Here is a 288,358-nt window from a genome sequence, read left to right as displayed (position 1 = left end):
AAGGTGGAAACAACTCAAATGCCCATCCACGAATGAATGGATAAACAAAATCTAGCATATACATACAATGGAATATTATTTAGTCTCAAAAAGGAAGGAAATTAGGATACATGCTACAATATGGATGACCCTTGAAGACATGATAAATGAAATAATCCAGATACGAAAAGACAAATATAGTATGATTTCACTTATATGAGGTAACTAGAGTGGTCAAATTCATAGGAACAGAAAGTAGAATGGTAGTTACCATTGGCTGTGGGAGGTGGTGGTGGGGAATAGAGAGTTACTATTTAATGAGTATGGAGTTTTATTTTTGTTTTTATTTTTTAATGCTTATTTATTTTTGAGAGAAAGAGCATAAGCAGGGGAGGGGCAGAGAGAGAGAGACAGAGGATCCAAAGTGGGCTCTGCGCTGACAGTGGAGAGCTCAGTGTGGGGCTGGAACTCACGAACCACAATATCATGAACTGAGCCGAAGTCAGACACTTAACTGACTGAGCCACCCAGGCGCCTGAGTACGGAGTTTTAATTGAGGAAGATGAAAAAGTTCTGGTGATGGATAGTAATGATGCTTGGACAACACTGTGAATGTACCTAATGCCATTAGGCTGTACACTTTAAAAATGATTAAATGTTAAATTTTTTGTATGTATATTTTACCACAATTTTAAAAAAACTATCAAAATCATGCAAGAAACTAAGAACATAACTACGAAATACTGTTCTTTTGAGATGTTTGGTAGGAATCCAATACCTCTTGTAGGGAGCCAGATGGATAAACAAAGTTGTAGTAGAATGTGACAACCAATACCATGTTCTAAGTAGTGCTGTAAGTACTCAAAGATTTTTGTTTGTTTGTTTGTTTATATAACAAATAACTACTGAGTTGTTACTATGTGCCAAGTATTGTTCTAGGTATGAAGGATTTTGCAGTGAGTAAAATAGATAAAAGTGTCCACCTTCATGTAGCTTTTGTTTGTGCTGGGGGAGAGAGACAAAGAAGTAAAATATATTGTATACCAGATGATGATAAGAGCTTAATGAAAAATTAAGAAAGTAAGGTGGATAGATAGTAGATATTCACAATCTAGTGATGGGAAAGACATAAAAAGATACTTTTTAAAAATCCAAATGAATGTTCCCCAAAGAATATATGTGGAATACTTTATGGATATACTGAGGAGGGGCATCTAGTCTCAGTCTGGAGAAGGAGAATGTCAGGGAAGCTGTATAGATGTAGCAATGTCTGAACTGAATATTAAAGAAGGCCATGAAGAGGCATTAGGGGAAGTTGGTAAGATCCAGCAGAAGGACCAACATGTGCAAATATTAGGATGTATGAGAGACTATGGGGCATCCAGAGAACTAAGTAATTCAGCATGAGGTGAGGGATGAGGCTGGCACATTGGGTCATTATGGCCCATGATGTAGAACTTGAGTTTTATCTGGAATTCTTTGGAGAACTATCAAAAGATATTAAAGATGAAAGTGACATAATTGGATTCTATTTCAGAAAGGTCACTTTTTGCTGCATGGATCTGATTGAAAGAAGCCAAGACCAGAAGCAGGGAAATATGACTACTGGATCCAAAAGAGAAGTAACTTTGAATTAAGGCACTGGCTATAGGGTTAGAGAGAAGACCCATTTGAGAAATGCCTAGAAACAAATCAATAAGATTTGACAACCAATTGGGTGTGAGGTTTGAAGGAGAAAGAAATCAAAGATGATGCCACAGTTTAAGGCTATGAATGATGACTTGGTACCATTTACTAAATTAAGTGCAGATAATAGGCTTAGGGTAAGTAATAATTCCACTTAGACTGTTTATTTTGGGTACTTGTGGATATCCAAGTGAAGCTGTTTAGTAGATAGAGAAAGTCTGGAACTTAGGGGGGAAATCTGTGATGAAATTATAGATTTAGAAGTAGGTTTATACATTATAGATTATTATAGATTTATAGTAGGTAGATGAAATTATGGAGGAGGAGGAGGAGATCACAAAGGAAACAAGACATATATTGGGAAGAAGGCCAAGGAAGGAGCCAGAGAGACACCACCTAACTCATAGGACAAGTGAGGAAAGAGCAGCCCAGTACAAAGTCTATGAATATATGGTCATAAGAAGACCCGTAAAAGATGGTATCACAGGAGCCAATATCAAAGAATGGTTCAAGTGGGAGGGAGCAGCCACCATCTACAAATGCTAAGTAGCACTTACTGTACCTTATTACTTAATCATTTGACTTTCCTGCCAGATTTAAGCTCTGAGAGGGCATTTGTACTTCTTACCATCATATTCCCAGCCCTGGGTACCCAACAGATACTTAGTAAATATTTTGTTGAATAAATTAAGATTAAAGCTAAAAGAATCCATTAGATTTTGTAGCAAATAGGTAACTGTAGACCTTGACGGGAACAATTTCAGGGATGGTGAGGGTGAAGCCATATAGCAGTGGGTTAGGTAGAAAGGGGATGTGAGAAAAATATAAGAATCTTTTTAGAGGCTTGGTTGTGAAGAGGAAAAGACAAAACAACAGCTAGGAAGAAAGTAGGGTGGAAGGGTCATGGGAGGGTTTTAGTTGTTAAACTTTTATTTTTTTAAAGATGTTAAATGCCTGAATAGGAAAAGATGAGAATTGATGGAGAAAGTATGCTCTGAAGAGGGAAGAGACAGAATCCAGAGGTTGGTTGGAGGAAAGACATAAATAGTTGAATAAAGACGTAAATAGTTGAATAAAACTAAAAAGCTAGGAACAGAAACAACTATGCAAGAACTCCCCCTCAGTCATTTCATGATTAATTATCAAACAGCTGATGTTCAAAAAGGGATCAGTGTTTAGGAAAGGATGAAATTATTTGGATGAGACTGGGAATGTTTTTTGGAGGCTGTGAGATCTGAGCTTAAAGTGTGTGTTAGGTGGAAAAGGTAGAGAAGCAGGGGGAGGGCATTCCTCTGAAGGGAATACAGAGGCAGTGCTTTGTAATAATAATTTAAAAAGAGCCTCTGGATCTTTTTCAAGCCATGCTTGAAATTTATCATATGTGGAAAATTTCAGCCATTGTTTTTTTTTTTTTTTTTAACGTTTTATGTATTTTTGAGACAGAGAGAGACAGAGCATGAACAGGGGAGGGGCAGAGAGAGAGGGAGACACAGAATCGGAAGCAGGCACCAGGCTCTGAGCCATCAGCCCAGAGCCCAACGCGGGGCTCAAACTCACGGACAGCGAGACCGTGACCTGAGCTGAAGTTAGACGTTTAACCGACTGAGCCACCCAGGCGCCCCAGCCATTGTTTCTTTAAATACTTTTTTCTGTCTCCACTTACCTCTCTTCACCCTCTGGAACTCCAATGAAACAGGGTGCCTGGGTGATTCAGTCAGCTAAGTGTCAACTTCGCTCAAGTCATGATCTCAGGGTTCAAGAGTTCAGGCCTCACACCAGGCTCTGTGCACAGAGCCTGCTTCATATCCTCTGTCCCCTCTCTCTGCACTCCCCCACACTCTCTCTCAAAAATAAATAAACACTAAAAATAAATTAAAAAATAAAAGAACCCCTGAATCTTTTTCAAGCCATGCTTGTAATTTATCAAATGTGGAAAATTTCAGCCACTGTTTCTTTAAATACTTTTTCCTATCTCCGCTTGCCTCTCCTCACCTTCTGGAAGCACATATGTTAGGCTGCTGGATGTTGTCCCATAGCTCACTGATGGTCTATTCATTGTGTCTAGTCTTTGTGTTTCATTTCAGATAGTTTTTTTTTTTTTTGCTGTCTTCAAATTCACTCTTTTCTTTTAACCATGTCTAATCTGCCATTAATTCTACCCCTAACTAGTTCACTTTTAAACTGTAGAAATTTGGCTTGGATAATTTTAGATATCTTCCATTTCTCTTCTTGTCTTGCTCATGATTTCTTCTAATTCTTGAACATATGGGATGTATTTATGATAACTGTTTTAATGCTTTTGTCCACTAATTCTATCATCTATGTCATTTCTGAATCTCTTTCTATTGATTTTTTCCTCATTTGGCTGTTATGTTCCTGCTTCTTTGCATGCCTGGTAATTTTTTTTTTTAATTTTTTTTTATTGTTTATTATTTTTGACAGAGAGAGAGAGAGAGAGAGAGAGAGAGACTGAGAGCAAGCAGGGAAGGGGCAGAGAGAGAGACACAGAATCAGAAGCAGTCTCCAGGATCTGAGTGCTCAGGACAGAGCCTGACGTGGGGCTCGAACTCACAGACTGCAAGATCATGACCTGAGCTATAGTTGGCCGCCCAACCCACTAAGCCACCCAGGCGCCCCAACATGCCTGGTAATTTTTAATTGTAATGTCAGACATTGTAAGTCTAACATTTTGAGGGTACTTAGTATGTTTATAATTCTTTAAACATTTCTGGGCTTTGCAATAGGATGCAGTTAACTTACTTGGAAACACTTTGTTGGGTGCAGAATAACTTTAAGCCTAGGGCTAATTTGACCCTTCCATTGAGACAATACCCTTCTGAAGACTCTACTCAGCTCCTTCTGTGTTAGGAAGTCTTTCTACTCTGGCTAGTGGGAACATAAACTATTCCCAGCCTTGTGTGTGCTCCAAAGTTTGCTCTACCAGCTCCTTTCTAAGGATTTCTTCTCCAGTCTTAGTAGTTTCCTCAAATCCATGCACTAATTATTATTCAGCTAAAGATTCAAGGGGACCTTTTGCAGACATCTGGAACTCAATCTTACTTCAGCTTTCTTCTCTCCAGTGTCCTCTGCCCCATGAAGTCTAGCTGCCTTGGCACCTCTGTACTCTGAACCCTGTCTCCTCAACTCAGGGACATAAACAAACTTCTCTGTGCAGTGGCCTGGACTTACCAGGCAGGAAACTCACCAGCTAGGGCATTCATCAGGTTTGTCTTGTCCCCCACCTCCTGCTCTTTTTCAGAGATTTCTATCCTGTTCTTCTTGTTTCCAGTGTCTGAACCCAGCGGCTTAAATTTTCCTTAGAGGACATGCTTCCTATGCCTCATCTGCCAAAATAATTTAGCCTATCCCTGGTCTAGCTCTATAGTTTATGGATGGAGAATAGATAATGCTCAGAAATGGCAAGTATTGGCGTGTTGATTCTGTCACTTTCAGGCTACCAGGCTAAGTGCTAAAAAAATGTCTTGAGAGAAATCATCTCCTAAATCAGGAGAAAGGGTAGAGTAAATTTTAGAAGGGTAAAGTAAATTCAGTTCAATTGTAAAAACTGCATTAAAACATAACAGACAGTTGGGCTTCCTTCATTATTTTTATAGCTGGTCTTCTTTCATCCCTATATTATTAGCACGTTTGACCTTTTGAAAATTAGAATGACATGACAAGAGTAGAACTACATATATTATTCCAGCACTAAAAAGGAAAAAAAAAAAACCACCTTTTTCCCTTTTTTTTTTACAAATCAAATGTGGAATTGAATGGAAACATTTTTTTTTTAAGTTTATTTATTTATTTTTGAGAGACAGAGAGAGCATGAGCAGGAGCAGGGCAGAGAGAGAGGGAGAGAGAGAATCCCAAGCAGGCTCCACACCATCAGGACAGAGTCCAATGAAAGGCTCAGTCCCACGAACCACGAGATCATGACCTGAGCCGAAATCAAGAGTCGGACGCTCAACTAACTGAGCCACTCAGGCACCCTAAATGGAAATACCTTTTTAAGTAAAAATAATTTTTCTCCCTAAATTAAAATGCAATATTGTGTAGAGTAAGAATGCCACTTGACAAGCCACAACTTAAGTGACTTCTTTTTTTTTTTTTTTAAATATATGAAATTTATTGTCAAATTGGTTTCCATATAACACCCAGTGCTCATCCCAAAAGGTGCCCTCCTCAATACCCATCACCCACCCTCCCCTCCCTCCCACCCCCCATCAACCCTCAGTTTGTTCTCAGTTTTTACAGTATCTTATGCTTTGGCTCCCTCCCACTCTAACCTCTTTTTTTTTTTTTTCTTCCCCTCCCCCATGGGTTTCTGTTAAGTTTTTCAGGATCCACATAAGAGTGAAACCATATGGTATCTGTCTTTCTCTGTATGGCTTATTTCACTTAGCATCACACTCTCCAGTGCCATCCACGTTGCTACAAAAGGCCATATTTCATTCTTTCTCATTGCCACGTAGTATTCCATTGTGTATATAAACCACAATTTCTTTATCCATTCATCAGTTGATGGACATTTAGGCTCTTTCCATAATTTGGCTATTGTTGAGAGTGCTGCTATAAGCATTGGGGTATATGGGGAATAGCAGTGCCCCTATGCATCAGTACTCCTGTATCCCTTGGATAAATTCCTAGCAGTGCTATTGCTGGGTCATAGGGTAGGTCTATTTTTAATTTTCTGAGGAACCTCCACACTGCTTTCCAGAGACCCAGTAAAAAAAGAGAACTACAGGCCAATATCCCTGATGAATATGGATGCAAAAATTCTCAATAAGATACTAGCAAATCAAATTCAACGGCATATAAAAAGAATTATTCACCATGATCAAGTGGGATTCATTCCTGGGATGCAGGGCTGGTTCAACATTCGCAAATCAATCAACATGATACATCACATTAACAAAAAAAAAGTGACTTCTTATTGCTGCTTCATTTTACTTATTTTATTTATTTATTTATTTTTAATTTATTTTTAATGTTTATTTTTGAGAGAGAGAGAGAGAGCAAGCAGGGGAGGGGCAGAGAGAAAGAGAGGGAGACACAGAATCTGAAGCAGGTTTCAGGCTCTGAGCCGTCAGCACAGAGCCCGACATGGGGCTCAGACCATGACCTGAGCTGAAGTCAGACGCTTAACTGACTGAGCCACCCAGGCACCCCATATTTTTAAGTAGGCTTCACACTCAGCACGGAGCCCAAGGGGGGCCCTGAACTCACAACCCTGAGATCAAGACCTAAGCTGAGATCAAGACTTTGATGCTTAACCAACTAAGCCACCCAGGTGCCCCCTCATTACTGCTTTTAAAGGGAACATTTCCCAATTTACTGCCCTTGGAATTTTTTTCACTGGAATAAAATCTATTTTTCACTTTGGAATAATGAATCTGGGTCCTTAAGTACTAGAAGAAATTGGCACTACTTTGCTAACAGTCCCCAGACTCCTAGGGCTTATCATTAGCAAGATAGAGTAGTCCCGGAAGAATGGTATGTTTGGAAAGGATTTTGAGTATTTCTTTTCAGATTTTGATGAGAAAGAGCAATGTGTCTGCTTATTTAGGCTCACTGGTGAGTCAAAGTTAAAACACAAAATTCACTTTCTGATTTTTCTGGGACATTAATGTGTTGATATTTGAAAATTTTCTTCTAAATGAGATAGTCAAGTCACAGTGTCTTTCTCATATTTACTGGTCTCATAACGTTTCCCATTAGACAGTTGAAACTGAATGGAAAAGAAGGGGATTTTTTAGAGTTTCTTTCCTTTAAGTAAAAGAATTTAATTATTTTAAACTTTATGGAATACATTGCCCAAACAGGCCAATAAAGCAATGGGAGTAGTAGCAAAGCAAAACTCTGTAAAGTTAATTTATTAACCAGAAATTTAGTTTCATTTTATGAAGGGCTAGAACATTTTGACCATAGAACTTCTGAGGTGCAGAAGGGGATGTAACATGGGGGTGGAAGGGCTGAATTTAATTTCTTTTTGCCTCATTTTATTTATACTAATAGTTTGAGGGAGGAGTTTTTCAATGTTGGCTATAACTATCAGGCCAAGAGATTTTAGCTGACATAAGGTTGCAACACTCAGTACACAGGAAAAATGGGACAAATCAAAGTCAAAATAAGTTCCTCCTCCTGGAGCTATTAGAGGAGCAGGAACAGCTTGTTCACTAATTGCAGAGAAGTCATTTTTGTTGTATTAAAGGCATGATGTGAGAATCTTTCAGTTCCATCTTGCTCTGCTGTATAATGCTGGTGACAGGTATTTAAGAACTGCCTGTTCTGTCCAAAAAGTTCTATCTGTCTAGCAAGTACTATCAGACCATCTGTATACAGAGTTAAACTGCTCCCGACTGCTTTGAAGCACAGCAGACCCTCCCTGTGGCAGGCATGCCTCAGGTTGTAATTCTTTCCCTTGGGTTTCATCCTCCTCATTTAACTTTGGAATTTTTTTTTTCCTCACTCTTCAAAGACAGTGAAGGAGGTTTTGCTTTCTTTAAAGGAGTCACTTTTATTTTAAAGAAAACTTATTTGCTTCCTGAATGCAAAGAATCTTGCAAGACATAGCAAGATGCTTTCCATTATGTCTCAGATCCTCGCTTAAGTTTGTTTTCCTTGTATAATCAGTTCTATTTGACGGTGAATACTTGAGGCTATTTCACATTGTGTTCAATGCTAACTTAACACACCAAATTTGTAGAATCATATATAGGGGTTGTTGGTGTGAAGCCGGAAGTTTCTACAAAATTAGGGCAAATTAAGCTAAAGGTCAGTATTATGATTAAACATTATAATTTCCACTAGCCCACAAGAAAAAAAAAAAAAAAAAAAAGAAGCAGTGTACTGGAGGTCCCGCAGTTGAACCCAGGAACGCCTTTTTCTGAACAGTTATTTGCTGTTCACCAATGTGAAAGCAAAATGATCAAATATTCTGGTTTTTGGGAATTTGCAGTTGTTATTTGATGTTCTAATAGAGATATTGGCTCCAAGCTCTTTGTGGGAGAGCAGTATTTTGCAATAACCTCTTCTTTAGAAAGGTTGAGTCTATTTAAATACGTCAGAGAACAACTTGCCCTGATAGGAAAGTTATTAATATGAGGTCTTTCCCCCCTCCCTTCTTGCCTTTTAATGGCCCAAATAATAAAGTATTTCAAATTTTTTGTCTAAATAATTTTTATAACATGCAAACTATACAGAAAACCATAGCCACTAAAAGAAGCCTGAAGTTGCATTAATCTCCATAGAAACACCAAAAGGCAGATAAACAATTCTATATGAGAATGCATTAACCTGTTTATTTCATTTTGAGTTTCTTCCTAGTGCACATGTTGACAACTTCCCTACAAAGGAAAAAAAGGTCAGAAAAATTGGAGGAGATAGACCTATTTTATTTTTGCAGTAAAAAATAACAGTGAACTTCCTACAGTAGTTCTGTCCAACAGAATAATATAAGCTGCATAAATTATTTTAAATTTTCTAGTAGTCACAATTTAAGTGAATTCATTTTAATGATATATCTTATTTAATGAAATAAATCTAACTAAAATGTTATCACTTCAGCATATAACCAATATAAAAATTATAACCAATAAAAAAATGTAAGATATTTTACATTATTTTTCTCATACTAAGCCTTTGAAATCTGGTGTGTATTTCATACTCAGAGCAAATATGAATTTGGACTACTCACATTTCAAATGGTCAATAGCCACATGGGGCTTGTTGCTTACCATGTTGGGTAGACAATCCTATAGAGGAGTACATATTCACTGTATTTAAAAGGAAATAGAGTCTCTTCATTGGAGAGCTCTTGCCGTTTTTTCCCTTGGACTTTTTAGAAGCTACTCTAGAAGGCCCTCTAAAGACTTGACATGTTCCTGTCCACAATGATTATGCCTCAGGGTACTCTGCATCCTACAGAAGCAGGTCCGCCAGAATCTGGTGGTAGTTTGCTTCTCTGTGTCTTCTGTATTAATATGTACATGAAGCCACAACGAATCTTGGCTTCTAGCTATCGTATTAATTTTTTCCAACGCTTCACACTTCAAAGCCCTCTGGCCTGACAACCTGCTGAAGCTGACTTGAATCTAAGGGGAGACGCATCCAATTATGATGGGCCAAGAGCTATTGCCTACTTGAACAGCCTGTCAAGTAGCCCACATTCAACACCTGTTATAAGCTGAGTATTGGCTTAGCTCATAACTTCATTTGCTCAGGTCCTCTCATCTGCTTGCAACAATACTTCACTAAGATCCTCATCTCTGCCTCTATTCCCCAATTACCAAGTCACCCTCCACAGATCCACCAGAGAGTTTGCTTAAACATGTCTGATTGTTTTGCTTCCCTGGTGGACCTCTGAGATGGCTCCCACTGCTAATAAATTGCAAACTCTTTAGTGTTGCATATGAGGCCCATCCCACCTGGCCCCAACCCACATCTCAAGCTACCTTCATCTAGTTCCTTTATTGTATGGCCTCTCCCCATTTTCTCTCCACATGTCACCCAGCCAAATGACTTCTTGCCATTCCCTGACCATGCCTTGTCATTCTTCCATGTCAGGTTTATATATACTTTCCTTTGCCTGGAAAGAACTTTTTCCTCTTGTTCACATGTCAATCCCTACTCATCCATTCCAGAAAACCCAGCGGGTGTCCCTAGATTTCCTACTTACTCCATGAAGGAGCTTCCTGCTAATCTGAAAACATCTTTGTTTCTGATGGTCAAAGTCAAGAACCATTTTCTGTTTGGGGGAAGTTTTCTCAGTTTTTTGTTTTTTTGTTTTTTGGTGGTTTTTTGTTTTTGTTTTTGTTTTTGTTTTGCTAGCTGTCTTGTTTCAGAGAGGAGCTACTACTAATCCATTGGCAACCTCCAATAACGTTCAAACATCATACTGCATTAATGCCCTAGTCTTATCAAGAGTAATATCTCAGAAAAAAACAAGTTTTTTTTTTAAAGGTACACTTGAAAACTGTTTGAAAGTAAAAATGAACAATTTTTAATATAGTCACGTTAAGAGGGGACTTAAAATAAGACATGGGCCTCTTAACTCCTTTTGGGGGCTGAGTACACATAAGCACTCATTTTGTAAGTATTGTTATCTCTTTAGTGCTTTTTTAGGGCAGTTTCCCATTCATGCTTTTTATAGCAGAGCTATCAACAATTCATTCTCACACCTCAACATGTCCCAAGTCAGACTCACACCATCTCTTTAAACCTGTTCTTCTGGACTCTTTGAGTTCTAGAAAGGACATCACTTGGAATTGTACCAACATACCCTTCTCTGTCACTCCTCACAACAAATATGTTGCCAAGTCCTTTTATTCTACCTCTGCAGCCTCTCTGCCAATCATTCCCTTTCTGCTATTCCTACTGCCAACATCCCAGTTCAGGCCCATGTTGCCTCCTACCTATACCCTTGAAATCACCTCCAGCCCTTTTTCCTTTCAATTCCTAAACTCCAACACTTACCAAGACTTCTAAAGCCCAGCTCTAAGGATGTCACCTCCCAGCCTAAACTACCCCCAGTTTCTTCCTGTCACCTAGTAGACAAAATCCAAATTCTTTAGCCTGATGTTCAAGGTCCACCCATACTTTGACCTCAATATAACATTATAATGTGATTTCCTCCTACTCCCCTACATGTACTCCAGCTAGAATGTACTAATCGTATCCCATATACACCCTTCCCACTGTAGCATCTTGGCTTTGTCTGTGGTGTTCTTGTCTCTTCTTACTTTCCTAACTTATTGCTGATCAAAATATGACACCATTCTTCAAGGCCAAGTCAAAACTACTACCTCATCCATGAAGTCCTTCTGGATTTTCCAGCAAGAAATAATCTTTTGGTCCTTGTACATACTTTATCTGTTATGATTCTTACTATAGTTTACTTTGTAAGCTTGTTTTGTGTATATGTGAATCAATATCTTATCTCTACTGAGATTATAAAGTTTATTTCATTGACTCAACAAGTATGTGTTGAGTGCCTACTAGGTGCTAGTGCAGTACAGAAAACAGTGATCAAGCCAGACAAGGTATTTATTTTAGAGGGCCATGCTAGGGTACCTAGTATGTATTTAATTCCTAATTTATGTGAAAAAAAATATTTCTAGACTAGAAAAGTAGAATAGGAAGTACATTAAAAAGGCTTCAGAAAAGCTGAATTAGGAGTTCACAATAGCTAGGAGTCTGTCTCTTGTCCCTGTAGCCATGGAGACCCCAGCAAGCCCTCACACAGAGCCCTTTGCTCTCAGTTGCAAGCATCTCCAACAGTAATCATAACAACAACCACTGAGCTTGGACATGTGATTTCCAAACTCATTTCAGATGAGAAGCCACAAATTAGGAGCAGGGTGTAGAAATGGTACAGTCAGTCACATGGGCATCGGTGAGATGGACAGTCCAGCAGAAAGGGAGGATCCAGAAAAGCTAAAAAACAAAACAACAATAAAAGAGAGAGAGAGAGAGAGAGAGCAATCTGCAGCCATTTAAAATAGGGACAAACAGTTCTGCATATCTCTGACGGGCCTGAAGACTTCTCGGTGTCCTAGCACACCACTACTTCTAATGACACATCATCAAGCCAGGCTATGTTTACAGAGCACTATTTTAGAAGGCAGGGAAGATTAATATATTGGAAATGTTTCCATCCAAGATAATTAAAACTCTTGGTGTTTAAAAGGATGAATCCTCAGCCATCTATTAAGCTCACTTATCCACAACGGCTCTCTCCCACCCCCACCAGCAGGCTCTGGAGCCAGGGTTTTATTGTACTTCCTTGCACTTCTTGATTCATTTGCCTCAGAACATTCGTTGGCTCTCAGCATTCAGTTTAATTTTCATTCAGTAAGTTTCATGCCCGTGTTATTTGCACGACACTCTAAGAGGGCCAATGGAGAACACAAAAGATTTGAAAAGTCTAGACCCTAGTCTTAGAGATGCTCAGGGTCTAGTTTAGGAGATAAGACCTACATCCTTGAAGGAACATAAATACACAATAGAGATGCAAATAGTGTGTAGGGAAACAAACTTCGCAGTGAAGGATTGCCTGGGAAAGGACTAGGGCTAATCAGGAAAAGACTTCTTAGAGCCTCTGAGCCAGAAGTGGAAGATTTGGGACGGGCATTTTGGTAAAGAAAACAGGACAAAGAGGAGTGACAGCTCTAGGCAAGAAAGAGCAAACACTGTGTAGGCAGTGGTAAAGAGCTGGCCTGGCAGATGGGCTGAGGGCCCTGCTTGGGGAAAATGAAATATGTTTGATGCATTTCCACAGTTTTGTACAAATCCTTGTCATCTTTCTAAAGTCATGTCTTAGTCTGCGTGGGCTGCCATAGCAAAATACCATAGACTGGGTAGCTTAAATGAAAGATGTTTATTCTCACAGTTCTGGGGCCAGGAAGTCTAAGATCAAGGTAACAGCTGATTGGGTTTCTGGTGAGTGCCTGATTCCTGGCTTGCAGACAGCCACATTTTTGCTGTGTCCTTACTTAGGAGAGTAGAAAAGAGCAAACTCTCTGGTGTCTCTTCTTATAAGGACACTAATCCCATTGTGAAGGTCCCACCCTCATGACCTCATCTAACCCTAATTACCTTCCAAAGGCCTCATCTCCAAGTACCATCACATTGGTGGTTAGACCTTAAGCATATGAATTCAGTGAGGGTAGGGGAACTGGGGGTGAGGACATAAACATTCAGTTTGTAACAGATCATATGAATGTAAATCCCTGCATCTTTTGAAAAGCCAGAAAAATCCATTTTGATGTATAGATTGGTACTCTTTTCAATGGTGTCATTTTGCTAGAGAGTTTATGCAACAGTTGGTTGCAAGCTACAAAGTTGACTTGATTTTCTTGTTCTAAGTTCATTTCACAAATGAAGTTGTAGGAAATGTAGGTTCTTCTTTGGTTAGAAGCTCTGGAGGATCCTACTTCTGGAAGACATCATCCAGTGCTGTCTGGATGTACCTCAAGCTTTGGACAATGGTTAACAGATTCTATGAGCAATTGAATAGGAACACAAATAATAGGCTTACTTTCTATAGCTTGCTAACTGCTCAGGACTGGAGATTTATCAACCTCTTAAAATGAGGTTCTAATAACTGTGCGCTTACCTTTCTCACTAGACTGTAAATTCTGGGAGGGTGGGGTAAGTGTTTTCCCCAGCATCTAGACCATCATCCACCACAGAAATGGGACTTACTGCTAGATTAATAGCTGAATAAATGGTTGAATGCAAGACAAATACATTTATTAACATTTGACTAAAGTCAAGTCATTTATTTCTCAAAATTAACTTAGCCTGAGCTGGCTGAGATTCTTGTGACTGGTGCATCATGACTTTTTAACTAATTAAAAGCAAACCACAAAATCAGGGATTTTAAAGTCATTTTTCCACAGACATGTTCGTTGTAAATCCAATACTGTATCCTGTTGAATTGGCTGTTTTGTGTAATTGAGAGCCAATTTCAACGTTCACATGACAATGAAAATCTCAAGCTTAAATTTATTAATATGTTGTCTTGGCAGAACACCAGGCCTCTTAATAACAAAATATGGAGAGAAATGATATTAGTCTCCAAAGACTTGAATTTGATTTCGAAAATAAACTGATGTTGTTCTTAAAAAGATCATTCACAAGAAGACATAACTGTGGAGCTGTGGACTATAAAGTAATTTAAATGAAAACTAATCCAAAGTACAGAGAATCAAAGTTCCAGTATGGTAGTTAGTTTGAAGGCCAAGGAGCAAAATATTCAACTGTTTTAGAGCCCACCTGAGCAATTCAAGTTCTGAATAGTTGCTAACTCACTGATCAGATCACTCCTAATCTGGACACACTTAACAAGTAATTTGCCAAATACACTAGAATATGAAGCAGAGGCACTGCAGATTCAACCAGTTGGATCCCAGAGAAGGAGACTGTATCATCTCTCATAACCATGGCCATCATTCATTGAACACATACTAGGTATCTGTCCAGCACTATGTCAAGTGCCATACAGACTTATCTAATCCTTAATAAACCCCCCATTGAGCAGATGAGGAAACTAAGGCTTAAAAATAAATTAAGTGAGGGCGCCTGGGTAGCTCAACTGGTTAAGTGTCTGAGTCTTGGGTTCAGCTCAGATCATGCTGTCACGGTTTGTGAGTTCGAGCCCCACATCGGGCTCCATGCTGACAGTGAGGAGCTTGCTTGGGATTCTCTCTCTCCCTCTCTTTCTGCTCACTCTCTCTGTCTCTCAAAAAAAATAAGTAAAAAACTTTTTAAAAATTTATAAAAAACAAAATAGGTTAAGTAAATTACCCCCAAATCAATAAGTCTGTAAATGGAAAAGCAAGATTTTTGCTTTCCCTATTGGCCATTCCATTTTATTCCACTCAAAAGATGGTCCTTGAAATGACAATATCAGCATCACCTGGGACGTTGTTAGAAATCAAAATCTCAAACTCCATCCAGACCTACTGAATCAGAATCACTGATTGTAGAACCTCTGCAAGAGGTTCTAAAACACTCTAAAGTTTGAGAAGCACATCTCCATTCTACTCTGTTTCACAAAACTTTAATAAATGTGTATATTTCATTTTGCCAGTACAGATCCTTACCACACCCAGAAAATTAATAACACATCCATTGCTCTGTTTGAACTATAGTCACCATACCAGTGTCCATAATTCCTACAAATAGAATATGTAAATTGAGCCCAAGGAAAACAACCCAATAGCATTATCCATCTAAAATATGAACAAAAGCTACAGTGATTGGAATTCTTTCAAGACCTGACTACACACATTGATTTGGGATTAAAACAGTAAACACTTAGCTCATTCTAAGCTTTAACAGATAAAATAGATTTTTAATATAAGCTCAGAAATGAGTATCTTGCCGAGAGGGCAAGAGTAAACATCCTGTGTGCTGTGACAAAAGTGAAATATAATATATGAAAAAGGCAGTCAGAATTCCAATCTATTGCTATGAGTGGTTGTCTTGCCAAATAATGAAAAGTATTGACATTGCTGCTGAGCTGTCATTGGCATGCTACACAAACATTGAGATTTTCTAGGCAAAGTGACTGGAAGTCATTCAAGTATTTATAATGGTGTAATGGGTGAACTGGAGAATTTCTCTTTCAAAAAAATTTTTGTTCCAAACTCCTTGATGAGAAAATATTTGGAATAAACCACAATAGACTTATATACAGACTTATATGGCTGAAATTGATTTTTGTTTCCCTGGGAATTTAAGAATCTTTTTAATAGTTGAGAGCTGGTGTACAGCTGCAAGAGGTTGGCTTAATACGAAGCCAATATTTATGCTTTCTTGATAGAACAAATGAGAATTCTCTCTCTGTTTTCTATCTTACTTATGTTGAAAGCCTGGCAACACTGGGATATAATACTTGCTTCTTCAAAATGTTTTTAGATTGTTATTCACTGTTTTGTATTTCATCTCGAAGCTGCTTTATTTATAATATTATTAAACCTCAAAGAAACCCATATGGTGGAAGGGAATGGAGAAATTTTGCAATTTCACTATTTTATTCTTCTTTAATAGAATTTACGTGAAAATGAAAATTGTTCAAGTCTGCTTTTTGTCTCAAGGAGTATGTCTATACCTTGCAACAGGATGGCTTAAACGGATGGGTAAATTCTATTACACAATAAATTTTATGGTTGGCATTTAATTCTGAAGAAATTGTCTTTTTCTAACAGGAGTGTGAAGATTTAGGTAGATACTTGCTGTCTCTATATTTAAATAAAGCAACCCAACCTCAGAAAAATACATAGTTTTGTCTGAATGCAGATGCAGCAATATTGTTACCAGCAGCCTCTATTTCTTAATAATCTCTAGGTTCAAATGGGGTGCCTGAGTGGCCCAGTTGGTTGAGCAACTGACTCTTGATTTTGGCTTAGGTCATGATCTCACGGTTTGTGAGTCTGAATACCACATGGAGATCTGCACTAGCAGTACAGAGCCTGCTTGGGATTCTCTCTCTCTCCCTCCCTTCTCAGCCCCTCCCCCACTCACATTCATTTTCTCTCTCTCTCTCTCCCTCCCTCCCTCCCTCCCTCCCTCCCTCCCTCCCTCTCTCAAAACAAATAAACTTAAAAAATTGTTTAAAAAGGTTTGAAGGGCATCTGGGAGGCTCAGTCTGGTAAGCATCTGACTCTCAGTTTTGGCTCAGGTCATGATCTCATGGTTTGTGAGTTTGAGCCCCTCATTGGGCTCTGTGCTGACAGTGCAGAGCCTGCTTGGGATTCTGTCTCTCTTTCTCTCTGCCTCTTCTCTGTTTGTGTGTGCACTCTCTCTCTCAAAATAAGTAAACATTGGGGGAAAAAAGTAAGAGCAGGAATCCAACTGGTCAGTATAATGTAGAGGTTAAAATCATGGACACTGGAATCAGATAGTCTTGATTCCAATCCTTGATCACTTCTTACTACCTATGTGACCTTGCACCAGTCACTGTAGCTTCTTATGCCTCCGTTTTTTATCTCATAGAGCTGTTGATCAGATTTACTCAGAGAGTGCTCAGAAAAGTGCCTGGTGTGGGGCAGGTGGTTAATATATGGATGCCATCATTGTTATTCTCAGGGCCTTTTCTATCTCCTGTAAATGGATGCAATAAACAAACAAATCTTATGGAATTTCTGTTATGGGGAAGGCTAGGGATTCCATGAGCTCAAGAACCAAGCATATCTTTTCACTATTGTATCCTAGCACATAGTGTAGATGCCTGACATACATTATGTATGAATGAAAATTTAAGTAAATAATTATATATGTAAAGTGTTTGGCACAGTGCCTGACACAAAGCAAGGGTTCAATACAGGAGGGCTATTTTAAGTATTTTTAACTATTTTGTGGAATCCTTCATAGAGTTTTTGTTCAAGCCTGACCTCTGCCCATAGTACTGGGAAGTCTTCACTGGAATTATTCACTCTTAAAAACTAAGACCTCTGAGAAGCTCTATCCAGTGGCAGTATGGAATTACTTCTTAGGCCTTAAGGACAAGGGAATTAGTAGTCAGAGCATTGTGACAGAAATCTAGGAAATTAAGATTCAGGTCCTGGCTTCACAATATCCTACTTGTGTGGCCTTAGACAAGTTATCTCTTTGACTCTGTTTCTTCTATTGTAAATGAATGGTTTGGATTGAAAGATCCTCTTCTAACATTGGATCTCCATAATTTTACAAATTATGTTATAACTCTTTGTTCCTGAACATATGAACAATTTTTATGGCTTATCCTTCATGTATGTAGCATGCCTATTACACACACACACACACACACACACACACGCACACACAGGTGTAATTCAGCAGTCCTGTTGTGAATTTTTTCATCTAATACAGGAACTTTTCTTCTGGAATAAAAAATTCCTTGGGGTACCTGGGTGGCTCAGTTGGTTAAGCATCCAACTCTTGATTTCAGTTCAGGTCATAATCTCAGTTTGTGAGTTCAAGCCCTGCTTTGGATCCTATGCTGACAGTGCAGAGCCTGCTTGGGGTTCTCTCTCTCCCTCTCTCTCTCTGCCCCTCCCTCACTCACACGTGCTCTCATACACACTCTCTCTCTCAAAATACATAAACAAACTTAAAAAAATCCTCTCTCCATTGATACCTTTTTTGGAGATTCCTGCATGAGAGTTTTACATTTAGATCTAGCATCCACATTAGATTATAAATGAGAAATATTCTAAGAGAAAGCCTTAATTAAGTAAAACTAATAACTTATTTTGTCCATTCATCCCAATGTGATAGTCCCACCTCCAAACTCATCCAACTTTTCTTATTTGTGCCAATTATTTGCTATATCTTGAATATCCAACTGTTTAGGCATGTGTGTGTGCGTTGTCTCCCTGTGTAAGAAGAGCTATAACCTACTATTTGCCAGGCATCATGCTAAGGGATTCTCTAATTCTTTCAACGATCCTCAAAAATGACAGAGGAGGAAACTGAACTTAAGTGCGTAAGTGGGTGCCCAGTTTAAACCACAGTAATTGATGGATTCTGTTTCTACTCTATACTGTCTTTCAGATAGCTGCTTGCTGTCAAATACCAACAGTCTAAAAACGTCCCTCAAAGCAGATCTGTTTATTATATTTGTTTGAACTACCCTCCCCGTACACACACAGTGTTATGAATATAATACGTGCTAGAAAATGTATGTTGAGTAAATGAAAGAAAAAAGGTGTGCATTGGGCCTTCCTCAATTTTGTGGCCTCATTTCTCTCTTAGAGTTTTTTTTTTTTTTTAACCAAAACAAGAAGTGGTAAGTTTGTCACAGGAATGCAAACCATGGAGTTATGACAAGTGGCAAACTGGCTCTAAGGCATTGAGGAAGTCAAAGCATAGTCCCTGCTATTTCTTTCCCAGCACACAGTGGACCTGAATATCAGTATTCCTATCTCATGACAACGTCAGTAGACAGCAGCAGCCTGCTGTGAAGGGCACAAGCAATGTCCTAACCAGGGGCAGGGATCTCTAGGCCTTTTCAAATTCTATACCAAAGAGTTTTCTCTAGGCTTATTGAAATGTATTTTAAGAGAAGTTGTTTGGTATTATTCCAATCACATGTATTTTGAATATTACAAAAGTGAGAGATTGAACAAGGCCATTATTTCTGATGACAGAGATGAGAGGGTTTATACTTAAATGGGGGTGATAAATGCAATTTTAGAATCTTCTTTACTGGGTACTCTTGAAATGTAGGTAGTCATGATCAGTCTGAGAATGTTACATTAAACTTAGAATTTGTATTAGGCAAGTTAAACTCAAGCAGTCCCCAAATTTAAGCTTTACATAATAAAGGTTTATTTCTCCCTCATGTAATAATGTAAGAACTCTTGGTCAGCCAATGATCATATTTCAAGGGTACAATCTCATTCCTTTTTATAGTGCCACCTGCTCTGGATCATCAGAGTACTCTCCACCAAGCTTCAGGTGGAAAAAAGAATGTGGAAAATTAAGCAGAAAGTTCATATAGGCCAGGCCTAGATACATATCACCTGTCCACATTTGTTTGGCCAAAATTCAGCTGTATGCACCTAACTGCAAGGAAAGCTAGGAAAAGCAGTCTAGCTGAGTGCCCATTTAGAAAAGGAAATGGGGGGCCTGGGTGGCTCAGGTGGTTAAGCGTCTGACTCTTGATTTTGGCTTAGGTCATGATCTCACAGTTCATGAGATCGAGCCCCAGGTCAGGCCCTGTGCTGACAGCCCAGAGCCTGATTGGGATTCTCTCTCTCTCTTTCTCTCTCTCTCTCGCTCTCACTCTCGCTCTCCTTCTCTCTCAAAATAAATAAAACATTTTTTTAAACCTCATCCAGCATTATGGGGTTAGCAGTGTTCCATGTACAGAGCCAATAAATGGTTGTTCTTGTTACAACTGGTACATCTGATACAATCTAATAACCGTTATCTGAGACACTATACAGTGCAAAGCCAAGTGTTCATTGTGGGCTATGATAAATAAGACATGACTTCTGCCCCTAAGAATTTTGCACTAAAATAGAGCTCTCAACCAACTCTAAAATGGGGAAGGATAAATTAAGGATAAAATAGAGGTGAAAGTGTTTTTGGCATACATTTGATTATATACCTGTCTGCCCTAACTTTAAGCCTCTCAAGACCAAAATCTCATAACACATCTTTGTGGTCTTTACTCAGTGCCTAGCATATAGGCACTGATATAAAATATATAATATTTTATATAAAATATAAAAGTATTTTTAAGAGAACAAAATAAAGAACCATGTCTAAGGAGTGCAGAGAATGAAATAATTACTTATGTGTTGTTGTAAGTTGTGTACTATACAACTCTAGGAGGTGCGATTTATGTTGTGGTCATTGTGAATGTCTTTCCTTAGAGTTGTATAGTATACAATCTGCAAATCTGTATGTGACAGCCCTGGGGAAAAGAACAACCCAAAACTGCATCCAGAAAAACATGAAAATTGAGCTGGGCTTTGAGATATACAAAGACTTTCTACATATGAAAAAGGAGAGCAAAGGTATTCCAGACTGAGTCATCCAGAAGCCCAGAGTTCTGGAAAGGCAACTGGTAGATCAGGTAGCCAGGAGTTATACTGAGACAAGGAGGTAATGAATGAGAGTTGAAGTTACTTTATTGCTCAGTAGTGAAGGGTGTTGATTACCACACTGAGAGTGTAAAGTTTTATTGGTAAATGTTCTGGGTTATTGTTGTTTTGGGGGAACAGAAATAATGTGAGCCCACTCCTGTTTTAGGAAAATCATTCTGGCCATGATGTGGGAGATGAAGTGAAGAAATGGTAAAAAGGAGATCACTTGGGAGATCACTACTACATTGCAGCTGAGAGACGATAAAGACCTCACTGGAACAATGACAGAGTAGATATGAAGAAAAGAACGAAAGGACTTTGTGACTTATTGTCTACCCCAGGTGAAAGAGAGTGAAAAAATACTCCAAGGTGATGTGGAAGATAGTGTGGGCAATTCACTGCAAGAGAACAGGAGTTTTAAAAAGGGAAATGATGTATTCAGTTTAGTATGTATTGCATTTGAGGTGCCAGCAGATCATCTATATAAATACCCAGACAGAGGGGAGATGATTCCTGAGCTGTCAGCTCATGGTAGTGGCTGAAATCATATAGGCCTGGTAGACAGTACAGAGCAATGGTTCTTAACAAGGTTGTGTGTTTATGCGGAGGGAGAGATTGGTCTGGCTTACCTATCATTGAGTAAGAAATAAACCAGCACACAAAGCTTAACACAACCACTTATTTTGCTCATTATTTTGTTGGTCAGTATTTGAGGAAGGATTAGGTAAGCTAGATAGTTTTGTTTTACATGGTCTTAACTATAGTGGCTGGGCCTGGAGGATCCACTTTCAGGATGGTTCTTCACTCATACATGGTGTCTCCATGCTCCACACATGGGGTCTTATCATTTGAGGTGCTCCATATGGCTTGGGTTTCTCATATCATGGTGGTCTCAGGATATTTGATGATACTTCTTACAGAGGCAGGAGTTAGAGCTACCAGGCCCGTAAAGGACCACGCCTAGAACTGGCACAGTGTTACTCTGTTACATTTTATTGGTCACAGGGCCTAATCATGTTCAAGAAGTTGAGAAATTGATTCCACCTCTTGATGGGGAAAATGGCATGGTCACATCGCAGAAGGGCATGTGGGATGGGAAATATTTTGGAGCCATATTTCAAAAATACTCTTTGCTACAGGAGTGTCCATCAAAGTCACCTGAGGGGATTTTTCAAATTATGGCTATTATGCTTCCAAGTTTTTTTTTTATTTTTTTAAGATTTTATTTTATTTTTTTATTAGAAAATTTTTTAATGTTTATTCTTGAGACAGAGATAGAGAGAGTGTGAGTGGGGGAGGAATAGAGAGAGAGGGAGACACAAAATCCAAGGCAGGCTCCAGGCTCTGAGCTGTCAGCACAGAGCCCAACGTGGGGCTCAAACTCACAAGCCGTGAGATCATGACCTGAGCCAAAGTCGGACGTTTAACCGACTGAGCCACCCAGGTGCTCCTGTAAGATTTTATTTTTAAGTAATCTCTGTACCCAACATGGGGCTCAAGCTCACAACCCCAAGATCAAGAGTCACATGCCCTACGGACTGAGCCAGACAGGCACCCCTACTTCCAAGTTTTAAATAGGTTGCACAAGAAATCCTGATACATATCCCTGACTGAGACCCACTGGTGTAGAACAGAAAGAAAAAGTAGCCCAGAAATGAAATGTAAAAGGAAAAACAACTCTGAAGAAGAGCTCCTGCTGATAGACCAGTGATGAAAGAGATGAGTTTGAGCCAGAGCTGGAGAGAATTCAAGGAGGGTACAGTCAGAAGCACCAAATGTCATGGAGGCAGTGAGAATGAGAAGTGAGCAGAGGTTGCTGGATTTGGCTTTAAAAGTTTTCCAGGCATCTCTGAACTCTGTTGCAGTTGGCGTTGGGATCCAAATTCTGAGGCTTGCAAACTGAGTCCAAAACTAGGATAGGTTCCTTTTGCAGTCCATCTTCTGCGTAGAATATAGAAAGCACTAACTAGGCTTTCTATATTCAGGCTAGGGCTTGAGAGAATGAAGTTCAGATTCTGAGTTGGCTGTATATTCACTCTGTGACCTTATACAGGTCACTCAGTCTCTCTGGGCGTCAGACTCCTTTGCTCTGAATTCTATATTAATATTTAAAGTGCCATATTCTGGGGACACCTGGGTGGCTCAGTTGGTTAAGCGTCGGACTTCAGCTCAGGTCATGATCTTGTGGTTCGTGAGTTTGAGCCCCACATCGGGCTCTGTGCTGACAGCTCAGAGCCTGGAGCCAGCTCCCTCTCTCTCTGCCTGTCCCCATGCTCTGTCTCTCTGTCTTTCAAAAATAAATGTTAAAAAAAATTTTTTTAAGTGCCATATTCTATTCTTGTTTGCATTCAACAAATGTTTATTTTCTTGAGATACTTTTTAACAAGACTTGAAAATACTGTTTTTTAATGTGGTACTACTTGGGGCCAGGATAAGGGAAAACATCTGCTTTTATTTCTTTTTTTTTTTTTTGACAGAAGTTCTAAATATTTATAATTTACATGAAAAAAAATTACAACAGTCGTACTGGGTTTCTTTCAAATGTGAAGAAAAAGAGAAGGTTTTGCAAATGAAAATGATAGAAGCCACCTTAGTAGGAAAATAATCTGAAGATGGTGTTTGCTCAGAATGGCTCAAAAAGGTCCCCAACTCCTTAACTTCACCAGGAAGTCCTGGTAGATAGGTAATATAAGAGAAATTTAGGTTAATAAACTCTCTGGAGAGTGCTATCAGATGGGTTATGATGACTGGGTTTGCTTTATGCTCCTTAGTCCCTTTCTGAAAGAAACTAGTGAGACAGTGGTATGAGTGTGGATGTTTCTGGATCAGCCACTGGGGAGCTTTTCAAGCAGTATCCTTCCAACCCAGCCCCCAACTGGGCTCTCCAGGCATCTGCCTTTAGCAAGGCCAAGGCTAAAACAGAGTTTACACAGCTGGGCCTAGGTTTCATGAGGATCTTCATTCTTTGTAGTCTGATTCTCAGTGCTACTTTGGGATACCTCTGAAGATGGGGAGCCAATTAGCTCTGGTCATCAAGTAAATTGCCAATCAGCCTTCCCATTTCCAACTCTAGACTCTTTTATCTCAGCCTGGTCCCTTCCTCCAACCCCCTAGCTACTTCTCAATGCTCATTCCCCACTCCATGTCTTAATCATATTTTTCCTTCCTTCTCTTTCTCTTTCTCTTATTCAAATTCTAATCAGAGTTCGGAGCCAGCTAAATTCTATCTCTCCTTGGAGCTTCCCTGCCAACTCTAGGCCTCTGGACCCCACCCCCCCCCGCCCCCCCAGGCATGAGTTACTCAATGGGCAAGCTAAGCATGTGCTTATAGCACTTGTGAGTCAGGGGTCTCAGCTGTCCCACCCCCTACCCCCGCCTTACCCCGCCCCCACACACACATCTCAGCTTGAATGAATGTATATAGAATTTTGAAATGGAAAAATCTAAAAAGATTTTATTTTAACTTTAGCATATGTAACCTTTGTGACATTTCAAGAAATAACATTTATTCTTCATTGTGTGGGAAGGGGGAGTACTCTTTTCAGTTTAGGGTCTTTAGAGTTCTTAATTTTATACTGATCTCTCCTCTGAAATTATATTGCACTCTTTGGGCTTTCCATAGACATTGGCATTTAATTGTATATTGTCATGTGTATGACCTAGTGGCTGAGCACGTGGATTCTGAAGTCAGACTGATGGGTTGAAATCTTGACACTGACACTTACTAGCTCTGTGACTTTGGGTAAAGTGTTTGTGGTAGATCATCTCCAATCCTAGCTGCCATAACTCCTTCCCTCCCCACCCCTCCCCCCACCCCAGCCACTCCTCCACTGAGAGATAAACCTTGTTTCTCCTTCTCTTAAATCTTGTTGGGCCAGTAACAGCTTTGACCAACAGATCACGGGATAAGTGACGTTCTAAGCCCAAGCCTTAAGAGAAGCGAGAGCTTCCATTCCTTCCCTCCTGGAGGGCTCCTTCTTAAGAATCCAGCTGCCATCCTCGGAGGGACAGTGGAGGAATATGGATGTCCACGGGTAGACAGTCTCAACTCTGCTCCCAGCTGACATCCAGCACCAATTGCTAGCCATGTGAGCAAGCTATCTTGGATGTTCTAGCTCCACTGAGCCTCCAGATAAATGTAGCCCCATACAACATCACGTAGAGCAGAACTGCCCAGCTGAGCCTGGCCAACTCAGAATCATGACACAATAAAATGATTATTGCTTCAAACCATTACGTTTCAAGGTGGTTTGTTGTATAGAAATAGATCATTGAAACAGTATGTAACCCTACTTAGATTTGGTTTCTTCTTCTGCAAAATGGAGTTAATAATGGTACCTATTTCATGGGATTGTTTTGAGCATTGAATGAGATTAAATTGTATTCTAACTGCTTACTTATGTTATGCTATGTTATATTAATTATCATTATTATTATATTAATTATATTATATAGTTACATTAATTCTTCAAGGAAGGCTCTGTCACTGGCTAAAAGATTTCAAGAATCAGAGTGCAGGAGGTGGGGGAGGGCAGGGGAGAAAAGTAAAGTATAGGACATAAATGGAACTAATATTTCTTGGGAACCTACTAAAGGTTCCCACGCTAGGCTTTAACATATATGATCTCCCTTGCTCTTGACAGAAAACTTGTTAACACATATCATTACCCTTATCATGGGAGTGGAGACTCAGAAATTAATTTATCCAAGGTGCCACAGCCAGGATATAATGTAAGTGGGCTTCAAAGTGGGCTATATGACTTTTTTTTTCACTTTTTTTTTTCCTCTGTCCACACATTTTGGACAGAGGAGCTTCCTGACATCTTTCAAAGTGTAATTTCTGCTTTCAGTGAGAAATTACATATCCAGCCAGATTCTCTTTGACCCAACCAACATTCTGCCTCTGATCATAACAATGAGAAAAACTTAAGAATATCCCCTAAAGTCCTTCACTTCCAATAACTATTACAAATATAGTACCAAGGAATATAGATAAACCTTTCATGAAACTAGTTATTTTTTAGATTATTTCACTTCTCAGAGAAACGATTTCCAGCCGCTGCCTCTTATTTTTTCCTAAAATATCACCTTTAGCCCTCTAGGAAGGGCCTCACCACTATGCCTATATACATTGCTGCTTAATTTGTAAATAAGACGTTACTGCATCTTTCCTCACAGAGCCAGTTTGCTGGATAAGGACAGCACAATGCTGATAAGAAAGCCTCTACTAGGCCCCTCAAACCAGGCCTCTGAGATTCTGGCTGAAAGTTTACCACAGATCTGTGTCCAATAATAAAATCCTCCTCAAATCTGGGAGCACTCAGCTCATTCCTGCCTTCTCAATCTTTTAAGTGCCTCCTTCCCATGCTCCTTCTTTTCCTTTCCCCAGTCCCTTGCAAAATCCTGTTCCAAAATGTCAGTCAACCATCAGCTAATGGGATCAGAAGTTGCTTCACAATCACAAAACCTCCTGTTCCCTAGCCCAAGGGCCCCCGTTACTATCCAGTGTCCCAAGATGACCTCCAGCCTCCATGACGTAAGAAGACATTTCAGAGCAGCTTTATAAATGGAGAAACTCATTTGTTATTTTTTCAAGGGACCAAGAAAAGAAAATGTTACGAACAAGAAAATTGTTGGTGGGTCATTGGCTGGGACACTGAAATTTGAACATTGAACAATCAATTTGAGAATAATATAAACAGGTTTCATTATACAGATTTTAGGAATATGATATGAATAGTCTGTTGTTTTGAATTCTAGAATGTTCCTCCCCCTACTACACTCCCACCTCCACCCCCTCTTACTATGACTTGGCATCCTCCCTCTTACTACTCTACTCTGCTTGTTGTTTTCTCCATCTACGTCTGCTGTTGGAGTGCAGATGAACTCTGCATTTGGCTTCATGTGTTTGCCTTGCCTACATTTATTCTGGTTTCCTATTGTGGTGCCGACACACGTTTTTAAGGGTTCCATCATGTTAGGGTTTTTTTCCCTACCCTCCTCAGAAAAAATTGACTTTTCAAAGGAATATTTAAAAAATTTTTTTTGTTTAAAGAAATAAGATTCTTTCTAGTTCTTTGTCCTCTTTCACAGTTACAGCCATGTAATCCATAAGGAATCCATTAGTGTGTAAGAGGCTTTGAAGCTGCTAGATGTGTGTGTGTGCGCGCGCACTGTTTTTTTCTTTCTCTCAGAATGTTGCCGCTGCCAACCACTGATTTAGGAATGTTTAGGGGTATATGCCAATTCAATAATCAAAATCATTTTGGTACTGGGAACCCAACCGCAGTCTCTGTAGACCAGTGGAATTTATTGCTTGCTCCAGTCTATTAAGTAATAGTACCAACAACATTTTGAATAAAGAAGAGTCTGATAAGATGTGAAAGAATGTCAGCATAATTCATTTTGATCATAAAACAATTCTCGTTTTGAATTGAAATACTGAAGGCACAAATAGCCTGATGGCCCATGGCTTCCTTCCCTTAACCTGGTATAGGAATATGACTCATAGCTTACTTTAGGATTGAGGCTCTGTACAAACTTCTGTCTTGCTGCTACATACACATCCCTGTTTTCATTCCACAAATACGTATCTAGTGCTGATGATGGGCCAAGCACCGGCCGAGGCATTGGGACTGCAGTGGTGAAAAGGATAAACAAAATTGCTGCCACATGGCACTTTCTGAAGGAAGATATCTTGGCTGCAGAGATTACTTGTTGTTAGGACATCTGAGATACATGCATAACAAAGCAATAGTGAAGCTAGAGTCCTACTGAACTGTGTTCTGATCCAGACTATACCATTCCAAGCTGTTTTATCGTGAACAGTTTATGTGGCCTCACTTCAGATTCCTAAATTCCAATAGAACTTACCTCATAGGGTTATTGTTGAGGCTTAAGTGAAAAAAAATCTTTGTACAACTTTTGCAAACTTCCTGGTTAATAACCGGCAGTAGTAGTAGCAGCAGCAGCAGCAGTAATAGATGAGCTACATTGGCCTTCAGCAGAGAAGGGTAAGTTTCCTCATTCTTGACACAGCAAACTCATGGGACCAGCCATCACTGGCAAGTTGCAGATTCATCCCACCCTGGAAGTCTCTTCAGTTTGAGGGGGAGAAAAAGAAAGGGCTGCCCAATGCTCAGAACCACATCCTCTGCCTTCTAAATCTGCAGTTCATCCTACTGTTCATGGAAGGAAATGCAGCTTCTTCCTCCCCGGGAAGGTAGTTGCCAGCCCCCTTGTGGTGAGGATCCTTCACACTACCTGAGCCCTGACATCTCTGACTCCATAAGGTGCAACCCCCGTCATCATCCCTGAGCCCAGAGCAGTAGATCTAGAACCCCCAGGGATTCTGGGGCCTTACTGGCTCATAAGAAACCCATCTTTCTGATAGATCCTGGATTGTCTTTCCCTTGGGACAGGCCTGATTTCAAACATTTATCTCCAAAAGAGCCCTCGGCAGTTATCATATGGCTGTCAAATGCCCTGATGTTTTGGCTGAGACAACATGATTACCATACCTAACGAGATCTCTCCCAGAATAGTCATAAGGTTTTTCTGGGCACATTGGGGGCTACTCTGCCCAAGCTATGCTGCAAGGAAGAAAGCTGTGCTCACCTGCTCACCTGCTTCCTCTGCTCCTGTGCCTCTCCAGAGGTTGTCTTCTACCCAGCATGAAAGAGAAGTTTGCTTGGTTTCCATCCTGGGGATGTAGGTGCAAAAAGAACCCTCTCTAGTCAATCTTCCCACCCCCTTCCCTATTAAGAGGGCAGGCATGGAAAATTCCCCAAGATCCCGCCCAGCTCATTGACCTCTAAGGGGCCTTACCACAACTAGTGTGTGGAAGGAGAACAAATTTAAATGAAATAAACATGAACATGCTCCTAACAATAGCAGTCCTATTAATCCAACGCTTACTGTATTCCAAATTACCTATGTGGTGCCAGAGGAGAGACAAATCTCAACCATCCTATTGGTAGTTTAGCAAGAGGCTGGTTTAGCAGGTCTGTGTTAGCTTGAGGGAAGAACAGGCTGATGCCAGAGGCTAATCTCTGGAGGCTCTGTCCCACGCATACCATATGGTAGCACCTGGGTGGCTCAGTCAGTCAAACATCCAACTTCGGCTCAGATCATGATCTCATGGTTTGCGAGTTTGAGCCCCGTGTCAGGCTCTGTGCGGACAGCTCAGAGTCTGGAGCCTGCTTCATATTCTGTGTCTCCTCTCTCTTTGCCCTTCCCATGCTTGTGCTCTGTTTCTCTCTGTCTCTCAAAAATGAATAAACATTGAAAGAAATTTTACAAAAAACATATACCATATGTTCTCTGCCATCCTTTTCCTATAAATCCATAGAGCAGCACAGGGCAAGATCCTTTCCCTGGAGCCATTTCCCGGGGGGACATTCAGCCCTGGTCAGTCAAGCACACATCTCTCTGTTGGATGATGGGAGCCCAGGGTTCTGCGGCCTCTAAGGTGGAAGCTTCTCCAATAAACCATACTTCACTTCTTGCTGCACATCACTAGTAAGGTGTGTGTCTGCCACCTTGGCATGACAGCATCAGACCCCAGGAAATTAGCCAGCATGCAGATGTGAAGAACTCAAGGTCCCTCTGCACAAGTAGTTCACAGTCTCATGGAAAAGAACTCAAAGGCAGTAAGGATGCAATACCCTTCGAGACACTTGAGGAAAGAAGGGACTTTGACAGACTGTCACAGCATTGCAACTCCAGGTGGCAGATTATAATCTGCATACTGTATAAAATGCATACTTCTGCCTAGATTAGTAAATTCCTGGAGGGCCACTCATAAAGGGGGCCCACGCTGGCTTCTAGACCCTCACTTTCACTCCTCAGGGAAAAAAGCCCCCACAGATGACTGTATCTGATAAGAACTCGCACTAGGAACAAACCCAAAAGGAGGAGATATTCACTAAAGGGGAATTAATGTACTAATTTTTGTGGAGAATAAACAACCCACTTTTTACTCACACTGATTCATCTAAGAAAGTTAACAGAACATATATATATCTATATTACCCACAATATATTTATACCCACAAGTAATATTTCAACACGAGCAAGCAGTCCAAGTGCCTGGAAACACAGCCATTGGCCCTTTGAAGTTAGATGGCAAACCTAGGGAAATATTCAGGCTGGGGCTGCTGTGTTCAGGTTAGTCTTTACACACAAGTGCAGGCCTGGAGCAGGGAGGGGATACTTAACTTGGGTTTATACACCTCTCTTAGCTTGTTTATACACCTCTCTTAGCTTCCTGGAGGGAGGAAGCCAAAAGGAGTCGATTTTTCCCAATTCCTCTGCCTGAGAGAGCTCCTTTTTATAATTGTTATAATTTGTATTTGCTGGCCGGTGTCTCACCTTCCCTCAAAGCCATTCAGGGCTTGATTGTTCTGAGGGCAAGTGGGGTACAGGACACCTGACTACTAAGAGCTTGAGCTATCCATCCCCCATTTGGAAATGACAACTTCGTGAAGACCTTGGATTTTTAAACTCTGGTCCTCTCCCAGTGGGTAGCCAGGGAGATTTAGAGAATAATTGGTTTTTCTCATTAAGGTGTTTTTAAGAAAATCTTTTTACCTTGAGATAATTGCAGATTCACAGATCTTGAGATGCTGAGAGATACACTTTTCACCCTTTACCAAGATTTATCAAGATTTAATTTTTTAAACCAACATTCATTGAACATGTTTTCTGTGCCAGCCATCAGGACAACGAAGATGTCCCAGCTGGGATCCCTGAGCCTTAGTGCCTTAAGCTCTCATGATGAAGACAGACACCAAAATATCTCTTTAGTGAAGTTTGTGGTACAAACTGCCAAGAGGGAAGTGAGCATGTTGAAGGAAGAATCCTGGGCAGTGTCTTGGGGGAGAAGTAGAAGTTTTCAAGAGAAATGAGTGTTGCAGGGGCAATCTGGGCAGAGAAAACAGCACAGGCATAGGCTCATAAGGATAAAAGAGCATGGTGTGTGCTGGGAGCCATTCAAGTAATTCAGCATGGGTCGGAACAAAAAATTCAAGGAAGAGAGTTCAGAGGCATCTGGGGAATGAGAAGAGAATGTTGTGTGATCCTGGCCTCCCACATTCTATGCTGGGGAAATGAAAAACAGATGGGAAATATGCTCCCAAACATGGCCCAAGCATGGCTCTCAGAGAAGCAGGAGAGAATCTTGTTCCGGTTTGAGGAGCCCACAGAGCTCTCCTTTCCAATTTTTGGGCTGTGGCCCACTTCCTTCCATGACCTTCACCCAAGGCCAAGGGCAGGAAGTCTAGCTCGTATCTTTCCTCTTCTGCACAAGGGTAGCAATTGGAAAGAAACAGAGTGCCCCCCTCTACCAGCCTGGGCTGCCACATGAGGTGAGGCAACTTCAGCTCCCATCTAGCATGCAGATTACCCAGGAGTCCTTTAAGGACCCAGTGAAGGACACAGAAGGTAGTTGATGGTGTTGCTGGCAAACTCAGTGGAGAGTTACCAAAGTGGGGCCTGTAGGGCAGATCACCTAAGCTGGAACTCAAATGGGAATCCCGTCTACCCTTCAAAGAAATAGGCAACCCCAGAAAACTGAGATGAGGCAAGTTAACCAGGACTCCAGGCCCTGACTGAGGTGAGAAACAGCAGACCTGGAGTATTCTAGCCCCAGATGTCCACAGAAGGTAGCAGCAAAGCAAGGCATAACCAGGTACACCAGGAAATAATTTCTTCGAAGACAGTGAAGATCCAAGGAATAGCGGGGATCTGAGTTCCCACCTGCTCACCACCACAGCCATACAATAAGCAAATCTGTGTACTTAATAAGCATTCTGGAGGAAAAGACAGGGAACAGACACTGAGGTACTTAAATCTAAGTTTCCTTATTACTCAGCAGGATGGGGCTCATAAGGCAGCTTAGGTAGTTTTCTAGAAAAATAAGAAAACCACATTTTCTTTGAAGAAATGAGTATATTGTGTGTAAATGATCAACCCCTCTACATGTGGTTTATGAACACCCCCAGTCAGGTTTTGGATGAAACACTCCTATTTTAATATGGAATGACAAAAATTCTGTGCTGGTTGGTGACTTCTGAATCATGCCATACTCTGCCAGAGCTAAAATATTACTAAAGAAAAGATGAGCTACTTTCTCACCTGTCCTTGGGTTCAAAAGTGTGGCAACCCTGGTACATCCCCAGCAAATGGGAATGTGCCTTTATAAGAGGACTGGGGCAGATTTGGATCTTTTTGTTTCAGGACAACGTGTCTTTGTAGAAGTCTACCTTGTAACTGAAAGGGGAGGCAAAAGAGAGAACGGCGTGGGATAAAGAAGAAAGCAGTATGGTGTACAGGTCGGACTTGGAATTTGGTGACTTACGAGTAACTGATGGCCATATTTTTAAGTATGTCTTTTAAAGTAAAAAAGGAATTTTTCTAGGTTTGCTGTGTTAACAAACCCCCCAAATCTCAGCAACTGACAAGACAATGGTTTATTTCTTCTTCGTGCTGTCTGGAGGCTGAGATTGGCTAAGATTTTCGCCAGGCTGTGAGTAGGAAAAACTTGCCCTTCCTGCTGTGTGTCTCCCTTTATCCTTACCACCACATTCACTTCTGCTACCAGATGTGGGGGGGCTTCCTGCACCAAGCAATTCTGTGGCACCAGCTGGGCATCCTACAATGCAACTCAATTCTGACACTATCGTCCTAGAGACAGCATCAGATCCCACAGGTGAAGGCTCCGTCCCACAAGACCACCTCTACTACCACCGCCACAGATGCCAGTACAAGTCCAGGTTCTCACCTGGGCTCCTGACCGATCAGGTATAGGTCAGAGGTTCCCACTACCCGCTCCTCAGAATTAATTTGCTAGAGTGGTTCACAGAACTCAGGAAACAGTGTCCTTCCTGTTTATCAGTTTATTATAAAAGGATGTGATAAAGGATGCAGATGAATGGATAAGGGCATGGGGAGGAGCACAGAACCTCCATGCTCTCTCTGAGCATGCCACTCTCCCAGTGCCTCCAAGTGTTCTCTGATCCAGAAGCTCTCTGTACCCCCATACTTTTGAGATTTTTTATGGAGGCCTCATCATCTGGGTATGATCAATCATTAACTCATTTCTAGCCCTTCTCCCCTCTTCCAAGCTTCTAACCATGGCTCGGTCTTTCTGGTGACCAGCCCCCCACCAAGAGTCACCTCATAGAACAAAGACACTGCTATCACCTAGGAAATTCCAAGGCATTTAGGAGCTCAATGTCAGGAATGGGGATCAAAGACCAAATATCGAAACAAAAGGTGCTGCCAGTGCTTCAATCACTTAGGGAATTATAAGATTTTAGGTGCTCTTTGACAAGAACCAGGAGCAGGGATCCATACATACATATTTTTATTACCTCACACCCTAGGCTCTGCTGTCTTCTCACTTCAGGACCCAGGCCAAAAGAGCAGTCCCTACATGGGACATATCTGGGAAAGAGCAAGAGAACTGGCCAAACCTCAAGATGAATCTTAAACCTTCTGCTCCAACATGGTGAATGCCAAGTTTACTCACATTTAATTGGCCAAAGCACATCACATGGCTAAATCCAAATCCAATGAGGTAGGGACCTAAAATCTTCTCATGGGAGGCACAGTAAATGACCTGATGATGGAGAGGGAAGGGTGACAAGTGATTGAAAAAAAATAATTTTGTCTATCATGATAAGATACACTGATGATAAATAAATTGGAAAACACAGGAAAGAATAAAATAAAAATTGCCTATAATACCACTGTTAACACTTTGATGTATTTCCTTCCAGGCAATGTGTCTATGCATTTACTTGTTTTCACAAATTTAGGATTATACAACATATACAAGTATATACCTGCTTTATAGGCTGCTGGTTGATACAGAATTTTATAATGAACCTCTTCCTACATTAAAAATCATTCTTTTATTTTTTCATTAAATTTTTTTTTAATGTTTATTTTTCAGAGAGAGAGAGAGAGAGCAGGGGAGGGGCTTGAACTCATGAACTGTGCGATTATGACATAAGCCAAAGTCAGATGCTTAACCGACTGAGTCACCCAGGTGCCCCCAAATCATTCTTTTGAAATATCACATTAGGGGCACCTGAGTGGCTCAGTCAGTTGAGCATCCGACTTCACGTCAGGACCTGACTCGTGGTTCGTGAGTTCCAGCCCCACAGGGGGCTCTGTGCTGACAGCTCAGAGCCTGGAGCCTGCTTTGGATTCTGTGTCTCCCTCTCTCTCTGCCCCTCCCCTGCTCGTGCTCTGTTCTCTCTCTCGCAAAAATAAACATTAAAAATTTATATATATATATATATATATATATATATATATATATATATATATATCACTTTAATTCCTGTACAATTATTGTATTAGTTTGGCTAGGCTAGGTTTTGTAACAATAACAAAAAAAGGTAATTTTGTTGCATAGCTTCAAACCACAAAAGTTTATTTCTTAGTCAAGCCATATGTCCAGTGCAATTTGGCATGGAAATTCTGCTCATCTTGATCATTCTGGAACCAAGGCAAGTAGAGCAGCTACCATCTCAAGTGTATCTGGCTATTGCGTAAGAAGGAAAGGAGAATATAGGAAAGGATGCATTGGCTCTTACGGCTTCTTCCCCCAAAGTTTTCACATTTTATTATCCAAATCAAGTCATGTGGCATGGCATATTTTTTAAATGGACACAATATTTTGCAGATCTTCCAATCAGGAGGTTGAGTCTACTTCTCTATCCCTCAACTCAGCTTGCCCATGTAACCTACTTTGGCCAATGGGACAGTAACAAATCTAAGCAGAGGCTTAAAATATGCTTGTGCATTGAGGCTTGATCTCTCTTAATGCTTTTTTTTTTTTTTTTTTTTTTTTTTTTTTTTTTTTTTAGTTTATTTATTTTGAGAGAGAAAGAGCGGGAGAGGAGCAGAGAGAGAGGTAGAGAGAGAATCCGAGGCAGGCTCTGTGCTGTCAGTGCAGAACAAACTCGATCTCACAACTTGATCTCACGACCTGAGCCGAGACCAGGAGTTGGGACACTTAACCAACCGAGCCACCGAGGTGCCTGTCTTAATGCTTTTAGAACAATCCAAGGTTGATGCAGAGGATGGCAGATCACATGGAGAGAGAGAGAGGCCATGCTGTTCCAGCTGCTTTAGCAATCCCAGATATGTAAGTGAGGCCATTCTCAGCCATCAAGCTCCAACCAGCCCAGACCAGAGAAACCATCCATCCGCCCAATTCCCAGATTTTGAGAACATCTTAAGCCACCAAATTTTGAGGTGATGTGTTATACAACAAGAACTGACTTGTACACGTCTATATCTAATTTCATCTGGGAAGGAGCCATGATATCTTTTTAAAAGTCTTAATGACTACCTCAGTATGAAATCTTACAGATGTGCCATAATGTTTAACCATTTTCTTATCATCAGTGTCACATTGTTACCTAATGCATCATATCACCTTCATGATAACTAAAAATAAAACTACCATGAACATCTTTGTGTATAAAGTTTACCCAAGTTACTGATTATTTCATTATGGTAGATTGGTGGAAGAATTGCTGTCAAAATTTAGGCCTCTTAATAAAGACCCAATTAAGAGCCAAAGGATTATACTAATTTATAAGTCCAATGAAAGTACATAAGCACACCCATTGCTCTTCACCCTCATTCAGCATCTAAGTGTGGACTTTTAAAAGCATCTTTGTGAGCCGCCTGGGTGGATTAGTTGGTTAAGCATCCAACTCTTGATTTTAGCTCAGGTCATGATCTCACGGCTCATGAGATCAAGTCCTGCATCAGGCTCTGTGCAGTGTGGAGCCTGCTTAGGATTCCTTCTCTCCCTCTCTCTGCCCCTCCCCTGCTTGCTCTCTCTGTCTATCTTTCTCAAAGTAAGTAAATAAACCTTGAAAAATAAATAAAAATCAATAAAAGCATCTTTGCTAATCTAATGGGAGAAAAATCTCATTTGAATTTCTTTGCAGATTGAGGTTCACTTTGTCTTACATATATTAACCGTCAATAATTCTTACACAGTACTCAGAGTGTAGCTGATAAGATATCTTTATTTTTCTATATTAAATTAAATCCAAATTCAGTGCCACACAGGACAAAATTGGGAGGAAGCTCAATGCCAGGCATTTTCCCCAGTTTCTTTTCCTTTGCTTAGATGGTAGGGAACTTCAAGCCATGGCTGGGCATCATAAAGGTGGTGAGGCTCTGTACTGGTGCCTTATCTCCCTCCAAGCTAGGTGCAGGGGAAACTTTATGAAGGGGTGAGGCCATCTGGGTTCCCACAGCCTTGAAGGTAGTGTCCAGTTTTCACACTTACACATACCGTATTCAGGTCCATCTATCTCAGAGGCATTAGAGTGGATGCAAGTGCCCTTCTGCTCAATCTTTAACCACCTGTTGCCTGCCCAGTATCACATTCTGTTAGCACCACAGAAAAGCAGGATGCAGATCTCCAGTTCCTTTTATTTGGCAGAGTTATGACTTGAGAAAGCTTATGTGTGGCATGTGGGGAGTAGGAAGTGAAGGGAGGTGTCTGGGATGACACGAGGCTATATGTACATATTACATAAAGCTTTTCCCAATGGAATGAGCAGACATCTCAAAAGATGAACAATGTAAGTGTTAGAAGCATAATATAAATGTCCAAAGTCTATGAAATTACATTTAGAGTATTGAACCATAAGCCATCACATTTCTTCTGTAATCAAGGAAATCACATTTTTAGTGAGTTATAAAAGCAATACAAAGTCAGACTGTGAACAGACTATGAACTTCATGGATAGATTTACTTTCAAGGCCCTCTGTATCCACACCTCCCATTTCCACCAGATGTCACGGGACATATCTTCTAACAGTCAATGAATTGACAACTGTTCTCATCCTTTGGGTTGGTGGGGTGGATCCCCAAACCCAGTCACAGTCATTTGCCTCCAAGGAGCATGTAGTCCTGTCAACAACTTCTTTTAAGGTAAGGCAGCTGAGTCACAAAGCAGTCTTCGTGAAACCCACTAACCGAGCACCCATTGGGCTATGTGCTCCCATGATATGGTGGTCAGTGGGTGCAAGGACATTGCCTGCATCTAAGACAATGAAGAACTTGCAAGAAAGCACACAAAGGCCGCTGGTGCCAAACATGTTATGAGGCAACATTTGCCTTTGCAATCTGTGTGTTGTGTCTTCTATAAAAGAATGTCAGCAAAGGAAGGAAATGGAAACCATTTCCGATGTGGTCAACCTCCCCTCACCCACACATGCTACAGCTGGGGCAGTGGATAAAAAAAGTAGAGGAATGGGGGGCCCCTGCGAAGGCAAATTGGGAAAGGGGTCAGATTTTGTACTTAGAATTTGTTGCTGGAAAACAGAAGAGCTGTTAGATGCCCCCCACCCCCGCCGCCCCCCACAAGTTGTTTTACTCCTCTAAGTCTACCTGGAGTTTTTTTGGATGTAATTACTCCAACACAAAATCTCACATCTCCTTACAATTCAACTTCAGCTAAAGGCCCTGGAAAAACAATGCCTCTTTTCAAAGAACTGAAGAGTCCAGAAGCTTCTAGGTTCAACAGGCCACTGTCTAAACTGACAACCTGCTCTCAAGCCTGAAGGATGATAAAACTTCGAGGACTGGGAGTGAATTCCATGTCAAGAATGTCTGCTTCTGAGAGTTTGCTCTGATTGCCCTCATCCCCATTAACAAAAACAGATGTGTGCTCACAAGCAAAGTAAACATTGGAGGTCAATATACGTTCCTCTCCGCCAATGTAGTTTGGCACTTCAATGTTAGCAAGGAGTATATGAAGCAGAGTAGAACTCTTCTATAACACTGGTGTCAAATGACAGGACTCACATCTGTGTATTAGGTTAACTGTTATATATCTATAGAACAGACTTTTTCTGTTTCATGGGGAATGATTTGAGCTGTGATAAATCTACTGCCATGGAATAGTTATTCGCTATTAGAGAAACAAGAAAGCATGATATTTGAGAGCCTGAGTTTGAATCCTGGTTCTATTGCTTGCTATCTATGTAACCTTGGGAAAGTCATTCAACTTCAGTTTCTATCTCTAAAATGGAGGTTTTAATAGCATTTGTCTCCTACCTTGTCAGCACTAAGCATGAAAAATGTGAGCTCATTCTAGGATTATCCCATGGCACTAAAGGAAAGGCTGGATCCCTAAACTCGTCTCCATTCATTCTTTCATCAAGTATTTACTGAGTACCTACAATGTGCTGGAAGAGATACAGCAGTGATGATGAAAGACATAACTCAACATCACATGGAGTCTATGGTTTCCTGGTTCATCTGCCACCGTAGATGTGACCCTTTCATATCACTCAGCGCCCTGAGTGTGTTTCTCAAAGTTATTTGAACATAAGAATTACCTGGCACTCTTGTGAAAAGACAGATTCTAAGACCTCATCCTGCTGAATATCACAGGGGGATTCTGACTTCCTTTTCTTCATTGGCAAAATAGGGAGCAAAGCAACCCCTACCACAATCTTATTGTGCATTCCAAGAGAAATAGCATATGGAAAAGGATTTTGGAAACAAAGTTACTTTCCAGTGTGTGGTATCCAGGATCTCTCTGGAGGTTTAGAGAAGCCAGCCAAGGGCTACTCGGCCTATGTTCTGTCCCAGTGTCCTCTTACCCCACCTCTTCTTTCTGGACTTGCTGGAGACATGAATCAAAAGCCACCCACCCCCATTTTAACCTAATGAGCTAATGGGTCTCAGACAGAAAGCAGCCTCAAGTCTACCATCAAGGCGGACACTTGCATTGTATTCTAGGAATGCCTCTTATGGGGCTTCAGAGGGCCATTCAGTGGCCATAACTGGTGGTTTTCAGGGGACAGCCCTGCCTTCCCTTGTCACCTGTTCAAATTGGAGAATAACACAGCGATTAGAGTGGTGAACTGTAGGGTCTTGGTAAATCCTCATCACACAGTCCCTGTCCCCTCTCCAGCTTTATCTCCTCCCCCTCCTCCATACATCCACATAACCTCTGACTACCTCTCCCCTTTCCATAATAAAATCTTCCAGTTTTTTTTTTAATTTCATGTTTTTTATTTTTTTTGAAAGAGAGACACAGAGTGTGGGGGTGGGGAGGGGCAGAGAGAAGGAGGCACAGAATCTGAAGCAGGCTCCAGACTCTGAGCTGTCTGCACAGAGCCCGATGCAGGGCTGGAACCCACAAACTATAAAATCCTCCAGTTTTTAACTGGCCACAAAGCCATCCAGAATAATGACTACATTTTCCAACCCCCTTGCTACTATGATCAATGGGAAGTAAACAGAAATGTCGTATGGCCGCAACCAGGAACAGTCTGCGATACATAACTGGCATGTGTTTTATCCCTTCTCTCTCCTATCCCGTCCTCCATTCTGATGCTTGGAATGTGTATGTAGTGGCTGAAACTCTAGCATCTATTTTGGATGTTGGGGACATTATTCCCAGACATCAGGAGTACTAGAAGAGAGAAGGGGCCTGGAGCCCTGAGCACTGTGTGGAGCCAAGACTCTAATCTGGTCTTGAACTGTCAACCTCTGGACTTTTACAAAAGAGAGAAATAAACTTCTATTTTAAGCCGCTGTTATTTGGGGTTTCTGCTACTCATATCCAAAATGCATCTTAAATGACATAGTGCTTAGGAGCTGGATTCTGGAATGAGATTGCCTAGGTTCTATCACTTATTAGCTCACAGCCATGGGTAATTTGCTTCACTTCTTTGCCCCAGCTGTAAAACGAGGATGCTAAAGATACCATCTGCCTTCCAGGTAAGAATGAGCTAACACACATGAGACATGAAATCTGGGAGGCCTGGAAGGTAATCTACATCTGGAACAAAGGTGTGCCCCAAGGTAGCAAGATTGAAAGTTATTCTTCCCTTGAATCAGAGGAAGGCTTGTTTTTTTAGTGCTGCAGCAATGGCAACAGCGCTAATAATATCTTTAAAATTTTTATAAAGCACTTTACAGGAATCTTTCCAACATCCCTATGAGTTCTGTATTATTACTTGCATTCCATAGAGAATAAAATGGAAGTTTAGAGAGGTTTGCTAACATGCAAAGATCACACAGCTACTAAGGGGCTGTGATAAGATTCACACCCAGGTCTCTTACCTACAAATTCCCTTCCTTTCCCACAAACCTTAAGTGCAAGTTGTTGTACTGCTATGCATTCCTATCATGTCCTAAACACATAATTTTTGCAAAGGGATTCCCAGGCTAGATTTTTTATTTGTAAAGAATAAAGTATCCAAATTCCCAGTGTAAGAAACTTTGCTTTCTGGTCCCTCACAGCTTGGATGCAAGTAAGCCTTTGTATGTGATCACAAAAAATGCTAGCCCTAGAACATACTTTGAAAAAAAAAGGGATCTGCCCAGGGCCTCAGCACAGCAATGGGAGTACGGGAAAAGGCTTGATCCACCTTGTTGCGATCTGGGGCCTGATTCTGAGTGATGTTTCAGGCTCACTCTATGTTTTTATTTTGTTTTTGAGAGAGAGAGAGAAACAGAATGCGAGTGGGGGAGGGGCAGAGAGAGAGGGAGACACAGAATCCAAAGCAGACTCCGGGCTCTGAGCTGTCAGCACAGAGCCCGATGCGGGACTCGAATTCATGGACCATGAGATCATGACGTGAGCTGAAAGTCAGACACTTAACTGAGCCCCCCAGGTGCCCCCTCAGGCTCACTCTAAAAGGGACCAAAGAGGAGCACCTGGGCGGCTCAGTAGGTAAAGCATCTGACTCTTGATTTCAGCTCGGGTCATGATCTCACGGTTCATGGATTTGAGCCCCACATCATGCTCTGCACTGGCAGTGTGGAGCCTGCTCGGGATTCTCTGTCTCTCTCTCTCTCTCTGCCCCTCTCCTGCTCTCTCTCTCTCTCTCGCTCAGAAAATAAACTACAAAAAAAAAAAAAAATTTTTTTTAATAAAAAAATAAGAGGGACCAAACAGGAGTCAAGCATCTGGGACAGGGTGAGGCTTCATGACAGGGCATGTGTTTTGAATTGCAGATTCTTTTAACAGAAGCAATTTGGAAGCAGGACTGGGAAGCCGCTGCTAACTGGAATGCTGTAGCCATCTTTCTTCCATGTTCCCTGAGGGCAGGGCCAGTAGCTCTCACTGCATTTGGGGGGTATGTAAGTTAGATGCTAGGAAGAACTTGCTCACGCTGATTGTGAAAGGCAGACACAAATGTGGTTGCAGAATACTGTTATCTATGCAGATTTGAAAAGAGTGTAGGAAAAAAATCACACATAGAGGATATGGTCTGAGCATCACCCTGGTAGAAAACAGGAGGTGAGCACAAAAAGTAAAGGTATAACGGTTCTGAGCAGTGAAAACAGACCTGAGTTCAAATCCTAGCTTATAAACCCAGTGATTTGGGCCCACCTCCTCCACCTCTGGGATCCTCTTTTCCCCCAATCCACAGAGAGGATCACAGGATGCCTACCTCTGACTATGAAGTTGAAAAATACATCCAATAATATGGGAGGCATTCAATACATATTCATTTCATCCTTTTCTCATGAATCCTTTCCTCTTTTGTGACTTTATGATTCAGTACTTCCTGGAATTCAAAGCACTAGGAATTTTCCAAAGAGCTTAAACTGCTTACTGAGCTTCTGAGCTCTTCCCAGCATTACTTTCTGACAGAGGTGAGTAGTAGAGATGGGTCAGAAATCAGACAAACCAGGCTCTGCTTGCTGGCCCAGCAGCCCCCTCTCACCTGCCATTTTCTCCCCTGTTCTCACTGGGCAAGAATGGTGTTGTCACAAACAAGACAGTCCACACCACAGATACAATCAGTGTGGCGTGTGGCCGTTGATTGGTGCACTTTGCTGCCTACAGAGATGAGCACCTATTATCTCCTAAAGGGTTGGGACTGGGATCCAGCAGGAGGCCATTGGAACGACAGACATCGGCCAGCTGGTACACCTCCCTGCATGGCCTGGGGTCTCGGGGCCCCTGGAGTACACAATAAAGGGATGGGTTTGAGGGGGATGCTGAGGACTTTCAAGCTCAAAGTTCCTCTAAGCCAGAAGGCAGAGAATTTCTACCGGTGAAAAGTAGTATTTCTGCCTTCTGTTCCTTTCTGTAGGCTATACTCCTGAATTGTGTTTACACTTTTTCATGAAGAAAACATTTTTTAAGTCTATGTAGCATTTCTTTCCTAAGAGGGGGACTTCTTGCAGGGACAGCATGGGGGGGTGGGAAGCAGGGAGTTAACAATGAGGGAGGATGTAGGAAAAATGACAATATCATCTTAGAACAGATCACCTCAATCTCTTGTGTTTGCCCAGGTTAAGGAGGCTTGACTGAGTTGTTCTACTTCACAGGAAAATGACAATAAGTGGTGGGAAAAAGTTATGTATCTCCATTTCCCCCCAAGCCTCTTACACTTGCCTTTGTAAGCCTTACACCCGAAGTTCAGAGAGAAAATATAAATTAAAAAAGAACTTACATCTGAACAAAGTTTTTTTCTTTTCTTCACCTGTACATTTTTTTTTTTTTGAGATGAGAGAATTGATGAAGGAAAGAATTCCTTTTTCAACTCAGAGGCTCTATGTTTAGTCCAATAATAACTTCCATTGTCAAGTGTCGCTGCCCCAAAATGAACACAATCAATGAAAAGCAGTTGAAAAGAGTTGTCTTAAATGATTTCTATCTCTGAAGGTAAAGGGCACACATACAATGTTATCTATCCTGATTCGATCCCAGTATTTCCTCTAAAGGAGAAAGAGAGAGACTCAAAAGGGAGAGGAGTTGGCTCTCAGTAGCTTTCCTTTCAGCTGGAAAAGGAATTGGGCTGGTTGCTACTTCAGTTGGCCGCTTCTCCTGGGGTTTGTGGAGGGGTGGCCTTTACTGCAGTCCACTAGTGCCCCCTACTGTCCACTTCAGGAAACACACAGGGCAGCCTGAACTGTTAAACCTGGATAGGTCATCTAAACACCCTTTCAACGTTTCTGACAAAGAAATCCCAAAAACTTGAAACGGTGTGATTCCATCTTTAATTCACTGAGGGAAGTTTATAGTCAAGTTATATTACTTTAGAGACTTACAGAATGTTACGAAGGAGCTTTAGAAAATATTTAACTTTTTTTTTTCCTAAGTGTATTAGCTCTGAGATATATTAGCAGTTATGTGAAACCAAAGGGGACTAGGCAATGCGAAGTTAAATAGCCATTAAGTAAACGTTAAATAGGCAGGTTCTTTCCTGCTGGACTACTCAGACCCTTTAATTATGGATTATGTATCTCCCAAGGAGAAATGCAATTTCCCATTAGCACTTGAAAATACAACTACTTTTTATTTGAATTTCTTGTAGGGCCAATATCCCAAGAAACACACTTGGGTAGTGGTGATCCAGTCTAAATGAATCATTCTGCAAATTTGGAAACTGAGCCCCAGGGAGGTGCCAGTGACTGGGTGGTTAACAGAGCCATCCTGAGGATCTGTTGGGAGGTTCTCAAGCTCCCAGAGGGGCTTCTTCCCTAGAGCACCCCTGTCAGAGTTGATCTTTAGCATTTCTGTTTTCATAAAGCATGTGTATTTGTGGAATGGGGAAGGGCACTGCCTTTAGCCAAGGATACTGGGAAAGTGAAGTAGGCTCCTTTCAAGTATACTCCAACTCTCGCTAGAGAATTTGTTTCTGGTATTTTCAATTCAATTTCTGTCTCTTGTGAAAAACTTTATTGTTTTATAAAAACCCTATATTCAACAAATATTTATTTTATTTTATTTTTATTTTTTAATGTTTATTTTAAGAGAGAGAGAGAAAGAGCAAGCAGGGGAGGGGCAGAGAGAGACGGAGAGAGAATCCCAAGGAGGCTCTGCGATGGCAGCACAGAGCCCAACGTGGAGCTCAATCTCATGAATTGTAAGATCATGACCTGAGACGACACCAAGAGTAAGAAGCTTAACTGACTGAGCCACCCAGGTGCCCCTATATTCAACAAATATTTATTAGGCACACAGCTCTGCGCTAGTTGGATGATACAAAGAAGAGCAACATGATACACCACGTTGGTTAAGAGCAAATGTTTGGAAGTCAAGTTCCGGTTCTGCCATATTCTGGCTGTGTGTATTTGGACAAGTTACTTATTATCTTTTATAGTCAAGATATGGAAACAATCTAAGTGTGCATCAACAGATGAATGGACTAAGAACCTGCCATATAGGGCATCTGGGTGGCTCAGTCGGTTGAGCCTCTGATTTTGGCTCTGGTCATGATCTCACAGTTGGTGAGTTCGAGCCCTGCATCAGGCTCCTCACTGACAGGGCAGAGCCTGCTTGGGATGTTCTCTGTCTACTTCTCAAAATAAATTTTAAAACTTAAAAAAAAATTTTGAAAAAGAAACCACCATGTATTTGTATATATAAATACTGTGAGATATATATAATGGAATATTGTCCAGCCTTTCAAAAAGACATGTTGACATTTGCAACAACGTGGCTGAACCCAGAAGACATTGTGCTAAGTGAAATAAGCCAGACACAGAAAGAAAAAAGCTGAATGATGTCACTTATTAAAAAATTGAATATATAGAAGCAAAGAATAGAATGGTGGTTACCAGGGACAGGAGGTGGAGGAAATAAGATGTTGGTCAAATGGTACAAATTTTCAGTTATGTAAGATGAATAAGTGTAGAAACCTAATGTATACCATGGTGACTATATTTAATAATACTGTAACAAATATTATAAACTTGCTAACAGAGTAGATTTCAGATGCTCTCCTCACAACAACAAAATGTAACCATGAAAGGAAAAGATATGTTAATTAGCTTGAAGGCAGTAACCATTTCATTATATGTGTGTGTGTGTTTGTATCAAACAATCATGTTGTACACTGTAAATATATACAATTTTTATTTAAAAATCAATTTAACATATACTAATTTGGATGTAAATTAAAAAATAAAATAATAAAAACTAAATAAATAAAATAAAAAACCAATTTAATAAATAAATATAACACTTAGACTCCCCACCTATAAAATGCAGATATCTTCACAGGATTGAGGGTATTATATACTAATACTTTCACAGGATTGTTTGGAGGACTGAATTAGAAAATACATGTAAAATGGTTAGCACAATGCCAGCACATATAAGCGTTCAATAAATATTTGCTGTTATATTGGAGCAAGAAAGAAAACAAGCACGTCCAAAACAGATGAACATATGGGGAGAGAGAGAAGAAAGGGAAACAAACCACAAGTGACTGTAGTGATAGAGAACAAACTGAGGGTTGATGGAGGGAGGTGGGTGGGAGATGGGCTAGATGGGTGATGGGTATTAAGAAGGGCACTTGCTGTGATGAGCACTGGGTATTATATGTAAATGATGAATTACTGAATTCTACTCCTGAAACCAATATTGCACTGTATAGTAACTAAAATATAAATTCACAAAGGTACATCCCAAAACCTCAAATAACAATATGAGGGGATGGATCAGAGATAGCAACTAGGTTTCATGCTGCTTACAAACCACACTGAGCTTGTACTGTCTGCCTCAAGTTCTATGTTGAGAATTCTGATGTTCCTACCAGCCTTAGAGGGAAGGAGCACCCATATCAATTAGTGATGTTTTTCATGAGTAGGGGAGTGTGGATATGAGGTTATATGGTACATGCCATTCTTAGGATGAATAAAATGTCACGTGTGGCAGATTAGATAGAACAGTCATTTCTGGAGGAGATAGGACAGAGGCACTTGGGGGATGGGTTTGATATGAATGAAAGGACAGGAAGTAAGGCAGGAAGAGGTATCTGGCACCAGGAGTTTTCCGAGAAAATGTTAAGGATAAAACCCACATGGCCATTTGTGTGGCGGTAAGCAGACCAGCCTGTCTAGAGAAAGGTTTGATGCTAAAGATGAGCTCTATAAATATGGTGACCAGAGCTGCTGAGCTGGTGACCCAACATCAAGCAAGCTGTCCCATTGTTCCCATAAATTCCCTCATATGCCCTGGGCCATGTGCCTGAATCTGAAGTCCAGAAAATGTGGACGCCAGTAAGTTTCTAGTACCATCTTGTCTACCATGGAGCTATTCAAAGGCTCTTTCCCTTTGCTCGTGAAGACCATCCTTTCATGTTGAGTTCATGGCTGCCGTTCAAAACCCGTCACTCTATGTGCACTTTAGAAAGTTGTTACAAATGTCTTCCATCATGCACAGATGGCAGTGCAGCCCCAAACATCTTAGATTCTCAACAAATGCACTCACGGATTAAATTGTCATTGAAAATGAAAAACGAAGAAGCAACTCACCAGAAACTAGCTGCCATGTATATAGCATGTGCCTCCTCTATATTCAGAACTGAGCTATCTCTGGGGGTGGTTAGTAGAAGGAAGGGTATCAAAGAGATATGTATTAAAGCCACAAATAAGGATGGGAAGTTTTGAAAAATGCCTGCTTGTAAAACATCATAATTTGGCCTAATGAGGTTGTATTCATCCATTCTTCTTTATGGAGTGTCTACCACAAAGCAGGGACTTCTGTATTAGTTAGGACTTATGTGGTTACCAGTGACAGAGAGACCTAACTCAAACTCATTTAAGCAAAAGAGGGGGTTATTATAAGGGATAATGTGATCTCTGTGAAACCCAGAGACAGGAATGTGCCTGAGGCATGGGAACAACTGAAACCAGGAACTCAAAACCATCAGGTTTCCTTTTTATTCTTCTTGTCTCTGTCTGTCCATTCACTCTCTTCATTAGTTTCATTCTTCATCCAAGCTAATGATCAGCTTTCTTCATGTGGTGAAAAACATGGGGGCAAAGAGCTCGCTAACAAACAGTACGTTTCATAGCTTTGGTCATCAGGAAAAGGGAAAAAAAAAGCTATCTTAACATTCTTTATGGTTCCAAGTTGAAAAATTCTAGGGAAGGACTCACTGAAGCAGTTGGAGTCAGGTAAACTCCACGGGGTCATGAAACAACATAGCAGATCCTGTGGGAACCACAAAGATGGGGATAAGGGAGAGGAAACTTCTGGAAGAAAGGGGGTGGGGTGAGGTGCTGGGCAAACAAAGCAAGAAATGCCTGTTACATCTTCTCTTATTGATTGCCAACTCAACTTAGCTGTCAATCAATTCCATTCATTTACTAAGTACCTATTTACTCACTTACTGAGTATCTGCTACCTGCCAGGTGCTGTGCTAGATTTAGGGATGAAAAGATGACGATGGTATCTCTTAAGAGTGCTAGGCATTCAGAAATACAAAAATACAAAATAATTATTTTGTATTTTTATATATATATATATATATATATATATATTTTTTTTTTTTTTTTTTTTTTTTTTTTTTTTTTTTGGTTTAGGACCTTTAGGAACTTACCATATAACTGGGGAGAGAAAACTGTGTATTTGTAGAACAACCAAGTGTCAAGCTACGTGTTATGGATGATGAGGATAAAAGAAGGTAAGTGGGATCAGTGAGCCTGGAGCCAGGGGAAGCATGTTGGAGGGGGTGATACTTCTGCAGGGTCTTTAGAGGGTGAGGAAGTTTTTGTTTATGACTACATGTGTTTCAAGTGCAGGATTTTCACAACATCACACTAAGTCAGGCCCTCTGCTCATGGCTCTCTGCATCTGGAGGCCTTTTGGAATGCAGCCGTCAGCCAGTGGCCCCGTTCCTTTCTCAGAGACAGGACTACCACCCACAGCTCTTCTGATAGCCTTGTTTTTTATTGCCATGGCTCATTGGATCAAAGCCTCTGAGTTTGATGTAAGTTCAGAATAATTCAAGGATTAACTCATCTTTCTGTGCTTAGGGAGCTACACAAGCAACATCTGGTACAGCCTGCAGAGGGATTCTTCACCCAAAGAGTTTCAAATTTCAACATGTGAGCCATCCTGCTGAATAACATCATCGACTGGAAACAGCACTCAGAGCCCTCATCTTGTAACAAGAGCTCTGTGTAACACCCCGTGGTCATGTTTTGCACACAACTATAATAAATGATGCAAATTGTAACAGGTTCTTTATCGTCTTGTTTCTTGCAAAAGGACTGAATTCCACATTGATGGGGTTAAAATTCCCTTGTGGATTTTCTCTGGGGCCATTCCATAGCCCGTGCTAGCACCATTAATAACACCCTTCCTGTGCGTGGACCAGCCCATAGGCTCACATTTTAATGTTGTCACAGAGAATCTCTTGGCCATTCCTTTTGTCAAATCCCATCTGTCACCTCCCTGTCTTCCCAGGTCCTCTGGAAAATCTGTGGTTAGGACCATCCCCTGCCCCTTGGTAAATCCTGGTTTGGTAAAGCCCTTACTGTATCCCCCCATGGGTTAGTTCCACTACTCTCGGAGTTGTCTTCAAGTCACGATTTTGCCATGTTCTTAAAGGTGACACACTATAGCTTATTTATTTTTGAGGGGGGTAGGGGCAGAGAGAGGGAGTGAGAGAATCCCAAGCAGGCTCTGCACTGTCAGCATAGAGCCTGAAGCAGGGCTCGAACTCATAAACTATGAGATCATGACTTAAGCTGAAATCAAGAGTTGGATGCTTAACCAACTGAGCCACCCAGACACCCCAGGTTACACACTGTAATAACTAATAATTGGGTGTTTTGTGTCAGGAATGTATTATTATAGAGGTACTGTTATCTTTACCCGTAACTCACCGGAAAGGAAAAGGAGGCTCAGTGTTTGAGTTGCCCAAGCATAAGATATGAATCCCTGTCTGTCTCATTTCCAAGACTGTGTTCTTTTTAAGGGATAAATATAGGGACCCAAGAATATGGTCATGGGAGTGTCACATGGGAATCCCTGCTTCCAAGTTGGGGAGGGAGAAGGGAAGAAGAAAATGCAAAGAATTTGTCTCTGAATTCAGAGGAGGAGAATTTTGAGACATGGTAAACTGTGTCTAAAGCCAGGACAGGTTGGGGAATATTGAGACATGAGAAAAGTTATTGGCAAATGTTTTCAAGAAAAGCTGGAGTAGAGTAATGGACCTGGAAGAGGTCAGATAGTGAGTGGAATGGTACAAACTCTGCCAACAAACGGAAAGAGCCACTAGGCAGATGATAAAGTGAAAGGCTGGTCCCCATCTACTAACCTTGAAACTGTGGGGATGGGGACCAGGAGTTGTTTTAACAAACCCTCCAGGTGATCCCGATGCACACTCAAGTTTGTGACCCCTTCTATTGCAGAGTTTCTCAGCCTTGGCTGCACACTGGAATCACCTGGGTTCCCTCCGAGTGATTCTAACATGCAGCCAGAGTAGAAAACCACCTCCTCAGTCAAACGGGGAGGAAGGAATGATTCTAGCTGCACTGCAGAGTTCTGGCTATCCCAGGCCCTGTGCTAAGGATGGGCCCAAAGATAAGCCAACAAGCGCCCAGTGCTTTACAGGTCTTGCTCCAATGAATCCTCATGACAAGTCTATGAGGCAGGTACCATCATCCGTCCCATTTTATAGATGAACACGTTGAGTTTCCAAGAAGTTACCTGACTTGCCAGGATCTGGCAAGGCTGGAACTTGAAATTAAGCCTCCTTTGACTCCAAAGTACTCATTTTTTAAAAAATTGTGGTAAAATATACATAACACAAAAATCACCACTTTTGGATTTAAATAAATAAAAGAAAAACTATAGAGAACAAACTGAGGGTTGATGGAGAGGAGGTGGGTAGAGGAATGGGCTAGATGGGTGATGGGTACTCTGGAGGGCATTTGTTGTGATGAGCACTGGGTATTGTATGTGATGAGTCACTAAATTCTTCTCCCGAAACCAATACTACACTGCATGTTAACTAACTTAAATTTAAGTAAAACTTTGGAAGAAAAAAAAAATCACCACTTTCACCATTTGTAGGTGTATCATTCAGTGGCATTAAAGTATATTCACAATGTTGTGCAACTATCACCACTATCCATTTCCAGAACTTTTTTATCACTTCAAACAGAAACTCCCTACCCATTAAACAGTAACTCCCTATTCTCCTCTCCCTCCAGGCCTGGTAACCTCTATCCTGCTGTCTCTCTGAATCAAAGTATTTCTTCTAAATCACTGTTTCCAGATGGGCTCAAAGAAGAAATGGAGGTGCTAAAATTGATCATTTTTTCCCTTGAATAAGGGTATCTCTGAGTTAGCTAGGCTCCCATTTGCAACCTGTGTTTCCCAAACACTGAAAAATCTGTGACTCCCACCAAACAGTATATTCTCTCTTCCTCTCTGTGCCACAGCATAGGCAAATCCCTCCACTCTGTGTCTTTTCTCACCTTGCCTCCATTTAGCAAACTGGCTCCTCCTCCAGGTCTCCCTCCAGGCATGATTATCCCTGGAGATCTGAACCAGGTGCCTCAACGGGTCGCACAGACCAGGCTTTGCAAACCGGCGTGCGCTCCAGTCATGTTGGCATTTTGTTAAAATGCAGATTTGGACTTAGTGGGTCTGGGGCAGGACCCTAAAATTCTGCATTGCTATCAAGCTTCCAGGTGATGTTCATGCTGCTGGTCCCCGAACCGCACTTAGAGCAACGAGATCAAAGAGTGTAGTGTTTCTCCATAGTACGTTTTACAGTAGTATTCCCTTGGCTGTTTCTCCATTCCACTGTAAATACCTTGAGGCCAGAGCCCGTCTTATTTATTGTCGTATTCCGTAGCCTAGCATTGTGCCAACCCAGAGTAACTCTCAATAAATGTCGACAAATGAATAAGTTAATGAGCTCACAGGCTGGAAAAATAAAAAGGAACCATATCTGTAAAGAACCTCACAGACCATACTAGGGGATTTATGGGGAGCCACTAAAGGATTTCAAGAGGGTTCTATATATCATATGTGTATGTGCAATGTGTTATAAAGGACCAAGACTGAGATCAATGAAACAATAGTGAGCTACTGTACTAGTCTAAGCAAATGATTATGAAGGCCTGCACCAAGGTAGTGATGGTGGAAATAGGAGAAAGAGAATTCAAGACCATAGAGATGGGTTGATCAGACATTCCAATTGCTTCAGACAGATCCGGTTTATTCTAGGTACAATTGCCAATAGTGTCCCTTTCATTCCCCCAAAATACCCTGGTTTGCCTAAACCATCTGTTCACCCTGTACATAGGAGATAAACTTATTAGAATATGAGGTGGGGTAGGGAACAGAGTAAGAAGTCTAGGATATGGTTCTCAAGTTTCTGCCCTGGGTGACCCAGTGGACGTTAACACCATTTACTAAGCTAGGCAGCCAGAAGGAGAAGCAGTGAGAGAAGTTTCTTCTTAAAATATAAATAGTTAAGTCATATAGCAAGTCACTGAAAAGTGTTAAGTAAATTGCAGTAATTTACTAGCATGAAAAAATTACAAAGGAGGCATACAAATGGTTGGAGTTTTGGAGAATACCGATCAAAGGGATCGCCAAACTGAGAACGACATTTCTTCCTGAAGCTCTGAATAGAGTTAGTCTCAGAGCAATTTGTTAGGAAACCTGCCCTAATCTGCCACTCAGACCAACTGCAGATGGGAAGTCAAAATGGCCAATTAATTCTGGGTTTTGTTTCTCTGCATTTGCTTCCCTTCAAGTCACCTATGTGTCTACTCCCAACAGCCAACTATCTTCAGGATGCCCTGGATCACATTTGAGCATGGTCATTTAGAGTCCAGATAATGATGTACGACGCTAAGGTTTAACTAACTGAGTCAGAACAACACATCTCCTGAACACGAAAATGTTCTCTCTCATTTATAGGCCACGTGACCCACGATCCTTACTAACCTCTGTCCACACTTGCCAACACCTCAGCTTTTTCCCCTCTCCCCCAACACGTCAACAACTAGGTAATTATTTAATAAACCTCAGAACATACCTTTTCTTCTTCTCTTGGCCAGAGAAACCCGGGATTTTCCCAGTTTCAACTTCAAGGTGGCTCTTAAGTGTTCCAAGTGCAGTCAAGCGGAAGAGTAAATTCACCCACGAGAGCCTTTTGAGGGAACTTTCAAACAAAACTGTGACTTTTCAAGTATTAAGAGGAAATGACAGACTGAAGTAAGCTCAGGATTCATTTTAGTACACGTGTTAAAGGTTATGTTAGCAGCTGTCAAATTGCTGGCCAGCTCTAAATACATCACTCTTCGCCTTAAATCAGATGTCTTGGGTGGTACCAGGAACCTGCTCCTCTGGGCTGACCCTGAGCAAAAGGATCACTCACGAAGGTGAAGTCTGTCTTCCAGGCATTCTTATCACTGGTGCCAATATCATTCTGATGGGCAAGAGACCTGGAACCCAGGACCCCAAGTCCTGAGACCGTTATGGTTTCCTGCTGCTGTTAGAGACTCAGAGAACTCTGACGCTGTGGGGGAAGCTGTGCATGTGGTGGGGGGTGGGGGAGCTCTGTACTTTCCACCCAGGTTTCCTGTGAACCTAAACCACTTTAAAAAGTAAAGCGTGTAAATATTTTAAATGGCATAAAAGGGGGTTGCTTGGGTGGCTCGGCTGGTTAAGCATCTGACTCTTAGTTTCAGCTCAGAACATGATCTCACGGTTCAGAGGATCCAGCTCCATGTTGGGTTCCACGCTGACAGCACAGAGCCTACTTGGGATTCTGTCTCTCTCCCTCTATCTCTCTTTCACTCTCTCTCTCCCTGCCCCTTCTCCATCCACATGCTCTCTCTCTCTCTCTGTCTCTCTCTCCGTCTCTCTCTCTCAAAATAAATAAACATTTAAAAAATAGCATAAAAGGTACATTTAGGAAAAATTAAAACCTATTATTTCTAAATAAGTTTTTTTTCAGTTTCTCAAAGCTGGAGTTTCCTCTCTCTCTTTGTGGCTCCTGCATTGCTGTATCCCCCACCCACTTGGGCCATTCCACAATGACCACCAAGCCAAGGGGTCAGGGAGGGCCAAAGGATCTGTGAATTCTCCCTGGTGTTCGGTCATGAGTCTGTCTGCCAGAGAGGGGAAAGGGGATATTGTGATTGATGACTGAGGTCTATAAAAGCAAAGTATTCTCAGAAGAAAGTGTAAGTGAATAGTAGCCCTTCAAAGAGATGCCAGAAAGTGGGTAGAAAAGGCACAAGATTAGAAGAGGCAATGACAAAAGTGCAAGATCACAATGAAAACCCCAAGTGAGATGGAGACACTTTTGACCATGAAAACGAGAAGAGTTGGAGCCTTCGGGGAGGAGAGAGAAGAGAGTCCTGCTGTCCACAGAGAGGGGAGCAAACAGCCTTGCCCTCCCTGCCTTAGGTGCTTAAATAAAAAGGGGGAACAAAGAGGGAGAGTGTTTGTAGAAGAACAGTGACACAGTCAGCCTGCCTCTGTCCCACACCATCCACCCCAGAATCCACATCTGTGCCTGTCGATGAATGACTGACTCACCCCTGCAAAGGTGAACTTACAATCAGCATCCTCAGTTTAGAAGGAAGGGTAAAATAGTTGGAAAGATTTCCCAACAAAAAAAATGATCAAGTAAAAAGGTTCTAAAGGCAAGATGACTATATTTGCCAAATTACAAACGCAGTTCCCATTTGTCCCAGCATTCCCGCTTATGGGAATTTCTCCCACAGATTTCCTCGCACATGCATGAAATGATGTATGTACAAGGTCATGCAGGAGTCTGGGAACCACACGATAGCTCATCAAACAGGGGACTTGTTAAATAAATGATGGCACAGCCACATAATGGAATACAATGCAGGTGTAACACAGAACCAACTAAAAAAATAAGGAAGCTCTCTGTATTGATAAGGAAGCATCTCCAAGGCCCATTGCTTAGTCAAAAAAAGGAAGGCTCAAAACTGTTGGTACAGTATGCTACAGTGGGGGCAGAAGTTAAAAGGGAAACATTTTAAAAAGTGCTTCTGCTTGTATTTTCATAAAAAGTGGCTATCTGCACAAAGAGAGGTGTATCGAGTAAGTGTGGATAAAGGAAGAGTACAAAGGCTTTTCACAGAATACCTTTTTATTTTGTTTTGATTTTTGAATCCCCTGAATACTATTACTGATTCAAAAATTTTTAAATAACAAATGGTTCAGGAAGTAAGGGCTGGGAATGGGAGCAGCTGAATCCCCACTTATCTAGAAATTATCTTTCCACCCCAGGATGGTAAGGCCTATCAGTCAGGGCTCTTACAGGGCTATGCATCAGAAATCCTTATCAAGTTTATCGAAGTTCAAAAGACTCTGTCAACTCTTGTAACCGAAGAGTTCAGAGGCAGAGCTGGCTTCGGGGACAGTGGGGCACAGAGCACTCCTCACTGCCGAGGGACTAACTGTGGGCTTACTACGTGTCTGATGGCACCCTGGCTCAATTCTCAGAGCAGATGGTTGGTACCTCGTTCAGCATTTTCTGGGCATCGATTTTGGAAGTCACCGCCACCCCCCAGTACGGGTCTGGCATCCTGCTGCCCTTCGCTTTAGAAGATGAGTCTCCTGGGGGTGACCAAGGAGAGCCAGAAGCTTCTCCTCCAGGGCTTGAGGCTGTGGTTGCTCTCTTATGCAACAGACAGGACGCAAATGCATGACATTCCGGCCTTGAGAATGCCGGGCGTTCAGAGCCAGACCAAGAATATGTGTGTGGGGAGACGGCTGGGCTTACTGACTTGCCAGAATCAGGGAGTGGGAGAGAATGGGATGCCACTTATCTCCCTCCCGCTCCCCCTTCCTCATTCCAGGGCCCAAACACCACACCAGCATGTCTCCAACTGAGCGAAAGAATGAGAACATGGGACAATGCCACATGCAAGGGATGTTAGGAAACCCAAACACGGCACAACACTGATGTACTTAATTTGGTTTGTGAAATGCAATTTCTGTGGAATCCTCCGTTAGTGTTTAAAAAAAAAAAAAAAAAGGAAGAAAGAAAAAGACCCACTTGATCAGAAATCAGGAAAACAAGGGTCCCAGACCGGGATCTGTTGCCATCCCACCGTAGAACCTCTTGCATATCACTGAGCTTCTCTTTGCCTTAGTTTCCTCTTCTGAGAAATGTGATAATTGACTGCCTGACCAGACACATGGGGTGAAATAAAAACACAAAAAGCTTGAAAATATATAACTTTGAAGTTAACTGAAGGCCTGTTTATTACCTAAGTGGCTGATGTTTACTTTTTTTTTTAACCTGAAAAGGTTGTCAGCGAGTATAATTTGCTTTACTTGGAACCAAGTTGTCGTGTGGTACCACCCAAGACATCTGGTGTGGGGGTTTGGGGGAAAGCTTTAATTCCATGATGGAATCTACTGCTTTGTGTCTGTCCCAGATCCATTTCCCGTTCCTTTCTTCTGAAAAACAACTTTCACCCACCATCAGCCCAGCATCTCAGACAGAGTTGACCTGTCCGGAGGTGGACAGGTGACTCAAGGCTGACTAATCAGAGCATCATACTTCCCTGAGCTGGGCATGGGCATGTGACCCAAGCCAGCCAGTCAGAGATAATGAGCTTTAACTCCCAGGCTTTTGATGGAACTATTGAGAAGTCTTCTCTTTCTGCTGGACAGGTTGTAGGCCTGGAGCTTCTAGAAGCCATCTCACTTCCACCAGAGGAAAACCTGCCTGAGAATGATGTCAATAGAGAGAAAAAGCAGAGCTGCAAGAGGGAGAGAAGAAATGGAGTTCTGGTGCCACTTTCAGACCAGCCATCCCTAAAGCCAGCTGTACCCGTGGACTTCTCAGTCACTTGAGTCAACAGATGCCCCTTTCTTCCTCAACAAATTTGAGTTGGATTTCTGGCACCATCAACTCTAAGAGTCCAGACTGATATGAACTTCTGATACTAATGTTTGAGTCTCTACAAAGATGAACCACTGTGCCCACATGCAAAGCTGTAAGAATTAAGAAAACATAGAGTTTAAATTCTACCTCTATAGAGTCCAAGTGGAGCTAGAATTGTTCCCTGGATATACACACTTCATGGTAGTACCTAGTCAACATGTTATAACTGAACAGAAACACAAATTACTAAAATAAAGAAATATTTCATTTTATTCTACTCTTTCAGCCAAGAGGGCCAAGGAAATGCAAAGTCATGGAAATTAGAAATAATACCATAAATGTGGATGAGACCAGCTTTAGGGGTTTCAGGGAACCAGCAGAATGTGATTGTCTGGAGTGATTTTTGGCGTTCTCAGTTTGGCAAGCCAGGTGAACCGTTTTGTCTATCCCATGTAACAATTTTGGTGGTAACTGTCCAGGTTGAAGAGAGTTGGCATAGGGTCGTGAAGCCCAAACAACTGAAATGTTTACAGTACACAAAGCAAAACAGTCAACATTACTGAGTGATACAGACCATTTGTTTATCACTTAACTAGTAAACCAGTGTAAATCTCACTATGCAGCACTACAAATACCCCTAGTCATTCCTTCACTTGTTCACTCATTCATTCATGCATTCATGAGTATTTATCGAGCACCTGCTGTGTACCAGGAGGCACCCTGGTAAACGCCTGATTTACAAAGATAAAGATCAAGGCACATACTCTGCCAATCTATCTCACGGAGAGATACGGACATGAAGAATAATAATGCATCATGAGAAGTGCAGATAAGAAAAGTCTGTTCAAAGTGAGTCCCAGCTGAGGACTCATTCTCCTACAGGTTTCACGGCACAGGAATGTATCTTCAAGATAATGAATGCTTGCCAGAGCTTCAGTCAGTCTTTCAGTTCCAGTGTTACTATGGGGACCCACAGCATCACGACAAGTTGTAACAGACTCAGACATGGTTATCAGGTTCTCACTGCTGAATACAGGCAACACAGTTTGTTGTTGCTGAGGTGGCCGACTGCTTCATTCACTCGGTATTTATTGAAGAGCCATGATGTGTTCACCGCTCCCGGATTCCCTCCCAGGCTGTCCAAGTTCTGGCCCTGGCAAATGAACTCAAGGTCTGGACCCACTTGGCCAGATGGAGGTTTGTGGTCTGGAGGGTCTTTGAAGGAAGGCCTTCTCTTCAGTTTTCAAACCTAAGCCTTAACATGTCAAGGCCCGCTTCTTGTTCTGGAATGATTTGCTTTTCATTTGTCATTTGTGATCTGGGTGAGAAGGTGGAGTGTGTAGGTCGTGTCGGTCTTAACAAAGGACCAGGTTCACAGTTCGTGAGGTATGCAAACATCCAGCTACAGGCATAAAAAGAAGGATCAAATAAACTGCACCCTCTACCTTCTCCCGTCTCCTCTCTCAGACCTACATTCTCTTCCACAGGTTTACTGCCATGAAATAAATTCGAGAGGTGAGTTTCAGCTTCTGAGTCAGACTATATATCAATTTATGCCAGTTACAACAAAGGGTGGTTTTACAAATGGCCTTTTTGATGCTTTTCATAGCTTGGCTTTTGTGGAGGGTTCGTATTAACCAAAGGTCTTCCCACAATCCATCTCTTCCACAAACGGTCCCTGAGATACTTTCCATCCTTGCTCATCCAGCAAGGACAACGATCCAGAATCCAACGAGGCTTTCTTGTCAGGTGCTTGTTTCCATTTTCTGGTTGTTCTAAGGTTTTTCTAATCTGCCTTGCTGAATTCATCCCACCTGGAATTAGGCCCACTATGGCATGCCAGTCAGCAGCAAGGGTAAACACTGTGGCTCTGTGGGCAGGGAGGCCCATGGGGGACGGAATTTAAAACCTGAGGTCTTCTGTGTTCACTTAGAGTTAATGTGCATAGAGATAGTAAGGCCTTTCAGCAGAAGCATTTTGCTTAGTTCACATAAAAATCAGAGTATCCTTGATAGTGTTAATTTGTTAACTAAATCATTGCGATCATTATAAATCAAATTTTGTTAAGTGTTCTCGTGATATAAAATTAGACAGTTCATGCTCTAAAAATAAAAATTTTAAATGAATATGCCCTGATTTTACTTCTTAGTGAATTCCTTATTTAGTGTATTTGCACCAATCACACACAAAGAAAACAAAACAGAATCTGTGCAAAAACAAGAGCTGTCCATTTTCTGTAACAACTTATCTTCTCTGTAATGAATTTGTTAATACAAAAAAGTGTCTACTTAGAAAATTATAAAAACATTGCTACGATGTCACAAATGCTCTACACTCACTATGAAAACATACCTTTGGAAATAGTACAACTATCGGGAATTCTTAACGAAATTCAAGTCCCGGACGTACTGCAGATGCGTTCCACACAGGGCAGCATTAAGACCCTCCTCTGTACCACTTCCAGAAATTGCCTGCGACTTTCACTGAGTGACATATAATTCTTCTTTCTTCAAATATCATCATTGATTTCTGTGGATATCCTTAGGGTGACACTCTATTAAAGACAGAAGAAAAGGGCTTCAAAGGAGGTACATTGGTGCCAGCTATGGACTCCCAACAGCTTTGCCCCACCCCTTCGGAGATGACCTCACTATGGTTTCTGCAGAGTTCGAGTTGGGTCTTAAAGAGTTTTCTTGGCTTTCTTCTATATCCTTTCAGCTAAGAATTCACTTGTTTCAAAATGTAAGATCTTCCCTGTTGTCAAACCTGATAAGGTCCTACCTTCTCTCTACCTTGGGAACATTTTCCACAACAAATTTTTGTTTATTAAATGGACATATTTCCTATTATTCGGAACTAGTAAATGAGGCCTTCAAAAAGCTAATAACCAGGATATCTGACTATAGGCATCTAGTGGCAGAGGACATATGAGAATTTCATTGTTGGGAGAGCTGTTAAAGATGCTTCCCTTAATATTTACATGTTTTTCAAACACATAAGGGTAAAAAGACAGATAGTGCTTTCTTAATTTTTTTTAATTTTTAAATTTTTATTTTTTTAGTGTAAGAAATGTTCTATGGATTTCTCCTAATCCTAATTGTCAGCAATTTATAACATTTGAACTGGTAAATACCTACCTGGAAATCGTGGATGAATGTTAGGAAGTAGAAAATAAAACCAAAGGCCACTGTCCATTCACAGATTGCACTCACTACGTGATATATATAATCCTAATAGCAACAATAAAGAAACAGAATTTAGCCTAAATACCTTCACCATACTGTATGTATTGAAATACAACGCTGGTCAGACCAAATGAAAACCTTGTCTGATGAGCATAAATCAACCCCTTGAGAAAAGGCAGTGAAAGGCCAGGGAGATGAACACCTGCCCAGTGAGGGCACCTGCCCAATGAGAATGTGAATGCAATTATCCCAAAAGTTCTTGGGGCTCTCGTACACTCTGGTTTTATGACCTAGTCTGTACAATTCAAAAGGCAGAATAAGGGCCACAAAATGGCTGAGAAACACATTTGGATTCAAGGGAAGAAAGAACTTTCCATTCAAGGCATGACTTGCTCTCCCACTGCTAAGGAATCCCAAAGTTCAAAGGCATGCCTAAAAACATCTATCTAGTCAGCCTTTGGGCCCTTGTTAAAACAGAATGAGCTCTCGCACCTGGAGGAGACTGGCTGTCACCACTTGGTGTTATATTTCCTGTTACTATACAAAATGTCCGTTTAGAACCTAATTCTGCTTAACACTGTAAGGTAAACACAGCCACAAAGTGCAGGCTAATGAGACATCTACACGTTAACTATCTTATTGGGGGCAGGGATGAAAGAATGGAAGGCTTTAATTGGGGGTTTCTCCTATGTGGGCCAGAGAATTAATAAAAATAAATGGAACTGATGATTGCAAAAAGAGAGGGAAGACTGAGAGCCCACTCCTCATCGGCTCAATTCCGTTTTCCTCAAATAGGAAACTGTGACTCCAGTGTTGCTTTGAGAGATTCAGAAGAAAGCCTGTGTTTGTGTGTTTGTGTATGTGATCTCTCCTGATTTTTAAATGCGGTAAATTACTTTAAAAGCATTTTTAGGGGCACCTGGGTGGCTCAGTCCGTCAAGCGTCTGACTTCGGCTCAGGTCATGATCTCACGATTCGGGAGTTCTAGCTCCATGTCGGGCTCTGTGCTGACAGTGCTTCAGAGCCTGCTTGGGATTCTCTCTCTCTTGCTCTCTCTGACCCTCCTCTGTCCCCCGCCACCAACTCTCAAAATAAATAAACTTTTTTTTTTTAATGAGACAATGATATTATAAGGGTGCCTGGGTGGCTCAGTTGGTTAAGCATCCAATTTCAGCTCAGGTCATAATACTGAAGCCCACAAATTCGAGCCCCACATTGGGCTCTGTGCTGACAGCTCAGAGCCTGGAGCCTGCTTCAGATTCTGTCTCCCTCTCTCTCTGCCCCTCCCCCACTCAGGCTCCATCTGTCTCTCAAAAATAAGTAAGCAGTAAGCATTAAAAAGAAATTTTTAAAAAATAATAAAATAAAATGAGACAATGATTTTATAATTCTTACACTCCCTACCAAGTAAGTCAATGCACAGGAATGTGCTATAAAGTTCCCAAGCTCTCCACAGAAGTCTAGGAAAGTACCTAAGTGATTATCCCATTCAGTGAATTAATGCAAAGGGTTTTGTGTGCATTCCTTGATATTGGGAACAGAAAGCAACACAAGCATAGCATGGTAATTTATGGAGTGAACAAAAATGTGGTACTTTTCATATTTTTAAGATAGAAGTCGAAATAAAAAACAATTTTCAACTGCCTGGGGGATATATATACTCTGATGAATCCTTCCCAGCAGCTGGTTTGTTTGATTTGTGGTGAAATGCCTCCCCCCAGTGGCTGAATGGTAAAAATACACCTGAAGCTGCTCGGCTGTGAGGTCTGGCTTTCAGAAGGGACTTTCTTAAAACTTGTGTCTGGATCATTCTTTTCCTCCCCATCCTCAGTCTCTCTGTTGTCTCTTGCAGGCTTCCTCACATGACCCAGTCCTCTGTTGTGGAAAATCCACTGATCCCACTGGCCCTCTAGCCACCATCTTATTTCTCCCTTTCCTCACACCTCCAAACACTAGACTGATGAATGAATGAACCCTCCCTCTCACCATTTCTTTAACCTCCTGCAATTGGCTTCTGATACCAACATTTTACTGAAACTGTCTTTTGAAAAACATTGGTAACTCCCCTGGTCCTTGAAAAACAAACTGCCATTCTCCCACTAACTCTCCTCTCCTGGGCATCATTCGTTCCCTATGTGGCATCTAGATGAGCCACCACTATGAGTAGCCAATGGCATGAGTCCATCTCAACTCCAAACCTTCAATTCCAGGTGTTCTGACATTTGGGCTGGAAATTACCAGTCCCTCTACCCTGTTCCCTGATGGTTCCCAGTTGCCCACCCCCCCCAGTCTATTCCCTCACAATAACTGGACATTTCTCTTTAATGTTTCACTACAGCCTCAGATTCAACAATTCTAAAACCAAACCACCCAGTCCCCGCCTGCCCCCGGCCATGGAATCATTTATTCCTGTTCAGGACCCTATTTCTCTCTGTTTATGGGGACAGATTCTTTGCTTTCCCCAAGATAACACTTGGAAGTCTTCTTTGATTCATGTCCTTCTATTCTCATTTGTCACTTGCTACTACCCATTAAATATTTCCCCATATTACTTCCACCCTAGGCTAATTTTTTTATTTCCTTTTTTTTTTACTTTATTTATTTATTTTGAGAGAGAGAGAGGGAGAGAGAGAGAGAGAGAGAGTGTGTGTGTGTGTGTGTGTATGCGCGCGCATGCACATGAGCAGGAGAGGGGCGGAGAGAGAGGAAAAGAGAATCCCAAGCAGACTCCAGAGCTGTCAGCATAGAGCCCTACGTGGGGCTTGGTCTCACAACTGTCAGCTGAAATCAAGAGTCAGATGCTTAACCAATTAAGTGAGCCACCCAGATGCCCCTCTTTTCATTCCATTTTTAAAAGTTTTAAATTTTCATTTCTGTATGGTTAATATATAGTGTTATATTAATCTCAGGTGTACAATGTAATGATTCAACATTTCCATATATTATTCAGTCCTCATCATGATTAGTGTACTCTTAATCCCCTTCACCTATTTCATCCATTCCTCTACCCACCTCCCCTCTGCTAATCATCTGTTTATCCTCTATAGTTAAAAGTCTGTTTCTTGGTTTGTCTCTCTCTTTTTTCCCTTTGCTCATTTGTTTTTTAAATGCCACATATGAGGGAAGTCATATGGTATTTGTCTTTCTCTGACTTACTTCACTTAGTATATACTCTCTGGCTCCATCCATGTTGTTGTAAATAGCAAGATTTCATTCTTTTCATGGCTGAGTAATATTTCATTGTGTATATATTCCACATCTTCTTTATCCATTTATTTACCAATGGGTATTTGGACCACTTCCATAATTTAGCTATTGTAAATAATGTAGTAAACATAGGGGTGCATCTATCCTTTTGAATTAGAATTTTTGTATTTTTTGGGTAAATACCCAGTAGCATGATTACTGGATCATATGGTACTTCTATTTTTAACTTTTTGAGGAACCTCCATCGTGCTTTCCACAGTGGCTGCACCAGTTTGCATTCCCACCAACAGTGCATGAGGGTCCCTTTCTTTTCACATCCTCCTCAACATTTGTTTCGTGTGTTTTTTTATTTTAGCCATTCTGACAGGTGTCAGAACGAGGTGATATCTCATTGTGGTTTTGATTTTCATTTCCCTGACAATGAGTGCTGCTGAGTCCCCTAGGCAAATCTTGATTTGAAAGCTAGAGAACTGCCTTCTTCCTGCCACCTTAACTCCGGGCTCTCTCCTCATCCATTCATCCCAGGGTTGCTTCTGACTAATACCTCCCTGCTAATCTTCTTTCCACGTACTTGCCTATTCAAAAACTTTGCGTTAACTCCCCTCCTGCAAATATAGCCCTGACCACATTTATTTTCCACTCCATCATGAAACAAACTACTCTCCATGCTGGAGCTGATCTCATCCTCTCTGCTTAACATTCTCTGCTTCTTCTGCCCTCCATACACCTTAATTCATACTGACCCCCTGCCCTACCTCTTTTGATTAGGAAATTCAATTAGGAATTCAAAATTTTGAAAATAATCCCAGGAACCACGTTCAACAATCATACTGAGTTAAATTTTACCTTTTCTTTTGGATTCCATTCCAGCTTGGTTATAGAAATTAGTGAAGCACAGGCGATCACTAAAAAAAGGAGATTGTTAAGGAAAGTCCAGAAAAAAACCAGGTCTTTGAATGTTAAGACTATTCTGCTAATAATCATCACACAGGGTCAAAATATTAATACCAACATTTCTGTAATCAAACCAGTTATATCAGCTTCTTATAATCTCAACCCTTAAATTAGACTGTGATGGAAATACAGTCATTCCTTAGCAATACCTTTTCAGTTACGTATAGTAAAATTTTAATTTGTGGCTACATTATGCCCCACTCTGCTTTTTAAATTTTGTCAAAATGACTGACACAGCCATCCAGATGGGTTCTTTTTGAATACTCTTCCCCTAAAATACTACTTTCCCTAAATAAAAGTATTGAATAAAAATACTCTTTCCCTAAAATACTATTTTCAAGACAACAGCTTTAAGGGAAGATTAACATTTCAAGGTACAAAAGCACCACAAACTACCAAGGTTCATCTACAAAAACAAGGTAAAGATTCAAACTCCTGTCTTTAAAAAACAGACTTTTCCCATCAAGTAATCGGGTATAAGCAGAGCCCTTCCTTCCTGGCCCAAAGGGTGTACAAATCAAAGAGATAATGTCCTACCTCTGACCTTAGGAGATACCCTGAGAGGCCACTCAAACAGTGCCCAGGACTGAGGCCAGAGCCTCCGTTGACTGTCTGCACAAAGGCGGGGACAGCCATTCTGATGGAGCTTAGAAGGCAAAAGGGAAGGCTAGAGATGAGATGCTCTTAAAATGCTTTTGCAAACAGACGAATTCAAAGCTTAGAGTCAATGCCAAGTTTAGAACTTCCTCTGAATACAGAGTCAGCATCTCCTCTCCCTGCCCTCCCCACCCCCCAATATTTTGCAATTCTTAACACTTCTCGGTTTCTCAAAATAAAAGGAGTAGAAAGCATAGAAGATTCTCTGATCATGTCATTACCATATCTGTTTCTAATAGTTTAAAAATCTCTTAATTCTTTGTTCTTGAGTCCTATCTTCTGTGCATCAGGTACCATGCTGGTGGGGAGGAAGGGGGAGACAGAGAAAACTCTGGAAAAACAAACTTGGTGTCAGCTCTTGGAAACATCACAGCCTTGTCGGACGAAGCCCAGGGAATGTGCTGCATTAAGACAGAAAAGAACAGGGCACAGTGATGACTAGGAGGGAAAACGATGAGTTCAGAGTGGAATGGGGTGTGAGGGGTCAGGAAAGGCTTCACTGAGTTGAGCCTAATCTGAGTTGAGGCTTGAGGAGCTCTCTAGAGCAGCGTCACCCCAGAAATTAATGCCAGCCACATGCGTAATTTAAAATATTCTACTATAGTAGCCACAGTAAAAAACAAACAAACAAACAACAACAACAAAAAACCTAAAAAGAACCAAATGAGGGGGTGTCTGGCTGGCTCAGTCAGTAGAGCATGTGACTCTTGATCTCGGGGTTGTGAGATCAAGCCCCCTGTTGGGTGTAGAGATTACTTAAAAATAAAATCTTAGGGGCGTCTGGGTGGCTGTAGGTTGAACATCCGACTCTTGATTTTGGCTCAGGTCATAATCCCAGGATCATGGGATTGAACCCCACGTTGGATTCCGTGCTGAGTGTGGAACCTGCTTAAGATTCTCCCATTCTCGGATAAAGAAAATGTGGTATAAAGAAAATGTGGTATATATATATATATATATGTGTATATATATATATATATATATATATACATACACACACAATGGAGTATTACTCGGCAATCAAAAAGAATGAAATCTTGCCATTTGCAACTGGATGGAACTGGAGGGTATTATGCTAAGTGAAATTAGTCAGAGAAAGACAAAAATCATATGACTTCACTCATATGAGGACTTTAAGAGACAAAACAGATGAACATAAGGGAAGGGAAACAAAAATAGTATAAAAACAGGGAGGGGAACAAAACAGAAGAGACTCTTAAATATGGGGAACAAAAAGAGGGTTACTGGAGGGGTTGTGGGAGGGGAGGATGGGCTAAATGGGTAAGGGGAATTAAGGAATCTACTCCTGAAATCATTGCTTCACTATATGCTAAATAATTAGGATGTAAATTTTAAAAAATAAAAAATGAAGTTAAAAAAAAAAAATTCTCCTATTCTCTCCCCCTGCCCCTCCCCCACTTGAGGATGCACTCTTTCCAAAATAAAAAAATTAAAAAATAAATAAAAATAAATCTTAATACATAAATAAAACCAAATGAAATTAATTTTAATAATATATCTTATCTAACTCAATATATCAAAAATGGTATCATTTCAACATGCAATAATATAAAGAAGTAATGTGACGTATTTTATATTCTCCTTTTCTTTCTTCTTAAATCTTTGAAATCAGTGTGGTTTTTACACTTACTGCACATTTCCATGTGGACCAGCCACATTTCAAGCGCTCAGTAGCCTCGTGTAGCTAGTGGCTACCATACTGGACAGCTAGGCTCTAGAAAACAAGGTGGAGGAAGATAATCCATCCAGGTAGAAGAGAATGGGTGAAAGCTGAGAACAGAAAGCAGGCAAGTCCAGAAGAAACAATGTAAAATGAGGTGTCAAATTATGGGTCTCAAGAAAAGGAACCTGGGCTTTATGCTGTTAGTGATTTTGTGAAGGTTTTGAAAGCTTTAGAAGCCAGGTGCAAGATGGATAGTCTCACAGGAAGGGCTTAGAAGCAAGATCCTAGCAACCAGCCTCACTCTCTGTTTCAGTTTCTTCAGTAGTCAAATGATGGTGTTTCACAGAAATACTGTAGTAAGGAGAGACAAGGGCATTTCAAAGATGCTTTGAAATCTTTGTAAAGAAATATAAATACCTTGCTAATGTTTAAGACAAAAGAACTCTTCATATGGATGAATTCATTCAAGTTCATTTAATACAGGGACATGATCTGTTTCTGTGGGAAAGCTGTCCCTTGGCATGGCTCATTGGAGCTGCCTAAAAATGGGAACTATTTGTGTGTGAAACTCTGATGGCTGAAAGCCTTATTCTGCTAAAATTCTCTCTAATTTTACCATCTAGAGATGTGTCTCAAAAGTTGGAAGCAAGGAAGGAACTTTGGTTTTAACACTACAAACACTTCTATATACTTTACAACTAACACAAGCTAAAAGTAGTTATATTTGAAGACAAACATGAGTGTCTTCAATCCATAAATAGAACAAAGAATTGAAAAGGAACCATCTCTGGAACAAGGGTCTGTATTTTGTTTAAATTTCTCAACACTAGGATATGCTTCCTCTGTACTTAGAAATTTTGTAATCAAAAATTTCCTTCCCTAAGATGAACAAAACAAAACGAAACCCAAAATCATACTTAGACTGTACATTTTGTATAGCTTCGATTTTAAAGGAGAATCACAGAGCTTAATATTTAGAAGCACATGGTGCATTTTTACTCAAGCTTGCCCACTTTATACAACTCAATCCAGACTAACAAAGTTTCCACTAATTAAATAGTTTTCTATTTTTCTACAATCTGACAGGAATCAACATTTTTTGATGCCTCTGCAGTTTTCTCTGATAGGACTACAGACAGTATTTTGAAAGATGGGGAATTTTCCACCTCTTAAAGACACAGCTTTTTTTTTTCCTGTTAAATAGCTCTAGAAAGAAAGAGAGAAAGATCAAGCTCTCATTCCCTCTAAATCAGAATGCATAAGCATAAAAATTCAGATTTTCTTTTCACATTGTGGAATACGAAAATGGAATGAGATTTCATTTTGAAACTGGCATCAGTGATAACAAGAGAAGGCTAAATGTATTTCGAGTGATTTAGAAATAAATGATAGAGAGCTTTCTAAAACCTCTTAACATGGATGAGTAAGTCAGACCATCTAATGAATCACCTACGTGCAGGGTGAGGGCAGAGTACAGCCCCTTGGGACTTCACAGGGCTATTACTTTAAGTACAATATCAATATTTGGTGTCTTTGACCAAGCACTACAAAGAAAAATAAATATTTTCACATGGCTTATGAAATTTTCCCTGTTGGGAGGAAAGGAAACAGACTAAAGTGTTTGGACATGTTGCCATTCTCCCTGCACACCGTTCCCCACAAAGATTCTTTTGAAATAACAACACAATGTGGAAATATTTTCTTAATGATTTACACTTTTCCGCCAGTTGTTCTTCTGAAGCATGTGGAAACGGGGCTGTTAATTTTTCCCTTTTTTTCATACTTTTTTGGGGGCGAGGGAGAAGGGTTAAGCTTTCGAAGACACTGACAAATGTGCAAAAGGATACTGGGGACCACAGCTGCACAGGAAACGGCAGAGATGGCCATCCGCACGTGGCATGTGGAGAGGCTGTTCCACTGGGGACACGATTTGTAAGAGATGACGGACTGCAGGAGTGTGTAGACCACACCACAGACAAAAGCCAAGAGGGCACCGCCGTCATGGACCAGGGGGACAGCTAACTCCTGGAGAGAGAGTCACAAACAGGTGTTACTCCACGTGAGTCCGCGTGCAGTAGGCCCACGCACCCACCCACGCTGGTCCACTCAAAGCCACAGATGCACCCACCACTCCTTGGAAAATGCGACTGCCTGCAGAAGACTACCAAGAGAAAAGCCTTCCAGACCCTGCAGTAAATGCCCTTAGTTGTTCCGCAGCAAACGTGGGCATGCTGGACAGGGACAAAAGTGATATCTGCCTTCGAGGGGGGGAGAGTTGAATATGGTGGGCTCTGGAGTCTGGCAGAACTGGATAAAAAAATTTCAACTCTGCCACTGGGTTCTGTGACCTTAGTTTATAACCTCAGTCTCGGGGTGCCTGGGTGGCTCAGTCGGTTAAGCGGCCGACTTCAGCTCAGGTCACGATCTCGCGGTCCGTGAGTTCGAGCCCCGCGTCAGGCTCTGGGCGGATGGTTCAGAGCCTGGAGCCTGCTTCCGATTCTGTGTCTCCCTCTCTCTCTGCCCCTCCCCCGTTCATGCTCTGTCTCTGTCTCAAAAATAAATAAAACGTTAAAAAAAAAATTTTTTATAACCTCAGTCTCTGTATCTGTAAAATAGGCATAATAATTTCTGCCTTGCAGGTTTGCAGTGAAAATTATATGATGAATTTCATTTAACAGCATGTAACTGGTTCCGTGAAGGTACCAAGGGTGGCTTCGGGTTTTCAGGCTCCCTGCTCCCCAATAGTCTCTTTGTCTCTCCCCACATGCACATGCAAATCTAAGTAAAGACACTGCCCTTGCCATGCCAAGGTAGGTTCAAGTCAAGGCCCTACCCCTACATCCTCTAACCAGCCAATTCAACCAGAAGGCACCCTTACATCCAATCTAGGCAAAGAGTCTGGTATTGATCCCCAACATGCTCATGATAGACCATTCAAGGAGCTCACTTTAGGCTCCTTTTAATTGTGCAATGGGCACAATTATGGTATAACTATGACATTGGATTGAACAACAGAGTCTCTGGTTGAACTTGAAGATGTGAGCTTTGCAAAGGGGGAAGTGAAAGTATTGTCCAAGAGGGCCTGGTTTGGGCCCCAGACTCCTGCTGGCCCCACTGTCCACACCCTGTCCCTCCCAGACTTTTCTTTGACCTGGGTCACCCAGGCTTCCCCAGAACCACGGTGTTCTTCATCTGTTCAAAAATAAACTGATATCAAATCTTTATTCTCCACATGGGAAAAGAAGATTAAAAAAAGAAAAACCAGGGGTGCCTGGGTGGCTCAGTCAGTTAAGCGTCTGACTTCGGCTCAGGTCATGATCTCGCAGTTTGTGAGTTCAAGCCCCACATCGGGCTCTGTGCTGACAGCTCAGAGCCTGGAGCCTGCTTCAGATTCTGTGTCTCCCTCTCTTTCTATCCCTCCCCTTGCTCATGCTCTGTCTCAAAAACAAACATTAAAAAAAAATTTTTTTAAGGAAAAAAAAAAAGAAAAACCACTTTCAAATTTATTTGCTAGGGAAATTTATTTCCTGGTATCAAACCTTGGAATATAGGGGAAAATCCACAACTTGATTTATGTTATAATAAAATATGGCTGCACTGACATTTTGCAACATGGCCTATCAATTACTCATTTATTAGGTATGGATTTTGTATTCCTAGGATACCTAGCATGGCATACAGATTTAGGAAAGTTATATATAGAAAGTAAAATACATTCTATGCCCTTTAAAAAATTTGTAGACATTTAAGTACTTTAAGAATTAAAAAAAAAATCACTGAACTGTACACTTAAAAATGGTTTAGATGGACAATTATTTTACCACAATGAAAAATAACAATAATTCAAAGAAAATGAAATCACTCTCTTGAATAGATAACTGCACGCTCATGTTCATAGCAGCACTATTTACAATAGGTGAAACATAGAAACAACTTAAGTGTCCCTCAATGGATGAATGGATAATTAAAATGTGATACACACACACCAATTACTATTAAGCCATAAAAAAGAAAGAAGTATTGCCATTTATGACAACATGGGTGGATACTGAGGGTATTATGCTAAGTGAAATAAGTCAGACAGAGAAAGACAAATACTGTGTGATCTCACTTATATGTGGAATCTTAAAAAAGTTAAAAACTGAACTCTTTGATACAGAAAACAGATTGATGGTTGCCAGAGATGGGGGGGTGGAGGTGGAGAAAAGGGGGTCAAAACATAGAAAATTCCAGATATAGGGCCTGAGGATGTCATGTACAGCGTGGTGAGCATAGTTAACAGTGCTGTACTGTATATTCGAAAGTTGCTAAGAGAGTAAATCTTTTTTTTTTTTTTTTTTTTTTTTTTGCTAAAAGAGTAAATCTTAAGAGTTGTCATCACAAGAAAAAAATTGTAACTATGTGAGGCAATGTATGTTGATGAACTTATAGTGATCATTTTGCAATATATACATATATCAAATCACTACGTTATACACCTTAGACTAATACAAGGTTATATGTCAATGATACCTCAGTAAATCTGGGGAAAAAACAATATTAAACCAAAATATAATAATAATAAAAGAATGAAGACAAACAGATCCTCTCTTCCCCCCCTTGAATGTTAGGCACATTAGGACAAGGGAAAACAAAAGGCAAGATGTCCACTGCTAATGAGTCCTTTTAAGGAATAATCTTCTGAGAATCCTGATGTTTTCCACTGTCTACTTTCTTTTTTGCTAAGTAAATCAACATCCTGAACTTAAATACTCTGTTTCCTCCAATTACACTATCAGGGAATTCGCTTCTTAAACCCTGGCCAATTCAACACATCCTTTAGGATCTTAATCTGCAAACTTCATGGGCCCTCAAAAACCCCCACATTAACCTTGACATTACTGGGTCAAAAGGTCCTTGACTCTGCAGGGGTCGTATGTGGGATGTGCTTTTTTCCACTGTGGAGTACACACTCTCGCATCAAAGATCTTTTAGAAGCAAAATGATTCTCAGATGAGGCATGAATTGTGGATAGAGGCTAAAATAAAAACCCAGCACCCTTTTTGGACCTCTTTTTTGAAACTCTCTTATTAATTTAAAAAAGTAAAAAATAGAGGTGAGCCCGGGTGGCTCAGTTGGTTAAGTGTCTGACTTCGGCTCAGGTCATCATCTCACAGTTTGTGAGTTCGAGCCCCATGTCAAGCTCTGTGCTGACAGCTCAGAGTCTGGAGCCTGCTTTGGATTCTGAGTCTCCCTCTCTCTCTGCCCGTCCCTTACTCACACTCTGTCTCTCTCTCAAAAAATGAGTTAACATTTACAATAAATAAATAAACATTTAAAACAATAAAAGATAGTAAAAATAGAGAAAACTAGAAAGTTGAAAGGGTTAAACCTTGGAAAACAACTTTTCCAAAAAGGAAATTTCTGGAAGGAAAGTAAAGCATTGAGAGAGATTGGTGAGGACACACCAAAAAGTTGCTATTCTGCCTACCAGCTCAGGACAGAGAGCTCTGGGAACTTGTGATGAATACAATTTACTCCTACGCAAGCAAATCCCCCAGAGATAGCCAGTGCTCTCCTGCCCGCACACCTCCAATTCCTCTGGAAGGAACAGCTCAGGTTGGCATGCTGAAAATGAATTACAGGATATAAAACAAGGAAGTTGTAAAGATATATTTATGGGAACAATGACAAGGCAAACACTCTGCTCTCAGGAAAGCTTAAGATTCTATTTCTGGTTTTTGTGAAGATGTAATCACTTCATAGAAACCCTAAAGAGAACCACAAGTTCAATTATCTGACATCTAAGTTTTCTTTCTAAAGTCTGCCTTTCTGGTTTAAAACTTGATGGCTATGGTGCTTATACCATGAGTTATTTGGAGAATAAAGCGATAGGATATCATCTAGTGCCTACTATTCCCCACCGAATAATTAATATCCAACAATCTACTAACGATTATATCATTCCAAATCTTCCCTTCACCCCCCATTTTAATTTTGCTTCCCATCATGCTTTCTGGTACTAGGGATGTGAATTGTGTACATGCTTTCACTCTCAGAGATTTACCCATTCTGGCAATGGAGTTAACTCTTTCCCACAGGCTCTAGACAGACTGCTTCAATTCAAAGTGCACTTCTGCCTTTCGGTGCTCAGACAATCCTGGGCGAGTATTAACCCCTCTGGGCCTCCATTTCTCCACTGGCAAATGAGGAAAATGCTACTACCTGTATTCTGAGGTCATTACTAGCATGATAGGAGTACTGGATGTTTTCATAAATTCTATCATATAGGAAATTTTCAATAAATGTCGTCATGAAAAGGGGCACCTGAGTGGCTCAGGTGGTTAAGCGTCTGACTCTTGGTTTCAGCTCAGGTCATGATCTCATGGTTTTGTGAGTTTGGGTCCCATGTGGGGCTATGCCGTGGGGGCATAGAACCTGCTTGGGATTCTCTCTCCCTCTCTCTGCCCTCCCTGCTCACACTGTCTCTGTCTCTCTCAAAATAAATAAACTTAAAAAATTTAAAAAAAATTGTCATGAAAAACCAAACGCATACAAGCATAAAATATAAAGCAAGAGTCTCCACCATGTGACCAATGTCACCTGCAATCATGTATAGCAGCCCTTGTCTTATTTTGCCATAAAGGGACAAGAGGGGTAGCAAAGTAAATGGAGCCAGAAGCAAATGTATTCACACAATTCCTTCAATGAAGCCCTCTACACTTGCTCTGGGGAGGCTACAAACCTGCCTCTCACCTTTCTACCTACCTTTCAATGTTAATACGGAAACAACAAATACGTCCAAAAATGGATTTATAATGTCCAAAAATGAAAACTCGTCAGCCCTGAGGCTTGGGAGACCATCCCTGCCCCACAGGGTGTCCTGGAGATACTATGCAATATAAGGAAGGGTGTTTGCCACCTCACCCTTCACAACACAGCACCAGCTTTCCTGGAGCACTTTATTCTGTCCCCTGATCGACAGATGGCATCCCCCCTGTGCAGTGCAAAGAAAGTGATTTATGAGGCCACGTGGTGCAGGTGAGACAGAGGACTCTCTGACAACGGTCTGACTTCATGCAGGAGGGGGCATTAGCAAATGGATGGGAAGCAGATGGTACAGGTGGAGGCCCGAGGTTATTACCCTCGCAGACCCATAGCAGGTGCAACGGCCCTGTACTGCAGCTTCTGGGCACGGACGTGTACTTTAGCAGCTGGCTGGCAGCCAAGGTTGACACCTTTTTGTGAATATCAGCATCACACAAGATCGGCCCACTTCTGGTGGGAAAAAAGTTAAAGGAGTCCTCCTGGGCAGAAGCAAGTCTTCCTGGAGTAACTTCTTTTGTGCCGCCACAAAGAAACAACAGGGCCAGAGGGAACAGGACCACCTCGGTGTTAGCCTCTAATGATGGCCGGGGGCTGCCACGTACGGCCTGCTGGTTACTCTGCAACATCTCATGGGGCCCTTTACAATAACCCTAGGACACGATACTATTATAACTAGTACGAATTTGAAATACAACACATTTTTTAAAAATATTAAATACTGTCTCCTTGGACAAATAGCTCACATGCCTTCCTGAAAGAGACCTTGGGATGAACAGGTATCTACAAGTTAGAATAAAGCAAGTAGGGTTTTTTTCAAACACTCAACACAGTAGGAATCTATCAAGCAGACTTCGCAGAAGTCACCATATAAGTTCATTTGCTCCATGTTTTGGCTCCATAATGAATGAGCTGAGTAACCCTGAGCATATGATTTCACCTTCATGTACCTATATCCTCACCTGCAAAGGGAAGAGATCAGGAGCTGCTCTGTGAACTGGTAAATACACACACACACACACACACACACTCATATACACAAATACTTTCACACTCTTTATGAAACTATTACAGTGACTGAAGTCGCTCTCCCCACCCATCAGATCATGTTAGTAACATGGGGCAATGCAGAGTCCGGAACATCGTGTGAAACACGCTCTCTCATAGGTGTGCAAACGTGAACCCCACCCTCTCCCAAGCACCAGGCAGGACTGACTTTCAAATGATAAAGATGTGTTTCTAAGAAGCAAACTATCCCCACTTTTACAAACTCATCAACTATTTGAGAACTCTCCTGGCACAAGCATGCCCCTTGTGTTCCTGCTTCTCTACTCCAGACACACACATATTCCATCATCCCCAAGAACAGAAAAAAAACTTCAGGACACACCTGGAAATTGGCTACAATGCCCATTCCGATACATCCCACCAATCCAAGAACTAGCGACACCAGGTTAAAAACAGGCGTGCTGAAATAGCTGGTTTGATTTTGCTTCTCTACTATTTTGTATCTTGTGTACATTGTGGCTGCACCTGAAAAAGAAGGGCACTTTGGTGAATTTTTATTATTTGACCTTTTAGAACGAAAAACACAGGGAAAGTTTTGCATTGTGTTTTTAAAATCTGTATTTCAGTTTCCCAACTGCCGTAGTCTCCCACTCACCCACCCTGTCCTTCCTCACCCCAACTCACTCTCCCCACTGTGTGTATCATCACACACAAACTTGCCTGTTATCTTTTTCACATAAATGCTACTGTGCACATGTTCTGTGACTTACTCTTTTTCACTTGAGATAAGTCACCATGGAGATCTTACCATGTCAGTACAAGTAAGTCTACTTCCACATTTTTAGGGGTCTCATCACGGTATATATTTATTTCATCATTCTCTTACGTTCGACTTCTACATTGTCTCTCTGTTTCTCCTGTTACAAGGAATGCTCAGTGAACAGCCTTGTACACAAGTATTTGGCATGCTTTCAGTGTTTCTGAAAGATGAATTCCTAGAAACAATATTACCAGAACAAAAACCGTGCACAACTGAAATGCCAAGAAGCATCTGCAAATTGCCCCAAGACTGTATGGCAGCGTTTATACTCTCACAGCAGAGTTTGAAAGCAATTTTACAAGTCCTTTTAATGGCTTTTTTAATTGCTACTAACCTGATGAATGAGAATCAGCAACCTGTTGGTTTAAACTGCATCCCTCTGATCATTAGTGAGATTGAGCAACTTTCAGTATGTCTACCGGTCGTCTGCATTTCTTTTTCTAAAAATTGCATTTAAACTTCTTTTATTTTTCTCTTGAGTTCGTCTATTCATTTTTTTTAATTTTTTTTAATGTTTTATTTATTTTTGACTGAGAGAGAGAGACAGAGCATGAGCGGGGGAGGGGCAGAGAGGGAGACACAGAATCCGAAGCAGGCTCCAGGCTCTGAGCTGTCAGCACAGAGCCCGATGCAGGGCTCGAACTCACAGACCACAAGATCAGGACCTGAACCGAAGTCGGACACTCAACCGACTGAGCCACCCAGGCACCCCTTCATTTTTAATTTGTAGTTGCTTTTTAAAAAATGTTTACTGAGAGAGAGAGAGAGAGAGAGAGAGAGAGAGAGAGAGAATCCCAAGCAAGCACCATGCTGTCAGTGCAGATCCCGACATGGGGCTTGATCCCAGGAACTGTGAGGTCATGACCTGAACCAAAATCAAGAGTCGGACACTCAGCCAACTGAGCCACCCAGGGGCCCCTGCAGTTGCTTTTTAAACATTGTATACATTAGTCTACTGTCTGCTATAAATATTACAAGTTTTCTTCTGGTCTGTCTTTAATTTTGTTTTTGGTTTTTGTTTGTTGGTTGGTTGGTTTGTTTGGTATCCTTCATCAGTTAGAAGTTTTAATTTTTTTTAGAAGTTTTAATTTCTTATCTACTAAATCTATCAATTCTTTCCTGTTTAGCTTCTGGGTTTTGTGTAAGCTTAAAGCATTTCCATCCTCAGGTTTTAAAGGATTTTCCTATAACTTAATTATCTTACAGTGTTGCTTTTCATGGCTAGTTCTTTCATTGCCACTGGTTCTTGTGAATGGTGTGAGGACGGTACAAAGGGTATGTTTTTCCAAAGACCTTACCAATTAATCAAATACCACTTATTGTTACGGAGAGTAATGTCACAATAACATATAATCTCTGGAGCACCTGGGTGGCTCAGTCGGTTGGGGGATAATGATGTGTCAAAGTAGGTTCATCAATTGTAACCAACGTACAACTCTTTTCAGGGATGGTCATAGTGGGGGAGGCCACAGGGTGGGAGGCAAGGCATATATGAGAAATCCCTACCTTTTGCTCAGTTTTGCTGTGAATCTAAAATTGTTCTAAAAAATTGAGTCTGCTAAAAAAATAACAAAAAATTATATACAAACTGTAAATGACACATTTTACTTCACTTGAGACTGTGAATTTTTCATAATAATTATTGCATACTTACCAAGAAATGCAGAGAAGTTTATCATAAATCCAAAAATACCACTTTCTGGAGGTGTTGTTCCTGTATCACTGACAAAGAGAAATTTCTGAATTATTAAAAAGGAATTCTGTTCAGACTATGTAATTGGCAGGTTTTATAGGGTGTTTCTCCTGGGTGTTCAGCCACTTTGAATTCCAAAGACTTGGTCTAATTTTGCTCTAAAGTATTCTCATTTTGGCTCTGAAAAATCTAAAACTCATTTTTCTACCTTGAGAGATTACATTTAATTTTTTCCCATCATGGGGCACCTGGGTGGCTCACGAGAGCCACCCACCAGCTGGGTGATGATGAGACTTCCCACCAGCTGGTGGGAAGAAGGCGCCCTAACAGGAGATAAGTTGACCAGACTCTGGAACTATCTGTCCACTGACAGCAAACCAAGACATATGTCAAGGGCCCAGATGTGCAATCCACATAACAGCAGACATGTGATCTGAAAGGTCAGAATTTCAAGTTAAGCGTCCGACTTCGGCTCAGGTCATGATCTCACGGTTTGTGAGTTTGAGCCCCACATCGGGCTCTGTGCTGACAGCTCCGAGCCTGGAGCCTGCTTCGGATTCTGTGTTTCTTCCTCTCTCTGCCTCTCCCCTGCTCATGCTCTGTCTCTCTCTGTCTCCCAATAATAAATAAAAACGGTAAAAAAAATTTTTTTAAGTAATTTTTTCCGATCATAAAAAGCTAGGAAATACTGGGGCACCTGCATGGCTCAGTTGGTTAAGCATCCAGCTTCAGCTCAGGTCATGATCTTGCAGTTCATGAGTTTGAGCCCTGCATTGAGCTATCTCTTATCAGCACAGAGCCAGCTTTGAATCCTCTCTCTGCCCCTACCCCCTCTCTCTCAAAAATAAATAAATATTTTTTTAAAAAAGCTAGAAAATATTTAAAGTCAATGGTAGTGATGTTTCTCAATAAACTTGATGTGTGTTCATTTTCAATAAGAATTGAATGTGACTATTGGGAAAAAGAAGTCTAAAATCAAGTTTGAAAAATCTACTATCTGGATTGTAACTATACATAAACACATCATGTACATTTTTTTAACAATTTGATTTATCCACAAGAGTTTACACTGCTGAAAACAGAATGGTGGAAAGCTGAGCAATGTCATTGATACCTATTAGAACCTTATGGAAACAATAGGCATCAAGAATATATTAATTGTGATAAAGTATTTCAATAAAAAATAGTTTCTATAAGACATTTTTCTGGTGCAATCAATTAATCAATTAAATAAGCTGGAAAAAAATAATGAGCTGGAAAGTAGTGTTTGATGTGTTCTGTTTTCTATTCATTCATGCCAAAGTTTACATTTTTACATTGTCAAGCTGCTCCCATAAAGCAACAGTTTAAAACTGATGGCAAAAGAGTTCCCAGCATGAAATAATTCATACCAGTTTTAAGTGTTTCCGTGTTTTAAAACAGCTCTGAAATGTAAGTATTGAAAAACTGATCATGTTGAAAAGGCACACTTCAAACTATTTGAGAAATCCCACAAGAAGCCCATGTGTGCAGAAGGCAGCAGGAATCTAAGTTTTGTGCACACTTAATATTTGGAGAGTATAAAGAGGCTAATACTCCCCCTTACAACAAATACTTCTATTCCTAATGATTTCAATCTCAGTGCCACTTGCACCTGTAAGAATCTGGAGGGTTTAGAATCTAACGTTGCCATTTAAATAACCATTTTTCTCCCCAAAGGAATGCTGAGGCAGAGAACACTGCACCATGTGTGGGACGTCCCTCTGAGCACGACAACGTGGGTAAGAAAAGGGGACCGAACCTGTAATGGCAAGAAGGCAGAGACAGCTTATACCCTCCGGCAGCACTTTTGCCCAAAGATTAAATCTCATGTAGAAATCAAGCCTTCCGTCCTTGTCCTCAGGATCTAAAGAGGCAGCTTCCAGGTGAGTTATGCAAGAGTACTTGCGATCACAGACCTGAGAGAGTAAGCTGCCGCATGCCGGGAAGACTGCTTACTTGTGAAGAAAGGCAAGGAAATGGAGGAGTGAGGAAGATATTTATGAGGATAGGTAGCTGGTGGGAAGAAGGCGCCCTAACAGGAGATAAGTTGACCAGACTCTGGAACTATCTGTCCACTGACAGCAAACCAAGACATATGTCAAGGGCCCAGATGTGCAATCCACATAACAGCAGACATGTGATCTGAAAGGTCAGAATTTCAAGGTGGTATTTTATTCTTATTCATTTGTACATTTAAAACCATACAGGCAAAATCAAAAGTGCTTTGTAAATAGCCATTCCATATGTATTTGTTGAATGAATGAATGACTATCAGTACTGGCAATAATAATAATAAAAAAAAAAAACCCAAACCTAATAAATACCACGTACTGAGCATTTACTATGGACCAAACATTGTTAGGTGGTCATTATATATCATTTCTTTTTATCCTCAAATCTTGAGGTGAGATTTTATGATTTTTTATTTTTTTTTTTTTTTTAATTTTTTTTTTTTTTTAACGTTTATTTATTTTTGAGACAGAGAGAGACAGAGCATGAACAGGGGAGGAGCAGAGAGAGAGGGAGACACAGAATCTGAAACAGGCTCCAGGCTCTGAGCTGTCAGCACAGAGCCCGATGCGGGGCTCGAACTCACGGACTGTGAGATCATGACCTGAGCCGAAGTCAGACGCTTAACCGACCGAGCCACCCAGGCACCCCAATTTTATGATTTTTTAAATGTTTATTTTTGAGAGAGACTGTGTAAGCAGGGGAGGGACAGAGAGAGAGGGAGACAGAGGATCCAAGCAGGGTCCATGCTGTCAGCACAGAGCCCAATGTGGGGCTTGAACTCACAAACTGTGAGATCATGATGTAAGCTGAAGTCAGATGCTTAACCAATTGAGCCAACCAGGTGACCCGTGAGGTAAGTCTTATTTCAACCCCACTTTACTAAGGAAGAAACTGGTATTAGAGAGGTTACAGAACTTGTTCAAGGTCACAGAGTTATTAAGGAGAGGAATCTATATTCCAATTATTAAACACAAAACAATAGACCCAAAATGGAGTTGCTCATGCTAAGCCCCAAGTCACCAAACTGAGACTTATTTACAGTTTCAGCTCTCCTGGAAATGGAATCTTAAACCAGTCATTCAGGAATCATCTGAACAGCAAGTTGCATAATCTGCCTTATAAGACCCCTGTCTTCCTGTGTAAGGAAAGTAACCTTGCAATAACCAGTTGGCTTCTTGCCCAGTATAACTTCCTTGTTCCTGCTCCCTTCTGTCTATAAAAGTCTTTTATTTGTACAACTCCTCAGAGTTCCGTTTGTTTTTGTTTGTTTGTTTGTTTGTTTGTTTTTAAGGTAGGTTTCACACCTAGTATGGAGCCCAACTCGGGTCTTGAACTCATGGCCCTGAGATCAAGACCTGAGCTGCAATCAACAGCCGGATAGCTCAACTATCTGAGCCACCAAGGCACCCTCTCAGATCTTCTTTCTGTCTGCTAGATTGGATGCTGCCTGATTCATGAATCCATGAATAAAGTTAATAAGATCTTTAAATTTTTGTTCAGTTAAATTTTGTTTTTAATACAATCCAGATATCTGACTCCTTGACTTCCCTGTCTCCCCTGTGCTCTAAAGCAGGCAAGGAATGAAGAATTTAGAAGGATTGGCAGTGGGGGTAGAGAATGAACACTGGTATGCTGGTAAATGTTTAACAACTTGCTCGGAGGGAGTCTGATTTGTAGCATAGGCCAATTTCCATGGTGTAAATACTGCCAACAAGTCAAAGTTCAAGCTACCAAAATGTAGGTTACTAAACATTGAACTGGGAAGAAATATACACAGTTGGCTCCCAGGAGCACATATCAGCTGGCTCCAGCACACCATGGGAATGAACTATGTTGGTAATGAAAGGAGATCATCATGCCCTTCTTATACACCAGGAAAGTGTAAACTAGGCAAGAACTTGTAATTCCTTAAATACCATAATTGAATTGTAAAACATTTTTGACAAATATTTACTGCCATAATTAATCTGATTTTCTTTCAGGATTACTGAGTCCACAGCACCTACCAGCAGTATGTGAGTATCAATGGGCCTACATTCCTAAACTTCGCACTACGACATAGGCAGTGACCATACTACAAAAACGGGAGCAAAATATTAATGCACCGCATTCATAACCAGTTGTTTGATTAAATGCAACCATCTTTAAAATTTTTTTTTTTATTTGGCTCCACAAATAACCATGAAATTTATCTGCTCATGAACAAAATATTTAAGGGACACATACTATGCGTTAGATACAATCTGAGTCACAAATTCCCTAATCTATCAGGTAAGAATGGTCAGTTTGTGATTTATTTCCCTTAAGTGACAAAATGGTACCTAACTACATATGGTGAAATTTCGCTCAAGATATTTCAAGAAAACTGTCTAAGCAGCATACGAAAATGTGACACTTCTAGGAACGTTCTTTTTTTAAGATTATTTATTTTGAGAGAGAGAGAGAGTGAGAGGGGCAGAGAGAGAGAGGGAGAAAGAGAGAATTCCAAGCAGGCTCCACATCGTCAGCACGGAGCCCCACATGGGGCTTGAACTCTTGAACCATGAGATTGTGTGTGACCTGAGCCGAAATCAAAAGTCAGACATTTAATCCACTGAGCCACCCAGGCACCCTGACATTTCTAAGAACTTTTAAAAATAAAAGCCAAATTAAACTATTTGGGACTACCCCAAAATAAAAAGCTTTTGCACAGCAAAGGAAACCATCAATAAACAACCAGGCCCCCTACTGAATGACAGAAGATATTTGCAAATGATATATCCCATAAGGGGTTAATATTCCAAAATATATAAAGAACTTATACAAGTCAACACAAAAAAATAATAATAATCTGATTAAAAATGGGGACCTAAATAGACATTTTTCCAAAAAAGACATACAAACGGAAAAGATGTTCAACATCACTCATCATCAGGGAAATTCAAATCAAAACACAATGAGACATCACCCTACACCTGTAAGAAAGACTAGAATTTAAAAGAAATAACAAGTGTCAGTGAGGATGTAGAGAAAAGGGAACCCTCATGTACTGTTGGTGGGAATGTAAACTGGTGCAGCCATTGTGGAAAACAGTATGGAAGTTCCTCAAAAAATTAAAAATAGAATGACCATATAATTCAGCAATTTTACTACTGGGCATTTACCCAAAGAACATGAAAACACTAATTCAAAAAAATATATGCACCCCTATGTTTATCGCAGCCTAATTTACAATAGCCAAGATATGGAAGCAGTCCAAGTGTCCAACAATACAAGAATGGATAAAGGTGTGGTACACACACACACACACACTATGATGCAAAATGGAATGTTACTCAGCCATAAAAAAGAATGGGATTTTACCATTTGTAACAACATCAATGGACCTAGAAGCTTTAACGGTAAGTAAAATAAATAAAAGAAAGACAAATACCATATTATTTCATCCATATATGTTATTTAGGAAACAAAACAAACAAACAAAGAAAAAAGAGACAAACAAAAACACAAACTCTTAACTACAGAGAGAAAACTGGTGGTTGCCAAAGGGGAGGAAGGTGAGGGAATGAGCAAAATAGATAAAAAGTACACTTGTCTTGATGATCACTGAGGAATGCACAGAACTGTTGAATCATTCTATTGTACACCTGAAACTAATATAATACTGTATGTTAATTTTACTTTAATTAAAAAAAAATAGTAGTGGTTGCCCATTATCATTAATAAAAATGAAAGGCTCTTTTACTTTAAATTTTCTTTTCTTTTTTTTTTTTAATGCTTATTTATTTTTGAGAGAGAGAGAGAGAGACAGACTGTGAATGGGGGAGGAGCATAGAGAGAGATGGAGACACAGAATCCGAAGCAGGCTCCAGGCTCTGAGCTGTCAGCACAGAGCCCAATGTGGGGCTCAGTCCCATGAACTATGAGATCATGACCTGAGCCAAAGTCAGATGCTTAACCAACTGAGCCACCCAGGCATCCCATCTTTCATTTTTAATTCTTACTCTTAATTAAATTTTCATGTTTTTAGGGACATTATCCAGTAAAATTTTAAAGGAATATACTTATTTGGTTTGTTCTTTTTAATTTTTTTTTAACGTTTATTCAATTTTGAGAGAGACAGAGAGACAGAGTGCAAGCAGGGGAAGGGCAGAGAGAGAGGGAGACACAGAATCCAAAGAGGGCTCCAGGCTTGGAGCTGTCAGCACAGAGCCCAAAGTGGGGCTCGAACTCACAAACTGTAAGATCACGACTTGAGCTGAAGTTGGCCCGCTTAACCAACTGAGCCATCCATGCGCCACTAGGCTCTTTTACTTTAAAATGTTCTTTTAAGTCTTTCAGTCTCTGAGCTAATATGTGACATCATTAATAAATACTGCATCACATCTTCTGCCTGATATTGGAATCCAGATGAGTGTAACACCAAGGGGTACCAAGAGAAACTATGGGTAGACTCTTTTCATTTTTAATTTTTTTAAGCTCAAACTAAATGATCTCATTGCACAAAGGCAGAGGTAGTGGTCAGCACAGCTATACTTGGGTACTGATTCAGGAAACTGGAGAATGAGTAAGAGGTGAAACCAACTGCCTCCCAACCCTACCTGATAGTCTCCCCACCCAATTCCCACCACATAGTCCTGTACCTCATGACTTAAGCAACAGGGTTCTGGCCCTGCCAGGTCCCAGCTCCTCCTCACATGCTTCCTTGTAAATGAGGCACTTCCTGGAAGCTGCAACCAGGACAGAAAGTAATTGTTCATTTGCATGAGGCTTAGAAGCTGTTGAGGCTGTTGTGTGTAGCTGGTTGTTTCTAGATTAGGATTGTGTCTAAGTAATCGGTTTACATCTACATTTCCTGTATTTACATTTCTACAAATTAAGTTCACCATGGAAAATTCCAAGTTGTTTGTCTAATATCCTTCTCCAGACTAATTTATGATGCTATACCAGGGCATAATCACTTGATGCTGAGAGGAGTGAAAACAATGCAAAGAAGACCCACATGATAATATAAGCCGAGCTACACTCCAAAGTCTGGGGTCACGGTTTATCTGGGGAACTGACATGCTGATAATGCACAAAATTATCTGCCCAGAATGAGGCTTATTAGACTGCCCTAAAATTCTAGGCCCATTTTTGGTAAACTGATCAGGACTTAGAACCTGAAGACACTAAACGCACCAATAAAAAGGGGACCATACTTGTTTTATCTTCACAATATTTAAATATAACATTTGAAGGAAAGAAGTGTGATAATAAAGTCATTACATTTTATTAGATATTTTTAATTGTTAGGACTTTTAGCAGCTGTGTTTGCTCATGATTATTCTACAGTGGGAGGCACCATACAGCTATATTAACCATTTTTATTTTATTTATTTATTTTTAAAGATTTTATTTTAATTAATCTCTCTGCCCAACACAGGGCTCGAACTTACAACCGTGAGATCATGAGTCACGTGCTCTACGGATTAAGCCAGCCAGGTGCCCCTATATCAACCATTTTTAAACTCGAAAAGAATTTCCTACTCATAAAAGCAAACAACTTGCTCTCCTCTCACCCCACCCACATGCAAATTGTTCCCCTTTCTATTAATTGTTCATCCTCTTTGTTCACAACATTTTTTTTAATTGTTAAGTATCTCTTAGAGGTCAGGAATGGTGCCAGGTGATGGGGATACAAAGATGAAAAAACATAACTAACCTTCAAGAAGCTTATCAACTAACAAAAAATTCAAAGATACACTGATTTAACACAGAGTTACTGATTGCCTTCAACCCAACCGGCAATTTTGTAGGCATGGTGAATGTAGTGACAAATAAAACAGAAAAAGTCCCTCCTTCATGGAACTTACATTCTGTGGAGGGCAACAAAAATAGTCTAGGGTGGGGGTGCCTAGGTGACTCAGTGGGTTGAACATCCCACTCTTGATTTTGGCTCAATTCATGATCCCAAGATTGTGGGATCGAATCCTGTGTTGGCTTTAGGCTGAGCATGGAGCCTGTTCAAGATTCTCTCCCTCTGCCCCCTCCCCCACTCCTCTCTCTCCCTCCCTCTCTCTCTCTCTCTCTCTTAAAACAAAGGCCGGGGCGGGGGGGGCGGGGGGCACCTGGGTGGCTCAGTCCGTTAAGCCTCCAACTTCAGCTCAGGTCGTGATCTCACTGTTTGTGAGTTCGAGCCCCGCGTTGGGTTCTGTGCTGACAGCTCAGAGCACGGGCCTACTTCAGATTCTGTGTCTCCCTCTCTCTCTGCCCCTCCCCTGCTCACACCTCTGTCTCTCTCCCAAATATAAATAAACATTAAAAAAAATTTTTTTTAAATTGGGGCACCTGAGTGGCTCAGTTGGTTAAGCATCTGACTCTTGACCTCAGCTTAAGTCATGATCTCATGGTTCATGAGTTCAAGCCCCCAATTGGGCAGCACAGAACCTCTTGGGATTCTGTCTCCCTCTCTCTCTGCCCCTCCCCACTTTCTCTCTCTCTCTCTCTCTCTCTCTCTCTCTCTCAATAAAAATAAACTTAAAAAAAATAGGTTAGATCTGTTTTAAAAAAATGTCCAGGGTGATGAATGCTATCAAGAAAAGGAAAGTTGGATAAGAAAACCGAGAGAGAGTGGTGCTCTGCCTACTTGAGACAGAGTAATCTGAGAAGGCACTTGAACAAAGGTCTGGATGAAATGGAATATTTGGGCCAGGAAATTTACAAGCAGATAAACAATAAAGTCAAAGGCCTTAAGGTGGCAATATGTCAGTAGCTGCAAGGAAGCGGGTGTGGCTGGAGGGGAGTGAGCAAGAACATGTGTGTATATGGGGGAGGGCATCACGGAGGGCCCCAGGGTCACGGTAAGGACTCTGACTGTTATTCTAAGTTGATGAGAAGCCATTGAGAGCTGAGCACAGGGAAGTGATATGAAGTTGATTGATGTTTTTAAAGGATGTTGTGAAAAGGCTGTAGAGAGGCAAGCATGGACCAAAGAGACCGTTAGAAAGCTATTTCAGTAGTTTGTCAAGAGATGACAGTGGCTCAGACCAGGATGGTAATGAAACCGGAGGTGATAAGACATCAGATTTGGGAAGTTTTCCGAGAGGAGTCTTTAGGAAACTACCCCTGCTTGTATTACAGCTACTAATATTACATAAGAAATTTTAAAATTAACATTTCCTCAGCACTCACACTCAGCCAGGCACATCTTATTTGGTCTTCACAGCTTCACAAGGAAAGTACTTATTACCTCCAACTTAAAGATGAGGAAGCTGAGTCTTAGAAAAGTAATTCACTCAAGGTCACATGGATAGTACATAGGAAAACCAAGCCATGCATCTAGAGCTGTCTAATTTCTTTAAATATTTTTTTTAGGTTCATTTATTTATTTTTGAGAGAGAGGCAGAGAGAGAGCGGGGGAGGGGCAGAGAGAGAGGGAGACAGAGAATCCCAAGCAGGCTCCACACTGTCAGCACAGAGCCCGATGTAGGGCTGAAACTCACAAACTGTGAGATGATGACCTGAGCCGAAACCAATAGTTGAACGCTTAACCAACTGAGCCACCCAGGCGCCCCTAGAGCTAATTTCAATGCACACAACTTAGGAACTCTACTCTGCTGTGCATCTTATGTTAGAGAGAGAGAGATCACATGCATGCCTGCGCACGAATGGGAGAGGGACAGAGAGAGAGAGGGAGAGAGAGAATCTTAAGCAGACTCTGTGCTGTCAGTGCAGAGCCTGATGCAGGGTTCAATATCACAACTGTGAGATCATAACCTGAGCCGAAATCAAGAGTCAGATGATTCTTGATTGAGCCACCCAGGAGCCACCCAGGAGCCCCACTTACATTTCTTTTTATGAAAACCTATCATTTCCATGTGAGTTTACGGTGCTGCATATCTACAGCCAGGTTTGCATCAGCTATTTCTTCTGGAGCCTTTAGTAAGTTATCCTTGGCATGCACTATGTCTACAATACATACACTTAATGGACTGAAATGTAATTACTGTCAGGTAAAGAGAAATGTTGAGTAGAGCACTCTATTTTTTAAGTTGAAATTGAGACCTTACAAGCTGTCAGCCTTGCAGAGGTCGGACTTCTGAGCAATACTTTACTGACTTTTTAGAAGTGAGAATAACAGAAGAAAAACATTCACAACTTTATTTTTCAATGAAAAAAAAAAGAATTTTATGTCATCAAATGACAATGGAAAACTTAAACAGAGGAGAAATTACATATGTTTATAGTTGATTCAGAAGCTGAACAACACTGCATCCATCACCTCAATTAATTCTGGAGCTGTGAAAGTTTGGGATCTTCACTGTTCTTACTATGCTTAGGATTAACTAATTTGGGTAATGCTTTTTTTGAAGAAAATGTGAAACTATATCATTTCAAGGATGATACTTTTCTAGCGAAAAGTTTTCAATGGCAAGCCTGCTTTTTCATCCTCATGACACCATGGCCTAGAGATACTATGAAGTAATAATCACTCCACTGTAAAGACTCAAGTATCATTAACATCATGTCAGAATATGTGCCTTTATACACACAGACCTCATTATCTGATTATTTATTATCCCAGTCCCCATTATTTTGGTTGAAATGGAAGCAAAAGTCACCATTGCCTGAAATTCAATGTAGTTAGCAATCAAAAAAGCCATTTAGGCAAAAAGTCATCAAAAATTATGTGGGTAGAAATAAAAATTATATGGATATACACACACCACAAGCATATAAATGTATGTACATTTATTTGCATACCTGTTGACATAGGCCAAGACTGTTATGTGAGTACCACTCCACTGTGTGTCTTCCTGGCATATGAGCCACACCTGCTATGAATCATTGCATTTCTAGTTATGGTCTCTTTAAAGTGGGAGGAGATCTTAAAGATACTTTTGAAGCAATTTGAGTGCAGAATCCTAAGGTTTTTTTTTAATTGTTTTTTGTAAATCTTTACATTTGTCATAAACACTACTAAACAGACTGTAATTTTTTGACAACTTATGTCTTTTGAATCTTCCCAAAGCATTCAACTGAGTTTTCTTAAAAATTAGAATTCTTTTGGGGCGCCTGGGTGGCTCAGTCGGTTAAGTGTCCGACTTTGGCTCAGGTCATGATCTCGCGGTTCGTGGGTTCGAGCCCCGTGTTGGGCTCTGTGCTGACAGCTCAGAGCCTGGAGCCTGCTTCAGATTCTGTGCCTCCTGCTCTCTCTGCCCCTCCCATGCTCATGCTCTGCTCTCTCCGTCTCTCAATAATAAATAAACGTTAAAAAAATTTTTTAAAAATTAGATTTCTTTTTTTTTTTGCATTTACAGACCAACAGTTTATATGGGTTGAGTTAAATCACACAATTACAATAATATATATATTTTTTATTTACTTTATAAATAATATGTAAAATATATATATTTATTTATTTATATGTGTGTGAATACATACATATATATATATATGTATATATACATATAGCTGGCAAAAACACATTTGGGAACAAACACAGCTGGTATTAAATAAGTATACAAAAAAACAGGTGAGAGAAGACAGCAAGACACCCAGAGAGTGGTCAGCACTGGGAAAGACTTTCAGGGACCAGTGGCTTCGGGTCAGTGTATTTTTCAGAGAATGAGGTGATCAGTTAACCCAGCAAGTTGATAGAGGTTGGTTAAGAAAACTTCTACTACAGGGGCACCTGGCTGGATAGAGTATGCAACTCTTGACCTCGGGGTTGTGAGTTTGAGACCCATGTTGTGTGTAGAGATTACCTACATAAATAAAAATTTTTTTTTAATTAAATTTAATCAAAAAAAAAAAAAGAAAACTTCTGCTATAATCACAAATAAGCCTACTACTCATAAAATTAGCCCTCAACCAAATGTCCCTTCCTACTTAACACTAGCATCTATCCAGACTACTGTGGACTGGTCCCTTGATAATACTAATAATATTAAGTGCTTACAGAGAACTTTTGTTCTTGGACCAGGGTGTTAATGAGTTCTAAGTGAGTTCACATGTTAACTTATGAGGGGGGTGCTATTATTAACCCAGAGAAAAGCAGAGGGAATTCAATTAACCAATCCAAGGTCCTATAGTTGGGGACACATGGTGGAGTTGTATTCTAACCAAAGTTGCCTGCTCCAAAGTTGTTCCCTTACCCACCACGCTATGCTCCTTTCTCTGTATGATTATCAAAGATAGTAAATATTCAACAGTGTAAGTCAAACTACACTTGCAAATCCTGTAAAACATGCAGAATTTCATGAAGTTGACAGAAATCGTGTTGGAGAACAGCTAGAACAGCAGCCCAAGTTAATGAACAGTGAGCACTGGCAGAATCAGTTAACAATTGAAGGGAAGCTGACAAGATTAACAGGCACAACTAAAGCAGGCCCATCTGGGGTAAATTATCTTGGCGGTCAACCAATATTTACTAAGCACCTACTACGTGTCCGACACTGTCATACATAGTAGGGAAGCAACAATGAACAAACTCTAAATCTCTACCCTCATGAAACATATTTTGTGTGAAAAACACAATAATCAAGATCAATTTCCTTACATGCAGACTAAGAATGGTCATTGGAAAAAAAAAAAAAAAGAATGGTCATTGGGGAAACTGAAGTCATAAAACATTTCTGCAAAAATGAACCTCTTCATATCTCCCTTCAAAAGACAAAAGTGAAATCAAGGACTTCATAACACACAATCATAAGACTATTCTTGAAAAAAGTATATATCATTCACTTAAAAAATCCACACCCGAATCATTTTAAGATTTTTGTTTATTATAAGAATTTTGTCCTTTCATTGTTTTGTTATTACAAAATGTGTTCATTATAATGAATTTTGTTCATTAGAACTAGCACCTAACTGTGATTATGACCTAAATTTTGTGATTGTTAACCAAGTGAAAGGTAAAATAATTTCCCTAATTTTTAGATTCATTTTTGGAGTTAAATACCCAACCTCTTTTCCTTTGTTTACTATGCCATTTTGGTCTCCCTTTTAAGGTGACTTAATTCTAGGTGACCCGGTTTTCTGCCACCAACCCCTGAGTAGGTTTGTGGTCATGACGAGGAACAATGGGAGTGGCCAAAGGCCACAATCTACTCAGCAAACAGTACTTGCACAAAAAGTGAGATTAGGTTAATAAAAAGCAACCAGGATGCAGAACTGGCAAAACTTTGAAAATAAAGAGCTAGAGAATACTCTGGAAGCATGAAACACAGGCCAAAGAAGATGTAAAAGAGAGTGGCTTGGGGCGGCACCTGGGTGGCTCAGTGGTTAAGCATCTGACTCTTGATATCAGCCCAGGTCATGATCTCTCAGTCATGAAATTGAGCCAGGCTTCACACTGAGCATGGAGCCTGGTTGGGATTCCCTTTGCTTCTTTTTCTGCTCCTCCCCTGCTTGTCTTCTCTCTCTCTCTCTCTCTCTCTCCCTCAAAATAAATAAATAAACACTTAAAATAAAAAAATAAATAAAAGAAAGTGGCTTATTGGCTGGAAGGAATTAATATGTAAAGTTGATTCACGATAGCCTGGGAGATTTGGTTACAAAGGGAATGTAAGAAACTATAACAAATTAAACATGATTGTGCTCAAGAATGTGGGTGTGGCCTTGTAAAAATTTAAACTAATCCTTTGAGGTTGACTTTAACTTGTCCTCAGTTTTGATATCTTTGCATTAATAGTTTCATAATACAGAAGCATTGCACTATGCTATTCCAGCTTGTTAAATTTAGTGGTTGTTTGAATCACATCTTTCTAATTTGATTTTCGGTAGGAAACCAAGCCATGTGGCTAAAACATAAATACATAAAATAAGGCATGCCAGGTATGGGAATGTTACGTTTGGGAGAAACTGGGTAAAAGACACATGAGATCTTTCTGTATTATTGTTTTATTACTACATGGAAATCTCCATTTATCTCAAAATAAGAGGATTAATTTAAAAAGGGTGGCACAAGGTCTTATTCCCACTCTCTTTTCCAACTGCTAAACTCTAAGTGGCCAGGACCTCCTCCCTCGATCATACACAAACCACTTTTATTAGTTTCTTTATGCAAGCAAATACAAACATACACTATTACTCCCTCCACCCTCTAACCCCTCTCACCCCCACCCACTAATAGTGGCATATTTTGCTCTGCATCTTGCTTTTTTCCATGTAACAATGTATTGGAGATTTTTGCATACCAATGTATTAATTTAAAAAGAGTATTCTAGGGACGCCTGGGTAGCTCAGTCGGTTAAGCATCTGATTTCGGCTCAGGTCATGATCTCACGGTTCGTGAGTTCAAGCCCCATGGGGGACACTGTGCTGACAGCCCTGAGCCTGGAGCCGGCTTCAGATTCTTTGTCTTCTCTCTCTTCCCCTTCCCTGCTCACGCTCTGTCTCTCTCTCTCTCTCAAAAAAAAAAAAAAGACGAGGTGCCTGGGTGGCTCAGTCAGTTAGGTTAAGTGTCCGACTTTGGCTCAGGTCATGATCTCACGGTTCATGAGTTTGAGCCCCACATCAGGCTCTGTGCTGACAGCTCGGAGCCCGGAGCCTGCTTCAGATTCTGCATCTCCCTCTCTCTCTGCTCCTCCCCCATTCACGCTCTGTCTCTCTCTCTCTCAAAAATAAATAAAATATAAAAACAAATTTAAAAAAATTAAGAAAAAAAAGAGTATTCTATATAGACAGGGCTTTCCTTTGAGGTATTCTTTGGATAAACCATATTTATTTAGCCAGTCCTCCCTGATGGAAATCTGCATTGCTTCATCCTTTTGTTATTAAAAGTAATGCTATAAGTACCCTTGCAGATATATTTTTGTCATCTTGATAGATGCCAAGTGCCTCCATAGAGACTGAATCTATTTACATTCCCAACAGCACATATGAAAGCCTGTTTCCCCTAAGTCTCACCAATATCAATACCAATGTTATCAAACATTTAGTTTTCTGCTGATCCAATCATGAAAAATGACATCAGTGAGTTTTAATTTGAATTTTTATCCCATTCATGAGGCTGAGCATCTTTCTATATGTCTAAAAGCTATTTGCTCATTTAACCAATATGCTGAAGAATAACAATGTTACAAGAAGATTTGTGATGAGAAAGCTGAGTTTGAATGTCATATTGGAAAAAGGTCCTCCCAGGATTATGGTTCTTATTTAAAATGCAATGGCTCTTAAAGTGTTCAACGTTGTTAAGAAATTCCAGAACATCAGATTGGTTGAACAATGTCATCATGTAAAAGGGGATCATCCTGAATACATCCATATCGCTGATCAATGACCAATGACCTTATCATCCCTAAAGGGATATTGCCCTAGGGGAAAAAAATAACAATATCAATAGTGAATGCCCAAGAAATATGAATTCAACAAATATCAAAAGCCTTCATGGATCTTACATTCCAGTGAGGGAAGACTGATAATCAAAGTTAAGGGGCACCTGGGTGGCTTATTTAGTTAAGAGACCGACTCTTGATTTCAGTTCAGATCATGATCTCACCATTCATGAGTTTGAGCCCTGTAGCAGGTCAGCAGGGAGCTTGCTTGGGATTCTTTCTCTCCCTCTCTCTCTGCCCCTCCCTTGCTCATGCACGCACTTGCTGTCTCTCTCTCAAAATAAATAAATAAACATTAAAAAAATCAGTTAATCATAGAGTTTGTTGCAAGATGATAGATGATGCTATGGTGAATAATTAGACTAGATATGGGGGATCAGCAACACTAGCGTGCAATTTTATTTTATTATTTTTTTAAATGTTTATTTCTTTTTGAGAGAGAGAGCACGAGTGCGGAAGGGGCAGAGAGAGAGGGAGACAGAATTCGAAGCAGGCTCCAGGCTCTGAGCTGTCAGCACAGAGCCCGACGTGCGGCTCAAACTCACAAACTGAGAGACCATGACCTGAGCCAAAGTCAGATGCTTAACTGACTGAGTCACCCAGGCCCCCCACATGCAATTTTAAATAGGGCAATAGGCTTTACCAATATTTGAACAGAGGAGGAGGTAAAGGAGAAAGCCTGACAGTACCTGGAGGAAGGTACTCCATCTGGCAGAGGAACAGTCAAGGCAAAGGTCATGAGGAGGTGGTGTGCCTGACATGATCAAGACACAGGAAGGTGGGCCAGTGTGCTTGGAGGGAAGTGGAGGGAATGAGGGTAAGGCAAAACAGGAGACAAGGACAGTAGAGATAAGTTATAGGAGATAAGATCGAACATTGCTGGGGCCAAATGGATAAACCTGGTGTTATTCCCATCACTTCTTGCTCTTAATCTAAATCTTGCCTTTGCCTCAATGACTTAGTTTTCTAGGAGGGACAGAGATGATCTAGTGCTCTAGCTGCTCAAGTAGGCAGGAGAGCAGACAACCTAAACCGCCCCCCACCCCCCACCCCAGCACATGTGGACAAGTGCTTTATAGGCTGTTGGCTCTGGCAACAAGGTGACCATCTTCAGCCTTTTTCTCCTGTAAACCTGCTTTTCCTGAAGGCTTCCTTTCCTTGTTGAATTTAACACCTGCTCTTTGGACTGTCTGTGATTTGAGCATCTCACAAGTGGTTCGCCTTGTCAGCTCATTTCCCCATTTCTGAACGTCTTCCATTTCAAGTTCACCTTGGGGTGCTATGAATCACAACTACCTCGGACATCTCCACAAAGACTCAAGCTCTGCCTCTCACCCCTTCACCAATAAGTACCAAATATTATCTGTTCCTGACCTTTATATCCAGGACAAACACAGCTACTATTTTCTCAATAAAAAGCATTGTAGGGAGAGAAACTCTTCCCTTTTACAGGAGTCCAAGAGGATCTATCCCACTTCAGAATCAAGAGAAACCAGACAATGCCATGTGGGACTGAGATGAGCCATGAGAAACCAAGTCCAGGTTTCCGCAGGGTGCAAGGCCTGATGGGAAAGTCTCCTTGATGCATGGAACACTTCTTAAGTGGGCAAAACCACTGTTAACTGCAGATTTGCTTTTCTGCACTATTCTCCACATTGCCTTCTTCTTTGCTTCAAACTCTAGTCTCCTCTTGCCTCACCTTCTTTGTTTCCCCTTCCTGGCCCACAAACATAACAGAATGTTGCTCACCACTCAGCATGGCTGCAGGAGGGAGAGGCCCTACAATCTCTATAACCATCAAGTGGTAACAAACCTTGGTTGTCACCAACTTTACTATTCCCTCACCAACCAATGCAGGTTACACCACTTGGATAAAGATGGATCCTTCTAATGTTTAAGGAAGGCCCATTGCCATGGTCTAGGCACAGAGCTGGGAGGCATTTGAAAAGGATCAAGACCGGGGCGCCTGGGTGGCTCATTCGGTTGGGCGTCCAACTTCAGCTCAGGTCACGATCCGTCCGTGAGTTCGAGCCCCGCGTCGGGCTCTGGGCTGATGGCTCAGAGCCTGGAGCCTGCTTCCAATTCTGTGTCTCCCTCTCTCTCTGCCCCTCCCCCGTTCATGCTCTGTGTCTCTCTGTCTCAAAAATAAATATTTTTTAAAAAATTAAAAAAAAAAAAAAAAGAAAAGGATCAAGACCTCCTGGGCACCAATGAAGTGACCCTCAAGAAAGGTAGAGGCCAAAACTCACCAAAAAAATCCCCAAAACCAAAAAACAAACAACAACAAAATGGTACAATGGCAACACAAAAGATGTCATAAGCTGCTGATAATTTGAGGGCTCTGACTTTGGGGGTGCAGTATCCAAAGGGATCTTAGGCAGCTCCATCCAGGAATGCTTAAGCCTGACTCCCAAATCCTTGGAAGTGAGACAAAGTGTTGCTTTTGTCATGGGACGGACTTGGGCGTGAATTCCACTTCCATCATTTCTAACTGTGACATCAGTGTCATATTGATGATATTTCAACATCTGCTTAAACTTGGTTTCCTTGTATGAAAAATAGTCGGACATCCATCACGAGGATGCTGGGAAGGAAGCATGTGAGCTGTTTTAGCACACACCTGAATCTGCCTCTTAACACACTCAATAAATGGCATCCATCAGGACCCATTCTTCCTTCAATACCGCCCAAGAAGCATCTTCCAGGGATTCTGTCCCACAGTCCGTTGGAAGTTCTACCGTCTGTCCTGGGCCCCTCCCGACGCCACTGGGTTCAGTGTTCAGGGTAAAGTCAGAACCGCCGGGCTCTGCACCCGCGGGCTCCCTACCGGTCCCGGCCGCCAGGAGCGCGCTCCCCCGCGTCGTCGGACCTGGGTCTGTCCGCGGGACGGCTGGATCGGGACCCTTTCCACCGCAGCGACAACGCCGCCCTCTCTGCCCGGCCCCGGGCCCCCGCCGCCCAGCCCTCACCTGATGTAGGGGAGGAAGGGGTTGACGTGCCCCGAGAGCACCGCGACCACGTAGGAGATGATGAAGGCGGCGGACGACCAGGTCACCAGAAGAAAGGGCACGAAGGCCATTCCCCTCAGGAAGCACAGCATCGCGCCGCCGCCGGGAGGGCGCTGCGCCCGGCGGGGCCCGGCGCGGGACGCGGGGCGCGGGAGTCGCGCACGTGCTGGCCCGCAGGCGGCGGCCGGACGGGAGGCTCCGCGACGGCGGGGCAGGCCCGGCCTCGGACGGAGGAAGGCGCGGAGAGCCCAGCGAGGCGGCGGGCGGCGAGGCGGCCGGCGGGGGGTGGGTGGGGCGCGGGCGGCCCGGGCTTGTTGCGAAACCGGTGAAGTCACAAAACGGCGGCCCCCGCGGGCTTGGAGGCGCGCGGCGACCTCCTCGCGGCGCCGGACTCCTTTCGCTTTTGGTTCGGGCTCGGCGGGGGTCGGCGCGGGAGGGCGGGGATGCCCGGGGCCGTCCCAGCCGGCCCGGCCTCCGCAGCTCTTGAGCAACTCGGGAGAAACGATCAGGACCTCCCGGGCCCTCCTCCTTCCCTCGGGGTTTCCGGGATGCTGGGCCTCGAACCCCAGGGGCTTCCCCTCCGTGGTACGGCCACCTGCCCGTCGCGGGGGGGAGAGCGTGGCCCCCGCGAGGCGACACCCACCCCATCCCGCGGCTGCTGCTGCTGCTGCTGCCTGCAGGGGTCGGGTCAGAAGTAGGGTGACGTTCGCAAACTCACGGGGCACGGACGTGACACCCACCTGGATGCTGCCCACAAGGAAACCTAGAGCGTGGAAGGGGCCCGTGGGAGTCCAGGTCGGACTGACTTCAAGCGGGGCCCGAAGCGGCTCCTTGTGCGTCACAGTTCTGCTTTCCCCTAGAGCAGACCTGGAGTGTTTCCTAGAAGTTAGATTTCCCTTTCCCCGCTGACGGATCAGGGTTAGCCCACGCTGGGAGCCATGACCTAAGATGAGTAATGGGGACCTCATACATTTCAAACACTGAGAAAAGAATTTGTGTCCTGTAGGCACTTGTGAGCCCTGGTGATTTTGAGGGATAGTTTATAGATTCTGAGCCCGGGGTCTGTGTCGGAGGTCATGGGGGTCTCATGGGGACCAAACGTGTGTTCATTTCAGTCATATAAACATTTCTTGGGTGCAAACCCTGCTAGGGGACAGGATGCAAAGATTAAATAGTACCATGGGGCCTAAGAGACTGACATCAAAATTAAATAAAATTACATGGAATATTACATAGAATATTTTTTAAAAAGGAAAAGAGGCATGTGCAGAACTGACAGGCCAGCGCTCAGAAAGGTATTAGGGAAGTCTTCCTGACAGATGATACTAGAGTTTTCGAAAGTAAAAGATTGCTAACCAGACAAAGAAAGGGGAGAGTAGCATTCCAGGCCAAGGAAGCAATAAGAGAAAATGCGTAGAGTGGTGTTGCTTATATTTCTGGAACTAGAAAAAGCACTCACATAAGTGTAAAGCAGAGAATGGAGAGGTGGGCAAAGAGGCCATCTCACAGGAGCCCTGGTAATTATTTTTATTTCACTTTTTGTTTTCATTTTTGCTTTGTGGTAGTGAGGAAATTACAGGAATATGGACAGCCCTGTATCTCAGATCACTGTGGCTGTGGGAGGAGTGACCACCATATTGAATAAAACAGAGGCTTTAAATTAAGGCTTTTAAAAATCAGAAGAGCTGTCATCCATGGTAACCCCCCTTACATCCGCACCTTGGTTTCTGCTTTCTGTAAACCACTCTCTTCCCTGGTCTTCCTTCCCTTTCCCTATGCCCTCCTTTCCCCCCTACTTTACTACTGATTCATCTGATTTTTTTAATGTATATTTATTTTTTAATGTATATTTACTTATTTTGAGAGAGAGAGAGAGCACGAGCAGAGAAGGGACAGGGAAAGAGAGAATCCCAAGCAGGATCCATGCACCAGCATAGAGCCCACTGAAGGGCTCGATCCCACAACCATGAGACGGAAATCAAGAGTCAGACACTCAACCGACTGAGCCACCCAGGCGCCCCTGATTCTCTGATTTTAAAATACCCTCCCTGGGGCGCCTGGGTGGCTTGGTCGGTTAAGCGTCCGACTTCGGCTCAGGTCATGATCTCACGGTCCATGAGTTCGAGACCCGCGTTGGGCTCTGTGCTGACAGCTCAGAGCCTGGAGCCTGTTTCAGATTCTGTGTCTCCCTCTCTCTCTGCCCCTCCCCTGTTCATGCTCTGTCTCTCTCTGTCTCAAAAATAAATAAACGTTAAAAAAAAATTTAAAAATAAAATACCCTCCCTGAGGCAGAGAAATTATGACATTAAATATAACTCAACTGATCACCTTATCCTTTCATTGCTTATGGTTGCTTAAGCAACCCAATTGGCTAGTCATTGTTAATACAAACACAATAAGAATTGTCTGACAATAATAGTAATAGATATTTTGTTTTTTAAAATAAGTACGTATACATGCATATATTTAAAATAGGTATATAACTATAACTGACCATTTATACTTCATATGGGGTCAAGCAGCTCTGAGAAGCACAGTGTTGCTTTCCTTTCTATAAGCCTTCCATACCATACATCATGAAACACCCTCTCCTTGGAATAGCAAAGTTTATGATAGGAATGCAAAAGTCCTGGAAAACAACCTTACTGGTGAAGGAAATCAGAATATGTCACTTCAAAACATGCCTCTTTGACATAATTATTTTGAGCTGAAGGCAATTAATCAGCAATAAAAACAGGAAAATTTCTCTACACTCCTCCTTTCTGTCTAAAGGCAGGATATAAATTTCCTTTGCTGGAGATAGCTCTAAACTCAGCCCAGAAGTGCCACCAGAGGAATCTGCAAACTTTGCTCCATTGGTTTCCCCTCACATATTTACCTTCCCCCGGTTTCTGCCCGTGAAAGCCTAAAACCCTTTCCCTCTGTCCTGTTATTTCTAAGTTGATTGTTCCTTTGTTAAGATGCTATACAAAGTTCTAGCTGCCGCTTTGAGTTACCCATCCCTGAGTGTCTCCCACATATATAGTTGACCCTTGAATAACACAGGTTTGAACTACACAGGTCCACTTACATGCTGATTTTTCTTTTGAAGAATAGAGCACGGTGCATTCTTGTAATTTTCTTGACATTTTCTTTTCTCCAGCTCACTTTATTGTAAGAATAGAGTATATTACACCTATACACACAAAATATGTGTTAATAGACTATGTATGTTATCAGTAAGGCTTCCAGTTAACAGTAGGCTATTAGTAGTTAAGTTTTTGGAGAGTCAAAAGTTATACATGGATTTTCGATTGCATGGGGGTTGGTGCCCCAAACCCCACATTGTTCAAAAGTCAACTGTATATGAGATATACATATTAATAAAATTCGGTCTTTCTCTTATTAATCTGTCTTTTATTAAAGAGACCCAGCCAAGAACCTAAAAGAGGAGAAAAAAAATAATTTTCCTTCTCTACACTGTTAGGATATTTTTTTTTTAATTTTTTTAATGTTTTATTTATTTCTGAGAGAGAGATAGAGTACGAGTGGGGGAGGGGCAGAGAGCGAGGGAGACACAGAATCCGAAGCAGGCTCCAGGCCCTGAGCTGTCAGCACAAGAGCCCGATATGGGGTTTGAACCCACGAGCTGTGAGATCATGACCTGAGCAGAAGAGAGATGCTCAGATGACTGAACCACCCAGGTGCCCTCTTTAGGATTTTTAATGAAAGTTGTGCTTCTCCCCTTGAATTAATTCCTGACTTTCTCTCTGTCAAAGCCACACTGACTCAAAGTAAGGATCTGGTTAGACTGCCCTTTTGAAGATGAAGACATTCTTCCTTGGTGACCACAATTTGTTGAAAGTATGCTTCCTGATCTAAATAATTTTCACATGAGCACTTAGGTATCATCTCCCTTTTATGGCTGAGGAAATAAGGCTCAAATTCATGGAGCTAGTTAATGGAGATGCAGAATTTGAATCCAGATCTATGTGGCTCAAAAACTTGTAACCCTAACCATTGTGAGGAACTCTCACTCTTCAAATTCCAAAGCTCTAAAATTTTAGAAACTCCTTATGATATATGCAGTTATCTTTTATTATTATGTAAGTATTTATGAATACATTGGATTTGAAAAACATTTCAAAATATTACACATTATTTAACAGTAAAAATAAGAAGCATCTATAGAGAAGCATCTACAATTCTCTGCCAACAAGTCAACTTTCCCAATTTCCTAATTATCATTTGGTTCTTACTCATAGGAATATTCAAAATCAAGTTGTAATTACAAATTTGTAGCTTTATTATCTTTATGTATTAAATATCTACTCCATGTTATTATAATTTTTGGGTTACTGGTTTTCATTACTCTATATTTGTCCATTGAATTAATGCACTATACTTCACTGCCCCCAATACTAAGCATGTGTATTAATCCAAGTACTTCCCTATTTTAAATAACATTCTACAAGCATCTCAGTTGTTTCGGTATTTCTTTTTTCCTTTAGGTAAATTTCCATGAGTGGGATTGCTGTGCCAAAGGGCAAGATGAACATTTTAAAATCTGTAAACATCCTAAATTATTTGAAACTATTGTATCAATTTCATTGCTTCTAATAACCTGTGTGTAACAGTTTCATTATATATTACCTGTCTATATTTTTAATGTTATATAATACCTATGAAATACTACTTGAGACTTTAGCATACTTCCTTTTAAAGTTTTGATCCTTTATTTCACTGTTGTGATAGAGACCACTAGCTACCCAGTGCAGCATCCGTTTTTCCATTCTCCTTAGTAATAAATCCCCAACTTAGAATGGACACATTTGCCCCCACACAAAAGGATTACATTTCCCAGCTTCCCTTGCAGCTAGGGGTGGCCGTGTGACTTGGTTCTGTCCACTTATTAACATATAAGTGTTATATGATAGAAGAAGGCTGCTCAAGGGAAACTGACTTGCAACATAATGGGATGGCTAGATTCCAGCAGCCATCTTGGACTATGCAGTCATTGACCTTGAGGAAAGAAGCTGTAAGTGAAAACAGTGGAGCAAAAAGATGGGTGTCATCGTCCCTGTTGCCATTATGGAGCTGCTGAGGCAGCCCTGATTTTTGTCTAGCTCTAGGCTTCTCTTATATGAAAGAGAAATAAACTTCCACTTTACTTAAAACACTATTATTTAGGGAATTTTCTCTTACGTGTAGCCACAACTAATACTTCCCATATTGGTTATCACGTCCCCTTTATGGTGTCTCTAAATCTCAGGTCCCCAGTTGTCTGATAGGCCATATTCCTAGAAAACTGAGTATAAATTCATTTTTCTAAATACCACCTTTGTAATACTATAATGTATCCTCTTGTAAATTACCCCATCATATATCCCCTTTGTAAATCTAGATTTGCATATGCTAAATTTGCTTAAGAGGCTTATTTCTTCTACCAAGTAATGATAATTTACAAACTCAAACTGCAGTCTTTTGGTTTCCCTCTTAAAGTGTGCTTTTATATCCCTGGAGTTCTCATTTTCAGGCACCATATTAAGTTATCTTAGTTGAATATTAGATATTGTATTTGAAAAATTATTTTTAGAAATATTTTTAGAAATCATTTTAGGTCTTAAATGATACTGGCTTTCTCCAGTGAGTATTCTGTTTACTTCTTACTTGCACCAGGGACACTTGCTATTCAGCATCATCTGAATATCATTTTAGGGCTTAAGGTTTCTATCCACCCAGATAGCTTGAAGCCAGACTTGTGGTATATATGAGGGCTGGTTGTTTCTTCTTCACCATTCCTTCAGCTCCATAGCCCTGGTCTCCAAGACTTATTACCCTGACCATAACCTATAAGGTAGTTGAAAGCCCTGCTCAGTGGCCTCTTCTGATAACAGATGTCCCTAAGCAAACACAGCCCCAGAGCTGGGCTCACTTCTCTGGATTTCTATTCTTTTGGGGGATGTTGGCCCCAAAACTCCTCATAATTTGGTTAAATCTTTGATACTTCTAGGAAGATATTTTTATATTTCCCCAGATTTTTCATTTGTCTGAATTTCCTAGTCCATCATTATTAGAAGAAGAAGCTGGGGTACCGCATTAGGGCCATTTATTTTACTAGAAATATAGCATATTTTTTGCAAAAGCAACAAAAAAAATTACAGTTCAGCAACTTGGTCACTTGTCATTACCCAGCTCTTTAATACCAGATAAAAAGTATAAAAATTAGCACTATAAATCCCATTTCCCTCACCATGTATTTATTTATTGTATATATTTTTACCTACAGGCAGTAAAAACTTGAATTATTTCTCCATTCTAAAATTCGCAGTATCCTCTCTCCTTGAATGTGGACTGAACTTAGTGATGTGCCTTTGAAGCCTACAGTATGGAAGAGAAATAAAGTATCTCTACCAGAGGAGAAATCTGGCAGATACCACATTAACCAGATGACCCAAGTTAACCTGATAATAAATCAGTAATAGATTGATACTCTATATATTATTATATACATATAATAATACAATGTGATGAGAGTTAACTTGATAATAAATCAGTAATAAATTAATACTCTCTATATTATTATACACATACAATAATACGATGTGATAAGAAGAAGGTACATCACCTCTGTGGTATTTTCCCCCAAACCCATACCCACACCATGGTTTAATCATAAGAAAACAAACTGAAGGCCATTCTATAAAATACCTGATTAGTACCTTCTAAGCGTCAAAGTTATGAAAAACAATAAAAGACTGAAAAACTGTCCCATATTAGGACAAAGGAGACATGATGACTAAATGCAATATGGTATCCCAAATTAGATCCTGGAACAGAAAACTTAGTGGAACCTTAGTGGAAAAACTGGAGACATCTGGACAAAGCCTGTAGCATAGCTGATGGTAACATGAGATGTTACTATTGGGAGCACATGGGTCATGTATCATCTCAATTTCTTTGCCACCTCTGCAACTTTTCTATAAATGTAAAATTATTCCAAAATAAGTTTAAAAGTTACATTTATTTACTCCTAGATCAATGTTAAGATCTCATATTTAAAACCTCACACTTCATTAGTCACCTTATGATGATCATATTGCTTTTCTAAATTATATTGTAAAAACAGAAAGCATATATTGTGGCAGAAATGATTAGATGTTCACCTAGAAAGAAGGTTCCTGCTCCTTTTTCGTTGTGTAGCTCTTGCTGGGAAGGAATTTTCTCAGACACGGACTTCATTTCCTCCTGGTGGGATCATACTAGTTCTTGCCAATGGAAGATGTGAGTCATTCTCCAGTACAGGGGGTGAAAAAGTGAGTATGCCTTTTTTACTTTCTCTCCTCCCCCATCAACTGGCTAGATGTCAGTGCCCATGATGACCTTGGAAGCCACATATTATGGATTGAGACTGTCAACCTAGGTCCCTGAACAACTTTGTGAAGCAATGCACTCCACCCAAACCCCCACACCCCACCATTAAGAAGCACTCTTCTGGGCCTTTTCATAAATGAGAAACTGAAGCTTTTAAGATTTCTGGGTCTTTCTACTATAGCAGCTCACATTATCTTAACTAGGATGTACATCTACTTCACTTGAGTCTCCCACCTTCCCTAACTCATCTGAACTAGGTTGACCTTACATGGTATTTCCAGATTCACAGAGTCAGGTAGAGGTTAACAAACATTGCTATGAACAATAAACACAGGAGAACTAAAGTGAATAAGAAGTACTGCAATTCAATACATTTAGAATTAAAATAGCATGTTTTTCAATGCATGGCAGTGGCACAGGGATCTTTCCACCCAAGTGGCATGTCACTATCGTTCTTCCAAGAGCCCTTGGAAAAAGTCCAATAAATTTATCGGAGTGAATGTATGTTACCGTTGCTTGGAAAAAAAGGGCACACATACCAACATGTACCATCTCTTTTAAAAGCACTATATATAAGTTGTCTCCTTTTTATGATCAGGAAGAAACTTAAAATATGCTCTTGGGGTTAGGGGTTAGCTGGAATCCCTTCCCTGTATTCCTGCTTCTGGCACAGGGATATTGTCACCATGGGGATGTCATGACTCAGTCTTGGTCGCTGTGTGAATGGCCCACTCTGTGTGTGTGTGTGTGTGTGTGTGTGTGTGTGTGTGTGTGTGTCTTTATTATAGCAGGGACCCCTGAGTTATGAATGCATTCTGGGCCCTGTTCCCAAGTACAGAAACCAGTCACCCATCTGTATACAAAGGCAGGAAATTTCAACATGTTCTCAACACATTTTGAATAGGACAGAAATTACAAAGTGAGCCAGATTTTTCTAGTGCCTAAACTATACTCACTTGTGCATAATGAATCCTTAAAGACAAATTGTTCATTTTCTTTTTAGATTGTTCATCTGGCAAACTTCATTCAGGATATTCTCCAAAACTGTAAACTCCATAAGGACAGGACTTTCTGCTTTTTTCACTGCTATATTCGCAGGTTTGGAACAGTGCTTGACATGGGTAGTTTAATGAATATTTGATGAATGGATTCACCACAGCAGTGACCTGCTTCAGGATGTCTCCCCTAATACTCCCAAGTTCTGACCTCTGTGCCACTCCTATGCATTCAAAAACATTCTGGGCTACTTCTATTATATATTCTATTATATATTCGACTAAATGTCCATGATGTTAACTTGTCAGTCTACCCACTAGACTCTAAACTCTTTGTGAGCAGGAAATGAATCTCCTTTATTTGTATCTCCAGTGCCAAGCACTGACACAAAATAAATGATTAATAAATGGCTTTTTGTGACAAAGTCTATAGATACATGCTTGATACCAGCTTAATTGTACCAGCTTAACAGCTTTATACAATTGTATATACAACTATATGTACCATCAACATATTCACATCTCTTAAGAGGTGCTATTAATCCCATATCACTGAGTACAGAAATCAAAGCTGCAGCAAAGGTTTAGAAATTTCAGTTACTCAAAGGGAGAGAAACCAGAGCCTTTTGTGTGAGTGATACCAGTTAGTGAAGATAACTGATCATTACAAGTTACTACATGTTTGAGCAATGATACCAGATACTTCTTCAGTTTCAGAATATTTTCTGGTAGGTGTTTTTATGCTACCAGAGATAAAGAAGAAAGAACACATGGGAGAAATTTGGGAATTTCCATTTTGACAATGAGGGTGAGAATTTCTTGTAAATTTTAAGAGGTCTTTTTTTCTCCCTTCCCCTTGATACTTTCTAAATTAACTTGCAAATATAGGAACTCATATGACCTGACTTTCTCAGTTTAACTAATCTAAATCTCTATTTATGGCAACAGTCCCACATCGGGTTTTATTATGAGGTGCAGTTCATGCTTTAGTTACCACTATCTATGGAAAAACTGAGGTATGATACTCATGTTTACTATGATGTCATGAATAAATTTCTCTACACAGTAAAAATATTACAGAAGAGTGGGGAAGGCTTTGTCAGTTTGATAGCCTGACATGAATTACACAAGACTTGAACATGTCTGGGATAATGATGGAAAAATCAGGACACCAGGCAATTATTTGCCTCCCCCATCCAAAAAAGAAAGTAGTAAGAGGTTAGAGTGGGAGAGAGCCAAAGCATAAGAGACTCTTAAAAACTGAGAACAAGCTGAGGGTTGATGGGGGGTGGGAGGGAGGGGAAGGTGGGTAATGGGTATTGAGGAGGGCACCTTTTGGGATGAGCACTGGGTGTTGTATGGAAACCAATTTGACAATAAATTTCATATATTGAAAAAAAATAAAAAAAGAAAGTAGTTTTTTTGAAGGAGGCATTTCTTTTATAATTATTTTACTTAATTAATAATCAATATCTTATTGAAGAACCAACTATCTAGGATTTGTGCTTATTTCATCCAATAAACATTGATTGAAGAGATACAATTTGTCAGATGTTGTGCTTTGTGATTAAGAATAAAGAGAACACTCAGTGCCTGAAGTCAGAGTCACAGAGTTCAAATGAACTTAGTTTGCTTGGGGGATGAAAAGAGGTCTACGGTGACTGGAACACATGAAAATAAGGCTGGGAAGATTGTGGTGATGACATTGTGAAAGGTCTTCCATTAATATGCTAAGATGTTTGAACACAACCTGGGAGCAACCTGTGAGGAGAAGGTGAGTAGAAGATATCATTATCAGATTTGTTGTCTCTGGTGAAAACTTCAGCAGGCTCTGGGTGCATGGACTAGAGATATCACTGGGGATTAATGACAGGTGGGGCTTTCTAAGAAATGCAAAAAAGTAATGTAAGGCAGTGGATTGTGGATGGAGAAAAAAGGATTTGGTGAACAATTGGATGAATGGAATAAGAACTGAAGAGGAGATGGGGTTGGTTTCCTCCTGCAGAGGCTCAGGGCATATTAACCCTTAACTAAGCCAGGGAACACAAGAAATATGGAGGATTATGAGTTCGGTTTTAGATATACAACAGTTTAATGAATAAGATGCTTGTAGGATACCTAGGTGAAGACAACTGATAGCTAGTTGGAGATTGACTTGGGAGGCATCAGTGGACAGGAGGTGGTACACCACTAAAATATGTGAGATCATCAAGGGAGTATATGCTGTAGTGAAATCCAGCATGAGAAGAGGAAAGATTGGCTTGGGAAGATACGAAGTCATTGACAATCTTTAGTAAAAAATATTTCAGTACAGTGGTACAAATAAAAGTTGGATTGCATTGGACTGAGGAGTAAAGGCAGTAGGTTCAGAATTCTATTCTAAGATGATAGGTACAGAAGTACACAAATACATCATGGGGAAACGCTCATATTTATGGGTTAGGATGGAATCGTACCCAAGGGAGAGAGAACTGGAAGATTTCCTAGTTCAGGAAGTAAGTGATGAAACAAGGTCATGGAAGAGGAGAGAGAACAGGAAAAGGGAACGTCAACAAGACCTCTTGCTCAACTATAGACCCCAATAGTTAAAACCAGAAGTAGACAAGACTGCTGCTGACTCATGCTCTAACTTAACCCCATTGTGCTTTTTTTTTTTAATTTTTATTATGTAAAAAAAAATTTGTTTAATGTTTATTTCTTTTTGAGAGAGAGGGCACAAGCAGGGGAGGGGAAGAGAGAGACGGAGACACAGAATCCAAAGCAGGTTCCAGGCTCTGAGATGTCAGCACAGAGCCCGATGCAGGGCTTGAACTCACGAACTGCGAGATCATGACCTGAGCCGAAATCAGATGCCCAACCGACTGAACCACCCAGGCCACCCAAGCATTGTGTTTATTTCTTAATGCCTTTCCTTGAGACACTGATGAAGACATTTTGCAATGACCAGAACATTCCAAACACCAGAACAGAAAAGCCCTGATAGCACTGGAGTGCCTAGAAGAGCACATCCCACATGTCCCCTTCCCTGCCTATTGTGAGAAGTAAAGGAGATGAATCATTTTCAGAAATACCAAATAAAAGCTTTGCTGTCTAATTAACAATAGGTTTACAACCTATTGGAAATATGTAAGAACCCCGCCCCCCCTGCCCCCCCCCCCCCCCCCCGACACACAACGGAGTCCCAAAACCTAGGACACTTCACTTCCTGATTATTCTTCCTGTCTCTATTTCGCGGGCTTATTTTTGCAGGCTTTGCAATGAGCTTGAGCTAAAGAACAAAGGGAGAAGGGACTGAAAGTCTTTGTGTCACCTCAGGGAATGTACATTTGTTCCAATCAGACTACTTTTTACCTTATGTGGGCATAGGCGATATCCGGATAAGGCTGTAACCTCTGTAGTACTCAGCCAATGAGGAACCAGGGAAGGGGCTTCCATGCTAGGAGATAAATTGTCTGCTGTAACTGCCCCGAGTATGCTTGTCCATCAGACACCTGCTTTTGCAAGAATGTTGCTTAAAGCCTCACTTCACTGTGCTCTGAGTCTTTGCATCCCTCCTTTGATTGGGTTGATGGGCTTATTTCTAACACCCGTATTTATGGGCTCAACTCATACCAACCCCCTACCCATGATCACTCACTCACTGCCTGCTATCTTGAACTTTGGTTCCTGCCAAATCCAGTTTTCTGTTTTTCTTCAACTCCATCATTGTTATTTGTCATTATCACCATTATCATCCTAATATTGAGCTCTAATGTTTATGGTTAAAATTTTAAATATTATACCTCAGCTGTATAAAATTGTATAGCTTCTTCAGTTTCTATAGTTAATCTAAAAAAGGTGGGCAGGGGTGAGGTGGGAGAACACTCAAATTTTCTAGTTAAAGGATGATGTAACTGGTTTAATATTGTAGAAATACCTCCCCCAAATAGTTCTTTTCTCTGTAATCTGTTTCCTTCTCTTACAAACATTCTTAACTTCAAGGCTTGGACTGTTTTATTTATTTATTTATTTATTTATTTATTTATAAATTTATTTATTTTGAGAGAGACAGAGAGAGTGAGAGTGGGAGTGTTGCATCCACATGACTCCTAAAACAGAATGCTACGGGCACCAGTGACAGTCACAAAAAAGTTTATTGCAATGAAAGGCAAGGCCAACCGATCGGGACGGACACTCTTGACCAGAATGCGGTCATGAACAGCCGGGTGCAGAGTTCTTATAGCCGACCACATCTCTTATCATCACCTGGGAACAAAACAAAGAAATAGTTCCCAGATGGGGATGGAAACAGTTCAGACATGCCCTTGTCCCAATCCAATCAAACACTAATCCAGTTGATTTTCCTTGAACTTTTGTTCCCTTGATTGATAGGACAAGGCTGTTATCTCTTAATCTACAGTGTTAAAACAAAGCTGGTATTTCTTAAGGCTACAGGTTAGCCCAACACTACAATTTAACACTTACAGGGGGTGGGGTAGAGAAAGAGGGAGAATTTCAGGTAGGCTCCAGGCTGTCAGTGCAGAGCCATGCAAGGTTCCAACTTACAAAACTGTGAGATCATAACCTGAGCAGAATCAAGAGTCAAACATTTAACCAACTGAGCCATCCAGGTGCCTCAAACCTTGGACTGTTTTATTGGCTCAGAGAAAGGGAAAGGAACTAGCTTTGGATTAAGGAATATAAGAGAGGAAAAAATAGTTTTTCCTCTACCTATTTTAGGTTCTCTGGCTGGGGCCTTGAACATGAGACTAACAAAAGACAGATTAATAAGAGAAAAGCAAACAAGTTTATTAACATGTGCATTGAACAGACATATGGGGACACTCACAGATAAACAAATCAAAGTGGTACTTGGAATTTTGGATTATATGCCATTTTAGGCTAAACAAAGGAAACAGGGTTTGGGCCTTTTGGATGAGAGGAGGTAAGGAAAATGCAAGTTATAAGAAGGTGACCTGGTAAAGTATGGTTAGGGAAGATTGTTTAGTAAGATTTGCTATGCAGATTTACTGAGTGCTTGCAGGTTGGTAAGAGTTGTGAAGTATTCCTCTGTCCTGCTTCCTTTTACAAATGGAAATTTCCTTTATAAATGTAGCTTTCCTTTACAAAAGGAAAATTTATACTCTGTTTTGGAGTTTTTCCTGTATCTGCTGTTTCTCAATGGCCTTTAGCTCAAAATACTCCATATGCAGTGGCATACTCTGATGCTCTTCAGGAAGAAGGGTACTTTTGGGAAGCCACCTGTTGTCTACTGGTACAGGTTGTGGAAGATGTGGGAGAAGAGATTAGACATCAAGACCTTGCTTGGCACACAGCCCAAGCTCCCTGCTGAAACTTCAATGTGTTGTAGTTGATTAGAAAACTGTTAAAAAGGGGCATCTGGAAGGTTCAGTCAGGTAAGCATCTGACTCTTGATTTCGGCTCAGGTTGATGAGGGAGCATAAGGCAAGCTAAGAGCAAAGCACAAGCCAACCCTCCCCTCACCACCCTCTGCCAGGTGGGATATGTGTGATATTCCTTGGACACTCCTGGCTACCCGAGGACAAAGGAAAGGACCGAAAACAAATAGTTAAACTGATGAGTTTCCATCAGTTTACAAATATCTTAGTAAATTACAAGAAAAAGTCAATCTTATCAATAGCCTATCTCCAGGAACTCCCTATTATCTTAATAATGCTTTGCTAGAGGGAAAAACAACCTTAGCTTGACAATACCTAGGCCTCCAGTAAACTGTAAATCCTCTTTAGCATAGGAAAATCTCTTTAAGAAACTTTCTCTTGACTTTACCTCTCCCAACTCCACAGTGTATAAGCAGTCACTCTGCACAACCCCAGTGCAGCTCTTCCTGCCCATGGGTCCTGTCCCTGTGCCTTAATAAAATCACCTTTTTGCACCAAAGACGTCTTAAAGAATTCTTTCTCGGCTGTCAGCTCCAAACCCCCACAAACATCCCAAAATCCCATCGATCAAGGTCATGATCTCATGGTTCACGATATAGTTAGTGAGATCGAGCCCCGCACCAAGCACTGTTAGTTATCCCAGAGTCTGCTGGGAATTCTCTTTCCCTCTCTGCCCCTCCCCACCAAAAATAAATAAATAAACTTAAAAAAAAAAAGGTGTTAAAAAGAAAATTACAGGCCCAAAATGGTGTCACTTAGGCTAAGTCTCCAAACCGGGGCTTACTACCTAAACTTCTCGTAGTGTCAACCTCTCCCAGAAATAAAAGTCTTAACTAATCAGTCGGGTATTTTCTGATAACACCAATAAGGTAATTTGTCACATGGACTCTTTCCATTCCCCAAAGGAATAATGAGGTAATCTACCTAGTAAGGCTCCTGCCCTTTCTCCCTAATGGACTGTGACCTTACCTGCAACAATCCTTTCTCCTGCTAATAACATTCTTGTCCCACCCTCCTTCCTATAAAAACCTTCTATTTTGTATGGCTCCTTGGACTCCCCTCTACTTGCTAGATGTGATGCTTTCCCATTCACGAATCACTAAATAAGGCTAATTAGATCTTCAAATTTACTCAGTTGAATTTCTGTTCTTTAACAAAGGGGAAACCATGGTTTGCAGTGAGGAGATAAACCAAATGCAAAGGTGTCCTGGCTTTTTTTAAAGGAGAAAACACCACTCAAGAGTGTCCCTATGCCTGCTCAGAGTGGCTGCAGGTATGATAGAAAAAGATAGGATGAAATAGGCAGAGACAGAAAGACTAGGCTCTGAGGTCCCTGGGTGGGGAAAAACACATATTTTGGAACAAGGCTGGGAATGTCTGACAACAGCAACCCCCCCTCAGGGGTAAGGTTCCTCTTAAGAATGTAACAGACACCACCTACTCCCCTTTAGGCATCCTTCAGGAATTTGACAAAAGACCTAACTAAAAATAAGTAGTAGGCCATAAAACATATGACCCACAAGGAATTATATGGCCATGGACCACCCCTCATATGACTGGGAGAAAAAATAGGATAAAATAGGCAGAGAAGGAAAGGATAGGACCTGAGGTCCCTGGGTAGGGAAAAACACATACATTGGACATACGTGTCTGACCACAGCAAACCCCCGCAGGCTTAAGTTTCCTCTTAAGAATGTAACGAATCCCACCTACTCCCCCACAGGTTTCCCTCAGGAATTTGACAAAAAGACCAGAGTATGGCCTTAGGCCACCCCTCACACAATGGAATTGAGCCAATCAGAAGTGGATCACCCAGAACCTAGAGCTATTAGGCCAATAAGGGTGGGACCTGAGAGGGAACAGGGGCGAGGGGAGGGCTAACCAAAACCTTATAAAACCCTTATAATACCCCTTATAAAACCCCTTATAATACCCTTGCCTATTATAGCATGGGCATTCACTTTTGAATGTCCCCTCTCCGGAAAGAAAGCTTTCCTACTATTCTTCCTTTCTAATCTTATACTCTAATAAACTCTTGCCTGTTGCTCATTTGTGTCCATCTCTTCATTCTTCAAAGCAGTGAGACAACGGATCCCAGGTATTATGGTGAAAGATCCTGCAACACAGGGACGCAACAATAGTTGACGAGACAGAAGGAGCCTCCCTCGATGGCTTGGATGGAACCAAATCCCCCCTCCCTCATATACTTTTAGAAGTGGAAGGTAATTGAGTGGTAACCTGCCTTGGGGCCACCACGAGGAAAGAGGTGTAGGAGCAAGAAGTGACTTGGCAACCTCTGCCACAGGTCTGACAGAGAAAATGCCTGAGTTCTCTAAGGTAGGGCCAAGGGGCTAAGTCAGCATTTGTAGATCACTGGGCCCAGTCCAACCAGGAGTACAGGCCAATAGTCTAAATTCTGCACATTCCAACAGCAAATGTCCCCAGGGTCTCCACAGACATTGATTGATATCTAGGATACTAATTTGAGGAAGGTCTTTAAGACCAACAAACGTTTCAGAGCCTACAGAAAGATCCACTTTGGGACATAAGGACTTCTTCTTCTCACTAAGAGGGTACACGGCTTCTCCCATTGAACTCAGACACCCTGAAAAGTAAGAAGGGGAGGAAGGAGGAAATGGCTTTGATGTAGAGTTACAGATTAGATTATTGAATATTTACCCAGCAAGAGACAGTTTAAACAGCACACACTAAGATAACTTTACTTGGCAAGTTTAACTCTTGTGGCATCCCATTTTACTGCTTCCCTTCTCCCTCCAACCAAGTGGGGTGGAGACTAGTGAAAATGTTTAGATCAATTATGAATGAAAGGGACCTACTATTATGGGTCAGAGAGGCTATTATTATACCTATTTTACAGATGAGAGAACGAGGTTCAGGGATAGTAAGAGGGGATGCGTTATCAAATCCACACTGATTGATTCCAGAGACTCTTCTCTTGAGGAGTTCTCTATCTTCTCCCTGTAAGTCAAATAGGATACTTAATGAAAGGTAAAAGTTTCAGTAATCAATTGATTAACTGAGGTATGTATACCACCCTAAACTTTTATATCTAGGAAAACCAAAACATCATTCATTCATATACCAAATATGTTTTGAGGGCTTACTATGTGTCAATCCCTGTGCTTAATGCTAGATATATACTGTCAAGAAACTGTGTTTGACAAAATGAAGGTGGTCATCCACTAGGAAGTCATGATCTTTTGCCCAGTTCTTGAGCCTGAGTCAGTTATCAGATCTGGTCCTGGTTGACTGAAGAGGTGGCCAGGTCACCAGGAGGAGGAACCCTGAAACCCCACCACAGGAGTATTCTATAGTGATTCTCCCAGTCCTTCCTCAAGGGGACATACGGCCATCCACCATGGTGGCTGTGTACTGGAGAAAGAGGAATTCCAAAAGGTATTCGAGGGCTATCAAACGCAGGGGTGGAGTTGACACTGATATTTGGAGATCTGAAGCATTATCATAGGATGGTTTCCTGTTTTGTTTTGTTTGTTTTTTTAGGCTTTAATTTAACAACAGGTACAGCACACATTTAACATATATAACTAACAAATATTTCTTCTTAGAATCTAGATTTCTTTGATGTTATATAATGTGTCATATGTCAAAACAGGGTTTTAATTGGGTTTAGATTTCCTGGAGGAGACCAACGTGGTGCCTAAGAGAAGGTAACACTTCATATAAGGGAATAGCTGACTCAATAACAAGGGTGGTTTTGGTGGTAGATTTGTATAAAATTTCAAGATAACTAATTCTTTAAAAAAGAGAAATAAATACATGGAAGAACATTCCAGGGTTCTGCATGGGAATACTAAATGCCTTAAAAATGTCAACGCCAGCATTGGAACTGCAGAACACCAAAAAAGACAGAAAAAAAAAAAATTAAAAGCAGCCAGACAGAAAAAACAGATTACCCACCCTTAACTACTGATTTCTAAACAGTAACAGAGGAAACTAGATGAGTGTGGAAGGATACCTCCAAAGTTTTTACAGAAAACTCTTTTGAGATAAATTGAGAATTTTCAGATAAACTGAGAATCTTTATCACCACTAGACTTTCTCACTAAAGCAATGTCGAAAGAATGTATTTCAGAAAGAACAATGAGTACAGAAGAAAGATCTGAGATTGAAAAAAGAATGGAGAAGATTAAAACTATAAAACATGTACAGCATTTAACTCAAAACAAAAGAAGTCTATATAACTGGAGAAAAGTCTCATGTGCACGAATTGAAAGATTCACTAGTATCAAGGTGTAATTCTCTCTAAATTGACCTAATGATTTAATGTAATCTCAACCCAAATCCCAAAGACCCTTTTTATGTAGAAATCAAGTTTCCATAAAACTTAAAATTTTATGGAAAATCAAAAGATCCAAATGGTCAACACATTTTTTTAAAAGAAAACAAAATTAGAAGACTCAAATTATCTAATTTCAAGATTTCACATAAAGCTAGAGTATGGTATCTGTGTCAGGAAAGACATGAATTTGATGGAATGGAAGACAGAATCCAAAAATAGGCCCACAGGCTTTGCACAGTGGCAGTATGGTAGCCAATGAGGTTTATCCGAGGCACGATTATTGCTAATTGAAAACAAAAATAGACCCACAAATAAAAGTCAGCTGATTTTTGAAAAGGTGTCAATTCAGTGGACAAAGCAAAGTCTTTTCTGCAAAATGTGCTATAATGATATACCAAAAAAAAAAAAAAAAGAAAGAAAAGAAAGAAAAGAAAAAGAAAAAAACTACTGTGCTTCACACCATATACAAAAATTAACTTAGAATTGAGCATAGACTTAAATATAAGAGCTAAACCTAAAAAAATCTCTAGAAGTGTCGAAGAAAAATATTTATGTTCTTGGAAGTGACCAGTGGTTCTTAACCAGGGGTGATTTTGGCCCCAGGGGACACCTGGCAGTGTCTGGATACATTTTTGGTAAATACAACTTTGGATGGGGAATTGCTACTAGGATCTAATGAGTAGAAACCAGGAATGTTGGCAAACACTGTACAATACACAAGGGATCCCTCACATACAATAGAATTATCCATCACCAAATGCTAATAGTGCTAAGGTTGAGAAATCTGGGTTAGGCAAAAGTTTCTCAAGACAGACCAAAAATATGAACCACAAGAGGAAAAAATTGATCAATTGGCCTTCACCAAAGCCTTTTCCTTTGTGTAAAACACTGTTAAGAAATGAAAAAACAAGCCACAGACTAGAAGGTAATATTTGTAAAACACATATATGATAAAGCACTTGTATCCACAATATAAAAAGAACTCTCAAAACACAATAGTAAAAAAACAATTTTAAAATGGCCAAAGGATTTGAACACTTTCCTAAAGAAAATATACAGGTGGCACGTGAAAAGATGCCCAACATCATTACTCTATAAGGAAATGCAAATGGAAACCACAATGGGACATTAGCACATATCCAGTAGATTACCAACTGCTGGTGAAACTCTGAAGGAACTGGAACTCTGAAGGAACTGTCAACTGGAATGCAGTTAGAGACACTTTGGAAAACAGTTTGGCAATATCACAGAAAGTTCAACATACACTTATTATACGACCCATTCATCCCATTCTTTTGCAAGGGAAAAGAATACTTTTTGCATAAGTATGCAAGGGAAAGGGAATACGTCCACACAAAAAACCATCCAAGAATGCCCACAACAGCTTCATTCATAACGGCAATAAACCAGAAACAACTGAAATGTTCACCAACTGATGAATGGAGAAACAAATTATGGTACAAACCACACAATGGAAAACCACTCAGAAGTAAACATGAAATAACTACTGAGAGATGAAACAACATGAATGTAAGTACAAAAAGACACAAAAAGCTATATACCAGATGAGTTCATTTATACGACATCCTATAAAAGGTAAAACTACAGATACAAAAAACAGATCAATGACGTCTACAGGCTGGGGGTAAAAGTAGGAAATGACCTCAAAGGGGCATGAGGGAACTTTTTTGGGTGATGGAATAATCCTCTACCATGATTGTGGTGATGGTTATAAAAATGTACATTTTTATCAAAATTCATGGAACTGTACATTTTAAAAGGGTTAGTTACATTGTATGTAAATTTTACTTCAATAGGCCTGACCAAAAAGAAAAAAGGAAGGAAGGAAGGGAGGGAGGGAGGGAGGGAGGAAGGAAGGAAGACACCCTTACAATTGGCTTCATTCAAAAGCATCACACATAGTAAAGTTATAGACTAACATTTAGTGATTGAAGGGAGTTTGGAAGTCTATGAAAACACTACGCTCATAAATATTTTATAGTCTAGGCACCAGAGGGGAGAAATTTGCTCCATCTGCATGGTAATTACAGAAGTAAAATTAAAACACTAGTGAGGTTTCTCAAATGCCACCTGATTGGTGTAACATTTTTTGAAGGCAGTTATCCAGTATCTATTAGAATTAAAATGTGTAGGGGTGCCCAGGTGGCTCAGTCATTTGAGAGACCTACTCTTGATTTTGGCTCAGGTCATCATCCCGGGGTCATTGGATCCAGCCCTGCTTTGGGATCCATGCTGAGCACGGAGCCTGCTTAAGATTCTCTCTCCCCTCTGCCCCTCTCCCCTGCTCACACTCTCTCTGTTAAAAAAAATAATATCAAATCAAATCAAATCAAATCAAATCAAATGAATTAAAATGTGCAGACTTTTGACTCAGCAAGTCTACTTCTGTTACATATTTAACCAAAATATGTGCATACACAAAAATTTAAGAACATGTATATTTGCTGTGTCATTAAATATGACAGTGAAAAATTATTTTCAAAGTAAGGGATTCATTCAATACATTGCATGAAATTAATTCTGAGGAATATTATGCACCTGTGAAAAAAGAATAGAGTACATCATATACTATTAACATGGTGATAATATGGGAGAGGCAGTGGTGTAGTGGTACAGCCTGTGGACTCTGGAGCTAGGCTGTCTGGGTTTATACTCCAGCTCTGTTATTTCCTAGCTTTGTGATCCTGGGCAAGTTACTTACTTTCTGTGTCTCAGTCTCATCATCTGCAAAGTGAAGACTATAACTGTTCTACTTTATAGGGTTAAATTAGTTGATATATTTAAAATACTTAGGGGTGCCTGGGTGACTAAGTTGGTTGAGTGTCTGATCCTTGATTTTGGCTCAGGTCACAATCTCACGATTGTGAGATTGAGTCCCATATGGGGGTCTGCATCGAGTGTGGAACCTGCTTAAGATTCTCTCTCCTTCTCTTTGGGGCACATGGGTGGCTCAGTCAGGTAGGTGTTTAACTTTGGCTCAGATCATGATCTTGTGGTTCATGGGTTCAAGCCCCATGTTGGGCTCTGTGCTGACAGCTCAGAGCCTGGACCCTGCTTCAGATTCTGTGTCTCCCTGTCTCTCTGCCCCTCCCGACTGGCACTCTGTTTCTCTCTCTCTCTCTCAAAAATAAATAATAAAAAATATATAAAAATAAATGATTGTCTCTCTCCCTCTCGCCCCCTGACCCTCTCTCCAGCTCATTTTCTCTCTCTCTCTCTCTCTCAAAAAAAAAAAAAAATACTTACAGCAATGTCAAGAATATAGTGTACACAACAAATACAAAATTTTATTATATTGTTATAATAATGATAATTATTTTGTTGTTATAATGTTGTTATACATTGCTATAATATTGTTATACTACTACTAATTATTATTATTACTACTATTATGGAGAAAGTTTCAAAATCTCTATTAGAGTAAGCTCCATGATTCAGGGACTGTATTTGTTTTACTCATCAGTGTAACCCCAGGGCCGAGCATAGTATCTGACACATAGTAAACCCTCAATAAAAATATTGAGTTATTGAATGATTGATGATAGATGTATAGAGCAAGCTGTAGAGCACCATGTATAAGAAGATTTTTAAAAGGCAATTTACTAATGTAACGTAGTGTGTCAACCAAACTTCAATTAAAAAGATAAAAGACAACTTAATGGTGAAATGTTTAGGGATGATGTATACTGATCTTTGCAACCTATTTTGAAATACATAAAAAAAATGGATAGTTGAATAGGAATTGGCATAGATATTGGCACATATTTGAATAGATTTGTGGGAAAAAGAGTGAAGGCAACACGTCAAGAGTAGAATCTAGGTGGTAGGTACTTGAGTGTTTACTGTCAAATTCGTTTAGCTTTTCTGTTGAATGAAAAAAAGGCTCTGTGAGTGTGTGTGTGTGTGTGTGTGTGTGTGTGTGTGTTTATATTCAGTAGGGAAGAGATCTTTAGGGTTTCTGAGCAGAAATGCTTGTGACATTCCAAGTGGAACAAAGTGTTTTATCTTGTGGGACCCTCCTAGGCATTCCACAGTTGTTAACATCTGAGCACTTTGTCCCCCACGGGCCACAGAGCTTCCTATCACTATGACAACCACAAATGTCCTCACATATTTCCAAATGCCTAAGTGTTGACAACCAGAATCCATAGCAAACTGGTAACAAATGATTACTTCTTTGCGATTCATTTAAGGGGAGGGGTGGAGTGAGAGGGACCAGGTAGGAAATATTATTTACACTGAATTTTAATAAAACTTGCTGAAACTTAAAAAAAAATTAAATCTGCAAAAAATAATAATCTGGAAGAATATGCATCACTATGTTAACAATGGTTACCCCTTGGGAGTGGCAGCAGGACCTTCAAGGGAACAAAGTCTTTAACTTTTTACTCTATACACTTCTATTGTTTTTATTTTTGTAACCATGAATTATTTTGGAACAATAAAAAGTAAAGGTCAATTTGCAAAAGAAAAAAGCAAGGTGAAACGTTTATAGAGAAACAAAAACAACAGGAAGAACTATAAGAGATTTTGTCTTATTTGGCCTACTCTATACTAAGAATACAACACTTTTCATGATAAGAAAACTGAACTCTAAAACAAAAACAATTTACAATTCATAGAAAAGCAAAGCAAACACGTTTGATTCTTAGCCATAATTTTTTAGCAATTTATCTGCACAGATAGTAATCCATTGGTAATTTTTCACCAGAAAGAGAATAGCTTTACCAACAGGTTCCGTTCTTATCATACTCTTGCTACTATGATCATTGAAGCCTTACTGATGTGCTTCCTGGAATGGGGCCATTTTGGAAATTATCATTGAGGATGATGCCACTTAGTGGTGAAACACGCTGACTCTTTGTTGTCAAAATCTGTAATTTGGACAAGTGATTTAGACTAATTTTAGGACCATGTCTGAATCATTCATTCATTCGTTTTACAAACCTTTGCTGAGTCTCTAAACTAACAGAACAGAACCTAATAGAATAGAACCTCATAGAGCCCAGAGAGAATTTGAAGAAGTATCAGGAACAGACCCTGCCCTAAAAAAATGCTTATAGTCTTGTTCAAGACACAAATACATACTTGAGAATTTCAATGAAATCACGATGCAATGTTGAGTACCATAAAACCATGCAACCTCACACTTATAGAAGATCTTAACAGTAGTCTGGTTCAAACCAGTGAGGTGATTAATGCCAAATAAGGGATACAGAATTTGTGAGCAGAAGAGATTGACTGAGCATTGTAGTGTTTTCTGAGGTTCCAGCCTGGGAGACGGAGAGGGTAATGGCACCCCTAACGGGCACAGAATTTAAAACAGGGAGATGATTTAGGCACTAAGATGATGTCATCTGTTTTAGACTCTGAATATGAAGGAACAACAAGACATTATGTTGCCTATTCTCCATTTGCTCCTGGAGTCATTTCCCATACCCTTTGCTGACCCCATCGATGGCTTTACCAAGCTTCTCCTAATCTCTGGCTTCAAACCAAGGGGAGGCACTAGTATAAGATCAAAGGATGGAAATAGATAAAGTTTGGGGTGTTTCTTTCCTGTTCCCTCACTGCTTGGCTGCATACCTTCTCACAGTGGCCACATTTCCAACTTACTACTGCACCTCCTATCAGGCAGCTCCCCTTCAACAGCTCCAGCCCTCACAGGTTCTGATAACTCCATTTCCTTAAAGACATTATTAAATATCTCATTTCCTTTTAGACATTTCCTTAAAGATATTATAACTTGCCATGGAATAAAATGTAGAAGGAGAAGAGCAGAGGACATAGGTCTAGTCCATGCAGACTGAACCAGTTAGAGCAAGAGGAAGACTATTAACCAAAAAAAACAATTATCATAGAAGAATCAAAAAAGTATTTGTCCTTGGGAATGCAAGGTGGTGCAGCCACTCTGGAAAACAGTATGGAGGTTCCTCAAAAAACTAAAAATAGAACTACCCTACGACCCAGCAATTGCACTACTAGGTATTTATCCAAGGGATACATGTGTGCTGTTTTGAAGGGACACATGCACCCCAATGTTTATAGCAGCACTATCAACAATAGCCAAAGTATGGAAAGAGCCCAAATGTCCATCGATGGATGAATGGATAAAGAAGATGTGGTATATATATACAATAAATATATAGTATATATATATATACTATAGTATATAGTATATATACTATATATATATGTATATGTGTGTATATATATATATATATATATATATATATATATACACAATGGAGTATTACTTGGCAATCAAAAAGAATGAAATCTTGCCATTTGCAACTACATGGATGGAACTGGAGGGTATTATGCTAAGTGAAATTAGTCAGAGAAAGGCAAAAATCATATGACTTCACTCATATGAGGACTTTAAGAAACAAAACAGATGAACATAAGGGAAGGGAAACAAAAATAATATAAAAACAGGGAGGGGGACAAAGTGTAAGAGACTCATAAGTAGGGAGAACAAACCGAGGGTTACTGGAGGGGTTGTTGGAGGGGGGATGGGCTAAATGGGTAAGGGGCACTAAGGAAACTACTCCTGAAATCATTGTTGCACTATATGCTAACTAATTTGAATGCAAATTAAAAAAAATAAAAAATTAAATAAAAAAAAAAAAACTATTTGTCCTGAACACCAAAGTAAGATGACATTTCAAGAAGGATTAATGAAGACACTATTGAATACTGCAATAGGGTCAAGGAGAAGACAAATTTTAAAACACTACTGGATTATTTCCATGAGGGCATTTTTAATAGGAATAAGAATAGAAATCAGGTTTTCAAAGGTTAAAGAGGAACCCAATTTAAATATGGGCAAAGAGTTTGCATAGAAATTTCACCAAAGACAATATACAAATGGCTTATAATGATGGGAAAAGATGCTAACATCATTGGTCATCAGGGAAATGCAAAGAAATGCAAATTAAAACTATACTGAGTGATTATAATTAAAATGACAGTGCCAAGTGTTGGGAAGGATGAGAAGGAACTGGAATGCTCCTGCATTGCTGGTGGGAATATAAAATGGTACAGCTACTTTGGAAAATGGCTTGACAGTTTCTTAAAAAGTTAACTATACTTACCATATAACCCAGTAATTTCATTCCTCCAAATTTACCCAAGAGAGATGAAAACATAGGTCCACCCAATGACATGTATGTGATTGATTGTTCATAGCAGGATTACACACAATAGCCCCAAACTGGAAACCATCCAAATGCCCATCAACCAGTGAATGGATAAACAAAATGTGGTAAGCATACAATGGAATACTATTCAGCAATAAAAATCAATGAACTACTGATACATGCTACAACATGCATGAACCTCAAATACATCATGTTAAGTGACAAAAGGTGGACACAAGGACTGGATATCATAGATATGTATGATTCCATTCCATTTTCTAGAAATGTCTAGAGAAGGCAAATTTACAGAGATAAAAAGCAGATTGGTGTTTGCCTATGGCTGAAGGTGAGAGTGAGAATTAACTGCAAACAGGTACAAGAAAACTTTTAGGATAATGAAAATATTCTAAATTCAAATTCTCGATTACAGTGATGGCTGAATCACTCTACAAATTTACTAAAATCATTGTTGACCTCAAATAGGTCGGTTTTATGGTATATAAATGATACAACAATCAATTTGGTTTCTTAAAAAAGCTAAAGAGGGAATATTCAAGGAAATTGAGGAAAAATAATTAAGGCAGTAAATGGAAATGGAAACAAAAACATTATTCCATGGTTGCTCTACAGACACAGAAGTTTTGACCATGACTTTTTGAGATAAATTTGTCTTGACATGAAAGCATGTTTCTAGCTTAACTAGAGGAACATTCTTTTTTTAAAATATATATCATTTTAATTTATTTTTTAATTTACATCCAAGTTAGCATATAATGCAATAATGATTTCAGTGATTCATCCCCTATGTCCAACACCCAGTGCTCATCCCAACAAGTGTCTTCCTTAATGCCTCTTATCCATTTAGCCCATCCCCCCACCTATAACCCCTCCAACAACCCTGTTTGTTCTCTGTATTTAAGAGAGTCTCTTATGTTTTGTCTCCCTCTTTGTTTTTTATGTTGTTTTTGCTTCCCTTCCTTTAGGTTCATCTGTTTTGTAACTAGAGGAACATTCTTAAAATTACTTAGCAAATCTGCACATTATGAAGTGAAAAGAAATCCAAAAAGAATGACTTTACCTGTTGAATCTAGATCAATATGAAGTGAGATGTGAAGCATGAGGAAAACTAGTCCTACCCTATCTGGATTGTAATTTTGATGCCACTGCTTCAAATTAAGAACTCAAAGAGCCTATCAGCCCTAGAGAGGAAGGGAACTGTCCACGTTGACAGTTGTGGCTTTTAGAATTTGTTTTGTTTCATGTGCACCTCACAGTGCAGCAACTGAGAGAAACCTGCAGCTAGTTTGTACTTGATGAGAGAAGACCAAAGTAAATCTATTCTTTTCCTTGAGCTTTCCTCTGTTTACTCTAACCCTAATAATTCTTAATCCTTTACCTTGGTATCCTCTAGAGATTCATACCATGGCCATTGCCTAACTCTTTTAGCCTGATGTGTCAGAGCCATCAGTTAACTAGTCTTCTACTGTGACATCTGGACTTTAGTAAACTCTAGAATTTGGTGCCCTTAACTATACTGGTTGATGTTATTTTGATTCATAGAGTTTCTTTAAGATTGTTTACAGTGGTGGGGCATCTGGGTGGCACAGTCCGGTTAAGTGTCTGACTCTTGATCTCTGCTCAGGTCATGATCTTACAGTTTGTGAGTTCAAAGTCCCACATCAGGCTTTGTACTGACGGTGCAGAGCCTGCTTGGGATTCTGTCTCTCCCTCTCTCTGACCCTCCTCTGCTTGTGCTCTCTCTCTCAAAATAAATAAATAAACTTAGAAAAAATTTTTAAAAGATTGTTTACACCCTGGGGAATTCTACCAGACATTTAAAGCAGAGATAATACCTATCCTTCTCAAGCTGTTCCAAAAAATAGAAAGGGAAGGAAAACCTCCAGACTCATTCTATGAAGCCAGCATTACTTTGATTCCCAAACCAGACAGAGACCGAGCAAAAAAACAGAACTACAGGTCAATATCCTTGATGAATATGGATGCAAATGTTCTCAACAAGATACTAGCAAATCGAATGCAACAGCTTATAAAAAGAATTATTCACCATGATCAAGTGGGATTCATTCCTGAGCTGCAGGGCTGGTTCAACATTTGCAAATCAATCAATGTGATACATCACATTAATAAAAGAAAAGATAAGAATCATATGATCCTGTCAATCGATGCAGAGAAAGCATTTGACAAAATTCAGCATCCTTTCTTAATAAAAACCTTTGAGAAAGTTGGGATAGAAGGAACATACTTAAAGATCATAAAAGCCATTTATGAAAAGCCCACAGCTAATATCATGCTCAATGGGGAAAAATTGAGAGCTTTCCCTCTGAGATCAGGAACACAACAGGGATGTCCACTCTCACCGCTGTTGTTTAACATAGTGTTGGAAGTGCTAGCATCAGCAATCAAACAAAAGGAAATCCAAGGCATCAAAATTGGCAAAGATGAAGTCAAGCTTTCCCTTTTTGCAGATGACATGATATTATACATGGAAATCCGATAGACTCCACCAAAAGTCTGCTAGAACTGATACATGAATTCAGCAAAGTCGCAAGATACAAAATTAATGTACAGAAATCAGTTGCATTCTTATACATTAATAATGAAGCAACAGAAAGACAACAAAGAAACTGATCCCATTCACAATTGCACCAAGAAGCATAAAATACCTAGGAATAAACCTAACCAAAGATGTAAAAGATCTGTATGCTGAAAACTATAGAAAGCTTATGAAGGAAATTGAAGAAGATACAAATAAATGGAAAAACATTCCATGCTCATGGATTGGAAGAATAAATATTGTTAAAATGTCAATACTACCCAAAGCAATCTACACATTCAATGCAATCCCAATCAAAATTGCACCAGCATTCTTCTCGAAGCTAGAACAAGCAATCCTAAAATTTGTACGGAACCACAAAAGACCCCGAATAGCCAAAGTAATACTGAAGAAGAAAACCAAAAAGGGGAGGCATCACAATCCCAGACTTTAGCCTCTACTACAAAGCTGTAATCATCAAGACAGCATGGTATTGGCACAAAAACAGACACATAGACCAATGGAATAGAACAGAGACTCCAGAATTGGACCCACAGAAGTATGGCCAACTAATCTCTGAAAAAGCAGGAAAGAATATCCAATGGAAAAAAGACTGTCTCTTTAACAAATGGTGCTGGGAGAACTGGACAGCAACATGCAGAAGAATGAAACTAGACCACTTTCTCACACCATTCACAAAAATAAACTCAAAATGGATAAAGGACCTGAATGTGAGACAGGAAACCATCAAAACCTTAGAGGAGAAAGCAGGAAAAGACCTCTCTGACCTCAGCCACAGCAATTTCTTACTCGACACATCTCCAAAGGCAAGGGAGTTAAAAGTGAAAATGAACTGAAGATAAAAAGCTTCTGCACTGCAAAGGAAACAATCAACAAAACTAAAAGGCAACTGACAGAATGGGAAAAGATATTTGCAAATGACATATTGGACAAAGGGCTAGTATCCAAAATCTATAAAGAGCTCACCAAACTCCACACCCAAAAAACAAATAATCCAGTGAAGAAATGGGCAGAAAACATGAATAGACGCTTCTCTAAAGAAGACATCCAGATGGCCAACAGGCACATGAAAAGATGCTCAACGTCACTCCTCATCAGGGAAATACAAATCAAAACCACACTCAGATATCACCTCATGCCAGTCAGAGTGGCTAAAATGAACAAATCAGGAGACTATAGATGCTGGCGAGGATGTGGAGAAATGGGAACCCTCTCGCACTGTTGGTAGGAAAGCAAACTGGTGTAGCTGCTCTGGAAAACAGTGTGGAGGTTCCTCAAAAAATTAAAAGTAGATCTACCCTATGACCCAGCAATAGCACTGCTAGGAATTTACCCAAGGGATACAGGAGTGCTGATGTATAGGGACACTTGTACCCCAATGTTTATAGCAGCACTGTCAACAATAGCCAAATTATGGAAAGAGCCTAAGTGTCCATCAACTGATGAATGGATAAAGAAATTGTGGTTTATGTATACAATGGAATACTACTTGGCAATGAGAAAGAATGAAATATGGCCTTTTGTAGCAACATGGATGGAACTGGAGAGCGTTATGCTAAGTGAAATAAGTCATACAGAGGAAGACAGATACCATATGTTTTCACTCCTATGTGGATCCTGAGAAACTTGGTGGAGGACCATGGGGGAGGGGAAGGGGAAAAAAAAGTTAGAGAGGGAGGGAGGCAAACCATAAGAGACTCTTAAAAACTGAGTCTCTGAGGGTTGATGGGGGGTCAGTCAACTGAGGGTTGATGGGGGTGGGAAGGAGGGGAAAGTGGGTGATGGGCATTGAGGAGGGCACCTGTTGGGATGAGCACTGGGTGTTGTATGGAAACCAATTTGACAATAAATTTCATATTAAAAAAAAGATTGTTTACAGCGTCTATAATAAATTTAGAGCATTTGCCAAAGCACTGTAGCAAGATATCAGAGTACCCCTGACATTCTTCTAGAAAGCATACGGTGCAAGATGCAAGTCTTCCTGATTAATCAGTTAACATTGCAATGTGTTAGATAACCAATCTTTATAGATAATCAAATCTACATGTTGAGTGCTCACTACCATGACTCTAAGGAGCAGAAAACTAAAAACCAGTAAAAAAAAATCATGGACGTCAGAAAATCCCGAAGGCTTGGAGACCAGGAAAATAGATCCAACTTTCAAACGTAACGGCAAGATTTACCTTTTGCAAATAGGTAGATACTGCAAAATATATCATGGTGCACTTGATATTGACCCTGCGAAATATTTAGAACCTATTGTTCAATGGATGGCTTGTGAGAACTTAAACAGGGAAGTAATTAGGAGCCAGGGGAGGAAGGGGATGTATATTCTTTTTGAGCAAACCCGAAAACGTTTGCAAAAATTGATCATGTATTGGGCAAGGAAAGAAACCTCAAGTAATTCCAGAGTTGATATCATACAAAGCCCATTCTCTAACCTTATTTCGGTCAGATTATTTGTAGACTAAAAAATCCTCATTATTTTAAATAGAAAGGGATTCAGTTGATTCACCCATCAACTATTACCAGAGATGAACAAAGAGATTTTAGGTTGGATTTGTAGGAAGAGCTCCTCAAACCTCAGCCCAACTGAGCTGCCATGTGGAGCTGCTGACTCTGCCAGCAAAAACAGGGGTGGACATCTTCTGCAGAGGCAGGAAGTCACTTCCAGCAGCGCTGGCTTCAGAATCATACATCTTCATTAGCTCACAAGCAAAAATAGGTACCTTTTCCCCTGCCTCTCTCCTCCCTTCCTTCCCAGATTCAAGCCTTCTGTGAATTCATCTGATGAGGAGGATCTATATCACATCTGGAACCCCGGTTTCAGGGATGTGCCAAGTGTCAGTTGTTGCCTCTCAGCTCTGAATTTACCCCTTCATCACCTGCTCTGTGATACCAGACCGGATTCAGACATTTCTTTGTAGTGATTATGATGTTAACCTTTGCCAGCAGAGGGTGTCGGAGGGATTTTACAGGATGAAGAGGGTTCTTGCTTTTTTTCCACCTGCTGCATGGATGGATTGGGTATGAATATGTGAGGACACCAGTGATGTTCTGCCCAGCCGTGCATGCCCAGAGAGCACAGTTACTGCCTTGGCCCAGGATTGGAGCCACTTTGTCTTGGTTTTCCTGATGTGGACACTGTGTGTCCAGGCCCAGCACCCACAGTGGAGCCCCAAATCCCAATGTGCACCTGCACTCCATGCCAACACTTATGGGATGCAATAAAATTATCATTTAAAGGGAAGTTTATAGTTTTGAAACGTTAATAAAAACAATAAAGACTGAAAAAATATTGAGTTAAGTATTAAAATTGAGAAAGAGCAATGGAGCAAATTCAGAGAATAAGAGGAAAGGATATTACAAAGATAAAGGCATAAATCAATAAAATAGAAAACCACAGAAAAAGAGAGGATGAGCCAAAGAGTAAGTGAAAAAAAATAGGAAAAAATTGAGAAAATACAAAGAATACATAAGATGAAACAAAGTAAATCACAGTAAACAACAGATTTTAAAACCTAGATGATTAGAGTACATTTCTGGAAGTCCCCCATAACAAAAATATCCAGGTCCAGATAGTTTTAAAAGTGAGTTCTACTTAAAAATTAAGCTTGTTTTCCATGACATTCTAGTTTCCTTCAATTCAATTCATCAAAACTTTAAGCTCTATGTGGGGCCTGAACTCAAGACCCAGAGATCAAGTGTTGCAAAAAAAAACAAAAACAAAAAAGAGTCACATGCTCTACCCAATTGAGCCAAACAGCTGTCCCCAATTCATCAAAACTTCAAGAGCTGCCAACTCTATACTTGGTACTTTTATCAGTGAAAAATATGTTGACTCATATGATAAATTTTTTTGCTTGGCTACAATCAGCAAGGCACAATGCCATGGGTAGGGATATAGTTATGAATAACTTAGAAAAATCTCTCGCCTTTATGATGCCCATATTCTGTGGATAAAACACACACACACACACACACACACACACACAAAACACCCACAAGTAAATATCAAGCAAATAGAATGAAGTATAGTCACACATGTGAACATTATGTATATTTGTTTATAAATATGGGATGTATTTGAATTCACAAAAAATAAATAGTGGGCCATATTATGCTTTGGCTCTTGAAATTCAGAAACAATTAAATTTTTTAAATTAAAAAAATTTTATTTTAGAGAGAGACAGCATGCATGTGAGCAGGAGGGGGAGGGGAGGAGAGGGAGAGAGGGAGAGAGAGAGAGAATCTCAAGCGGCTCCATGCTCAGCACAAAGCCCAAAGCAAGGCTCAAGGCCACAATCCTGGGTTCACGACCTCAGCTGAAATCAGTGGGACATTCAACTAACTGAGCTATCCAGGCATCCCAACAATTAAATTTCTTAATAATTTTATTTATTTTCTATTTTTCAAAAAAAATTAGAAACTGTCCTGGCTTTCTTTTTTAAAATAAAGAAAGGGATGAGGTCACTTACAACAGGCATATCTTTTACGAACATGTACTATGTATCCTGAAAGGAGGAAGGGGGCAAAAATCAAAATATGTTTCCTAGGAATAAGCAAGTTTTTCAGGTCTAAAGCTTAAAATAAAGTAAAAGCATTTCACAATGTGAACATTTTATCTTTTTTTGTTAAAAAAATTTTTTTTAACGTTTATTCATTTTGGAGGGATGGAGAAAGACAGACTATGAGTGGGGGAAGGGCAGAGAGAGGGGGAGACAGAATCTGAAGCAGACTCCAGGCTCTGAGCTGTCAGCACAGACCCTAACATGGGGCTTGAACTCATGAACCACAAGATCATGATCTGAGCTGAGGTTGAATGCTTAACCGACTAAGCCACCAGGGCACCCCCAAACATTTCATTTTCTTAATCTTGAATAAGGCAAGGACTCAGCTAAATACAGATTTATCAGGAGTTATTTTAACTTGGCTTAATCTGCTAGTTAAAGCTCTTTGTTTAGGTTCAATATTCTTATCAGCTCAAGGTAAGGCCTTCTAAGTACACCATCTTTATATACGACACGTATGTTTTGTAGGCCCAGGGCAGGAGGTTCCTCTTTGTACAAGACTCTTTCCTTTTATTGTTCATTTTTCATCAAGGCCAAGCCAAAGGAGACTCACGCAAGGATGGTTGGTGTTTTAGGGCCCAATATGTAAAAGCATTCTTCCCTGTCTCTTGAATTTTGAACCAATTGAGAAAGCTGTGCAAGAAACAGACAGCTAGAGACCAAAGTGTTAGCTTTAGTACTGATAAAGTTAATTGGACAATGTTGTTTTCCGTTTGCAGACAAGTGGGCAACCAATATTTCGTTCTTGAATGAGACCGAGTTCCTAGGTTCTTGCTCAGGTCCTGGCACACATACTCCTATGCTGGGCAGATAGTGGATCAGAACTCTTGTCTCTGGCAGACTGGTTCAATTCCTTTCAGCCTCACCAGTCAGGTACATTCCTCCTCTCGTGGGGTGAGGGGTGGGAATGAAGATCAGGAGAGCAAAGTTATCCTGTATTTTATCTGATAACTCTACTCCCCCTGGTCCCATTTCAGCTCCTTGGGTCACCTCCAGTACATTTTCAACACCACAGTTATGATTCTTAAAATTCTTACCTGATCATGTCACTTTGCAGTTTTTATTTTGTTCAAAATTCTTTGTTCATGTTAAGGTTAAGTCCTTTTTTCTTACTATGGCCCTCCTGTCCCTGCCAACCTCTCCAGCCCCTCCTGCTTTAGATTAGAGCCTTCAACGTGCCAATTTTGCCTCTCACCTTTAGTCCTCAAGCTTTGGTGTCAGCATCTCCTCCAGGAAGCGTTCCCTGATCTTCCAAGCTAAGTCAGCTCCCCTCACAATACTAACTTAATACCTATTTGTCCTTCTAGAGTGTAAAATCCAGGAAAGACCTATAGGTATCTAGTAGGTACCCTCAGGGCCTGGTTACATGTCCAGAGCAGAGTGTTCATTGATAAATGATGAATAAATGAACACAAAACATTTCTTGAACTTTTCTCAAAGACTGGGTTCACCACTGTATCACCCATTATCCTACTCTCTGGGAGATACTGGTGCCTCCACTATATCTCTCTGTTCTTGCCTCTATTTATGTTATTGGCCCCAAGGTGGTTATACTTTTTGAATCAATTTGACTTTTTAAAAAAATATTTTTTCTCTTCTTAACTCTGTTAACTTTAAATATCATCTGTTAAAGTTACTTCTTGCTTGGGAGAAGAACAGGAAACAGATATCTTAATTCCGCCTCACCCCCTCCCACCCCACATCAATCTGCCAGGGACTGAGAACCCAGACAACAAGATCTCTGAGAACCACATTTATTAGATTTTGAGAGGACTGAGGGGTTCGCTTAAAAGGAAAACTCATGGATTTCAGTGGGTTCCTGGCAGTCTTATGGTTTTCTTGTTTTTTCTGGCTATTTTAGGTTGACAGATAAGAGATTTTGCGATAAATGAGATGCCACTGCGTAATTTTTCCACTGCTCAGATGCTGATAGTTTAAAATCGTTTCCACAAATTTCATACTGCTAGATTAATTTTCTGGAAGAGCATATTTAATTAGATCATTCTCCTGCTGAAAAGCCATTGCTTAATTAGAACAAAGCTAAATATTCTTTTCCTAACTTTTCTTACTTTATAACTTTTTCTTAACTTTTATTTCTTTTCTAAACTTAAAATGTCCCAGGCACTTAAGTGCTTTCATGCATTTTATTTAATCTCCCTAATATCTCTATAAGGTAGGTACTAGAGATGTACCATTTTATACCAACACTTATTTTACTCAAGTTCAATGATACTGGCTCCGGAAAGAGAGAGCAAGCAAGAGTGAGTTCTCTAGAAGAAAGGACTTTGACAATACTTCTGACACCCCTGAGGCTCTCTGGTTGGAGCATAAAGAGATAGGGGGGAAAAAAAAAGCATGCATCAAAACAAACTTCCTTAGACCCATGACTTCTAGGTAGGGCCAAGGCTAGGGGCTGGGACTAAGAGAGTGAGACACTTGCTTTCAGCGCAAAATGTAAGGGAAAGCCAAACATTCACTAAGCAAGATGAAATATTTAATACTGTATTTAAAAAGATCAAAATTAACGCAAAATATCCACCAAAAACAAAATGTCAATTTTAAATGAAGACAGAATCTGTCTGACCTTGCACTTGCAGGACTCACCTCCCACTACTCCTAGCCCTGTTTTCCAGCCTAAGTATACTATTCAAATCTCAACCTGTCATTTACTGGTTGTGTGATGTTAGCCAGTTATTTCATTTCATGTACCTCAATTTCTTCATCTGTAGAATGGGGGATGATAATGCTATGTCCTTCATAAGGTTGTTGTGAGGATTAGCTGAACCCTGCTTACAGTGGATTCTAAGTAAACGTTGGCCATCACCATTGTGGAAACAAACACCTTAACAGAATCCTGTTGAATGCTAGATGGTTTTATACCTTTTCCCACTCTTGAAAAGACCTCAGAACTATGTGTCTCACACAACTGCCATAATTTTTGTCATGTATATATGAAAAAATATATACATATTTTTGCATATGTATATATACATATATATTATTTATGTATATAAATATACATATATATAACATATTTATATATATATATATAACATATATATAAATATGTTATATATATATATAAATATGTTATATATATATATATAAATATGTTATATATATATATATCTATCAACTTTTCCTAAAGCAGGATTAAAAGAATTGACTAAAAAGTATAAAAGCCTTACCTTGGATTGGAGTGAGGGTAACCCTTTTGCAAGTCTGTTCATTCCATCGACCATTCAGTTAAGTGCATATTTTGAATGTTTCCTTAAGCTAGTTCTGAAGATAATTCTAAAAATGCTATAAATGATGGCAACATTGGCTGAGTGCACTGTTTTCCAGGGTGACTAGATCAAGACAAAAATCATATTAATCAGAGTATACTGGGAGAAAAGAAAAATCTCTCTCAAATAAGAGGTACCGAGGGGAGGCCCTCTTGGAAATCGCCTGGTGCCAAAGCATGATTAATTGACCACCACTGCCCTGGTTCCCCTGCTATAACTTTGCACGATTTCTATCTTGACTTTTTTGTAGTCAGTGGTTTGCGTGTTTATCTCCCCAGCCAGACTCTCCGGCAACAGCGGCCCGGTCTACTTCATTTTTTTGAATACCCGACACCAGGCACTTGCCAGGCACGGGACACTCACTACACACTCAGTGAATACATGAATGAATTGAATTTGGGTTTGGGCACATTTAGCCCAAAGGTTTCCTCTTTCAAACAATACAGTTAAGGAGACAGGGGAAAGGAGCCCAATACAGCATCTCCTCTTAACGCTGTAAAAATTATTTACCATAAGTTTCCCAATTATTGTAAATGCAGAAAGGGGTTTGTGTACACAAGCACTCATAACGCCTTCTGTGGCACACCGATCTTGCAGGGATTGCTCTCGGTTGACAGCCCAACCCAGCCTGCGGAGAGCCCGCTGCGCACGCGCGGACGGGAGGGGCCCTCGCCCGCCCTCCGCCCCTCCGCCCGCCAGGTGGCGCTGGCCGCCCCGCCGCCGCCTCCGCTGCCGCCACCTCCGCCTTTGCCTCTCGCCGGGTCAGACCGGGGCGGCGCTGGCCGCCTCGCGGGCCGCGGGTCCGCCTCCGCCGCGCCGAGGGCGTGGGCTCCCGGCTCCCGGAAGCGGCGGCCGCGGCGCGGAGCCGAGCGGGCGTCGATCCCCGGAGCAGCAATGCGTGGCGGCCGCCCCTTGTGACCTGAGCGTGGCGGCCGGGCTGGGGCCGCTGAATGGCGGCTCGCTGAGGCGGCGGCGGCTGTGGCTGCTCCGGGCGTGGCGTGGCGTGGCGTGGCGGCTGCCGGGGTGATGCTGCTCAAGCTCTTACAGAGACAGACCTATACCTGCCTGTCCCACAGGTATGGGCTCTACGTCTGTTTCGTGGGCGTCGTTGTCACCATCGTCTCCGCCTTCCAATTCGGAGAGGTGAGTAGCGGCGCGGGAGCCCGGGCCGGGGCGGCTTGGACCCGCACGACCCCGGGGCGCTCCGAGCCCAGGCGCGCTTGCCTTTTGCCTCCCCATCCTCCCTGCAGCTCTGGGGACATGTCCCATAGCCTGACTTTTCCCCCGGAGGCTCCTAGAACTCAGATCTCCCCGAGCTCCAGTTTCAGCATCTGGGATCCAGATCTCGTCCGCCTCAGGGTTTGGGGGATAGGGGCTCGTTCTACCGATTCCTGTGCCCTCCAGGTGCTTTCTTCGGGGCCCCCAAGTTATTTGATTTTTTCGCTCGGGCCTTGTCGTCCTCCCCGAAGCCCCCTCCCGGGACCCAGAGTCGGTGTCTTTGTCTATTCCTGAATTCTCCAAAATTCTCATTCCCTGCCCCTCCTACAGTTTTTCTCCTCTGCAGTCACCCTTCTAATCTTTTCACTTTTGACAAAGGCACTTTGTCTTCTTAATCTCGTTTCTTTCCGGATTTCATAACTTTCTTCAAGGGGTGTGTGTTTCTTTGCACGTGAATTTGCAGTGAGGACAGGGTAGTGGCCCCAAATTTAAAGACTTACTTGTGAAAGGGATTTTTTTTTTTTTTTTTTTGCACTTTTGCTCTGTTATTGGGGACATCACCAGTTAGCCTGTAGAGGCTCTACTGGTAGATGTGCACACACGGATGTGAGAGATCTCTTGGCAGCCTCAGACATTCTTCCCTATCCTGAGATCAGCTGGAGGCTGGGGCCCCTTCAATTGACCTGGAAGCCCTGTCTTAAACTCCAGCACCCAGTCTCTTGGGAGCCAACACAAGCCCTTGGGTCATGGGATATGCTAATAATTTAGACTCCAAATAGGAATCACACAAGCCAGGCCTTTCTTGATCTGCCCTTAGGTAATGTGCAATAAAATAGTTCAGTTAGACGCTGTAAATTCTTTAGAGGGTCCACACAACAGGTTTGGGAGATGGAAACACCCAAGTTTAATAGATTTTGTGCCTCTCTGGATATGTAGATGAAATATTTTCTTGAATGAAACAACCCTTTGGTTTAGGTTGGATGGTTACATTACTGACAGTCTAATTTGGTATTCATCATAAACAAGTGTACAGAGACTGGTTAGGTCAGAACTGGAAGAGCACATGCATATGATTTTAGAGAACATGTTTAAAAATAAGTATAGCAACTCAGAGAAAAGTTGTATTTTCAAATTGTTAAAAATCTGTTTCCTTGTTTTAATATTTATTCCCTGCTTCCCCCCCCCCCCCTTTTTGGGTAGGAGGTTGCAGAAGATTTTAAAATTAAGAGAACGGTTTTTAGAAATACCACAGTCTACATTTGCTTAAGGTCTGTACGCATGCTGGATTGTAAACTTCTTTTTTTTTTTTTTTTTTTTTTAATTTTAACGTTTATTTATTTTTGAGACACAGAGAGACAGAGCATGAACGGGGGAGGGTCAGAGAGAGAGAGAGAGAGAGAGAGAGAGAGAGAGGGAGACACAGAGTCTGAAACAGGCTCCAGGCTCTGAGCTGTCAGCACAGAGCCCGACTTGGAGCTCGAACTCACGAACCGCGAGATCATGACCTGAGCTGAAGTCGGACGCTTAACCGACCGAGCCGCCCAGGCGCCCCGGATTGTAAACTTCTTAAGAGAAGGTGCTGTCTGTTGAAATACTGTAATCCTGATGCAGAGTACCTGTGCCAGGTACTGCCGGAATATGCAGTCTAAATATTTGTGTAATGAGTGAATGATTTAATTATGTGGCATGATTTCAAGTGTACACTTTTAAGTAGTTCTTGTTCTAGCGAACTTTCCAGATTAAATTAAAATAAGTCTTAACAAGTAAGGGTGAGAAAGTGCCCCAGACTTGTAAGTGTGGAATATATACCTAATTATTATACCACCTGCTGTTTTATCTTTGTTCCATATGTTGCAACTTAATACAGTGAATATATCTATGCATAGTTGTCTTATTCTTGATAGAAGATTTTTTTTGGCCCCGAGTAATTTTAAGTTAGCTATTTACTAACACCCCTGGAGTGTGAAGGTGACTTAAAGGCATCAGCTGTTAGAATTTTTCATTTTCTGTATTCCACACATGGTTATTTATTTACCAAAAGAAAGACGCTTGTCAGCTTTGAAATGGTCACCAACCTTAGAGTTTGGAATGGACGAAAGAAATAAGAGGCGAAGAATAGGCATGGGAGGTGGAGACAGCTGGTCTAATGCCACTAATATATTGCCTGTAATATAGTTTCTTTCTTTTAAAGATTTTGTTTTTAAGTGATTTCTACACCCAATGTGAGGCTCGAACTCACAACCCTGAGATCAAGAGTTGTGTGGTCTACCGACTGAGCCTGCCAGATAACCCTGTAGTACAATTTTTGCAGCATAGTGGAAAAGAAAGCCATGGATCTGGGCAGGTCAGGGTTTGAACGCTAGTGCTTGTATTAATGATCATGATGATAGCTAGTAGATAGGGCTTACCAGATACTAGGTGCTCTCTTAACTGCTTTACATATGTTAGTTAACTCATTTAATCTTCATGACATCACCCCTGAGATATGGGTAATATTATAATGCGCATTTTATAGGTGATGAGAGTGAAGCACTTGCACAGATTACTCCAGCTAGTTCATAGCAGAGCTGGACTTTAAATCAAGGCACTATATGGTTCCAGAGCTTGTACTACTCTTCCTGGTCTTTCAGTCTGAGCTGTCCTTTTGTATGATCTTGGAAAAGATACTGAGCCTTTTTGAACTTCAGCTTCCTTATCTTTGAGAGATAAGAATACCTTCCTTGCAAGGTTGATAGGATTAAGTAAGGCTTCTTATGTAAGGTACTGCTTGAGGTTCCTAGTAATTGCAGACTTTCTTTAAATGGGAGTAATAAGTATTGGGGGTACCTGGTTGGCTCAGTCGATTAAGTGTCTGACTTTGGCTCAGGTCATGATCTTGCAGTTCAAGTGTGCCGTTGGGCTCTGTGCTGACAGCTCAGAGCTTGGAGCCTGCCTCGGATTCTGTGTCTCCCTTTCTTTCTGTCTGTCTGTCTCTCTCTCTCTCAAAAATAATCAATAGACATTAAAAAAAAAAATGGTAGTAAGTATTGTTACTGTTATTATTCTCATCAACTATTTTATGCCGTTTCAAAATATTTAAAATATTTAAAATATCAACTATTTTGAAATAAGCCCTTGAAATAGAATATTACCATCATACAGTTAATGTTACCAACTTGTTAATAACTTTGCTAATTGCAGTGGATAAAAGGACTAAGATGGTCCTTGTTAATTGTGAATTCATTAATATCTTTCTCCCACCTCTTGGTAGAAGTGGTATTGGCTGCTACCTTTTGATAAGCCATTTGTACACTCATCCAAATTTTGAGGAAGGAAAATGTAATTGAGGGAGGGAGGTATTAACACATAACAGTATTTAAAAATTTTTCCCTTTAAGTTGAGCCAGGTACTCTTTAGAGAACTCTTGGGAACTCTGATCAAACAAAAGCAGAGCTAGATCCAAATGCACAGGGAGAGCCCTCAGGATGGGGACTAATAACCACCGCAGTGCACTGCCTTGGGGTGAGGGTAGCAGATAGGAGCTTGTCTGTTGTAAATTAGTTGATTGAACAAATCATGAGGCTCTGGGAGCCTCAGTTTCCTTATCTATAAATGAGGACACTAGATTAGATTACTATGCTCTGAAGATCATTTTTTGCTCAGCAACTTCTGATTTTAAATATTTGTCCTCTGTTGGTTGCTACTACATAGAGTTTAAAACATGTGCTTTTGAGGTAAAATTTTATTATTTCAGGGCCATCATTATTTGTTGAACCATTTATATACAAATCCACAATTCCATATCTGAAAATTCTACTGAATTAACCTTATAATTAAACATTAGTATCTTTTACAGTGAACATAGGAGTAATCTCACTCAGGACAATAAAGACTATAAATAGCTTCAGGTCAGTTTAGGCCAAGTTTTGCCACCAAACGAGTTCAGCTCAGATCAGATTTTGTTGCCAAGTAAGGTACAAAAAGGTCTTCAATTTTTGAGAACTTTTTGGATTTCAGGATTGCGAATAGAAGCTTGTAAATCACTGTTGGGTGTGTATGTGTGTATCTGCATGTGTGTGTATGGTTTGTGTGTATATGAAATATACCACTTCCTTGTTTCCTTATGGAAACAAGTAAATACCCCAAAATTAACTTTCATGAGGAAGCAGATTCAGATGGAATCTACCTGTAGTGGGTAGTTTTCCCCTGGCCTGCTTGTTCCCTTTGGCTTGTCTGCCTTCCTGCCATTTTGGATTAGTGAGATGTTACTGTTCAGCGAAAAAGAAGGTTGAAAACTGGGTCCAGACAAAGTCATGCTCAGCTGCTATGACCAGTTTCTCATCCTGGCTCCATTTCAAGAAAGAAATTAGTTACCATGCTTGTATTTGATTAGTTCACTCATTAGACGTATATTTTGAGTGTGTTCTTTCTTTGCCAAAGGCAACAAATAGGTGGAGTCAAAGGGATCTGGCCTGAGAATTGGGAGACTCTAGCTCCTGGATAAACTATGACCTAAGTGCTTTGTTACTTCCCCTGCTTTGTTACTACTTCTAGATGCCTCCTGGGCTGGCGGCAGCCACTCTTATTTGTTATCTTATCTCCTGTGGATTTGTTTTGGGGTGGGGAAAGCTTTCATTGTTAAAAATAATGTCTTAAAATATCAAAATTTCTAAGACCCCCCATTTTAGTTTTAATGTTCTATGAATATACATTTATAGAGTGCTTCCCATGAGAAAGCATGAACTATAATGTAACGTAGTTGGCACTACAGAGAAAATGCCTTGGCCACATAGAGCCCTTTTAAATCGTCTCTTTCTTTTGTGGGATTTGGGAAAGATACACAGTCCTGCTGTCAAAGCAGGGACCTTTTCTTAGTCCCTCTATATTCTTTGTACCTAGGAAGTGCTTGGTACCCAGTTGGTGCCAACTAAATACTTGATGATAGATGGATGGATGGATGGATGAATTAATTGGGGTGAGCTTAACAAACGTCCCTTCAAACTCATTTATTTACAATAAAGATAAGATTTCTACCCTGATGTTCAGACTGTCTCTAGCTACCTTTGATTTCTCAGACACAATTGGTCTGATTGTACTTTGTATGGTGAAAGGTTCTAGAAAAGATACAAAGAATTATAGCTCATCTTTGGCCATCTTTGTCTAGTTGAGGTGAGGCCATGCTGTATATATGAGTAACAGTACAAGGAAGTGAGCGATTGAATGCCTGAATAGATACACAGTATTTGCTTAGAAAATCAGAGGAAAGGAAGAAAACTATGGGTTGAAACGTCCTAGAGGAAGGTGAAATTTTTTACAAGGAGGCAAACTCTTTCCTTTTGAGCTATTAGTGGTTTAAAATTGCTGCAGGTGTTTGTTAGCAGCACTTCAGACAGAATCCGACTCAGACCTGCCTTAAGAAAAAGGTAGGGGCGCCTGGGTGGCTTAGTCAGTTAAGCATCAGACTTAGGCTCAGGTCATGATCTCACGATTTGTGAGTTCAAGCCCCACATTGGGCTCTGTGCTGACAGCTTACAGCCTGGAGCCTGCTTCAGATTCTGTGTCCCTCTCTCCCTCACTCTGCCCCTCCCCCTTCATGTGCGCACGCTCTCTCCCCCTCTCTCTCTCTCTCGAATACGTAAACATTAAAAAAAGAAAAAAGGTAGTTTTGGGGGCACCTGGCTGGCTCAGTCAGTTAAGCATCTGGCTCTTGGTTTGTCCCAGGTCATGATCTGCGCTGTGTGCAGACTTCTTGGGATTCTCTGTCTCCCTCCCTCTCTCTGCCCATCCCCCCTCACAGAGAGGTTGGGTTGGATAGAAGTACTCACATGATGTCATCAGGAATCTCATTTATGTCCCTGTTCTCCAGCTTTGTTGGTTTAGTTCTCAGGCTAGTGCTGCCCATATGGGAGGAGATTGCTGCCAGCAACTCCAGCTTCTAGTCTGCTAGTTGAGTAACCCTAGCAAAAAGAGGGTTTCATTCTCGTTAGTGCCAGCTAGGTCCAGGGTGGCCTGCCCAGCCACAGAATGAGTGCCCTTGCTATGCCCTTGTTAGCCATCTGAATCACCCCCAGAGTGAGGGTTGTGGGTGGCATAGTCAGCCTTAAATGAACCACGTGAACTGAGGGGCTTCCCCAGAGGGAAATCATGAGGTTGTTATCAAGCGAAGGGCCAGAGCAACAGATGGCCTAGACACTGCCTCGAGCCAAAACCCATTTCCTTTCCTGGGCATTTAATGTTGACCTTGTGACTATGATAGCTCTTAGCCCTTTACCTTCTTCTAAAAGATGTAAAAGTTGTTTCCCTTTTTTAAAAAGATTTGATTTTTTTGGGGCGCCTGGGTGGCTCAGTCAGTTGAGCGTCCGACTTCGGCTCAGGTCATGATCTCATGGTCTGTGAGTTCGAGCCCCGCATCGGGCTCTGTGCTGATGGCTTGGAGCCTGGAGCCTGCTTTGGATTCTATGTCTCCCTCTCTCTCTGACCCTCCCCCGTTCATGCTCTGTCTCTCTCTCTCTCTCTCTCTCTCTCTCTCTCTCTCTGTCAAAAATAAATAAAAAACATTAAAAAATAAATAAATAAAAAATAAAAAGATTTGATTTTTTTAAAGGTAATCTCTAACTCAACGTGTGGCTTGAACTCACAACTGCGAGATGGGTGTGTAGCAGTTGTCATGTTGAATGAGCACAACTGATGTGTAGCAAGTATCTTCATTTTTGTCTCCCGCTGGCCCTTTATATTAACTTGTAGGGTTGGTTCTGCCTCTGCTTCTGGGCGAAAACTCGGGTGGGCCTAAGCCTTCTCTTGTCACTCTAGGTAACCAAAAGTCTTGTGGTCACTTCAGGTTATAAAACATAATGTCATTTCAGCAACTTTGAGTCTGCTGAATTCATAGCCTCTTACCTCCCCGGCTCTGGCAGCTTTGTCTCCCTTTGACAGAAAGCTCTAGGCAGAAAGTCTGCAATTGAGGAAGGAAGATGAGGCACAGATGAGGATGCTTTTCTCTTTCCTCATCTGGTGCTTCTCTTTCTCCATAGCCTGTTTCTGGCCCCTCTTAGGGGTCAGCACCCTAAGAGGTTGGAGCACCTAGAAGAAGGAAAGGAAGTGAGGGCAGGAAGGTCCTTCCAAAACAGGTGCCAGAGCTCTGGAATTTCCAGGTGTCAAAACTTGTTCCCTCTTGAGTGCTTTCAACGCACTCCTTCAGAGACCACACCCTCAGAGCCATGACTGGCTTTAACTCTGATGAGAGCAAATGCGTCTTCATTGTGGCTGGTTGCTTATGCCTTCCTTGGTTCTTAGGAGTCTGATGCCATCGTAAGCCTCTCATCTCAGTGTCCTTTTCTTTTGGGGGGCCCTGGACCTGAACTAAGTTGACCCTCTGCAGGTATTCTCTCTCTTTTTTTTTTTTTTTTTAATTTTTTAAATGTTTATTTATTTTTGAGAGAAAGGGTAGATAGAACATGAGTGGGTGAGGGGCAGAGAGAGAGGGAAACACAGAATCTGAAGCAGGCTTCAGGCTCCAAGCTTCCAGCACAGAGCCCGACGTGGGGCTCGAACCACGAACTGTGAGATCATGACCTGAGCTGAAGTCAGACGCTTAACTGACTGAGCCACCCAGGAGCCCCTCTGCAGGTATTCTCTTGTGCATGGCACTCATCTGGTGCATGGAAACCCACATGCTTTGCTTTGTAGGGGAGGAATTTATCTTTTTCCTCTGCTCTTCTAAAGTTCTTGGCTAGGGCCCCTGTAACTAAAGACAGGTTGATCAAGAGAAAAGCATACAGGTTTGTTTAATATAAGTATTACATGTTGTAGGAGCCTTCATAAGGAAATAAAGACCCAAAGAAGCAGTTAAAGCTTAGTATTTTTATTGCAGGTTTGATGAAGAGTGGAGAGTTTGGGAAAAACGTGATAGGAGAGAAATGAGTATGAGCTAAGTGTAGTAGGCTGGGGAAACACGAGGCCTGTTCGTTCAGGTTCCTTTTGGCATCGCTTGTTCTTCCGAGATAAGGATGCTCCTTTCCTCCAGGTGTAGGTAAGGCATTTCTCACAGAGGGTCTGATGACCTGCTTCAGGGGAAGGTCAGAAAACCCTTCCTGCACCTGCTGCTTCTCAGATCCCTTCAGCTTGAAATACTCAATAAGCCAATGTGCCATATTTGGGGGTAGCATATCCTGAACCCTGTCAGCTCGAAGTGAGGGAGGGTGGGCTGGCTCCAGCATAGCAGCAACCTCTTCCTTGCCCTCAGTGCAGGTAGCCGGCCAGCCCTTCCATTTCTCAGGTGTGAGTTGGATGTGGCATCCTCCCAATCGCAGGGATCTGTAATGGGCTATCTTGGCGGTCTCACTGAGCCCTTTTCCTGCTTGGAATGGAATCTTGAATGGAAAGATTTTCCACCTGTCCTCTTTAGATAAGGTGGAATGGAGTGCAGAATGCCAGCAGCTTCCTAACCTGTACCCTTCTACCACAATTTGGATAAGTTTTCAACCGTCTCCTCCAGAAACTGCCTCTTGTTTCAACTCTTCATTTTGGGACGAGGCATCTGGTCTTTTGGTGCCTCAGAAGAAACTTAGATTTTCTCAACTTACAATTGATTGAAAACTCAATCAAGTTTGCCCTGGAGATGAAACCTATTTGCCATTTCTGTACTCAGCATCCTCAGCACAAAGACATTGCCTTTCTTATCTTGCAGTCCCTGCGCCCCAGCAGAACACCAGAATCATTCATTCATTCAGTCAGTAAATTCTTTGAGCACAGTGCCGGGCCCCTGGGCATGGAGAGTGAACAGAGCAGACAGATTCCAGCAGAGGACCAGTTTATATTCTGGTTGTACAGTCAGACATTAAATGCTTCTTAATGACAGTTGTGAGAAAGGCTATAACCATGAGAGGGTGTTGTGGGAGAGACCAGCAGTGTCTAGTCTGGTTCCTGGGTCAGGAGAGGCTTTCTCGATGCAATTTGAGCTCCACTTTGAAGGGTCAAAATTGCTGAGGCAGAGGACAGAGGTGGGCAGGTCTGTTCTAGGCCATCGGTTCTTAGCCAGAGACGATTTTGCCCCCAGAGGCATTTGGCAATGTCTGGAGACATTTTAGGTTGTCACAGATGGGGTGTAGAGTGGGGTTGGTGCTACTGGCATTCAGTGGGTGGAGGCCAGAAATTCTGTTAAACATCCTACAGTGCACAGGCCAGCCCCACCACAAAGATTATCCAGCCCCAAGTATCAGTAGTGCTCAGGCCCTGGAAACAATGTGAAGGGCTTGAAGTTGGGGTACGTTTGAGAAGGTGAATTGAGGCCCAAGTAGCTGGAGGTTAGAGAGCAAGAGAAAGCGAGGATCTGGGGAACACTGGTACAGTTGGTAGCACCCTCTTCCCAACACTTGGGAAGATTAGGTGTTCAGGATTTGGGTGTTCTAAGAACAGTCAGATGCCATTCAAGGTTATTATGTACTGGCATGTAGTGGGTGGAGGCCAAGGATGCTGCTGAACTTCTTGCAGTGCACAGTATAGCCCCCCAAACAACGTGTTTTCAGGTCCTAAATGTCAATACTGCCAAAGTGGAAAAACCCGGATTAGAGGGAGAGCAAGAATGGCTGCAGGGCACTTAGGAGCCTTGGACAAGGCTGGTAGAAGGGTATGTTAAGAGAAGTGGACAGATTGGAGAGATTTAGGAGGCAAAATTGTCTGGTCTTTATGTTGCATTATGTGCCAGATACTCTGCTGCCATGTTGGGATACAAAAGTGAGCAAGGTAGACAAGTTCATCTCTCCCAGATGCTATCTATAGAGGCTACGAGAATGAATAGGTGCTTTGTTGAATGAATACTTATAAAATTTTATTTTTGCTCAGTGATTGTGATCGAGCCTTAGGAAGGATGGTTTAAATGACATGCCTAACGTTTATCAGGCACCTTGCACAGTGCCTGGTACAAGGTGGTCAGTAAATGCCACGTGTCCCATCCCAGGATTGTTCTTCCCTTGGCCACGAGGCTCAATGAAGAGAGCAGCGGGAGACCTACCTTCTGGTCTGGTGCCCAAGGTCCCATTGAAGAGTATATTAATCCTTAGGGACAGAGCAGAAAGGTTCACAATTTCTTTATTATGGTTAATATGAAAACAGAGGGAGCAAGTGCATTAATTTAATACAGCTGTGCTTTACGATAATGCATATTACTCTGGTTCCTCCTAAAATGTAACTATCAAGTGTAGCAGTGATGAGTTATGCATATCTTTTAATATCTCTCATTGTCCTTTAGATTGACCGTTCCAGTCTTGTGATCCACATGCAGTATCTTTAGCAGGTGATTAGTCAGCCTATGTGTGATTCATACTTTGCACTAAATTAAGCAGGAAAAAAAAGTGATCTTTCAAAAATGTTATAGACTAAGTCACACTTGTGCAGGGATATTGCCCACTTTAAAATTGCTTCCTAAAATTGTTTCTTCTTTTAGGTTCTAGTTTATTTTTCCCACTGGATATACCTCCCCATCCCCTTCATTACCTCGTTCCATTAACTTCATTTCTATCTGTGATTAATTCCAAATTGGATAAAACCAAATTTTTTGAAGCTGATTATTCGACAGAGATTTATGGAAGTGTTTGCTCTGGGCCAGGTACTCTTCTGCTTACTAGAGACACAAAGATGGTTCAGTTTCTTTCTACTCTTGAGGAACTCGCTCTAGACAGGGAGATGGGCAAGCAGATAGACAGATTAAGTTGAAGAAATAGGAATGGGTGTTTCTCAGACATAAGAGTGACATCTGAATTTGATGTTGAAGGAGATGGCTGAGGGAAGAAAGGGGAACTCCCCCGACCCCCTTTTTCAAAAGCGAAAGATGCCCTCGGTGTAAAGGCACTGGTTTGAGAGGCATTATCATCTTGCAGGAACAAAAGAAGTTCTGAAGGGCTGCAGCACACTGGGAGTTGAAGCTGGAGAGGCAGTAGCCTCCAGGTTAGGACTTGCCTGTTGAGTGATGGGAAAGAATATGGATTCATCCTGAAGAAAGTAGGGGCCACGCAGATGATTATTATTTGGCCCTTTATAGAAAAAATTTTGCTGATCCCCTGGCTTAAAAGAACATTCCCTTGATGTGCAGGACAAATGGGAGCTGGCTGATCTGGGTTGGATTTGGTGGGCTCTGCTCCACTTTCCTTCCTCCTCCTGGGACCAGTGGGCCAGCCTAGGTGTGTTCTTCTCAAGACAGTGGTAAGGGCACAAAAAATCAGATGGATACTTGGCAGACCTTTCTGAGGTTTAGACTTAGATCTGGTGTATTCACTGTCTTTTTATTCCCTAAACCCATCAAATTTGTTTCTGCCTTAGGACCTTTGCGTTATTGTCCCATTAGCCTGGAGAGGACTGCCTCCAGACCATCATGTGACGGGCTCCTTCTTGTCTTACAGGTCTCAGCTCAGTAGCACCTTCTCAGATGGGCCCTCCTTACCACCCAGCCTATAGTAGCCTCTTTCACCAGCTCGTTCCTTATGATAGTCCCCCTTTTCTTTTTTTAAATAGTACTTAGTCTGAAAGTGTGTGTGTATTTGTATATTTAATGTCTTATCTCTCTCCACCAAAATGTAAGCTCTGGGAACAGGGTTTCTGTCTTATCCAACCTTTCTGTCTTATTTACCACTGTATCCTCAGCTCCTAGAATAGAGCCTGGCACCAAGAAGTAGAGTGCAGAAATACTTTGTCCTAGTATCTAAATATAGTAAGGTCACCTGCAGTGATCAGTTTCTAAATTCAACCTTAATGGAAAGTATATAGGTTTAGATGATATACATGTGTACTTATATTAGGGTTCTTCAGAGAAACGGAATCAGTAGGATGTATGTCTGTGTGTGTATGGAAATAGATTTATTATTTAGAATTGGCTCACAGGATTGTGGAGGCTGACAAGTCTCCAAGATCTGCATTTAGCAAGGCTAGAGACCCAGGAGAGCCAATGGTGTAGTTCTAGTCTGAGTCCAAAAGCTTGAAAACCAGGAAAGCTGATAGTATAATTCCAGTCGTAAAATTGGCAGGCGTTAGACTGAGGAAGAGCTGATGTTTCAGTTCGAATCCGAAGGCAGGAAAAGACTGGCGTTCAGCTCAAAACAGGTCAGAAGCAGTTTTCTCTTACTCAGCTTTTTAATTTTATTTAGGCCTTCAACTGATGCCTAAATAAAATTCAACTGATTTGAATCAGTCTGTTCATTCAAATGTTAGTTTATCCAGAAACACCCTCAATGACATGCCCAAATAATGTTTGATCAAATATCTGGACATCCTCTGGCCTAGTCAAATTGACACATAAAATTAAACATCATGATAATTTAATAGGTTTTCTTTTCTTTTTTTTTTTTTAATTTTTTTAATTTTTTTTTTTTTTTTTTTTTTTTTTTTTTTTTTTTTTTGAGAGTGAGACAGAGAGTAAGCAGGGGAAGGGCAGAGAGAGAGGGAGACACAGAATCCGAAGTAGGCTTCAGGCTCTGAGCCGTCAGCACAGAGCCCCATGTGGGGCTGGAACTCACGGAACCGTGAGATCATGACCTGAGCTGAAGTCTGATGCCCAACTGACTGAGCCATTCAAGCACCCCCAATAGGATTTATTTTCTATAGCAGCTTTAGGTTTACAGAAAAAATTGCATGAAAAGTGCAGAGATTTCCCACATACCTCCTCTCCCCCAGCGTATTATCCCATTTTTAACACTTTGCATCAGTGTGGTGCATTTTTATAATTGATGAACCAACATAGATACCTTTTGAAAAATTTATTTATTTTGAGAGAGAGAGAGGATCCCAAGTGATCTACAGAGTGCAACGTGGGGCTTAATGCTGCAAACCGTGAGATTAGGACCTGAACTGAAAGATTTGGATGCTTAACTGACTGAGTTACCCAGGCACCCCGATAGATTTTTATTAACTAAAAATAAATTGAACATTAGGGTTCCATTACATTAGGATTCATTCTTTGTGTTGTACTGTCATATCATGTATCTGCCATTTCACTATCACACAGAATAGTTTCATTGCCCTGATAATGCCCTTGCCCTGCACCATGCCTAGTGCTTGCTTTCTTCTCCACTGGCAATCAGTGATTTTTAAAACTTTTTAAAACTGTGTATATAGTTATGCCTTTCCCAAAATGTCATTTAGTTCATTGCTGTTATATAGGAAAACAATAGATTTTTGTATATTAATTTTGTGTGCTGCAACCTTGTATCCTGTAACTAATTGTTTATTAGTTTCAGAAGATTTTTTTTTTGGTCAGTTCTGTAGGATTTTCTAGACAGTCATGTCATCTGTCAACAAAGACAGTTTTACTTCTTCCTTCTCAATCTATATACCTTTCATTTCCTTTTCTTGCATTATTGCATTATTTAGGACTTCAATATGTTGTTGAAAAGCAGTGGTGAGGGGTGATATCCTTGCCTTGTTCCTGATCTTAGTGGGGAAGCTTTGTGTTTCTCACCATCAAGTGTAATGTTAACTGTAGGTCTTTTGTAAATATTATTTTTAAATTGAAGAATTTTCCCTCTATTCCTAGTTTGCTGACATTTTTTTTTTAATTTTTTTTTTTTTTTAACGTTTATTTATTTTTGAGACAGGGAGAGACAGCATGAACGGGGAAGGGTCAGAGAGAGAGGGAGACACAGAATCAATCCATTACTGGTAGAATTGTCTACCCATGACAGGGTGACAACTGCCATCCACCACTCGGGTCTCTCGTGATGCAGGGCGGGGAGCCTAAGATGCCTATTCAGTCTATTTGCTGACATTTTTTTAAATCAAAAATAGGTATTGGGTTTTGTCAAATGCTTTTTTCTGCACCTATTATGATCATATGATTTTTCTTTTGCCTATCGATGTGATGGGTTACATTAACATATCTAGAATATATCCCATTTGGTTGTGGTATATAATTCTTTCTGTACATTGTTGGGTTTGATTTGATAGTATTTTATTGAGGATTTTTATATCTATGTTCATGAGAAATATTATTTGTAATATTTTTCTTCATAGGATGAGTTAGGAAGTGTTCCCTCTCCTTCTGTTCTCTGGAAAAGATTGTAGAGAATTGGGATAATTTCTTCCTTAAGTGTTTGGTAGAAATCACTTGTGAACCTCTTTGGGCCTGGTGCTTTGTTTTGGAAAGTTATTAATTACTGAGTCATATTCTTTTATAGGTATATGCCTATTCACGTTATCTGTTTCTTGTTTGAGCTTTGGTAGATTGTGTCTTTCAAGGAATTGGTCCATTTCAGTTAAGTTGTCAGACCTGTAGTCTTAGGGTTATTCATAACATTCCTTTATTACTCTTGTAGGGAGTATTGTAGTGACTGTTCTTCTTTTGAATTATTGTCGCAAAACACAAATAACAACATTTACCATTTTAACGGTTTTTAAGTGTACAACTCAGTGGCATTAATTACATTTTCATTGTTGTGCAATCATCACCACTATCTATTTCCAAAACTTTTTCGTCACCCCTAACAAACTCTGTAACTATTAAGCAGTAATAGGGACCTGGTAACCTCTGATTTCTGTCTGTATGGATTTGCCTGTTCTGAATATTTTATATCATGGACATTTCATATAATATTTCTTTACTCGTCCTGGCAACGTCTGCTTGTTTTTCAGTGTTTCGGGGGTAGGGGGGAGATTGGATTTGCTTACTCTGCCATTTTGCTGAAATCATGCTTCAGATTGATTAGTTTTGATTGTTGCTTTTTCACATGATATTTTATCAAACATTTTATCCTTTGATGAGGTTGTTTGCTTTGTTTTGGCCATGGCTATGTCCTCAGAGTCTAGAATGGTACCACATAGTATTTATTGACTGAATTAAGTTACTAATTTTTATAATTATTTGAAAATATGATTTTTAATAGCTTTATAATATTTGTATGACTGTACCATAATTTATTTTCCTGATTACCTATGTTTAAGTGTTAAACTACTGTGTCCAGGTTTTATTTTTTAAGTAATAATGGCCATTGTCATATTTATTCAGGTCTTTAGGTACATCTATGATGATTTTCTTGGCATGTATATCTAGAAGTGGCGTTAGCCAGAACAGAAGACATTTTGTTTGGTCCTTTGATACATGATGCTAATTGCCTCTCGTGAAGGGAGCAGTTTTTAAAATGGCCTTGCAGCTGTTTAAAAATATATGACATACTTTTCAACTTATTTATGACTTTTCTGTACTTCAGACTCATAAAAAGAGATCTCTTCTTGTCACGTTTTTAAAAATGTTTATAACTAGCTAATAGTATGAGATAAAATTTGTTTGTTGATGGAAGCGAGTGCAGTAATTATCACAAGCAGATACTTTGTGAAACTACTCATTTTACTAAACTTTTTAATATAAATTAAAATTTTATTTAATTTTGCCAAAAAAAGTAAAAAAAGAAACCTTAATTTGATGAGTTTGGGATTCTGGTTTAATAGATTTTCTTAAAAAATTTTTTAGTGTTTATTTTTGAGAAAGAGAAAGAGAGAAGGAGGGAGAGAGGGGCAGAGAGAGAGGGAGACACAGAATCCAAAGCAGGCTCCAGGCTCTGAGCTGTCAGCACAGAGCCTGACATGGGGCTCAAACTCAAGAACCGTGAGATCATGACCTGAGCCTAAGTCAGATGCTTAACCGACTGAGCCGCACCCACCCAGGTGCCGCTGGTTTAATAGTTATAATGGAAATGTTTACCAGGTTCGACTATACTTTCAATCATATTTTGGTTACATTTTTCACTGATATATTACAATTATTTGTATCATATTTGTCTCCCCAGCAGACTTAAGCCCTTTGAGGGAGTAAATAAATTCAATGTGTTTTCATAGTCTTAATATATTTCCTATAGTACTTTGTGGTTGTCAGAATATATAGATATACATCTGTTCACTTGTTTTTTGCAACAACCCCTTATAGAATAAGGTATTACTTAAATTTTACATTTGGCACTGAAAGAGGTTTAAGTGACTTGTCTAAAATCACAAAACTGGGGCCTTCTTGTGTGACTCTTGTTTAAGGATTGAATGGCCACAACACTGTCCAATAGAACTTTGTGCATGATGGAAGTATTCTATAATTCTGAGCTGTCCCATATGGTAGCCACTAACCCAATGAGGGCTTGAAATGTGGCTGGTGTGACTAAGTTACTGAACTTTTTATTTAATTTTATTTAGTCTTAATTTAAATTAACCATATGTGGCTAGTGCATACGGTTTTGGGCAGTGCAGGTCTAAACTCATAGGTAGAATAACTGTTTGCCAGGACATTATAGCAGAGATTCACACACTGGCTGCAGAGTAGAGCACTGGATTTAAAGTCCGTCCTATACAATTCTGTGATTCTATAAACTCTGACCAGTAAAACAAGTAAACCTACGTATATCCCAGAAAGTCAGTTTGAATACATTTTGAAAGTCTCTTTGGTAGGGTTTTTTTTTTCTTTCATTTTATTTAAGTGTGGTTGTAGGAGGGTTTTTTTTCCCCTTTAGATATAAATTTTTACAGTGAACTACTATCAAAAGGTTTAACATTTTTAATTCTGCCTTTTAATATGGTTTCTTCCATGATGTTGCCCACCTTTCTATCCCTGTGGCAAACAGTCCTCCTTTTCTGTCTGCTCCTTCATTTCCTTAAAAATCTCAGTTTTTGCTCCTAGGAAAAGGAGATTTTGTTAAGTTGCCATGATTAACCCTGTCTTTGGTTATCATTTTCCCTGACAGTAATCTGTTTTAATCTGTACTCATTTAAAAGCTGAAATATTCCTAAATGTTATTTATTTATAAGTAAATATTTCTAAATCATTTCATGTAAGTATTAGTCCTTAACAGGGATGTCAACTCTTTGAGGTCAGAGGCCTGATTTCTATCTTGTGCTCCTTAAAATGTGTAACAAATATATGTTGTGTGTCTAATTCTGTGAAGGATTCAAAGAATGTAGAAATGGTCTAGAAAAGTGTTCTTGAGTTTAATTAATGTTTGAGTAGATAATGGTCATACGTCTTGGGTGTGGGTCATTTCCTCTGTGTGAAATGGGAGAAGTCACCCAGTTTTAACAACCATTCAACTCCTAATAAGAAATGGGTTAATCTTTTAATTTAGTCACTTTGCATTGGGAAATGCTATAGACTGAGTGGTTGTGTCCTTCCAAAATTTATACTGTTGAAGCCTTATCTTCAATGTGATAGTATTAGCAGGAGGGGCCTTTAACAGTGGGTGGTGGGGAGGTCATTAATGCTCTTATAAAGAGACCTCAGAGAACTTCCTCACCCCTCTTGCCATGGAAGGTGACACAAGGAGAAGGCAGTCTGTGAACCCGGAAGCAGGCTCTCACCAGACACCCAGTCTGCTGGTGCCTTGATCCTAGTCTTCCCAGTCTCCAGAATTGTGAGCAATACCTTTCTGTTGTTTACAAGCTACCCAGTTTGTAGTATTTTCTCATAGCAGTCGGAATGGTGATGAGCAGGTTGACTTCCTGATTGCTATCAAGGAGGAGAGGAGGGTTAGTAGAAAAGATAAAACTTAGAATATCTTGTCTCTCTTTTACTACCTTTTAATGAACAAAAATAAATTTTTTTCAGAAACTATGAAGAACATGTAATCCAGGAATATTATAAACTTCTTTTTTTAGAATATTATAAACTTCTAGTATTATTATTGATATGTGAAAAGCTCTGTCAGTGTTACAAAGGGTTCTTACTGCTTGAGGTTGGAGAGCCCCTACATTTTAAGTTTTACAGAGTAACAGGTCACATTTCTATGCTTGAAAAATTGAGGAAGGGATATTTGCTTTTACAGAGAGTTTTATACCCTTGTAGTACCTAGCCTAGTGTTGTCTCTTTATTAACTCTAGCCTTTAGCTTTTACCTTGAGTATCCTGGAATGAAATCTGAAAGCAGAAAGTCCTGGAGTGACACCATGTCATGTAAACTGTTCTAGGATGTTTGCCTTGTAAAACTAGTAGCCATATTTATTCATTCCAGAATGTTTATTGGTTTTATGTGAGGCACTGAGCAAGGTTCTGTGAAAAAAATTATAAAGAGATCAAGTTCGTGGCTTTGAGTTGCTCACAGAAGTTTACACAGATATTTAAACAGGTAAATTATATTGCAGCAAGAACTGGTGGTGAACAATTTGCGTGGAGGTGTTGTATAGCCCTGTATGATCTACACATCTCATTTACTCATCAGATCATGTGAAATAGGTGGCATTAATTCCCTCATTGTACAAAAGAAGAAATTGAGAGTAGACAAATGCCCTAGATCATTTATTGATAAGTGTCAGATTTAAACTCATGTGTCTGATGTAAATCTTATGATCATTGCACTGTATGCCAGTTCTCTTCTGGATAATAACCTTCCTGTTTTCCTTAACTGGGGAATTCCTCTGATACAAAAGATTATGGAGTTTATGTCTCATTAACTATTATTCCACCACAGGCATGCATTTGAACTTGTTCTGTGGTGACAAAAATCTTCAACCAAAGCACGCATCAGTTTTATAACTCTAAAAAGTTGGGGCGCCTGGGTGGCTCAGTCAGTCAGGCATCTGACTTCAGCTCAGGTCATGATCTTACGGTTCGTGAGTTCGAACCCCGTGTTGGGGCTCTGTGCTGACAGCTCAGAGCCTGGAGCCTGCTTCGGATTCTGTGTCTCCATCTCTCTCTCTTTTTCTGCCTCTCCCTTGCTTGCTCTCTCTGTCTCTCTCTCAAAAATAAATAAACATTAAAAAATAATAAATAAAAATAAAAAGTTCATCATCTAAAAATTTTAGTATTTGTGTGTACACGCCAGTTAAAGGACTGTTAGATATTCTAAAAACCCTGGGGAAAAACATAAATTTATTATGTGACTGTGGTCATTTAGAAACACGCATGGGAAACAGATTTGGGTCGTTGAATTAAGGATGGTAAACATACCAGTTTCAGAACTGGTTGAATGACCACATTTATAAATGTGTGTTTGACAAAGCTAGCTCTGTGTAAGTAAGCAACAGAGGAGGCAGCCTGGTGAGGCTGAGAGAGCCTGGGCAAAGCTAAACAGGATCGTGGACTCCAGACTTGGATTGATTCACGTCTCAGCCCCATCATACATTGCTGTGTGGCCTGGAGCTTCTCTTTGGAAAATGAGCCATTGAAGTGCCTACCTTACTGTACCGTGTTGCAGGGATTCAGTGGGGAGGAGCACCTGGCATTATGGTGCTTGGTGAACGCGTGAAGGTGCCCCTTCTCAGTGATCGTTAAGACTAATCTTGGCTGCAATTTGTGAAAAATGATCAACAATTGATCTTGAATACCTTGAATGCCAGGATTATTAAAATAGAGTCTTAAAAGTAATAAATATTGTAAGCTAGTAGAAGAAACTACCTTTAGATGATTTTTTACAATACTTTATTAATAATACATTGTTTTTATGGTATTTCAGAGCTCATATAGTATTTTAATAAATATTATTTTAGTTCCTTGTGTCTTAACTTTTACAACAAACTACTTTTAATAGCAGAAAAAAGTAAATACTCTGAAGAAAATAGTGTAGAGAGGAGATTTGGGGGGTGGGGGACGTGGGGATTGCTCAAAACAGTAAGTAGGAAATTTTTTGAAGGCCAACATTTTGTCTGTAAAAATCACATCAATTTCCTCCATAAAATGTTTGCATTACTATCAATACAATATTTTAAATGTCTTACCATTATAAAAATGATGGTTCAGGAAGATATGCTTTTTTTACCCAAGATTTCTAACATGCCTGGTACCTTCCTCATGCCTTTTGTTTACACACGTCATTTGAGAAGCACTGTTCTCCTACAGCGACACAGCAGACTGATGAAATACACTTTGTACTTGGTTCATAGTTGAGGAAATTGAGCACCCAAGGTTACACGGCTACTAAATAGAAGAACTGGAAGGGTCTTCCCCTGGCCGTGTCCCCTATCCCCAAATCCAGTCTTCTGCCACTCCTGCTGTAATCAGATAATACTTAAGAACAAAAAGATGGTATATAATGAATTGTGCTGGGTATGAATTGATGAGTAGAATTGTAAGTAGTTCTTTACCCTCAAGCGGTTTCTAACTCCATTGATCTGATAAGATGCTACCTTGAGGGGGTTGGTAAATAACAAAAAAGCTAAGGGATTCTAAGGCAAGCAATGCTAAGGGCAGTGAGTAATTGATTTCCAAGTAAGCGGTTGAGACAAATGTTAAAGTTCTGAGAAGGAAGCATTCAGGTTGGGCTAAATATAGGGAAGCTTTGTGGACGAAAATGGACTTGATTTTACAGTATAGTGTTTCTCCAGCCTTTTCCTCTGGTCTTTTGTTTATTGCTAATAATGGCTGAAAACAAGTTCTGATTGCAAGCTTAAGTCTGTTTTGGCTTCTTTGTTGTTTGAAAGGTGTTTATATTTGTACAGCTTACCCCACAATAAATAATTTTGTAATTGCCCATTCAAATTTCTACTCTTTTCCATCCTTGATAGTGTAAGAAAATGATCTGATGCTAGCCCTTAGATGATTTTTATTTCATTTTACAAGGCTCCTTTTTGATCCCCCATTAGCACATTACTCATTCACTTAAAGAATTTGGTAAGATTTCCATAATAGAGTGTAGTTGATGGTTGGGATTAAGCAGAAAAGGGAAATGGTTAAGATGGAAGAGAATCCGGTTTCAATGTTGATGGTTAGGTCCTGGGACCAAAGACCTAGAGGGGAGCGAAGACAGGAAGAGAAGAGACATAGTGTCCCAGTGGTGTTGACCTGTGGGTGCAGGGAAAAAACCGTGCCAGTCACACTGCAGTCACACAGCCCTGTGCCTCCTTCTGTCATATGTTCTTAGGGCTGGAAGGTATTTGAAGGATGGTTTGGTCAGACCCACTTCACAAAATGTAAAAGAGATGAAGAAACAGCCTAAACAGATCAGAGAACTTGCTTAAGGTCTCATAAAAGTGACAGAATTGGGATGAAACCCTGTGCCCCCCGAGTCATAACCCAGCATTCCTACTATCTCCCCTGAGAGCATAGTGTGCAGAACTCTGGGCTGATAGGAGCATTCCTCAGTGTATTAGATAAGGACCTTTTGCTGCTGCTGTTCTTTCTAATACACCAAAGTGGTTTGGAGATGGTGAGATTAATTTATCTGATGAAGGAAGGCACGTTGTGTCAACACATAGCGTGTCAGAATTTTTCAGCCATTTGTGAAGTGTGCTTTCTCTGATATTATCTTCCCATCTTCTAGGTAGCCCTGCTAGCCAAGAGGAATGATACTGAGCTTCATTTTTTGTGGTTTGTTTTATAAAAATAATAGATATACTGGTTGTCCTTTTGCAACTACATAGGGATATTGATGGAGAGTCATCTCAGTTTGAGCTCAATTAGTTGATCCAAATCAATACAATCATATTATTAAAAATAGATATGTATTCTATATTTAACAAGGAAGATGGCATTTTATAGCTATATGCCTGCTGTATAGTTTGGTGCTATGTATGATACTAAAGTAGAGCTCATTGCCCCGCCTCTTGGAATTTCCAGTCCAGTTGGAGAGGCCAGTTGTATGCACATACAGCCTCAAATCTGCCATGACTAAAATGGGAATCCTACCAGCTCTCATCCCCACTACACCTGTTCCTCCCATGTCATTTAGTGGTCCCATTGTCTCTTCAGTCACTCATAGTAGAAATACTGGAAACCTGGCAATCACCTTTGCTTCTCTTCTTCTTCACTGCCCCATTCAGTCTGGTAGCAGATCCCTGTAACATACTCCCTGTCCCCCAGCTGAACTGCCGTCAGACTCCTGTTCATCCTTTAAGACTGTTAACATTGCTTCTTCAGGGAAGTCTTAAGTGTCTTCCTTCAGTGCACTTGTAGCCAGCAATAAACTTTTCTATTAAGCACTGGCTATAGTTTCTTGAAGTCAAGGAACTTACCTTATTTCTTTTTGTAAACCCAGTACAAGGCACATTAGACCCTAAGTTTTTAAATCAGTACCTTGAGTGATGGGAGGGTTATTAGTTGTATTTATGGTGTTTATGAAACAGCCCAGTGACGTAAGTCTATAAAGATAGGCAGAGGCCAGATGCTGAAAGCCTGAATACCATGCAAAGAAATGTTCAGTTGTAGTTGGGCACATGGGTTCACAAGGTCTTTCCTGTAGCCACATATTGTCATGTGACTGCATTCTGGCCAGTGAAAACAGAAGTGGTAGGTGCCCCTTCCAAGAAGTTTCTTTAATGGAAGGGCATTTCATTCCCTATCTCTCCTCTCTGCTGGCTGGAATGGAATCTAAATGACTGGGCTCCCCCGTAGTCATGTGAGTGTAGCAGGGCCACACATCCTAGGATTTGTAGTGTGGGAAGGAAGCCAGAAGAAGCCTTCGCAGAAAGGAGGACATTCCAGGAAGAGGAATAGTGAGAGGACACACTTGAAGGTCAGATAGAAGAAGATGACCTGGCAAAGGAGACTGAAAAGGAGTCACCAGAGTGATGGGAGGAAAACCAAGTGGTTCAATAAGGAGGAACTGGGCAGCCACTACCAACTAAGATAGAAATGGCAAAAAATGTCGCTGGATTCGACAATATGGAGGCATTGGTAAGACCACTGATGTGGTGAGGGCAGAAGTGATATTGGAATAGGCTAAAGGGTGAATAGAGCCTAGGAGGTGACTTTCTAAAGACATTTGCCCTTGAAAGAATTTGGAACAGAGGGACCAGCTGGCAGAGCGTGTGGAGTGAAGGGAAGGTTTTCCTGAGATTACTGGAATATGCTGACGGGAATAAGCCTGTTGAGAGGAAAAGAGAGAGCAGGCAAGGTCTTAAGATGAGTTGATGAGATCCAGAGCAAGTGGACAGAGGTGTGATGTTTGCAAGGAGGAAGGACGCTTCCTTTGTGGTGAAGGGAATGAAGAAGAAATGGGGCACATTGGGTTGGCTTCTAGATTTCAAGTGCAGACATGAGGGAGCTCCGATCTAAAGACTTCTGCTCTCTCCTGAACTCTTCGTCAAGGTCATCAGCTGAAACTTCACAGATAGTAAGGCTTCATATCTTGTCAGTTTCTTCTGTTTTAGCTTTGTTCTGTGCTCTGAGGAGAGTCTCCAAAGTTTTGGATGGATCGTGTCGCTTGCTTGAAAATCCTTCAGTGCCTCTGCTTCCCATGGCACACAGGGCACAACACAGTCAAGGCCTGATTTCCCTTCTCAGCCCCATTCTCTCCACTTACTCCACTTTGCTGCAGCCAAAGCCAACTGCACCATTGCCCTGAAACAACTCATCCTTGCTGCTTCTCAGCCTTGGAACCTGCTCTTGTGATTGATGCTGTCCTTTTCTCCCTACCTGGTGAACTCATTCTTGAAGACCCAGTTCTCATATTACATCCTTTTAAATCTCTTTGATTTCCCTCCCCTTTCCACAGGCCAGTAACTATAGCTTTTATTTATATATCTGTATAACTTTATATATATATCTGCGTAGCTTTTTTATCTGGGTCGACCACAGTGTCTGGTATACATGAGTTGGCATTGGGTGAATGGATGAATTTTAATTGCTTTACCTGTTCCTTTAGTGATTTTTAATGAAATTGAAATGAAATGAAAGTTATATACTCTTAGTATTTGATGCAGAGAAAACATTCTTTTTTTTTTTTTTTTTTTTTTCCTAGGTGGTTCTGGAATGGAGCCGAGATCAGTACCATGTTTTGTTTGATTCCTACAGAGACAATATTGCTGGAAAGTCCTTTCAGAATCGGTAAGAAGAAATCAGTTTTGGAGAGTAGCTTCTTTGGACTTAGAGGATGAATCACGATTTCACTCTTGCTTTAAATGTAACAGTTCAGGTTGAAGGGAGAGGGGGTCTTTCCAAGTGTAGATATGGTTTAACTTATTCAAGGCTACTCCTATCTGAAGGAACCTTGTAGTCTGTCCTCACATTTTATGGTTGAAAAATCTGATTCCCAAAGAGTAATCCTGCCTTGCGGTTTATTGAGTACTTTGAGTTACACGATCTCATTTTATTATTGCCCTAGTTCTATGAGGTAAAGGTAATTCAATCTGTCTGCAGGATGAGGAAACTAGCTGGCTACTCTGGCCAGTAGTCTTCTGTTCCAAGCCCTGGCCCATATTCTTGTTGACCTCACTCTGTTAACCAGAGCCATTCTGTGGAAGCCACTGGAATTGACCCCCTACCTACCCCTGTGGTCACCATATCTTGCTGCCTCACTGTGAGGAGGAGCAAGCCTTACAGGTTGGGTCTTTTTCTCTTTAAGGCCAAGCTTCCTGGTGCAGCCACTCTTAGATGCTGTCTTCAACCTTTTCCTTCAAGATTTTTTTCCTCCTTCATAAGACAGACCTCAGAGTGGACTCAATCTTTCCCCACATCTTCCTTCCCTTCCTGCAGCTAAAATGATTTGCACAGGCTCTTTTTGGTTTTTGTCTATAAAATTAGTGCTTAAGTTGTTTTATATCGTAAAAGCAGTTTATGTCTGTGGTTGAAAACAGTTCAAACAGTACATAAAAATAAAAAGTTAAGCCTCTCTGTTCCATTTTGAATTTCCCCTCATCCAGAGGAACCGTTGTTAATGATTTTTTTAAGTTTATTTATTCATTTTGAGAGAGAGAAAGTGGGGAAGGGGCAGAGAGAGAGAGAGAGACAGAGAGAGAATCTTAAGCAGGTTTCATGCTGTCAGCACAGAGCCCGACACAGGGCTTGATCTCACAAACCATGAGATCAAGAGTCGGATGTTCAACTGACTAAGCCACCCAGGTGCCCCTGTTAACAAATTTTTGTTAATGATTGTTTTGGTAATCATCATTCTAACTTTAAAACAATAAGTGGAGTTCTCTCCTTTTTTATTCATTTTATGCAGTATCTATTGACTCTTTTCCATTGTAATGGTGCATAGCCAGTCGTTATGGGGCTAAGAGCAGTAGGTGACCAGAACAAATGTGGGGTAGCTAACAGGGGTAGTTAACCTCATTAGACCAGAGTCTAAATGTCAGAGGCCATAACCACAAACCTCCCTTGATCCTGACTGTCCATTTTCCCCTGAGGATAGTTCTCATAAATCTTTCCCTCTGCTCTCACTGAACCGGAAAACCTAACGAAACTGCAAATAACTACATTTGATGTCGGTTGGCTCACCTTCAGAGTTATCTGAGGATCTGTAGACTGCATCACCAATTCCTCTGGAGCCCTTGCTCCCTGCTTAGAAGTACTTCCTTGTCCCTCTGTTCACTTTTTATGAGTCCCTATGTGGTTTCTGTCAAATAAGTGTTTTTTTTAAATTAGTGTGCTAATTAGATGTGTGCACTGTTATAGTCCTGACCATCTTAGGGAGGAAGGGCTATGAGATTCTTTGAATTGACTAAAGCTTTACTCTTTGCTCAGTGCCCTATGTGTGAATGACATCCCTCAATTTGCTCCTTTAACAGAAAAGGAATCTTTAAGCCTTACTCTGTTTTAGACACTGATATATAACTATCTGTGGTAAAGAATTTCATAGTGTGGTAGGGAGAATGGCTTGTAAGCAAGTAATTAGTAGGGAAACTCGAGGCTTTTCTCTTAGGATCTCTTAAAGATAGTTTTCAAAGACTCTAGGGTTCTGCAAAACCCAACTATTTTTTATAAGAGTTCTAAGGTGTTACTTGCCTTTTGTACTGTGCTGACATTTGCACTGGTGGTGTAAAAGCAGTGCTGGGTAAGATCGCCAGACCTTAGCATGAATCACTGTATTCTTCACCACCCTATATTTGCAGGGGTCAGATAAAGGTTAGTTTCACTTAAAAATGTTCTTGTTGAAGCACTAAAAGTTATTCATTTGGCTATATCTTGACCCTTTGGCCACACATCTTTTTAATGTTCCGTGTGATGAAATGCACCTGACCGTATGGTGATTGTCTTGAGGAAACCCTGGTGTGGTTGAGTTGCAACCTAGACCAGCCCTTCTGTTTCATGGGACACCACTGTCATAACTTGAAAGGACAGATGACAGTGTGATTACTCACAATGGTCATTTGACAGATGTTTTCTTGACAGTGAATAAAGCAATTCTGTCTCTTAAAGGAAAATGAATAATAGTATCCGTTGCCAATTAGTATCCGTTGCCAATGATAAAATTTGAGCTTTCAAATGTAAATTAGAATTTGGGAAAACTTGTTTCTATCACTGTGAGCTTAACAGTTCACATATCATAAAGACTTCTCTGATTAGATAGATATGTGGCATTGTCCACAAAAATCACATCCATTAATATTATATAGGAAAATTAAGGAAATATGTCACCATTTGGCAGATGTGTATAACTCAGTAAGCTGTTATTTTCCAGATAACCGATACATTGTTACAGGATCCTTACAGGTGTTTACAAAATCTTGCATGGGTAAAAAAGTCATTCAAAGTGTAAGAAAGACCAATGGATTTTGGTGTGAAAGCACAAAAAGTTCTTTAATGTGGCTTCACATTCCACACTGCAACGAATTTTTAAGCAGCTACCACTTATTTTGGTAGGATCAAAGAAGAAAACCTGCTGTTACCTGAAAAGGCTATTAAAATACAACTCCCCTTTCCAGCTACATTATCTGTGTGAGCCTGGGTTTTCTTTATACACTTCAGCCAAAACAACACGTGGGAACAGATTGCAGACAGAAGATCCAAGGTGCTTGTTCTTTTCTACTAAGTCATTAAAGAGATTGGCAGAAAAGTGAAACAATGCCTCTCTTCTCACTGTTTTTTTTATTGTTTGGGAGAGTATTATTTTCATTAAAAAAGTTATTCATGTTAACATTTTAAGATGAATTAAGTATTTTTATAGTGTTTCATTTTCAAATATGGCAAATGTGAATAGTTACAATCTATACACAAAAGTTTTTGGGGATCCTTAATTTTTAAGTGTAAAGGGTCTGGAGAGTAAAAAGTTGGTAGAGAACCATTTCTCTCACATAGCAGTTCTTAAAACCTTAGTGTGCAGCAGAATGCCATGGAAGGCTTGAGAAGATACAGTTTCCCCCACCCCCAGAGCTTCTGCGTCTGGAGGTCTCACAGGCGCTCACAGAATTTCCATTTCTAACAAGTTCACTGGTGGTACCGAAGCTGCAGGTCTGGTGACTACGGAGAATACTATGGATTCTTGATGAAATACAATTTTCCTACTTCTTCATTTTCATTTTAGCTGATTTTCCTAAGAAAAGCTCAAAATGGATTGTCTTTTTAAAATCAAATATTTATCAAGCATCTACTCAACCTACTGTGCTTTATGCTGTGCTAGGTGCTGATGGTGCAGTTGCATGAATCCCTGCCCTGAAGGAGCATCCAAATTTTAGAAGGAAAAGTAGCTTTAGAAAATCCAGATATTGAGGTCAGCGGTTTTAATCAACCATTCTTGTTCTCTTTCTGAAAAATTTTGTGTATGGGTGTTAAATATTTCTCCTCCTAATTTTAGATTGCATTAAAATATAGTTTGGTTTTTATATAAGGATATTTCAAAATTGCCTAATTTTGAAGATGACAAGTAAATAGATCATATATAACATATCACATGTTCTAATACATTTTAAAATACCATAATGTTTATAGGGAGTTTTCATCATTTTGCCAGTTTCTCTGCAAGTCTTTTTAATGTTATTTGAAAAAAAAATTTTTTTAATGTTTATTTTTGAGAGAGAGAGTATGAGTGGGGAAGGGGCAGAGAGAGAGGGAGACAGGATCTAAAGCAGGTCTCTGCACTGACAACAGTGAGCCTAGTGTGGGTCTTGGAACTCATGAACTGCAAAATCATGACCTGAGCCAAAGTGGATGCTTAACTGACTGAGCGACCCAGGTGCCCCTTTTAAAAGAAAGGTCTATTCTATATGTCAGTAACAAGTGAATATGTAAATTATCTACTACTAATTATAAGGCATTAAGTCAGTCTGGGCCTAGTCTTGTCATCTCTAAAATGTAGGTATTAGATTAAGTGTAAAATCTCTTCCAGCTCTTTGGCACTAAGATACCATTTAAGTTCTGAGTTTTCATACCTACTTTATAGAATGTAGAACCAAAGGACTACATTCGTAGTATCCTTTCCATGTCATAGTGCCTGTGTATTCACTTAAACCAAACTGATTAAAATAAAAGCTGTATTACTGTCACCATGGCTTTGGTTCTGAGTCACAGGTGACTTATTTAGTCTTCAACTCTAAGATAAAGGCTTTCTTTCATCTGGAAACTTAGATATAGTGGTCTTGTGGTCAGAAATAAAGACTCAAACTCATTGTGGCCATGTCTAATAGTAGAAAAACAACTGACTCACTGACCTGGGGCAGATCACACGATCTCCTTAGTTTGTTAGTTTAACACCAGAGAATTAAATTGATCTTGTAATACAAACTTATTAGAAGAGCTAGTACATGAATCCATTATATACTTAATTATTTCCCCAAATGAACATGTATGGATATCTCTTGATTCTATTAAAAGATCTTTAATAGCAGGTGATTACTTTTACAGGATAGCTTTGGAAAGTGCAATTCTTTAAAAAAAAAAAAAAGTTTAAAAAAATATGTCATCTAAGCAGTTTTTTCAAATTAATTTTTAGTCTGAGAAATTGAGAGTGAGATGACCTTGGATAAGTTAGATGTGGGTAATACAAGACCGACCTTCCTTCCTTCCTTCCTTCCTTCCTTCCTTCCTTCCACAAAAGACTGATTTATATGTTGAGGGAATGAACTTAGAGTTTTAATTTAGCCAATGAGTATATGTTAAATCCCATTCATGTACCAGGCCCTATTTTTAAGCATCTTGTGATGAACAAGAGAAACTCACTGACCTCATATAGAATTGGCATTTTGGGGGGGGGGGGGGGGGGGAGAAGCTTTTTTTTTTTTTTTTTTTTTAACTTAAAAATGTGAACTACAACCTGCATATAAATCATTATTTCTCAGATTTCTGGACTGGCAGCATTGGCATTACCTGGGATCTTGTTAGAAATGTGAGTTCTCAGGCCCCACTCCAGACCTAATGAGTCAGAAACTCTGGGGATGGAGCCCAGCTATCTGTTTTTACAAGCCTGAAGGTGATTCTGTTGCCTGCTAACATTTGAGAACCACTGGTATAATAAATGTGATTAAAAAACCTAGCTGAGGAAGGTTTTGTGTACTGTTACTTATGGTGAGGAGAGAGAGTCTGAAGATATGGGAAAGAGAGGAAGTAATTGAAGCAGAGCACAGAATGCATAGTACCATTTCTGCCCTAGAAATACTCCATCTAGTGGAAGATAGACATGCATAAAAACTAGTACAACATAGTATGCTAAGAGTTCCTTAGAGTACAGAGTACAATGGAAACTGTGTGGTAAGCAGTACATTCTCTTTGTGGGAGGTGAGGGAAGAGGGCAATTGGGGAAGGAGGATATTTTAGACAGTGGGAGAGGCATGTTCAAAGGTGCAAAAGCTTGCAAGTCTTACCCTGCTTGGGTAAGCAATTGGAGTGTCTAGAGTACAAGGGGCACATTATGGAGGAGTTTAGATTTTATTCTGCAGACAGTGGTGAACATTAACAGGAGGGTTGGTAGATGCTCAGCTATCACATATGCCTGAGTATGAGGTGATTCCTGATTTCCTGTGAAGCTCTGGGTCCCTGGTTCCTCTTTGACCCTCATCTTCTCTTATGCTCTTCCTCTTGCTCCCCTTGTCTGTGCCACACTGGCCTCTCGTTCCTTGACTGTGCCTGTTGGGTGTCTGCCTCAGAACATTTGCACATGGTGTTCCCATTCTCTGGACCATTCTTCCCCTAGTTACTCACATGGCTTGCTTCCTCTCTTTCACGTCTTTGCTGAAATGCCACCTGCCTATGAGTCATAATGAACTACTATATTATAGATCTGAAGTAGACCTGAAAGATGGGGAGGATTTGGTTAAGTTGGTAAAAGAAAGGGGAAGAGAGCTTTCAGCAGGGTTAAAACCTGAACAGAACACAAACATGAGGGTTAGGTGGGATACTCAAGAATTAGATGCCTGCCTCACTCCTTATTTTGAGGAAAAGATTAATAAGGAAAAACTTTAGCAGTATCAGGAAGGTCTGTGCTAGTGTCTCACATATATCATGGACTCATTGAACAAATACTGAGTGCCTGTATGCTGGGCACTTTTCTAATTGATTGGGTACGTTAGGGAACAAAACAAGAAGGTTTCCTGCCCTCTTGGAGCTTACATTCTGGGGGAGGGACACATACAATTACCAGTGTAGGTAACAAGTTAATTATTTAATATGTTAGAAAGGTGGTCAGTGCTATGAAGACAAGAAGATGCAGGGCAGGGTGAGGAGGGTTGGGAGGGGCTGGGCTTGGGGCAGCAGGGAATAGGAGGACTGCAGCATTAAATAGGGCTAGGTCTTCATTATGGACTGTTGGATAACTCCTTTTTGGTAATTTTGTTTTGCTTTTAATTTCTTTTCTCTGTTTGGGGGCATTTGCATTGCAACACCCTTGTTTGTCAAACTGAGCATGTAGCAGTGTAAACTGAGCTTCTGGGACCTCCTGACGGTCTTAGAAGTGGAGTGATGGCAGCTTCTTTACAGGGTGGTTGTGAGGATTAAATGATGCAGAACTGCAGAAATTATCTGCGTGAATCTTGCAGAGAAAGTTTTTTTTCAACAAGTCGCCTCCCAGCTTCAGCTTGAAGTCATGCAAGTCTGTGATACAGTTGGCTAGATTACCTTTTCATTGATTTTTTTTTTCATAATCTTTGAGTTTAAGTCCTGTTATATACTCTTATTCCTAAATGTATTGGAAAAATGCATGTAAGCTGAAGGACCTGTGGCTTTGCCCTAGGCTCTGTCTGCCCATGCCAATCGACGTGGTTTATACCTGGGTGAATGGCACAGATCTTGAACTACTGAAGGAGCTACAGCAAGTCCGAGAACAGATGGAGGAGGAGCAGAAAGCAATGAGGTAAAATGGAGTTTTAAAAAACAAAACACACTCTGGGGTGCTTGGGTGGCTCAATCATTTAAGCATCTGACTCTTGATTTCTGCTCAGATCATTATCTCATGGTTCACGAGATCAAGCCCCACATCGGGTTCCGCACTGACAGTGCAGAGCCTGCTTGGGATTCTCTGTATCTCTCTGCCCCTCCACTGCATGTACCCATGCTCACCCTCCCCCCCCCCCCCCCAAAATAAATAGAACTTTAAAAAAAAAAAAACTAACAATAATTGGAATTAAAAAGAAACAACAACACACAAAGTTCTATGAATACAAGTAACAGTGCATTTCAGAAGGGTAGGGTGATGTTCACAGTACTAATCCAAACAAAAACCTGCATCTCAAATTCGTGCCATTACAAGATTTTGTCACCCATGTGTCTGACCCTTGTTTCTTGGTACCCAGTGAGGACTCAGCCACTTTGTCAGATGGCCATTTTATGACTGTGCTATTCTAGTGATGCCTTGCTCTCTGAGGGCCTGAAAGGAAAGGAGTCTCCCACGGGTTCTTGCTTACTTAGTCTGGGTCCCATGTGTGATACCTTCATGAAATAAGGTGTTATTATGGAAAAAAGTTTCATGGTAAGACCCATTATTCCCTTGAAAATAAAACAGGCCTACAGACTTAACTTTTTTCCATTTGATAAATACAGTACAAAGTATGTTCCCTTTACCCCTTTTAATGTTAAATCATACAATATGGAATTAGAAACTGCTAATTTTTTTATATGTGGAATTTTGATCATTTTAGTTCTTTTATCTGGGAAAGGTACAATGCACTTGAATGGAGAGCCTTAAGAGCTAGAAATCTGGCTGATATAACTTCCCCTCTGATTCCTTAGCATTTTCTGAGAATTTCTCCATTTCTCCATTCATTTCCTCATTCATTTCTTCATAAATATGAAGTTGCAGGTCATTGGCCATGTTACACTGCAACAAATTTTCTCTTTCTCTTTGTGTCAGAGAATAGGATACCTTCCCAGTGCATGAAAATAACTTTGGCAGCCTGGTACCATGTTTTAGTAGTAAAATGTAAAAGCTTAAGTCAACTTTCATGTTACTATGGGAGGTATGTGATAATAATTTTTGAGCATATTTCATTGAAACTTAAAATTTATTATGCATATTAAATGATGTAAGCATTGTATTTCCTAACCTACTAGTTAGTCCAGTGGAGTAACTAAGAAAATCATTGTTGTTAGTTACCTTTTGTTCACATTTCGGACTAGTACTAGCTCATGAATATGTAATGAAATATATTTGCTTTCATTAGAGAAATCCTTGGGAAGAACGCAACAGAACCAACCAAGAAGAGGTAAGTGTTTTGATTTTCCTCTTAGGAATAGAAGTTGAAGTGAAACTTCCAGGTTCTTGTTTTTTGTTGGATATACAGTATTTTGTGTTTATTGTTCCTGTTTAATCCCTCATCTGGTAGCTTTAGACCCCCAAATTAATTGCCTCTTTTAGATGGGAAATCTTGTAATGCCAGAGGCATAGTTGATTGAGAACTCTTGTTTGGGTTGTAGCTAACAAAAGCTTTATTGTTTCTGGATGGGTTAGGTTTTTGGATGTAAGGTTTTTCTGCTCTGCTGTTTCCATCAGTCTGTCTTGGTGTGCTGTTCTCTTGGTCCACTTAATGTGTAACTTACACCCAGTGTTTTCATTTATAGGATTTATATCCATCATTCAATTGTGTGTTCATTATATATTTCCTTATTTTTAAAAGCTGTCATAGTTGTATGTCTTATATTTAAGGACTTGGGAAGGGGATTTAGCTCAATGCCAAGAATCAGATGTGTCTATTGTGATTTGAATCCTACCAGACTCTGATAGGTCCTTAAAACAAAACTGCCTCACTGACAAGCAGAAATCTCTGTTAATGGCACTTTCTCACTTAACCATTAGTCTTAAAATAAAAGAGTTATTTTATAGAAATGATCCTGAGGAATTTTGAGATTTACAAGTACCTTCTGAATCATTTCTTTATGTTCTATATATTTATTTATAAATATACCACTGTTAAAACTGTTATTTTTAAATGACAAATAAAATTTTTAATTATTTAAAGTAAGGATGCCATGTTACAAAGGATTGAGAGGAGTGAAAAGAAGATACTTCTATGGCCCCCATTCAACAACTGTGATCATTTTATTATTCCCTTTTTGTGCATATATTTATAGTTGTAATTTGTAATCTCTGTGCAATTTTGTATCCTGCTTTAAAATTTTATATAATCTACACAGCTATGTTCAGAAATTATCTTCATGCTTCTTACTTATTCTTACTTATCAACTTTAATTGTTGTATAATATCCCGTAAAGTAACTGTACTATAATTTACTAAATATTAGGCACTTCTGTATTTTCACTATTGTAAATAGTTTGCAATCTTATATTTGGGTCTGTGGCATTTTCTGTATGTGGGTTTGTTTTTCCTGTTTTGTTTCTCTTCTCCTACTTGGACTAGATTCCTGGAAGTGAACTACTGAGGTAGAAGCATATGTATAAGTTTTTATGGCTCTGAGTATACACACATATACTATGAAATTGCTTCTCCAGAGAGAAAATGGGAACACCCATCTGCAGTGACACCAGCAGTGTTTGAAAGGGATAGGTTTACTGGACTTGCAGTAACATTGAGTCCATTTTTTGAGCGATGCTAATTTAGTAAACAAAATGTGATAACTCTTTTTTTTTTTTTTTTTTTTTTTGCATTTCTTTATTAGTGCAGTTGGACAATTTTATATATTGCTTAACTAGTCATAGCTCTCTCTTTGTGAATTCTCTAGCCGTGTTTTGTCCATTGTTTATTTAGGTAATATGTTTATTCTAGGCATTCCTTACATTTAGATAGAAATACCTTATACATTTATATTAGAACCTTGTCACATTTGCTGTTGTTTCCATTGGTGTCGTGTCTTTCGAATGTACTTTATTGTATTCTGATCAGAATTGATAAATTGTATCTGGTAGGATGATACTCTGTTAAACAGAATTTATCTATTCCTGCTCTGCCAAATGATATAGGCTTCACTGGAATTATGAATAATCTTTAAGATGGTAGTAATGAAATGCTTAGTTTCTTGTGCACCTTTGAGTTAGTAAATTTTGGTGACAATCATATTAATAGGAGTTTGAAAGCTTGAGAGCTGTACTTGTTTAATAATTTTATGTCCTACTTGCTCTCTTTTTCTATTCTTGAGATAAAAATTCTTTGTTTATTAAAAAATTATTTTTTTATGGATCTAGAAAAACATCTGCAAAATTCAGTAGTACCAACAAGCTTTTTAGTGTTGATCACATTTTCACGAACGTTTGTGAGCATGTTGGTGTTTGTTTCCAGCGAGAAGCAGTTGGAATGTTTGTTGACATACTGCATTAAGGTGCCAATGCTCGTCCTGGACCCAGCCCTGCCAGCCAGCGTCACACTGAAGGACCTGCGATCTCTTTATCCTTCTTTTCATTCTGCCAGTGACGTATTCAACGTTGCAAAACCAAAAAACCCTTCCACTAATGTCTCAGTTGTTGTTTTCGACAGTACTAAGAATGGTAAGATCACCTTATGGGTATTTGAAAATCATGTTCTCATTGGCAGTTTGAATAACAAAATTCTGAATGGAACAGACACGATTCAATTTTAAAGAAGTGTCCGCTAAACTAAAAACATAACAAGAGAGGCAGAAGAGCTGCCGCTGTATTTCAGCCCTAACTTCAGAAAGGGATTTAATACATTTTACTCTGTGTAATACACTTGTCTTTCTGTGCTGTGGTCAGGACCTTAACTTTGTTATGTAGATTAACCTTATTCTCTAGCCTCTGAGTCATTGTGGAGGCTTATTATTATTATTATTATTATTACCACCATATAACTCTTCAGCAAGGTTGTTTTCTACAGTATGGACAGAACATACCTGGAACATTCTTACTTTACGTCCTGAAATAACTGGTTATACAGTTGATTTGGCCAGATAATAGAATTGAAATTGTAATTTCCGGCCTAGAACAATACCTGCATCTAGAGATCCCATCCTCCTACTTGGCCACTGCGTTGCTGAGCCCCATGCCTGTGTCTCCTCTGGTATGCTGTCTCTCATGCTTCCTCTGCACTGAGCAGAGTCTCCTTAGAGGCTCTATGTTTTTCACTTGTGTAAAATGAAAGCTGTCACATTCCCTTTATAGCATTGAGGCCTAGTCTCAAGTTCCCATTCTTTCAGTGTCATACCTCCCAGCTTAAATCTTTGGAAGTATCTTTGATGTGTTCTTGCTTTTTAATCTCCATCACCAGTATATTGACCTCACCCTATTACTTTTGCTTTCTGCAAATGATTCTCCCCTTTCTTACTCATCTCACCTCCCCCACACCAGACCCAATTTCTTCACACAGGCTCCAGTGATAGCCGCCTAGCTGCTCTGCCTACCTACCTATAAAGTTCTTCTCCAGTCTGTCCTGCACATAACTGTAAATAAATCAGAAAGCTCTGATTTTATTGGTTCGCTCCTTTTTGAAGACAATACAGTAGTATTTGTTTTTCACTCGATAGAGAATCCTTTTCCCTGGTGTTCAGGACTCAGCTTTGATTGCCTTGACTCTGCCCATTGTTCCTCACATTCCAGCCCTCCAGCATCTCCTCGAGGCTGCCCTTGTCATCACACGTGGTGCTGCTCTCCTGGTCCCCTTTCCCTCCTAGCCTATCTCCTGTTCTTTCCCACCCCATCTCGAGTTCTGTCTCCATGAAGATCCCGAGCAGTGCATTCACAGTGATTCTATTTATTTTGACTTTTCTGTATCCCTGTACTTGTCACCCGACTCACAACTTAGTTGTTGGTTGTGCGGGAGTTTATGGTATTTTCATCTAATTTTTTAATCGAGCAGAAACCTTATCACTTACCAATTTGTGTCCTGAACATTATCTAACATCACACTATCTTCCTGGTACTTAATGAGGTATTTGTAACTTGAAAGGAAATTCAAGTTTCCAAGTTAACCTTTCTAAGTATAGATATCGTCCCTTTATGCTATAGATTTGTTTCTGAACTGTTTTGTATAAAATATTTTTGTTTTTAAGTTACAGTTTAAATATATAGGGAAAGTAAAGGGATAATCTTGGACAAATTATAGCAAATTAATCTGTTTTCTTGTTTGGCTAAATTCAGCTTTGTTATGTACGTGTGTATATATGTATGTATGTATGTATTTCATTTTGAGAGAGAGAGAGTGTGGGAGGGACAGCGAGGGAGGGAGATGGAGAGAGAATCCCAAGCAGGCTCCGCACTGGCAGCACGGAGCCTGATGCGGGGCTTGAACTCATGAACTGTGAGATCATGACCTGAGCCGAAATCAGATTCTCAACCAACCGACTGAGCTACCCAGTCACCCCTAGCTTTGTTCTTTAAGTAACTATAGTTAAGGTGCTCTGATAACATTCCATCTGAAGAGAAAAAGGAATGACATTATGTTAAGAATCATAATAATTCAGTTATAATATCTATGGAGAGAATCTTGGGTTTTTCCTCTGCGAATTTTATAACATGGTAAAGACTTAAGAGGTTGTAAATTTTGATATAAATAAAATCTGTATTAAACTAGAGTCTTCTAAACATTGTTTTTGAATTCCCACCTGGGTTTCTGTTTGCCTGCCCTACTTACTCATTTGTTGAGTAAAGATTTGTTGGGCCATTGCGGTTGTTCCAGGAAAAAGGGAAATGGCAGAGAACAAAAAAGACACATCCCTACCTTCACGGAGCTCATATTTCTAGTGCGCCGTAGACACATTCTTTATCCTCAATTATCTAGATGAAGGATTGCCAAATTCTTTCTTAAAGGATCAGATAATAAACATTTTGGGCTTTATGGGCCAAGAGGCAAAATGGAGGATATTATGTAGGCATTTATATAAGTATTTAACATTTATCCTTGTTAAGATGTCAAAACTGTCCTTCACTTGGGGCTGTACTAAAACAGGCAGTGGTTAAGTTTTGGCCATGGAATGCCGACCCTGATCTCGATAAAACATTTGTTCCACATTTGATGTTCCATTTATCTCATTTAACCTCTTTTCAGTTAATTATCAAAAACTGTTGACTTTTTTTCTCTTTATGAAATACGTCATTTCTGCCCCTCCGATGACTCTGCTACCCTATCGAGTGGACAGTACTTCAACAACCACACAGTCTAGCCCTGTAGCCTGGGCCTGGGTTTCCTCAGCAAAGTGGTGTTTCCAGTTAAGCTTACTCCCTTTGATCTAGAGGAATTGAATTTTCTCCTGTGATAGATCACTTTACCTCTTGACTACACTGACCTTTACAAGGAATTATAAAGTTTCCTTGTAGCTTTCTCATGCTGGTTAAACTTGTACCCTTTGGAATCTTACAGAACTAATGTAATATACTCCCTTTCCCATGTGACATTTCTTTTCATTCTTACTCCTTTAGCTGTCTCTTAGGGGCTTGTGTTCTAGTTTGTTCTTCTCAGAATGAGCTTTAGTTTCTGTTACTTTTATAGTGTGTCAAGTAGAATAGAACCTTTTTTTTTCACTGTGGTTCAGTCTGCAAAGAGAGTGGGTCTGTTCATTCAGTAAGTATTTATTACTGAGTGCATACTCTGTGCCAGGTACTTTTCTCAGTGCTGAAAATGCAGCAGTGAAGAGAGAGACAAAAATCTTTGCCCTCATTGAGTTTACCTCTTGGCAGAAGGAGACAGACAAATACAGCATACAAATAAATTATATAGTTTGTAGGAGACAACTGGTGTACAGAAAAATTGAGCAGGGGAAATCGAGTGATAGGGGCAGACTCACTGAGAAGGTGATTTTTGAGTGAAAATTTAAAGTAGGTGGGAGGACCAGCAACATGAATATATGGGGAAGGAGTGATTCACTTAAGTGGAATAGCACTGCAAAGTCCCTGAGGCAGGAGTGTGTCTGGCGGGGAGGCTGGTGTGGCTGGAATAGGGTGAACAAGGGAGAGGGGCAAGAGATAAGCCTAGAGAAGTAATGGGGAACATAGGGGGTCTGCCCTGGCAGCCATGGTGAGGACTTTGGCTTTAACTCAGAGTGCAGTGAGCAGTCATTAGAGGGTTTGAGTACAGGAGTGATATGATCTGACTGATGTTCCAAAAGGAGCAGTCTGGCTGCTGTGGTGGGAATAAACTGAGGAGAGGCAAAGATAGAATCATTCAGGCAAGATTCAGGCAAGAGGGAAGGTGACTTGGATCAGAGTAGTGGAGAGAACAGGTTGGATTGAAGGTCAATCTAACAGGATTTCCTGATGGGTTCATGGTGGGGAATAGAGCCCCGCTTTCGGTGAGCCCCAGTTCCTTCTCTCTCTCTCTCTCTCTCTCTCTCTCTCTCTCTCTCTCTCTCTCCCTCCCCCTCTCTCCCTCTGACCTTCATGGAACACTCTCTCTCTCTCTCCCTCCCTCCCTCCCCTCCCTCACTCAGCACCCTCTGTCTATTAAATAAATGAGTGAGTAAATTAAGCAAGCAAGCAAGCACAGAATTACAGTAGAAATTCAGTATGGCCACAGCACATTGTTGACTCTTACTGAACTTGCCCTGGACTAAAACACCTGTCTTTCTAAAGAAGCAATCCATGCTAATGCTCCAATACTTCTTAATTTATGCTCGTGTAGTTGGTTTTTGGTACCAGCTTAAAGGTCTTAACCTTTGTAGCAGATTTCATTTTGTTAGGTCTGACTCATTGCTCCAAATAAGAACTTTGGGGAACCCCTAGTATGTTATCCAGGATAATCACTTCTCTGTTGGCTTTATGTAAATCCACACATTTCATAGAAGCATGCCTTCTATGTCTTCCAAAACCTTGAAAGACTGTTGAACAACACAAACCTATGGCACGATCTTCGAAACCTCTCTCTAGGTTAATTGTGGCTTTATAATTTCAGTTTTCAGTCAGAATTGGTTATAATCCACTGAACTTAGGATCTAGGCTAAGTGTCTGTTATGTCCATAGAGATGACGTGAGATGTCATCAGCTACCTTGCTGAAATTGTGCACAGATGACATACCACATCTATCAGAGTTCTCTGATCTGCCAGCATAGGAGAGAGACAGAAAGAGACAGGTGCATATCTGATAAATTTATTTGTTATGAACTCATAATTCTTAGTGCTCAGTGCTTCCTTTAAAGATTAACAGTATACTGCAAAGGCTTTGCTTTTTTTCATTGCTCACCAGTTCTATTTTTATGGTACCTCTGAAACTCTTTCCCAGGATCGACAGCCATCTTGACAGGCCAGACCCTGCTTTCCGTGCCCATTTTGAAGATGACAGCCTTCTGACCTCTCCTATTTAACAAGATCCTTGGGCTCTCCAGATGACAGCAGCAAGCAGATGATCTCATTTGTCCCCATCACTTTAGAACACTCTCCCAGTTGGGCTGTGTCATCGCCCCTCTGCACCCTCCAACTTAATCTGCTCTTTTCGGCCTTACCTGATGAATTTTAGGAATTCATTGTCACCCTTGAGGGAACCCTAGGACCTACAGTGGTTCCCTGCTGTTAATCATAATGCCATTGGCCTGGCTTTCAAGGGCCTTTCTTCTGGTTACCCCTTTTTCCTAGTACCCACCACTCCCAAATGTTTTACTTGTGCCAAATAATTCTTTTTTTTTTTTTTTTTTTTTTTTTTTTATTAAATATGTCGATGTTTGCTCCTACATCTGCGATTCTCTCAATCTGTCATCTTCATGTTTCTGCTGCCTGTATGAATCTCTTCTACAGCACTGCAAAATTTAGCATTTAATTGCACACTGGTATTACATCATTCCCCTTTTGTTGGATGGGTTAATTTTGTTTCCCCCAGCTACCTGTTTTTGAGACCATATAACAATCTGCTATACAGTCTCAAAATGCTTTGTAGTGTCCTGGCAGATATCATAGTAGTATTCATTAAGAATGTGCTTGCTTATTGTATTCTTTATTGTAGTTGAAGATGCCCAGAATGGAATGTTTAAAGGAAACAGCAAACAGACAGTTTGGAGGGGCTATTTGGTATGTTATTTTAAATCAATTGTATTTATACAGTAGGTTAGAATAAAAGTATAAGTAATAAAGCTGTTTTACCTTGAGAGGCTTTTTGATACTTTTCCTCTCAGCCTAGCTTACAAGTATTAATGAGTGCCAATTTAAGTAACTGTAATGTTCTGATTTTGAAGCTGGTTGATAGATGTAGTAAATCTTTACTAGTTTTCCCAGCTGTAAGTTTTTACCAGCCATATGGTGTGGAAAGTGAGTTGTGTTTTTCCCTCTCTTATTTTAGACCACGGATAAAGAAGTCCCTGGGTTAGTGCTAATGCAAGATTTGGCTTTCCTGAGTGGATTTCCACTGACATTCAAGGAAACAAATCAACTAAAAACAAAATTGCCAGAAAATCTTTCTTCTAAAATAAAACTGGTAAGAGCATAGGAACTGAGCAGTGAGTATAACATATTTCATGTAATGCCCGACTGTTCTCTGTGGTCCATTTGAATTCTAGCATAGCTGATAGTCATAAGCAGAGCAGGTCTCTATTCTGCCACAGTGTTGTCTTTCTTTATGGAAGATCCTTACCCTTTTCTTTTTATTTGGACAAAAGTCGAAGAGTCTTACTTGGTTTACTGGATTCCCAGACAGAAACATGATTCATTTGTTTAACAAATGAGCTCCTACTGTGTCTCAGGTGCTGTTACACCTGCTGAGAGTATAGCAGTAGACAAAACAGACAAAAGCCCTGGTGGAGCTGACAGTGCAAGGAAATGGAAGCACAGGGGAGGGAGTAGGGGAGGTCAAACTCACAGTAAGTAGACAGGGACTGCAGCCTGAGCCTTTATTAAGAGCCTTCACTCATAGAGGAAGGATGCGTCAGATACTTGGAATTTTGATAACGTGAAAGCCTTCTTCACTAATAGCTAATTGAGCCACCAACGTATTTAGAACTTGTACCTATTAACTCCATATGTTTTTGTTTTTTTTCTAAAGTTTTTTTTAACATGTATTCATTTTTTTTTCAACGTTTTTTTTTTTTTTTTTTTTTTTTTGGGACAGAGAGAGACAGAGCATGAACGGGGGAGGGGCAGAGAGAGAGGGAGACACAGAATCGGAAACAGGCTCCGAGCCATCAGCCCAGAGCCTGATGTGGGGCTCGAACTCACAGACCGCGAGATCGTGACCTGGCTGAAGTCGGACGCTTAACCGACTGCGCCACCCAGGCGCCCCAACATGTATTCATTTTTGAGAGAGAGAGAGTGTGAGTCGGGGAGGAGCAGAGAGAGAGAGACACAGAATCCGAAGCAGGCTCCAGGCTCTGAGTTGTCAGCACAGAGCCCAACATGGTGCTCGAACCCACAGACCGCAAGATCATGACCTGAGCCAAAGTTGGATGCTCAACTGACTGAGCCATCCAGGCACCCCTAACTCTTAATGCTTTGATGCCATTTCTTAGGGTTGACTCTGGAGGCTGACCCAAGACATGCCTTTTCCTTAACATTTATTGTTTTCAAGCCACTTGCTCTATTGTGTGGGTGTTCTTTCCTTTTGACCTTATGTCAAGACGCCTGCGGTTCTGTCAGAAACATTCCGGGTTATGAAACATGAATGCCTTTTTCTTAGAACAGAAGGCATAAAGTTCTGGGCTCAGAAATTTTTAGGGTCTGGTTTTCTTGATTTTTCAAGGAAACATTCTTTAAATTCTGCCACGGTCAGGTTCCTGATTCTTACTTCCTTCTATTGATGTCGTTTAACAATTTAGAGGTGAAAGGGTAGAGATGAGGAAGCAATGGTGGGGAAGAGCAGTGATTGGAGAGTTCTTGAGTTCCTGTCTTGACCATATTTTTTATACTCTGCCCCACTCCTAAAGTTCCCTTTAACTTCTTTTCTCCATAAATGTACCACTGTTTTAAGATATACTACATCACCTCTGTAAGTGCGATGGTAATAGAATGATATTTATATTCTTTCTTTTTTTCATATTTTCCTGTTTTTTTTATGGTACCTGGAAATATGGTAGTGTGCAGCTAGATCAGGGTTGAATTATTACTGATCTTCAGTTATTTAAAAATAGATATTCCTCCTTCCTATAAGTTTTTTTGTTTGTTTAAATTGAAAAAGTTTGACATAACACTATGTAAATTTAAGGTGTACAACATGTTACTTTTTTTTTTAATGTTTATTTTGAGAGAGAATGAGCGAGCAGGAGAGAGGCAGAGAGAGAGGAAGAGAGACTCCCAGGCAGGCTTCACGCTGTTAGCAAAGAGCCTGATGCAGGGCCCAATCTCACAAACTGTGAGATCATGCATGACCTGAGCTGAAACCAAGAATCGTCTGCTTAACCGACTGAGCCACCCAGGTGCCCCTATGATATGTTACTTTAAATACATTTATGTATTGTAATATGATTGCCATGGTAGCAGTATTTATCACTACATAATTATAGCACAGTATTGTCTATATTGATTATACTGTGTATTAGCTCTCTCTGGCTTATTTATTACTCATTGCAAAGTTTGTGTTTTAAAACATCGGTCTTATTCCCCAGTCCCCCATCCCCTGGTAAATACCATTTTACTCTGTTTTTTATGAGTTTGACTTTTTTGGACTCCACATATAATTTGTCTTTCTCTGACTTGCCTCACTTATTAGTGTAATGTACTAAGCATTAGGTCCATCTATGTTGTAACAGATAGCAGGATATCCTCCCCTCTCACGGCCAAATGGAATATTACTATATTCCATTATGTATATATGCTACATCTTTTTTTTTTTTTTTTTAATCTGTTCACCTGTTGATGGGCATTTTGGTTGTTTCCATATCGTGGCTATTGTGAATAATGCTGTAATAAACATGGGAGTGCAGATGTCTCTTCAAAATCCTGTTTTCATTTCCTTTGGCTATATGCCCAGAAGTGGAATTGCTGCATCATATGGTAGGTTTATTTTTAATTTTTTAAGGAACCTCCATATTGTTTTCCATAGTGGTTGGACCAATTTACATTTCCACCAACAGTGGACAAGGGTTCCATTTTCTCCACGTCCTTGCCAGCACTTGTTGTCTCTTGACTTCTTGATAGTAGCCATTCTGACAGGTATGAGGTGGTATCTCATTATGGTTTTGATTTGTATTTCCTTGATGATGAGTGATGCTGAACATCTTTTCATGTCTGCTGGCCACTTTAATGTTCTCTTTCAAAAAATGTCTACTTAGTTCTGCTCATTCTAATTTATTATTTATTTATTTCTCCTTTTTAAATTGGATTTTGTTGTTGTTAAGCTGCATGAGGTCTTTATATTTTGGATATTAACCCCATTATCTAATATATGGTTTGCAAAAATTTCCTCCCATTCTTTAGGTTTTCCTTTCATTTTGTTAATTGTTTCTCTTGCTGTGCAGAAGTTGTTGAGTTTGATGTAGTCTCATTTATTGATTTTTTATTTTGTTGTTTGTGCTTTTGGCATCACATCCAGAAACTCATTGCCAAGATTGCTATGGAGGAGATCCTTCCCTTTGTTTTCTTCTACGAGTTTTATGGTATCAAGTCTTATGTTTAAGTCTCTGATCATTTGTAGCCAATTTATGTGAGTGGTGGGAAGGAGGGATCCCTCTTTTCACTGTTCTGCATGTGTTTTTCTCCCGTCACTTATTTTTCGTACTGATTTGGACAGATAAAAGCATAGATTAGCATTCGTTTCCCCCAATGTTTATTTAGCTTCTTGGCTTCCAAGCTATTGGTTCGAGAATTATAGACACGTGTAGCTGTACTTCTGACTGTTAGCTCAACTTCCTTATGCAGAAAGAATGACATTCTTGAATCTGTTTATATGATTCCAACTGTAATACATTTTTAAAGGAAAGAAGGTTCATGATACATCTCCATCCTCCACTCGGGTTTGACCACCCCACTGCTCTTTGGCTGCTGCAGGTGCTCACCAGTGCTGACGGCTTTTGGTGCGTCTGTTGGTGGATGGGTGTGTGCCACCAAAGAATGCCAATCCTAGTAGCAGTTAACCCTTCAGCAAACTACTTTGGGTATGGAGTGGTGTGTGCAGGTAGAAGTAGGGCGGGGGAGTACCTTGAATTGGACGAGGAGTACCAGCAAGCTCTGTGCTCTGTGCATGATGATACCCCCTTCCACCATTCATTCACCCAGCTGGAGCTTTATTTGGACTCCCAGACTTGTCTTTGTGGAGGCTATCACCCCCTCTGAGGGTCAGGCTGAGTACCCACAACATTCATTACAGGTCATTTTCCTGATGCCAACACCTGCAATCAATTTCAGGGATTAGAACTTCTGGTTTTTGGAGGCTAAAGAGAAAATGACCAAGGGGAACAAGAGGAGTGTATCAGCAGTTGAGGCCAATTCTTCGAGTGACTGTTTTTCTGTAGGTTCCTCTTCCTGGTTTTATTATGAATACCTTGAGAATGAAGTTTCCTGCCACTGGGTTCCTGTCACTCCATTTAGAGTGTGAGCTTTTAGTAAATGCTGTGTGCCAGGGAGTGTGCTAAGGATCACTGAGTGAATAAAAGCATTTAAGTAATTTTTGGGGGTGATCACTTCCAAGTAAGTGTTTATACAGTGTTGTAGGAACACCTGGGCTTTAGTTGTACTGGGGCAAGGAAGGCTTTGCAGAATAGAAGGAATCTTAGCTGGGCCCTGAACACAGCAGCCGTTCTCCTGGCAGAGAAGGGAGGGGGAAAGACCATTCCAACAGTAAGGAACAGCTTGAGCAAAGGACTGGAGGCCTATAAGTCAATGGTTTCCTGAAAACAAAGGCAGCTGGTTCCTGGAGGCTAGAAACCAGGCAGGGATTTTGCTGGTGCTGAGAAAGGGGAAAAGAGATTGAGGCCAGATTGAGAAAGATCTCCTGTTAAGGTGCCTGAACTTTATCCTGGAGACAGGGGGCAACCAGGAGCACTTAATCTGTTTCTAAGGAATGTAATAGGTGAAGGTATGGTAGGCAGAGATTAAGCAAGATGAGGCTGTGCAAAAAACCAGTTCAGCCACTGTGGCTATAGCCCGGCAAGATGTTCAGGTTCAGCAAGTGCCTTGGCAATGGTGCCAGTGATGAGAATGGTTCCAAAAACATCTGCAAGAAGTCCTCAGCATGACCTAGTGACTTATTAGCCATTGGTGAGAGGGAAGGAAAAATGAAAGGGGAAGTGGATGTTACTAGTGAAGATGGAAGTGATGGCTTTAACCACATTTGGAGCCTCCATGGGGGAAGCAAGTTTTTTGGAAAGGAAATCCAGAGCTTAGCTTAGGGCGTGTTATGTTAGAGGTGCTTTGTGGCATGTGGGAAAAGAGGGCTGTTAGACACTGGACTTCAGGACCTGAACGAGCTGGACCGTTTTGCCCTCCCAGGGTCCTCCAGGAGGACTTGAGGTGGGCCTGTGGCCTCCGAGCACCCAGGGCTCGGTTATGTCCTTTAGACCCTGCCTGGGCACGAGTGCCCAGGACAGGCACTGCCTGTTCACTTGTGTACCCCTCATGATTACCACAGGGCCTGGCACCTAGGGGGCCACTCCAGAAATGCTTGTGGAAGGCATGAGCAAGAAGAAATGCTGTGACTGAGAACATACCTGCCGTGTACCATGGCCTGGAATATAAAGGGAAATGTTTGAGCAATGTGATTATTCTAAGAAGTCACTTTGGGTTTTGGTACCATAGTCATATACGTACAACTTTGCATTTATCGTTCTGTTTAGAGCAAAACCAGAATCTCCTCACTCCCGAGGAGGGAAAGTAGGGTTGAGTGTAGTTGCAGTTGCAGAACAATAGATTTGAATTCATTGAAACTCTTATGTGGCCTATAGTTTTACAAATAAGTCTTTTCTATTAAAAGCTTTCTAGTTTGATGTCATTAATAACCCTTTATCTGTAGAATTTTTGTACATGATGGACACAGATTCACCTTTTGGGAAAGGAGATTATCCTTTGGTCTTTATTTTTAGCTCACTCTAAATCATTCTGTATTTTCAGTCATTTTTACTCATAGTGGAGTTTTCACTTGTTTTTTGATTTTTCGTTCACTTCTTTAACATATGTTAGAGCATGTGGAAGAATCTTCCCAGAGCTCTCAAGTACATTCTACCATTTGGTTTATGCTTCAGTGCTACTGGTTGCTGAGTGAGTGTGCAAAAGAAGTAGAGAACATGGACTTATCTTCAAGCTACTTAGAGTCATGTTTTGGAGACAGTATGTGTGCATGTGAAGTATTCAAGCAGCAAGACAAGACAGTGTAATATTAGGTATCGAGCAGAGTAGCAGAGGCTTCGGGTTGGCATTTAGAGTCAGGAAAGGTCTATGTGGATTAGAGACATGAGAGAAGTTTTCAAAGACTAAGAGCCTGTACAGATCCTTGAAGGCTGACCAGGGTGTTTGTTCCGACAGGAAGGACAGTGCGGGTGGGGGTGAGAACAGCATATTGTCCTACCTGGACTCTGTTCCCTCAAACCTCTATTCAAGGCACATTCAAGGTAACAGTAAATTATTGTAATACTGTATTGATGCTCATTTTAGTGACTTCCCTGAAATTACCTTATGCACCTGCTCTTTTAAAGGATAGTACCCTTTGGCCTGTTTTATTCCTAAAGTAGGCACTTCAGTAGATTAAACAAACAACTCTGGAACTGATTTTAGTTTTAGAAAATTCTTGAGTTGTCTAATTACTGGAATGAGTTTATTTTTCATTTATATTAGTTGGCATGTTTTTCCCCTAACCTTATGCCACCATGTATAGGTATATCGATCCATTATTCTAGATAATGCTATAGTAAACAAACATCCTGAAATCTCTGGCTTAAAAATAACAAACCTTTATTTCTCCATCAGGTTAAAGAAATGTCTGTTGTGGGTCTGCGGTGGGTGGGTGTAGAAGTTGTTCTCTCTTTGAGAAACTTATAATTTAAAGAACTTAGATGAAATGATAATTTCACATAAGAAGCTATATATGGAGGCAGTTGCCCATAGTTGCCCAAACTAGGAACTCCAGCCTTGGGCACTTACTACACCCACTTTTCCTTACCACCTCCTGTCTCCCTGCAGAAGTAATTAAGTGTCCAGGATTAGGGTGCCACCTAGTGGCTATCAGAGGATACTTCCTCCCGAACTTTTTCACCACTCACAACTTGATGGCAGCAGAAAAGCTTGTTTCAACATGTAAATAGTTCCTGAAGCTCTTTACCTTTCATCTTTCTAATTAGGAAAATGTCTATGAAATTTCAGAATGGTTTCCCAGACTACAGTCATTTCGGATAAAGAGATTAAGATAAGGATATTTACCCAATGTTAAAACACTACATTTATAAACATTTGGTGATTTTATATTCCAGGGAGCCCTCAGAGGTGCTGTGGGAGGCAGTGAGGGAGGAAGGGGTGGAGCAGGGGAGGCTGGGGTGGGCAGTGAGACTCAGTAGATGTCCGGATAGAAGAATATCTGCCCTGCCTCCCACCTGTCCCACCACATAGCAAGGTAGGATATGACAGCAGTGGGAGCTGACCTTTGGTGAGTGCTTAGTATATGCCAGGTGCCATTAGCGTGGAAGAAGGTAATCTGTCAGAAGACAGTATCCACTTGTACATGGACATGCCCATACACCCACACACAATTTGTGTTAAGGGGAAAAATATAAATGAAATTCTAACTTTAACTTTTAGTTTTTGGCATAAATAAGCTGATGAAACATTGAAAGATGAGGTAAATATAGTCATGTGGCATATACAAGAGTTCAAAATGAGCCCATAATGACTTATGTTTGCTCTGTTTTATAAAGTAAGAAAGGATGTCATAAATTAAGGAACTGGCCCTGTTAGAAGAGTCAGTTGGGCAGAAGGTTTTGCTTTCCAAGATTAGTAGTTTCCAATCCTCCCTACCCTTTAAGGTCTGAAAGCCTCTTTTCATAGGAAATTGAATGATACAGAGTTAGAACATGAAACAGCTCAAGGGTGGTGTGGACTCTGGTAGTGGTGGGAAAGCCTGTTTGTAAAACATGTTGATGTTTGTGATGTTCCCTTAGACATGATTTCTTTGAAAGCTTTGCCCCCAAAAGCGCTTTTCGTATGGAAGTCCTACAGTCAGTCCTGTCAAAGGTACTCCTCTTAAATGTGGGGCACAGAAGCCGATTGGAGACCCTGCTAACAGGCGTGCTCTCTGCCAGTCTGGGCAGTTACTTTGCAGGTTTCTCCCAGTAGAAGCAGATTGGTAATATTCTAGAACAAAGGTCACAATTGGTGACCAGTTGTGTTTTGTTTGAGAGCATGACCATCAAAAACATTCGAGTCAGCATTGGAAAATGGGGAGATTTCTTACAACACTCGGGGATCCTGGTGTCTCAGGATCTGGCCCCATTTGTCAATGTTGAGCAGTGGCTGCAGCTTGTGGATGGCCCTGAAATGTCCCATTTCCCACAACTCCACCACTCGCTCTGCTTTACATGCCTGGTCTCTTCCGTTCACTTGGGAAGTGTGTCTGGCCTGTTCAGGTCTTCTTTTGGTGATAATAGCCTTACTAGTTCATAATCTATATAAAGAGATACATTTAATCTTTAAATATATATACAATATGTTTAAGTATGCATCATACACTATGTATATATTTAAACATTAAAGATCAAACTGGGATCAAACGTGTCTCTTCTTTGAGGTTGAGTTTTTCTCCTGGTAACCCTTCTGTTATTTTACAGTTGCAATTGTATTCAGAGGCCAGTGTAGCACTTCTGAAACTGAATAACCCCAAAGACTTCCAAGAACTGAATAAGCAGACCAAGAAGAACATGACCATTGAGGGAAAAGAACTGACTATAAGTCCTGCATATTTATTGTGGGACCTGAGTGCCATCAGCCAGGTAAGGCATGAACCTGGATCAAGGGTTTAGATTGTTAAAGATTTGTAAGTCATTATATTAGAAGGAAGAGGATTTCCAGAGAGAGGAGTTGATTGGAACTTTTCTAATTTTCCAATCACTGCCATTGGTTAACATTAACCGAAGTGACCTAGAATCAGATCCGAGAAACTTCTCTCTTTAGAAAGTGCAAAAGGGGGCAACTGGGTAGCTCAGTTGGTTAAGTGTCCAACTCTTGATTTCAGCTCAGATCATGAGCTCATGGGTTTGTGAGATTGGGATTCTCTCTTTCTGTGCCCCCACTCATGCACACGCTTGCTAGCTCTCTTAGAATAAACAAACTTAAAAAAAATTAAAAAGTACAAAAAAAAGTTGGGTACGTATGTATGTATTTATTTATTTATTTAGAGGTGGGGAGGGGCGGAGAGAGAGAGAATCCCAAGCAGGTTCCACACTCCTGGAGGAGCTTGATGTGTGGCTTGGTCCCATGACCTGAGCTGAAATTAAGAGTTTGATGCTTAACCAAATGAGCCACCCAGGCACCCTTGTGTTGTTGTTTTAAATATGCCAAGTGTTTCGCATTTTTTTGTAATGTTCAAATGTAGGGCTTGGTCTTTAAAAGTCTGCCAGAGCCTGAGAGCAGATTGGGCAGAGGGATAGCCAGGAGGAGAAGGTATGACTTAAGTGGTATTTTACATCTTCACGTGTGAAATGGTTTTCTCAGTCTAAGCAGGATGAAGATGTTTCTGCCAGCCGTTTTGAAGATAATGAAGAGCTGAGATACTCCCTGCGATCCATTGAGAGGCATGCTCCGTGGGTTCGGAATATTTTCATTGTCACCAATGGGCAGATTCCCTCTTGGCTGAACCTTGATAATCCTCGAGTGACAATAGTCACACACCAGGTCCATGACTTTCCATGTATCATAAGGCTGTGGTTTTTCTGTTGCTCACTGCACCTTTACCTATCCCTCATTTCATTCCCCGTACCCTCCCCCTCCCCACCTGCATCCCCTTCATTTTTCTTCTCATCTCCCTTCCTTCCTCCCATAACCAAAACCAAAACAAAACGATTCTTATCCGCCCTCTTTTTCTCTTGCCTTTTTATGTTGTCATTTGCTTAAAAGGATGTTTTTCGAAATTTGAGCCACTTGCCTACCTTTAGTTCACCTGCTATTGAAAGCCACATTCATCGCATCGAAGGGCTGTCCCAGAAGTTTATTTATCTGAACGACGATGTCATGTTTGGGAAGGATGTGTGGCCAGATGATTTTTATAGTCACTCCAAAGGTCAGAAGGTGAGTGCCTAAGAGGAAGGGATGCCTAGCTTAGAAGTCACTTAGAAGTTATAAACAGTAGGTCAGGACATCGAGTATGCGTACTACTGTATTCAGTTTTGAGTGCTAAGCTCAGGAGAGTTAATAATTTGGGAGTACAAAAACTGTTCCCTAGTAGTTTCTTACTTTTCTGCCCTGTCAGACACCTAGAACCCACGTTCTAAATTATTCTATTACAATAACAGCAGAAAAAAGTAAAGTCACTATGAAATATGAAATCGTGGTTAGAACATCAGCAAAATGGCCAGGATAAAAGTGAGCTCACTTTTCTGCTTACAGCCGTGGATAAAATTTCATTTAAGGCAGTGGTCTCACTCTGGCTTTGAGAGGCATGATGGGGAAGTGGCTTTGAGCACAGAGCCCGGAGCAACGGTTGAGGACCGTCCTGGGCCAGTGACTAGATGTGGGTTTCCTGTCTGCAAAGTGCGGAAGCTAGAAGTACCCCTGTGGCGCTGTTGGAGGGAATCAGTGATGAGTTGGAGACTTAGTCATAAGCTTTTAAGTGCCAGAACCCTGCAGGTGGAAGTGCTAACTGCACAGAGCTACTTTCCTGTTGCTGTTTATGCTTCCCCAGAGTGCTCATCCTCTCCTCCCCTGTTCACTTGCCTCCTCTGTGTTTGTGGGGCTGCCACGCTGAGCTGCGGCTCGGCAGTGGAGACGTACAGAATCGGGGCCTTGAACGGCGATTTCCGTGCCGGCAGGTATGCCCTGGTGCGAAGAGTGGGAGTTCAGGAGGCTGAAATCCGGACCAGAGACTAATTCCCATCTGAATTGAAGTGAACTTTGAAGAACAAATAGGAGTTAACTAGATGAAGAAAGACACTCCAAGTAGATGGAGCACGCAGAGGCATGGAGTGCATTTTTTAAAAAATTAATTTAATTTAAAAAGTAACCTTGTGGGGCGCCTGAGTGGCTCAGTCGGTTAAGTGTCTGATTTCAGCTCAGGTCATGATCTCACCACTCATGAGTTCGAGCCCCGTGTGGGGCTCTGTGCTGACGGCTTAGAGCCTGGAGCTTGCTTCTGATTCTGTGTCTTCCTCTCTCTCTGCCCCTCCCCTGCTCATGCTCTGTCTTTATCTCCCAAAAATAAACATTGAAAAAAATTAAAAAAATAAAATAAAATAATAAGGGCGCCTAGGTGGCTCAGCCAGTTAAGTGTCTGACTTCAGCCCAGGTCATGACCTCACAGTTTGTGAGTTCGAGCCCCGTGTCAGGCTCTATGCTGACAGCTCAGGGCCTGGAGCCTGCTTCGGATTCTGTGTTGTCTTCTGTCTTTGCCCCTCCCATGCTCATGGTCTGTCTCTCTGTCTCTCAATAATAAATAAACATTAAAAAAAAAAAAAAAAAGCAACCTTGTACCTTGTCACTCATTTTGAAAGCAGGTGAGTTCACAACTCAGAACACTGTGCTGATAATGTATCACAGGACCTTATGCACAGACGTAAGGATATTGAGAGTTCATCTGCTGCTTTTCTCAGCCTTGGGACAAGATTATACATAAACACATTTGGGAGTTAATGACAGTTGTTAACAGAAAAGCAGTGACTTGTATGATATACTTTCCACCTGCTTTGGCACGTTTTTTATTCACATTCAAGCCTGACATGTTGCTATTTTATTTCAAAATACATTGTAAGACCATGTGAAAAACTAACCCATGAATTGAGTCCTTGTCTGCTTTCCTTGAGTAATGGAAAAGAGTAAATGTACTTAGTAAGAATCATCAACAGAGCAGGAGGACTTTGCAAACTGTTGCAGGTACCTGCAGACTTAATGCAATATATGCCACATGGATGCAGACAGCCCAGGGAAAATTGTAACCTTTTCTAGAGGCTCACTCAATTTCTTTTCTTTTTTTTCCTTTTCTTCTTCTTCTGTTTTTTAAAAGGAATCCTACTTTGAGATTGGAAAGTGTCAGAAACCATTTTCTTTCTGGCTTTGTCCTAGGTTTATTTGACATGGCCTGTGCCAAACTGTGCTGAGGGCTGCCCAGGTTCCTGGATCAAAGATGGCTATTGTGACAAGGCTTGTAATAATTCAGCCTGTGATTGGGATGGTGGTGACTGCTCCGGTAAGGGTGTGTTCACATGTAATTTGTTCATGTTTATGGACTTTTTTCATTCTTTTTTTTTTTTTAACGTTTATTTTTGAGAGAGAGATTGAGCAAGTGAGAGTTGGGGTGGGCAGAGAGAGAGGGGATAGAGCATCCAAAGCGGGCTCCATGCTGACAGCAGCGAGCCCGACTCAGGGCTTGAACCCACAAACTGCGAGATCGTGACCTGAGCCGAAGTCAGATACTTAACCAACTGAGCCACCCAGGCACCCCTGAACGGTTTTTCATTCTTTGTCATTATTGAATATGTACAGTGACTTAAACATTCTGCTTGTATGAAAACAATCAGTAATCCATAGATTCTGGAGATAGTAGGGCTACTGTCCCCATGTAGATCAGTTTTTTCATATTCGCCATTGTTGAGGGCATATTTCCATGCTGGCCCTGCACTTGAAAATGCCTTTTATTATTTAAAATACGAGAGTCAGGAATAGCCTTAATTATGTAAACTCAGAGCAAGAATCATTCTGACTGGGTCTTGTAGGAGCTCACAGCTGGTGGCTTTCAGCAGCAGCTTGCTATTAGTGAGTAACTAAAGAGAAATAAAGATCTTCTCTCTTCAGCATCCCCCTTACATGGTTATGTTTACACTTGTTGATAATAACGTGTTTTTACATTTGTTGATTGCCTTTCAGTTTATAAAGCATTCTCCATTATTCACTTGAATTTTTTAGTCACCTAAGGAAGAGAGAATATGTGCACAGGTATCATCCCCATATTCCACATGCAGAAACAGATTTGGAAACGTGTTGAGTATTAGAAAAAGCAAAGCTTTAAGTTGTAGTGTGGTCAGATCTATCCGATGCACTGAAAAATATAAGCAGCTGCAATAAGAGAATGCAGACATACCCGGTGGATCTGTGCAGTCCAGAGAACTCAGCCCCTAATAGAACTTTAACATTTGGTAGTGATATTGGCACCCATATTTGGACATGTTTTGGCAGTTCTGACAATCAGTCTTCAATAACCTCTTCCTGTTTCCCTGCTCCTCCACACAACCTCCACACGCCCCCCCCACACGCCCCTTGGAGTAAGTTTGTACTTCAGGGCTGCACAGCTAGTGAGTGCCAAGGCCTGGTCATCCCATGCCTAATCCTCTGGCAAGTGATGTCCCCTTTTTAGTTTGTTTTCTTCTTAAGGTACATGAAATCTGGGTGAACCTTTTCTGACTGAAATGTAGGCATTAATCTCAATAGCACTATTGAGAAAGAGAAACTGCCCTTTGTTCAAGATGATAAGCACAGCAGGATCCTGTTCTCTTCCTTCCTCTACAGGTAACAGTGGCGGGAGTCGCTACGTCGCAGGAGGCGGGGGTACTGGGAGTATTGGAATTGGACAGCCCTGGCAGTTTGGCGGAGGTCTAAACAGTGTTTCTTACTGTAATCAAGGATGTGCTAATTCCTGGCTTGCTGATAAGTTCTGTGACCAGGCTTGCAATGTCTTGTCCTGTGGGTTTGATGCTGGCGACTGTGGGCAAGGTATATTTATTGCCGTAAAAACATATTTAGAATAAGGGGATCAAAATCCTTGATGAGTAGAGGGGAGTTTGTTGTTATTTAAAATAATTACTCTCTATGTATTCTTCACCCATCCTTGCATTCAAACTAGCAGTAAGTGAAAAGTAAGAGATCTTTAAAAAATAGTAGATACTGGAGCTGCTGCTTTTCCTGCTCTTGCACCAGTCTGGCTGATTTTGTACTAAGCAGATACACCTTTGTTGAAAATATATAGTAAAGGTTTAATTTAGAAATAAAAAGAGACCTTATAATGTACTAAATCCAATATAATGAATATTGGATCTTTTTTCTTTTAGTGTTTATTTTGAGACAGAGTGAGAGAGAGATAGAGGGAGAGAACAAGCAGGGTAGAGAGGCAGTGAGAGAGAGAGAGACAGAGAGAGAGAGAGAGAGAGAGAGAGAGAGAGAGAGAGAGAGAGAATGAATCTCAAGTAGGCTCCACCATCAGCACAGAGCCTGATGTGGGGCTCGGTCCCACAACCCTTGGATCATGACCTGAGCTGAAATCAAGAGTTGGATGCTCAACCAGCTGAGCCACCCACGTGCCCCTGGATCTTGCTGATAGCTTATCAGTGGTGGTCGTTTGGGCAGAATGTCATACTTTTTCAAATGGACACAAAGCTGAAAGTTCATCACTGAAATCTGCCATATCTCTATAGTAAGTTAGACCCTGCATTTCATGTTGATAATAGTGATTGCTTCAGATAGTAAAATGAGCCCTATAACAGCAGCTCTTGTGTTAGAATGTTTGACTATTTTGAAGTCAATTTAAAGTCATTCTTAGAAAGTGAAAACTCAAACCTTCAGAATTAAAGGAAAAGGAGGGGAAAATGCCTCATTTTTTAAAGTCATGTTTGTGTTTTTTCCTCTAGATCATTTTCATGAATTGTATAAAGTAACACTTCTCCCAAACCAGACTCACTATGTTATTCCAAAAGGTGAATGCCTGCCTTATTTCAGCTTTGCAGAAATAGCCAAAAGAGGAATTGAAGGTGCCTATAGCGACAACCCAATAATTCGACATGCTTCCATTGCCAATAAGTGGAAAACCATCCACCTCATAATGCACAGTGGAATGAATGCAACCACAATACATTTTAATCTCACGTTTCAAAATACAAATGATGAAGAGTTCAAAATTCAGATAATAGTAGAGGTTGACACGAGAGAGGAACCCAAAGTGAATTCTACAACCCAGAAATCTTACCAAAATTTGGTCAGCCCCACGACACTTCTACCAGAGGCAGAAATCCTGTTTGAAGATATTCCTGAAGAGAAACGCTTTCCAAAGTTCAAGAGACATGATGGCAACACAACAGGAAGATTCCAAGTGGAGATGAAAATTCCCCAAGTGAATATTTCACTCCTTCCGAAAGAGGCCCAGTTGAGTCTCAGTAACTTGGATTTGCAACTAGAACGTGGAGACATCACTGTGAAAGGGTACAACCTGTCCAAGTCAGCTTTGCTGAGATCATTTCTGAAGAACCTACCAGATGCTAAAATAAAAAGAAATCAAGCTATAATAACAGATGAAAGAAATGACAGTGTAGAGGCCCCGCTGGAAAAACAGGTTCACAAAAGCATCTTGCCATATAGCTTGGGAACATTTGAAAGATTACAGAAGTCAACTTTTCCAGCAGCAACAATAAAAGTGAATGGCCACTACCAGAGTCAGAATCCACCCCCAGACTTAGAAATGGAAGGCAAATTTAGATCTGAAATTCTGATCCAAGAAGTAAGAGGCGAAAGTGTGTCAAAAGAAAAACTCTCATCTCGAATTGTTCCACTGCAAGACCAGATGGCAAAAGAAAAAATCACAGGGAAAGAACAAGAGAAACACAGAATGGAGGAAAATGTGAACAATTATATCGATGTTAATGAAGTATTACCTGGCAGAAAACTGCAGCATCACGCAGACAGTTACCTGGGCTTTTTGCCATGGGAGAAAAAAAAATATTTCCAAGATCTTCTTGATGTAAGTTACATCCAGCCTAATTGCGTCCCATGCTCAGGAAGAAATAAATAACCTTGTGAGTAATAACTATAATAGGTGCCATTTATTTAGGACTTCCTGTGCCAACCATTGGACTAAATTTTTTTTTTTCTTTTATGTGGTTTAATATAATTGTCCCAATACCCTTAACATAAAAATACCTTATAAGGTTATCCACTGTCAGGATCCCCATGCTACAGTTTAGAGTGAAACAGCCTTAGAGTGAATGAGTTGGGAAGTTAGCCAGGGGTAGGCCCCGAGTAAGTAGTGGAACAGGGATGGCACCTTACCTTCACTTGGCAGGTTGTGATTTCAAAAAATGCTTTTGTGTATGTTGTGTGGGTCAGACCTAATGTTTCTCCAATTTTACTGATGGAAAATACCCCAAGGTGCAGATATATTCATTAGCTTCCAGTGTGAGCCTAGCCTCGAAGTTTGAGTGCTCACCCTCCTGTACCACGGCCTCCGCGGTGTCATGGTGTCATTTGTACATCTGCCAAGTGCTGGCACTGTGGTCACTGCTGGGGAATGCAAGACTATTAGAACACAGCTCATGGAGTCTCAGGGGGCAAGCTGGGAGGACAGATTTGTGTGTAAATAATTATAGCAAAGTGATAGGGGTCTCTTGAGGTAGGGGCAAGGAGTCCAAAGGGAAAAATTCCTTAACTCCACTGAGAGTATTGGGGAAGGCATCGTGAGGCAGTGCCCCATAAGCTGACCTTTTAAAGGTGTGTAGGAGTTGACCAAGAAAAACACTGTGGTCTAAGCTGGATCGTGAGCAGAGCACAGTCATGAGTAGATGTCCAGCTGGGAGAAAAAGAGGATGAAGAAGGGAACTTATTAATCTCATTGTCTTTGGAAAGTATTTGTTCCTGACACAGTAGTCATTTACTAATTGTTGAGTGAGGGACTGCGGAGTTCTTGCTTATGACGATTTCCTCACTTTTCCAAGCCCCTTTCTTTATTTTATGTTCTAAATGTTTATTTATTTTGAGAGAGTGAGCAAGTGGAGGAGGTGCAGAGAGCGGGAGAGAGAGAATCCCAAGCAGGCTCCACACCATCAGCACAGAGCCCAATGTGGGGGCTTGAAAACATGAACCGTGAGATCATGACCTGAGCCGAAACCAAATCGGATGCTTAACTGACTGAGCCACCAGGCAACCCCTTTATTTTAAGTTACAAAAGTGTTGCAGGCTAGTGGTAAAAATTGCAAGCAATCCAAAAAATACACAATGAAAAAGGGAAAGATCTGCATCTTTCCTTCCTTAATCTCCCTACTTGAAATAATCACTATGAAAAGTTTCGTGGATACTTTTCTGGTATTTTTATATAGATATGCAAACATACAAACTATATAATACCTGTTTTGCAATGGTGAAATGACACTATTTATATCCCTCTGCCATGGCCTGTTGATTTAGTGGTGAGCAAACCCATGCCAATGTCATTGTTTTTTAATAGCTGTGTTTGTTTTGCAATTAACAAATAGGGTTGCAATAAATACTCTTGTACACATATCTTACTCTGGAGGAAGTTTTTACTTCTGTGGGTAGAATTGCTATGTTACAGTTAAATTTGACTGTGTCCTTCTGAAACCCTGTACCGCTTCATACTTCCACAGTGTATAGTACAAGAGTGCTTGTTTCTCCACAGGCTAGCCAAACAGCAGTTAATGTCAGTCTATGGTGTTTTGTTTTGTTTTACCAGTTTGAGAAGCAAAAATATTTCATCTTCATAAAGTGTGTTCATATATTTTGCAAGTATTCTTTACCCATTCACTTAGTTCTGCCTCTTACTGGTTTTGACAGGGCTCTTTATGATTTATAATATTAACACTATTAAGATGGCAAAACAGTTTTTTAGTCCTTGTGTTCAGAACTCAAGTGCTGACTGCTTTGGTGTCATCAGTAGAAATAACTTGATATTGATCGAGTTATCAGGGGCACCTGGGTGGCTCAGTTGGTTAAGCAGCATCCAGCTCTTGACTTCAGCTTAGGTCATGATCTCATAGTTTGTGAATTTGTGCCCCACATTGGGCTCCATGCTGACAGTGTGGAGCCTGCTTGGGATTTTTTCTCTCTCTCTCTCCCTCTCTGTCTTCCCCTCCCCTGCTCGTGCTCTCTTTCTCTCCCAAAATAAATAAATAATCTTTTTTTTTTTTAAACAAAGTGCTATCAAATTTGTTTTTAAATACATTTTCTAAATATTGCATTGAATTGGCTATAAAATTTCATGCTTATCCTTGAAGAATACCCTATAGAACTGTATCATACAACAGTTGTTCACAAGCCAATAGTGGTGTTACTTTCACTGAAATCTAGTTTAGTTCTGCACTTAGGATCCTTAAAGTGACCTGTTAGTGCTCATTTCATTTGCCATTGTTAGTGGCTAGTTATATAACATAGTACCTTTATCTGTTAACAGAGTATACACTTGTGCACTAAACACAGCGCTGTGTTACATGGAATTCTCTTTTCAGGAAGAAGAGTCATTGAAGACACAGTTAGCATACTACACTGATAGCAGACACACTGGGAGGCAACTAAAAGATACATTTGCAGATTCCCTCCGATATGTAAATAAAATTCTTAACAGCAAGTTTGGATTCACATCTCGGAAAGTCCCTGCTCACATGCCTCACATGATTGACCGAATTGTTATGCAAGAACTTCAGGATATGTAAGTATTGATTGTTTGAGCTGCTTGCACATGCTCAGAGCTGCTTTAAGTCTGCTTAAAATGACACTTCGCTGTGCTACATGTATGGCTCTAATACTTGATGACTGATGTGTTGAAGGTTTACCTAAATAAGCAGGAAAGAAAAAGATTCTAACTCCACAAATGTTAGAATATATTTTAATGTAGATGAATGTCTATATATATTTTTTAAATGCCCAGAGCTCACTATATATGTTATGTTTGGGCAGGTTTCCTGAGGAATTTGACAAGACGTCATTTCACAAAGTGCGCCATTCTGAGGATATGCAGTTTGCCTTTTCGTATTTTTATTATCTCATGAGTGCAGTTCAGCCACTGAATATATCTCAAGTTTTTGATGAAGTTGATACAGACCAATCTGGTGTATTATCTGACAGAGAAATCCGAACACTGGCTACCAGAATTCACGACCTGCCTTTAAGTTTACAGGTGTTGTATTTTTTTCCCTAAACTTTCCCCTATTTCTCTTACATATTTCAGTACAATGCAGGTAAAAGTAATTCTCTTAATTATGTAATGAAGCTGTTCACAACTAGTCCATTTTTGGTGCCAGAATTAAACCAAATTTGAGGTTCATATTTTATGAGATTACGTTTCTGGCTTTATGCATTGCTATTGTATTATCTGGAGAAGAGCCAGACTGTCCCTGCATATAAGATTGTTGTGACAAGTTCATTCAGGAGTTTCGGGTGTGGCCAACTGGAGTTATGTCTCAGCCAGGCCTAGGTTGTTGCACAATCCCCAGTGTCACGGCATCCTCTAGTCCCAGGAGTGAGAGAGTCGCTAATGGAGAGTGCCAAAATGAATCTAATCACAGGACATCCCATCTGGGCACTCCACTGACCATCCTGTGTAAAATAGAGCCTCACAGTCCAAGACGTATTACTTCTAGATGAAGATGAAATATTTGTGTTTGTATTATCTCATTCTGTTTTTTCCAGGGTGTTTTTATTTCAAGAATCATCTAGTCAGACTCTCTTTGAAGATAGCAGTTAAATTAAAAAAATTTTTTTTAAGTTTATTTTTGAGAGAGAGAGAGAGGGAGAGAGAGGGAGGGAGGGAGGGAGGCAGGCGTGAACGGGGGAGGGACACAGAGAGAGAGGGAGACACAGAATCCAAAGCAGGTTCCAGGCTCCAAGCTATCAGCCCAGAGCCCATGAACTGCACATGACTTGAGCCGAAGTCAGCCACTTAACCAACTGAGCCACCCAGGTGCCCAGAAGATAGCATTTAAAGAAGTTTTGGAGACATTTACATAATTTTTATTTTTAAATCATAGTTATTACTTGTATTATACATAGGTTTATCCTTTTATTTTGCTTTGTTAGGATTTAACAGGTCTGGAACACATGTTAATAAATTGCTCAAAAATGCTTCCTGCTAATATCACTCAGTTAAGCAGTATTCCACCAACTCAGGAAGCCTACTATGATCCCAATCTGGTAAGTGGCATGAGTTCCTTTATGTAAAACAGAAAATATACTTTAAACAGTAGAAGCAGGCTCTGTATTTATCTTTGGTAGAAAACAGTAGTCCAGATAATCCAGAATCGTTTATATCTTGCTTTTCTCCTGCCTAGTGGATGATAAACTAACGTTGAGATTGGTTGCTAATATTCTGTAACCAGACATCTGTTCACTAAGTATAGCAGGAGATAGCCAGTGAAAATACTTGAGAGAGTTTTGCTGGTGGCACATCCTGTGTTCACACTCATTCAGGACTTCCCCCCACCTGTACTTCTGTATCTGTCCTTCACTGTCTGTCTTTCCTCCTCTAGTTTTCTTTCTAAAGCTTATAAACTTTGGGTTCTTAGTAAGACTTTACAGTTACCAAACCCCTGCACTTACACAGAATTTGCACGTTTCTCAGGAATATGATTTACAGATAGAAAGCAGTTATTCTTGTGTTGTTACAGGCACAATTAAAGATTATTGAGAGATTTTAGTTCCCTTTTGAAATGCATATTTTCCTTTATTAATTAGCAAAGCATTTCAGTATTTGCCAGCTTTCTGGCATGAGATTTAGAATCAACAAATAAATATCCTTTGTATGTTAAGAATTAAGTAAGGTCTGCTAACGATTATAAGTTAGTCTTGAGGCTTATGCAAATAAACTGCTTGGAGCATGAGTACCAGTTATACTGGCAATATAAGTTAACATTACTCAAGTGAACTCTTAGCAAGATGTTGGCTTCATTACTGTAAGTAACTGATTACATGTAGGTTATTTCCTAATTAGACTTTAAGAATGACAGGTTAGCTTATGAGTATCATGTAGACCAGTTCATAACAGTTTGTTAAAAATTTTTCTTTCTGAAAAAAAAATTGTAACAATAACTTATGAGACTATTTTAACAGATAGTATATAGTAATGTGTGATTAAAAAAAAATTTATAAAAATAGGCTGTTAGCCTGCAGGCTATAGCATGCCAATTAGATATTTTTCAAATATTGGATTAAAATATTTGTCTTTATTACTGAGCCTTTGGTTCCCTCCTCCCCCCTTAAATTTTACACTGAGGTTAGTGCTTCACTTGCCTCACCCTGGTCTTGGCCTGATGCAATGTCTGTATTTTCTCATAGCCACCAGTCACTAAGAGTCTAGTAACCAACTGTAAACCAGTAACTGATAAAATCCACAAAGCATATAAGGACAAAAACAAATATAGGTAAGTAGTACGTACATTTTCTCTGTTTAAGAATAATTGTAGGAGTCTGGTATTTTCATAATTTTACAATAGTTTATCTCTTAAGCCTTTTAAAATTTATGTGAAATTGTTTTCTTTAGTAATACCAAAAGGTTAAGTCATTCTCAGGATGTTGTATTTATTCCCATATAAATATTTAAACTCTTTAAATGTTTTGATAATTAGGTTTGAAATCATGGGAGAAGAAGAAATTGCTTTTAAAATGATTCGTACCAATGTTTCTCATGTGGTTGGCCAGTTGGATGATATAAGGAAAAACCCCAGGTACTTTTTTTTTTTTTTAACCCATAAACTTTTTTGAGTACTTTTTTAAGTTCATAGCAGAGTTGAACAGAAAATAGAGAATTCCCGTAACTTTAAACAATTACCTTTAATTATGCAAACAAACAAGAGAAGGAAGTGGCTTGTTTTGTTTGGAGTAGATGGAAAGGTCTAATGGTGAAGTAGAGTTTGAGCTACAGAAAGCAGTTGCGAGTTGAGATAGGGTTCCCCCAGGCACAGGGACTAGCATGGACTGCTAAGAGTTTGGTGACATAAGCTATTCAGTGAGGCCAAGCCGTGGTCTCCATTGTGGGGAGTGAGGCCAGACAGCTGGGACTCTTGTAGCCTTTCTAAAAAGGTGCTTCCAGAAAAGTTGTTTTGGCAGTTAGACTTTTTAATTCAAAGTTCAGATTAGTTTCTGAGGAAAAAGAAATGTTCTCATAAATGTGAAAATGAATCCAGTAAACTTCAGTCATTCCTTGGGGATGAATAAATGTTCAGGTTTATATTAGCCTTGAAAATTTCCAGCCTGGGAACCCTAACATTTGCCTAGGATAGTTTGATAAAAATTGGTTAAAACCTGCATTTTTGTGTTTTGAACTTTAGTGGGAAGCATTTCATCAGGAAAAATTTCATCAGGAAAAAAAGGTCTTTTTTTCCAGGAAAATTGAGTATTTCTCACCTGAGTCTTTTAAAATGCTTTTGTAAGTCTTTAGTTTCCTTATATGATGATTTTATTTATAAATGATCAGAAGATATAAAATTTCTAGACACTTTAAAGCCATGGTATTTTTTTCTGAAAATCTCATTCCTGGTTGTGGGTGGGGGCAGAAATGGGAATTTTAAGAAAAATGGAAACACCTTTAATGCTTATTTAGTATATTCAGTAATTTGGTACAATACTTCCTACAGAATAACAAGTATTTCCCAGAAGCCAAGCAAACAGTAAGCCATCATAATAATCACCCGGCTTGCAGCTCTCTGTATTTGCTGTTCCCTCTGACTGGAATGCCCTGCCCTAAGTTTTAAAAATAACTTTAAAAACCAATTTCAATACTTGCTTTTTGCTTCTCCCATTTGTTGGTGTGCTCTCTCAGTCATTTAGTTATCTATAGCAATACCATGTGAGAATTTGTAGTTTTCAGTTGTACCTTATACTTTTATGTCTTTGTGCCAGTTTGAAAGTTTTTGGATGAGCAGTTCATAGACCTACATGGTACTTAAAGAGACAGGATTTTAACTAGAAAGACACATGGCAGTCCAGGCTTAGTGTCTCCCCTGCCCAGATACCTCCTGTGACCTTGAACAGTCTTACCATTTTTAACTCTTGATTTGCTTTGTTTTACTTTTATGGGTGCTCATTTATTTTTCTTTTAATGTTTATTTATATTTGATAGAACACAAGGGGGGAGGAGAAGAGAGAGAAGGAGACACAGACTCTGCAGCAGGCTCTAGGTTCTGAGCTGTCCACACAGAGCCCAATGTGGGGCTCGAACCCACAGACCATGAGATCATGACCTGAGCTGGAGTCCGTTGCCCATCCGACTGAGCCACCCAGGTGCCCCTGTGTGTGCTCATTTTTAAGTTAGGAGTGGAAAACCAGTATTCTGACTGAAAGTTTAAGGACACATTTGCACCATTAACAAGGAGTCTGGGCTAGGCTGAATCCAGGCTTTTTCTTCCAGCCTCCTCATCTCTGCTGCCCTCCTGCTTGTGTTGGCTTCATCTTCAGGCGGGAGATAGGGCAGCCACAGTAATTCTAGATGGCCCTGCAGATGGAGCCATGCTCTGAGGCAGAAAGGGACTGCCCCTTTTGTGCTGTCCCTCCACTTTTACTCCAGTCACTGTGAAGAGGAGGGATTCATGTAGAGTCAGGAGCTGCCTCGGGGGTGAAGTGGGCTTGCCTCCCTTTGAATCAGCTCATGGGGAGAGAAATACTGAACAAAATGCAAATTCTCTTTGGAAGAAAGGGGGTGGTGTTTGCTGGGCACCCAGCAGGGTCTGCTTTAGCTACTTGTATCCACCCCCACCCTTTGTCTCATGCACATGCCTTCTTCTTTCATTTTTCCCAACTTTCTGAAAAATTTTGAAGATACAGAAAAATTGAAAAAAAAATAGTACAATAAGTCTCATAAATACTTAACCCAGATTTTAAAATTGTCAGCATTCTGTCATATTTGCTTGATCTCTTTTTATCTACACATACACAGACACATACAGGTTTTGTTTTTGTTACTGGATGGTTTTTTAACCATCTGAAAATTAGTTTCAGACATCCATATACTTTACTTCTCATTATTCTAGTACATATATTCTAAAGCCAAACCATTCTCCTTTATTTTTATTTTTTAAACATTTTTGAGAAAGAGCATGTGCGTGAATGGGGTAGGGACAAAGAGGGGTGGGAGAGACAATCCCAAGCAGGCTCCACACTGTTAGAGCAGAGCTTGACGCAGGGCTCAAACTCACAAACTGAAATCATGACCTGAGTTGAAAACAAGAGTCAGACACTTAACCGATTGAGCCACCAGGAACCCTCAAACCATTCTCCTTTATACCAAAGACCATTAACATGTATCTGAGAACCTTAACAGTGACTAATACCACCTAATCATCTATATTCAAATTTCCCTAGTTGCCTCCAAATGCCCTTTATAGCTATTTTTTTTTAAATGCAGGATATAATTAAATCAAGGCTCATGCATTGTTATTTTGTTAACCTGCCTTTTTAGTACTCCTTTAGTTTAAAGCAGTCCTCAAGTTTAGAGAGTAGATAGGATAATGAACTTTCACCCATCACTCATCTTCAATAAGAAGTGATTTATGGTTGTTCTTCTTTCATCTAAACACATCATTCCTTTACTACCACTTCCTGATTGTTTTTATGTAAATCTCAGACACTGTATCATTTTATCTCCAGATTTATATATATATATTTCTCCAAATTATAACAACTCTTTAAAAATAACCAGAATATCATTATTTACTCCTTAATATGATAAACTAGTCAGTGCACACATTTCTCCAGTTGTCTTTTCTAAGCATTTATGTTTTTTAAGTTTATTGATTTGAAGTGGTATCAAGTAAATTCACTGCATTTAAATCTACAGGTTTTCCTTCAACCTCTCTTAGCCATATAATTTTTTGTGTGTATACAAAGAAATCCAGTTATATATTCTGTATTTTTCCTTACTTTGGATTTCTCTGATTGTGTCTCAGTTCTGTGTGTGTGTGTGTGTGTGTGTGTGTGTGTGTGTGTGTCTCAGTTCTTTAACATGTTCCTAGGTTTCTGTTTTTCCTATAAATTGGTAGTTGAATCTGAGAGCTTTATTAAAATTTGGTGGGGGTATTTTTGTTGTTACTTCTTTTTTTTATTTTAAAATGCACAAGTACTTCAAAACTGGCGTTATCCCTGACTATTGTTTCAGTGGGTGACTTTGCCTTGAAGGGAACTTGAAACAAGTAGGGAAGCATCTGTCATGTGCTTTTTGCTAGAACAGTAGTATCTTATTGGTTGTTTGGAGATATATTAAGAAGTCATCAAACTCACAGAATCTATAGCTATAAGGTACCATATCTATGTCACTGTTCTTAGTAGTATAACTATGGCAGTTTAGAGAACTTGCTTTCAGGTGCTTAACAGTTTTTTCCCTGGCTGCCAACAAAATGCTCTAGTCAGTAAACTACATTTATTAAACACTTAACTGGGGACATGCTAAACAGAAATCATTAAATTAATTTACTCCCAACAGCTAGAAGGCACTTTTAAGATTATCTTCCCTAGCTCTTCTTTGTTTTATAAGTGAGGAATACCCAAAGAAAATTTTATAGGATATTACGCTCCCAGAGAATCATATCAGTACATGCAACAGCTTGGAACATGAGTTCATTGAAAATATATTTGGAATCTACATTTCTTGTTTTATTATGTCAAGATCATTCTTACCCCAGATCTCTATTATCTCTAGGAAGTTTGTTTGCCTGAATGACAACATTGACCACAATCATAAAGATGCCCAGACAGTGAAAGCTGTTCTCAGGGACTTCTATGAGTCCATGTTCCCCATACCATCCCAGTTTGAGCTGCCAAGGGAGTATCGAAACCGTTTCCTCCACATGCATGAGCTGCAGGAATGGTAAGGTCTCATGTTCACATATGGTGTGTGTGTGTGTGTGTGTGTGTGTTTTAGAGAGATGAAATTTCTTTAATGTATTATTTGATCTATAATTACTTTGTAAAAATACACTTAAAAGTTTTTATTGAGCTTACTGGCCAAGCACATCTGCTGAGCCTCATTCTCTACCATAAGAATAGCTACCCTATTTCTTGAGTACCTGCTGTATGGGAGGAGAACATAGTAACAGAAGCTGAGTGATTTGCTCAAGGTGAAGTAGCTGAGAAGTGGTAAATCCAGTCTGATTCCCAACCCTCCAGTTCCACTGTAATCCAAAGCTATTTTATAAATGTTTCCTTCATGTCTTATTTTACTACTATTTACCCCATGCAGGGCTAGGAATACATAGACGAAAGGAGTATGGTGCCAGGCTATGAGGCATTCACAGTCCCTTCAGGGAGACAGGCTGCAGGCAAACAGTTGTGATACCAAGTGCTGTGGCATGGTTCAGTGCTACTGGAGTTTGGATGAGGGAGTAGCTAATTCTGTTAGGGGAAGGTGACATTTGGACCTGGTTTTGAATTATGAAAAGGACATTTCCAGGTAGGAAAGCATGTTCCTGGTAGAAGAAATGGCATGTGCAAGGCACAGAGGTGTAAAATAGAGTGCTTTGGAGAGAAGGGAGAGATTGTGAAGGGCTGTATCTGAATTAGTCTTTTTTTCTGTAGAGAATGGGGCTCCCCAGAGAAATTTTTTTAGATGTTTGTAGTGATCAGACTTCATGATTTGGAAAGATAACTAATAGTATGGGGTTGGACTGGTGAGGAAGTTGTTTGGAGTGAGGCAGTATTGTCTAGAAACTGGAGGCAGGGATACAAGTACTAAGCATTTTAGTAGTTATGAAACAGTCAGTCAAGGTGTGAAGCAAGGACACACAGTTCAGGAAATAAGGAGAAAGCAGTAGACAGAATTGGGACAGATTGTAGAGAGAAAATTAGCAATATTGGCAACTAGAATACTTTGGTGTCTTGGAGTTGGGAAAGTGAGACAGCATGTCGATTGCTAATATTTATATATTTTTATTTTTGAAATGAGAAGTTATTACTAAATTGTGGGTCTTGTCTTCTAGGAATGGTTTCTCCTCATTTTATTTTCCTTTAGCTCAAAGGAAAGAGATTTCTGGATGGTTTCCCCAAATCCAGTTTGTGACTTAATTTATCTTCAAGGGCCTAATTGAGTGAGAAAAGAGTGGGCTTAAGAGTAGTTTGAGAGGACTTTGATTTCTGTGCTATACAAATGAGATAAATCAGGTGTAGGACCTTTTTTCAGTTCCCTGATCTGGGGGCTTCATTTTCCTCATCCTGCTCCACTTCTGGATCATCTCTCACTGCTGAGCTCCAACACCACCCTACCTTCTAGAAACTTTACTTTTTCTCTTTCCTTTCATGACATCGTGCTCCTGTGTCCCCTATTACCTTTCTCTGGTTTCCTGATAGGCTTTCTTCTTGTTCCTTGGGTACAGCACTTTCTGCACTGTACAGCAGTCTATAGGGTGCACTTGTCTCTCCTGGTAAACTGTGAGCCCACTTCAGGAGCAGAGATGGTGTCTTACTCTTTTTGAGTCCACAGTGCCTCTCTAGCACATGGTAGGTGCTTGGTGGATGTGAGTGACTGAGGAAACCTCTTTTAAGGTTCTCTGGTTGCTGGGACAATTCTTTAGTTGTGTTACAGTCTGTGGTTTCTTGGCTCTTTAAATTACATATTGATTCTGAATGACACTGTAGACATTAACTGACTGCATTGGTTGTGATCCTATTAAGAGACATAGGAAATACAGGAGGAAAAACAGACGTACCATTATCAATACGGGACTTGAAGTAGAGACATCCACTGCCAAACTGTAAATGAGGTTCTGAACTCAGTGCAGAGGCCTAAATTTGGTAGTCATTAATATATCTTACAAGCCTATGTTAAAAGCATATGTTTAATCTTCATAATAAATTATTTCCAAATTACAGATGAGGAAACTGTGCTTTACTGCCTCTATCCCCAATATCCTATTTCCAAGTCCAGTTGCTTCTACTCTCAGATTGTCTCTTCTGTTGCTTCTTTCATTCTCACTGCCCTTCACTAGGTTTTCATACCCAGACTAATGTGACTGCCTGGCTGGTTACCTCTGGTCACCTGACATGCATCCTTCAGATGGCCACCTTTTTCACCCTGATTGTCTCTCTCACACAGACACACACCTGCCATTTCATATGCTTTCCCACTAGAGTATTATGTCCAAACCCCATTGCATGGTTTTCCAGAACACCTGCAGTTTATGCCCACCTGCCTTGCCGTGGCTTAGCTCTCTCCCTGATGCCCCCTAGGCCTGACTTCCTTCATTCTGCAGGACTCAGCTTGCTAATCTGACTCTGCTGATGCTCACAGCCTTACTCAGCTAAATGCTTTCCCTCTCTGCTTCAAGGCTTGAATGAAATGTCTCCATCCCTGAGGTGCTTTCTTCATTATGCTGTTTTCCCCAAGACTTTGCTTTTGATAATACATTTTTGGGTCCATCTTGTGTGATGGCTGTTCATCTGCAGGTCAGTGACTCCCCAGGTCGGTAAACACTTTAGAGCATGGACTTCGTCTTGTTCATCCGTCTGTATCCACAGGAAGTATTGACTGAGTGACGATGAAGAAATGGATATGAATGAATAAATAAAAGTAAATGAAAGTGTGCTTTTGTTTAAATTCTAAATGCTAGAAGTAATTTTCTTTTGAAGTCCTCTTTTCTGCCTGGATAACTTTTACAATTCAGATATAATGTTTACCATGACATAATGAAAAATCTGAACTCGTGTTGGAAACATACATTGTATTAACATTTTCAAATTGCCTCCAGTGATTTTGTGTTTCAAGACTTTTTGGTAAACTAGCATATAACTAATACAGTGAAACTATGCACAGAAACCAAAGACTGTAAGACAAACATATTTGTTTTTTCTCTCTGAATAGGAGAGCATATCGAGACAAATTGAAGTTTTGGACTCATTGTGTACTAGCAACATTGATTATGTTTACTGTATTCTCATTTTTTGCCGAACAGGTAAGTGTTACATATTTTATGTGGGGATCAAACTGCTTTTTAATATGTGAATATTTGATTCTTTTAGTAAGTGACATTAATTCACAACAAGAAAATTTTAATTTCTTTTGGCATATAACTCAGGTGTCGATATGTCAAACATATTTCAAAATATTCAGGCAACAAACATAATAGCTTTTTATTCATTTACCTTCTGGATACACTACGAGTATTCTTTTTTACCTGGAACTCAGTAGATTAACTTGTAGACATCAAGCTAAAACAAAAAATCTCTAAGTATTTCTAACCAAAAAACCACCTAGAATCCTCATCTGATACTGATTTTGTATGGGCTTCCAATTTTTTTTCTTACAACCTTTCTAAAAGGTGACCACCACAGTGTCTTATCTTCAGGTCTCCCAGTGTTCTGTGGACAGTGCCCATTGTGCTTGTGTTTCTCTCAATTACATTTCCTTTGAATTGCTAGGAGTTCTCTCCATGCAGGCATGCACACAACTCCTTTAGGAGTATAAGGGAGGTTTGTGAGGTAAAAAGAAAGGGATCAAAGAATCCTTATTTGGTGTAGGCATGCAATGCTCTAAACAGAAAGGGCTGAAGAAGAAAGGGAACAGTGTCTGGGCTGACCTGACTTACTGGGGCATGCAAACCTCACCTCAGCCTTCATTTGAGGTGACTGTTGAGTGGAGATTTTCTAGCTGTCACTTATGGGAAACTTGCACTGAGTTTACATAAACTGAGACAGAGGAAGAGGCTGAAGTATTGAGAACCTTAGAATAAGCAGTGCATGGGCCTTCTGCTCCAAATGGAAGGAAATGAAATGGAGATTGGGCAGTTGAACAGGATTGCTATTTAATCTTCACCTGCATCCCAGTAAATCTTGTTCTTGATATTTGTTGCCATTATTCCTGGCGGGTAAAAATCTTAGAAAAAAATCTTCAAAAAAAATTGTTCCTGCTTTAGAACAGAGGTCCAATGAGGAACGTAGGAGTCAGCTGTGTGCTGGCCTGTGATGGGGAAGGAGAGGCATCTCGGCTCAAAGGAACAGCTCATGGCAGTGGGAAGGAGCAAGAGGGCCAGTCTTTCATCTGTGTCATTTATACCAGCAGAGAACAGGGAACTAGAGAGGAAGAGGGAGAAAAGGGAAGAATAAATCCTGTCTTGTCTCCTTGCTCTTTACCTACTTGAAGCAAATTCCTTAACCTCTACCACGCTCCCCAACAAACCAGCCAGTGCTGCTGCTTCCTCTGCCCCACAGTCCCAGCTCATCACTCAAACCGTGGTGGCCTGTGCTTGGGCAAAGCCCTGCTTCTACCTTGAGATGGAGGGGTAGACAGTATGATCCCAAATTGAAACCATAAAGAACCCATTTGTTTTTCTCACTGACACTTTGTTATGATGGGGGTCAGGTTTTTTCAGATGTATCATGGATAAATTTTTTTTTAAATTTTTTTAAATGTTTATTTCTGAGACAGAGCATGAGTGGGGGAGGGGCAGAGAGCGAGGGAGACACAGAATCCGAAGCAGGCTCTAGGCTCTGAGCTGTCAGCACAGAGCCCGACGCGGGGCTCGAACTCACAAACCTGAGATCATGACCTGAGCCGAAGTTGGTCGCTCAACCAACTGAGCCACCCAGGCACCCCGGATAAATGGTTTCTATAAGTATTTATCCAAGTTCTAAGCCAATAATTTACAAAGTAGCGTTTTGTGTTAAAACCCATTTCATAAATTAGGTATTACCTATATTTTCAAATGATATTGCTATGTTTAAGGGGAAAGTGATAGGATTTTAATACACGGTTTTAAAAAAAAAAATTGACATATTTAGTCATTTTCAGATCAAGAGGCAGTGTTTTAATAAGCTACACAGGTTTCTAGAAAGACTTGACAAACAGGTATCTTGAAAATAAATGTGCTTGGTAATCACTATGTAAAAATTTGTGGTTATAGGTCTTTTAAATAGTGGAGCTGGGCCAAAATAATTTTAATCCTTGTGGGTTTAAGTATTTTGTGGGCACATATCTAGGCATATTGACTCTATAACAAAAGTAGTAGTTGGTTTTATTTTGGGGAGGAATGATGGAGACTTGTTTGCTTTTTTTTTTTTTTTTTTTTATGTAGAAGACTGGAAATGATTAAGGTCATATGACTATTAGAATTTAACATGTGTCGACATGGAGAAAATTTATTTTCTGTCTTTATTATCTAGTTAATTGCACTAAAGCGGAAGGTATTTCCGAGAAGGAGGATACAGAAAGAAGCTAGTCTCGATCGAATCAGGGTATAGAAGATCTTCATTTGAAAATCATCTACCTCAGCATTCACTGAGCATTTTAAAACTCGGCATCACAGAGATGTCTTTGTGACATCAGCCAGCTTGGCCTGAAGAAGGAAAAGCATCCAGTACAATACTTGTTTTGTGGTGTGAATATAGCCTACTGACCAGTAATTGTGTAACCAAGACATGGAAAACTTGTGTGTTGAGCAGCTCTGGACTGGTTTTACTTTAAAGTATTTGCTCCTGGACCCATCATTCTTTTACTGAAAAGGCTCACTGACAAGAGACAGCTGCTAAGTTCCCATAGCAACCATTGCCAATTAACTTTCACATGAGAAGCCTTGGCTAGCTTGGGAGCCATTGCTAAGAGAACCCAGTCTTTGCATTCCAAAGCCTTTTGCTGTGGTTTTACATTTTTGGATTTTTTTGTTTTTCCCATTTCCTATTTTTAAAATAAGTAGCTACTAAGTTAACTAGTTACCCTTGCTTCCGAAAATAATGAACTGGGATATCTAAACACATTTTTATAAATGTTATTTAAATAATGCAACAATACCACCTCCTACTGGCAATACCTAAATTATGGATTTTATTAACATTTAAGACTGTAAGTGGTCAACTACTGAGGAGATCAATGACTGACATCTGAAGTACTTTGTGCTTGTTTACTTCAGCCCCTAAGAATGTGATTTCATGTGGAGGCCTAATTACAAAGGGCTAGAGTTAAGTAGCAGAGCTACCTTTCAGATGTAATTATGTTTTGGAAATGTACATATTCAAACAGAAGTGCCTCATTTTAGAAATGAGTAATGCTGATGGTACTGGCACATTACAGTGGTGTCTTTTTTAATACTCAGTATAGTTCTAGTAGCTCTCTCTTTCAGCTGGTTTCATATAATGCAGGGGTCAGCAAACTTTCTGTAACAAGCCACATAGTAAATATCTGCAGGCCATATGTATCTCTGTTGCATATTCTTCTTTATTGTTTAGGTGTTTTTTTTTTTTTTTAACCTTTAAAAATGTCAAAACCGTGTTTAGCTTGCAGCTGTACAAAAACAGGCCACCAGCTGAATTTGGCCCACAGGCCATTGTTTGCTGACCACTGGGATAGAGAACTAGTATTTTTATGTATGAGTAAGCCCTGATGTTCAGCTCTATTTTATTTATATCATTATATGGTGGATTTCTGGAGACCAGATTCCGTAAGTCCTTTTTGAACTCTAACAGGTATTTTAGATCATGATCTCAACAGTATTCTTTCAAAATGGCACACATATTTTGTAAAAAAAACTTGTAAATACAGTGTTTGTGCTACAAGAGTTATGTATTTCAAAATGTGAAATCTCATAAAAACTTACATTTTGTCTGATGCTTTGATTTTTAAATCTTTGAGGAATGAGTTTATTGTTATCCAGAGTCCATAATCACTTGAGTGCTTGTACAGTGTATCAGTGTCTACTGAACACTACTGATAATAAATGGAAAGTAGTGTAGGAAGGTAGTACTATAACATACTGGAGAATGTCCTTTTATAGGGGGGAAAATAAGTTCTAAATGGGATTTATTATACAGTAAAAATTTAGGATGTATCTGGGTATTCTAAGCATGAATTTATTATAGAAAAATTGTAGAGAAATGAATGGGTGTACTGGAGATTCTGTAGTTAAATGAATAGTCCGTATCTAATTAAGAACATAACAGATAATGTGATAGAAAACAGAATCCTAGAATATTCATAGAACCATTCATCTAAATGGTTCTGTAGAATTATCAGAGTGGAAGAACCTCAGAAGCTGATGAGTTTCAAAAATTTTAAAGCCCCAGAACCATTAATTCAAATGAAATCCTACCGAAGACTAGTGTGTAATATAGAAGGAAAGCTCCTCATCCTGCTTGACCCCAAGCTGATGCCTCCAAACTCTCAGCCTTGATAGGAAAAATTTTCAAAATGACTCCCTGGACTACCCGTTGCATTTTATCATCAAGGACACCAGAGTTAGGAAGATTATGTGATTTGTCTAAGATCTCACAGTCAGAAGTATATGTAGTCAGACTTCTGGGATTTGATGGACATTGTTTGCTACAATTCAGCTTTCTCCTAAAATGTGGGAGGCAGTACCTGGTGTTTACCTCAGAGACTTATGGTGATGATTAAAATAAATGGCAGATGTAGTATACCCAGTACAGTGCCTGGGAAATGACTCCTGCCTGGTAATGTCAGTGGTGATAATGGCAGGGTGAAAGTGTGTGTGTAAAGGACTGCTATCTAGACCAGGGGTGAGGTTTTTCATCCCATTTCATTGGGATGAAATGATTACATTGCCCTTAGCTAAGAAAGTTATACATATTCTCATTAAAAAAAAATTAATTTTTTTGCCTACCCTGTTTCTCTGAAACTATTTTATTTTTTGAGAGAGCAAGAGTGCACAAGCAAGAGAGGGGGAAAAGGAGAGGGAGAGAATTTTAAGCAGACTCCATGCCCAGCAGCCCCTGATGGAGCCTGATGTGGGGCTCAAAATCATGACCTGAGGTAAAATCAAGAGTCGGATGCTTAACACACGGAGCCACCCAAGTGCCCCCGAAAGTGTTAATTTTTAAAATTATATCTACATATACCAAAAAGCATACAAAGTATGATGAGTAACAGCTCAAGGATTTAAAAGGGAAGTATAATCATAACTCAGGCCAAGATATTTAAGGAAGAAACAGCATTGATCCCACAAAAATCTAGATGGTAGAAAACAAAGGAAACACCATCTAACCTCATCCGTTGAGGTGAACACAAAGCCTGGCTCAGTTACCATAAGAGAGGAAAACCACACACCATCTTATCTCATAAGAATCCCATATGAGGGGTGCCTGGGTGGCTTAGTGGGTTAAGCATCTGACTTCCGCTCAGGTCATGATCTTGCAGTTTGTGAGTTCAAGCCCCACGTCGGGCTGTGTGCTGACAGCTCAGAACCTGAACCCTGCTTCAGATTCTGTGTCTCCTTTCTCTGCCCCTCCCCCACTTGTGCTATGTCTCTCAAGAATAAATTAATGTAAAAAAAAAAATCCCATATGAAAACTAAGCCAGATTCAGTTATCCTTCAAAGGGGAACAACTCTTTTTATTGATCAAACTGAGTCCACTCAGGGAATTCAAGGTTGACCCAACACTTGAAAATCGGCACAGGTTTTGGGAACGCAAACTGGTGCAGCCAGTCCGGAAAACAGTATGGAAGTTCCTCAAAATAGTAAAAATAGAACTACCCTACAACCCAGCAATTGCACTACTAGGTATATTATCCAAGAGACACAGGTATGCTGTTTCAAAGGAGCACATGCACCCCAATGTTTATAGCAGCACTATCAACAATAGCCAAAGTATGGAAAGAGCCCAAATGTCCATCGATGGATGAATGGATAAAAAAGATGTGGTATATATACACACACACACACACACACACACACACACACACACACACACATACAGTGGAGAATTACTCGAAATCAAAAAGAACAAAATCTTGCCATTTGCGGCTACATGGATGGAACTAGAAGGTATTATGCCAAGCGAAATTAGAGAAAGACAAATATGTAACTTCACTCATATGAGGACTTTAAGATAAAAAAACAGATGAACATAAGGGAAGGGAAGCAAAAATCATATAAGAACAGGGAGGGGCACAAAACTGAAGAGACTCTTAAATATGGAGAACAAACAGCGGGTTACTTGTGGGTTGCGGGAGGGGGGCTCATCTAAATGGGTAAGGGGCATTGAGGAAACTACACCTGAAATCATTGTTGCACTATATGCTAACTTGGATGTAAGTTAAAAAAAATAAATTTAAAAAAATAAGTAAAAAAAGACAGAACCGAAAACAAAAAAAGAAAATCAGTACAGTTTACATCAGGACTGACAACTGCATGACCATCTCAATGGACCTTTTTTCAAAAAAGATTATAAAAAATTTAAAAGTAGAGTCTAGCATAGGACTTCCATCTGTTCAACAGTTACCAAGATTTTGCCAATTTTTTTGAGCTATTCTTTGTTTTTCTTTGTTGATATATTTTCAAGTAAATCCCAACTTCATGGAGTATAAAGTCTCAGTAAGGAGAGGTGAAGGAGCTTCTTGTCAGTCTTAGTTGCTCCTTCTTCCACTTGCCCTAAAGACAGCTACATCTTTGTAAACACATTGTGTGTGCTAAATGCTTTATGTTCATAATCCCATTTCATCCTCCCCACATCCCTACGTTATCATTGGGACCTAACTAGTTTAAGTGGCTTGCTCAAGGTCTGTAACTATTAAGTGGCAGCATCAGCTTTTGACCCAAGTGTCTCCAAAATTAACTCTTAGCCACTAAGATACAAAAAGGGACAAAAAGAAGGTTCAAAAAGAACAACCCACTTAAGGGATAAACAAGGGTGGAGGAGACAGATACCCTGCCAGGACTGTTGTTCAACACAGCCCAACCCTGCCTTGTATGTCAGCATTTCTCCCCAATAGTGGGGTCGTGGCAGCTCCTGGCTCATATCTCTCATAGAGGCAGGAAGTTTCCTCTCTGGCTCCAGTATAGAAAACATTGATGGAGAGGAGTTACTGTGATTTGTGCCTACTTCTATAGACAGGCAGACGGAGACTTTTACCAAAAGAAAGAGGGGAGGGGTGCTGTGGTGACAAACACTAGCTTCACAGAATAAAGTTTGGGTACATGTGGAAGATCAATTCCCTGGGTTACTTAAGTTGAAGGCAAGCTGTCATACTTTAAAAAAAAATTAGAGGAAGGCTTCTGGGAAGATGGTGGCATAGGAGGATGCTGGGCTCACCGTGTCCTGCGGATCACTTAGATTCCACCCACACCTGCCTAAATAACCCAGAAAATCCCCAGAAGACTAGAAGAATGTATTCTCTGGAGCCAAGCATAGACGAGAGGTCCACGGAAGAGGGTAGGAAGGGCGGAAAGGTGGTGTGCACTACACAGACTGGTGGGAGGGAACCGGGGCGGAGGGGCAGCCCGCTGGCAAAGCCGAGCCCCCGCGTCTGGCTTGCAAAAATGGAGGGGCCGGATGGAGTGTGTTCTGACAGCAAGCGGGACTTAACATCTGGAAGGTTATAAGTTAACAGATCTGCTCGGAGAACGGGAGGGCTGCAGGACAATGGGAGGGAAAGTTGTTAAGCCCCGGACAACAGAGCACAGCTTGGCAGGGAACAAAGGTGCTCGCCAGCGCCATCTCCCTCGCCCATCCCCCAGCCAAAATCCCAAAGGGAACCAGTTCCCGTCAGGGAACTTGCTTGCACCGCACAAACACCCAACACTGTGCTTCTGTGGATCCATCCCTCCGGCGGGGGGGCAGGTCTGACTCCCTCCCGGTGCAGCAGGGCCCCTCCTGAAGTGGATCACCTAAGGAGAAGCGAGCTGAGCCTACCCCTCCCGCACCTGTGCACCTTGCCGATCCACCCCAGCTAATACGCCAGATCCCCGGCACCACAAGCCTGGCAGTGTGCAGGTAGCCCAGATGGGCCATGCCAGCCCACAGTGAATCCCGTCCCTAGGAGAGGGGAAGAGAAGGCACACACCAGTCTGACTGTGGCCCCAGTGGTGGGCTGGGGGCAGACATCAGGTCGGACTGAGGCCCTGCCCATCAACGCAAGTTATTCAAGACAGCACAGGGGAAGTGCCCCGCAGTCCCGCACCACTCTAGGGACTATCCAAAATGACGAAACGGAAGAATTACCCTCAAAAGAACCTCCAGGAAATAATGACAGCTAACGAACTGATCAAAAACGATTTAAACAATATAACAAAGTGAATTTAGAATAATAGTCATAAAATTAATCGCTGGGCTTGAAAACAGTATAAAGGACAGCAGAGAATCTATTGCTACAGAGATCAAGGGACCAAGGAGCAGCCAGGAGGAGCTAAAAAATGCTATTAATGAGCTGCAAAATAAAATGGAGACGACCACAGCACGGATTGAAGAGGCAGAGGAGCGAACAGGTGAACTAGAAGATAAAATTATGGAAAAAGAAGAAGCTGAGAAAAAGATTAAAAAAATCCAGGAGTATGAGGGGAGAAATTAGAGAACTAAGCGATGCACTAAAGAGAAATAATCTACACATAATTGGTATTCCAGAGGAGGAAGAGAGAGGGAAAGGTGCTGAAGGTGTACTTGAAGAAATAATAGCTGAGAACTTCCCTGATCTGAGGAAGGAAAAAGGCATTGACATCCAAGAGGCACAGAGAAGTCCCTTCAGACGTAACTTGAATCAATCTTCTGCACGACATATCATAGTGAAACTGGCAAAATACAAGGATAAAGAGAAAATTCTGAAAACAGCTAGGGATAAACATGCTCTAACATATAAAGGGAGACTGATAAGACTCGTGACCGATCTCTCTACTGAAACTTGGCAGGCCAGAAAGGAATGGCAGGAGATCTTCAATGTGATGAACAGAAAAAATATGCAGCCGAGAATCCTCTATCCAGCAAATCTGTCATTTAGAATAGAAGGAGAGATAAAGGTCTTCCCAAACAAACAAAAACAGAAGGAATTCATCACCACTAAACCAGCCCTACAAGAGATCCTAAGGGGGATCCTGTAAGACAAAGTACCAGAGACATCGCTACAAGCATGAAACCTACAGACATTACAATAACTCTAAACCTGTATCTTTCTATAATAACACTGAATGTAAATGGACTAAATGCGCCAACCAAAAGACATAGGGTATCAGGAGGAGAGGGAAGATGGCAGCGTAGGAGGACGCTGGGCTCACTGCGCGTCCTGCTGATCACTTAGATTCCACCTACACCTGCCTAAATAACCCAGAAAACCGCCAGAGGATTAGCAGAACGGAGTCTCCAGAGCCAAGCGCAGACGAGAGGCCCACGGAAGAGGGTAGGAAGGGCGGCGAAGCAGTGCGCGCTCCATGGACTGGCGGGAGGGAGCCAGGGCGGAGGGGCGGCTCGCCGGCCAAGCAGAGCCCCCGAGTCTGGCTGGCAAAAGCGGAGGGGCCGGACAGACTGTGTTCCGACAGCAAGCGTGACTTAGCGTCTGGGAGGTCATAAGTTAACAGCTCTGCTCAGAAAGCGGGAAGGCTGGAGGACAAAGGGAGGGAGACCTGCTGAGCCCCCAGACGACAGAGCTCAGTTTGGTGGGGAACAAAGGCGCTCTCCAGCGCCATCTCCCCCGCCCATCCCCCAGCCAAAATCCCAAAGGGAACCAGTTCCTGCCAGGGAACTTGCTCGCTCCTCTGCGCAAACACCCAACTCTGTGCTTCTGCGGAGCCAAACCTCCGGCAGCGGATCTGACTCCCTCCCGCTGCCACAGGGCCCCTCCTGAAGTGGATCACCTAAGGAGAAGCGAGCTAAGCCTGCCCCTCCTGCCCCTGTGCACATTGCCTACCCACCCCAGCTAATACGCCAGATCCCCAGCACCACAAGCCTGGCAGTGTGCAAGTAGCCCAGACGGGCCACGCCACCCCACAGTGAATCCCGTCCCTAGGAGAGGGGAAGAGAAGGCACACACCAGTCTGACTGTGGCCCCAGTGGTGGGCTGGGGGCAGACATCAGGTCGGACTGCGGCCCCGCCCACCAACTCCAGTTATACACCACAGCACAGGGGAAGTGCTCTGCAGGTCCTCACCACTCCAGGGACTATCCAAAATGACCAAACGGAAAAATTCCCCTCAGAAGAATCTCCAGGAAATAACAACAGCTAATGAACTGATCAAAAAGGATTTAAATAATATAACAGAAAGTGAATTTAGAATAATAGTCATAAAATTAATCGCTGGGCTTGAAAACAGTATAGAGGACAGCAGAGAATCTCTTGCTACAGAGATCAAGGGACTAAGGAACAGTCACGAGGAGCTGAAAAGCGCTTTAAACGAAATGCAAAACAAAATGGAAACGACGACAGCTCGGATTGAAGAGGCAGAGGAGAGAATAGGTGAACTAGAAGATAAAGTTATGGAGAAAGAGGAAGCTGAGAGAAAGAGAGATAAAAAAATCCAGGAGTATGAGGGGAAAATTAGAGAACTAAGTGATACACTAAAAAGAAACAACATACGCATAATTGGTATCCCAGAGGAGGAAGAGAGAGGGAAAGGTGCTGAAGGGGTACTTGAAGAAATTATAGCTGAGAACTTCCCTGAAATGGGGAAGGAAAAAGGCATTGAAATCCAAGAGGCACAGAGAACTCCCTTCAGACGTAACTTGAATCGATCTTCTGCACGACATATCATAGTGAAACTGGCAAAATACAAGGATAAAGAGAAAATTCTGAAAGCAGCAAGGGATAAACGTGCCCTCACATATAAAGGGAGACCTATAAGACTCGTGACTGATCTCTCTTTTGAAATTTGGCAGGCCAGAAAGGATTGGCACGATATCTTCAGTGTGCTAAACAGAAAAAATATGCAGCCGAGAATCCTTTATCCAGCAAGTCTGTCATTTAGAATAGAAGGAGAGATAAAGGTCTTCCCAAACAAAAACTGAAGGAATTTGTCACCACTAAACCAGCCCTACAAGAGATCCTAAGGGGGATCCTGTGAGACAAAGTATCAGAGACATCACTACAAGCATAAAACATACAGACATCACAATGACTCTAAACCCGTATCTTTCTATAATAACACTGAATGTAAATGGACTAAATGCGCCAACCAAAAGACATAGGGTATCAGAATGAATAAAAAAACAAGACCCATCTATTTTCTGTCTACAAGAGACTCATTTTAGATCTGAGGACACCTTTAGATTGAGAGTGAGGGGATGGAGAACTATTTATCATGCTCCTGGAAGCCAAAAGAAAGCTGGAGTAGCCAAACTTATATCAGACAAACTAGACTTTAAATTAAAGGCTGTAACAAGAGATGAAGAAGGGCATTATATAATAATTACAGGGTCTATCCATCAGGAAGAGCCAACAATTATAAATGTCTATGCGCCGAATACGGGAGCCCCCAAATATATAAAACAATTACTCATAAACATAAGCAACCTTATTGATAAGAATGTGGTAATTGCAGGGGACTTTAACACCCCACTTACAGAAATGGATAGATCATCTAGACACACGGTCAATAAAGAAACAAGGGCCCTGAATGATACATTGGATCAGATGGACTTGACAGATATATTTAGAACTCTGCATCCCAAAGCAACAGAATATACTTTCTTCTCGAGTGCACACGGAATATTCTCCAAGATAGATCATATACTGGGTCACAAAACAGCCCTTCATAAGTTTACAAGAATTGAAATTATACCATGCATACTTTCAGACCACAATGCTATGAAGCTTGAAATCAACCACAGGAAAAAGTCTGGAAAACCTCCAAAAGCATGGAGGTTAAAGAACACCCTACTAACGAATGAGTGGGTCAACCAGGCAATTAGAGAAGAAATTAAAAAATATGTGGAAACAAACGAAAATGAAAATACAACAATCCAAACGCTTTGGGACGCAGCGAAGGCAGTCCTGAGAGGAAAATACCTTGCAATCCAGGCCTATCTCAAGAAACAAGAAAAATCCCAAATACAAAATCTAACAGCACACCTAAAGGAAATAGAAGCAGAACAGCAAAGGCAGCCTAAACCCAGCAGAAGAAGAGAAATAATAAAGATCAGAGCAGAAATAATATAGAATCTAAAAAAACTGTAGAGCAGATCAACGAAACCAAGAGTTGGTTTTTTGAAAAAATAAACAAAATTGACAAACCTCTAGCCAGGCTTCTCAAAAAGAAAAGGGAGATGACCCAAATAGATAAAATCATGAATGAAAATGGAATTACTACAACCAATCCCTCAGAGATACAAACAATTATCAGGGAATACTATGAAAAATTATATGCCAACAAATTGGACAACCTGGAAGAAAGGGACAAATTCCTAAACACCCACACTCTTCCAAAACTCAATCAGGAGGAAAGAGAAAGCTTGAAAAGACCCATAACCAGCGAAGAAATTGAATTGGTTATCAAAAATCTCCCAACAAATAAGAGTCCAGGACCAGATGGCTTCCCAGGGGAGTTCTACCAGACATTTAAAGCAGAGATAATACCTATCCTTCTCAAGCTATTCCAAGAAATAGAAAGGGAAGGAAAACTTCCAGACTCATTCTATGAAGCCAGTATTACTTTGATTCCTAAACCAGACAGAGACCCAGTAAAAAAAGAGAACTACAGGCCAATATCCCTGATGAATATGGATGCAAAAATTCTCAATAAGATACTAGCAAATCGAATTCAACAGCATATAAAAAGAATTATTCACCATGATCAAGTGGGATTCATTCCTGGGATGCAGGGCTGGTTCAACATTCGCAAAACAATCAATGTGATACATCACATTAACAAAAAAAAGAGAAGAACCATATGATCCTGTCAATCGATGCAGAAAAGGCCTTTGACAAAATCCAGCACCCTTTCTTAATAAAAACACTTGAGAAAGTCAGGATAGAAGGAACATACTTAAAGATCATAAAAGCCATTTATGAAAAGCCCACAGCTAACATCACCCTCAATGGGGAAAAACTGAGAGCTTTTTCCCTGAGATCAGGAACACGACAGGGATGCCCACTCTCACCGCTGTTGTTTAACATAGTGTTGGAAGTGCTAGCATCAGCAATCAGACAACAAAAGGAAATCAAAGGCATCAAAATTGGCAAAGATGAAGTCAAGCTTTTGCTTTTTGCAGATGACATGATATTATACATGGAAAATCCGACAGACTCCACCAAAAGTCTGCTAGAACTGATACATGAATTCAGCAAAGTTGCAGGATACAAAATCAATGTACAGAAATCAGTTGCATTCTTATACACAAACAATGAAGCAACAGAAAGACAAATAAAGAAACTGATCCCATTCACAACTGCACCAAGAAGCATAAAATACCTAGGAATAAATCTAACCAAAGATGTAAAAGATCTGTATGCTAAAAACTACAGAAAGCTTATGAAGGTAATTGAAGAAGATATAAAGAAATGGAAAGACATTCCCTGCTCATGGATTGGAAGAATATTGTCAAAATGTCAATACTACCCAAAGCTATCTACACATTCAATGCAATCCCTATCAAAATTGCACCAGCATTCTTCTCGAAACTAGAACAAGCAATCCTAAAATTCATATGGAACCACAAAAGGCCCCGAATAGCCAAAGTAATTTTGAAGAAGAAGACCAAAGCAGGAGGCATCACAATCCCAGACTTTAGCCTCTACTACAAAGCTGTCATCATCAAGACAGCATGGTATTGGCACAAAAACAGACACATAGACCAATGGAATAGAATAGAAACCCCAGAACTAGACCCACAAACGTATGGCCAACTAATCTTTGACAAAGCAGGAAAGAACATCCAATGGAAAAAAGACAGTCTCTTTAATAAATGGTGCTGGCAGAACTGGACAGCAACATGCAGAAGGTTGAAACTAGACCACTTTCTCACACCATTCACAAAAATAAACTCAAAATGGATAAAGGACCTGAATGTGAGACAGGAAACCATCAAAACCTTAGAGGAGAAAGCAGGAAAAGACCTCTCTGACCTCAGCCGTAGCAAACTCTAACTTGACACATCCCCAAAGGCAAGGGAATTAAAAGCAAAAATGAATTACTGGGACCTTATGAAGATAAAAAGCTTCTGCACAGCAAAGGAAACAACCAACAAAACTAAAAGGCAACCAACGGAATGGGAAAAGATATTTGTAAATGACATTTCGGACAAAGGGCTAGTATCCAAAATCTATAAAGAGCTCACCAAACTCCACACCCAAAAAACAAATAACCCAGTGAAGAAATGGGCAGAAAACATGAATAGACACTTTTCTAAAGAAGACATCCGGATGGCCAACAGGCACATGAAAAGATGTTCAACGTCGCTCCTCATCAGGGAAATACAAATCAAAACCACACTCAGATATCACCTCACGCCAGTCAGAGTGGCCAAAGTGAACAAATCAGGAGACTATAGATGCTGGAGAGGATGTGGAGAAACGGGAACCCTCTTGCACTGTTGGTGGGAATGCAAATTGGTGCACCTGCTCTGGAAAGCAGTGTGGAGGTTCCTCAGAAAATTAAAAATAGACCTACCCTATGACCCAGCAATAGCACTGCTAGGAATTTACCCAAGGGATACAGGAGTACTGATGCATAGGGGCACTTGTACCCCAATGTTTATAGCAGCCCTCTCAACAATAGCCAAATTATGGAAAGAGCCCAAATGTCCATCAACTGATGAATGGATAAAGAAATTGTGGTTTATATGCACAATGGAATACTACGTGGCAATGAGAAAGAATGAAATATGGCCTTTTGTAGCAACGTGGATGGAACTGGAGAGTGTGATGCTAAGTGAAATAAGCCATACAGAGAAAGACAGATACCATATGGTTTCACTCTTCTGTGGATCCTGAGAAACTTAACAGAAACCCATGGGGGAGGGGAAGGAAAAAAAAAAAAAAAAGAGGTTAGAGTGGGAGAGAGCCAAAGCATAAAAGACTGTTAAAAACTGAGAACAAACTGAGGGTTGATGGGGGGTGGGAGGGAGGGGAGGGTGGGTGATGGGTATTGAGGAGGGCACCTTTTGGGATGAGCACTGGCTGTTGTATGGAAACCAATTTGACAATAAACTTCATATATTGAAAAAAAAAAACAACTGAGAACAAACTGAGGGTTGATGGGGGGTGGGAGGGTAGGTAATGGGCATTGAAGAGGGCATCTTTTGGGATGAGCACTGGGTGTTGTATGGAATTTGACAATAAATTTCACATATTAAAAAAAATAAAAAATAAATAAATGTTAAAAAATTAGAAAAAATTGATTATAATACAGTGAACCTTATAAATTTTTTTTGGAAAGATTCAAAGAAATGTTTGCAAAGCATCAGTACAGTACCTGCCACATAATACTCCCTAAATGGTTCACAATTATGGTTATTATGGTTCACAATTGGTCCTACGTTGTCTTTCTGATCTGCTTTTCCTCCCTTGCCAGTCTCACCCCTACCCACACTGTCAGCCACACTGCATTTTCCCAAACATGTTGTGCACTGTTTTGCCTCTGTACCCTTGCAGATAATATTATTGGTTTACCTGTCTTTTCCTTGCTTATCTATCCATTAAACTCCTACTCTTATGTCAAGGTAGTAGTCCATCATCAGTAATCCATCTAATGAGAAGTTTCCTAAGAGACTGACTATATCACCTTAGTTCTTTAAAGCAATGAAAAAGGAACCAAGGGATGAAATATTTAGGCTTTCAAATGACCTTGCCAAGATTCTACATCACTGGTTGCTAAAGAAAAGGAGAGGACATTTTGTCAGGAATCCAGGTAATTAGAATAAATGGGCAATGATATACATGGAGGAGTATTAATGTGGTCTTCTAAGAATTACCTGAGTTCGCTGCAGCATTATTTATAATAGCCAAGATATGGACACCTAACTGTCCATTGATGGACATACAATGGAATGTATACAACGGAATACTGTTCAGCCATAAAAGGAAGGAAATCTTGCTATTTGTTAACAACATGGATGGACCTTGAGAGTATCATGTTAAGTGAGATATCAGAGAAAGACAAATACCATATGGTGTTACTTATATGTAGAATGTGGAAAACAAAACTCATAGGTACAGAGAACAGACTGGTGGTTATCAGAGGGGAAGTGGTTTGGATGGGTGAAAAGGGTGAAGGGAGTCAACTACATAGTGACAGTAACTAGACTTATTGTGGAGGTCACTTTGTAGTATATGCAAATATCAAATTGTTATCCATCTAAAACTAATATGTTGTTATATACGAATTTTATCTGGGACTTTAGGCAATCAAAGTGTGATCAAAGTCAATAAAACCCTGAAGCCTTTGTTTGCCAAATTTAGATACAAGTGGTAAAATATATGGCTAAAAATAGGAAAAAGTTTGCAGAGTTTAATTGCAAATTAAGGCAGATACAAAAGTCAAAAAATATTTTTAAATTATCCAGGGGAAAATCCATTTATGCACAGAAAAAATGAAATACCTAAAATTTAATTGTGTATTATCTCTTGGTAGTGAGATTACAAGTGAATTTCATTTCCTTCATAATTATCTTCTAAAAGTTGTTTTACAATGAATATTTATTACTTTTTAAACTAAGATAACAATTTAACAATACATTTTAGGTAAAATTTTAATGACCCATGTTAAATGCTTACTGGGAAGTAGAATGTGTTTTATTAGCTAACTAAAGAGAAAGCTAACTTTGAAAATCCATAAAATACCATTGGTTCCATTTTAGGAGACTGTGTAATGAATGAAACAGTCATTCCAATCCTTATGTTTTTATTTAGTTGGATAAGGATTAAAATTTGAAACTTGAATATAAAGGAATTCTCATTTGGAGCTAGAAAAGTCAAAAGAGGACATAATCTAATCTTGGCTATTCAGAGGGCAGGTAATTCATTCATATCTTTTGTTTCTTATTTCCTTTCTGTTTTTCACATCATTAAGTTTCCTAACGTTTGAAAAAATAAGGCACTGGTGTTAGTAAGACATGAGATGGAGATGTTGAGCTGTTCTTGTTAATGTGGCAAATCACATTGGTGGTTCCAAACTTTCATCAGTATGAGAATTACCTGGAGAATTATTTAAAATGCAAATTCCCAGTCCCCACCCACAGAGTTATTCATTTGTTAGGCCTTACATGGGGCTTAAGAATCTTCATTTTAACACTCCTCTACCCATCCCACCCCCCTACCACACAACATGTCCCCACTTCATCCTCTGCAAGTGATCCTACATAGCCTGGCCCATAAACCACTCTTTGAGAAACTCTTATATTTGAAGCCACAGGTATATATGAAAACATTTAGACAAAGAATACAAATTGAGAACTGAGAAAAACCAAGTTCTGGGGAACTACAACATCTGAGGGTCCACTGAAGAAGGAAGAGTTATCAAAGATACTGAGAAGTTGCCAGAATGAGAAGAGAATAAGAGAAGCCAAAGGAAGACAAGGAAGGAAAAAAAGTAGCTAACAGTTTTGCCTGTTGTTGAGAGGCAAATGAGATGAGGACCAGAGAACATCCCTTTGACATGGAGGTCACTGGTCACTTTAGAGTGAGCACCAATTTAAAGAGGAAAGGGCCAAAGGTGGTTGGGGTATTTTAAAGGGTATATGGAAGCAGAGGAATTTGAGGCAATAAGCTTAGATAATTCTTTCTTGAATCTGGAATGCTAAAAGGAAGGCATAGGGGACTAACAGTTTGTTTGGAAATAAGGCCCAGGAATTTAAATTGTGGAGAGATTTTGAGTATTTGTAAATGTTAATGGGAAGGGATAGAGCAGAGAAAGGGAAAGAAATAATGGCTAATGTAAGATTCTTGGAGCACAAGAGGCCATGGAATTCAGAACACAGGAGGAACATCTCTAGTCTAAGAGGAGGAAAGAATGGACACAGATGTAGGTAGGTTGTAGCTTTGATGGAAAAATTTTGGAGGTTTCAGTGTGAACTACTCCCTCAGAAAAAAGAGGAGGAGGGTTAAGTACTAAGTGAAAGAGGGGTGACAGTGTTGAAGGCTGAGTAGAGTAGAAAAGGCTTTAAAATGGTAATTGGGGACAATGAGTTGCCACAGGGAAATGGGAGAATCTAGGGCAATGTTGAGGGCCCAACTGAGGCTAGAACTCATAAATATAAGTGCTACAAGTTTTCTCCTTTGGTTAATTTGGTTAATTTTCCCCAGAGGCACTGGAGCAAGGATAGGTAGTACAAAGAAAGGCAATTGGCTGTTTGCAGAAATAACATTTTGCCATACAAATGTAGTGAAAGCACAGGTTGTTATTTGCAAAAGACTGACTAAAATGATGGAATTTGAATCAAAGACAAGAGGGCCAATGGAAAAAGGAAAAGTAAAACAGTAACAGACTGAAAGTCTGGATGAGACTGGCAGGTTATAGTTATATGTATCTGTTATAGTGGAAAAAGATGAGACTAAGCTGGAGAGGTAGGAGGTATTGATTGGTTTGAGGGTAAGATGTCTGACAGGAATTTTGAGGGTAGAACAGCTTCGTGTGTGCCCATAAGAGTTGGGGGACTTTGAATGGAGTCTTTGAATGGAGTGCAGGGCCAGGTCATTTTAGATGAGGACCTTAAGGAACCGAGAGGTCAAAGGATGAGGGCAGGAGTCAAGGTGAGAAGATTGTGCCAAACATCACTGTGTTCAGTAAATGAACAGGGAGACCAAGAAGGATATCAAGGATGCTTGGGATATCTGCCTAAAAGATTAACTTTCCAAATTGTGCTCTTTATTCTAGCTGTGATTGCAAAATTATTAACTAGTTATGTATAATTTTATTCTTTTCAAACCTTCTAAGGAGGGTCCTTTGTTTTGGTAACTGGAGTTACAGGGTGAATACAACAGAAGCATGAGAAACTTATCTTGTTTACTAAAGAAAGTAATAGAGTGACCCAAAAGGGAAGATCCAAGGCAACGGGAAAAAGGAAAACTTGGCAAGAGGTGTAGTGGGGAAGCAAGCGAGAGAGATAGTGGGAGAGAACGGATAGCTGCTATGAGGCCCTCTTATGCGGACTTGGAGGGAAAGAGCTCCCTGGTTAAAGAGATGTCTAGGAAGTTGTTCTGTTTGATATGCAAAGTGTCACCTGACTAAACTTAATAAAATCATATCATCTGCCTATTACAGGTGCAATGAGATGGGACATGTGAGAGAATGGCCTCAAGACTGTGAGGGGCACCTGGGTGGCTCAGTCGGTTAAGCGACCAACTTTGGCTCAGGTCATGATCTCCCGCTCTGTGAGTTCCAGCCCTGCGTAGGGCTCTGTGCTGACAGCTCAGAGCCTGGAGGCTGCTTCAGATCCTGTGTCTCCCTCTCTCTCTGGCCCTCCCCCGTTCATGCTCTGTCTCTCTCTGTCTCAAAAATAAATAAACGTTAAAAAAATTTAAAAAAAAAAAAAGACTGTGAGAGCAGTAACTACCACAGGGTCCTTTCAAACCAGCCTATGCAAGCAGTCTTGCTTTTGTTTACCTGTGGGCTTCTTAGGTCTTTTTTTGAGAACTACTTCCTTAAAGACTCAGAATGACCTGTAACATTTTATGTTCTAAGTAACTCTTATTTTTGAAAAGAAAAACTCATATTTTCTATCCCTAAATCTGCATTTGTTAATAAAACATTAATTTTTATGATTAAAATTTTCTGTTATTTAATATGTCTGGCACTGGTAGGCACTCACATGTTTGATATTCAGGAAATAGTATACCAGTGACTCAACAAGTACCCATTATAATATTAGTAATGTTGATAACTTGTATTTACTGAGTACTTGATATATACTACTGAGTGCTTACTAAGAATTTTTATGCCTTATTTCACTTTTTAAAATCCAAGCTTCTATGAGATAAATACTATTATTTTTATTCCCCCTATGTTAGTGAAGACTAACAGGTTTAGAGAGGTCAAGTAATTTGCCCAAGGTCTCATGGTTAACAAGTGGAAGAGCCTAATTTAATTTTGTTCTGTACTTTCATGTCATGTTTTAAACCATTTTTATTAATTTCTCCTTGAATAACACTATACTTGCTGTTAGGTGTGAACATGTGACTGATTTTCTAGGTGATAAAATGTAAGCAGAAATAACGTGTGTCACTTCCAGGTCTAGCCCATAAAAACTTCCTACCTGGTGCTCCTCCCTATTCTTTTCCTATTTAGCTGGCTGGGATAGAGACCACTTCTGTGGCAACTCTGAATGCCACAAGGTGAAGATGGCAGAGTTTCCATCAGTTTGGGTCCCTAAATGCCTGCATACATGAAAGCTGCCCTGAGGACCTATTTACTTTCCCAGTATAGTTATAGGAGAAATAACTTTTTTTTTAGTCATTATACATACTTGGTTTTATTTGTTGCAGTAATAGTCTACCCTAGCTAATGCAAACTGGGTTTAAAAAATTCAGTTATGCACTTTTGTATCATTCAGAATTGTATTTGGTTGCATTTCACATGGTGATTTAACCAAATATACAATTGCCCACACTGTAGCAGAGATACAGGGAGGTGCAAAATAGAAAACAGAGGTTTGTAATAACTTATTTGCAGAGATGAATACAATAACGCCTGTGTCCCTGTAAGTACAGATTTATGCTGCTTCTCCCACCAAGAGGGAGAATTTATTTCTTCACTCTTTGAAGCTGGGCTTGGTCATTTGAATAATTTTGGGACATGGGACAAATGCAGAAGTTTGAAAATGATTGTGCCTTGGGGCTTGCTCTCTTTTGGCTTCAGTTAGAACCTAGGAACTGATGTGGATGGGCTTGAACTAGCTTCCTGGAGAGCCCACTTTGAGAAAAACTGAAATACCCCAGCCAACAGCCTACATGTTCCCAAACATTATAGCATCAAACAAAAATGGGTATGTACAATGGGATACACATGAAATATAAAAGGATGTAGAAAGTTTAAAAGTAAACACATGAGAAAAGATATTCTGGATAAATACTGAAGAAACATGAGGACATTTTATTAATATTAAACAAAATAGAATTTAAGACAAAGAGCATTATTAAGGTCACTACATAATGATTAAAGTTTCAACTGACAGAAAGATGAATTCTAAACATATATGCACCTAATTAAGTGTCTTCAAAATACAAAAATCAAAAACTGACAGCACTATAAGGGAAATTTACAAATCCACTATTGATGTAGAATATTTTAACACATATCCAATAACTCTTCCATTATTCCTAGACCAAGGAGACAAAGATATCAGCAAGGTCATAAAAGATTTGAATGACACAATTAGTGAACTTGATTGAATGGACATATCTAGAACTCAACATCTCTAAATTAGACCTTACTCATTCTTATTAAGCACACGTAGAATAATTTTTATGAAGTTTATTATATATTTTGAGAGACAGAGGGAGAGAGAGAGAGAGCAAATGAGGGAGGGTCAGAGAGAGAGGGAGAAAGAGAGAATCCCAAGAAGGCTCCACACTGTCAGCTCAGAGCCGATATAGGCCTCAAACTCACAAACCATAATATCACAACCTGAGCCGAAAACAAGACTTGGATGCTTAACTGACTGAACCACCCAGGCGCCCCTGGAATAATTTTTTAAATGGACCTTGTGCTAAGTCATAAAGCAAGTGGTAACACATTTCAAATCATAGGTATGATCCAGATTATAGGTATCAAGTTAGAATATTTCAATAAAAAAGATAAAACTGAAGAACTACATTTGTTTAAAAGTCTAAAAACATACTAGGTAACTCATGAGTCAAAGAAGAACTCATAACGGAAATTTTAAAATACTTAGCACCAGATAGTAATGAAAATACTGCCTATCACAACTTGTGGGATTCAGCTAACGGGCACATAGAGAGAAATTTATCCTCTCAAATGAATATGTTGGAAAAGAAGTCTTGAAAATAAACAAGTTAATGATCCAACAGGAAAAGTTAGAAAGAGACCAACAAAAGAAAATAGAAATAAGGAAATAATAAACAGCAAAAATTAATGAAAGAAAACTAAGATTTAATAGAAAAGATCAATAAAATATAAAAGTTATTTTTTTAAGCCTGGTGATGTTTAAAAACCAAGGAAAGATTTAGGAGAGAATTTGGCATATGGAGATTAATGGTGACCCCCTGAACCTGAATCTCTCCACACATCCTCTCTGAGAACCATAAGATAACAAAAGAGTGAAAATAAAATCATACACAACCCATGCCTTCAGCATTACCAGGAGACAGAGAATACAATGAACTTCTCTAAGTAGAGAAATGACAAATTCCAACAGAGCTTGTGCCATTGCTGCGAGCCCAGGTATAAGTACAGGTACAGGTATAAGTCTGCGCAGGGGAGGCTTAAAAGACTACGCAAAAGTGGGCTGGAGAGCATAACACGTAGATGAAACAAGATAGAATAACGTCTAGCAAGACAAAGTCTAATACTAAGAGCCAAAATACAGAACACAGGCCTAGGATTTGGTAGTTCATGGTACCAGCTAGGTTTTGAAGGTAAGCAGGACCCAGTAGTGGTGGCAGCCTCAGGGCCCCATTGCTTCCAGAGAGAATCAGATAATAAAGAAGAGGTGGTGCCCCTTGGAGATACCAGAAAGTTAGAAGGGTATAATTAAACATCCTGCAGAAGCAAAAGCTAAACAAGTCACCTAACCAAACCTCCTCATTCCCACGTTATTATCACTTAAAGAAACTGCACTTCATTATACTGACAGAAGAAGGTGCTCTTGAGCTAGAAACACCATCCACAAAAAACAAACAAACCAACCCCAGGAATAGGGGAAAACAAAAACAAAACAAAAACAATCCAACTCCACACAAAACTCAAACCAAAAAATCCCAAAACAGACAGGAACAGGGAGGAAATAATACCGCAGAAATTAAAAAAATCTAAGTAGACTACTCTATACATCTCTATGTATATGTTTACAAAACTAAATGAAATCAAGAATTACTTAGAAAAAGACAGTTTACTATAACTGACCTTAATAAAGACAAGTGTTTAAAATGACCAATTTCTATGAGAGAAATCAAGAAAACTATCAAGGAGCTACTTCGCATGACATCACGAGGCTCAGATTTTACAAATAAATTTACAAAAAAAGCATTTAGAACCAAAGAATCCCAACACAGTTGTTTCAGAGCATAGAAAATGAAGGAAAACTTCTAAATTCTTTTTATGAAGCAAGTATAACATGATCTAAACCTGATAATTGCAGCAACATAAAAGATAATTATAAAATAATATTCCTTATGAATGTTAATGCAGAAAACCTGATCAGACTTCAATATTACAAGAAGAAAATACTACACCATGGCCAAGTAAGATTTATTCTAAGAATACAGAGATGAAGTCATATTAGCAAACATTTTAATATAATTTATATTAATAGGTATAAGGAAAAAATTGTATGATTATCTTGATGGATGCTTGAAAGAGCCTGTAACAAAATCTAACACTCATTTTAAATAAAAATACAGTTGTAAAGTCATCATCTTAATAATTGGGAAATACCTGAGGCATTCTTACTAAGGTAAAGAACAACACAAAATGCCCACCACCTCCACTACTATTTAACTATTTGACACTGTTTTAACTACTATTTAACCATTTGACACTGTTTTTGCTAATGAAAGAGTCAAGAGAAAATAAAGACAGGAATCAGAAGAAATAAAATGATCTCTATTTACAGATGTCATGAAAAATACCTGGAGATCTCTAGAGACTCAGTGAATAAACTCACTCAAACGTGAAAAGAATTCTGCAAGGTGGCAGGATATAAAAGTAACATGCAAAACCCAAAAGCCTTCATATACACAAAAGATAATCAGTTAGGTTATACAATGAAAGAGGAAATAAATTTCACTTATACTAGCAACAAAAAAGACAACATATTTAGGAACAAACAACAAGAAACATTCAAAACCTACATTAAAATACTTTAAAATACTTCTTAAAGACACAAAAGTATACTTAAACTAGTGGAAAGACATTCCTTGTTCTTTGTTGGAACATTTTAACATCATTAAGATTTCATTTTTTTCCTAAGTAAATTTGTAAGTGTAATGCGATCCCAATAAAAAACCAAGGTTTTTCTGAAACAGGAAGAAACAGAAAAAACTTGGAACAGACCGATAACCAGCAAAGTAATTCAATCAGTAATCAAAAAATTCCAAAGAAACAGAAGTCCAGGGCCAGATGCCTTCGCAGGCAAATTGAACCAAGTATTGAAAGAAGAGTTAATACCAAATTCTTCTCAAACTATTCAAAAAAAATAAGGAAGGAAAACTTCCAAATTCATTTTACGAGGCCAGCATGACCCTGATACCTAAACCAGAGACTCCACTAAAAAAGAGAACTAAAGGCCAAATCCCTAATGAACATGGTTGCAAAAATTCTCAGTACTAGCAAACCAAATCCAACAATACATTAAAAAAATTACCACGATCAAGTGGGATTTATTCCTGGGTTGCAAACATGGTTCAATACTTACAAATCAATCAATACACCACATTAATAAAAGAAAGGACAAGAACCATATGGGCAGAGTGGCTCAGTTGGTTAAGCATCCAACTCTTTTTTTTTTTTTAATTATTTTTTTTACATTTATTTATTTTTGAGAGACGGAGTGAAACAAAGTGAGAGTGGGAGAGGGCCAGAGAGAGAGGGAGACCCAGAATCCAAAGCAGGCTCCAGGCTCCGAGCTGTCAGCACACAGCCCAACACAGGACTCGAACCCACAAACCATGAGATCATGACTTGGGCTGAAGCTGGACGCTTAACTGACTGAGCCACCCAGGCGCCCCATAAGCATCCAACTCTTGATTTTAGCTTGGGTCATGATCTCATGGTTCATGAGATCGGGCCCCGAGTCAGGCTTTGTACTGACAGCATGGAGCCTGCTTCATATTCTCTTTCTTTCCCTCTCTGACCGTCCCTCACTTGCACGTTCTCTCTCTCTCAAACAAACTTAAAAGAAAAAAGAAGATATGATCATTACAATAGATGCAGAAAAAACATTTGACAAAGTACAGTATCCATTCATGGTAAAAACCCTCAACAAAGTAGGTTTAGAGGGAACATACCTCAACATAATAAAGGCCAGATATGAAAAACCCACAGCTAATATCATCCTCAATGGGGAAAAACTGAGAGCTTTTTCTCTATGGCCAGGAACAAGGCAGGGATGTTTACTCTCACCACTGTTAACTGAATATTATACTGGAAGTCCTAAGCACAGCAATCAGAAAACAAAAATATATAAAAGACATCCAAATTGTAAAGTAAGAAGTCAAACTTTCACTATTTGTAGATGACATGATATTCTATATAGAAAACTGAAAGACTCCACCAAAAAAATTGCTAGGACTGATACACAAATTTAGTAAAGTCGCCACATACAAAACATATAGAGAAATCTGTTGTGTTTCTATACAACAATAATGAAGCAGCAGAAAGAGAAATTAAGGAATCAATCCCATTTACAATTGCACCAAAACCAGTAGGATACCTAGGAATAAACCTAACCAAAGAAGTGAAAGACTTGTACTCTGAAAACTATAAAACACTGATGAAAGAAATTGAAGATGACACACAAAAAAATGGAAAAACATTCCATGCTCATGGATTTGAAGAATATTATTAAAATGTCTACTATACTACCCAAAGCAATCTACACATTTAATTCAATCCCTATCAAAATACCAACAGCATTTTTCCCAGAGTTAGAACAAACAATCCTAAAAAATTGTATGGAACCACAAAAGACCCCAAATATCCAAATAAACCTTGAAAAAGAAAAGCAAAGCTGGAGGCATCACAATTCTGAACTTCAAGTTATATTACAAAGCTGTAGTAATCAAAAGAGTATGATACTGGCACAAAAATAGACACATAGATCAATGGAACAAACTAGATAACCCAGAAATGCACCCACAACTCTTGGGTCAATCTTCAAGAAAGCAGGAAAGAATAGGTATATAATGGAAAAAAGAGTCTCTTCAACAAATGGTATTGGGAAAACTGGACAGCAATGTGCAAAAGAATGAAACTAGACCACTTTCTTACACCAACACAAAAATAAATTCAAAATGGATGAAAGACCTAAAGGTGAGACTTGAAACCATAAAAATCCTATAGAAGAACATAGGCAGTAACCTCTTTGACACTGGCCATAGCAAATTCTTTCTATATATGTCTCCTGAGACCAGGGAAACAAAAGCAAAAAGAAACTATTGGGACTTCATCAAAATAAAAAGCTTCGGCAAAGTGAAGGAAACAATCCACAAAACCAGAAGACAAACTACAGAATGGTAGAAGATATTTGCAAACAACATATCTGATAAAGAGTATCCAAAATACATAAAGAACTTATAAAACTCAAAGCCCACAGAATTAATAATCCAATTTAAAAATGGACCAAAGGGGTGCCTGGGTGGCTCAGTTGGTTAAGGGGCCAACTTCCGCCCAGGTCATGATCTCCCAGTTCGTGAGTCTGAGCCCCGCATTGGGCTGTGTGCTGACAGCTCAGAGCCTGGAGCTGGCTTCAGATTCTGTGTCTCCCTCTCTCTCTGTTCCTCCCCTGCTTGCACTCTCTCTCTCTCTCTCTCTCTCTCTCTCAAAAATAAATAAAGATTTAAAAAATAAAAAAAAAATAAATAAATGGGCCAAAGACATGAATAAACATTTTTCCAAAACAGACATACAGATGGCCAACAGACATATGAAAAGATACTCAATATCACTGATCATCAGGGAAATGTAAAGCAAAATCACATGGAGATATCACCTCACACCTGTCAGAATGGCTAACATCAACAACACAGGAAGCAACAGGTGTTGGCAATCATGTAGAGAAAGCAGAACCCTCTTGCACTGTTGGTGGGAATGCAAACTGGTGCAGCCACTCAGGATGGAGGTTCCTCAAAAAGTTAAAATAGAGCTATCTACGATCCAGTAATTGCACTACTATGTACCCAAAGAATACAAAAATACTAATTCTAAGGGATGTTTAGCACCCTGATGTTTATAGCAGCATTATATACAATAGCTAAATCATGGAAGCAGCTGGACTGTTCATCAACTGATGAATGGATAAAGTAAATGTGGTATAGGGGCATCTGGGTGGCTCAGTCGGTCAAGTATCCCACTCCTGATTTTGGCTCAGGTCATGATCTCACAGTTGTGAGATCAAGACCCAAGACCCACATCAGGCTCCATGCTGGGTGTGGAGCCTGCTTAAGATATTCTCTCTCTCTCCCTTAAAAAAAATGTGCCAATATAATATATACATATATATTACTCAGCCATAAAAAAGAATGAAATCTTGCCATCTGCAATGTCATACAATTAAGTGAAATATTCAGAAAAAGACAAAGCCATATGATTTCACTCATGCAGGATTTAAGAAACAAAACAAATGAGCAAAGGGGAAAGAAAAGACACAGGGAGGTAAACCAAGAAACAGACTCTTAATTATAGAGAATAAACTGCTGGTTACCAGAGGGGAGGTTGGTGGGGGGATGGGTAAAATAGATGATGGGGATTAAGGGGTGCACTTGCTATGGTGAGCACCTGGTGTTGTATGAAATTGTTGAATCACTGTATTGTACACCTGAAACTAATATCACACTGTATGTTAACTAATTGGAATTTAAACAAAAACTTTAAAAAGTCAAGGTTTTTTCTTAGACATAAGATGATGCTAAAATTCATATTTAAATAATGTAAGAATAACTAGAAAAACTCTAAAAAAATAGCTATGGGGGAACTGGTCTATCAAATATTAAAATATACTCATAAGTGTCTGTAATTCAGTGTGGTACTGGTATATAAACCAATGGCATGTAACAGAAAATCCAGATGTTGACCCACTCCTTATGGAAATAAGTAAAGGCAGTGATAATAAAGGCAGTATTTCAAATCAGTGGGGGAAAAATATTGACATTTTAGTAAATGATGTTGGGATAACCGGATAGATATTTGGAAACAGATGGAATTAGATCTGTTCCTCACACTATATACAATTCTTTCTGCCCTTCAGAGTTTACATTCTAATGGGGGTTGGGGGAGACAATAAAGTAAATAAGTTACCTTTACAATAAAAAATGGTAAGTGTTGGGAGAAGGGTACATGGGGAAGGGGAATAGGGAAAGAGGCGAAATAAGGTGCAGAGTTTGCATTTATAATATCTAAAAGTAGGGGCAGAGAAGGCCTCATTGATATGAATAGTAGCATTTGAACAAAACCTTGGTAACATGAAGTAAGCCATGTACCTAGACTTGATTCCAAACTAGATAAGGGCAGAAAATTACAAGCCAATCTCAGTCATGAAAATGGACACAAAATACTGTACAAACCAAACAACAATGTGCTTAAAAAGTTAATCCATCATAATCAACTTGGGTTTATCACAGGAATGTAGATTTGATTTAACATTAAAAAAACATAAATCTTATTCACCGCATTAACAAAATAAAGAGAAAAGATCATTTCAATAGATATAGTAACAATTTAATAAAATGTAGCACTCATTCATGATTTAAAACAGAATTACAAAACAAGCAAACAAAATCTCTCTTAATGGAAACCTTAGAATCATAACCTTTAAAACAGGAAAGAATGTCCAGTATTGCTGCTTCTATTCATCTTTGTACTGAGCATTCTAGCAAGTGCAGTCAGAAGAGGAAGGGAAAAAAAAAGCCTAAGAATTAGAAACAAAAAAGTCATTATTCAGATGATATGATTATAAAATCTCAGCCTCTACAAATTATTAGAAGCAGTAAATGTTTAGCAAGTTGCTGGATATAAGATCATATCAGAAATCAACTGGATTTTTAAGCAACAGCAGTTAGAACAAAGTAACAATAAAGTATAATTTATAAATAAATCTATTTAAAGTGCAAACCCTGCACAGACAAAAAAAGACTTAACTTTATTGAGGGATATTAAAGAAGGTCTAAGTAAATGGAAAATATACTATATTCAAGCACAGAAGACTCCCATTTACTCAAACTGAGCTACAGATTCATTGCAATTCCAATAAAAATCCAACATTCGCCACCGCCCCCCCCACCATGGAACTTGGAAAACAGATTCTAAGGTTTACATGAAAAGCAAAAGTTCAAGAATACACAGAATACTCCTAAAGAGTATTGCCCTATTAGACAACAAAGATTTAATTAGGCTGGAATGATGAAAAACTCTTGTTTTTGGCACAGGTATAGAGGGACTGACCAGTGGACAGGATAAAGAAACAGACCCCAAAACATATAGAAACCTGTCATACAAACATGGCTGTTGCAGGGAAAGCATAAATTGGGTTCCACATAGGGCAAAAAAAAAGCATAAATTGGGTTCCACATAGGGCAAAAAAAAGCATAAATTGGGTTCCACATAGGGCAAAAAAAGTAACTGGATTCTACCTTGACACTAGGCACAAAAATCGATTCTAGATAAACCCTTAAAAAATAAAACGCTAAAACCTTTATATTTTTGTGACTTCAAGATAAAGATGTGTTTCTTTGAAAAGATACAGAAAACAGTCATAAAGATTAATGGCTGGTATATATAAAGACTTATAAATCAATCTAAAAACCCCAAATAAGAGATTTTCATGGAAAAGGAAATGCAAATGGCCAATAAGCATAACAAGAGCTTAATCTTACAAGTAACTACAGAAACATAAAGACCCCAAAGTAATATCATTTTATACTAGAATGGCAAAATTAAGAAATGTGACTATTCTAGGGGTACCTGTGTGGCTCATTTGGCTAAGACAGACTTCCACTCGGGTCATGATCTCATGGTTCCTGAGTTCAAGCCGCAAATCAGGCTTGCTGCTGTCAACCCCAAGTGTGCTTGGGATCCTCAGTCCCCCTATCTCTCTGACCCTCCCCTGCTGGCACTCCCTCTCTCAAACATAAATAAACTTAAAAAGAAAAAAGAAAAAAGAAAAAAAAATCTGACTATTCCAAGGGGTGAGTATATTGAACAATGAGAACTCTGCCGGTGGAATTGGAAACCAGTTCCCCATTACTGAATGTCATCCAGCCTATGACCCAGCAACTTCACATCCAGATTCTCTGCGAAAACTTTAGCATATATGTAGATCAGAATTTCATAGTGACATTGTTTATACAGGCTATATTCTGAAAGCAATCCACATGTCCATGGAATGAACTATGGAGCACTGAGTCACAATAAAATACTATACAGCAGTGAAAATGAAAGAACTATGGCTACACCTAATAATATAGATTCTCTTAGTGACGTAATGTAAAGAGATGCAGAATATTACAAAGAATACGGTACAATTTTTCTTTTTTTTGTATGGCCCAAACGCAAACAAAACCAAGCAAGTTTAACGGCACGTACGTAAGGCAACAAAATAAGAAAACAGGAGGATGAAGATTTACACAAAATTCGGGATAATTAAAAAAAAATCTCTGAAAGGGGAATGGTGGGGGATAGGATGGTAAGGCAATCCTGAAGAAATTCCAAGGGTTCTGGTAAAATTCTACTTCACAAATGACATGGTGTTTAACCATGTTTCATTACTTACATATTCTTCTGCAATTTTCAAATACTACAAAAATTTGAAACTTGAATTAAAAATCAAAACTAGAAAAGAACATACCTCAACCATAGTAGACGCGCAAGCTACCACCCGCAAGGCACTCTGGGTCAGCAGTCTCGTGGTCAGTTGCCCGTGGGGGCGGAACCTGTGGCCTTCTATAGGCATGCGCGCTACCACCAGCCAATCAGCGACGCCCCCAGACGAGGGTCGCTTGGCTTTTCTCCCGCGGGAATTCTGAGTTGCCTCAGAAGAACGTCGCGACAGCCAAGCGGATACCTCAGGTGAGGTGCTGGGTTGTAGGATGCTGGAGTGGCGGGGACACCCGTAGAAAGACCTATATCTGTGGTCATCGGCCATTGGGGTTTTTTTCAGGGGTGAGGAGGGGAAGATTTTGTCTAGCGCGGGAGAAGGAGCCAGGGGCTACTCTTAATTTGTGAGGCAAATCTTTCCGACTGGCACTACCTGGGTGGGGCCTCTGACGGGAAAATCAAGTCCGTGAACTTCACCGAGGGCAGGGCCTTGAGCAGGCGAGGGCCAGGTGGAAAGCCGCGGGCTGAGTGGGTTCTGACAGGTCTCGAGACCCTGAGCAAATTTATCTCTGGGGAGGAGGTGGGCCTTCGTCTGTGGGCGTATCTCTCCCTCGTCCCCGCCCCAAACCCATCAGAAACAATTAAAATGAACCGAGGGCGTCTCTTCGTTTGTCCTCGATGTCTATGTTGTGAAAAATCTTAGGTGGAATTGTTCTTTTCCGAGGCACAGATTGCAGAACGTTTTTATTTTATATTTATTTCGCTGTAAACTCATTTTGGGGCATGCTCACGACCGATCCTGTCAACAACTACAATTTCGCTCTGTGACTGAAATGCACAAACTAGATTCGCCCGAATTTAGCCAGAATCCGGCAGAAGCGGGACTAAAATTCAGATCTCAATCCTCAGGTGCAAACTCACCGTCGACGCTGTCTTTATCTTCTTTGTTAACTTTCGGGCCAACAGATTAAGTGAGAAGACTCCCCAAATGTTATTCACCTAAGATGATCTTTATTTGATAGCGCTAATTTTGAAATTTACCGGTTTACTTAAATGGTGTCTTTGGATTCAGAAGGTTTGAGAGACTTATTTTTTAAAAGTCAGAAAACAACTAAATATGGTGCCGTCTGGAAGAAAGCATACAGGGAAATCTGGGAAGACATCAGTGGAGGATCAGGTCGTAAGAGCCTATGACTTTGAGAAAGAAGATAAAAAGGATCTGAGTGGTTCAGAGGAGGATGTCACTGAAGGTACAGTATATCTAATATTGTTGGGCAGTGACCATGTCCTGTACTTCACTTGTTTTGAATGCACTACATTTTAAACGATAATAAAACTTTATTTGTAAAGCATTTTGATGTGCTTCATGTTTCTCATTTGGAGTTAGAAAAGCTTACACAGCATCTCTTGCCTTTACAGTCATTATTCTCCAGATTTCTGATTGATTGGTAAATAAAATATATAACACTTATGGCATAAATACATATAATATGTAAAAATAAATAAGTACAAACCTGGCCTATTATGACATTAAGACGGGAAGACTTGCAAAATTGTTCCTATAAAATGGTCATGGATCCTGATTTAATTGCATCCAAACTGCAGAGAAAGTACTGTGTTTATATGTCTGCTTTAAACAGTAATGTTGGTAAAAAAAATCCTAAAAGGCCTCAAAATTAAGATACTACACCATGAAAAATTACCATGAAAAATGGCATACTTAGTTTTGAAAATATTTTTCTTTCTTATTGTCAATGCAGGGAAGACTCCAGTAATTGATAAGCACGGGAAGAAAAGGACTTCTGCAGGAATATTTGAAGATATGGGGTGATGTGCTCAAAATAATTTTTGCCTGTTATATAAAGTACTTTAAGAAAAGTCTACTTTGGTTGTCCAGCAACTATTGTATGTAAAATACTGGGTGTGTGATATTTTGATCCTTAATTAAAAGCTTTTTAATGTAATTTCACAGGGGCGAAGTACAAAATATGCTGGAAAGATTTGGAGGTATGTTTTAGGAGATATCTATTTTTCATGTTTAGCTTTTTTAAATCATCTCTAAATTAAAAAATTTAGTTAGGAAAGTCAGAATCGGGATAGTAATAGCTGAAAGTTTTCTTAGAAAAAAAGCAGTCTTGCTTTTTAATATTATACTTTAAGATTTAATTTTAAATGTCTTTCCAAAACTGTTGAACCAACTGTACCCCTATTTAATTTGAACATGTGGCAACAAAATAATTTTCATCAACAGTAAGTTTTAATAAGTATTTATTTTCAATAAAGCTGACATTAACAAGGCTCTCCTTGCCAAGAGGAAAAGACTAGAAATGTATACCAAGGCTTCTCTCAAGACTAGTAACCAGAAAATTGAACATGTTTGGAAAACCCAACAAGAACAAAGGTAAGGTTGTTGGTTTTTCACAGACACAACGTTTGTATCATTTCTTAGTATCCATTGGTGCAAATTATGAAAAATACTATCATTTTCTATTTATTGGTGTTTCTAGTAAAAAATATATTTGGCTTTACTTTTCTCTAAGTCCTTTCTTTAGTCTTATAACCATACTCCTTCATAGACTTGAGATGATTTCCTAGAAATCAATGATTATCTTTTTCTCCATTTAAATAACCATTGAGTGGGGCGCCTGGGTGGCTCGGTCGGTTAAGCGTCCGACTTCGGCTCAGGTCATGATCTCGCGGTCCTTGGGTTTGAGCCCCGCATCGGGCTCTGTGCTGATAGCTCAGAGCCTGGAGCCTGTTTCGGATTCTGTGTCTCCCTCTCTCTGTGACCCTCCCCCGTTCATGCTCTGTCTCTCTCTGTCTCAAAAATAAATAAACGTTAAAAAAAAAAAAAAATTAAAATTAAAAAAATAAATAAATAAACGTTAAAAAATATAAAAATAAAAAAAAAATAAATAAATAACCATTGAGGTTTTTTTACTATAAAGGAATAAAAAGTAAATGTCATCTAAATTATGAGTCTTGTGATAGTTACTTATTTAACAATGTAGAAAAAGATCAATCTTATTGTAAATAATCTGTATATTTTAGCTGATGGCTTAATGTTACTGTTTACAAAATCATTGTCATACCAAAATGGGGAAAAATTAAGTGAAATATTTCTATTTGGAAATCTTATAAACATAGTAACTTCATTGAATCTGTTTATCATATCAGAAACTATATTCAATTGGAGAAAATGAGAAATAAACTGCATGGAGATAAAATGAAGTTTTCTGGAAAATTTGTATATATAATAAAACTTCCATAGATCTTAAGAACTAAAGCATACAAGAGGGATTTTCTGTCAGCTGGTTAGGAAAATAAATACTTCTAGAATCAGCATAAATCATTATTTTACTTTTTGTTTTCACATCTGAAAATTTAAGGAGCCATTATTTCCTTCCTTTATTGTAGTATTAATTATGTCAAATCAATTTTGTTTTGAATGTTTTTTCTATTGGTATGAAATATGATAATAGTCATTCTTATGTTTTAACAGGCAGAAGCTTAATCAAGAGTATTCTCAGCAATTTCTGGCTTTGTTTCATCAGTGGGATATAGATGTGCAGAAAGCTGAGGAACAAGAAGAAAAACTAGCTGTTAGTATCACACTTAGTTTTATAATTAATCTATTATAACCAAGTGTCAAGTAGGAATGGAGAGCCTAGCTGTGTAGTAGATCCGTAACACTCAGCTGGGTTTCACTTCCCATGCTGGCTATGTGTTTTGGCCCTGCTGAACGGTAAACCAGAGAATTATGGGTACACACCGTATTTATAAAAGCTGTTGTTCCTGTATTGGTTGTGATTCTTGCAGTTCCAAGTGACAGAAATTGTCAAGGTACAAAAAACATTATTGGTTTATATAAAAGAAGTCCAGGAATAGTTTGGTTTCAGGCATAGCAGGATGGGTATAAGGAAGGATTGTTTACATAGTGTCATTTGGGCTCTGTCTCCAGCTCTTAATAGGCTGTTTCAGTGTGGTAAGCAAGATAGCTTCTTGCATTTGTAAACTTGCTACAAGTTTAGTAACCTCAGTGGATTAAAATAGACTTTCTCAATAACTTGCAGAAAGAAAAGTCCATTGGAGGAATATCATTGATCTAGTTTGGATTATTTGCCCATTCCTGAATGAGTCATTATGGTTAAAACATGGTTTACTTTTAATGACTAGACTGTTGTTACATGCCCATCTTTATAGGAGATGGAAGTGAGCCCCTCCCATATATAACTATGTTAACTATCCTTGTATTTAATTCTTTCATTTATAAAATTATCACACATTTCTTATTTAAGAGCTAAGGTACTATTCATATTAAATAATCTTAGGGGTTGGTTGATCAGCTCAGTTTTAGAAATGTTAATACGAAACAACCAAGGGGATGTGTTGAGTAGGCCATTGGTATATGAGTCTGGAGTTCTGGAAAGAGACATGAGTTGAACTTACAAAGTTGGGAATTCTCAACATAAATACATCATTTAACCATGAGATTGGATAAAATCACCAAGGGAGCAATTGTAAATGTGAAAGAGAAGTAAGTCTAAGAACTGAGCTCTGGAATAGGTACTTCAGTGTTTAGAGTTCAAGAAGATGAGGGAGAACCAGTAAAGGAGACTGAGAATGAGTGGCCTAATAGGTAGAAAAAAAGACTCCAAGTGAAGTCAAGAAAGCCTTTGAAGAGAGAGGATAAACTTTGTCATATGCTACTTATAGGCCACATAGGGTGGATTTGGCAATGTGGAGGTTGTTGGTGTTCTTTATCAGAATGATTTGGTAGAAAAGAGAGTACAAAGAGTTGACTGGAATGAGAATAAGAGAGAATAGGAAAGATAGAAATGGGGTGGTAGCCTGAGTAGAAAAGGAATAGTGTGTGGTTTTTTGTTTAAGAATGGAGAAAGAGCAACATGTTTGTGTGCTGCTAAGAATAATCTTGAGAAAAAATAAGGAATTGAAAGAGGGGGACAATTGCTAAATTCTTTAGAATGGTTGGGACATGTGAAAAAGTTGGCTGTAGCAGAGAACAAGTATAGTTCATCCTTAAAAATAGGAAATAAGGTAGAGTATGTGAACACAGATAGATGTAGTTGTGTAGGTAGATACGGTGATGGGGACCAAAGTTCTCTTTGGATTACTTCTATTTATTTCGTGAAATAATTAAGGTCATTGGATGGTAGAAAAGAAGTTGCTTTTTGAAGTCAAATGAGACAGTATAAAATACTTTCCTGAAGAGTGGGCCAGTGAATAGACTAGGAAAATGTAATTTCCAAGTAGCGTTAAGGACCAATTTAGGCTAGTGATCACAGTGATCATGATTTAAAGTGAGACCTACCAGCATATAAGTGTGGGGTTTTCTGAAGTCATGACCAGCTACAGACAGAGTAGCTGGAAAGTTGAATTTAAAGAGTTCAGAGTAGTATCTAACACATGGTTACTATGAAGTTTGCTATTGTTAATATTATGTAGAGGTTGCAGATATTGGCAATTACAAAATCTAGGGTATGAGTATGTGCATGAATGGCTAAAGTAGAATGGGAGACAAAAAAACCATTGGTGGAAAGTAGGCCAAGAAACTGAAAAATCAAAATTATTGGAAGGATTAGCCAGGGTGATACTGAAAGCACCAAGAATTAAAACATATTTTGTGTATTGTTAAGTGTTCCTACTCAATAGCTGTTAGGTTTATTACATTATTGTTGTATATGGTGGTGAACTTGGTAATAATAGTTAAAACAGTGTTGATTAATTTTTTTAATGTTTATTTTTGAGAGAGGGGCGCAGAGAGAAAGGGAGACAGAGAATCCGAGGCAGGTTCCATCCAGGTTCTGAGCTGTCAGCATAAAGTGAGATGCAGGGCTCAAACTCATGGGCCATGAAATCATGACCTGAACCGAAGTCGGATGCTTAACCGACTGAGTCACCCAGGTGCCCCTTAAAACAGTGTTGATTCAAAAACTATACCTTTTAAATTTAATGCAGAATTATTTTTTGTTAAATTTTAAATTTTATCCAAATTGTTATAATTTTTTTTCTTTTACATTTGTAGAACCTGTTTCGACAGCAACAAAAGGCTTTTCAACAATCTAGAATTGTTCAGAACCAGAGACTGAAAACAATTAGACAGTTATATGAGCAGTTCATAAAGGTCTGTTGTATTTGGTTATGTAATACATTCTTATATAACATTATATTTGGAAATAGAAGATAATTTTTTCCTTCTAAGTTTAAGGGAAAAATTTTGCTTACATATTTTAAATTCTTACTTTCCATTTTGTTACAAGTGTTAAATATATTTTCATTTCAAGACTCTAATGTTATCGTGGGGATTATTAAAAACAGGAAATGGTGAATTGGGAATTTTACCTAAATGTACATATTATGCATAAAATTCATACTATTAACTTTAGTAATAGTTCTGTCTTAACTAAAAATAGAATGTCCATTAATTATTTCTAGGTAGTCTTTTACTTGTCTTTGTATCTCTAATATTTGCTAAATAGAAAGTACCCAATTGAAAATGAGGAATATCTTATTTTCTACTGTATTATATATGTGCTTTATGGTATATTTGCTTTTAGGATTATTACAGTGACTAAAAATAGCTTTATATGCCATCTTATAATCATAAGAGATGGCTCAGACATAGAATAGAATGAAAAAGCCAGTTGATTAAAAATTTGTGGATTGAGAATTAGCTGACACATATGCATATTAGCAAATTGTGGTTTGTGGCATTGCCCTCTTATTCATGCAGATACATATTTTTTTAGTATCAGTTCATAGGAGTTCATTGGAATCCTGCACGTACTTTTTTTTTTTTTTTGATGTGGGGGATCCTTTTAGATAATCTTGTTCAAATGTTAAAATGTCACCCCTTTTAAAGGAATTGGGATGCTCTGAATAAACTAGTAAAATAGTTTAAAACAATTATTTTTAAAGAAGTTTAATATGTATGTACACCAAAGTTATTTTTAAAAGTGTTTCCAATCAGGCGCACCTTGGTGGCTCAGTTGGTTGAGTGTCTGACTTTGGCTTAGGTCATGATCTCATGGTTCAGTTCGTGAGTTCAAGGCCCACATCGAGCTCCCTGCTGTCATCGTGGAGTATGCTTTGAATCCTCTGTCCCCCTCTCTCTGCCCCCCTCCCAATTGCGCTCTCTCAAAAATAAATACACGTTTTTTTAAAAAAAGATCCCAATCAGCTTGCTTTAATGCACTCTAAAAACCATTTGTTAATTGGTGAAGGTAGATGAAGTACTAGATTTTTTTAAAATCTTATCACTAAATGTTACACTTAGATTAGGAATTTTAGTATTATATTTGATTCCTACATCTCCCTTATTCTTCACATCCATTTATTAGTAGGTCCTGTAATTTTTGCTTCTGCAGTGGTTCTTTCTCTCAATTCCCAGTGCTACTATCCTAGTTTACAACCTCATCATTCTTTGCTTGTACTATTAAACCTCAACTGATCTTTCTGTTCTTCAAACTACCCTTCATAGGTCTGTCATACTATCTTCCTAAAACATCTTTTCCCTCCTGAAAGTCAGTAACTTCTCATTTTCAATTCTTAGGTATTCAAGATCTCCCTCCCGCCCCAGCCCATAATGTTATCTTCTTTTTATGCTTCAATTACTACATTTGTCTGGTGTAATTCCCACTCCTCCAGATAATTGCTTTCTCTGAACTCACTCACTATGTACTTCCATTATGCTTATGCTCTTGCCCTAAAATACTTTTACTTTTTCTCTCTATTGAAATTGTATTCTTTTGACAACTAAATTGGAATTAATCGTATATTTTCTACTACATAGCCATAGCAAGTTGCATTTCCATTCCTGTTACAAAATTTTGCATTGTTTATATGTTTCTTCTTACTGTGATAAAAGCGTGATCATGTATTATTGTTTCTAAATTTTTCCATACACTTAATATAGTACTTTTTAGATAGTAGGAGTTAAGATCACTGTTTGTTAGATGAATAGTAAAGATTTATAACATAATTTGTTTCTCATAAATTGAAAAAAGTATATTATAGATCATTTTATTCCCTCTAATAAATTCACACCCCACTATTAGTCATAATAATATAATAACATAACTACCTGATATTTTGAAAGCTTATTAGAAATTTTAAAAATTATGGTATTTTTTTTGGTTCTATTTTGACCTTAACAGCTCATTAACTTGTTATTTTGAGTAAAATACACTACTGTCGTACCTCCTATAATAACATTTGATCCATGTCTGATGCTTTTTATTCCTTTAGTGCATGTCTTGGTTTCTTCTATTACTTAGAAAATTTTTATTTAGATAAATAATGCACATTATTTAAAGATCCTACCTTTAAAAAAATTTTTTTAAAGTTTATTTATGTTGAGAGAGAGTATAAGCGTGAGCAGAGGAGGGGCAGAGAGAGAGGGAGAGAGAATCTCAAGCAGGCTCTGTGCTGCCAGTGCAAAGCCCAACATGGTACTCAAACTCATGAACTGTGAGATCATGACCTGAGCCGAAATCAAGAGTGGGATGCTTAACCAACTCAGCAACCCAGGCACCACTTTTATTTTTTTTTTAATGTTTATTTTTGAGAGAGAGAGAGAGAGAGAGAGAGAGAGAGAGAGAACGAGTAGGGGAGGGGCAGAGAGTGAGGGAGACATAGAATCTGAAGCAGTCTCCAGGCTCTGAGTTGTCAGCACAAGAGGCCGATGCAGGGCTCAAACCCACTGACTGCAAGATTGTGACCTGAGCCAAGTCGGACACTTAACTGACTGAGCCACCCATGCACCCCTGAAGATCCTACTTTTGAATACTAATTATACAAGTTTAGAATCTGAGATGAAAAGTGGTGGTAACTGAACTAGACTTTTGCGTTTTAGAGTATGGAGGACTTGGAAAAGAATCATGATAATCTACTTACGGGCGCACAAAATGAACTTAGAAAAGAAATGGCTATGTTGCAAAAAAAAATTATGATGGAAACTGTAAGTCATTATATTTTAAATTGAGAAAAAATAAGGATTAATGCAAGCACTGAAATATTTTATTTGCTGAAATATGTATAACACTTATCTAAAAATTAAACAAATGTTTAATATTTCCTTTCACATAACAGCAGCAGCAAGAGATGGCAAGTGTTCGAAAGTCTCTTCAATCCATGTTATTCTGATGACTCTTTGAAGGAAGAACTTGAACCTAAATGATATGATACAATTATAACATTAGCTAAGAAGAATGTAATTGTTTAGAGTGGTTTAAAAAGTCTAGTTTAAAATAATGCATCGTGTTAATCTTTAGCTTCAGTGCAAGAACCCCTTTCTGTTAACCTTCACATAAAGCTGGACAGTTATGTGAGTAGTAGCAATTCCTAAATTATATATACTAAGCCTTCAGTTCTTTAATAGTAATTGTGAATTTTTCTCTTTAACACTTGTCAATTAATTTTTAGCAATAAAAATGATTTAATTTCAGGTTTTGGCTTCAGTGTATCTGCATTAGTCCCAAAAGGTAGAAAGCACAAGCATAAAAGGTTAAATTGTTCTTCCTTAAGAAAAAATGTACAAAATCTATGTTATATATACATCCTATCATGTATACTCAGTAAGTTGCACAACCAATTCTAATGAAATTAAGATTTCAAAAGAAAATCTATTCTATTGACTTATAAAATTTATTAAAAGAAACCTAAGTTTGTGTTTAGAAATAAATTAAACTGCTAAAAACTATTAAGAAAACCAAACAAGATCTATAATCAGTTTTAAGATGTGGATTTGTGAATATGTCATTTCCACAAAAACATCAAAATGCCATTTAATTGGATTTGGTCCACAATTAAATGACACATGCCCTTATTAACGATTAAACGTATATCTAACATACTTAATTACTTATGGTTTAAATGCTTCACATCTGTCTTTAAGTTACCTAGAAAATATTTTGTTTTTCAGTTTTAATAAATTCAGTAAATATATAGAAGTTTGATTACATTCATTTCCAAACGAACAGTTGATTTTATACCTTGTCTCTAAAAATACGCATTTTTTTAAACATAGCATAACATATGAAACACTTGATTTAATAAATATTAAATTGTTTCACATTTGTTTGAAATAAGTTAAACTTACTATTTTTTGCTGAAATTGCTTTCATTGAATCAGTCAAAACAAAAATATGCCCTTGGAGGAAAAGGAGTGATTTTCTCCTGTTTTTCCATGTTTTAAATTCTAATTTTTACCCCTATTACCCACTTTTACCTTAGTTAAGATTTTCCAAGCCTAAAAAATAAGCCCATACTGATTCTCTTTTTCTAGCTGTGATAAGTTATACAAGAAAAAATTAATGATTATCTAAGGAGACAGTTCCAATTTTTTTTTTGCATTTTGTAAAGGACTTCCCTTTTAAGCCAAAGTTGGAATGTAAATCTTAAGTACTATTCAAACACTTTAAAAAGTCCTATCCAAACACTTTAAAAAGTTTACCAATAGTTAGAGGCAAAATAAGTACTCCAGAGTGATTTCTATGTACTTAATTTACATATTTTTTCCTTTTAAAGAATAATCCCCTTTCACTATTTTTTCAATATACCTTTTTATTGTCTAAGACACAGTATGTGTTCATTACTCCTTTAATTTTGATTATTTCATCGTATGGCTTAAGGTCTACAGACTGTTGGATAAAATTAATAAGGTAAGATGGGAGTATGAATCACAACAATCCTTGTAATAGTTCTAATTTTCATAATGAGCAACATAAATGCTTTTAAGTGAGAGTGGAAAGATAATCAGTACATAATGTATTTAGTGATGGGACAACTGATATTTATCATCTCCCTATCATGAGTCCATGTGTATTTGAGGTTAATTTTGCTGAAATTTTAAAGGGAAGATATTGCCATGTTTTCATAAATTACTAATTTTCTTATGTCAACTGTGCTTTAGCTGCTGTTTTATGATTCATAAAAGGGAATGTTTAAAGTCCACTTTTTTGTGAAAATTAATTTTAACTCAGAATATCAAGGAATGTATAAAGATTCATTTGTTTTCTGAACTGGTAAGACAAATTCCTTTTAGTAAATACAAATTATAGAAAATTCCAGTAGCCCATTTAAATTCTAGTTGCAAGCAAGTATTTCTTTTTATACAACAGTAATTAACATACCTCTTTTGAAAAATGGCTAATTAAAAAAAATCATAACATCATTTGACTCAATAATTACAGTATTACAATCCATGAACTTATATGGTATTATGAACTCATTTGTCAATTTTTAGCAATTAAAGTAAGCATTGCCCTTAATATGGCTAAAATCCTTTAAGTCCTAAATTTTTTTTTTAATTTTTTTTTTTTTAGCGTTTATCCATTATTGAGAGACAGACACAGAGCGTGAGCAGGGAAGGGGTAGAGAGAGGATGAGACACAGAATCCGAAGTAGGCTCCAGGCTCTGAGCTGTCAGCACAGAGCCGGATGCGGGGCTCGAACTCACAAACTGCGAGATCATGACCCGAGCCGAAGTCAGTTGCCTGACCAACTGAACCATCCAGGCGCCCCCAAGTCCTAAATTTTTATGTAATCCCTTAGCAATGAAAACCCAAAGTATCTGATAAAGATTTCTGAGATAAAGAGACTCATCTTTAGAACCACAGTGGTTTACTTTCTTATCCTCAGAAAATTGAAATTTCTTTCTTTGGCTTTCTTTTTAACTAATATATTGTAATACTCTGGTAATACCTGTGATCAAAAATGTCGATATACAGTGAGGGCTTTACAACTGAAATAAACATAATGGAATCTACAGGACTTAATGTTTTACATTCAAATATAACCTTATTTATTGTATACTAGCCTCCTGCAAAGGGGAATTTCCTTCACTCATAGGTTCCCCTAACTGCTTCTCCTCTTTTCCTTGGGCTATTAGTCAATATGCTTGTGAACCTGTTCAGGTGCTTCATGACATGAAGTCTTGAAGATATTTAGATGAAGGTGTCTTGAAATTTGCAGGCACAAAGCACTAAAGTACATCATCATATCAAATGAAGAAATGACCTTTGGAAGCAAAAAAAAAAAAAAAAAAAAAAAAATGGATTAGGGCCTATCTTTTCTGAAGCAGCAGTTATTTTTCTGTCCCCTTCCCTACCCCACCCCCCAGAATCTCAAACCTTAACCTAAATTCTTCAACGAGAATATTACATTTTACAGTACTTTCATATATTTCATATTTGGACCTCACTATAATCCTCTGGAACATGCAGGATATTTCACAGTTATAAAAACTGAGGCTCAGAATGGTAAAAGGCCTAGACAAAAATACAAAAGCTGGAAAGTAACAGAACTTGTCTTCTGACTCCACATTCTTTCAATTTTCTGCTATGCAACAAAGTCATAAATTTTCTATTAGAAGGGACTATTAGTCACTTAATAAAATCATCCCATCATATACATTTCTTTTTCCTTTGAGATGGTTTTAAGAAATAAAGGCCTGGAAAAGACACAATAGTTGAGGAGAGGTATATACAAAATTGTGTTGAATACAAAATTAAGGAGAAAGGCACACTCTAAAAAGTTTATCAGAGACCAGGGGCAAATGCTTCCTTTCAGAGAAAGGAGGCTCACAGCTCTGCCAGTGGAGAGAGAATTCTCACCCATGAGGGGAAAATCTCCCATATCATTTACTTGAAAAGTTCTGTCTGACCGTTTTCTCTCTGAAGCAAGGACCTTATGTTTTTGTTTGGTCCACAACCAAACTATATGTCATCATATAGTGTTTTTTGTTGCTTTTTAATTGTGATCGACATAGTGTTTTAGAGAAAAGTTCAATTTGCCTTCATCACCATAATCTCTACCAGTGGCATAAACCAGGCCAACTCATGACAAAATAAGTACCTGAATTTTTTTTTTTTTTTTTTTTTTTTTAAGTAGGCTCCATGGCCAATGTGGGGCTTGAACTCACAACCCTTAGATCAATAGTTTCATGCTCTACTGACTGCGCCAGCCAGGCACCTGGTTCTTGAATTTTTAACACCTGATGTCTTAATTACATTAACAATTCCATTTGGCAATGTATATTTAACTTTAGTAAAAGAAACCCTACATTGAATTTTTGGATATTTTGAATAATTACCCCCTATTTTTAAAATTTAGATTGTTTTGGAGCCCTAAAAATATGTATAGTGGATAGCAAATTAAAGAAAATTATTCTGATTTTCGAGCACTTTTTAGACTATTGCCTGAAAAACTTCCAAGGATTAAGATTTACATCTCCCTACCATTTAAAAAATGAAAGATTTTTGAATGGACCATGAATGGGTATTAAGCTATTTACTCCAGAAAAAAAATAATACTGTAGAACATAGTATAAGGATCATCAGATGTACTATGGTCCATGCACAGAACAGATAATATTTTAATGCTTAAATCTAACAAATACGGTAAATTATTCAAATTACCAAGAGATTCACTGAAGGATTTCCTTTAGCATACTTTAATATGTGTTTATGTATCACTAACAATTAGGTGAAAGTCACTGAGGTCCAGAGGTAGGGGAAAATACAGCAAAGTTGTTCAGAACCACTATTAACTGAAGACCATAAAGACAATATCTCAATAAAATAAAAAATTGAATAATGCTCCCTTTATCCATGTTTGTGATTAAGGTGTTAACAATAGTGATTTTCTTTTCTTCAGATGGCTAGAGCTTCTCTCTTAAGCACCATGATTCTATGTTTTATAATCATTTTGAATAGAAACTAATATATGTATGACATATATACCACTTTCTTAAGTAGAATGTAGACAATGAGAATTTAACCTTTGCTTGATGAATCATTATTATTGATATAAATTATGCACTGTCCTCATGAGGCATACAGGTACATCAGGTTGCTTAATTCTAGCACAAAATGGTCCCAGAATCCCATACTTGGTAATACTGTCTTTTCTATTTTGTTTCTTCACTATTAGCTGACAGTTCTTGATGCAATAAGTGCCCACATTTGCTAACACTAACTCCATCTAATTTACCAGTTACCTGCTATAAGCTCGGTATAATTCTAACAAGCTTGATTAAGTAAAAGTCAGACACTTAATAAGTATTTGCAGTTCTCTGGGCAGAGTGAAATCATTTTTGACATCTTTGTATTGTTTTTGGTAGGGGAGAAAAATATATTTTTAAGGTACACAGTTGTGTTTTTAAAGATTTAAGTTGTTGGAAGCCTGATCTCCAGATAATGTGGGCCATTTCTATACACACACAAAAATGATTCACGGCTTAAAAGGAGTATATTTTTAATATTCAGAAACATTTACAGTATACATAGTGAGGCTATCTGCTATCTCACTGAAATGACTCTTAAGCATAGGGTTATCTGACATATATTAAGAATAAATAAAAATCTTAGCAGAAAAGAACTTACCATTGCTATCCAAAGAACAACATATTCGTCTATAAAATTATTAAAGTATTGGTCTAAAAATAAAAGACCTGGGCCAAAAAAGACAGTGTCTTGAAGATACAGTTCACTTTTGGTCATGTGAGCTATCTATAAAAAAGTAAACAAAATAATTTCACTATTAAGTTTTAAATATTTTAGCTTTTACTTTTCAGGACAGAATCGTAACTTTAATTCACTATTAAGACAAAGATAAAGAGACCATTTAATCTCACATTTGATCCGGAAATACTGATTCTAAAACTTCTCAAATTCATGACTAGGTAGCTCGTTAAAGTTCCCAATATTTAAATTCCTTGATATCAAAAAGTTATAGTTGATAATTACAGCTAAACAGATAATTAAAAGACTTACCATACAGAAAGGAAATTATCTCCCTGAATATAACATTAACTCATTCACAGTTTTACTTAGAACATGAATAGCTATTTATTGTAATGATAACATCATTAAAAACCTAACCATTGTATGGAATACTTTCCAGCTTTGTATTTGAGGACCAAGGACATTATTTATACCATGAAATATAAATTAATTTCTTACCACCAATTTTTGTGAGACTTTAGCAAAGACACATCCAAACATCAGGGTATAAAGACAAGGATGCTTTTCAAACACATTAGTTGCTGACTTTTTATAGATCATTATTGCCAATATAATAATTATTCCTATGTGGAGTCCAGGTGACAAAACACTAGTGCCCTAAGGGATAAATCAGAAAATCAGCATTATATTTTAGCACTACATTTATCACAGTGCAAACATTTTCTGAATATCTATTTTGTGTTAAGAATTAGAGACCTAAAGAAGGGAGAATGGGATGTCCATGGCCTAAAGGACTATGTAGATCTTAACTGTGCCTTCAAACTTCCACAAAACTATAGGGTTACAAAGAGGTAATACAGTGCCACAGATGTTTGATTTCAGTTTTATATACACCACGCATTTTAAACTAACAACCACTAAAAAGTAACAATATGATATATTCTATACAAAATTTTACTATGCTGAAGGCATAGTAAAAATCCAACATTTGGATTGCTAAATTAACATATTTTTGTCCAGATACTGGAATAAAGCTTAGCCTGCCAATTTTATTTTTTATTTATTTTTTTAACATTTTGTTTTTTAAATTTTTTTATTTATTTTTGAGAGAGAGACAGAGCATGAGTGGGGGAGGGGCAAAGAGAGAGGGAGACACAAAATCTGAAGCAGACTCCAGGTTCTGATGTTAGCACAGAGCCCGACACAGGGCTCGAACCCACGAACCATGAGATCATGACCTGAGCCGAAGGCAGACCCTTAACTGACTGAGTCACCCAGGCGCCCCAAGATTTTATTTTTAAATAATCTCTACATCTAACATGGATCTCAAATTTATAACCCTGAGATCAAGAGTCACATGCTTGATTGACTGAGATAGCCAGGCATCCCAACCTACCAATTTTAAAAAATATTTTAACCACTGATTAGGAAGAGTTTAATTCTGCCCTGGTCTCTCTATATACCAACACCTCCCACCCTCACCTTTTTTTGCATTTAGACTGCAAATGCCTTCTTGTGTAACACTGTAAATCCAGCCCATTACATTTTTACCTATGTGAATCAGGATTCTCTCAGTACTGCTTATCCTAAACAAAATTTAGACTAAAAAAAATAGTGCATTTATCTGTATTATGGCTCTGTAGATTTTATTCAAGAAAATCTGCTGCTAAAACCATCGGAAAAGCACCAGTTTAAGAGTTAGAAATCAACCACTTCTTAGCCATAGTGTTTGATTTTTTATCTTCCTTCAAAATATAATCAATTATTTCTTAATAAAATATTCTCTAAAGTAGACATTGATCCTGACTAAATCTTATTTTCTTTAGTGGAATTCATGTTCCAGGTAGTACTCTATCATCCATGGTCAAGCAACAAGTATTCGTAAGTACCTCATGCACAGTGCTGTCCTGAAATCAACTGAAGAAAACACTTCATAAAACGACAAATTAATTTTTCCAAACATATCAGGGCTTATGTATCTATATGATTTATATTTTGGTTTTGGATTATGTACATAATATGTATTCATAAATATTGATAATTTATGAATTATGTGGATTCCTTTGAAATTGTCTTGAGAGCTAGTTTATAAGTCATTTAAGAGAATGAGACTTTTTTTTACTAAAAATGTCATATTTCACGTTTACTACTCTTATTTATTAAATCTGGCTCCATATCACTTTCTTTTTCTCAAAATCAAATCTATCCTGAAAGGACAGAAATTTTGAACTACAATACCAAGGAAATCAAGGAGAGTAAGTTACAGCTCAAATGATTCTAAAAAGGCATTCCAACAATGTTTTGATAGAAGATGACGTCACTGGACTAAGTACTTATCTTCTTAGGTTGTTTGTTTTTTTAATGTTTATTAATTTCTTTTGAGAGATAGAAAGAGAGAGATAGGGAGAATCTCAAGAAGGCTCTGCACTGCCAGTGCAGACTTGGCCTTGATTCCATGAACCACTGTGAGATCATGACCTGAGCGGAAATCAAGAGCCAAAGGCTTAACCAACTGAGTCACCCAGGTGCCCCTTTATCGTCTTATGTTTATCTTAAAGATGACAATATGGCTTTTTAAAAACATAAATATTGTATTTGCTTAAAAAGCTGGCAGGAATTCTGACCCTTTCCCACATAAAAGCACTGAAGTTTAAAATATATATATATAAATAAATACATGGGGCGCCTAGGTGGCTCAGTTGGTTAAGCGTCCAACTTCGGCTCAGGTCACGATCTCATGGTTTGTGAGTTCAAGCCCCATGTCAGGCTCTGCACTGACAGCTCAGAGCCTGGAACCTGCTTCAGATTCTGTGTCTCCCTCTCTCTCTGCCCCTCCCTGCTCACGTTGTCTCTCTCTCTCAAAAAATGAATAAACATTAAAAAAAATTAGAAAAATAAATAAATACAAAAGTATTATAGTATGAGCAAAGGGGATGGGGAAAAATAGAGGGAGGGAGGGAGGCAAACCACAAGAGACTCTTAAATACAGAGAACAAACTGAGGGTGGACAGAGGAGTGGGGGAGAGGGAAAATGGGTGATGGGCATTGAGGAGGGCACTTGTTGGGATGAGCACTAGGTGTTATACATAAGCCAATATGATAATAAATTATATTTTAAAAAATGTAAAAAAACAGAAACACACGGTGTACCTATTCAACTTAAGAATTAAGGTTTAAAATTTTACCTTTTAAAATATTAGAATTTTTAAAAATTTTTAATGTTTATTTTTGAGAGAGAGAGAGAGAGAGAGAGAGAGAGCGCACACAAGTGGGGGAGGGGCAGAGAGAAAGAGAAAGAAGCAGGCTCCAGGCTCTGAGCTGTCAGCACAGAGCCTGATGAGGGGCTCAAACCAACAAACCATGAGATCGTGACCTGAGCCGAAGTCAGACGTTCAACTGACTGAGCCACCCAGGCGCTCCAATAGTAGAATAATTTTTAAAAATATATTTTAGTGAAATTTCATTAAAATTTACTTGATGAGTAATAAATTGCCCTGTATGTGAAGCCATGACCTTTGGCAACTTTCCCGCTATTAAATCAGGAACTCATTCCCTGAGAATGGAAATTCTTAATTATGTACACTAATGAGACAGTAGATGATTAAATAGAATGTCAGAAAAGTCTACAAGAAAAAGGCTTCAGAAAAGAGGAAAAATGCTTTATTGGTTAATACGTTTTAAAGTGCTTTTGTATTACATGCTTAAAAAGAAAGATAGTTCCCTTCCCTGTTCTTGGAACACCAGCATATTTTTAGTATTTCTGTATCTGGTAATAATAAAATTTAGAATAAAATTAGTAATAAATGATGATGAAATTAGTATCTTACTGCTATAGTGGATCCATTCTTGCCAACACCACCATGGAGGATAACATTGAAATAATTTGAACAGGAAAATATTGCTCCACCTACTACTCCAAGAACTGGAAAGATCTTCAATTTTATTTCTAGAATGGGTATCTTTAGGGGTAGAGGAAAGAAACAAATCATTAAGAAAATAGAATTTATTTTCCTGTTAAATAGTAAAGAAACATTATCATCTGGCCCTGTATAATAGGCTATCCTTTTTCTTGTATAAGCAAGCCTTAACTCCTAGATGTAGCCTGAAGTGGTCACTTTTCTTTTAGTGGTTTTATTCATTAAGTGAAAAATGAATCCACCAAATTCAGGGAAGTCTACTTACATAACTGTGATGAAATATTTAATCTCATAAGCCTTCATCTGATTTAAACATGAAAAATGATAGTTCACTTGAATTTAGTACCTCTAAAAGGTAGCATCACAGGAAAAGTCAGACACCATGATCTGCATCATGAATGTGACAAATATCACAGTGTGTGTGCATGCAAGAATTTTGTGTAGTTAATATCCAGGATTAAATCTCTAACAGTATATTTACCTGTTGGTCAATTTGCTGTTCAAGAAAACTTCCAAAGGCAGCAAAGGATTTAAAAAACAGTAACAATAAATTGCCAAAAGCTATAGGCTAATGTGTTTTGAAAATAGACTGAAATTTATACTAACATTTGTGGAAACTACAGATGAACAAATTTAGAAAATCTACATCTAAAATAAGTATTCTTGTTGGTAAGAATAAGCAGGTGTGCTTTCTTCCTATGGTATTGCCAAAACGTTGAATGAAATGATTTTAAGATTAAATTAAATTCTTCCCCATTGTAACTAAATCAGAATTAAATTTAAGGCAACCACATCTGACTTAATAAATAACCCAACTGCCTCTAGGTCAACATTCACCTTTTTACGGGAACCAGCTGGGCAGCTAACATAAAAGACACATCGCATCCCTCTAGTATATTTGAGAGGCCTATAGTGGCATATCCTTGATTCTATCATTCTTACAGGATGAGAAGGAATATGAATGTCTCAGGAAATGTACCACTACTTAAAAATATGCTCCAAGTCTGAGCCCAGTGTTATGATCTGTAGCTGGCAATTCTGAAATTAACTGCCTTAGAGAAATCTTACTGTTTTTTTTAATAGACTTGATTTTTAGAGCAACTTTAGATTCATGAACAAAATTGTATGAAAAATACATAAAGTCCCCATATACTCTCTACCCTCAACCCCCAGGGTATCCCCTACTATCAACATTCCCTACCAGAGTGTTAACATTTGTTATAATACACGAACCTATCCTGACACATTATTACCCAAAGTCCGTAGCTTCCATTACAGTTTACTCTTGATGGTATATAATTCCATGAGTTTGGACAAATGCATGACAGATATCCACCATTATAGTATCATGCCAGAATAGTTTCACTGCCCTAAAAATCCCCTGTGCTTTTTCTATTAACCCTCCTTCCCCAGTAACCTCTGGCAACTGCTGCTTTTCACTGTCTCCATCATTTTGCCTTTTCCAGAATGTCATATCGTTAGAATCATACAATATGCAGCCACCTTTGCAGATGGTTTCTTTTGCTAAGTAATATGCACTTGAGGTCCCTCCATGTCTTTTCATGTCTTGATAGTGCTTTCTTTTTAACACTGAATAATATTCCATTGCCTGCATGTACCATAATTTATCCATTCACCTACTGAAGGACATCTTGATTGCTTCCAAGTTTTGGCAATTATGAATAAGGCCGCTGTAAACATCCATGTTCAGGTTTTTGTGTGGACATAAGTTTTCCGCTTATTTGGGTAAATATCAAGGAGCACAGTCGCTGGATCCTATGGTAAGAGTATGTTTAGTTTTGTATCTCTTACTATTTTTACCGGAGGTATATATATATATGAGTGACTAAAAACCTAGAGTCTGGAATTAGACTTCTTAATTCCAGTACTTACTAGCTATGTGTCCTTGGAGTAATTACTTAATCATTCTAAGACTTATTTATACAACAAAATAATGATATTTCATGTATTGTACCGAGGGTCACAGTGATGGTAAACTGTGGGAACATAAGGTGTTCAGTAAATGTTATTTGTTAGCTATTGATATTATCCTTCTTATTCTTAACTCTATGGGCATGAGGTTGTGAGTCAGCCATTGTTATGGACTTAGGTTGTAAAGATAGAATCATTTATTTCTTCATAAATTCTCTTTCTATGCAAAGCATGAATTTATCCCAGTGGCCTCCTGAGAGTCAACTTTTACCAAAACACTGAGGCCAACCAAGCAGAAAATAAAAACACTCCTTAATATGGGAAACTTTACCTCATAATAGATTATAAAAAATGCAAATTATTAACTTTTATTTCCTGATATTGAGGGACAAGTTTCAAACATGAAATATTTTACTGAATTTACTCTTTCATATATCTGTTTTATGAGATAAATATTAGTCTGGAAAAGGTAGTTCAACTAGCGTGTTAAATTTTGTATTAGGGCAATGGGGTCATTTTCTTCTATGTGATAATATATTCGTGCATAGGGAAAAATGCCATAATAAGGTATATAGGAATAGTAAAATTACAAAATGAAGGAAAAAAGGTTAAGAAGTGGTATGACTAGTAACTACAATGTGAAGAATTTCTAAAGAAAATTAACAATGCATTTTCCTAAATATTTGTAAAGTACTTAAATATAAATTTAAATATTCAGATTTACCGTATAGTCCCACATTGTTGCTCCTCCAAGTGTAGATAATATAAAGACGATCACTAAAGCTACCTGAATTTCAGTTACATCCACTCTAAAGAGGAAGCACAAAGAATAGAAAAGATGTTTGTAAATAAAATTCCTGAATATGAACATCAGTTAACCATATGTTAAATATCAAATATGTAAGAATCTTTATAAGTTTAGCTTATTTGTACCTTTAGGTCTATCACTGAATTATCAATTCACACTGTTGAACTGAGCACACTGAATAGTATGTGCTCATATACAGGTAAACATTAGGATATGCATGGGGGAGGGAAAGCTTGTATATCATGTATAAAATTGCTGAGAGCAGTTATCATTGAAATTACAGAAGGATTTTACTTTCTACTTCATGTACTTCTGTAACATTTGAAGTTTTAAATAACAATCATGTATTAGTCTTGTAATGAGGAAAAATTAGAATAATATGAAAACAACCAGGTAACTTAGGACAAATTCTTAAACACCCAAGTGAATTTCACTTAAAAAGTAGGGAAAATTCAAACAGCTTTCCTAATATTAGGTTACTAATAGTCATTATAGTTTTTTGGTTTCCACAGACATTTTCCCCTACATGAACATGTTAAGTTTAAAAAAAAAACAACAAAAAACAAAAAAAAAACCCTCCACTAAACCAACCAACATCAGTCTCTAGTCTGCATTCTCTGAAGCTACTGACCCCTCTTCTCCTTTGCTCCATAAACAGGATAACTGAAAAGTGGTCTACATTTGTAGTTTCCTCCTCTTCATATTTGCTGCTTTTTTACTGTCGTCTGGTTTTTGGCCCCATTCTACTAAAATTGTTTAAGGTAAACAATGACTTTCAATTGATCGAATCTAAGAGATACATTTCAGTTAATATCTTGGGTAACTTCTCTTCAGTCTTTAAAATGCTGATCATTCCCTTTCTCAATGTTTTGCTATGTTCTTATTTATTCCATGCTCTCTCTTGATTCTCTTGCCTTGCTAGAAACTCTTCTCATGCTCTTTCCTAGACTGCTGCTTCTTCCACATCTGAAATGCTACCATTTCCATAATTACATCTTTTCTCCTTTTAGATTTTCTGAACGATTTTATCTATACTTAGATTACCATCTATAGGCTAAGGACCTCAAAATTCCTATCTCCAAATTCACATCGTTTTTTCTAAGCTCCAGGTTTCTATATCTGTCTACCTACCTGACATCTCTGCTTGGATGCCCTGCAGTCTTCAGATGCTACAGGAATACTTACTGCTCAGCAAATATAAGACATGTAGCGTAATCATTAGATGATAAATTAAAACCAGGCAGGGAAGAAAAGACTTCCAGACTAAGTTACTTGGGGGCAGTTAAGAGGAGAAGGTGAACTGAACATCAACCCACAAAGAAAAGGAAAATATAAAAATGGTAGCCAGTTTTTTTGTTTTTTTGGTAAGATCAGTGGCAGGCAAACCAAGGCCTCCAGGCTGCGTAGAGAAATAGTCAAGTTGGCTCAAAAATGTAAACATAATAGTATAACATGTAGTATTTTGTAGAGTAAAAAGAAGAAAAGTACTAACACTGAGCATCTATTGTGAGTCTTATGAGCTATAAATTATTCCAATAAATTATTTTTTGGAAAGGGAAACAAATGATTTTTCCATGCCTGTACTGGAACAGCTGACAATTGCCATAGGAAAATGAGTTCATAGCCAAGCTCTCTTCCCACTATACTTACGACTCATACCAGAGTTCTGTGCTCTTTTCCAGTAACAGGGGTAGAATTACACTAAATTATCCATAATTTCCCCAGGGTATGACTAGTGACCAGAAGCAACTAGGAAAGATGGCAGGGATTATAGAATAAATTTTCTCTCAATGAACTAAATGATGCATACGAGGATTGAGCTAGGAACCTGGGTTTCACATATGCATCATCATATCACAGATTTTATATTAAACTCAAAGTTTCATTCTCCCTTAATGACAGTTCTTGAGTCTGGAAACAAGAAAGCTGAAAGAATATGATAAAAAGAGAGAATCACTCACCAAATACTCAAATATTTGAACTATGAAGAAAGAGTTGAAGCTTGAGAAATATATTATGCCTAATATATATATATATATTTTTTTTTTTAATTTTTTTTTAATGTTTATTTATTTTTGAGAGAGACAGAGACAGAATGTGAGAGGGTTAGGGGCAGAGAGAGAGGGAGCACAGAATCCGAAGCAGGCTCCAGGCTCTGAGCTGTCAGCACAGAGCTTGATGTGGGGCTCGAACTCAGAGCTGTGAGAGCATGACCCGAGCTGAAGTCGGACGCTTAACCGACTGAGCCAACCTGGCACCCCATGCCTAATATATTTAAATAAAAGAATATTCTGTATAACAGTTTACAATGAGAACTCATTAATGGGTCCAAGTTTTTAAAATTTGGATCCAAAAAAAATACTAAAAATCCAAGAAAGATGGACCCTGGGGATATTGTGTAAGAATATCCTTAATCCCCAAACTGTTATCATGAAGGACAGTCTACAACAGTGCTATTGAAAGTGTGGTCTAGGGTTAGTTACCAGTCTGCAAGGAGTGAAGGGGAGAAATTGAGACTAAGCATTTAAAAACTTCCATGGTAATTTGACAGAGTAATTTTGCATTTGTTGAGTTAAATGAAATATTGAGGACGGTATTTTGTAAGCCTGTTTTTGTTTTTTAGTTTTTAATTGCATGTTATTAGTCCACCATGGGTGGAGGGTAGGGGTAGAAACTAGTCCTTTACCGTAATTTTTTTGACAAATGAACCTAAAACCATATAGAAATCCTCATGCTTTTGAAATAAAAAAAATTAACACCAAGTCTAAATGTTCACATGTAAATAACAAAATAGGACACAATACAACTGAACATTGGACATGGTTTAGGATTTAAGATTAAGCTTTAAGCATTGCTCTATTGAATTACACAAGATATTTGCTACAGGAGAGCAAATGTGCTATAAATAAGATATGCCTTATCCCACAAGACAAGCATTAGTACAGAGACAGATTTTAACTGTAAGTCTATATTGTGCTAAGGAAAACACTAACTAATGTGCCACTGACTAACTAAAAAAATCTTTAAGAGTTAAAAATTATAGTTAAAAATACTTATTAACATTTTATAGTTTAAATGATCTAATTCAAGGTAACAAATTCATATTTGCACTGAAACCCACATATTTTTAAATAACAATGAAAACAGCCACAAGTAGAATAGCATTTACATTTCTCTTCCATATTCCAATAATATAAATACTATAAAAATTAAGTCTCTGAATAGATGAATGGATAAAGAAGATATGAGATAAACACACACACAAGAATATTATTCAGCCATAAAAAAGAAGGAAATCTTTGGACTTCAAGCTGTATTACAAAGCTGTAATCATCAAGACAGTATGTACTGGCACAAAAACAGATACTCAGATCAATGGAACAGAATAGAAAACCCAGAAATGGACCCACAAACATACGGCCAATTAATCTTTGACAAAGCAGGAAAGAATATCCAATGGAATAAAGACAGTCTCTTCAGCAAGTGGTGCTGGGAAAACTGGACAGCAACATGCAGAACAATGAACCTGGACCACTTTCTTACACCAGACAAAAAAATAAACTCAAAATGGATGAAAGACCTCAATGTAAGACAGGAAGCCATCAAAATACTCGAGGAGAAAGCAGGCAAAAACCTCTTTGACCTTGGCTGCAGCAACTTCTTACACAAAAAGAAGGAAATCTTGCCATCTGCCATAACATAAATGGAGCTAGAGGGTAAAATGCTAAGTGAAAGAAGTCAGCCAGAGAAAGAGAGATACCATATGATTCCGCTCATATGTAGAATTTAAGAAATAAAACAAATGAGCAAACTAAAAAAGAGACAAACCAAAAAAGGACTCAATTAAAGAGAACAAACTGATGGTTACCAGAGGGAAGGACGGTGGGGGGATGGGTGATATAGGTGATGGGGATTAAAAAGTACATCATGATTTGTTTATTTCAGAAGACCATGGGGGAGGGGAAGGGGGAAAAAAACCTACAGAGAGGGAGGGAGACAAACCATAAGAGACTCTTAAATACTGAGAACAAACTGAGGGTTGATGGGGGTGGGGGAGAGGGGAAAGTAAGTGATGGGCATTGAGGAAGGCACCTGTTGGGATGAACACTGGGTGTTGTATGGAAACCAATTTGACAATAAATTATATTTTTTTAAAAAAGTACATGATGGGCACTAATGTACAGAATTGCTGGATCACTATATATCATGTGCCTTAACTAACATAACACTATATGTTAACTATGTTGAAATTAAAATTAAAAAAAAAATTAAGTCTCTCAGTGACAAATTTTCAGGAAATCCATCCTAGCCAACAGACCATTGATACTGGCACAGTTTGTAAACATTTCTAAAGGCATGATGTGCTACATATAGACCCTTCTTGTAATGTTAAGCTGAACCATCATCCTACTCAATGCTCCATGATATTTTTACTTTGACCAAATGATAAACTATAGTGCCTAGGATCTCTGCAATCCAGTGTTAGTATTTTATTTATTTTCTTTTAGTATACACACACACACACACACACACACACACACACACACACATATATATATATATTTAGTGTATATATATATATATATATATATATTTTTTTTTTTTTTTTTTTACATTTATTTTTGAAAGAGAGAGACACACAGAATAAGCAGGGGAGGAGAAGGGAGAGAGGGAGACACAGAATCAGAAGCAGGCTCCAGGCTCTGAGCTGTCAGCACAGAGCCTAACACGGGGCTTGAACTCACAGACTGCAAGATCATGACCTGAGCTGAAGTCCAGACACTTAACTGACTGAGCCACCCAGTCACCACTGTTTATTTTGAGAGAGACAGCGACAGCATGAACGGGGAAAGGGAAGAAAGAGGGAGAGAGAATCCTAAGCAGGCTTTATACTGTTAGCTGTTAGAGATGCAGGGCTTGTGACCTAAGCCAAAACCAAGAGATCGTGACCTAAGCCAAAACCAAGAATTGGATGGTTAACCTACTGAGGCATCTCTCCAGTGTTAGTATTTTAAATGGCTATCCCCACCCCTCCACCCTTGCCCCAGCATTGCAGGATTTCCTTTCCTCTATGTGGTGGAGGAAACAGCCATTTCCCTAATGTTCTGAGTACTTTCTTTCCTCATGCTTCTGCCTAGATTTACTCCCATCTATCTGGCATAGTCCATCCACAAGTAACTCATCTTTGTATGTCTAGTTCTGGGCACACAATAGACTCTCAATCAGTAGCAAATGAATGTAAAATTTACATCTAGGCCAAGATGAACTAATTCATTTCAGAAAGATTTTTAGTGAAGTTGGAAGCCAAAAAGATAAGTTGGTCATTAATAGTAACAACAATAATAATAATTAACCAGAACACTGCATTATTATATTACTCTAGTTTACCATAGCAAGTTCGGCAAATTAAAATGCATTAGATTTTGCAAAGTTACTTTTCTATTTTAGCATCTTAATTTATAAATAGATACAGATTAATTTTCCATAGTTGCCTGGAATTTTTAACCAGGCTTTTTGTTCCTTGGGATCTTGATCAGTAGACAGGGAATCAGCAAAAGAGTCAGATTTTCCATAAAAGTGTTCTTAAACTAATTCAACCTACAATTACCTTTTCCTCACGTAGGATTTCTTCAGTGCTTATGGAAACCTAGCGCAAGTCATTTTACACTTGGCAATGGACTGTATTAGCAGTGTCACAGAAGTATTATATCATCCCTTTGATACACTATACTATATAGCTCCTAAAACAGGAATTTTTTAAAAAATGCATTTTGTATCCTTCCACAGAATCTAATACATTGCTGGTCCCAGGGAACTGAACAACAGTCGCTAAGAGTGTGGGGGGTTTGGAGTCAAATAGACTTGAGTTTTAATCCTGGCTCTATACTTAACAGCAGTGTAAGTTACAGAATCTCTCTGCCTCATTTGTACAGTGGAGGTAATACCCTTACAGGGTACTGTGAGGAACAAATGAGCTAATGCATGTAAAGCACTTAGAACAGTGCCTGACAATGAGAAAGAACGAAATATGGCCCTTTGTAGCAACGTGGATGGAACTGGAGAGTGTGATGCTAAGTGAAATAAGCCATACAGAGAAAGACAGATACCATATGGTTTCACTCTTATGTGGATCCTGAGAAACTTAACAGAAACCCATGGGGGAGGGGAAGGAAAAAAAAAAAAAAGAGGTTAGAGTGGGAGAGAGCCAAAGCATAAGATACTCTTAAAAACTGAGAACAAACTGAGGGTTGATGGGGAGTGGGAGGGAGGGGAGGGTGGGTGATGGGTATTGAGGAGGGCACCTTTTGGGATGAGCACTGGGTGTTGTATGGAAACCAATTTGACAATAAATTTCATATATTGAAAAAAAAAAAAGAACAGTGCCTGAAACATGCAAGTGCACTAGGTGGTACTACAATTATTCCATAATTTAGAATCAATGTGATGAGTTGCCTAAGGCCTTCCCTCTGTTACATGATTCATAGATTTGGGCTTCTCCTGATGATATTTTTAGTATCATCAGAGGTTTTTGTTTTTGTTTTCCATGGCTGTTTCTCCTATGCAGCAATAAAGTGGGGTTACAAAGAATCAGTAGATGCGGAAAGGCAGAGCTGAGAATGAGCCAACGGCAGATAGTTCTTGAAGGATCAGGCAGAGAGGGAGCTGATGGGACAGAGGAAAACAGAATCGAATTCTTGTTTTCGGCACTATTTCCTGGTGTCTAAGAAAGGCATCAGAGGCATATTTATCATCTGATGTTTATCTCTAACATTTTCAAGGTGCTTTTACATTATCTCATCAATTGTCTACCACAACTGAACAGTCTCACAATTATCTTGTTGGTGACTGATGTAAGGGGTGCCCCTTTTTGGGCACATGAAGATTTGACCAAAAAGGACCCTTAGATTCCATATTTCATTATTTTATTATGTAAGTCAAATGCTGTTTACTTAAGTACTTTTTACTCAGGTCCCTTATTTTTCTCTTTCTCCTGTATAATGTAAGCTTGAGTTAGTAAGCTACTAAAAGGGAGAAAGAAATAAAATTACTATCAAATACATAACTATTTATAACGTGCAGAATCCCTGCAAGACTTAAATTAAGCTGTAGCATTTATGGATGCTCTAATAAATTAAAAGATAATTTAAATTCCTGATGGAAGCATTGTTCTCCTTATGGATAAATAAAATATAACAGATTGTGAAAATAAATTGAATTATATTTAAAAATGTACAACTTAAAAAACATACTTACTTTCCAAACCTCAATACGCCTGAAACATAAGTCTGCCAGTGAGCACAATAAAACATGAACATCCCAATAAAAGAGCAGAAAAACAACCAGTCAGGATGAGTTCCTAAGCGCACAGCAACCGAAGCTCCAACTGCCATAAATACTGAAAGAAACAAGGTTTAAGAACCATTAAGAATTAAAAATAATTAATGAAATAATTGCCATTATTCATTCAGAGATACAGAGTTCAGAAATGCAGAGTTTTAGGGTATGTAACCTTGGCATCACAATAAGGTACACCAAACAAAATTAATTTTTGAACATACTTTCAAAATACACTGTGAAAATTTGCCCCCAAATGTATGCTTATCCAAAAAGTTGACCAAACAGCTCGGTTCATGTTAGTTTTTAAGCCATTAACAACAACAACAACAACAACAACAACAACAACAACAACAAAATTGGGAAAAACCTTCACTAATAACGCTAATTTACCTGTGGAAAGAGAGTCACAACCGTGGTCGAAAAGTTCCCCTAAGGGAGAACAAGAATTTGTTCTTCTGGCTTGTTTCCCATCAATAGCATCCAGTGACTGGTAGATAAAGAGTCCCAGTGCACATAAAAGGTATGTCCAATATGGTGCCTAAAGATAAACGTGAATAATAAATACTGGTACATGACAACAAGCTAGCTTCTGTTTGAAAATAGTTCAACCTAAGCCAATTGATACATTTTCTTGTGTTCTCACCTTATATCACCTCAGGGTGTTATAAAAACCATTCATAAGCCTCCTTTGACAGGTGAGAACGAAACTGAGAAATCAGATGAATTGTTCTAGGTCATCTGGGTAGAGGGACACAGAAGTCCAAAGAGTGAGAAACACAAGGTTAAATGAGCAAGGATGAGGACCTTGATTTTGGTTCCTAATTCACAGCTCTTTCAATATATGATTTATATATGGTTTTTGATTTGAAATTATTCAGTAAGTTTTTGCTAGGAAAAAAGATCTTAAAGACAAATCACAGACCTGTGCTTCCATTCATGATGGAGTGTCAGGGGACTGGATCTATGTCCCCACCTTATACAACTAGAAAAGCAATAAAACAAATGCAACAATTTTTCAGACATGGCAGGCAGTGCAGTACTGTGATCCCTGCCAGAGGGAAACAAATGAGGTGGGCCCAACAGTGCTCTAGTTTAGTACCTACAGGCAGTTTTCAGACCACAGTACAGGAATGGGAACCTGAACAGAGCCCAGTGATCTTGTTATGCTGAGGAGAAATGTAGCAGAATTCTGGAAGGTCAAAGCAGCTAGATTCTGTAGAGCATAGCATCAGAGAAAAGAGGGACACATGATCTACAGAAGGGTATCTTTGAGTCTTTGGCTGAGAAGTGACCTGTGCCTAAATGAGATAAAACTACTTACCAAGGCCAAGGAAAGAACCATGGGACAGTATAAGGTCACATAATTCTTTTTATTTTTTAATTAAAAAAAATTTTTTTAATGTTTATTTATTTTTGAGAGAGAGACAGAAAGCATGAGTGGGGAAGGGGCAGAGAGAAAGGGAGGCACAGAACGTGAAGAAGGCTCCAGGCTCTGAGCTGTCAGCACAGAGCCTGACGCAGGGCTCGAACTCACAAACTGTGAGTGAGATCATGACCTGAGTCAAAGTCAGATGCTCAACCAACTGAGCCAACCAGGCACCCCAAGGCCATATAATTCTTGAAGGCCACACAAAGCTGGACATTTTTCATGCTCCCTCAAGGCACAACACAAAGACTTTGTAATACATTAGGTAGAGTTCTCAGAACTTAGCCTTAGCACTGGGGAGAAATTGCCTTAGCAATTGCCTTAGCACTGGGGAGAAATTGGCCCAAGACTAAAGGCCTCTTGGAAGAGTCCTAACAGACATAAAGTCCAGCCTCAAAAGAAGCCAACTGATCCTATGTAACTCAACTACAGCCAACACAAAGTGCAATATCTCAAAGGGATATAAAAAAAAAAAAATCTAGTACTCAAACATGTAAAATTCACAATGTTTGGCATCCAATCAAAAATTACCAGTCATGCAAACAAACAAAAATTACTAGTCATACAAAAAGCAGGAGAATATGAACTACAACTAATAGTAAAATCAATCAATACAATCAGACCTAGGAATGACACAGAAAATGGAATTAGATGTAATTGGATGAGGACATGAAAGGTTATTATAAATACGTTTTGCATGTTCAAGAAGGTGAAGGAAAATATAAAAGACTCAAGTGAAACCTCTAGATATGAAAAAAAGGTATTTGAAATGTAAAATGTACTGGATGAGATTGGACAACACAAAAGAAAAGATCAGTGAACTTGCAGAATACTGATGGAAACTATCAAAAATGGTGCACAGAAAGAAAAAAGACTACAAATAATTGATCTGGGTACCAGTGACCAGTGGGACAACAGAAGCACTCTAACATATTTTTATTGGAGTCTCAGAGGAGATAAGAGAGGGTTGGGCATAAAAAATGTTAAGAAATAATGGCTGGAGAAGTTTCCAAATTTGAAATTTATACACTCACGTATCCAACAAGCTCAACAAACACAACAGAATACATACTTTTTAAAAACCCACCAAGACACATGATAATCAGAAGCCAGAGGAAAACAGAAACATCATATATAGAAGCATAGATAATAGTGAGAGAGAGGAAAGAGTCTGTAAAGTTGAATACAGATGAATAGAAATGATTCAATTTGAAGAAGGCAGAGAAAAAGAGATTTTAAAATGACCATTATTTTCTTTCACACTTTAAAAATATACTCTTCTTCCTCAGGGACCTGTGTGATGATAGCAATGGTCAAGCCAGATTTCTGTCTTAGGGAGGAAATATAGCAAAATTATTAAGAAGTAAGGCTTTGAAGTTGGATCTGTGTTTGAGCCCTTGACTCTGTCACTTAATAGCCAGATGACCTTGGACAAATCACTTAACCTCTCTAAACTGTGGGTACTCACATGTAAGATGTGAATAATCCTTATAGTTGTATCAGATAAAAAATTCTTAGATAGCTCTTTAACAGAGCCTGGCACACAGTAAGTAGGTGCTCAGTAAAGGTTAGCTATTCTCATTAAATTGTCTTGTACACTTTTAGTGGCAAATATAAGTTTTAATATACCAATCTATGTATGGTTTATGTGGTAATTCTACAAATATCCAATCAACCTGCTACTTTATTCTTCAATATTTTTAAGTAAATAGAAGTTTACTTTGAACTTAACTTTAATAGAAGTTTCATTATTTGTTAATATTAGATGCCCAGTATTAACGATTACACTACTAATTGCTTAAAAGGACTTATCAAGTCTCTTCTAGTTAAAAAAAAAAAAGCAGTATAAATTAGAAAAAATTTAAGAACAGAAGTAACCTGAGCTGTGAATATGCATATTAAAATGTCACAAAGAAACAATAAGTGTCTGTGAGGATGCACTGTTGGTGGGAATGCAAACTGGTGCAGCCACTGTGGAAAAGTCTGGAGGTTCCTCAAAAAATTAAAAATAGAACTACCCTATGACCCAGTAAGGGTATTTACTCAAAGAATACAAAAACACTAATTTGAAAGGATATATGTGCCCCGATGTTTACTGCAGTATTATTTACAATAGCCAAATTATGGAAGAAGCCCAAGCCAAGTGCCCACTAACTGATGAATGGATAAAAAAGATATGGTATGTGTATATACGTGTATGTGTATATGTGTGTGTACATATATATACACATAAATAACTATATATACATACATACATACATTATATGTGTGTGTGTGTGTATATATATATATATAAATTATTCAGCCATAAAAGAAAATGAAATCTTGCTACTGGCCACACAGATGGAGCTAGAGAGAATTTTGCTAAGTGAAATAAGTCAGTTGGAAAAAGACAAATACTGTGACTTCATATGTTGAATTTAAGAAACAAAATAAAGGGAAAACAAAAAGACAACCCAAAAAACAGACTCTTAATGATGGAGAACAAAGAGCGTTATCAGAGGGGAGGTGGATGAGGGGACGGGTGAGGTAGGTGAAGGGGATGGAGTGCACTTGTCGTGATGAGCACTGAGTAATGTATAGAAACTATACATAACACTGAAACTAATATAATACTGTATGTTAGCCATACTGGAATTAAAATTAAAAAACTTAATAAAAAATTAAAAAATTAAATGTCACATTCAGTTCTGATTAGCATGTTTTTAAAAGCTTATCTGCAAACTGTAAAACAATTAAGAGAGGGCAAAAAAACAGAGAATTGCTAAATCATCTTGACAGTATAAGAGTGGAAAACACAAAACAAAACAAACCACCTCGAATCTTTTTGAAAAAATCCCAAAGTGTTTTGCAGAGAACAATCCCAGTGACTTTTCAAATAAGCAAATTCTTACCCATTTTTTTCCTGCTATGAAAAATTATATTGTTTTCATTTTGAAAACCAAAGGAGAGAGGTGACATTTCAAATCTATGTAAAATTGGAAACTTGAAATTATTAAAATTTCTGGAATGACATAAAAAGTCACTTTTTTATCATCTATTTTCCACCAAATACTTTCCCCCTAAATGACAGACTTCTCAAAGTGCATCATCTACCTGAGATGTATTCCATTTCTCCCTTCTATGCCCAGAACCTTCTTATACTAAAACAACTGGAGCCAAGGTCCAATTAAGCATTAAAAGCTTAATTCTGACCTCTGGTCTGGGAGACTGGCCACAGGCAAATTGAAAGGTCAAGGTGTTAACGGAAATCCATACTGAAATAAATTCGCTCACTCCTGGACACGACAGTTGGGGGTGGATTCTGCCCCTCATTTGGAAAAAATAAAGGAAGACTGGTTCACTAGTTTAAGACTACTTCATTAGGATACTAGAAGAATTAAAGGTTTAGAGCTTAAACAGGTAAGAGTGCAGGGGAATTTAGACAAGAAAAAGAGAGAGGAACTCTCTGCAGAAACGAAGGTTGAGGCCTGGAAAATGAAAGGTTTACTCATGAGTCAGTGATCAGATCCCTGTTTTGGGACCAAGAGATCAGATTGGAAAGGTAATAACATTATCTAAAACAGTACAACAAAGGGCATTTTTCAGCATTATTTTATTTGATACAGCAATCCACAGAGACAGGGCAGTTACCATGTTCTCTTTATTAAAGACGGAAAGTAAAACTTAGGAAGGGATGACGAAGTCCCATCCAGATGAGTGGCCAGATGGTCCAGGAATCAGGTCTTCCGACCTCCCCAGGCTATGGGATCCATCAGGCTGCAGGCTGCACAGACATGAATTCTTACTTCACTGACTACCTATTTCTTTAAACCTGCTAAGAAGCACTTTCCTGCTCACACAATCCAATTTCAAGTGCAGTGAGCCCTAGGAAATGGCTGTGAGCCATGTGACTGACACTTCCTTCCTTTTAAGCCCAGAAAGGCACACTGGTCCCCAGTACCTGGTTCACTCCTTTCCAGTCTTCCCAAGGCCACAGGGACCTAACCTACCTTCTCTCTTCCCTGCTGTCATCACCTCCACCCCCAGCTGGAAGCTATTAAATAGGCTGCAAACTGTCATCTTCTTTTCTAACCTGTTATCTCTGCAAAACCAGCTCCAGGTTAGAGATGCACTGGCCAGGAACAGGATGACCCTTCCTTCCAGGAGTCCTCAAAACAGGTGTAATTACAGAAGACTCTGGGTCTTCTGTAAGGAGGATCTACAAGAGCCACCCCAATTCATTTCAGGTTTTCATGTGAACTTATTTTCAAAAATTTTAAACATAAGCATGGAAAAGTCAGGCTTAGATTATGCATTATAAAGTCATAAGCAGTTTATCAAAAAACTACTACAGAAGGAACCTATTCCCCAAAGTAGAACTTCTTCAGGTAATATTAAACTCCTAACGTGTAAACTTTTAAATTCTGTAATTTTCATAATATCTACTGTATCTTTTAGGATCAGAATTTAACAGTATGTCATAGGAATCTTTTCAGGTAAACCATGAAGACCTACATTACTCTTGTAAATGACAACATGGTATTCAATGATGTGGCTATACCACAATTTAAGTAATAACTTCATTAATGATGAATCTTGCATTACTGCATTAAAAATTATTATGTAAGTTTATTCTAGAAAACAAAAATAATTACTAAGAATCAATCATAACCCTTAGTCATTTAAATTAAAGCACTAATAAATTTAAATTGCTTTTCAGTAACACCACTAAAAAACAGCTGTATAAAAGTAAGTGGGAAATTTTACTTTTTCGGTTACTAAAATTATAGGATGCTATTATTCATTTTATAATTAGAGAAACCAGAGTTCTGAACCAGATCATATGGCAACTGTTCTCGTTAAAAATAACTCTGGGTCAGAGGGAACACTCACATATAAACCAATTTATCCTCTTTTGATACATGCATCTGAATAAGCACACACGAATCAGGAAAAGGAAGAAAAGACTTATTAGAAAGTGATCGGTGAGCACATCTCTGCTCACTGGACAAACTTCACTTACAAGCTTGGACCTTAAAATACTTGATTTTCTAGAACACATCCTTAGGTCTTTTGTAAATGAAAATGCTAGACTAGATAGTCTCCAAGGTCCCATCTTTCATATTAGAATATAATCCTCTCAAGGATATGAGACATGTTGTCTGTTTTTAAAATCTGTTGTCCATACCACAGGAGCTAAAATAACTAGATGATCTAATTGTTCCTTATCAGGTAAAACAGTTTCCAAAGGGAAGAATTCATGCCCCGGCTGTTCTTGCACACCTGTTAGAAGTGTGGAGTCCCGGACTCTACCTGTACCCAGATCCTTGCTTTCATCACTGGCTGAGTGAATTGGATGAGTTACTTAACCTCTCAGTGCCTCAGTCTCCCTTTATGAAAAATGAAAATAATCACTGCTCCTGTCTCACTGTGAGGATCAAAGAAAGAATTACAGGGGCCCCTGGGTGACTCAGTCGGTTAAGCGGCCGACTTCGGCTCAGGTCATGATCTAGCGGTCCGTGAGTTCGAGCCCCGAGTCGGGCTCTGTGCTGACCGCTCAGAGCCTGGAGCCTGTTTCAGATTCTGTGTCTCCCTCTCTCTCTGACCCTCCCCCGTTCATGCTCTGTCTCTCTCTGTCTCAAAAATAAATAAACGTTAAAAAAAAAAATTAAAAAAAAAAAAAAAGAATTACACGGAAAGTGTTAAGTGCCCACCATATGGAAGGAGCTCAGCAAATTTTAATTACTGTTATTGTTATTACTGATACTACATAAGACACTTTTAGATGATTCATGGGTCAACTTTTCATTTTAATATTTATGACTTTATATTAATATATTTTGGAAATATTTTAACATATTTAAAAAATAGCTAGCATAGCTGTCAAATCTATGACTTTATAGATATTAAGGCTTAGAACGAGTCCATGTCTTTAAAAAGTGATTTAAAGCTGATGGAAAGAAAAACAGTAAATAAAAAATAGTATATATAGGTAATACACAAAAGTAAACATCTTCCCAAATTAAAATCTAGGAAATACTGGAACTATATAATGCCTATTTATATAAATTTTTATACTTGAAAAAATTACCTCTTTGCTTTAAATGGCCTTGGGTGTGAGATGACACATATGCAAAAGGTATTATATAATCAGTAACAACTGGATCAGATGCTAACAGGGAGATTTCAATTATCAAAAGAGCAACTGACCTCTCTCTCCATAAAAACGAAAAGTGCGTTTATAAGAGGTAGGAAGAAAGAAAATTAGAAGACAGATCATGCACATGTGGAAAAATGTAATGCTAGTGTGGTGTTAAAAAGTGGATTTTTAAAAGAAAATTCATGGAATTTCTAACAGACTACTAGTCTGACACTGTTCTAACAGTGATTAAGGAGGATTAAGAGATTGTTTACTGTGTGCCTCTGGCTGGTGGAGCACTTCCTTGTTTACAGAGGGAGGGCTCCCAAGGGAGGCTTCCAAGGCTCCAGAAGCAGTTGGTGGTCAGCAAGGATAAGATCATTCTCAGTGCCAATCGGAAAGGGCCTTGGGGGCTTACTGGTTTCAACCCAGACCTTCAGGCCTCAGCTCTGATTAGGGGCCAGCATTTGAGGAGAGTATACCTATTTTCAGGGAATGAAGCAGGTAATAAAATGGGGGAAGGAAAGCCAGCAGCTTATACAAATGCAGTTCAACCAACACTTTGGGACCAAAGGGTTCTTTCATGACAACAGAAATTTGTACTTTGAAATGTAGATTTCTTTCTTTTCATATTTTGGGGAATAGTCCTTTTTCTTTTCCCTATTTTTTTTAAGCCTTCTTCAGTACTTACTAGAGTTCTTGTTGAAAATGCCAGCCTCTCACTGTGCTCAGGGGAACAAGAAGGAGGAGGGATATGAAGAGACTCCCTGGGGTCAGATCTATCAACATCCACTGTACTGGGTGCTTTAACATCTGCTCTGTTCTTTAACTTTGCAAAACCCAAGTGGTCAGAGCCTTTCTGCCCAGGTCAAAAGTCTCAAACAGAAACAGCTTATATACCTTGGGAATCAAGTTAAGGAAAGCCTTAGGAATCAGAGGGATAAACCCCAAGACAATTAGAAGCTCCTTCTACTGGTGAGGAAAGTGAGGCATCCAGGCTTCAGAAGCAGAGGCTTGCATTTACCCCCAGGGTCAGGATCATACATGTGCTTCCTTAAATCCTGAGGCCTGAGTACTTGCTTGCCTCACTTTAGTCCCTGCCCAGATTCTAGAATTTTCAAATCCTGAAAGGAATTGGAGTTTATATTTTGTTTTAGTAAGGGAGGCCACTCCCTTACAAGAGTCCTGCCTTAATAAATGATGCTTGATTTTATTGAGCTGGTTAAAATAAAGAAAAAAAAAAAAGAGGGAGATAAGTAATAAAAAAGAAAACACTAGATTTCAAAGAAACCAAACCCAATTAAAAAAATGTCTAGGGGCGCCTGGGTGGCTCAGTCAGTTAAGAGTCTGACTTCGGCTTAGGTCATCATATCGCAGTTTGTGGGTTCGGGCCCCGCGTCAGGTTCTGTGCTGACAGCTCGGAGCCTGGAGCCTGCTTTGGATTCTGTGTCTCTTTCTCTCTCTGCCCTTCCCCTGCTTGTGCTCTGTCTGTCTATCAAAAATAAATAAACGTAAAAAAAAAAAACCTTTTAAAAAAATGTCTGAATAGGAATCTAAAGATTATTTTCCTTTTCTTAATATTCCCCAACAAATAACCCTTTACAGAGCAAAGGCAACTATAATCTGAATTATTTATAGAGGGAATAAACCATTTCTTAAAGTCTTTCTGATTCTTCAGAAAAACTTCCTTTTTGGTTCAACTTTTTATCATCACAAATAAAATAAATGTATTAATTCCCTGACCAATAGGTACCTATTTGCTATAATTCCTACTCTTTTTTTTTTTAAGTTTGTTTAATGTTTGTTTGTTTACTTATTTATTTATTTAGAGGGCGTCTCCACATGGGGGAGGGGCAGGTAAAGAGGGAGAGAGAGAGAGAGTTCTGAGCAGACTCCACACAGCCAGTGCAGAGCCCGATATGGTTCTTGAACCCACGAACCGTGAGATTGTGTCTTGAGCTGAAATCAAGAGTCACTGAGCCACCCAGGCACCCCTATAATTCTTACTCTTAACAGAGACACTGATGTGTCTCCGACATTTACTCAAGTAAGCTTAAAAGAGAATGGAGCCACACTTTATACCAGTCAAAAGTAAGTGTATGGGTGTTTTGTGGTAAAGAATGTTATTAGGCTGGAGCCTAAAGAACTAGATTCAAATCACTGAGTTTTCTTATATATAAATGTAGGAATGGCATTAAATAAGCTCTAAAGTCCTTTATGTAGAAGTCTGTGATCCTATTTTAGGATTAGGTAGCAAGGAATGGGGGCCAAAGACTCCATACAGAGTAAAATTCAGATAGAAATGCTTCATCGAGGTGAGGAGGGGGCAATTCAATTTCTGTTTTCTCTAGTAGCCCTAATTCTTGCTTACTGTTCTTAAAATTCCCAGGCCAAACTGGTAAGTATTTATTCCAAGACCAGCTTGAACTGAATAAGAGTAGAAAAACATTACCTCCCAAGATGACATTTCATTCATGCAGTCAATAATTTAGCAAATATTTACCATGCCTCTGCTTTATACAAGGTGCTGTGCGGTGCAGAATGTACAAATGGGCAATCTCTGAACTTTAAAGTTGGTAGGTTGTCCTGCTCAGTAAGGACACACATAAGCAAAAAAATTGGAGAAGTTCCACAGGAAACCTACAAAACCCAGTGGCTGAAGCATAGCTTTCTAGCTTGGAAAGCTGGTCTCCATTTAAAGCTACCTACTCATGGGGCTCCTGGATGGCTCAGTCGATTAAGTGTCTGACTTCGGCTCAGGTCATGATCTCATGGTTCATGGGTTAGAGCCCTTCATGGGGCTCTGTGCTGACAGCTCTGAGCCTGGAGTCTGCTTCAGTTTCTCTCTCTCTCTCTGTCTCTCTCTCTGTCTCTCTCTCTCTCTACCTCAACCCCACTTGCACTTTGTCTCTCAAAAATTAATAAACGTTAAAAAAAATTTTTTTAAAGCTACCTACATAGAAGAGGTTAATTCCCTTCAGTTTCATAATCTATAAAATGGGGATAATAATAGTACTACTTCATAAAGTTGTTGAGAGGATTAAATGAGAAAACAGGCTAAAGCACCTTAAAATAATGCCTGGTACACAGTTAATACCCAGTAAATGTTAGTTGTTATTGTAGTTTTTATTGGAGTTCAGAAGATTAAGTGGTTGATTTGACTCCAGAGAAGGAAGAAAAATTTCATAAGGAAGTCATGTTAGAACTGGGCATTGACAGATGGAAACAGGACAGTAGGAAGGAAAAGGAAGGAGAAAAGAGAGGGACAAAACAAAGAGAAATCCTTGGTGTAGCAAGTAGTTCAATTTGGCTGGAGTGGAAAGTTCCTTAACAGACACAGTGGCTGCAACCCCAATCAAAATAGCACCAGCATTCTTCACAGAGCTATAGAACAAACAATTCTAAAGTTTGTATGGAACCACAAAAGACCCTGAATAGCCAAAGTAATGTTCAAAAAGAAAACCAAAGCTGGATGCATCACAATCCCAGACTTTAGCCTGTATTATAGAGCTGTAATCATCAAGACACTATTGTATTGGCACAAAAACAGACACATAGGCCAATGGAAGAGAACTAAAAACCCAGAAGTGGGCCCACAAATATACGGCCAACTAATCTTTGACAAAGCAGGAAAGAGTATCCAAGGAAAAACAAAAACAAAAACAAAAACAGTCTCTTAGCAAATGGTGCTAGGAGAACTGGACAGCAACATGAAGAAGAATGAACCTGGACCACTTCCTTATACCATACACAAAAATAATTTCAAAATGGATTAAAGACCTAAATGTGAGACAGGAAACCATCAAAATCCTAGATGAGAAAACAGACGGCAACCTCTTTGGCCGCAGCAACTTCTTACTTGACATGTCTCCCAAAGCAAGGGAATAAAAGCAAAAATGAACTATTGGGACCTCATCAAGATAAAAAGCTTTTGCACCACAAAGGAAACAATCAACAAAACTAAAAGGCAACTGACGAACTGGGAGAAGATATTTACAAATGACATATCAGATAAAGGGCTAGCATCAAAAATCTATACAGAACTTACCAACCTCAACAACTGAAAAACAAATAATCCAGTGAAAAAATGGGCAGAAGACATGAATAGACATTTTTCCAACGAAGACATCCAGATGGCAAACAGACACATGAAAAGATGCTCAACATTGCTCATCATCAGAGAAATACAAATCAAAACCACACTGAGATCCCACCTCACACTGGTCAGAGTGACTAAAATTAACAACTCAGGAAACAACAGGGGAACCTCTTGCACTGTTGGTGGGAATGCAAACTGGTGCTGCCACTCTGGAAAACAGTGTGGGGGGGTTCTTCAAAAAATTAAAAATACAATTACCCTACGACCCAGCAACTGCACTACTAGGAATTTATCCAAAGGATACAGAAGTGTTGATTTGTAGGGGCATATGCACCCCAATGTTTATACCAACACTATCAACAATAACCAAATCATGGAAAGAGCCCAATGTCCATCAACTGATAAATGGATTAAGAAGATGTGGTATATGCATACAACGGAATACTATCAACAGTGAAAAAAAGAATGAAATCTTGCCATTTTCAACAATGTGGATGGAACTCGAAGGTATTATGCTACGTGCAATAGGTCAGTCAGAGAAAGACAGATATCACATGATTTTACTCATATGTGGAATTTGAGAAATTTAACAGATGATCATAAGGGAAGGGTAGAAAAAATAAGATAAAAACAGAGAGGGAGGCAAACCATTAAGAGACTCTTAAATACAAAGAACAATCTGAGGGTTTATGGGGGAGGGGGTATGGAGGGGTAGGAAAAAATGGGTGACGGGCATTAAGGAGGGCACTTGTTGGGATGAGCACTGGTTGTTATATGGAGGTGATAAATCACTGGAATCCATTCCTGAAGCCAGGACTACACTATATGTTAACTAATTTGAGAGTACATTAAAAAAAAAAAAAAAAAAGTAGCTATACAAAGCAATAAAATAAATTAAAAAATAGAAACAGTGACATGATATGCAGTTCAGAACACCACTGTAGAACTTAATATAAATCACTTAATTTTTTTCTATTAATTTCCCTTCATCCCCACTTATGTCCTAGAAATTAACAGTAGTAAAAATTAGATGAAGTGTTATTATTAATATAGATAATGTAGTCAGCATTACATATATGTAATCCTATTCGGGTAGGATTACATCCTATATGGGTACATAAACCAAAGTATCTAAATCCAAAAACCTTATGTATTTTCCCTGAGCCTTTCTGGAAGCAATCTGTCAAGTTTGAAAAAGCACTAATAATTCTTAAGACTAAGAATCAGAAAACACATTCCATGCCAGGTAAAAGTCACTTAACCCTCTGGGCCTCAATCTTCTCTTAATAAAAATGTATATACTACTATTACTTCAGGATGGATGGATAGAAGAAATGCTAGAATGGTGGTAAGGCTATTGTAGGAAGGGAAAAAACTTGCCAACCTCCTTGGGTAGACATAAAACACAAAGGCCACAATTGATGTAAAAGCACTTTACATACCTGATAAATCTCATATAAAACACAAGGAATTTTTCCTGCATACCACATACAGAAAGGCAGGAACTCTGGACCAGAAGGTGGTGGTAAATGATTTTATATATATATATATGTCTATGTAGAATACATAATATATATAATATATAATATATATATTACATATATATAAATGAAAGTTTTGGGGTTAGATTGACTTAGATCTGAATATGTATATTATATATTATATAAATATACTATATGTATAATATATATAATATATGTTATATATACATATATATATATTATATATATATAATATATATATATGTTTTGGAGTCAGATTGACTTAGATCTGAATCCTGTCAGGGCCTGTCATACAAGTTCTGTGACCTGAAAGCAAAACAGCCTGAACTACTGTGTTTCTTTCCTGCTATTGATGCGATTTTACCAAATACACAATGTCAATCCTATAATGGTTTTTCCCCTCACTGCTTCAGCCTCTTACAAGCACCTACAGGATCTAGTGACTTACATTTCAGAAATTCTTGTCAGTTTCACCTTATTATTTTAACCCTTACGCCTCCTTTTAGGGCCATTCTGATTTTTTCACTTTTTTTTTTTAAGTGTCTGAGATTTCCCCCCACCATCACCATTTTTTTAAAGGCAGTTAAGCCTAAAATTAATTAATCATAATTTTACCTCTTCCATCAAGCCCCTCTTGACCCTCCTAAACATAATCTATTAGACTTGTTTATGTGTCCTGCTCTCTGTAAGTGCTCAACAAATGCTTCTAAAGTTAATAATATTGACAAGTTCACAGTTTAATTGGCAAGTATCAGAAACATCCAAATGCGGTTAGCCAAATCTAGGCCCAATAAAAACTAAATTTTATTATATATTTTCAGGATATTTTTAATAATAGTGATATTTTTAATGTGTTGAGTAATATATTTAATTGTTGGGCAAACTACCTTTTTCTACATTTATCTGCAGGTAATGTATTATTTAATTCTCATTGCGTCCTTGTAAAATTGGTTTGGCAAGTATGATTTTCTAATTCACATGTGGGAAAACTGACCAGCAGTTATCTCTCTCTATGGTGCTGTGGAGCCCCATGAGAACTCAAACCTTCCACTTGTAAATCCAGTGCACCAACTCCGGGAAATTCTGCAAACAGACTGCAAAAATGAAAAACTAAAGAAACTTACTTTTTGCAAACAATATGGAAATGAATAACAATGGAAACATCTGCCAAGAACTCATATGTAATAAACATAAACATCAATTGGCAAGATATGTTTAAAATGTAGGCTCCATTAAATATTTTTTTAATGGACGGATAGTATGGAAGGCATAAAATATTTCCATTGTATTCCTGCTATCCAATTTCAACTTGAATTAATTCCCCACAGAACCTATACTCAAATAGGATTATAAAAGGGATTTCACTATTTGGAGAAAAAAGACAAGAAAGCTGTGTCACAGAATGTGCAATGTGATACTTATCTCATGTACTATGCCTTAAAGCTACAAATGGGAGTGGACCCCCTTTGCCTCCTACCCCATCCACACTGAGCCCAAGGGGGCTTCTGATTAACACTTGTCCAAAGCCCACGTTATCTACTTTTTTTTTTAATTTACTCTTATTTCAGATACATGTCAAATACGCATTGCTAACAAAATCTGTTGGCTTTTGTGACCCCTGGGTCGTGATAATAAGGATTATCGTCTGCTAATAATACCTTAGTTTGTTTTGCAGGTCAATGAGGCAAAGTGGAAGTTACCTCTTGGAAGTAACTTATCTTTGATCAGTGCTACCAGTAATTTCAGGATCACTAGCACAACCGTGAGAAACAGACGATTATAAAAGTGTCCAAAGGGTAACTCCGGCTTGGCCAACCCGACCTCAAGCCCTGGTGCCAGACAGGAAGGACGGAGACTGGGGGCGTTCAGTCCCCAGTGTGCAAAGTAACCGACAGCTTGTCCATCCCACAGCTCGGCGCCGGATGGGATGGAGGCCGGGCAGGCAGGCTTGCTGGCCCGGGGGAGGTTGAGTGCATACCGGGTTGAAGCAGTGACCTTGACAACCCCTCCGCCGCCCCGGGAGGCTCGGGGTGGACGCAGGGTTAGGGTAGCGGTGCGACAGCCTCCAGGTGGCCCGGGGAGTCTCAGGGCGGACGCAGCGCGGGGCAGTGGCGGTATCCCACCCCCACCCCCCACCCCCCACCCCCGAGGCTGAGCCTCGCGGGGGTCTCCCGGCTCTCCCGGGCACCTCCAGCTGCGGGACGGCGGGGCATCTCGGGCGGGGCTCGGGCGGGGGACCGGGGCTCCCGGGACAGCAGTTGGGGGTCCCTCCTCCGCGGCCGGGAGGGAGGTGGGCCCTACCTCCTCGGTGGCCGTGGGGCAGTAGGAGATAAGCACGAGCGTGGTGAGCAGGTTGATGGCCAGGCCCAGGAGGGTGATGGAGTTGGGGGCCATCCACAGCGGGATCCACTGGAGCAGCCAGGTCCAGTAAACCTGCAGCGGCGGCTCGAGCAGCGAGACGCCCGCCGCGCTGTAGCGGTGCTCCTCCAGCCGCCGCAGCTGCGCCGCGCTCAGCGGCTCCGCCAGCGCCTTCAGCCAGCGCGGCGCCGGCCTGGCCCCGGCGCCCGCCGCCATGGCCGCCTGCGGGCCCTGCCGCTTCGAGGGAGCGCGGCCCGTGCCCGGCGCCAGGGCGGGGAGAGGTGAAGGGAGGGGCTTGCGGACCGGGGCCTGTGGCTGCCGGGTGGGACTCTCCGGTCGGGCTCGCTCGACCGAGGTCGAGGTCAGGCGGGGCCGCCCCAGGTCCCGGGGCCGCCCCAGGTCCCGGGGCCCCCGCCCCCAGAGCGGCCCGGCCGCTGGTGCGACCGCGGGGGTGGAGTGAGGGCGGGGCCTCCGGGGAGAGGACCTGGGGGAGGGGTTGGGGAGAGTCCGGCGAGGTGTCAGGGAGGGTTGGACCGGCTCTCGCTGGCCACCAGGTCACCACTAGGGTCCCGCCAACAGTAACTTTCTGGTTGGCGTGCAAGGGCCCTGACTTCCCCAAGGGGCTGATGCACCTGCCTCTAAAGTTCGATTCTTCTCCAAGGATGTCTGGTCGGGCTCCCGTGAGGAAAAACTCCTCGCTAGCTGGGCAGTTAGAGGCTGGTTCCTCTAACCTGTGGTCTTGTGCACAACTCTTTTCTCCTGGTGTGGGTGTGCCCTGGCCTTTGGCTAACTACTGAAGGACGACGCTGCGTGTGGAGTCTGGCGGGAGGGGAGGGCGGTTGGTTGTGTGAGAACATGATTTTGCACATCTTGGGTCACCGGCCTCATGGCCCCATCTGTCTGTCCAAAAAGAGGTCCTACTTGATAAACGCACCACAAAAACAATTCTTCTTCCAACCCAAAGAACAGGGGCCCTTTAGCTCTATAGAACTCTCTCTGTGGGTTCAAAGACCAAGATATTGAAAGGAAAAATCAGGACTTGAAAAGGCTTGCTAACAAGGGGACTGAATGGTTGAAACTCAAATGCCCTTTTTTCAGAGCATCCAGTACCAGTAATTGGACATTTTTACACGCAGCCTTCTCTGGCGATAGAGGACAGAGATCCAGGCAGCGTCCTCCCACTATACAGTGGACTGAGCACACTTGCCACACAATGGTAGCTCACCAGCCCCTTACCTCACAATGCACCTCTTTACACAGGGGACATCCTGCCATAAACATTGCACAGCCTGAGATAAGCCTCCCTCTTGCCTTTTTTTACTTCCTGGTTCTGATCTTTATGCAATTTTCTAAGGCATAGAACAAGCTCAGAGACTGTTTTCAAGACAGTGTGTTAAGAAACATGTATCAGCAGATGCAGTTTGTCCCTCAGGATTCACATTATGACACCTCGGAGAGGAGTCAGCAAACTACTAACAGCCCACCACCTGTTTTAGTACAGCCCACGGGCTAAGTATGGTCTTTACATTTTTAAATGGCTGAAAAAAAATCAAAGGAATTTTTTTGATGCAAAATTATATGAAATTCAAACTTCAGTGTCACAAATAAGGCCACGTTTATGCTTCACATATTGTTTAAACTACTTTCTCACTCAAAAGCCGAGTTCTGTGGTTGTGACAAACACCACACGGGCCTGCAAACCCTGGAATATTTACAGTCTGGTCCCTCACAGAAAAAAGTTTGGTGACCCCTGCCTTAGGTGTCTATAGACCAAACCATTCTTTGGATATATACCTCCTAATCTTTCATGTGAAGAAAAAAGTGCTGAAAAATGCAGGAAAGGAATCAGAATGACAGAAATCCATTTTTAACTATGCTGGTTTTATGTACAGTAAACTTGGAGACATCTGTTTTTTTAATTTATCAATGCCATGAAAAATCCAGGGTGAAATCCTTTTTCACATCAATAAATTTAACTATATTACAGATAATTTCTAGTGCACATCAAAACATCAAAGGAGAATGAAAAGACACAAGCCATAAACCAGGAAAAGGTATTTCCCTGAAATAAAATCCACATTGACTACTACCCAGATTATATAAAGAATTCCTAAAATCAACAAGAAACAGAAAAACAATCAACTGGGCTTATATTCAGATACCTGTAAGAAAAATCCCCAAAATCTGTTGACATAAACAAAATAAGAGTTTATTTCTTTCTCGCATAAAAATCTATAATTGCAGTGGCCTCATGATCATCAGGAACTCAGGCTCTTCTGTCTTTCTCTTCTAACATCCTCTCTCTGACTTGTACCTTAAGGTAATTACTTGGTTCTGAATGGCCTCTGGAGCTCCACCCATTCTATTTGCATTTCAAGTAGACGGAAAGAGAAAGGGAGTGAAAAAAAAAAAATAAGTTGGATACCACTCAGCCAAGCCAGCAAAATAAGGTGCTTTTCTAAAATTCCAAACCAACACTTCTACATGCATCCCACTAGCCCAGAACTTAATCACGTGGCCTTGAGTGCAAGTATTAGCAAGGAGGAATAGGAGGGGACAACCATTTTGATAAATAATCTGGCATTATCTGGTAAAGTTGAATATGCACGTACTCTAGCACCACAATTCTGACCCAGGAGTACATCCTAGAGAAATTCTTGCACATGTGTCCTAGGAGATAGGTATAAGAATATTCATCTTTGTACAATAATCAACAACTATAAATACCCTAAATGTCCACTAATACTGAATGGATAAGCTGAGGTATTTTCACACAATTTAATATTATACAGCAAGTTTAATATAGCAGTAGAAAATAAACCATAGCTACACTTATTAACATGAATTGCACAAGTATAATACTGAGAGACAGGAAAAAAAGCAAGTTACAGAAAAAATGCACATAATATGATTTATTTAATTCACACAGAGTTCAAAAACATGTATGACTTTGCATTTAGGAATATGTACATATGTGACATAAGCTATGAAGAAAAGGAAAAAAAATGATATATAAAATTCCAGAAATGGGATTGTAGAAGGGCACACAGATTGATTCCAAAGTATTGGTAATTATATTAATTAGGATACAAAACCCCATGGTCTAAGTATTTTTCTCTCACCTATTGTCAGGGAATTCTGGGCTGGTATGGCAACTCCAAAGTGTCAGGGACACTGATTCCTTCCATTTTATTAGGACGTGATGGTGATCTGGCTGTGACATCTGTCACCCCATTGATCACCAGGGTTGATTCTGCTTATCTGGCTGGGTAGGCGGGTGTCCCCTTCTTCCCTCGCTGCTGCATGTGCATCCCTCCTGAAGCTGTGCACTCCGTAGAAGAGGACGACCTTCCCCAATACAGGAGGATCATTTTTTGGTCAAGGGTATACGAGTAGTTGCGCTCCCCTGCTAGAACCTCCAAACAAGCTCTAGAGGTCCATTTTATTAGACTGTCACCCTCAGGATGTTGCCCCTTGTCCTTGTAGTAAAAAATGACTAACCACAAGTTCCAACCAATTCAAATGGGAAAAAAGAGAAGCTGTGCTCTTTTCCTTGCTAGGGCGTGGCCTAAAATTGTACCTGTTTCTTCTGCTCTTATCCTATTGGCCAAAACTTGGTCACATGGCTATGTGTAGCTGCAAGAAAGGCTAGAAACGTGGTTTTTAGCTGGCTAACCATTTTCCCCTGTAAATAATTTCTGTTATTACTGAAAGGTTGGAAAATGGATATTGAAGGGCCCTTTTGCTATCTCAGCCACAATTTAAAAAAAAAATTTTTTTTAACATTTATTTATTTTTGAGACAGAGAGAGAGCATGAATGGGGGGGGGGGGGTCAGAGAGAGGGAGACACAGAATCTGAAACAGGCTCCAGGCTCTGAGCTGTCAGCACACAGAATCTGAAACAGGCTCCAGGCTCTGAGCTGTCAGCACAGAGCCTGTCGCAGGGCTTGAACTCACGGACCGCAAGATCATGACCTGAGCGGAAGTCCTTCGCTCAACCGACTGAGCCACCCAGGCACCCCTCTCAGCCACAATTTTTAAACTAGGTAGTAGGAACATGGTATTTATTTTATTTATGCTATATATGTGTAATCATTTTTCTTTGCAAATATGGAATATTATATCATCAAAAAGGAGTAAACGTAATAAAAAATTAAAAGCACATTTTCTCTAACACTCATACTCTTAAGCTGCTTTCTACCCTTGTTTTTGGGGGAAAATTTTTGGAAATGTCAAATGAATTCAAGACCTATTAAGGCCTACCTGTCTAATGTCAAAGAAAAGTAGATTAGAGATTTCCCATTATTTCACCTCTTGAATCGTGGCTTCCTTTGATTACCATGGTTTATCACATAGTGATTGATGTTCACAAATTTTCCATTTTTGAACTAACATGGTAGCTTACATTTATGAGCTCCACTGAGGCACTGTTCTAAGCATCAGGAGTTATTTCATTTAATATTTTAAAAATCCTATGAAGTAGGTATGATTCTCATACCCATTTGCAGATTTTTTTCATTGGATCCCACTGAGGTTCAATAACTTGCAATGACTGCACAACTAGAAAAGTGGTAAAACCAGGATTCAAGACCACATAGTTTGATTCCAGAGCCTATACTGCTAACCATAGCTAAATGCCACCTACTAAATTACATATATAAATATTGGACTTAGATGGATATTTTTGTCAATATTCAACTGTCCAGTTTCTATATATCATGTAGATTTTATGCCATTCTAGATATTATGTAAAAAATGGTTTTATTTAAATACTGAAACTGATGAAGAATTCCCTTGCTCAGATGCCTTTGGTAAAGTCCAACCTCCCTAGCTTGGCATTTGAAGGCTAAATCTACTTTTCCAGTCTTACCTCCCAAATATCTCCTCTAACCTCACTTCCCTTTCTAAGTCTCGTGCTCCAACTTTCATTAGCTGTTGCCAAACACACCCAGAATTTTCTCATGTCCTGATTTTCTCCCTGGTCTTGGGGAGTACCTTCCATCCCTCATTACCCCTAAAACAGTGCCCGCCAATCAAGACTCAGCTTAAATTCCATCTTCTCTGAGATGACCTTGCACATTCTTCCAGTTTGACCTCTCCTGCTTCCACACAACCAGAGCCTTTGTACTTGTATTCCACTCTGTCTTTGGTCACTTACTTATATACCAGTCTACCTCTCACCCAGCTTATAGAGTACTAGGATCACATTCCTGCACTGAGTGTGTTCCTCAATACCTGGCACTCAATAGACATCCATACTTTTAAAAAACTTTTCATTTTGAAATAATTATAGACTCAGAAAGTAGCAAAAATAATACAGAGGGGTCTCTTGTACTCGTCACCTACCCTCCCCCAATGGTAACATCTTAACATATTCACAGTACAATAGGTCCACAAATTTTTACTTGATTGTTTAGCTAAACTGAATTTCTTTCCCAAAAGAGAAAGGATATCTTGGTTTTACTTCTGCTTCTCTTCGTGTATGTAACTTTCACTTACATTTCAAAACTCCTTCCTCAGCATCTCAGCCAACTTCCCACAAAAGGTAACATAGTCTCATATAGTCAGATCAGGTGCATCTGTTGTGATATAACGGTTTCAAAAAGCCACTGATTTCCATTGGTTTGGAAAAAGGCATGGGTTGCAATCAAGAAATCACTGGCTAGGGTTGCCTAGCTGGCTCAGTCTGATAAGCCTCAGACATTTGATTTCGGCTCAGGTCATGATCTTGCCATTAGTGGGTTCACGTCCCCTGTCAGGCTTTGCATTGTCAGCGGGGAGCCTGCTTGGGATTCTTTCTCCCTCTCTTTCTGCCCCTCCACGCCTCTCAAAAATAAAAAAATAAACTTGAAAAAAAAAGAAATCATTGGCTAGATTTGGGGTGTAGCAGAATGTTATCATTTAGGGAGTCAAGCTGTGTGTTTAGAGGTTTAGACTCATAGGATAGAGTATTTATAAAGATTAGTATGGTTCTGCAGTTCTTTTTTCATTTACTTGCTTTGATCTAATTTATGTTTTTATAGTTTTGTACTTTGAGACTTTAAAGTCCATACTTTATAGAACTATGATACCTTACAAAATCCATGAGCAGACATGCAGTGTTTAATAGTAGGTTGCCAAAACCCTTTGCTCTCTTCTTTTACAAATGCTTGATTTCCTGAACGAAATCAGAAAACGATATTTCACAATATAGTCCCTGAGATGTTGTAATTGTGCTTTTTATCTGAAATTGTGAAAGCAATTTAGGATTAAGGAAACTGATTTCCCTCAGAGACAGTTCTTAGCACTCTTTTTTTAATATCCTTTAACCTTTTTAATTTGTTAACCTCTTCTGAGTTCACATCCTACTGCTTTAAGATTTTTTCCACAATATGATTTGAGGAGCACTAGTGGGAATGTTCTTCCTCAAAAATTCCTTCTTCAGCAGTCTAGGGTGCCTGAAATCCTACGAGTTATTCCTGTCTTCCGGTTAGGGCTTTTAGGAGTGACAGGTTAGGTCACATGTCAGTGTTAAGTTAGGTTGTTATCAGGAATACTTTAGGAGGGACACTTTTATCAGATTGACTTTCTTTTGGGCAGGTGAGAGACAATGTCCCCAAATAAATATCCATATAAGGAGCTAGAGAGAAAGAGGGCTGGAGCCACACCTGTCCTGAAGGAACAGGTACAGGACTCACCTGGAGATCCTGTTACAATAAAGGTTCCGAGTGAGGAGATGTGGAGAGTGCATGGTGCTGAGTTTTCTTTCCTAACATGCTCCCTGATGATGCCCATGCTGCTGGTCACAAGACCACATTTCAAGTGCAACATCCACTCTTAGAAGGCTTGGGTATAGGCATTGCTCTGAAGAAGCCCTTTAAACCCCAGGTGGAAGGGGGCTAGGGCAGAACAAAGAGAGAAAGCACTGGGGGCAGTTAAGGGACAAGAAAAGAAAGACCAGTTTGGCTCACTTAATTCTGTTTAAAGCTGTTTTTTTCCAGGACAAAGAAGAGTTAGATGATAGATAGATATTTAAGATTTTGTATTTTATTTTATATTTCTGATTTTATATTATATATATTACATATATATGTATATATTTATTTAAAACTCATTACATAATGTTCTCACCAGTGGAACTGAGATCCACTTGTTGGTCCCTGGTGAAGGTGTTGGCTGCTGGTTGTTGATGAGGCTTTTCTAAGATTATGCCATGCTTCCAAGAACTGGGACACCTTTAGCTCCCTGACAGTGTGTCTGGAACAACATCCATTGGAAGATCTGGGAATAAAAAATGGTTTTGTATTAAAATAAACTCCTATATCACAGAGAAGAATATAACATGTGCATAAAGTTCAATGGGTAAGCATACAAGGGGTTGTGGTGGTAGTCTCAGGCTATGCTCTCAGGTTCTGTCCAAGGTTTTCTTTTCTTCTGCAAAGAGGAATAGGGAGGGTGGTGGGGGACAGGTTAAGAAACCACTGCTGAGATAATGCCTGTAAAACACAGAAGTAGGTGCTTTTAAAAAAATTTTTTTTTTATTGTTGATTTTCTCTTTGCCATTTCCCCTTTCTTTAGTTCCTTGCCTTGTGAGGTTATTTCTGGCTTCATTTTTATCTCACTGCTCTTGATTTCCCCTCCCTTGGTGAAAATAATAATGTGTTAGTCAGTTCTCCTTTTCTCCCCCTGGTTTGATGTTGATTCTTGGTCTTGCCCTCCACCAAGCCCCTTCTTGCCATCTCCTGCTGATCTGTCCATCACTCTTGCTTAACTTCCTCAGAGAGTGGAGTTACTACTTTGGTGACACTTTGGTTCAGAGTCCATGCTTGCTATTATGAGGACTCAACAATCATGGAGAAACTTGTCTCACCAAGGAACTCCTACTATTGCTACCTAATGTTTGTTGAACCCTAACTAAGAGCTATTGACAAGTGAATAAAGTCACCCTGTGCAGAGATGCTCTGCCTCTTCTTGGCAGTCTTTGCTACCACCCAACCTGGCTCCAGCTCAGCGGTACCTCCCCAGGGCAGGAATGGGAACTGAATGGACAATGACCCCCAGTGGACACTCAGGAGTGTGGCTGGGATGACCAGTCCAATGGCACTTCAGGGGATACATTACTTGGGTGTCTAGTGTCTGGAATTTTCCAAATGACCACATGACTCCAAATCAGTTTTGGTTTATTTTGCAACATGGCTTCTTTCCAATTACCCCTTGTCCTAATCATCCAAGAAGGATGCCTTACAAAGTCCAAATAATGGTTCCTTTCCTTGCCACAGTGTTTCTGGTAACCCCTAGTTCTTTTTTATTTATTTTTTCATTAACAAAACAAAAAAAAAAAGCCGATATACACGCCAATAAAATTGATATGTAATGTCTTTAAAATGTTTTCTTGGGCTCCAAGACTAGGATGAGGGGGAGAGTTCAGGAATAAAGGAGGGAGCCTCTTGCCTGTGGATAGCTGTGTAAGTGCTTATCTACGAAGAACAGAAAGATGCTTTCTAAAGCTATTGCTTGGGAGTGAAAGAAATTATGGTGGACTATGCGCTTGAGTGCGATGTTTTTTCCTTTCATGACTAGAGTCAGCCGGTGCCCCAAGCCACCCTGAGTGACTTCTCTGGGAGTGTTTAACTGTTTTGCTGCCTCTCTGGTATTTTATTCCTAGTAATCTACTCCAGAGAGTAGAAAAATATTCAGCTAGGCCATAGGTTCCTCAGACCAGAGCAGTTGGTTGTTCATCAAGTGGTTTGTTTCTCTAGTCCATTCTAAGTTATCAAAGTTTAATAACAAAGGATTTTATAAATATATACATGCAGCAAGCACCTGAATTTTTGGTACAAGGATGGTAATTAATGGCCCAGCTAAAATAAGAACTAAAACACGGGCACCTGGGTGACTCAGTTGGTTAAGCCTCTGACTCTTGATTTCGGCTCAGGTCATGATCCCAGCATCCTAAGATTGAGCCCTGCATCAAGCCTCATTTCAAGCTCTGCACTGAGTGTGGAGTCTGCTTAAGATTCTCTCTCTCTCTCTCTCTCCCTCCCTCCCTCCCTCCCTCTCTATCTCTCTGAGGCTCAGTCGGTTAAGTGTCCGACTTTGGCTCAGGTCATGATCTCATGGTTCTCGAGTTTGAGCCCTGCATCAGCCTCTGTGCTGACAACTCACAGCTTGGAGCCTGCTTTGGATTCTGTGTCTCCCTCTCTCTCTCTCTCTCTGCCACTTTCCTGCTTGCGGTCTGTCTCTCTCACTCTTAAAAATAAATAAACATTAAAAAAATATTTTAAAAAGATTCTCTCTCCCTCTGCCCCCTCCCCCCACTTGTGCATGCTGTCTCTAAAATAAAAAAAAATAATAATAAAATAAATAAAATAAATGTGGGGTTCAATCTAGAGTTCAATTAATATCATAGGAGAATTGGTACTGGTATTATTATTTCTGATTCTATTCCTACTTCCAGGAAAAAGAGACCAAACTTGTATTTCTAGAATTCTCTTCTATAAAACTTAAGTGAGGAAGGAGATGGTGGGTCAGACTTGGAGTTTGGTGAGTGGAGAAAGGCTGGAGTGGGAGAGAAATTGGATGGAGATACAGGGAAGGAAACAGAGGTGGTTCAGGGTTGGCTACTCCTTTTATTTTTTTTTAATTAATTTATTTTTTAAAATTTACATCCAAGTTAGTTAACATACAGTGCAATAATGATTTCAGGAGTAGAATCCAGTGATTAATCACCTACATATAACACCCAGTGCTCAACCCAGCAAGTGTCCTCCTTAATACCCCTTGCCCAGTTAGCCCATCCCCCCACCCAAAACCCCTCCAGCAACCCTCAGTTTGTTCTCTGTATTTAAGAGTCTCTTGGGGCGCCTGGGTGGCGCAGTCGGTTAAGCGTCCGACTTCAGCCAGGTCACGATCTCGCGGTCCGTGAGTTCGAGCCCCGCGTCAGGCTCTGGGCTGATGGCTCGGAGCCTGGAGCCTGTTTCCGATTCTGTGTCTCCCTCTCTCTCTGCCCCTCCCCCGTTCATGCTCTGTCTCTCTCTGTCCCAAAAATAAATAAAAAAAAAAAAAAAAAAAAAAAAGAGTCTCTTGTGGTTTCTCCCCTTCCCTGTTTTCATATTATTTTTGCTTCTCTTCCCTTGTGTTCATCTGTTTGTGTCTTAAATTCCACCCATGAGTGAAGTCATATAATATTTGCCTTTCTCTAATTTCACTTAGCATAATACCCTCTAGTTCCATCCACATTGTTGAAAATGGCAAGATTTCATTCCTTTTGAACACCAAATAACATTCCACTGTGTGTGTGTGTGTGTGTGTGTGCGCACGTGTGTGTGTATACATATATATCACATCTTCTTTATCCATTCATTTGTCAATGGACATTGGGCTCTTCCATACTTTGGCTATTGTCGATAGTGCTGCTGTAAATATTGGGGTACAAGTGCCCCTTCGAAACAGCACTCCTGTATCCTTTGGATAAATACCTAGTAGTGCAATTGCTGGGTCATAGGGTAGTTCTATTTTTAACTTTTTGAAGAACTTCCACAGTTTTCCTGAGTGACTGCACCAGTTTGCATTCCCACCAGCAGTGCAACAGGTTTGCTCTTTCTCTGCATTGTTGCCAACATCGGTGTTACCTGAGTTGTTAATTTTAGCTGTCTGACAGGAGTGAGGTGGTATCTCATTGTGGTTTTGATTTGTATTTCCCTGATGATGAGCGATGTTGAGCATTTTTTCACGTGTCCGTTAGACATCTGGATGTCTTCTTTGGAAAAATGTCTATTCATGTCTTTTGCCCATTTCTTCACTGGATTATTTGTTTTTGGGGTGTTGAGCTTGATAAGCTCTTTATAGATTTGGGATATTAGCCCTTTATCTGATATGTCATTTGCAAATATCTTCTCCCATTCTGTTGGTTGCCTTTTCATTTTGCTGATTGTTCCTTCACCGTGCAGAAGTTTTCATCTTGATGAGGTCCCAACAGTTCATTTTTGCTTTAGTTTCCCTTGCACTGGGAGACATGTCAAGTAAGAAGTTACTGTGGCTGAGGTCAAAGAGGTCTTTGCCTGCTTTTTCCTCTAGGATTTTGATGGCTTCCTCTCTTACATATAGGTCTTTCTTCCATTTTGAGTTTATTTTGTGTATGGTGTAAGAAAATGGTCCAGGTTCATTCTTCTGCATGTCGCTGTCCAGTTTTCCCAACACCGTTTGCTGAAGAGACTTTTTTCCGTTGAATATTCTTCCCTGCTTTGTGAAAGATTAGTTGGCCATATGTTTGTGGGTACATTTCTGGGTTCTCTTTTCTATTCCATTGATCTATGTGTCTGTTTTTGTGACAGTACCATACTGTCTTGATGATTACAGCTTTGTAATACAGCTTGAAGTCTGGAAATGTGGTGCCTCCAGCTTTGGTTTTCTTTTTCAGGATTGCTTTTGCTATTCAGGGTCTTTTGTGGTTCCATACAAACTTTAGAATTGTGTGTTCTAGCTCTGTGAAGAATACTGGTGTTATTTTGGTAGGGATTGCACTGAATATGTAGATTGCTTTGGGTTGTATCGACATTTTAACAGTGTTTATTCTTCCAATCCATGAGCATGGAATTTTTTTCCCATTTTTTGTGTGTCTTCTTCAATTTCTTTCATAAGCTTTTTACAGTTGTCAGTGTGTAGATTTTCCACCTCTTTGGTAAGGTTTATTCCTAGGTATTTTATGGTTTTTGTTGCAATTGTAAATGGGATCGATTCCTTGATTTATCTTTGGGCATCTATTGAGAGGATCATGTGGTTCTCATTCTTTCTTTTATTAATGTGATGTATCACATTGATTGACTTGCAGATATTGAACCAGCCCTACATCCCAGGAATAAATCCCACTTGATTGTGGTAAATAATTCTTTTAATGTATTGCTGGATCCAGTTGGCTAGTATTTTGTTGAGAATTTTTGCATCCACGTTCATCAGGGAAATTGGTCTGTAGTTCTTCTTTTTAGTGGAGTCTGTCTGGTTTTGGAATCAAGGTAATGCTGAGGACTGGCTACTCCTAACTTCTATAGCTCATGTACATAAATATTTAGAAGTTATAAATGAAGCTAATGGATGGTTAATAAACTAGTTGTATTCTCCAGTCTTAATGAGCTGAATCCATAATGACTTGGAAGGCCAGGTTTGAATTGTAGAACTGTCAGATTCTTCAGAGATACTTGCCACAATATGGTGACCCACTGCCAGTCTCCCCACTCTTTACATCCTAGCTCCTTCCAGCACCACACCAGGAGGGTTCTTAGACCCACATGAGCAGATGCCCCACCTCATGCACAAGCTCTAGTCACATCCCCACACCCCTGCCTCCTGGCAAACAGGTGTGTCTCTGTCCTAACCTTTGAGCCTCAATGTGCATAAACTGGCCATGTGTTTCTTTTTAGGGAGTTTGAACTCAGGGAAAAGGCCCACAAATTCCCTAAAAGTTAGCTTGGGTGCAGTTTATAAGGGGGATGTGGTAAGGATTCTAAGTAGGCACATCCCCTTGGCTTTGTGGCCCTCCTGCCCTGTGGAGGGAATTAATGGGTGGAGGAGGGCCAGAGTGAGGCTCCTGAAAGTGTAGAATTCCCTCTTGCCCAGGTCCAAGGCTAGTACTAAGTGGTAGAACTGTCCAGTGTTCCCACAAAGAACATCTTTAAAAGTAGCAGGTAAATAGTGAAGCTATGGCCTTAGAGGTCCACACTTATATCCACACTTGTCCAGGAGGTTCAGAGTCTTTGAGTGGACCATAGTGGGTTGGACACAGACATTCCACCAGTATGGAATAAAATGGAGAGACTTTCCTTCTCTCCATTTTCTAGGCACAGAAAATATTCCAGCTGACCCAGGGCCTGAGGTAGGACCCTCGAACAGGACAGAGAGAATTTCTCAATTTCACTAGCTAGTGGAGAGCTCATCTAGCTAGTGGAGAGCTCATATTTTAATTTGATTTAGAAAAATAAAGTCATGTGGCATGGCCTATACTTCATTCTAGTGTGATACATACATGGATAATAACAAATACATAAACCACATTATCCAACTTCTGAATCCTTATAGGGATCTCTTACACCTGCTGTCTTCCCTGTTTATGTCTTCCCCTTTGTTTACTAGTCTTCTACATTATAAATTCTTTGAAGGCATGAAGTGGATTATTCATCATTGGGTTCTAGCTGAATCCACCACAGTGCCATGTACACATCAGACATTCAATAATTCATTTGTTGAGCTGAATAGAATTTTTCCGAAAGATTAAAAACGAGTGGCTAAGGATATATTACCTTGTTCCAATGCTTCTTGGAACTAGTGGGTTTTTCTCCTATTTCTGTATTAATTTAGATGAAACATTCATTAAGCTTTCTTCTAAAGTAAGTAAATAAATATGATCCTTTACAACATTTAATAAATGTTTAGTTTCCAAAAAGAATTCTTGGTAAGTTTCTGTGACATATAATTTTTCTTTAATAAAGTCAAATTCAAACAAAATTAGAACAAAGTTATACGAAAGGTAATAGCAATGACAGCTTCTGACATTTTTTGCTCTTTGTCGTTTCAAAATAGACTTTTTCTTCCTTTTTGGAATTTTGTGGTGCATGAGTACCCTTAAAGAGGTCATATGTAGAAAAATAACACTATCTAATACAAAATATATTTGAGAGCATGAGTCATGACTGGGAACCAATATTTTGTAAGGATACTTTACAGTCACTTTTAGGCAATGTTTATACAAAGCCTAACAAACTTGACCCTGACTTGGCAAAATCAGTCAATGAGTGAATTAGGCAACCAGCTTAGTTGCTGTCCTGGAGTTCAGACCAAGCAGCTGGGCTGCAGGGGCCCACACCAATTAGTTTTGCCAGACAGTTGTTTATTGGGTTTGCACATAAGGATATGATCTTCTTGACGTTACAGAGATGCCAGGTTTCTTTTACATAAAATATCTTAGTCGATAATGTGTAAATATATTTTCTGATTAAAATGGGTATTTACATAGGGGTTGCGCACATTACTGCTTCACAATGATTAAGGATATGGGGTAGTAGCCAATATTCTTCACAACCGATAAGGCAGGATCACCAACTCATCAGAACAGAAGAGGCAGCCATTATAGTTTGGACAAGAACCCAAGTTTTCTCTTGCTGTTCCCAAAGGTACTGCAGCTACCTGAATACACCACTCCTTCCCTTGATGAGACCCACGTCAGCCCAGGAGTGTGATCTCCCCCATACCTCCCAGCTCTAACCTGGAAAGGAAGCAGGGCAGATATTTTAAAATGTTGTCCCAGGATCCTATGGGCCCACCTACAGGTCACAATGTATTTATCTCCTAGGACAAAAGACCAAAAAGAAGAAATGGGGGGCGGCGAGGGAATAAACAGTAATGGTGAGGTGACTTACTTACCCTTCACTCCCTTAACTGAAACTTTCTCTAGAACAGCAGGAAGAGTCAAAGGAAGCGCTGAAAAGATGATGCGCGCTCCTGCAAATGTTTCTCAGCTTCTAGGATTTTGATGGTCTTCATTAGTCTGAATGGATGCCATCAGCAATCTCTAAATCTATAACCGCTCTGTCGTCTGCAGTAACTCTCTGTCACTAGCACTAGCTGTTTTGGCAGGAGCTCTGGTACATTTGGCCTGGAGGCTGTGCCAGAGACAAATGAAGGTCAGGCCTGAGTTTGGTGGCACCTGGCTCCCAGGCTTTTGTCCTCAGTTCTGTTTGCGCACACAACCCCAAGCACATAAAAGAATACTGTGTGATC

At 39.7% G+C, this 288,358-nt stretch overlaps 5 protein-coding genes, 1 long non-coding RNA gene and 1 pseudogene across 20 annotated transcripts; 3 read left to right on the top strand and 4 right to left on the bottom strand.

Moving 5' to 3' along the window:
* Positions 1-32,902: 32,902 nt before the first annotated feature.
* DRAM1 (DNA damage regulated autophagy modulator 1) lies at positions 32,903-94,310 on the bottom strand. 6 transcript variants are annotated; one of them, XR_009617024.3, is made up of 8 exons: positions 93,732-94,306; positions 75,389-75,456; positions 73,297-73,439; positions 66,950-67,127; positions 62,654-62,712; positions 58,553-58,645; positions 57,768-57,969; positions 32,903-33,372 (listed from the first exon to the last, which is right to left on the bottom strand). XR_009617024.3 is itself a non-coding variant. In XM_060656605.3 (8 exons), exons 2-8 carry the CDS (start codon positions 82,086-82,088, stop codon positions 57,925-57,927), a joined length of 591 nt encoding a protein of 196 aa, XP_060512588.1. In that variant the 5' UTR covers positions 82,089-82,170; positions 93,732-93,840; the 3' UTR covers positions 55,668-57,924. The 6 variants fall into 6 exon arrangements, 3 of the variants coding, with proteins under 3 accessions (XP_060512588.1, XP_060512585.1, XP_060512587.1); XR_009617025.3 differs by lacking the exon at positions 32,903-33,372 and adding an exon at positions 46,430-46,717; XR_009617023.3 differs by lacking the exon at positions 32,903-33,372 and adding an exon at positions 55,668-55,933.
* LOC132693879 (uncharacterized) lies at positions 90,402-93,725 on the bottom strand. The gene is made up of 2 exons (XR_009617026.2): positions 93,383-93,725; positions 90,402-90,741 (listed from the first exon to the last, which is right to left on the bottom strand). It is a non-coding gene; the product is annotated as an uncharacterized LOC132693879 (long non-coding RNA).
* Positions 94,311-112,064: 17,754 nt separating the features above from the next.
* On the top strand, positions 112,065-112,186 carry LOC132676351 (U4 spliceosomal RNA; annotated as a pseudogene).
* Positions 112,187-130,182: 17,996 nt separating this feature from the next.
* On the top strand, positions 130,183-202,876 carry GNPTAB (N-acetylglucosamine-1-phosphate transferase subunits alpha and beta). 5 transcript variants are annotated; one of them, XM_060656608.3, is made up of 21 exons: positions 130,184-130,510; positions 154,255-154,340; positions 161,395-161,514; positions 162,821-162,862; positions 164,890-165,095; positions 170,489-170,553; positions 170,822-170,956; positions 179,217-179,378; positions 180,100-180,279; positions 180,502-180,672; positions 182,659-182,782; positions 184,099-184,302; positions 185,214-186,316; positions 188,814-189,013; positions 189,262-189,481; positions 190,381-190,494; positions 191,635-191,720; positions 191,925-192,023; positions 195,989-196,156; positions 199,142-199,232; positions 201,439-202,876. In XM_060656608.3, exons 3-21 carry the CDS (start codon positions 161,408-161,410, stop codon positions 201,514-201,516), a joined length of 3,555 nt encoding a protein of 1,184 aa, XP_060512591.1. In that variant the 5' UTR covers positions 130,184-130,510; positions 154,255-154,340; positions 161,395-161,407; the 3' UTR covers positions 201,517-202,876. The 5 variants fall into 5 exon arrangements, with proteins under 5 accessions (XP_060512590.1, XP_060512591.1, XP_060512589.1 ...); XM_060656606.3 differs by having other exon boundaries at positions 130,184-130,577; XM_060656607.3 differs by lacking the exon at positions 180,502-180,672 and having other exon boundaries at positions 130,183-130,577.
* LOC132693884 (uncharacterized) lies at positions 199,230-230,036 on the bottom strand. The gene is made up of 2 exons (XM_078449549.2): positions 229,654-230,036; positions 199,230-200,349 (listed from the first exon to the last, which is right to left on the bottom strand). Exons 1-2 carry the CDS (start codon positions 229,948-229,950, stop codon positions 200,323-200,325), a joined length of 324 nt encoding a protein of 107 aa, XP_078305675.1. The 5' UTR covers positions 229,951-230,036; the 3' UTR covers positions 199,230-200,322.
* SYCP3 (synaptonemal complex protein 3) lies at positions 229,773-246,368 on the top strand. 4 transcript variants are annotated; one of them, XM_060656616.3, is made up of 9 exons: positions 229,773-229,874; positions 230,727-230,872; positions 231,383-231,449; positions 231,595-231,629; positions 231,906-232,023; positions 233,125-233,224; positions 235,669-235,767; positions 238,498-238,602; positions 238,734-239,088. In XM_060656616.3, exons 2-9 carry the CDS (start codon positions 230,740-230,742, stop codon positions 238,785-238,787), a joined length of 711 nt encoding a protein of 236 aa, XP_060512599.1. In that variant the 5' UTR covers positions 229,773-229,874; positions 230,727-230,739; the 3' UTR covers positions 238,788-239,088. The 4 variants fall into 4 exon arrangements, with proteins under 4 accessions (XP_060512599.1, XP_081652351.1, XP_060512598.1 ...); XM_081796225.1 differs by having other exon boundaries at positions 229,778-229,874; positions 230,723-230,872; XM_060656615.3 differs by lacking the exons at positions 229,773-229,874; positions 238,734-239,088 and adding an exon at positions 245,935-246,368 and having other exon boundaries at positions 230,462-230,872.
* Positions 238,640-273,942, bottom strand: CHPT1 (choline phosphotransferase 1). Of its 3 annotated transcripts, none has more exons than XR_009617027.3 (9): positions 273,553-273,941; positions 258,494-258,641; positions 258,020-258,161; positions 250,682-250,766; positions 247,936-248,067; positions 244,607-244,765; positions 244,028-244,153; positions 241,462-241,661; positions 238,640-238,813 (listed from the first exon to the last, which is right to left on the bottom strand). XR_009617027.3 is itself a non-coding variant. In XM_060656611.3 (9 exons), exons 1-9 carry the CDS (start codon positions 273,823-273,825, stop codon positions 238,769-238,771), a joined length of 1,221 nt encoding a protein of 406 aa, XP_060512594.1. In that variant the 5' UTR covers positions 273,826-273,940; the 3' UTR covers positions 238,640-238,768. The 3 variants fall into 3 exon arrangements, 2 of the variants coding, with proteins under 2 accessions (XP_060512594.1, XP_060512595.1); XM_060656611.3 differs by having other exon boundaries at positions 241,551-241,661; positions 273,553-273,940; XM_060656612.3 differs by lacking the exon at positions 238,640-238,813 and adding an exon at positions 240,079-240,283 and having other exon boundaries at positions 241,551-241,661; positions 273,553-273,942.
* Positions 273,943-288,358: the final 14,416 nt, after the last annotated feature.

This window comes from Panthera onca, chromosome B4, assembly GCF_046562875.1.
Source record: "Panthera onca isolate mPanOnc1 chromosome B4, mPanOnc1 haplotype 2, whole genome shotgun sequence".
Taxonomy (NCBI): domain Eukaryota; kingdom Metazoa; phylum Chordata; class Mammalia; order Carnivora; family Felidae; genus Panthera; species Panthera onca.
The sequence above is the reverse complement of the archived record's forward strand: the minus strand, read 5'-3'. Positions and strand labels throughout refer to the sequence as shown.

What these genes read in the sequence shown, in the direction of transcription:
- DRAM1 (XM_060656602.3), bottom strand. Translation starts at nt 93,862, where the DNA reads ATGCTGTGCTTCCTGAGGGGAATGGCCTTCGTGCCCTTTCTTCTGGTG. An exon ending in AAACTTCTCTGCATTTCTTG is followed by an intron (nt 73,440 to 75,388) that starts GTAAGTATGCAA and finishes CTTCTTTTTCAG; the next exon opens with GTGCAGCCACAATGTACACA. An exon ending in CATTCATCCACGATTTCCAG is followed by an intron (nt 57,970 to 58,552) that starts GTAGGTATTTAC and finishes TGTCTTTAATAG; the next exon opens with AGTGTCACCCTAAGGATATC.
- GNPTAB (XM_060656606.3), top strand. Translation starts at nt 130,461, where the DNA reads ATGCTGCTCAAGCTCTTACAGAGACAGACCTATACCTGCCTGTCCCAC. An exon ending in TGCTGGCGACTGTGGGCAAG is followed by an intron (nt 184,303 to 185,213) that starts GTATATTTATTG and finishes TTTTTCCTCTAG; the next exon opens with ATCATTTTCATGAATTGTAT. An exon ending in GATATAAGGAAAAACCCCAG is followed by an intron (nt 192,024 to 195,988) that starts GTACTTTTTTTT and finishes TATTATCTCTAG; the next exon opens with GAAGTTTGTTTGCCTGAATG.
- LOC132693884 (XM_078449549.2), bottom strand. Translation starts at nt 229,950, where the DNA reads ATGGCCGATGACCACAGATATAGGTCTTTCTACGGGTGTCCCCGCCAC. An exon ending in GCGCGTCTACTATGGTTGAG is followed by an intron (nt 200,350 to 229,653) that starts GTATGTTCTTTT and finishes CTTCCTCTCTAG; the next exon opens with TTCCCTGTTCTCTGCTGGTA.
- SYCP3 (XM_060656616.3), top strand. Translation starts at nt 230,740, where the DNA reads ATGGTGCCGTCTGGAAGAAAGCATACAGGGAAATCTGGGAAGACATCA. An exon ending in TATGCTGGAAAGATTTGGAG is followed by an intron (nt 231,630 to 231,905) that starts GTATGTTTTAGG and finishes TTTTCAATAAAG; the next exon opens with CTGACATTAACAAGGCTCTC. An exon ending in AACAAGAAGAAAAACTAGCT is followed by an intron (nt 233,225 to 235,668) that starts GTTAGTATCACA and finishes TTACATTTGTAG; the next exon opens with AACCTGTTTCGACAGCAACA.
- CHPT1 (XM_060656612.3), bottom strand. Translation starts at nt 273,825, where the DNA reads ATGGCGGCGGGCGCCGGGGCCAGGCCGGCGCCGCGCTGGCTGAAGGCG. An exon ending in GCCCCACGGCCACCGAGGAG is followed by an intron (nt 258,642 to 273,552) that starts GTAGGGCCCACC and finishes GTTTATCTTTAG; the next exon opens with GCACCATATTGGACATACCT. An exon ending in AGAATGGATCCACTATAGCA is followed by an intron (nt 244,766 to 247,935) that starts GTAAGATACTAA and finishes TTTATCCCTTAG; the next exon opens with GGCACTAGTGTTTTGTCACC.